The sequence below is a fragment of the Pelmatolapia mariae genome, linkage group LG7 (genome assembly GCF_036321145.2).
Source record: "Pelmatolapia mariae isolate MD_Pm_ZW linkage group LG7, Pm_UMD_F_2, whole genome shotgun sequence".
NCBI lineage: Eukaryota > Metazoa > Chordata > Actinopteri > Cichliformes > Cichlidae > Pelmatolapia > Pelmatolapia mariae.
This window is the reverse complement of record NC_086233.1, coordinates 31,113,319-31,401,676: the sequence shown is the minus strand read 5'-3', so window position 1 is coordinate 31,401,676 and position 288,358 is coordinate 31,113,319. Positions and strand designations below refer to the sequence as shown.

General features: G+C 38.4%; 4 protein-coding genes across 8 annotated transcripts; 1 reads left to right on the top strand and 3 right to left on the bottom strand.

The window, feature by feature from the left end:
* Positions 1–1,951: 1,951 nt before the first annotated feature.
* Positions 1,952–6,418, bottom strand: si:busm1-57f23.1 (uncharacterized protein LOC368621 homolog). Of its 2 annotated transcripts, none has more exons than XM_063480835.1 (5): positions 6,319–6,418; positions 5,933–6,062; positions 2,674–2,825; positions 2,475–2,576; positions 1,952–2,287 (listed from the first exon to the last, which is right to left on the bottom strand). In XM_063480835.1, the coding sequence occupies exons 2-5, from the start codon at positions 6,018–6,020 to the stop codon at positions 2,192–2,194; spliced, it is 438 nt and encodes a 145-aa protein (XP_063336905.1). In that variant the 5' UTR covers positions 6,021–6,062; positions 6,319–6,418; the 3' UTR covers positions 1,952–2,191. The 2 variants fall into 2 exon arrangements, with proteins under 2 accessions (XP_063336905.1, XP_063336904.1); XM_063480834.1 differs by having other exon boundaries at positions 5,933–6,141; positions 6,319–6,411.
* A 3,630-nt stretch (positions 6,419–10,048) lies between these two features.
* Positions 10,049–60,518, top strand: il11ra (interleukin 11 receptor subunit alpha). 2 transcript variants are annotated; one of them, XM_063478810.1, is made up of 12 exons: positions 10,049–10,205; positions 44,521–44,617; positions 48,539–48,605; positions 50,304–50,470; positions 51,129–51,243; positions 52,026–52,186; positions 52,634–52,797; positions 53,197–53,341; positions 53,602–53,694; positions 55,701–55,803; positions 55,982–56,061; positions 58,341–60,518. In XM_063478810.1, the coding sequence occupies exons 2-11, from the start codon at positions 44,521–44,523 to the stop codon at positions 56,058–56,060; spliced, it is 1,191 nt and encodes a 396-aa protein (XP_063334880.1). In that variant the 5' UTR covers positions 10,049–10,205; the 3' UTR covers position 56,061; positions 58,341–60,518. The 2 variants fall into 2 exon arrangements, with proteins under 2 accessions (XP_063334880.1, XP_063334879.1); XM_063478809.1 differs by having other exon boundaries at positions 56,654–60,518.
* A 1,794-nt stretch (positions 60,519–62,312) lies between these two features.
* Positions 62,313–68,951, bottom strand: tmem267 (transmembrane protein 267). The gene is made up of 3 exons (XM_063478808.1): positions 68,890–68,951; positions 66,719–67,183; positions 62,313–65,343 (listed from the first exon to the last, which is right to left on the bottom strand). The coding sequence occupies exons 2-3, from the start codon at positions 67,124–67,126 to the stop codon at positions 65,008–65,010; spliced, it is 744 nt and encodes a 247-aa protein (XP_063334878.1). The 5' UTR covers positions 67,127–67,183; positions 68,890–68,951; the 3' UTR covers positions 62,313–65,007.
* Positions 68,952–85,401: 16,450 nt separating this feature from the next.
* On the bottom strand, positions 85,402–286,729 carry cntfr (ciliary neurotrophic factor receptor). 3 transcript variants are annotated; one of them, XM_063480832.1, is made up of 11 exons: positions 286,517–286,729; positions 254,053–254,093; positions 206,770–206,839; positions 175,128–175,361; positions 121,288–121,405; positions 120,490–120,656; positions 114,353–114,516; positions 97,937–98,005; positions 97,394–97,514; positions 89,690–89,819; positions 85,402–86,624 (listed from the first exon to the last, which is right to left on the bottom strand). In XM_063480832.1, coding segments are annotated over exons 3-11 (1,074 nt in total). In that variant the 5' UTR covers positions 254,053–254,093; positions 286,517–286,729; the 3' UTR covers positions 85,402–86,623. The 3 variants fall into 3 exon arrangements, with proteins under 3 accessions (XP_063336902.1, XP_063336901.1, XP_063336903.1); XM_063480831.1 differs by lacking the exons at positions 254,053–254,093; positions 286,517–286,729 and adding an exon at positions 207,153–207,206; XM_063480833.1 differs by lacking the exons at positions 254,053–254,093; positions 286,517–286,729 and adding an exon at positions 206,950–207,138.
* Positions 286,730–288,358: the final 1,629 nt, after the last annotated feature.

The window sequence follows — 288,358 nt, the reverse complement described above, 5'->3', positions numbered from 1 at the left end:
ACACACACGTATATATATATATACGTGTGTGTGTGTGTGTGTGTGTGTGTGTATGTGTGTGTGTGTGTGTGTGTGTGTGTGTAAACACACAGTCAACCATTAAATTCTTATTTTTAATCTGTAATGTGCTATTATTGAGTGACTATTTAAGGAGGACCTGACATGATGACAATCAAGGTCAGCTTTTGTTATATAAAAAAAAAATCTCTCATGAATCTTAGTTTGTATTAAAAAGCTAGTAAGATGAGAGAATAAAAATGAAAACAAAAAAATGAAATTCTTCAATATTCATGTTTTATTTTACTGCTTAAGATTCATTTGTGTCTCTGGAGGTGCGTCCACAAAAGAAAGGTGATTGAATATTCTTATCATGGGTCTTTAACTCATTTTATGACTCCATGCTTCTTCATGTTGGATAACTGAATCATTTAATTTTAGACGTGAAGTTTGAGGACACTCAACATTTAGGCTTAATGTCTAAAATTCTGGCAGCAAACAAAGGTAAGCTTTATTTATTCAAAACAAAATGTTTCAGCTGCATCCTTAACTGCCCATACTATGCCTGTGGGCAGTCGCTTACAACCTACAGTGTTATTTTGCATTAAAAGTTAATTATGAGAAAAAAATATTGGCTGCTCAGATGAGATTTATTTCAACTTGTTTGAGGTTAATGATTCCCCCCTTTATGGATTCAGATTTATCTTGAATCTAAGGAAGAAAAGGTTGCTAGTAGTTTCATTTATAAATCGAATTTCAGAACAATATCTAGAAAGTCTGACCATCCCATTATATTACATTTGGTTAAAATCTGATACAAAGGTCACAGAGATCTTGGACTGAAAACAGGACTGTCTCCAAAAATACCTCTGAGACAAAACAAGCTCATACCTCTGAAATGAACACTGATAACTGTTTTTATTCTTTGTTCAATACAGAATGCATTCAACTTGCATAAACAGGATACTGACAACTTACACACTATATGACTGCTCCTCTGTGATGTATCATGGAAGGTAAGATTACTTTATATCAACAACATAACTGTTTCCAGAAAAGTAGCAACGTGGTTTTGCTATTCTTTTTTTCTTTTTCTTTTTTCAAAGAAGTACCTCTGTTTATGAGTGTAATGGTAGCTTGCCTAGCTGCTAACTGTTACATTATTTTCTACGTGGCTAGTTTCTGACTTCATCTCTTTGCATGCTGGTGTTGGGTGTGTATAGTACTGTGGTAGCAGCATCTGAATCACATTACTCTTTAGCAGGAGAAAAATTAAATATACACTGGATTTTGGTTTATGAATTACTAGTTGTTGATGAATTTTAATTGATGAAGTCATTTCTTAGGAATGTGTGCCTGGAGAAGAAACCATTACTCCCATTCCCGATCATTCTGTGCCAATAGGACAAACAGACAAAATGTCTAAGATTGATATAGAAAGGATCAATAAGTTATACAAATGCAGTGAGTACAAAAGGCATGGAAGAGACAACCCACTGTGTTTCCTAAAATGTATAATGAAATGTATCTCTCATTCCTCATGTATTTTTTCATTGACTGAATGGAAGATATTTTTACAGAAACAGGTGTAGGAGATGTTATTTCCGAATGTCAAATCATTCTAATGACTCATTTCCTATCCTTCTTTTTAGACATTTGAAAGAGCATGAAGAGAGATTGACTTGTGAAAAACTTCATGACCTGTGCAAAATGTCTAATCAGCTGATTTAGCTATAAAACAACAACAACAACAAAAACCATTAGTTAGATAAACATGAATAAATCATGAACACTTTGACTCTTACCTGCATGCATATGATTGAGTCTATTCTAAATAGCCCACAGTAATAACTAAATAACTGAATCAAGTTTACATTTTGCACAAATGGCACACACATAATGTTTTTGTAAAAAAAAAAAAAACTGAAGTAAAATAGAAAAAGAAGGCATTTGAACCCATGAACCACAACCATGGTAAACCAAATTATAATTGCATTCTGTCAAACCTTTTAAATCTTTATTTGAAATTTATGATTTGTTCATTTTGAACAATCCTCCACATCCACCATGTATAATGCGCTGCATTACATAGTACTGAAAATGCATCTAAATTACAGAGACAGGAAATAAGAACACAGAAGTTTGCCATGGCAACAAGCCTACAAAAGCAACTCAAATTAAAGCTGTTCAAAGTTTAAACATTGTCTTTAACTTTCCTGCACTTTTGTTTCTGCAGCTCGTGTTCGTTGTTGCGGGGGTTGTAAGTCACCACAAAGCGGCACTTCAGATGCTGTGAAAGAGGAAACAACAATGAATATTACACGAGAATCAAAAGGGAGCGTTTCTCTAGATTTCTGTTTTTAACTTAATATTTATTAATATTCAGCTTTTCACTTTTTTGCATTGGAAAAAAATATTGTTGAGAGACTTTACAAACTTTACAGACTTTTACAAATGCAGACAAAGAAAACATTCACCTTTTTCACAGCACTGCAGCCCTTCAAGTCCTGGTTTTCAGACTTGGGACACCTGGTTTTTCCCATGACTGCATCAATCTTGTAGTCGATTGTATTGGTCACCTACAAACATCAGCATACGTAAATGTATATTTTACACTGTAGTGGGATTACAATAGTAAAACGCTGATTCAGTTTGTTTGTGAAAGCTGATTCTAACCTGACTCTGAGCATCAGTCACTTCAATCAATTTGAACATTTTCTTGCCCTTGGGCTTTTCATTGAACAGCTTCACAGCATGTTGAGCTGCCTCCTGAACCTCAGCTGAATCTGGATTCCTTTTAACCCAGCCACCCAGAAGAGGCTTGTTTTCTTTGATGAAATTAAACACACGAAAACACACAAACATTTAATTTACATAATTTCATCAAGATATCACATCGATGATTAAAAAAAATGATGAATGGATATTATTATGAGGATGCATTTCCTTATTGCACTAAACCGTGTGCCACTTAATGCATCTGCCAATTTAGGAAATTATTAAAAGTACTTACCTTAGTAATCCTCTTATATCCTAATATTAACTTGGATCTGCTTCCATTTGCAAAGTCATACACTATGCTGAACTCCATATTTTAGTTCAGAAACCACAAAACCCTGCACTGAGCTGGTCTTATACTGCCAAACCACACTGACTTCTAGGCCAAACCAAGCATTGCTCATCAGAATCTACTGTAAAGCTCTACATGGCTCCTGCCTACATATATATCAGCCCGACTGAGGTATTATATGCAGATGCAGCCGACTTCTCATCTTTTAACTGCTCCAACCTCTTACTTTAAATAAGAAGTGAGCTTCTGATGTTGTGGAGATTAAACTTTGGAATATTCTTCTTTGGCCTGTCAGATCAGCTTAATCAGTGTTTTGTTTCAAATCACTCCTGAAACTAATTTCTCTAGGCTGTCTTTCCTTTAATCCTTCCCCAATTATTTTCCCCTTAATGTAGATCTATTTGAGTACTCAGTGAGTAAAACAATGGTTTTCATCTTAACAGATTTAGCAAGGAGTTGCCCTTAAAACACAAGTTAAAGTTACACGCAAGGAAAAATGCAATTTTGTCAAATGTATGTCTGAAAACAAACACTCCAAAGTTATAAAAATGGACAATCACATTGCATTCAAAATTCTGCGTAAATTGCATCCATGCTGCAGATTTTACTGCACTATATATAATCTTCCTTACATACTAAGTACTGATACTGAGTTTTCCTGATGGATTACTCGTTTATTATTTTTATTCCTTAACACTCTGCAGCCACAACTCCACCATGCCAAATTAAACAGCACTTGAGCAAGAACATCTTTATCTGTCTTCTCACTAAGGTAAACATGACTCACTGTAGCCAACCAGACTGCAGTACAGAGTCATTGAATATGGCGCCATTTTGGTGCCGTTTTGACATTCAAAGACTTACTAAGAGGCAAAATGTAAGCTCCCTGACTGTATGAAATGTTTTAAACAATGTTATTTATTACCATCCGAAGTATTCTGACCATATTATGCCATACTGAGAAATCTGTAATGCAAGAACTGACACAGAGACACTGAAGCTTCAGCTGTCACTACAACTACTATTTTATTCAGCATTTGCACACATTCTAACACTTTGTTTCCAAGGGTGTCATTAGCCCAGTGCATAACTTCACTCATGGTGCAACATCTCATTTCCACAACAACAACTGTAAGCCATTAAAGAACACAGTAGCATTGGAAGAAACAAGCGTATAACAGCTACACAACCATAATAGCAAACACAATTCCCTTAAACTCCAACAAATACGACATCCAAGGAGCACAACAGAAGATCACATCTAGCCTCCCTCATCATGCCACAAAGATATTTAATGACTATCATATGATTTTCACTATTAGCATTCGTATTTTTCTGTATTTGTCTTGTTATTACCTTGGGTTGGTATCTGAATTTTGTTATTGTATTTTTTCTTCATCATTTGTATAAAAAAATACAGATGTGTATATGCACATTTCATCTCATCTTTTCTTTAATGCTGCTATAGTAGGCAATTTACTAATACATGTTTTTGATTGTGGCTAAATGTCATATGAATACACAAAGTCAAAGTAGCTGAATTGCAAATGTTTTGTCTGACTCGTTTCTAGACTGTTAGTCATAGTTCTGACACAGATGTCTACGCTCCAGTGCAGTCATTGTTATATACCTCCATTGTACTTTATAAGAATGGCTCCCATTTCAAGCCCAATGTTGTTTCTACTTTACTGTCACCACATGTTGAGGTACTAATCAGAATCCAAGAGACAGAACAGGAAACGACCCATTTAAATTAATTTGTTGAAATAGATGGATGCCTCTCATAATGTATTTAGATGAAGTTTAAATTAACATAATAATATACTGGTGGCTGTTTTTATCCATGTAGGATTTGCATCTAAAGAGCAAGACCAATTCAGTTCTGTTCAACTGAGTTTTATTTATATAGCCCCAAATCACAACAACCAGCCAACACGGCATGCATGATCTGTTGGGTCTAAATGGGCACTGAACTGGGATCAGACAGGGAAAAGAAAAACAACCTTTTCTAGGATCAAGTGCATTTAAAATGGGCTGACTTGAAAGGAAATGTGTCCTATGGTTGGAAATCATGGACAGTATATCTTTATTGGGTTGCTTGATTGTACATGCTGACACTATGTACGCTGGGCAACACGAACAGGTTTTGGAGCAACATGATGCTGCCAACCAGACAAGATTTTGTTTTTCAACTAACACAATGCCAAACCCCATTCTGCATGATTTACAACAGCATAACTAACTGTGTAATAAAACAGTCCTGTTGCTAAACTGGCCAGAACCCATTGTTACTCATTGGAAACATTGAACACATTTTCTTTTAAAGGAGGACAAATGACATCCGTCATCTGACAAAAATAGACAAACATGATTTCAACAAAATTCCAGCTGATCTCATACAGTTTTGTTAAAAGGAGAGATGTTACAACATAGGGTTAAACATCTGCAGATCCCAGCTCTTTCACAAAGCATGTTGCTGGCATTGGTTTTAAAATCAGTGCATATTTTAAGGAAACAATCAAATATTTTTTTAACTAGATATTTATGTGATTTGCAAATATTTCACATATTTATTTTACACAGCTTCTTAACGTTTTTGCAAATGTCTCTGTTGGAAAGTGATATTTTTTCATGAATTTATATATCCAGTGTAAGGCTCTTGCCTTATTATTGTAAGCACAATAATAAATACAGCCACTTCAGTTGTCATGAAACTTCACATTTAAAAAAAATAATGTGCGTTTATTAGATTTCTGTAGTATTGCCCCCAAAATTTCAGAAGCTATTTTTTCTGGCTTGCTTGCCTGTGACATTACTCCACATTTGCTTTTGCTTCTTATATTTCTTATCGATATAATTACTTACCGGTTATGATGACTTCCTCCACAAGCTGATCTCCCAAGCCCAGCTGGATAACTGATAGGCATATCAGCAGTGACAATGGAAGAGACATCTTTATACACCAAACTCTGCTGTGCTCCTCACAAGAGAAAGACTGGATTCCAGAAAAACACTTCAGATGAGCAGAACAATTTACTTGTCAACCAAGTTGCAGATGTCCCACTAGATTTGGTCTGTCCAAGTCCACAAAGAGAGCACCCAAATGAGGACAGAGATAAAGAGGATTTACTCTAGAAATGAAACTTTAAATAATATAGCTGAAAGGAAAAAAGTACAAAGTACTATATATAATCCATATAGATTATCCATCCGTATAGTTTATGCTACAAAGAAAGTGGAAATATAAATACCTTTTTGTTAAAGAAGTTGAATACTGGTGAGTGCTGGAGCAACAGAGGGTGAAACAGAGAAATGTGAGGCAGGAGAGTGAAAGAGGGAGAGGGTGGCGTCAGTGAATGCCTGTGACTATTCAGCCTTTCAGCTGTGGCCTGTATAACAAGCCAGTGAAGACCACACCCAGCTAATACCACATATGACTGCATGCATAGATTTAACCTAGGGTGTGAATGCCAGAAAAAAAATATTCAAGTGGAAGAGTCAGTTCGGATAGGTGTCTGACGTGCATTGTTGTGTGTATGCGCGCGCTCTGTTGTTTCTCTTTGAATGCATCATGTGGGTGTGTAGTCTGTGTCTATTTAGATGTGCACATTTCCATCTTCTCATTTTGTTTTAAAGCACTGAATAAGCCACTTTGTGGAGAACCAACACAAGCCAGATGATGACATCAGTTGGCATACAGTGAGTAACAGTGAAAACCACATCAGGTCCAAAATATCTCTTATCATGGAAGAAACTGTTCTGAAAGTTTTGAATAGATTTGCCAATATAAGCAAGTGGAATATGCTAAGTTTACTCACTTAGTGAGCTACACCAAGTAAAAAAAAAGTAAAAGAAAGAAGGAAAGAGTGACATCTTGTTTTGTTGTTCAAGACGATTATAAACAATATCCAGTGATTTTCATTGGATATCAAATAGTGTTGCTTTTACCAGCCTCAGGTCAGACATCAGAGAAAATTCAGAAAGTGCATTAAATTCTAATTATACAAATGGGAAATCACAGTATTTATAATCCTCATCACTTATGTGGCAATGGGAGGCTCAATTTGACAAAACCTTTGACCCAGACTGAAATATTAGCAAATATTTAAGATGGTTCAGTCAAACAACTCACAACTTTAAATGATTTATTGCAACAATAGAATAATTACAGTTCTGAGCTCATCACTCTGACAGCATGTTATATATAAACATGTAGTATGATGAGTAAATATGCCATTAGAGAAAACTGGAAGGGTGTGTGTGGAGCCCCTATAGTATATTGCATCTGTGCTAAGGGATTGTCTGGCTTTTCCTTTAGCACCACCACCAGGTTAAAATGCCTAAAAGCATAGGGTGTACTGACAGAAATCTTGGGACACACATTGCTGTATATCAGAGAAAGATTGCGATTACTTTTGGTAGTGGTATGCACAAGTTACAACTGTGCACTGGTGGTAGAGCTCAAAAACACAAGGAGGTAAAGACTTGGTTGTAAAATATGTGTTGCTTAAATCTAATAACTGACTGCATATGAACTGAGGTTTAATGTAATCTTACTGAGAGACAGCGAGCAGGCCAGCACTGGTGGATTTACACTGGCTTGCTCAAGTATTTGTGTTAAAGTGTGGTAAACTGTGGTATACAAAATGTGGATGATGTACACAGTCTATAGGACTGATCCCGTTCTTATTTTAAACTTATTGAACTCTGTAATGAGTTAAAAGGTCCAGCAGAGGGAAGCAATACCGCAGAACATAAAGCAACAAGTGGTTGACTTTTTTTTTTTTTTTATAACTGTAGAGAAATAAGGTAAAGTTTTCTTTCTTTAACATTCACTTCATTGAGATGCTCTAGTGCTATTTCACATAATGAGTCCTGAGTGCTTAAATGTAAGCTCTATGTAAGAATTTGAGTTTGAGAAACTGAATATAGGTTATTGGTCCTTGTCAACAAATAATAGCCTACATAATAGACTTAAAGTCTACACTTACTTTAAAGTTTGTATTACAAGGTGCATTACTGTAACGAAATTAAAGAGAAGACACTAGTATAATTTCAATCTAAATTTGAATATGTTTATCATAGAAACAGATATTTAATTGCTAACTTGAAGCCTAGTTTTCGGATGCATGAAAATACAGAAGTGTCACAACAGATGGCTAAATGAGCTACGGAAAAAAGACCCAGATGAAGGACGGACACATACAAACCAATGAGACAAAAGATAAGGCAGATGGGAACAGAGTGACAGGTACATTTCGTCCAGCAGTAGTAAGACAGATGCCAGGCAAGATAATAGACTGGAAGATACAAACCACACAGATGGATAGGTCATCAGAAGGCAAAAGTAGTACACTCCAACAATGCCACAAACTGCTCTTTCAAAAGTATGAAAGATTTAAATTAACAAACACAATTTAAACAAGTAAACAAACAGTGAATGCTCATTTTCAGGAATGCAGTATTTTTGTAAAGCTTGTAGTGATGGGGAATTCACTCCACAAGTGTTCTAGGACAAGCATTAAGCAGGTACACTCTATAGGAGAAAAAAAATTCTCATTGCAAATATGTAAACACTGGATAAGCTGATAAATTAAGATGGACAACCAGAGTCTTTCATATCTCTTTTACGCGTGCTTGGCAATCACTGCTCTTCTGCTCCTAATGAGATGTTAAAATGTAACTCTTCCAAGCCGCAGCTAAAAAGGTCAGGGTCAGTAAGGGGGGCTGGCTGAGCTTTTGGAAATTGGAAATCCCCTTTTCAATGGAATAATTGATGTCACCCTTGTATGCCTGATGAGCGGACTGGAATCCAACTGCCACAGTTTGCACTCTAATTGTTCTTGACTGTTAATCATAAAACTGAACGAAAAGCTGCGCAAGTGGCTGTTTTTTCTCTGTGGAGGAGATCTAGGTGAGAGGTCAAAGTTAGTTTACAGGAAAAAAGAGTGTAAAACAGACTTTGCACTAGAATTTGTTATGTCAGAAAGTTGTTTTGTTATGTGGTAAATCTGTCCCTGTGACAAGCAGTGGTTTTTTAATATACTGCATTAGACCAACAGATGTGTTTTTCCACCTCTATCATTCATGGGGGAGGCGAAAAGGGAATTATTTCCAATAATTAGCTGTTACTGTCATGTAATTTATTGCTGCTGAAGCCCAGAGCACTGGAACCATTAATTGGTTTAATGTGTTATTTACTCATTAACAAACAGGTAAGCCAAATATAAAAAGAAATAAGTAAATCAGTGGTGCACTTCATGAGACGGGATCAACATTTTAGCTGGAAACCTGTAAAAGGCTGTTTTGCTTCCATCGTTATAGACATGTTCAGTTACTTTGACACATAAGAGCTTATTCATGTCTAAACAAAACATTTAGCTAAATTAAATAAAATAAAAACAGAACTAACATAACAATATTATGTTTTAAAAATAAATCACCTTAAATAAAATTAATATATCCAGTGAAAATCTTTTGTCAGTTTGGTGAAATCTGTAATCAAAACCTGCCTGTATGCAGCATTACTTTGCTACTGAAAAGTGTTGTGCTTATATTGTTTATATTGCAATACCTATTCCGACTACCTATACCTATTTTATGCTATGTGCATAAAAAAATAAACAGGTAAACCATGGAAAAAATTTATATACATAAATTTCATTAGAAATTAAAAGAGGCAGCTTTTATAAGTACATTTTTTAAAAGTTACAACTGCCTGAAGTTGAATTTTGATTATTTTCCATTTTTTATAGTAGACACACATTTGAAATAAACCCTAAAAACAGACCAAAACATTCAAACTTTCATAACCCTGCTGTTGGAGACCTCGCTCTGTTTTTCATCCCGCATTCCTCATTAGACCTCAGACCTATAGCTCAGCCTCCATAATCTCTTTACAGTTAGGGGCCGCCCACTCAGCCAGGTGATTGACATCCGCCCCCTCCAATGGCGCAGCAGCCCACTTTCCGGCCTCGTTCCTCCCTCCTCCTCCTGGTTGCTGTCCGACTTTGTTGCTCTCTTGCCCCGCTACTTCGTGTCTAGTGTCATCGGTGAGTCGAGGAACAACTCGTTGAGGTACCAGCCATGGAAGGCGACAATATAATAATGCCTGTTTGACTCGGGGAGAGTTTCCAAGGTAAGTCCGGCCATTTAAAGTGTTTAAACCGGGCGGGAGAGGATTAGCGGCTAATAAACTGTCTGTGTGTGTGTGAGGGGTGGTTGGTGAGGGATGTGGGGACGAAAAGTTTAATCCGCCTCACTACACGGGACAGGAGGGAATGAAGGGAAATGTACTCTACTGTTGTTCACAGTGGGGACTTGTCGTACTAGCCTCAATGTGGATCCCTGTTTAGGCTGTTAAACATCATACCACAGTCTTTTTTCCTCTAATTGTATTTTAACTTCATGCCTTGTAATTATGGGTAAAAAGCTGGTGGTACCCTGGACAAAAAGCATTGGTTACAATGTGTTGTTCTTTTATTATTGATAAACTGAGCATGGCCGCTTTTTTGTTTCCACTGTTAATTAAATGTCTTTCTGTTGCTGTGTTTTAGTTTTAGATTTCATTTAAAAATGATGCAGTGAGAACAAGGTGCTGCATGATATTTAAATGTGTAAATATTGTTGTGATAGGTGGATTGTAGATTGGTGTGGTTTGGTTCTAGTGTACTTTTTGTATTATTGTTGTGGAAAGCGTGCTTGTGATTTGTGTAATTATTTTATAAATATAGTAAAATAGTGTGATAAATGTAAAGAAAAAACCCAGCTTTCACTGGCTTTCATTGACATGCTTTGGTTCCAGTTCTGAAAACCAAGCACGGGAACTCACTTGGCAGAGTATAAATGAAGCGTTGAAATCATGGCCACTGAAAGCACTTGTTGATGTAATAAACAAGATTAGTCTTCATCCTGCCCTTTGTTGTTGTATATTTATATCTGCAATTAGTTCAAGTTCCAGGTCAATAGCAAAAGCTAACGCTCTGAGAACTCAATCAGAAACAAATACTTACTATAATGCATAAGCAGACAGAGAGACAGACAAAAAAAGAAAAAGATGACAAAGACACTGGGATGGGGTCTCACTGCAGATGTGCATTCCTCTACCCAGTGGAGTGATCAAGCTTTTAAATAGAGCTCAACAGGAATGCAAACAGACGAAGCAGAATGATGAAGCCTGGGGGTGTCTCAGGAGTAGGAAAGGGAAGGAAGGTGGGAAGAGAAATCAGAAAAGCAGGCAGCGAGCCTTTTGCTTGAAATTAGCCGTTTCTCGAATGTAGCCCCGCTAAAAGGAAAATGTGGGTCAAAGTTCATGCTCTAACATCTGTCTTTATGAGCTTAAAGGCTTTAAGAAACTCATAGTTGCCCACAGTGTAAGCAGTACTTCTGTATCAGTGGAAACATTTGAACCTTGCCAATAACTTTGTGTATTCCAGCATCAGTGTACGTCTGTGATTCTTTAAAGAGGTGGATGCAGCGAAAAGTAGGATCAGAGTCCACTTTTATTGATCAAGGATTGCACTGGCTCAAGTACATGGCCATCAACAAAAAGAATTTTTACATGTACTGAAAACGAGGATAAGAGGAATATTAAAGTAAGAGCTGTTGGATCGGTTATGATTTGTAGAAGTTCTGTGTTAAATTCTTGGAGATATTGTTTTCAGGAGTCTGACAGTAACAGGAGTCAGACAGTAACAAGACAAAACTGCTTCTGCTTTATTGGCTATTATTATTATTTGAATTTTTCAGATATCTTGTATTTTCAGGAAAAAAAAGACTTCTCATTAGTACTTTGTTTTCGTTATGTTGTAAATTGTCTTTTGACTCTGCATGCTGCGTCTGCCTGTCAGTTTGCTGCTGGAACACGTGAATTTCCCCAGTGAGGGACAATAAAGGATATTTCTATTCTATTCTAGTTTCTTGTGAGGTGGAAGCAATTGTACTGTTAGCTATCAGTTGGCCAATAGGAGTCCATTTTTCCGCTTCACTCCCATGTGGGAGTAAAACAGAAAACCGGGGTTGCTTAAGCCAGTCTTGTGATGTTAATTTGTCCCAGGTTTTCAGTGGTTCCCTGTTTGATTGCTGTTTATTTTTCTCCTTTAAAATCCATTCAGCTAATTCTATGCAGAGAGACAGATCGTGTAATTGTTGTTTTGTCGTAGTCAGACGCACAATGGGCTGTGTGGAAAGAGAAGCCAAACACCTGGCGTCTCCCCGTAGCATGCGTGTCACTTACAGCAGTGTTTACTGTTTTTCATTCGGGAGGATGCATCTCAGTTTGGACACCTTTGCGAAGAACCAGATTTCTTGACCACTTCACCACTCTGAAACTAAATATACACTGACTAAGAAAAACGAGGCACACCGGGCACCTTGTTGTTTACCTCTGGGATGTTGGCCTACCCACGGATTAAAGCCTTCTGTCTCTATAAAAGGAAAACTTGATGGTATTTTTTGCTTTCTAAACATTGTGAAAAATAGTGGGAACAAATTTGCCTTTTGGAATCACAGACCACATACATATCCAAAAAAGAAAGGGAAATCCAGAATCCTAATTAGAGTAAAACAAGTCGACTGTGGCTGACACCTGCGTGTTTTGGCTAATGAAAATACTATAGAAAACATTAGTAATCAATTTAATCGTTCAAGAAATACACAAGGTTTAACTTAACCCAATCTTCCCCATTGTTGTATGAAGTATTCATTAACTCACAGCAGGTTTATAAAGACAGACCCCAGACTGTATAGTCTAACTTTCTTCACTTGAGCACATGTTCTGTACAGCTCAGTTCAGTTGAACTCACCTTCTAACACCTCATTTTAGCCTGAGAAGGGTACTGTTATTCAGCTCGCTTTCCCTGCAGACGTCTTTAGCTGGAAGTCGAATCTCTGCTCTAGCTCTGGCCAAAAACCACACGCGCACACAGATACGCTCTGGCTCCACACAGACCTTGACGCAGACTTCTGCATGCACATATATGTAAACGATCCAATGGCTTTGTGCATGCACACTCACACATTCACATGCACATGGAGCCAAACGCACATCCAAGGCTCCATACTCTTCTCCACACTCATATTTCACTAGTCACTCACAGAGGGCCATGGCAATCAACTTTAAATTAGAGAGAAAGCTGCTCCAAGAACTTGAAGGCTGTTTGCCAGGTCTGAGGCCATACTTTTGGTGTGTGCATGTGTAAGTAAAAGAAAGAGCAGAAGGAGCCAGCCAGATATTAAACCAACACTGAGGGGCCTAGATAGGGGTCTCTCTAGTCCTCAGTGCTGCTGTTTAAGCAGTTTATCCCCACTCACCAGGAGCTGTGCTTAACTGTGCGTTTGAAGAGTTATTTTGCAAGCCTCAAACTGGCAAACATTTCATTTCAACATATTTTATGAATTTCTGCCTTTGGAAGAGTTCCCACAGCTACAAGCCACAAGATCAAGCCACTTAAGAGAGATGCGTCCTCTCTGTTAGGAGCTATGACTCTCTTCTGTGGTCAGCTGACCAATAAGGGCAATGATACTGTGGCGACAGCAAGGGTGAAAGTGTAATATTTGCTAGCCAGTAAGGATTTTTCCATCTCAAAAAAATTGGGCCTATTCTACAATAATTGTTTCCTTGTTAATGTATAATGGACTGGAACTTGGTGCTTTTCTACTCATTCATGCACACACTTGCACTCCGATAGATGCATCAGGAGCAACTTGGGGTTCAGTATCTTGCCCAAACATACCGATAGACCACCCGCTCTACCATCTGAGACCCAGCTGCCCTGAAATGTTAACATACACACTCTTTGATAAATGGGGCCTCGTGTTGAAAAGCTGAAGTATGCTGGATCTGTTTTAGATAGCAGAACTGAACATCAGAATGCCACATCAATATTCGAAACAAATCTGGCAGATATTTACATGTCTTTTACGAGTATGTTTATTAAAAAAATAAAGCAAGTCCATAAGGACGCATGATTTTGGACATGGCTGTCAACATCTTCTTTATTCTTTATATCAGTTGTATCAGAACAGCTTTTATATCTTTTTATGCAGGGTGGAGACTGGACCATTGGTACCTTGTTTTCCATCCGTGTAAAGAAGTGGCAGGAAATGAGTAGTTTCTTGCCATTGAGACACACTTTAGTAGTGTCTCAATTACCCAATGCAAAATAGTTACTACTGTATCTTCCGCACTATAAGGCGCACTTAAAATCCTTTAATTTTCTCAAAAATCAACAGTGTGCCTTATGTATGAATTCCGGTTGTGCTTACTGACCTCAAACCGATTTTATGTGGTATGCGGCGCTCAAACGACTTTGGTAAGCTACAAAGCTGGACCACTTGATGGATTGTCGGAGCATTACCGTAGTCAGGAGCCTTGCGGAGTAATCTGGGTCCAAAACTCTGTCCGCTTCAGGTCCCAAAGTCAAACGAACACTGCGGCATCACTGAGAGTTAAAAACTGTCTAAATTCTTTCATCTTTAATAAAATGATCAGCGTTGCTGCTTTACCAGATGTAACAATTAAGTTTAACATCCAGGCATCCATGAAAACAGAATTTATTAAATTTCACGGAGTTAGAAGTTAGCAGGAAGTTAGCTCGCTAGTTTCCACCTAAACATGATATAGCATGTTCTGACTGAGAGTTTTCTGAAAAAATGAAAACGTACAGCTCTGCTGTCACTTCCAACATAAATGAAGACAGAAAACTAAACAGCAGTGACTTTTGTAGGGTTACTGAAGTTGGGCTAGCCGGTATATAATTATGTGCTACGTGATCGCTAGCGACACAGCTATGTCAGCATAACATAAACACAGTGAAGCTGGAGGATGAATGCTAACTTTTTTCCACTTGATAAAAGTTAATGTGAGGGTTCCCAATGATTAGGGACTAATGCAGTCCCATGGCAGGATGCTGTAAACAGACCAAAATTAAGTCAGGAGAACAACTACATAATCCATCCACAATACAAGGTTAGTCATTAATATACTGCAACAACATGGGAATGGAGCAGCTGTAAGAGAATTTAACATTAATGAATTAATGGTATGGAAGTGGAGGAAGCAAGAAGAATGAGTTGAGTAAAATTTGACTTATCTGACTGTTTTGTTTCGCTTAATGCGCCTTATGTATGAAAACAGACCCGTTCATCGACAGTGCACCTTATGGTCCGAAAAATACGGTAGTTGTCCTTAATTGTGGTCATAGGTAGCTGTTTCCTTTGTCAATTGTCACAATACATTCTATGCTGCATACTGTTTACATGATCTCTGGCATACATCTAAGTGTAAAAACTTGTCATCATGCCACTGAGGATTTATAGTTGTTGGTTTGGCTTTAAGTATGGTTAACAGAGAAGGCAGTGAAGGAAATATAGTGCTTATAATTTGTGCTGTTCCTGTGCTTTTTCTTTCAGCCCGTGTGTCAAGGATTAAGCCGCTTATTGTAACAACATTTCACAGAAAAAGCTAATAAGATAAAATGTCATGAACTGACATTTGAATTCAAACTTTGTTTGAATTAAGGAACCGAAGTGGAAAATGTGATCATGTGTTTCACATTAGGCCAGTCACCACACTTGGTGACACTATTATAGGGTACTGTATTCAACCCAGCAGCATTGTGTCTTCAGTGCTGTTGGATTGAAGGTATGTGTGTGAGTAAGTGTATTTACAGCATCCACATTTTAGAATTTATAGCAAAATAAACACTTTGTTTTATCAGATGACTGATTGGTGGAAGCCTAAAGATGCAAGGTTGAAATTCTCATTTAATTCATTGCATTTTTAAAGCAATTTCATTGCAAAGTCATTGTCTTTGCAATGGTAGCCTCTTTGTAGAAACTTCTGTGTGGCAGGGTTTTTGTGGTTCCAGGGAAGATAACTGCTAAAGAATGTACTTCCTTCCCTTGCAAATGTACTGGATGATCTTCTGGACCTCGACAGGCCCTCTCAGGAAACTATGCTTTCTGTTTGTCACAAAGAACGATAAACCCTAATTTTACTGTGTGCTTTTACTATGATGATGAAGAAAGGTGCTGTGAGGTGTGTATGCTTGTTTTACTGTGAGCAGCATATATCAAATATTAATGTCCATTTGACTGAAAAACTATGTACTTTTGGCACCTTGCTGCCATTTTGCCAGTGAAAATAACATCCATTAGGTTTAGCTGTATAAACAGTAACTCTTCTTTCCAATGCAGTGTTGACTCTGAAAACAGAGCTCACTCGGGAGATTATTAGTGCTTGGCAGAACCTTAGTCTGTTCTAGAAAAACACTATATTGATTGCAATAGTGTCAATTCTACCTCCACATTATGCATGGTTATTTGCCAAGCCATCATGAAGAATACAGTGGATTAAATTACAAGCTGGTGTGGAAAAGTTACCAAAATTTTACCTTTTTTTTTTTTAGCGCTAACTTCCACCGAGCAGGTGGTCATATTTAACATGACTGCCATGTCAAAAATATTGTTTTGAAAGTTGTGAACCTGTTGTTTTCAGCATTCGAAGAGGTCCTTGCTTTATTCTCTCTGCAGGGTTTATTTTCAGAGACAGGGAAGAACTCTAAGGGCTAAAGGGGAAAGAGATGATTGGTGCTCTTATTTTAGCCGTTGGTCAGTGTAAGTAGTGGTGCTTTCAAGTCTGTCTCCAGTATAAGTTAGGTAGCCAAAAAACCTTGTCACCTTGCAATTGACCATAGTTACTAGTGAAATGAGTGCGATTTTTTTTCAGTGAAGTGTAATTTCTCTAATAAATGTATGGATTTTGAGTGCAGTCCAGTGTGGAGACAGCAGCCTCTTAAGGGAAACTTGCATAGACAACGTTTGCAATGCAGATATGTTGTTCAGGCTTTGACCCAGAGTGGCTATGGCAGAGGCTTTGGTAACCTGTAGAGTTGATAAGCATAGTGTTGTTGAAGCTCACGGTCAAAAATTAAAACAAACGTTTTTAAAAAGGGAGATTTTCTGGTGTGAATAATGTATGTGTGTTTTTGATAATCCAAAACAGTCCTTAGTGCTCCCTGTGTGTTCAGTTATTTGCATCAGTGATTCAGTGGTTCCACTGTGCATCAGTGATTCCACTGTGTGGCGGGGATGGGGGGGTCATGTTTGTGTATTCCACATATGAATTGCCATTCATTTGTTTGTGTTGGTATTTGCATGGGGTGGGATTTGTTTTGACGTATTTGACGTACGAGAAAAGCTCCTCACTTGAATAGAGGTGGAACTCTTAATTTATCAGTTGAGTCACTGGAAAAATAAATAGCAACTACATTTAATTCATTTCATAATTTCCGTAATTTTTTTTAACAAGAAATGTTAAAATTTTCTTTTTTTTTTTTTTTTTTTTTTTTTTTAAACCTGTCCCGTTTGGTTCTTTTGCCATCAGAATTATTGTCTAAAGGCGAAGAAAGATGCCCAACGGATAAAATTTTCATTTTTCTAATTGTGCTAATTTGATGCTTTTATATATCAAGGTATCAAACTTGCATCTATAAAAACACGTATTGCGGTGTTTATTGGTTGTGTCCTTTCAGTTTTGATTTCCTTTCATCAAATGTAGTTTCAAAGTTTTGTGTGATTAAGTATGTGCTGATTGGAAGGTAGTGTGAAGCTGGGCTGAAATACTTTGAAACAGTTTGAAAAAAATTGTTTTTTTCTTTCATTAGGTTATTTAGTTTTATAGCCACTCTCTTATTGCTACAAAGTATTAACACCATTAAAATGTATGTCCTTATGTTTTACTCTGTGTAATTGAAGTTGTTTTGCATTAACTGTCATCAGTTAGAGCAAAACAAAGACTTTAGGATTTGTTTCATTTTATGCTTGAATATTTGGCGCACTCCAAAACAGTCCTTTACCTCTTTGTGCCACTGAGGACAAGGCAAAACTGTCACTACTGATCCCTTTAGGTGACTATTTTTACCTTCCTCCTCATACATAATGAATAGACTTGTCTGTTTAAATTATATGACAGTTTTTATGTAGCCAAAATGTCTCTGGGGTCCAAAAAATGTATGTGTATGTGTCTCTGTCATGACATAATTCAGTTGGAATGTCTATGGCAAGTAGGTATGAACTTGCCCCCAAATTATAAAATGCGTCTTCTCCCTTTGCTGTCTGTTTTTTTCCGCTTTGTTTAGTTTTGTTTCTCCCTTGTCCTTATTTTCTTGCCTTTTTCAGCTTTCTCTTTCTCTTTCCCTATCCAGTTTTATTGTTTTATATGCCCTCTGTCTCTCAGTATCTATTTCCTCCCCTCACCCCCTCCCACTGTGTTGTTGCTTTCATGGAGTGTTGGCAGTCTGAAAGGAGAATAAATGGGTGTATCGAGCATGGTGATCTTATCTTATTTGGCAGGCAGGTGACAGAAACAAATGAATATGAAACTGAATACACTGCTAATGTTTCTTAAGCAGTTTTCAGGGCAGAAATCTTTGTTTTTGCAGGTGACGAAGCTTTGGTTATATCCTTGCTATCAGTGTAGAACTGAATGAGAACTGGTGTCAAGCAGTAAGGCTTTGGCTGCCTGAATCTAATCAGCTTTCACCATAAAGATTGCAATATATAATTATTATATCAGTATGATGATGTGGTTTGGCATTTGGAATTGTTGCTGTTTGTTGATTGTTGAATATATGTCACATTATGCATTTGAATTATATGGACTATGGCTGTGCCACATGATGCCGCTGGCAATAATTCCAGTTTAAATTTTTACGTGAGATAAAAATGCCATATTACGATATCGCTGCTATAGCAACAACTTGTATTTACGTTCCATGGTGCATGTGTCAGTGAGGCAAGCCGGGCATGAAGCAAGAGTCGGCCTCTTGTGATGAATTAGTACTTAAAAAGAGAACTGTTTCAATAATATCCAACATTGTCTGGTCCTTTGCAAAATCAGCATTAAATTTATTCCCGCTAAAGGAAGTAACAACAAATGTGTCCCATCACTTTAGGCAAAAACACATAGTTGAGTACTACCATGCTACGGTGGAGTAGATGCTAGTAGCATGTGATGCACAACCTTAATGTAAACAAATAACTTCACTGAGCATTACTGGAACACTTGATAGTTGTACTCCATATGACAGGAAGAGCAAATGGTGTTTATGGTAGAAAAGCAGGACTTTAAGCAACTGGTTAAAAGGCTTGACCCAGATGAATCCCAGGTAGAAAATATTTTTCAGTTTTATATGGTACAGTATAAAGAGTTACAAGATTAAGTTGCTTCACTTACTGTTAAACTGGTGTCAACCAGTTATTTTATAGTTTTACTTAAAAATTCCAGAGAAAACACTACCTAGGATACTTTTGTGCTTACCTTTGATGGAAAATACCCTTCATTCACACATAAATGATACTGCCTACAAGCAGTTTCTCTTGAAATGTGATACAATTTTGAGGCTATATCGCCCAGTTTGACTATGGGCTAGGATCACAGCAGATGTGGTTGTCCTGCGTGGAAGTAGTGAGAGCACACCTGATCCTCTGCCCTTTCAGCGTGTGTACTCTGAACTCTTTGGTAGTAGGTGTCAGTTCTTAGAAAACAATGGTAATGCACTGCAGCTTCTGTGTGTCACTACATCAGTAAGATAATGTTAATACAAGGCCTTAAAGAAGAAGCTGGAAAAAAACAGTTCAGCAGCTCGACATGTTGAACCTTTAATGAAAACTTTATAAATACATTTTAATGATTAATTAAATCTTGCTTAACACAAAAATCTGAATACAAACCACTGCATTCTCAGTGGTTCAGGAACCAATAAGGTCATGTTTGTTTGCCAGTTCATGTTCATCCATCCACTGTAGTAATATTATTATATATAAATAAATAATAGTTATATTATTTATGTGTATAATTCAACATTTCGAGTTGATTGTGAGTTGTTTAATGGTTCTTTCACTGTAAGACAATCACAGTTTGAACATTAAATGTTTGCTTTTTCCTTCTTAGAGTTCCTTCATCTAAAAAAAGGCTTAAATCATAAAGATCCAAATCTCTCTTCATTACATTTATCTTAAATGCACAGTTGATCACAGCTTGCTTAATATAGAAATGTCTGCCATCTAAAGTTTGTGGATTTTGTTTTTTAATTGTAATTTTCATTTGAAGACAGTTTTATAGCCATTTATCATGGTTGGTTGCAATGAGTCAAGCAAATGCCATTGACATGAATGCATTTCAACAACATTGCTCTGGGCTTAAGAAAATTGGCTGGCGAGAAACTCTGAAAATATCCAGTGATTTAGAGTAGATGGATGTGATAAATGATCCTTAGACTTTGGTTTACTTTGGCAAATCTTCAGCGCTAAACACATCAGATTGAGGTTGTTTGTAGATGACAGTCAATTAATGTTAGAGGATGGAAATAATGCAACAGATCAAATATATGCTTTAATATTTCTATACATGTTTTTGACCATCACTCAAGGAAGAATACATACTGACACGAAATGCTTTGCATGTTTAGGAACGTGTTAAGAACATAGCTTTTGAGATTGATCAGAAAAGACAATACAGGCATTTTGTAAAAGTTAGTAATGTGAACTGCATGCAAGAAAATACTATACTAGATCAAATGCCAAATTTACTAGTAAGTAGAACCATACTTTTATAACTTGTATTATACGAGCACTTACTACTTGATGTCCATAGGGACTGTGTTTGCTTAAATGATTTTTTCATCAAGGCTTTTCCCTGAGTCAACATTAGGTTAAATAACATTCAATGGGACACTGCAAAAGCATGGGTAGAAATCTCTGTGTTAAATTGATTTCACAAAATGGCAGCACAAAGTCCAGTGCACTGAGACAAATTATCTTATTGTCAAAAGTAGGGCTGCCACGATTAGTCAACTAGTCACGATTACATCGACGACTAATTTAATAGTCGACGCATCGTTTGAAGCTTTGTGAGATCCCAAAAGACGCAGGAATAATTAGTAGGATTTAAGAGTGTAATAATGGACTGAAACAGAAAATGGCAGCACTGCACACACAAGGATGCCAGCTGCCGTTAAACCTCAAAGAAGAAGAAGCAGTGTCCGATATTGTAGCTGTGTCCAAATTCAGTAACCGCATCCTCCTGTGCCTGCATTAGTAGGCTAATTACGTTACAGCGACACGACGAAGACTGTCCAAATTCGAAGACTCCGACAAATGCGGCCGGCAAATGCGCCCTTCATTTCCCCAGATTTGAAGGATGGATCAGGTGTATACTTCGTGGCCCAACCTATCCCAGAACTCATAGCGTGGCCCAGCTCAGTTTCCAACAATGGCGGCAAATAGTTAGTTTCAATATTACTCTTATTATTCTTTCTGGGTCACAAAATAAATGTTTAACATATTTTCAGGCAAGAATGTAGCTGTGTAAACCTCAAATATCTGCTCAGTTTATCAAAACACCACATATTTTCAAAAGCGCTCCGACATTTTCGGAGACGTCTGTTACCCACCAGCTCAATAGCTAGCCGGGGTTCAAGGCTCACTAGAGCCGGTGAGAACACCGGACTCCCGGCAAATCGTTTTCAAACCCACCGCCGTCTTTCGCTACTCAGGTTAAACATGATATAAGTCACTTAGATAACTTAAAAATGTTATTGTTTGGCTTTTTTCAGTATTTTGTATTTGTTCCTGAGTAAATCGGTTTGGCTGAGATTAAAGTTGTAGTTTTTACACAGCTGTTAAGCTGTTCTTAACAATGTTAAGCAGACAACTGATTATCAGAAGTGTGAGATGCTCGAGAATATACTCCGGTGTCCTGTTATATTTTAGATAGCAAGGAGCAGACGGCTGAGTTTATTAAACTCCACTGAAACAATCTGCAAATTTCATTAAAATTTAATAAACTATCATCTTACCTGGGTATTCACCTCAACAATAAACTGGACTGGACTACAAATACAGACATCCTGTATAAGAAGGGCCAGAGTCGACTCCACCTGCTGAGGAGACTGAGGTCCTTCGGAGTCTGCAGGACTCTATTAAGGACATTCTATGACACTGTGGTAGCATCTGCCCTTTTCTATGCAGTGGCCTGCTGGGGGAGTGGATGCACAGACAGGGACAGGAGCAGGATTGACAAACTGGTGCGGAGGTCTAGCTCTGTGCTGGGCTGTCCTCTGGAGTCTGTGGAGGTGGTTGGCGAGAGGAGGCTGTTAGTAAAGCTGACATCCATCATGAACAACCCACATCACCCACTGCATGAGTATGTGAGTGTGCTGAGCAGCTCCTTTAGTCAGAGACTGAAACACCCTCGCTACAGGAAGGAGCGCTTTCGCAGATCATTCATCCCAACAGCAGTTAGACTCTATAACTCCTCAATCACAATGTCATGACTCACTGGACACTGTGAACATCCACGGTCACCACTTCATGCATAATGGACCTTTTATGTGTATGGACATGTGCAGGTATATATGTATGTATATGTATACATATGTATATTTAGTGTGTACATATGTGTGTGTGTACATGTCTATACATAGGAATAGTAGTGGTACAATAGTTATGTTAAGCTGTATAGTTTATGTCTTGCATAGTTCCACAACCATATCCATAACCACATACTGTGTATGCTACTGTTGTATATAGTGTATTGTCTTACTTTTTTTCATTGGTTGTACTTATTTGTACTTATTTGTATTTCCTTCTGATATCTGTACCTGAGCTGAGATAACGCAAAAATTTCCCCGTCGTGGGATCAATAAAGTCTTATCTTATCTTATCTTATCTTATCTCATCTTGTCTTTATTTTTAGTTAGCACATACCTTAAACACTTAAAGTTGTAAGCTAATGATAGTTATATAAGAGCGGATGCATGCTGGTGCAATAAGCTGTACGTTTTACGTCCAGTGGATACATGATCTGATTAGTCGACTAATTGCAAAAATAATCGGTGACTAGTCGACTATCAAAATAATCGTTTGTGGCAGCCCTAGTCAAAAGATCAAAAACTATACCTCAACATACTAAACTAACATATATATAATGTATGTGGAAGAGGAGACATCGAAACTCGTACAAAAACCCCCCCAAAACCTTTTGGTGGTGTCACATTGAGCCGGTTTTTGGTTTTAAAAATCTCCTTCCCTCTGCGTCTGCCTTTGATCTCAGACAGGGTTCATAATCTGACTCCTGGATCACTAAAGAGGCACACACACACACACACACACACACACACACACACACACACATTAGACATGAACACACAAACATGGACTATCTGAAAATCAACAAACTTGGGAACCAAATCATGGTGGTGCACTGTAAATCAACCTGCTATCTGCCTTACTATCTCAAGAAAACCCGTTTGATAGTCTGCTGTTTGTGATCTAGGTCTGTGCAGCAGAGCCCTGCAGTCTGATGAGGGCTTTGTTACTCAGTTATTCTGAAAGAAACTTTGTTATAGGTTTCTTGCATAGTGCTTCCAGTAATTAAGGAAGAAAAGGTTGTTAGCCTGCTGTATCTTTTAGAGTATTTACTTCATCCTGACACATATAGGGTCTGTATTCTCCAGTGTCTGGCTTGACTGAATAGGTGTACTGTAAATCTTCCAGTGTACACTGCAGCAGAACTCTGTATATGATTGTTGTTTATTTTACTGTATTTTTTTTCCTGATTTAGTCTGAGAGACCTTGATTTAAAGCTCTACTTTCAGCTGTTTCCCTATTAACATGGGGATTTTTTTTTTTAATGCCCCGAAGGGATTTGTGTCTCATCGCAAGATCAAACCGAGGCATCTTTCACTTGTTAGGCGAATGTGTGAACCTTCATCTATGGAGCCACTCTGAGAGGACTTGATTTAACTGTTAAAACCCAGGATCAAAAAGACCATAACAGTCATTCTGTTCTTAATGGCAGTGTGTAGCAGATGTTGAGTATAGCATAATACATAATAATACTTAAAAAAAACAAAACAAAAACATACATGTGAGCTCATAGGTGGCAAATTAACCCAGTTATTGACAGTTCATACTGACTTTTTAGCCCATTTCACTTCCAAACAGAAATCAATCTGCTTTTTCATGTTGTTTTTGATGCAGGTGTCCAGAGATCACAGTTCAGGGCCAGCCTTTAAGTGCTGTGAATAATTTGTTTTTCCTCTGCTCTGCTTTACTTTCATTGCACTTATTTTCCTTGTTGCCTCCTTTCTCATTCTACATCTCTAAATTGCTATTCCATCACATTCCAGCCTGCAATGAATTAAACGTAAGCAGTCTTAAAAGAATATTTTTTAAAATTAGCCCCCATCACTTGGATAAATTACACCCTGCAGGCAAATGATGAAACGTATGCGTGCCTGCAACTTATTTTTGCTTTTGTAGAAATGAAAAATAAAAACATCTGGCATACAGTAACTAACTAAATGTAACAGCTTTTTTTTTTTTTTTTTTTTTGGTGTTTTATGATTTTGTTTTTCCATTCGTTTGTGATTTGTTTCCTGTGGTGCTAGGTCAAGAGCACATTTATTTAGCTTTTTTGTTATGAATTGGTATTATTTTATTTTTTGATTTCATAGCTGATGTTCTGTTTTTTTTTCTTTCTATCTACAGTTACAGTTGCTATAATTGGTCTATTGCTTTCAGGATAGAAGACTTTCAAGTACTGGTCAAATTTTGTTTACCTCTTCTCTCGTCAGATATCTTGGAGTTTAGTCAAAGTTTAGCCAATTTAGGCAGTTTCCTTCCAAGTAAAGGCCTTTGTTGCACTTACACATGTTAAAGTGAAATACGAGTGTTCAGTCTCCTTTTAAAACAGTTTTGTCCATGAAAACTTTGACAGACTTTGCATTTAGTTAAAGATCTTTACCTATAGTCAGTTGCTGTATTTTTCAGTCAAGTTTTATGACTGGCAGGAGAGGCATTCATCATATAAAATGTGGATTGCATTAGGATTGTTCTCGCTCTGTGCCTTTCTTTTTGTTTGTCTCTTTGCCAGAAGCATTTTTGGAAGGGCAGTCAGACAGTAGTAATCAAGAAAGCATGAGTTTCTCATATTTAAGCACTCATAGGATTTTCTTTCCTTGGTTTCTACTGTGTTGTGATTGGAGGCAAAACCGGCTGTTTCACTGTGCCCTTGTGTATAGTAGAACAACCACTGAGGTTTAACATGGAATGATACTGTTTTTCTTCGGTTCTTTTGCACACTTATTCTTGTGTTTTGTTTAGTTTTTTCTTCTTCTTTTCCACTTTCTCTTATCACTGCACTATAAAATCTTCCGTTTTTTTTTTTTTCTTCAGCGTGTTGAGACAGTCAGTCAGCCGGTCTGTAGTAATCGGAAAAGCATGGAGTTCCCAGCACAGTGAGTCATCTCCAGCGAACAGGGGTCGCGCATGTGTGTAGGATGGTTGAAATGCGAGTGGGTGGCAGGGGGTGGGATTTCTGTTCGTTTGGGTGGGTGTGTGTTGGGGGTGGGTAGGTATGGTCCACATGTTTGTGTAGTTTGGGTGTATATGTTCCCTCATGTTTTTCCTTCCTGTTGAACAAGTTAGAGGTCTCTGCTTGCTGTGTAAAGGTCATCAGTTAGTGAGAGTCAGGCAAACATAAATTGGTGTCATAAAGAAGAAAACAAAAACTCAAGCTTTATAGCACCTACTTATCTCTTGTTTAACATTCTTAAGTTTATTGGGCATTTTTATTTGTTTTGGTTAATTGACAGTTACATATGCTCTATGTTATCATTAGAAATGCTTTGACATCAGACTGATAATAAACATTGAGTTTTCATTCCGTTTGAGATGGGTTTTTTTTGTTTTTTTACAACAATAAATTGGGTGGATGTATAGTTGGTTGGAAAGTGGGTGAGTAGGTATGTACATGCCTAGCCCTAGCTGTTTTTTAATATACAGTGCTGGTTAACTGTTGGTTACACAGCCACCTTCCAACTGGGTTTTAACATTATTCCTATCTGTCTGTGATGGGAAGCTCTAAACTAGCTTGACATTGTGTTTGCGCTGTGCTATGCACGCTGCCAAGTGCCACATATTTGAGCTACATTGACAATACTTTTATACCAATAAAGACTAATTAATGGTTTCTTAGATAAAAACATAAAAACACACTTCAGATCTTTAATGCCATCCATTATAGTGCGCTCAGTTTTAGTATTTTCTGAGTGTTTTCTTATTTTTAGACTTGCAAACTACTCCAACCTGCCCATATTGTTTTTAGCAAATTTGCATTTTCTTTCTAAGAAGTATAACTGACAGTGTATACAAACTGTTTGTATTTTCAGTTTTAAACAAATCCTAAAATTAAGTGCCCCACGTTACTGGACAGTGCATCTTTGTACAACTAAAATCTAACTGAAAGCGAATTGCAGCATATCCACCTGCATATAACATGTTTTACAAGTCTGCATTGCTCTGTAATTATACCTCTAAAATGCTGTTTGGTAGAGCGGTTCTATACTGCCTTGAATGTCTTCATGTGCTTAAAACACTGAAATGACATGAGGTAGTCTGAGCAAATCAAGTTGGAGTTGGTGCTTACAAATGTAGAACAAAAGGTAGCTTAAATTTCATTTAAAAACCTGTGGAATAACCAGTGGAGTCTATACATGGGTTTTAAGCCATATGGCAAAATGCTAATGTTGTTTGGCAGGCTAATGCTATCTACCATTATTAGAAAGCCAGGTAAAGTCACAGCTCATTACATATATTTCTGCAAATATATTATAGTGTTCTTGCAAAATATTTCATGTTTGGATATTTACACATATATACATGGCATATTTCTAACGAGCAGACATGTACTCATATTTATGGATTATTATATGCATGTCAGGCTGCTGCACAGGCTAATTGAATTGTTACAGTATCAGATATATCAGAGTTTAATCTCACCGGTTCTAGTCACTGGATGATCAATTGCATCTCTAATTAGTACTAATATTAGTTTCGCTGCCACAACAGACACTGCAGTGTAACAAGCAGGCAAGAGAGTCATGTGTATCTATCATGTTCATTATAGCTGAAATCTGGGTCTTTTTAATATTTAGAAGAAGAAGAAACTTGAGTTAAGTGTTTTGATTCTATGCTAAACTTCTGCTCCATTAGACTTCACAGTTGTTTTCTTAACTAATCATTTTTCAGATTAGAATTCTCTAAAAAGCAAGGGATGCTAACCTGTTATGAGGTAAGGCACTGCTATCTGAACATTTTTCACTGTAATGAAATAGTGTCAATGGGAACAAATTACAATATTCAAAAAGTGTAAACAGTCCACTTCATCATAATTGTTTTGTGTATATTCATGCACTTGTGTGTTTCTCAGTGTTGAACAAAACACAAATCTTCAGCTATCTGCTTCATGTCTTTATAATTGTTCCCAGCCGTAGAATGGCGCCAGTCAAATGTACATGAACGCGCACTCACACATACTCAGATGCAGAAACTCTCAGCAGATTATCAGAGCAGTGTGGCAAAAAACAGAACTGGGCAGTGATTGCTGGTCGGCGAACCTGCTGGCTTATTGACTTGGACTGAGTTAGATAAAGCTTTCATCAGCAGCATATGTGTGCAGGCGCTGTGTGTAAATGTGTGTGTAGTTGGTATGATATTTTTTGGGTCTTTGACAGCAAGCCATGAAATGACACATGACTTGCTTATTTTCTATTGCTGTTAGAATTCAACTGCTTGTTCAGTTAGCATAAAATTCAAATGGTATTGGTCACAATGTCACAAAAATGTCTGTCTAATGTCCTTCCTTTCCTTTGGTCTCTGGCTGTTTATACATATATTTGTGTATGAGTTTATCTATATATTTATATCTCTTTTCTGATGATGGGTTGGGTATGCTACTAATTGATCACATTTGGCTGTGTCTGTGTGTAAGGCTTTGTTGGATAACAGAGAGCAGATGTGGGAGGGTAAGTGGGTGTATGTTTAAAGAGCTTGTCATTGGCTCATACAGAGCAGATGTTGTTGGGCCATCATCTTCTTCTGGCTACTAGCAGTACTGATTCAGATGCTGGACCGAACGGTATAAACTGGAACTCACAGTACAAAAAGCATACAAAAGCTCATTGTTGCAACCTCTCTGTTAGGATGTGTAGTTTGTTAGCAGAGTGATAGATTCATTGACATTTGTTTAGGTCAATATACGGTTGAATAGAAGTTCTAACTAGGACACTAAAGCTATGGAATTTTCCAAACCACGGCAATAAAAGACTGCGGTTTACGGTAATATTCTGGTACTGCCAGCTGACTCCAGCTGAACGTAGTCCAGACGGTTAAGCGTAGTTAAGCACAGCCAAACATGTTGAGTGGTGAGATCACATCTATGCTTGATTTTTGTTAGTGGAAAGGTTTTCTTTGTCACCTTTTTGTATTCAGTTTATTTTAGTTCACTCCGTACATTTACAAGAAAACCACAGCTTGTAAACAAATGTCACCAGAACCTTTTTTTGAATTTGGTTAGGTTGACAGTCTTATTTTAGATTAATTGCACCTTTTTAATGTTTAAAGGCGAAATCTGAAACTGTTCAACCATGCAACTTTTTTGGTGTATACAACAGCCCTAGATACAAATATACATTACAAACACCTAATTAAACTAAAAAAAAGTATGTTGCACAACTCATGTGTACATTCATAGAGAAATAGGAAAAAGAATTTTGTGTGACGCATCCAAATATGTTTTGTTTTTTTATGTCGTTACTTGATTGAACTGTATATGAGTGGTGCAATGGGGCTTCCACAATACAGTAAAAATGATAAAATTCTTGAAACCATATTTTATGATTGAAAGGCTTATTGTGCTAGGCGACGAGTCTGACCACAGTTGAGGAGTAAATGAAATGCACACATGCATGTCTGGTTGCATTTTTCTAATCTCGTAGATAAGCAAATGTACGTGACATGATGACTGGGAGTTTTCATTCCACTTTGTACTACTTCAAACTGAATAAAGTTACACCCCTATAAGAAGGTTTGTTCTGACTGGTGCTGGCAGGGAGGTTCCACAGGACAACATCTGCTTGGCTACTATGTTTGTGGTCACTTGATTCTACTGAGAGCTGCTAAGCTAGAACAAAATGTCTTGGCTTATATAAGTTGGTTACCAGCAAAAGAGAGGCTGGATATTTAGTTGGAAAAATCTTTAAGTCACAGGAATGACATCAGTCTGGGAGATCAAGCCATGTTTTGTGTCCTGTAAAAGAATAGGCTTCTGATTCTCACCATGTTCTTTGAAATCATCAAGATTATTAATGGTTGAAGCTTGACAATCATTGGTTTGCTTTTTTAATTTAGTCCCATAAATAATATTTCAGTAGGACTGATGAGTTGGTAAAGGGTTATAAAAATATTTGTATAGATGGTTGTATTTGCATATAAACCTGGTTGTGTATGGACCAGACCATTGTGACAGATGTTACATGTAAATAAATGATCATGGATTCTTTGACAGTATGTTACAAGCTAGCAGTTTGCTGTTTTCCTAGAAGGTTTAGCTAAAGATCCTCAGCGGTTAGCAGTGGGACTGGTTTTGAACCACAAGAGTTTCATCAGATCTCTCTTTTTGGATCACTACGGTCTTGCATTAACCAAGAGACCGAATGCTGGCTGTGGTTAGTATCACCACATGGTGTTTACTCTGACTCTGACTGCTTGTATATTTTTTACTAATTCCTCTTAAGGATCGAACACCACGTTGTGTGCAAGAGGCTGATGATTATCTATGGATGGGGCTAAGCAGGTGCCATAGTGTACAGTTTAGATTCATGGTTTCTTACTTGCTTCTAAACTATTCAAAAAGAAGCAGTACCAGATGTATAACGATACCAAATGTGCACACATTTTCTCCAGAAAGAAGAACTAGCAGAAAAATTTAGCTGATGCTTTGTTACTAGACATGGCTTAAAAGGTCCATTATCAGCAAAACTGTTATTGGTCATCCATCAGTATCTAACTGGATTGCTTTTTTTCCCCCCCTCCAGCTGATGCAACGTCTGAGCCACATAAACACTGGTTCAATTTGATTGGAAAGATGATTTACTACAGCCTCCATATAAAAGATTAGGCTTGGATACAACTTCAGATTTTGGATTAAAGTAACCCAGACACAAACAAAAACAACCATCTGAAGTAATTGTAATTTTTATTTTCACCTTTAAAAGAAAATAGGTCACTTAGAATTTTTCTAAACTGAAAATTATTATTATTATTTTACTTTGTTTCTACTCTAGGTTCATTTTTTTGTGTGACTGTATACTGCTGTAAAACAAAACACAAATATCAGCATATTGCAGTGCTTGAGAAGCTGGAACCAGCCCTAGTCTAAAAACAATAATCAGTTAACAGATTTACTGTTGATTCATTTCCTGGGGATCAACTGGTTGTTTATGTAAGAAATGGCACTGTTTTTATCCTGATCTTTAACTTCAGACCCAAAACACGCTGGAGTGAGAGTGCTCACAAAAGAACTGTTGCTGGGCCGATACCAGAATATCAGTCTTTTTTTTTTTTTCTTGCATGTCGAAAACTTCTTTATGACATACTGGGAGAAGTGTTTATAAACCAGTTTGACATTATGGCATTAGCATTGCTTTTCTGTCATCGTTAACCCACTTCACAACCACTTGTTTACTGTTAAATCGCAACTAAGTCACAAAGCAGTTCAAAGGAGCAGCTAAAGGTGCATGATGTTTTACTTTACGATTTCTTTACAGTCTTTGAATTTTCACTGTGACTTTTATCACCCACATGCAGAAGTACAATGACAAACAAAAATGTACTAGTACACAAAACCGAGTGACGTGTGTGGTTATGTGTGTCTGTGTGTTTTTGTGTGTGTGTGTGTGTGTGTGTTTAGCTCTGACTTCACCCCATTATGCCTTTCAGTATGTGTTTGTTTGTATGTGAGGTTGGCTTCAGTATTACAAACTTGTATGCAAGCAGGATTGCGGTCTTCATTCAACTGTGTGTGTGTTTGCATGTGTGTGAATAGCTGGCATATGGTAGCCATCTAGCCCTGGCGGCAGTGCTGAAGGAAATTCCAGCGTCGTAGAACTAAGCCAAGATACTGGTGCTGCCACACACACGCACGCGCATACATGTACACACGTACACACACACACACACACACAGAGAGAGAGAGAACAGTACAAGTTTGTGATACTTCTGCCAAAGTCATGGACACAGAATAATATCTTACATTTGGAAGTACTAACAAGTTGATGGAAAATTCTCTTTTCGGCAATAACCCAAAATGACTTAAAAAAATTACTCCCACTCTTTCCTCCTAATGAACTCTTCTTGCCTTATTTTGCACACACATGCATAAAACGCACACCATCTCAGGCCTTGGTCTGTGGATTGGCTAGGTGCTATCTCTGTACACAGATGGCAGTCATTATTTCTTGTGTGTTTAGGCTTGGGCAAAAATTGGAAGTAGGCCTAAGCAGTTTGACTGCTGGGTAGTATTACCAAGGCTTAGTTTCTGTTGGGTCCCATGCTCTGTTTTCATTGTCAGCTATAACTAGTTATGGTACTCAAAAAAGTATGTATTACACATGACGGTTTACTTTTCTTAAAAGTAATTTTCTATGTGATTTAATTACTTGATGGAGAAAGTAATTTGTTACTTTTGGATTACTCCAGTAATACACACACACACACACACATATACATGTGGGAACACAAGCATCTGTGTGTGTTTGTTAAGCACTCTGGTGATGCAACTCAGATTTCGTTGTGTTTTCAAATGAAGTGACAATAAAGGCTTTGAATTTGAATAAATGACCAGAAACACATTTTCACATAATTACCAGTTCCATACACTGACACAGATTCTTATCCTAATGAGGCCACATACTGTCTTTCTTTTAGTATGTGAAAAGCCTTCAAAACAAAGAGACTTCAAATTGCCACAATGATTCTAGACACATTTACAGGCATAAATGGAGTCTACTACAAGGCTGACGGCTAATCACTGACTTTATTACCTGTCAAAGTTCAGCTCTGGCTGCTGGGCTGGGGTCAGCAAACACTAAGCTTTAAGATCACTTTGGGTTCCTCACTATTATTACGTTAGCATGCTCTCTGTGCAGATGCTTGCTAAGAACTGAAGTGTTAGCAATAAAAATACATGTAAAATCCATATTTCCGCTCCTTAAAGGCTGTAGACCCCTCCAGACCGCAGAACCATTGTAATGCAAGTAATGACATTGTAACTGTTTTGTAATTAGTACAATAACGCTCTACTTTACGTCCTGACCGTAACACATTTAATAGGTCTATTTTTCATGTATGTATGGATTGAGCTATTTTAAAGTCCAACTCTATATTTAGAGCTCCTCTCCTGGCCTCAGTAGGTCAGAGCACTATTATTAAAAAGATGTCAAAACACAGAAGAATAGTGTTAATTAATTTCCAGCTCCACAATGAGTGAAGTTTTAATAAAAATATACTTGCCCTATTATTGTCCTATTTTTTCCTCCTTGTAAAGGAATAATTTCCCATGCTTATCACTTTTCCTATTTTCTCAGGATCATGACACCTCATCTTTCCACTTCACTTGTTTTCTTATCTTGTGCACTCAAGACACGTCTGCATTACATGGTTTTGGTTTTGATACGTGACTGAACGCTTTTCCCCTCTCTGGGTACCTATAACATTAGTGTTTCTCCCTCCTATGCATTTTTTAAAATATCTTTGTAGTTTTCTCCTATTACATTTTAAACTCTCATTTGTAGTTGCTAGAATCTCTTTTGGATCAGTCATAGCTGTAAGGTGAGACATAGCATGTACCTGGCAAGCTGGGACCAAAAAAAAAAAAAAAGTAAGAATTTGGGGAAAAACAGAATAGGCAAAGGGGTAAAAATCATAATGGGCCAGGTATTGTGCCCGGTTCTCCCCCAATAAAGATTGGTGAAACCCAAGCTTTTAAAGTTATACAGGAGGCAACCTGTTTCTGTCCGACTCACAGTGACTGCAGTCACTGTGAAAATAATTGGTGAAGGTTTGACCTGTCGTTCCTGATGTGTGGAGTCTTCATTGTCTGTGGCTCACAAGTCCATCCCCAGCTCCAATATAGCACTACATGTCGGCTGTAGATGCCAACAGATTTGAGATTTATCACGGCAAGCCCCAGTATTATCACAAACAGATTGGCTGTAAGTGCCAACTTGACTCAATTCAGTCAAGATCTGACTCTCTTATTGCGCTTTTATCCCTGTTGTATTGTTGTCTTGACTTACCAAAGTTGGTTTGAAGATGGCAACGCGCTTCAAGTGGTTTCACACTTGGTTCCTGTCTTGAATGTGACCGTTTGAAAGGCAAGAATCTTGATTGCACATCTGTTTTCCTTATTGCGACTGTATCCTTATTGTCATTTAATAGCACCCATGTTGGTTTTTACCCTGGTTTTATGTACCTTAGAAATGACCTTAAGTACAATTTAAAAATATAAATGTATAAATTAAAAAAATTAAAAGATTGGGGGGGGGGGGGGGGGAAACCCACACATACAGTGCTTCACAAATTTATTAGACCACTCCTATAAAAAAAGAAAACACAAATATTTTAGAAATTTGTCAAAAAGTTGTTTGAAACCATAAATAAACTGAATTCAGGTTTTATTCCCAAATTTGAGCCAGCACACTGCTCAGTTACTCAAGCATGACAGTCAACCACTAACTCTAATAAAATAAAAAAAAAATGCAAGTGCTTTACTATTCTTTCTGCTTTTTTTAATAAAACAGTAAATTGAAAACTTCATAGATGATAACAAATTGTTTATTTTAGTATTAAATAATATGTATTCAGTTAAAAAGCTTATTTGAGCACTTATAATGCAATTATTGAGCACTGTATATTTAATAATAGTAATAGTTCATGGAATGATTGGCTCCGTACAAAACAGGCTGGTAAAATTTAAAACTAACATTAAAATATATCAAATATTTAAGCCTCTGAAAGGAGCTGCCTTTCAGAAAAACCAAAATAAATGAAGAAAAAGGCAACAAAAACACAGTCCTGCAGCACACCTTTTCTGTTTCGGGTGCACTTGTGGACATCAGTATCTTCTGCTCACACTTGTACCACCAACTCAGTTTCCCACACTTTCACAAACGGATAAATCGACTGGGATACATTTAGACTGCATGCATCTCTATTTCACACTGACATGGGTGCGCAATCGCATCCATATCAGTGAGTATTTTCCACTTACTTGGATAAGCATACAAATAAGCTGAAAGACATATGTCCACAAACTTACAGGAAGCCTGACGCATAATGAAGCTCTTGACATGTGGAAATACAAACACACACATGCCAGTCGGCAGTGTTTTTGTCGCTGGAAAGGTCAGACAGAGCGGGTGTGCAGTGATTGCCATAGTGACCTGGGTAAACACCAGTGTCATTGTAGTCCTTGCCCATCATCTTGCAATAAGCCATGTTGTTGGTTTAGCGCACACTGTGTACTTTTTTAACTCTGTCTCACACAGACACACACAATATACATGCTTAGGTTAGGTAATCCCTCAGTTGGTCATCATTGTTTTCTTGAATGAAGTGACACACACACACACACACACACACACACACACACACACACACACACACACACACACGTGCTCATGTACAAGCTGATGACCTAACAATGCAGGCAATATTCTAAATTAAACATCATGTAGGTTAATGTTTGATTCATGATATCGACTCCAGTGACTCGTCTTTATGAACAGGACATCCTGTAATATTTTTTTTGTCACTGGACAGTAAAACAGTGAGTCTGTATGAGAGTGTGTCTAATAGTTTTTGTGCATTTCTTTTTTACACTTAACATTACCATTTATTTCCATTTGTTAATTTTTGCCTAAATTTTAGCCTCCAGTCGTTTGCTCTTTGTCCTTTCTCTCTGTTTCTTCTGCTCTATTTTCTCTCTCATTCTCTGTCTCGTTTCTTCTCTTGTAAAGCTGTTTGAATGTGCTGTGGCATGCCAGAGTCTGAGTGACTCACCATGTGGGATTGTGCTGCCAACGAGAGGACTGGCTAATAGAGATTCCTTTTGGATTGGATTATTCACTGTCAGTGTGTGCATGCCTCATTTTACTATGAAGTTCTTTTTATAATCATATTTTTGAATGAAAATGACTTATACAACACATAACCTCAACACATCTGTGTTTGACTTTCCTTATTTTAGAGCTACTGGAGTTGCAGTTATTGTTTGCCTTTTTGTCAGGATAACTTGACTTTCACCTTTGAACTGGTTATCTCTGTTGGATGGGTTGGAAGAAATTTCTACAAGTTCCCTTGTATCAGTTATTTTTAATCACTCTGGAATGCACTAAAAGGCATAGAAGTCTACAAAAATAGGAGCAGTTTCATTTTCAAGAGTAAATGTCTCATTGATAGACTTAAGACAGCTGTTGTTTTGCATCTTTGGGCATGTGGGAATACTTTCTTCACGGGTGCATCCTAGTGACAGAATCCATGGCTACATTCCCCTGTCTATTCTAGGTCTTGCTGGAAGAGTTACAGTAGAAAGGTGACTGGTGGTGGTGAGTCAGAGAACAGACACAAATGCACGCATGCACACACACACACACACACACACACACACACACACACACACACACACACACACACACACACACACACACACACACAACCTATGAAAAGAAAGAGTAGAAACTGGAGAATCTCTTAGTGGTCCTTCGGTTTTTTTAAGGCGTGGTGGTAATTTTGTATTTAGACTTGTGTTCCAGTAACCACTAGACTAAATAAGCACAGTAGCACATCATAGTTCACTCTAACTCATAATGTATACACTAAATAAAAGCGTAGTTCTCCACTTATGCATTTGGAAGACAACTTCAACCTACTCAGTAAGTGCTTTGTGGTAATCCCGGGCTTGTACAGATTTTATCAGTCAGGTTCCTTCAGCGGAGGTCTAGTACCACAGAGATTGGTTGAAGAACGAGGTCAGCTGTGCTTTCAGTGGCAATAATGAACTGTCATTGGTACCTTTTAGCCTCACCTTGAGAAATTTATCATCACAGTTCATGGTTTTTCATGAAATTTCAGAAGATGGTTCAAATATTTTTTTAAGCTAATAATTTAGATTTGAAAAATAACCAAAGAGAGAATTTCACTTTGGCATAGAAGAAGGGGTGAGGGACTCAAAAGTTTCACTTATTTGTATTATACTGTATTTATTATAGCAGTTGTAGGTGCAAGTTAGGGTTTCTTATGTTTTTTTGTTTGTTTGTTTGTTTTTTACCTGTTGTCACAGCAGTATACATTCAAATCACTCATTTACTATAAGATTAAACAGCTGGGAACGTTCTCAAAAAAGGGAAAAAATACCCCAAACAAAATAACAACATACAAGGGGCAGTGTAAATCAGTTTTCACTTTTCTTTGGCTAAGGAAAGAGCTTTGGTCACGAATAATCCCTAGTAATACAGTAGCCTAAGATATTAGCTTAAGGTACTAGGATGGAATTCTAAACTCAGTTGAGAAGCTTCATCTAACAGAGATTAACATGACTTGTTCTGAAAAGTAATCCTGATTTCAGCTCAATTAACTGTATCATCATGTGTATCTTAAAATATGCCTTTGCATTTAGATAGATAGAAGAAGCATTCTTTATGGATACAGGGTTGAATTGGTGTGAGGGAAAATCATCTCATCTACCTCAATAGCATGGAGTAGAGCAGGTGAAATGGATTATCTATTATTTTTCAGTGACATCCTGTCCCTCACTTACTCAAGACACCTCCAGATTCTCAACACTGACCTTCTGAATCAGAAGGTCAGTGTTGATTCTGCTGGCATATCTGGCACTGTTGCTAAGCCCACCAGCAGAAAACAGAAAAGTAAATAGCACTTGCTGCTACAGACTGGTCTCCAACATCTTGAAGATCTGCAGGAACAGTTAACCAATTTCAGATTCACACTTTAAACTAGGGATTCAAACTCTGACAGTTAACTGTTTCGAGGGTATGATGCAGCATTCCATAATAGAGTGACTTATTAACCACAGCTAACTTGTGGAAAAAAATGTCCACAAATAAGTGACTTGTTAACTACAGTTGTGGTGAAAATATTCTTCAATGAACAAATGTTTTAAACCCAGGAAATCATTCATAACCAGCCACAAATACTGTTTATTTACTCGTGTAGTTGAAATCCTGGTCCTGGATGTCAACACAGAGAATGAGCAGGAATGTGTTGCTTATTAATGAGAGGACAGATTAGCTTTTTGGTCTCAGGGAGAAGCATTGTCTCCAAGTATTAGGGAAGAGGAATTAGAAATGTTTGCGTAAATATATTTACTGGACCTTGTACTGTCTGGCAACAGAGATGGAAAATGCCTGATCAGGAAAGCACAAGCAGGGAGGGAGAAAATGAGACCTCTAAAGTTTTGAGAGGGGTAGGCAGAGATAAGAGGTGTGAATGGAAAAAATTATGTGGAAGTGAGTTCAGCATTATCTGCTCTCTGGTGGCTATGGATAAAAGAAGGACAAGGAATATGGTAAGATATTTTAAACAATGACATATTTATGTATAGTAATCCTTGAGCATTCTAGCACCCGAGGAAGGCACTATAAAACAGGAAAAACTTGGGGAAAAAAGCAAAAGAAAAGACAAGGCAAGCAGTTGTAAAGACCTTTTAAGTTTCTCATATCTGAGGCACTGTTTACATCTACTCAGTTACTTAAATTGATAGCACTTAAGTGAATTTAAAAACGGCTGTATTATTCCAGTAGAGGATTAAGCTGGTCCGGATACATATTTAAACAATTGCTTGAAAGGCAGTGACATTACAGCTGTATGGACAATATATTGAAATACTCATCACTCATTTTATATAGCTGTGCATTACTTAATTTGTTTACTTTTGTGTCACTTTTTGCATTACTTTTCTGCTATTCTTGCAATTATTAGTGCAAAGTTTATTAAAAACGAGCCCAACTTTACTCAATGTCTTTGTGACCGCAGTTCTACTGTAGAAACAGGCAGCATTTCCTTTGGTGGATGCCCATTTCAGCAAGACTATAGTTACAGTGGGTTGTTATTTTAATTTCTTGGATGGGTTGGTCCAGTTCTTGGAAGGACTAGCCACTTTTTGAAGAATGCCACGTGATGCAAAGTACTTCCCAGCCTTAGAACTGTATGCCCTGCTTTTAAATGATGCCAATCCACTATCCCACATTTTTCCCTGCTTGATTTTTAGGAAATCACATTATGTATTCATAAACTTGGTAGTTTAGGTTAGATGAGCTTTTAAGCTCAATCACAGATTTTCTGTTGATTGCGCTGTTAATAAACTATTTTGGCAAGGCTCAGTTTTCTTAAACATTTGCTCACTCAACTTTAAACTAAATGTCCCAAATTTTCATTTGGCCTTTTTACAGTGTGGAAAATGTAGCCAAGGTCCCATTGCTGAACGGAGTAAGGAAAACAAGCATGTGTCAAGGTCTCAAACAGTAAGCAACTAGCTTAGAGTGTTGTATAGATAACACTGCATTGCCACATTATATGCATCATTGGGAATAGAGTGCTTCTATGTTCCTTTTAAAGGACATTTATGGGTGATTTAACCTGGATTTTATACAGATATGCATGCTGTACCTCTCCTTAACCTCCACTTTTCAAATGACTCACTGTACAAAATTTTTCTTGTTTATACGTTTTGTTAAAAAAATTATTTAAAAACTTGAACAAAATGATTTTAGATCAGCCTATGGTATGATGAGGAATGGGCAATGAAATATTTACTCAAACAAACAAAGGTGTTCAGAATATGGATGTTTTACTGTGTGGAGAGTATAGCCAAGCACTCACTGAGGAGTAAAGTAGTTAAAACCCAAACCCAATTTATTCAGGTCTGAAAAAGCTAGCAGGCTAGAGATGGTGGACAGTCATCAATATGAATACCTCATGTGAGATCATCAGGCTAGAATTTGTTTTATCCAAGGATCTGAATCAATATTCCCTTTACCCATTCATGCCTGTCAACAAATATTTACCTTTTTTCACATTAGACAACAGTAAATACGAAACTGTCGCCCATGAGAAATTAAAACTGTTTCCAGACATAGTGTACCTAACATTGTTGACTTTGTTGATCTCATAAAGTGATAGCTTTAGACAGTATCCATTCTCAAATAGCTGCCCAGAGTTTGCACTAGACCTTATTTATGTTTGTTTTTTGAAATAAGGAAAAAATCCTTGGATGTCTATAGTGGACTTTGGCTTTATGTGTTTTGTCTTTAAGTACAGTAACATTCGATTTGAGCATGCTACACATGTTGTGCTAGTCCTCCACCTGGTAGTTGGTAATGTGTTCTTCTAGTTTTGTTCTTTAGTGGTGGTAGGCAGACAGCTAATACAAGCATTACAACCACCTTCTGCTGTTAGTATCTCATTAAATAATAGTAAAGATTGGTAAAACATAGAAAATACATATTTTAAGACCATACCTGCATAAACCACTGCTGTGCAAAGGTTGAATTGTCACTACACTTTTGAATGTGGGACCTCTATCATTGGAATCTTCAGCACATACTGTAGTGCAATAGGCAAATCATAATATAGTGTAAAGTTTCATAATACTATTATTATGTGAATTAGTGTTATAATACCCGAGTGTTGGGTAGCTGCACCTAAGTAATGTAGCTAAGTCTGTGTAAAAATGGAGATCGCAGTCTGAGGTTTAAAGTTGCTGGGTGTGTGATGTGTGACATTACGGCACTGAATGTAACACTGCTGTGCCAGAACACCAGTGGAAAGTGGAGTCTCTGCTCCCCTATCTGGTTTTCATAAACATCTTTAGGGGATTTAATTTTGCGAGACACTGATGGTGACTTAGTTTTTTGGCAAACACACATGCTACACTTACTAGAAAGGAAGCAGTACCAATAGATCAGTCTGATATTTTTTTTTTTTTAATTTTGATTGTTAAAAGATGTTATGAAAAAAAATATATAAGATGATTTAAATCAGCTGTAAATTTCTGATAAATGAGTTTGTAATCATGGGTTTAAACTGTTTTAACCTGGAACTGAGCTTGTGCCAGTACTAATAAGAAGATATGGCTGAACATATAAAAGTAGGACTTCTAAATCAAAATAAATGGTTTCTGATTATCTGAAATTATGTAGAGCTAAAATAAATTTACTTTTTTTTAGTTTACTTGTCTTTTGTGACAAAGTAGTCAGCTTTATAGTTTTGCATAAGTTTCATTACTTAAAAATATTTTAAAATTCTGTCACATAACTTCAAATAGATAGCAAATAGTCTTTAAAATGGAGGCATTACAAAGTACATTGTACAATACTTGGTACAGTAGCTTGAATGTGTGAATCCAATGAGTGAATATGATGAACATTATCTCTTCGAGATAGCTGATCTGCACTGATGCTGCTGAACGGCATAATTAAGTATCTTTAGGCCAATGGTGTGGGTTTACATGGTAAACAATAGGTGTGAGTGTTTCGACACCACTACACCGTACCATTGTGTTTTGCCCTGTGTATCACTATGCTTTTGTTTTGCTCTGAGATCATTATGCAGCCGTCATCCTATTTGGCTTACATTAAGTCCTACCATTAACTGTATTATTTTATTCACAACACTCTAAATCAGTGTCTAAAATTTACTAAACACATCGTAACCATTGCTTAGACATTGGCAGACTCACAGCACTTACATCAGCCAAACACAACACCTTCTTGTCCAGATGAAAAGCTGATTATTTATTTTATGGTTTAAACAAACATATGATCTCTTTTGCTGAGATGCCAAGAACCAGAGGTGAATGTTTTAAAGTGCTTTTGAATAGACATCGACATATTTGTATTGCTAGTATAACACAAAATTATGATGGAAGTATTGTGATTCCTCAAAATCTGCTGTAGATGGTAACATAGGGAACTATGAATTATTTTTTCCACTATTTACAAAAGTAAAATAGGATTCATTATTAAATTGATTTGTAGTCTCAACAAATGATATTTAGCAACCTATTCTTTTTTTACGTTTGTCTAATCCACACACATGCTATGTTGAGAATTATCACAACGATTGAGAAGGTAGCAGTGAAAATGTCTGTTGTCTAAATTTTGGTGCACAGTGAAATTTTTTTTTTAAAAAAGCCATTAACTAAGAAAAAAAGACATTGATGTCAAATAAGAGTTTATGTCATGTCTTTTGTGTCATGTATTGCTAAAATCTTGCCGTAGGTGTCATTATAGGAACCAAAAAGTATGTCAGAAGCTTTTTGGAACAAACTTTTTTTTCCCCCTGAAACGAAACAGTGATTCCTAGACTCAGATTGCTTTTTTTAAGGTGGTCTTTGGAAAGGATATACAATATTGTGCAGAAGTCTTGAATCACAGCTCATTTTTTAGGGTGAGCTGTTCTTTACTCTGTAAAGAACTTTTTCTTTTCTTTTTTTACAGAGTTTTACAATTTTTTTAAAAAGTGCTATTGACTAATAGTTCCCCAGACACTTTGATAGGAGCAGCCTGTCATTAAAGTACAGTTTGTTTCCATTTAGTTGAACCTGTCAAAATGTGAGATAACACAGTTTGACAGGCAAATAGTATTTTTGTGCCAACAAGATGATTCTCAGAAAGCTATAAGCTGAAAACTTGGGACATCTTGTTATAGTGTGAACTGTATCCTTAAAAAAACTGGACAAGTGCAAGGCAAAAGAAGTTGCACCAAAACAAGAAGAGCCAAAATCCTATTTACAGCTGAGGAAATAGGGGGGAAAATCAGCAAAACCTGACGCAGGACCTGAGAGATGCACCTTTAGCTGATTCGTCTGCTGTTCACTGAAGCTTCTTAAGAAAGGGCACCAGTGAGAAAAGACTGACGTATTCCAAATTACACAAGAACTGGATTGAAAATCAGTGGTAACAAGTGTTAAGGACTGATTAATCCAAATGTCAAATACCTGATTCTAATTGTTGTTGATATATAGAGAAGAGGTAAGGGGAGAGGAACAACAGTGAGTGTCTACAGTCATGTGTAGACTCTCACAGTTGGAGGCTCTGTCATGGATTGGGGCTGCATTTCAGCCTGTGGTTTTGGGGATTGTATCAAAATTGATATAATTATGAACTCAGAAAAGTACCATGAGATTTTGATCCACCATCTGGAAACCATCTGATTGGCAGCGGCTTCATTTTCTTCAGTATGACAATGATCCCAAACACACTGCTAATGCAATAAAAGCATACCTGGATAGAAAAACACAGTGGAGCACTATCATCCATGGATTGGCCTTTCCAAAACCTGGATCTCAGCATTGTTGAAGCAGTGTGGGATGACCTTGACAAAGATTGAAGCAAAATGCAGCCAAGATCTAAAGAAGAGCCCTAGAAAAACATCGAGAAAATAGGGTGCATTTTGCACAACACTGTATATAAGCTTAAAGGTCAAAGAACCTCTAACCACTCTCTTTGAAATGTTTCTCACTGTTATGCTATTCTATAATGACCATGCCATAAAACTGTAAATATTAAAGAAACTTGACTACAAGGTGGTGATTTTAGTATATGTACTCATGGAAAAATCTCGAGTGTACATTAGACTAAAAAGAAGAAAAAAAGAAATACTCCCCTGGATTTGGAGGTGGCAGTTAATTAATCTAGCACTTGATTTCTTCGCCTACTCCCCTTCTTTGTGTTTCTTGTTATCGTCGGATTTCATACCATGAAAAAACTGTTAGATAAGCTCACTGAAGGTCACTGTGGCCTTCTAACTCGCTCCTGATATTTTCTTTCATGAACCATGTTTCTCTCTGACATTGAAAGAAGTGCAGTTTCTGTACAAATAAAAGAAGTGGGCTCTTACCTCATTGTGATGACTTCACCAGGCTATTGATTAACCCACAATCAACCCTCCATTTTCATTTATACAAACATGACATTGAGCAGTTCAAAAGAGTGAAGTTGAATTATGAGCAACTTTATAACATTATAAAATCATTGTGCTTCTTATTCTTTGCTGTGGGTCAAACCAATTTTTCTGGATTTATTTTTAATTTTTTTAAACATGCCTGATTAAACATTTTTATATGTTATTTACTGATGTGCGTCTCATATAGATAAAGAAGCAGTCAGGAAGGGTTCATGTGACTGACCCTGAGCTTGTGTGTAGTTGGAACATTCTTTTTCTTTTTTTTTGAAGTCCTTGTCTTGTCTGTTTTTTTAATCACACTACACAGGAAGACATCCATAGTTTTGCGTCTTGTTGTTTACAGTAAAATTGTCGCAAGTTCTGTGGTTATGTAACAAAGGATAAAAGCATTTAAAGCTTGGTGCACTTTCTCACATTCACACATCTGACCAATCATTGTGTGAAATATGATGAGAGGGTTTGTTGAAATGATCTGGTTTCTGAAAGTTCCAACAGGAAGTTTTTAGAGAGTATCATCCCCTTATCTCATTTCGCAGTTTCTACGTATTTGATTTTTTTTTCCTCGCCTCCTCTCCGTGTGCGTCAGTCCCTCCTACCTCAGACACAAGAGGAAGAGATGCGAGGAGATAGGAGTCGAGGCAACTGGCATTTTACAAAATGAGACATTCTTGGTTGGCAGCCGTCAGTTTAAAGCAATGTCAATTAGCTATGACGGGTGGCAAGGCTGCACCGTGCTTTGTCTCTTGAGTACACTTAATAGTGTTCCAAAAATTATTATAGACTTAATTTTATACACAATGCTAAATTGCAATCAAGCTGTACTTTGCATGTAGTGCTAATTAGGAAATGTAGCGTGCCAACAGTGCAGATGCGGACATCATCATGCCCCATATCTTAGTTTAAGCATGCCAGCAGATAATTAGACTTTAGCTCCAATCATCACTGTGATTGGAGCCTAAACACTGAACCTTCATTGTCTTAAATTCAGAACATCTGGGAAAAGAAATGGAGAATTTATAGAAAACTTGAAGATAGATGACTTCTCCAGCACATGTGGAGCTGACGATCTTTTTTTTTTTGGCAAATGGAAACCTAGAGTCTTGTCCAACATATTTTCACTTTTGTTTTATTTGGGAAATCTGTTTTTAATTTTGAGGAGAAAAAAAATCTCTCAACAGTTCCACCACTGAGAGATGGAGGCAAACAGTGGTCTTGGCCAAGCTCTATGCATTTTTGGACTTGGATAGTTTCTGATACTGAATTTTCAGTAATAAGGAAGAAGCATGTACGGCATGATTTGTCAAGTAATTGCATGGAACATGTTTCTAAGCCATTTATACATCGGTATGTAGTTTCTGCTGTGAGGAAATTGACAAAAGAAATGGAAAATTCAGGTTGTTTATGGGCACATTTTTGTTTTCATACCAATTTTCTTGTACAAAATGGACCCAGAATGGTGGTGGTGATGATGATAATGCTGCTGCTGCTCATGTTAATGCTTTAAAATAACTCCTAATCATAATGCCACCTCTATTCCTGACTCGATCTCCCTCTCTTTCTAGATGCCAAGCCTTTTGTTCAGCCCTGTGTGTCTGACAGTCATCTGGTTTTTATCGTGGTCACTGTGTCCCAGTTGTGCTCAGATCTGGACCGATGAAGGTGAGACACATGCGCACACACAAACTGCATTTGAACACTTTGCGGAAAGACCTTTTCTGTTTTAACAAGAAGATCTGTGACAGTGCACTTTCAAATTCATGTGCAAACACATGTACTTACACACATATTGTGTTAAGGATCAGGGACAGATTCCTGTGTCAGCTATTTTGGGCGCTCTTGACTTATCTTGACTGCAAGTACTTATGAGATATAAAGCTACTGCAACAGAATGGAAGAAGGAAACATATTTTTAATTTCCTTTTTTTTTTAAACCCAGTGAATTTGCTATGAAATCCACATTTGTTAGAAGAGCCTTGACCAGAGAACGTCTCATTACTCACTTTTGTTCCAACAAGAATTTTATTGTTGAACCTTTTTTGCCTTAGTGCACAGATTTCTACGGCATTGAGATTCTTTCTTTCTCACTTTCTTTCTTTCTTAATTACTCCAACAAAATGAACAGCTTGCCCATAGACCTTCAGCTGAAACTGTCAAAATGTTTCCTTTTCAGTTCTTCTTTTTTCCCCTTCTTTTCCCTGCAGCAATTCCACACTCAGTTTTTATTGTCTGGAAAATACTAAGTTTCACACAGCTTGCAATTTCTGTGTCCACCCTGCCATCTGATTTCAATGTTAGGAGAAACCTGCATCCTTCCCGTGTACATTTGTGTGTGTGTGTGTGTGTGTGTGTGTGTGTGAGTGTGTCTATGCACGCGTCTCCATGTATGTGGGTATGTGTACTTAAATGCACATTTATGTGTGTGTGGTTTTATGTCTGTGTGCGCCTGTGCACATGTCTGGGTCCTCTTGCCAGAGGCAGAATCAGATATGAGTGGAACGCTGCGGGTTTGGGGAATAATGTACTTCACTGCCAATAAAACATGAATACACACATTCAGACCAGCCAAATCTTTGAGCTGCACCAAGGCCCCAGGTAGGACACATACATGCTCACACACTCACAAACGCAGAAACAGAGGGAGGATTTTGTGTCTGCGTGTGTGTGTGTGTGTTTTCAGTGGTTGAAGGGGAAAAGAAAATCTGGTTGGGAGAGCTGTTGGGAGAGGCTCTACAAGAACAAAAGTGGAGGGAAGGAAAGTATTACACAGAAGATGAAACAATACGAAAAGATAAAGGTGAAAGGTAATATTTAACCTACTGTGGTTGTTTTGTTATATGGACACAAGTGGGGTTGAATGATTAAACCTTTTTATATAGAAGTTACAGTTAAATGGCTACTGGTTTAGCTTGCAGGTTAAGCAGGTACCCATATCCCAAAAGGCTAAATGCAGCAGCCCAATCTCAACTTGGACACGAGGGCCTTTGGTGCATGTCTGCCCTCACACGCTTTCTCCCTGTTTTCTGTTCACTGCACAATGCACACGTATCTAATCAAGGTGGAAAGTCGAAAACCATAATTAAAATAAGAAATTGCAATGCAATATATTGATATTGCATTGCATAAATTGAAATGTTGCATATCTTTTTTTTTATTTTGATAATTATGACTTGTAGCACATGAAAATTAGAAATCAATTATCTCAGATTATTAGAACATTTACTAAGATTAATCAAAAAAGGATTTACAATAAAGAAATATATAACTTCTAAAAAGTATGTCTTAAAAAAATATTCACTCATTATTTGCTTGTGGCTCCTTTACCATGAATTACTCAATCATTGCTGGGTAGCTTTGATAACATACCTTAGCTCACCTGTACCTCACCTGTGTAAATACTTCTGGCTGTCCAACAAAGCACAGTAGTGACATCAGGAAACAATTTGGTAGTAGTTTGGGCACCATGGGGAAATGCCAAGTCCTACTGGAAAAGGAAATAGTTGACTTTAGACTTTTGATAAAACCAACCACCACCAACATCGGTAGATGGTATGGCACGCCAAATCATTAAAGACTGCAGAAATGTCAGTCTGGACTTCAAACACCTTGGATTCTGTGCCTTCAAGTCTCTAAGACCTTGATCTAGCAATCATAAAAGTAAAGTATTTATTTATTTTTTCAGATATCTGTAGTTTTGTTTTTTGGATTTTTTTTTTGTTTGTTTGAGTTTTGCCTGTACCCTTACAAGCTTTTTTTCTTTTAATGTTTCCAGATCTTACTCATTAGGCTGTTGATTGAAGAGCAATTAAACTGATCAAATTAATTCAAACCATAAATAACAAGATGCAGGCTTATTTTTATTTCCATTATTGAAACTGGAGAGCGTTTTTTCTCATTTTGAAAGTTTTAGATGTATCTTTCTATCACAGCTCTGTTTCTAATGTCACTCAGCTTTGTACTCTCCTCTTTGAGCATTTGTCTCCTACGCTCAAAAATATAAATGCAACCACAAAGTCACTGTGGATCATTGTTCCTCTTTTCCCAGCTGTCTCATTTTGCACAGCTACTAACAGCAGGAGTGCCAGTGAAAACCAAATATTGAAACTGCTGTCAGTAAAGTCTTCATCTTGAGTATGTGTCAAATTTAATTTAGGATTTACTTAGTTGGTCCCCAAAGGGCATACGCAGTTGTTATGGGAGGGGGAAAAATAATATATGTAACAACATTAAGATGCCTCTTCTTCTCTATGTGATTTCTGAACAGAAAATGAGGTTTCAGCTTAATGAAGCCACTTTATTCAGTTTGTTACAAGATAATAAGATACAAAAAAGCTGAATTAATGAAAAATGCAGAATCACAAACCTGGGGTAGATTGTTTGCTACCAAGGGAGGAGAGGTCGGCAGGGAGTATGCATGCCTGAGTGATTGAGGTTAACATTAATGAAGGTGTGTTCGTGGCAGACTGGCAGTCAAAGTGTTTTTGTTTTTTTTTCTTTTCTCCACTCTGAATCTACTATAAATGCCAGCATTCACTTTTTGTAGCCAAGCTAAACATACACACAGATACTCATATACTGGAGATAGTGTATCAAGCTTGCAAATCACTACAGTCACCTCAAATATTTGCTCAGGTATACACTAGTCTTAGTATTCCTTCAAATCTGCACCGCCCTGCAATTCTGTGTGACAGCATGTTGTAGTTTTGCAGATTACAAAGAATATTACTGATATCAAAATGTCATATCCAGAGTCATTAGTATCCATTGTTGCTGGATTTAAATTGGAGAATGATCTTTAAAACTACAAGGTTACATCTGTATCTAATCTTACATTGTTTAATAAATAATATACCAAAAAGCCCTAAACTGTTAGGTTGTCATAGTTGTCTATGGATTAAAGCATAGACAACTATGCAGCAAAGCTGGTGAAAAGGAGGATATCAGAGATAAAACCTAAAAAATCTCAGCAGATAAAACTAAAGTTATCTCCATTATTCAATACAGCAGTAATTTGAAATAGAAATAAATACAAGTCACCGTGAAATATGTTACTGTGTCTTTGTGAAGTTAAGACTGGGAAACCAAGGTGATTTTGAGTCTTCTGTAATCAATGAGTGTGCGTTATCAACAAGAAAATTGAAGGTTCCATATTATAGAAAGTGAACACTTTTCATAATACAGCACTTCCAAGTTTAAAACTCTCACACGACCTACCGTACTGTCTCCTTTTGTTGAAGCCAGTACGACAGGATGTTCCTGGTATTTTGGTGAAACGTTTCACTGATCCTCTGTCCATTATTAAAAGGTTCCCAGATTGGATTTGCTGATACACAGTAATATTACTTTAATGATGGAGCAGCTTTATACTGTGTGCCAAAGTCTCCTCAGCCTGGTGTCTGCAGGATCCCTTGCCTTGTATGGTCATGTTATTGTGACACGGCAGAATATACTGTAAATGGTGCCGCTTGAATCACATTAATACAGACAATGCTGACACATGGTATGTTAGATTGTGCAATGTGCAGATACTGCAAGCCAGACAACACAGTGCTTTAATATTTTATGCGATGTCTGTGTTTGCAGTGTCAGGCGAGCAGTATGGGCGCTTGGAGTCGAATGTGACACTGGCATGCAATAATTCCAAAATCAGGTAAGGAAGAAAAAAGAGCAACACACTAGCACACTTGTTGTGGTGTTTGAAAGAGTTGTTCAGTATAGCATCTCCATGCATTTGCATGCAGAGCAAATTTGTCATAAAGGTTTTGATGATATTAATTTATATACTGAAAAACTGTTAGACTCATTGTTTTTCTTAGTTATTTTCTTACTCAGAAGGTTCATTTTTAATGTTGGTGTCAAAAGAAGTTTGCCATAGTCCCCAGTGTCATCAGCCTAGAAACCAGTTTGCGACCATCTGTTAACTACCAGTCATTAGGGAAGCTGTTTCGAGAATGGTTGCTGGAGTGTGCTGTGAAATCAATCGCTAAGCCTCAGTCACATTGGCTTAAGGCCAGTCAGTCACTGGTAACCACTGGTCACTGGGGAATTGTGCGTGTATTCCCAGAGCGGTTGCAGGAAATTGCTTGCTTTTGCCAGGTTAAATTCATTGCAAAGAAGTACATGTTAATCCCCCCAAAACCTCCTCTGATTACTTTGGTCACTTCAGTTTGCTGCTATTTCCTGTAGTATGTAGGGTAGATATCGAATTGACACACAAAGACTTGCCACTTACTTGCTAAGATGCAGTGCAAATCAGGAAAATATAATGTTGCACCTTTTTAAATGTGCTGGTTTCAGCTGTAAAGCACAATTTTTCAAGTTTTACTACCATTTGGTGGTTTGGTGCAGATAGGCCAGGGTCTTGGGTGAACCATGGGTGAATGCGGCAATCCTCTAGCAACCAAAGCAATCACAAGGAGGTTTTTAGTGCTCCTTCCTCAACCAATTTTAGCTAACAACCACTTGCCAGCCAATAGGAATATATTTTTTACTAGTGACTGGAGGTTGCCAAGTGGTCTTTAGGCCTGCTTGACCGAGGCCTTAATTACAATAAAGAAACTTAACAGCAGATATCTTACTTAAAAGAAAAACCAGTAAGCTATACAGAGATGAGACAAAAATAAGATACTACACATAACTGAAGCATAATGCCAGCAAATTCCATCAGAAGAGATTCTGAAGAATTAGTTGATTATACGAACATATTCTGTGTTGTCCACAGGACTATATAAACCTTATCTTTTTATGACATATACCTAATTGCTCAAATGGTCAGTCTCAGGTATATTCATGCCTTTACTCTACTGCTAAAAGTGTTCATTGTCCTGTAGTGTGTGTATTGTATGTGCCTTCATCCTGTTTTTGTCGTGCTTGAGTAAAGCACTGGCGTGTTTAACAGTAGTTTCCTGCCCATACAGTTACTATTAGCTTCAATAGCTGTAAGTTAACAGTTATCATTAATTTGGTTAACTTTACTTGCACCTTTTTTGTCATAATGAAGCTAAATAATGTACATGACTTGACATGAATAAGGACGGCTTCTTAATGACATCAACAAACTGTGCATTTTGTTATTGTTTGACTTACATAGCAGAAGAAAGTAGTGTGTTGCTCAAAAAAAGTAATAACATGTACTTCTTTATTTTAAACAAAAGGGGGCTGGCACAATAAAATGAATGTAATATAACCTGTACTGATGTTGTGTTAGTTGTAGTTTCTTTATAAATGAATGTTGTAACATGTATGTTTTTGATATTAGGTGCTTACTGTTATTGTTCTAATCTAGGATTGGAGTTGAGACAAAGTCCTCTAAAGCATAATAACCAAAGTCTAACATGTCCCTGACTAGGTTACCTGTGTCGTGGCATCTCAGCCACAGCACAGTGTTACCATGGCATCAAGTGACACCAAATGGAAGCTTAGTCCTGCTGCGTGTCAACCATTCAGCGCAGGGCACCTACAGCTGCTATGACAACAGTGGGCGGCTCCTCCGTTCTATAAAACTCAGGCTGGGCCGTAAGTGTTCCTGTGACTTGTTAAGCTTGCTCTTAATTTATGGGTTAGCACCATTAAAAAGGTCTGTTCTGTATCTAGTCTTTTGGCATGGGACTGCAGCCTTCAAAAATTCAGTTTTCTAAGCAGAAAACTGCTTGCATCCCTGTGTTACAGGCCTCATATATACATTCAGTCTCCCAATCCCATACAGATCTTAGAGGAAGTTTATGTTTGTGCCACTGAGAAATTCTCATCTCTTTTACAAATTTATCTCAACATGTTTTTATTTCCCTCTGGATCTGCATTTTTAATGAAGGAATTTAACAGGACAACTTACTGAAACAGTGATAATCAGAGCGCCAGTGCTGGTCCTCAGAGGAAACTGGTCTTATCGGTCATCAATTAGACAAAGCCCTCCACTTCCTATAACTGTCTTGCACAGGAAGCATCTCCCTAAGTAGGCTTCCTTTTGAAGTTCAGGGAATTTTTCCATGGTACTGGTCATTCAATATTTTGGTTAATGTGCAGGAAACTAGGGCACAGACACCAAGCTGTTAATTTTAGACTTGAAGACAAGCCATATAAACTTTAAAAAATATAACAACTTATAACAGAGCTCTGAAAAACATTACTCCCTTTCTATCCTGAAAATGATCTATGCCTTACTACTGTTCCCCAGATCCCCCCGGGCGGCTGACCATTTCCTGTCAAGTGCCCAATCACACACATGTTCGCTGCTCCTGGGTAGAAACTGTAAAGACCTTTCTGCCAGCAGAGTATAATGCCTCCTTCAGGTAAGAGCTAGTTACTGCACAGAGTTGAATTTTGAATGCAGTGTGTATAGTTTGAGTAGTATGCTAATATATAGTATATATCAAATTATCCTTCTTTGAGTCTGCCGTTCTTCCTCCAACTTGTCATATGGCTCTTAAGCTGGGCACGCATACTTTTGCAAACTGTAGTGTTCTCAAACAGGAAACAATACACACTTAAAGTGTTTTCATGGACTGCAGTAGACACTAGCAGGAACAAGACTGACTCTTAAAAACTGCTGAGTAAAGATTAGACATTCAGCTGGTGGACAATTCAACAAATAAATAATGAGTGTAAACAAGTACAGTCACAATATGACTTTTCTACTCTGAGATGTAAGCATACTGAAGCACTGAACCACAAAAGGGCTATTAGATCTGTTACCTTTTTGCTGTTGAGGTAAATAATTTCACTTGTGCTATTGTCATTTCTGTTCTTTTTATCTTTTGTCTCACTGGTAAATGTTTGGCACGCTTTGAAAAAATTCTTATTGGGAAACACTAGAAGAGACTGATTCTTAATAATTCATCTGGAATTTACGGACCACACACTACACAGCTTTATCTGGTCACTGTAAACACCATAAGCCTTGGCGGAACAGACTCTCAGAGCTGACATGTACACACTACATTTATATCAGCCTGACATTTATTTAGAGGCTTCAGAATTGAGCTGTGGTGAATTGGTTGTACTATCTTTGCTGTTTTTAGCACATATTTCAGTTGTCATTAACTCTAAATAGCATTTTTTGTGTGTTTTTAAGCAATGGTAAAGAGTGGAGCCCATGCATCGTGGACGTCACCCAGAAGCACTGCGATGTAGTTCACCCTGCTTTCTGGCAGCCCATCCATACCCTTAGAATCACAGAGACGAATACGCTTGGGTCTAAGAATACAACCGCCAGTGTTAAATTACACGAGCTATGTAAGATCACGCTAAACACACTTGTGTAATATAGACCATACATTACATTTTAAGGATTTTTTTCCCATTTCCAAAATATTAATTCTGGGAACACAAAGTGGAATTTCACACATGCACAGGTAAAGTTAAAGCAAACTGGTTTGTACAGAAGACACTGCATCATGATATCTAATGACACACATCTGTCTTTGTTACTGCTGTTATGACCATGCCCTTCTGATTCTCATATTATGACCTAATTCATCCTGTTTTGCATTGTACCAGTTGTACCAGGTCATGATTTTGTTTCAACATACTTTATTTCATTAACGTCATTATTTTAGAGTTTTTGATCACCAATAGTAACATCAAAGTAAAACAGCATGAGAGATTTTGTATGTTTTTTGCCCAGTGAAAATAACAAAATATAATACTTAATCAAATTTTATTTAATCCTGTCTTTTCCAGTAAAACCAGACCCTCCAGAGTCAGTGTTGGTGAAGGAACTTGAAGGGTATCCAAAGAAGCTACTGATCTCATGGAGATTTCCCTCTTCCTGGCCCCAGCATGATGCTTTTCCTTTGATATTTCATATCAGATATAGGCCACAGGGCTCTATGTTCTGGTCAGAGGTTCGTAAGCAAGACCGTTGTTTTCACTTCAATGCCGATGGGGTTGTAGTTAGGAATAAACTTGAACATGTACATTGGAGAAAATATAACAAATGTTTCAAATATTTTACCAGCAGTTGAAAATAATTTTTTGATTTCCAACTGATAAAGCACAACTTTCTGCTTTTATATACTGAGATAAAACATTAAAAGCCGCACAACTGTTTCACTGTTTTTGTTTTGTTAGGTCACTTTAAACACACTACAGCTAAACACAAGGGGGGAAGTGTTGGTCATGAACTTCTGCACTGCGGTTTCTTTGTTTTAACTTTCTAAATTGACTGCTACCATCTTGTTTGTGTGTGTGTGTGTGTGTGTGTGTGCTCCTTCCCTGACATGTTTCTCTCTCTTTTTAACCAGATTTACTCTTTGGATAATTCAATTGTAATATGGGACGCTCTGGCAGGCCACCTTCACCAGGTTCAGGTGCGAACCCGTGATGAAATTAACGCGGAGAGCCAGTGGAGTGAATGGTCTCCTCTGCTACTCGGCAGGCCCTGGGAAGGTAGGAGGAAAAATTAAAGTAGTCCGTATCAGTCATTTTATTTTGAGACCAAATTTACGATCCAAAAAGCGATCAATAAATTAAGGCATTATATAGATTTGATTAAAAGGTAACACGATCAAATAATTATCTTTAAATACACTTAAAGTTGAATCACATTCAGTTAAGAGTAGTATTAGAACTTTTATTACAGGCTTTGTACTATTCCTGTTTACTGACTAAAGTAAAAAACTTACTCTGGGCCTGCGTTTGCCTTACAGACTATACCACCCCTGAGCCTGATGTGGAACCAGATGACATCTTTACTCTCCCAACCAAATCAAAGCCTGAAGCCTCCACTCCAAAGTCACGGGGTAAGACACCAAATGAAAACTGTTATTGCAATAAGTTATGTTGGGGGTCAACTAGAGTGCAGCTAATGTCACTGGATTAGTACTACACCAGCTAGGTTGCTACCACAATTACCACAACCCCTTTTAGCACTACTAATATTAGACCTGCTCTGTAACAGTTACTAATACCGTTTCATTACTAAGTAATTTTAACCATAAATGATTTTCATTTATTAGCATGTTTTTAGCAGCAGTGTAGCGGCTCAAATCTTGGATCAGTTCTCGCATACTGATGTTTCTTGATTGTTTTTTTTCCTCTCTCCCTCTGTCTAGATTTTACTCAGTTATCTTCAACAGCTGAGAAGCTGAGGCATTATTTACAGTTATTAGAGGAATTAAACACATAGCAGTAGAATGAAAATTATGTTTATATATGCATTTTGCTTTCCTATAGCACTTAGAAAGGTCTTTCTGGTTCTTTGATCCAATAGCCCCTTGAATTAGTGTGGATGGCCTGACCTTATGTTTTGTAAACGTTTTACAAAACACGAGACATTTTTAACTCGAGAGTCCCAGACTCAGGGTTAGGTTCGGAGAGTAGTCTGGCACTTAGTTGTGGTCGTCAAACTTAAGGGTAAGAGGCTTGGGGATGCATTAATGTCTGCGATGTCATCACAAAGACAGCCAATTATACATTTCCCTTGTGTGTATGTGTGGTCCTCCTCCTCCCCCTCACACATAGCATGGGGTAGACAGCAGTCACTGTAGAGGAAATACTACTATCAGATTTTTAGCCAAAATATGAGCACCTCTTGTCCAAGTGATTTTAAGTGCACTTGACACTGCACTTACTCCAGTTTCCAACAACACACCCAACAAGTTTGAAGTGGATCAGATGAACAGTTACTGAGATAGAGGGGAAAAAGGAGAAATATGTTTTTTTTAATGATGTAGGTGTCCTTCAGTGTATCTATTGGGCCTTTTTGAGCATACATTAGATGAAAATGATTGAAAACCACTGAACCATGTGAATCATAACCTAATAAGCGCAAGACGAGATGTTTTTACCTTGTGTTTTGGTGGCGTTGAGAAGGCTCATCGGGCATTGATGCAGCAGCAATCTCTAGGAAGGCATTTATTATGGTTATTACTTGTTACTTGATAGAACAGTGCAAGTAGCTTGTGCCTGGCTTCATCACCAAATTACATATAATTGCAGTAATTGGCACCTGTGGGATGTCATGTTTTCTACGATGCTGTGTGCACACTGGATGAAAGCAAAGTACATGGCAAGCTCAGGTATACATGGGAAAAAAACAGAGTTAAAAGCAGCCTGCAGCTGCAAGCATGCCATCTAAAATATACACATGCAGGATACGCACAACAAGTATACACCCACCCACACGCAGTATATACAAGGAGACAACTACAGGTTTGGCAGTGGAGGACAGGCTAAAAGCCTGTGACTGGTGCTGTTGGATTATTTAAACTGGTGTCCTGTGAAGCAGATGTCTTCTTCTATTTGTGTCAGCATGTGAGAGAAAGCACTGTCGTTTGCAGATGTGCTCATAAATCACCTGCTCTCGGTGATATGCACTTTTGCTTTTTCGTTTTTGAACGTGTTGGTACTTTTACAGTTCGGGATGATGTTTTCTCTCATTTGTGTGTGTGAAAGCGAGTTGTTTACTCCTCTCAGTATAATAAATGCATGTTTGGGTGAAAAGCCATAATGGCAGATTTCAAATTAGCTTCTCACCAGGGAGTAATTAAATCCAGGAACACACACAGCTTTTTTTTCTTTCCATTTTTGTCTCACATAGATGTGTAAACTTTCTCCCCATGTTATGCCATGTTTGGCTTTTATTGTATTTATTTCACTGCACTTTTACATCTGCTTATTCCATCATGTGTGCGTTCGTCTCACTTCAATGTCCTGTGTGAATTCTGTCATCTGTCCTTCTCTGTACCTCCCACCCTGCTTGTTTTGCTGAACCTCCCTTCTCTGCTCCTCTTCTCTTCCCACCCAGGTTCTAAACACGGGGATGAAGGTAATTTAGGTCTGGTGATTCTCCTGGTTTTGTTCTCCGTGGTCATCCTCACCACCATCTTTTCCCTCATCTTTGTTGTGTGGTAAGAAAAATACACACACAGGCATATCCCACATCCACAGGCCATGACTGTGTGGTCTGTGTCTCTGTTTTAGTTTGAGTAAGATTTTTTTCTTTGTTTCTTTTCTTTTTTTTTTCAAAAGCCTGGCATTCTTAAAGTTTTTGTCAGTCAGTGTTGATGTTTCATTTTGTATATCCAGGATGAGACAGAGGCGACGTGATCATGCCACCAAACAAGAGCTCACCTCTATGGTCAAGATGAAGTCCATCCCAATCTAACGTAAGAAACTGTTACTATTTTTTTAGAGGCTTTTTGACATTTTTATTCCCCCCTTACATAAACTATGCTGCATATATGAACATGTTAAACTCAAACACCTGGCTGTTTTTGTGTTTAGATGAGCACATTTGGGAGTTTTGACAGTTTCAGACATTTGAATGGTGAACAGATTCTGTGGCAAGGAGATAATTAAACTCCTAATTAAATGTCTCTTCTTTCAAATTTGTATAAGTACAGCAAAATGCCCTCAAAAGAGCACTAAGCTAGTGAGCCACTGCCTAAAGAAGAACCAAAATGGTTCCAAAGGATGCTATAAACAACATTCAGACAACCCTTCAGATAGCTAGCCAACTTGTGATTATAAGGCTAACACACACACACACACAGAGATTATAACCCTCTAAGTATGGCTGCATATCTGTCATCCAACTCTGCTATTTAAATCTGTGCTTTCAAGCCCGTGGTTAATTACTTTTTGATTTATACGTGTTTTGTAAAACCTTTTTCCCTCCTGCTTCCCTCTACTCTGCTCTCATTTATGTGCTCCCTTCCCATCTTCATTTTTCATCAGCTTTTTCTCCTCTCATCTCAGGTTAATTTGAAACATCTTCAACCCATCAGCCCCTTCTGGGGTTTCACCAGTGAGTCAGCCTGTACCATTCCCCGCTGTTAACATGCTGACCGTCCATATTTGGCTACATTAACCGCAGAGCGTCATTCAAGAGTCCATCCAGAATCCAAGGCAGCAGGAACTAACTCATGTAAAGAACTTGACAAAGTAAGGTCATTACCAGTTTATATCGGCTGACTGATGGGCAGTTTTTTCAAAGACTTCCTTGGACATATTCAGTGACTACAAGTGCACTACCCATAATGCAACATGAGACTCCTACCTGCCGTCCATGGGTATAGGGACAGTCCTCTTCACTTCAGCAATGCACACTACTACTCAGCAGACTGTAGGAGCGACACTGCACAGGGACATTTGAGTTCACTCATAACCAGTGCTCTGTCAAGTCTCCCCAAACATTTTTTTTTTTTTACTTTTAAGCAACAAATAAGGAAAAACAAGTGCAGCTGCCAAACAGGAGCAAAGGGGAACATTGTTTCTGGAACAACTCGTCACCCAGAACTCCTCACACTCTCAATCACTGTGAGAGGTAACACATATAGCGTGTGTTCATTCTCACATCGACTGATTGACCGACTCAATGCTGTGAAGGAAGCAACACTTCTGCTAATTTCTGTGCGTGTCTGATGCCAAAGAAGCAATGACGGGCATTATGGGCTCAGGTGGGAGGCAGGGAGCAACCTGTCACCTGCTACTGGCATGAGGGAGAATATGGACATAGAGAATGAGGTCCGGGGTTTAATAGACTTTGTTTCATTTATGACAAGTGATTTTATGTTGCATGATATCCCTGTTATGTTGTCTGGCATATTAAGTAAAGGTTTTGTTTCTTTTGTTGTAGTTCTTTCTGTCCATCCATTCACTGTTTCTAAATGTGTGCGAATGAAAGACTCGCATAAGAGAAAGAGGGAAAGATACTGGCCTTTCACAGATCACCAGCATTATGAAAATACATGGATTCTTAGTCATCTAGAGAATATTAGAGCATACATATTCAGCTGTTTTGTCTAGATTCCAATAATAATAACCCCAGGGTCATTGTGTTTTAAAAAAAATGGGAGTGTGTTTTGTTCAGATTCATTATTAAGTCAAACCATGAAATCATAAGAAAAAGAGGAAAGTAGTAAATCTGAAAAGCTGGAACTTAAAATTTAATTGGAATAGATGAAAATTGTTGTCATAAACTGACTGGTGTAGTCAGCCTTTTAAAGACAAAATATGACATAATGAGGCCATTAAAAAAAGTTTCCTTATCATGTTTTTTATTGTTTTTTTTAATAAGTTACAAGATTAGAGTGATGTTACTAATGAAATGAGGGCAAAGGTTTAGATAGATGCCTTTGAGGGGACAAAAGCAAAAAGTGCTACAAAGTAGCTTGCTTTATTTTAACACGAAACATGGAAAGTGATGCAGAAAGTGCTGCATTTGATATCATTAGGAACAATGTGTGTACTCGCACGCCTCATATCTGTCCATACACGAGAGAGGTGCATTCTGGGTGGTTACTACGGTCTCGTTCACCATAGTAACTAACAACGAAAGGGGTACGCAGCACTAGGCTTTCACTGCAGTTAGTAAAATGAATGTAAATGATGGTTTTAGGATGCTGAATTTTCTTGGGGTTATTTTTGTTTTTTGTTTTTTTAGGGGACATTTGAGGAGAGGAAATAAACAGCGGGGCATTGGCACAGATCGAATAGTTGCCATCAACTGCAGAGATTGTACAAATCTAAGAACCACCTGCATCAGCTGCTCAGTTAACCTTTGAGTTTATGAGGTAGATCAGTGCATGCTGGGCGGTGGTGGAGATGAGCACGCACGCAATAAACTGACAAGAGTAACCCTCGCTCACTGTACGTCTGTCTCAAAACCCATCGCCTCACGGAAAACACTCGATTTCTGGGTGGCCAGCACTTAAAAATACCTCCGATACAGCTTGTCTGCTTTAGTCCTGCTTTTCACACCTGTGCCTATAAACCTTGTGTCCTGCTAGCTTTGCACCACAGATGGAACCGAGAGGCTCTTCTGCTTGAGAAGCAATTTTTCTTTCTTTCTTTCTGCTGGTTTGGTTGTTACATTCTGCTCATCTAAGGCTGTGCAGTTTCTTTTGGCTGTCATTTCAGAAACACAAGGTGCATCTAAGTCAAACTTTTTTATGTTTTTCCCAGTTTGGCAACTGTATTGTCTCTCAAGCTAGCTCCACATATTATGCATGGATCCAGTTGAAGCTTTTTTGTATATTATTGTATATCAAACTTAAAAAAAAAATACATACCTATGTTATATGTGATGTTTATATGTAAGAAAAAAAACATAATCTTTGGGGTAGATTGACAGACATGGTTTAGCTCAGTCTTGTGTTAAGGACATTTCTTTTTAATAAATCTGTCATTCCACACAAATATTACATAAGTAAATACATTACATACTCCCTGTCAATCACTCTAGGTCAATACTAAAACTGATTGGACGAATTGGAAGTGAATACAGTGTCAATGGACGGAGACTTCAATAGTATTAATAGCCTGAGCTAAGCCATTTCTTGTGAGTCTTCCCAGCATTGTGTATGTGTGTTTTTCCCCCCAGTTATATGAAGCTGTGTTACTGTACGATTACTGTATGGACAACGTGTTTACTGAGTTAGTCCTTATCCAATGTTTAATTCCTTTTTTTTTTTTTAAAAATAGAACCACAAATGGATGCTTTCTTTTCACTGACACTCTCCTTCCTCCATTCTGGTGGCAACATTCACAAAGACAGTGAAATATTTTAAAAATTATTCACAGAGTCAATTTGAGAACCCGCCCTTTACTTCCTGTTTAAACTGTGTTCCAGTAAACTCGGGGCTCTGATAGATGTGAGATATAAAAGGATGCATTCGGAGCTGTTGTACTAGAATGTGCACACAAATTTGATTTTAATTTCTTCTGTTTTTTTTTTTTTTTTTTTTTTTTTTAAATATTACTATTGGTGCAATGAATGTCATCTTTTTGTCATTTAAAAAAATCTTTGTAGCTGAATCTTTGTATAGTAAATTCTTTTTCTTATGCTTGTCTTGTCCTTCCGAGGTCCGGTCAAAAAAAAAAAACTTTAATCAAGAGTGAACCCACTACCTGCTCTCTGTGTGACTTTTATACTAAATATTCAGTTTTATACAGCCAAATTAGGAATTTAAAAAAGATAGTAAATATAACATAAGAGCCACTTTGCCATAATTGCTGGATTTACCGGTAATAAAGTTAATATTTTTCCAATCTACACAGTAATGTAAAAGTGAAATACCTGTTTTAAAGATATTTTTATGATAAATATTCAAAGCAAACTTTGATAAATTGTATAAACCATCCATCAGATTCAATTTTCCGGGCACAGTGCCATATGTTTTAAAAGGCGCCTATAAATAAGATGTGTTATTAATATTACTATTATTATTATTATTATTATTATTATTATTATTATTATTGTTATATCAGTGACTGTTCACCCTGTCTATTTTGTTTTTAAGGGTTCAATGTGACATGTTTTCTGTAAGTGTATGCCTATGGAGTTCTTTCTGTGTCTTTCTTGGTGTTTTTGTTATTTGTTTTGTTTTTTTCTGTGTGGACAAACTTCTTTTACAGTCTATGTTCCTCTGCGATATGTGATAGTTAGAGGAGCCTGTTGATTTTTAGTTCTTGCAACTCAGATGAAACTCAGGCATCCATTCTCAGATGTACATAGTCATTTTTGTTTCCTTGTGTTCAACAAATATCACCATAAGCTGTTTTTTTTTTTTCTTCCTTCCTGTCCTGGTGTCTGTGAAATAAAAAAAACTATTTTATCACACTTCTATTCCTTTTTTTTCTCTTTTATTTCCCATGAAAATTCAATGTTATGGTTCACTAACCTTTTGTCCATAACTTCCATTATCTTTTCAGTACAGCTGCGCATTTGTTTTATAAAGTTTATCTACTTCCTTGTGTATCACAGTTTATTCTTTGGTTGTTTGATGGAAAAAAACCCAATTGTCTAGAGTTACTCAAAAAAAAAGATGTCTGTTATTGTTTGGTCCTTTGCATTGTGTAAAAGCTGAAAGAATTACCCCTTAAGGCCTTTTCTCTTTGAGGCAGTTTCTGACGTCTAAATGCTTAAGCTACCTTTTCTTGTCTTCGTGACAATAATTAATAATTAGAAGGAAATAACCCTGATATTCTGATCACACTTTGACAACAGTCTTATTTGTGGTGCAGGGGGGTTTAGCACAAAGATACTTTGTCATAGCCAGACAAAGTTGGTGGCACCAGGTAGTGCTACCAATAAAGTCAAAGAAGGGTGATGAATATCTCTACACCATGTAAGGAAATATAACATAAAAGGCAACGTTTGTGGTGCAAATAAGACAAGTCTTCATTGTGGCTCTCAGTGCTTCTGTTTATGCCTACCATAACAGCCGTACATTATAGCTCCGAAACCTTTGATATTTAAACCTTATAGTGTACTCGGTGCAGTTGGGCGTGACACTCTCAGCCAAATGAAGAGCTATAATCTTGGTGATAAAAGGAAAAAAAATGCACGGATTCATTTTCCAATCTGCGCTTCTGTTTGAGCAGTGTAAATCAGTTGGAGCAAGTATAAACGTACTGTGAGTGGAATACACACAGTATTGTATTAGCACATTAGCACAAGGGCTTTGTACTGACCCTATAGGTCAGTTTAAGACAATACCACTTAGAAAGATAAAAGCTGTTATTGCTCGTGTTTGCCATCGTTAGTTTATAAATGGAGGTAACTGTCTTATGTTACCAACAGTGAGCTTTGCCAAGTAAGCCTTTTGGTTAATGTAGCTCAGACCAGACAATTACTGTATATGCTTAGTGTTTCATAGCTGTGCACTCAACTGCACTTAACGAGGGATCTTAGAACATTTATCCCACCAGGCATGCACTGTGAAGCAGGATTTTGTCTTATTCCAGTGATGTCAGGGTTAACCCTGGCTTTTTAGTACTATGAAGGTGGTTCGTTTCTTATCAGGGTATGTCACTACAGTAACTTATGCTGGAGCAGGGCCCTGAAAAAGTCATCAATCCTTCACAGATACAAACATTCACAAGCAGTTTTGAATCAAACTTCCTTTGTAAAGTTTGAACCCAGAATCTCCTTGCTCTAAGGTGACAGTACTAACCACTGAACCAAAGTCTTATTAGACCAAATGCTGCATTTAACTGGTTTTTCTGGGAAACTCCACTAAAACTTTTCTGGTAAAATGCTGACACCTGGTGGTGAAAGGTTAAGACACAAAAACCACCTAAATATGGCGCCTGGTCTGGCAGTTTGCACATTTGCCTTTCACACAAAAAGATCTTGGAGGAGGCCTGAGCTAGTGTACTCCTACTGCTGGACGAAAGCCCAGAAAAATAGGAGGATTGTGTCAGGATGTTAAATCAGTGCCAAATCAAACACGTGGATCCTCTGCAATCCCCTGGAAAACAGGGGAACAGCTGAAAGTATGCCCACCCCTCTCATTTCTTTATTTTTGAGCAAATAACCAGACCTTGCCCCGTGACGAAAAACTTTCAGAGCCCTTAGAGAACTTCAGAAAGATACAAGTCATTATACAAAAACACAGCAAATATACACAGGATACATTTTATTGAGATAAAATAGCACTACATTAAAACTATCTTGTTACTATATACTTTACTATTAAACAAAAACATATTTGTCCAAAAATACAAAACATTATTTTAAAGCACAAAACTTAAATAGTGCAAAATCCAACACTTAAAGTCATAAGGTAAACATAAAAGAGAAAATGACACTGGCAGTTAAAGTGGGACAACAGCCAGCGTGTAAATTCCTTCCATAAGCACTAAACTTCAAGTTAAATAGGTGTAAAGTGGAGGGTGGTGCTCTGTTTGCCACTGTTAAAGCTGTTTTTCCGCATCCTGGTAGTCATAAGCAAAGCTTTACAATGCCTTTGTCTTCTATGTTGGTTTTGTTTTTTTTCAAAACTCCAGTGTTACTCAACGCTTCTGTTACTCAAACAGTTGTTTCCGATCCGTTCTGTGACCCTTCCAAGAAAGTAGCAACAAAACACACAAGCCTGTAATAAATCAAAAAAAGAGCACTTCAAACTATTATGTACCAGCAAGTTTGTTTGTTTTTCTTCCCCCAAACAATGAGCACTTTTCAAACTTTCTCCCCCTCATCCATTATTTTATTTCACAATCACAACTAAATATTCCTGACTTACCTCCACTTACTAATAGAAATAAATAAATAAATAAATAAATAAATAAAGATCATCAAAAGTGAAACTACAGTAGCCACCTAGTGGACAACAGGCACAACTACAACCTTAATCACCAAGCACCAGCTTTACAAAAATGTATCCCTGTTTTACATCTGGAAACAGACAATTCAAGTCCACCTTCTCTTATACTGAACGCATGTTGCTTACATTCAAATACCCATTTCTAAACCCACTATAATACAACATTACTAAGCATCATACCAGTGTATAATACTGTTAATGAGTGTTTATGTATTTGGTCTACATCTAAAAACAGTGTAATGACAAAAACTCTATATGTGGTATATCTTTGCTGCTGATAATGCAGCAAAGTAATTATAATGAGTGAAAACAAACAGTCCTGCAAACCCCGGTTTCACCGCTGAAAAGCTAAATGTCAGCATATAGACCAGGGGTGTCCAACTCCAGGCCTCAAGGGCCGGTGTCCTGCAGGATTTAGATGTGTCCTTGATCCAACACAGCTGATTTAAATGGCTAAATTACCTCCTCAACATGTGTTGAAGTTCTCCAGAGGCCTGGTAATGAACTAATCATTTGATTCAGGTGTGTTGACCCAGGGTGATATCTAAAACCTGCAGGACACCGGCCCTTGAGGCCTGGAGTTGGACACCCCTGATATAGACTGTACCTCACACTGTTAGCCATATAAATATGGCAGCATTATGGGAGGAAAAATGCTGGAACCATGCACAGATAATTAACACAGCATGTCCCCTTTCTTCCATTTTGATGAACTAAATCTAAACTCAACTTTTTTCAAGTTTCACTCCATGCTGTCCTCTTTTCTGCTCATGTTTAGTGTAAAAACAAGATGTCAGTCAGGACACCGAATCACACCGACTTTACTCGTCCGTCACAGTTTTTGCTCAAACGACGAGGGCCGAGCTTGAAGCCGTCAAAGACATCCATAACACCAGGAAGCCAAAACCTAACTGAGCATCTTTACTACAGCATGTCTTAAAAGAGGATTCATTCCCTTCCTGTGATGATTGACGTGCACAGTAAAGAAGCCTCTGAGCCACATATAACTCACTGTTCACCTTTGGAATAAGGAAGTATCTATGTCAGCAAAATCAAAACAATCCAGGTGCCATATCAAGCTGCTAAAATAATTTTTAGTAAAATTAAAAAATTTTAAAAAAGAAGAAAAAAAAAACACCAGCATGAGACTTGATGTTATCCATTTCTGTGGCTGGCTCAACTTACCCTACACACTACAAACTGATTTCTAAAAACTGACCATTACAGGAAAAGTTATGACTGAGTGCACATTAAGGCTTCTCCAGGCAGGAAAATGAACGTTGCAGTGTGTTGACATGCTGGATATTATAAGCATTAACAGCCAAAGACAACATTTTGTTTAGCTGCTGGTAATAGACATGGGAAATAAAGAACCGTATGTGAGTAGATTTTTAACATACTATAAAGAAAAACAGTTTTGAGGTGCACTAAGAGTGAAACTGAAAGAAGTCTCGCAGAGCCTGGAGTTGATTTTGCCTTTGGTTGACGTTTCCTTCAGCGCCCTTTGAATGAGGCTGGACAGTGACAGTAAAAGTGTCTCTGAGGTGTTGTGTAGGTGAGCAAACAGTTGGGCAAGCCCTGGTAAAAAAGATATGAGTAAAAAGAGGGTTCACATCTTTACATTTAGTCCCCAGGTTATTGAAGAGGATTCTGATACAAATCCATGCCATGAAAAGGAAAATAAACAAACAAACAAAAAAACAAAACAAAACAGTGATTGGCACTTATATTGGGATGTTCCCATTTCAAAAAGCTAATTTAGTATTTTACAGCCATCTCCACCAATGAAAAGTCATACGTTTACTTTTTTCATTATAATATGAGCTTTCTCATCCTTTTGTGAGAAAAGAAAACAAAAAGTTTTCATTATTTATGTCAAATGAACTGAAAAATGTCTTCATAGCCATATATACGTGTTCTTCAGAATTTAAAGGTATTTGATAATTATTTTAAATAGCTAAGAACATTTTTATCCAAAGGTGATCCAAAGTTGGTGATGCCTTAAACATCGATGGCCACCCCGTGTTTAGTGGATATCACATCTCTGGTTCCCGTCAGGTACATGAGCACTGAACACAGGTGAGGGAGCGTTGCCGTGGTGCTGACGTATAACCAGTATGGGATCGGTGCCGTGTTGCCGAATGGGCACACCCACAGGCCGTGGCGCACTGCATCCCGGACGTGGTGTGTCGCCATGGAAATGAAAAGCATCCATGGCAAGGAGCACCAAGCGTCTTTGAGGCGCCCGAGCCACATGAGGAAGCGGAGAGTGAGACAGATGATGGGAATGAGAGAGGAACAGTGCAGCGGTGGACGCTGAGGGAGTGAGACAGCAGCCTGGAAGAGCAGTGAGAGACGGCGTTAGCACCACGTATATCCTTTGGAAACATGTCAATCCATGTTAACAGTGTTCTGTACTGTGGAGATCCTGCAGAGTCATGAGTCATGCTCCAGCACACACACACACACACACACACACACACACACACACACACACACACACACACACACACACACACACACACATATATATATATATGTGTGTATGTGTGTATGAGATACATCTCTAAATGTATGTATGTATGCATATGTATACATACTTACATATGTATATGTAGATGGATCAACTGACAGGTCAGATGCATCTCTTAGATCTTTGCTGGAACTTTTTGTATTTATACGACTTATAGATGCTGTTCAGTTTTTTCACACTGCACACCATGCTAAGATATACCAAGTGTTTAGCTAATTGCTCTTTGAGAATCACTTTGTTGGTGCTGACATACAGTTTTATGCCTGTCAATTAAACTGTTATCTATTGTCTGTGTGTGGTCTCTATCAGTAACACAATGAAAGAAGTTACTAACATTTTTTTTGTAGATTCAACTAAAGAAATGAGAACCAATGCTGTGTTTCTGCCAGTGAAAGTGTCTAAAGATACAATTTAAATTTTTGATTCATTGCTACACTGTCTGGCTGAAAGACCAAAAGAATAGTCAATATTTCAATGATGTAATGGATGACATTCATTTTTTAACATACATATAAAATGAAGTAGTATTTTTCTTGGTGCGTCACCATAGCTCACCCTGTGGATTGTGCTATGTTCCCGGCCTAAAATCCATATCAGAAAAGCCCAGATTGAATTCTGCCCCAGGCCTGTTACTGCATGCCACTTACTATCCCATCATTTCTTCTGTGTCTAACTGTTGTTATGTAACAAAGGCAAAATACCCCCCAAAAAATCTTTCTCATAAGGATCCAAACTTATTAATATTCAGTGGCCATTTGGAGTAGAAACCATTTGCACTCCAGCATTGGTTCTCCTGGCTCGCTCGTTTGATTTAGCATCCCCGTGGATTATCTGATAAAGAAACTGAATACATTTACAAGGAAAACATGGCTGCTGCCAAACACAAACACCTACAATCCCTGATAAATTGCAAGTTATGAGGGTTAAAAATAAAAACAAGTCTGTGAAATTAAAATTTTCTGCATGGGTTGTTTCAGTGTTTTCTCTCAGTGGGAAGGTTATAATGAACATTGTGTCCTGTAATCTACTATAATGGCACATATATGGGTGCATTTAAGACTTAATCACTAAATAATTAGCTCTCCAAGAGAAAGGTGAAGGACTTAGGGAATACTTTGTACCCTATCATTTGTAAGCTTATTAAGCATTCAGATTAACCCTCTATGGCGAAAGTCTTACCTTGAGTGATAAGGATCCAGCCATATAGAAGTGGTCCAAGTCTATGATTGATGCCAGGAGCCCTGCGAGTAACACCTCATATAAATCGCTCTTTTTCCTCAGTCCAATAACAACTGCCCATGACCACAGCCCCACCAATCCGTGCGTGGCGTTGTCCAAGACAGCACGCAGCCACAAGTGTTGCTGTATGACAGACAGCTGGAGGGCGTGGTCTGCCACCACACAGAACATCCCGAGTCCTGCCGACGCCAGCAGGGAGGCGGAACTGAAAGTCTGCAGGAGGGCCTGAGCTCTCTCCGTCTCCAGAGCCAGGCTGAGAGGTACGGGAGCACCATCTCCCCTGAGGCCAGGCCCCAACAAGGGGGATAAAGAAGGGGAGGAGTCGAGCTTGGAGTAGAATCCTTGCATGTTGTTAGATGGCTGGAGGGGCCAGTCAGCATTAAAGGTCAGCAAGATTCAGGCAGACTGGAGTAAAGGAAATAAAATGTTCATCATACACTGCTTATCTGAGTAAACGTGAAGCAATCACTCATACACACACACACACACACACACACACACACACAATCTAATGCATGTTCATGGACACAAATTTTATTTTATTTACTTATTTATTTTTGGTGACAGACTTTGACACTGATGTATTTTAATAGGAAACATATTTTGTGTCTTATTTAGATTCTTTAGAGGACCCATGTCAGCTGTCCTGAGGGCTTTCTAAAAGCAGCTTCCACTGTATTGCAACTCAAACCTAACAGGGGCATTTTTATAGCCAAAACATAACCAAGGAGTTCTTAACGATAATAAAAAACAATTAAAACAATCCAACTGATGTGTAAAATTCCCACTACCGCCACCCCCATCCTGTCTCCAAATGTGGACAACATTGCCTTTTAAAGGTGAAATATATTCACTTGACATGAATCAGTGCATATGAAACTGGAGAGATGAAAAATTGAATATAAAGGCATAAAATAAAGGATAATTAATTTTAAATTAATTCATGTATGAAAAGCAGAAAAAAAACACCTGAAAAATGTGTGTCTGATAAATCAAACTATGGGCTCATTTAACAAACTTCAATGTTATTATTATTTATTTATTTAAATTTTCATACCTATATTGTTTCTGACCATGTCTGTCCCTTTTTGTTGGCTGGCAGGATAAGATGCAATGTTACCAAGCTCAGATCATCAACCTGGTTTCTTAAACACAACAATGAGTTCACTGTACTCAAGTGACCTCCACAGTCGCCAGATCTCAGTCCAACAGAGCACCTTTAGGATGTGACTCACATCCTAAAGGAAATCTCGGAGGAATCTTTCCAGCACCTGGTTAAATCCATACCAGGTAAAAGGGGGAACAACCCAATACTAGCAAGCTGTGCCGCATAAAATGTCCAGTAAGTGTACATATTTCAGTTACAGATCATACCTATATGAAAAGAGCATAGTATTAAAAACAAAAACCACCCCGCACCTTCCACATAGGATCAATACCTAATAACAACACATAATAAAGTACTGTGGAGAACTGAACAACAAATACAAAGTTCACACACATAAGACAGTTTGAGTTCCCTGAAAATCCACAGCTTTCCAACACCCAGATTATTTATTTATTTATTTTCTTTTGGACCATAAGGGCATGCAAAAATAGATCTGATGCGTCTCATGCAACTGAGCGAAATGTAGGACAGACTCAAAAGGCGCCCTGCTTTTGTCTTTTACTACCAGCTGATGATGCAACAGCAGTGCTTCTCTTGAAGATGCTCCTATGAATGAAAATTTAATTAGCTGGTTATTTTTGTCACCGGCTAGCGGCTCCAGCTGAAGTCCCTGCCTGCAAAGCTCCTTACGGTCCGCGTAATGTTTGTTTGACTAGACATTCGGCCGGCTCTCCGTTAAAGACATCTTAATTAGACCCCATATAAGCAAGCTAAAATAACACCACAGACACTGCTAGGCGCTACGTGGCTAGCAGTGACAGAGATGCTGCTATGTGTAGGCGGACAGCAGCTGTCACGATTAGCTCTGACAATATAGCGGTGGATTGCACGTCATGACAGGCATCGTCCCCGATTTAAAATTAAGAACAAATGTATAACCGATCACTAAGAGATTTTTTATGTCATTTATGATGAAACGCTTGAAAAATAAACCAACACTTACCCCATTTCCCTGCATCCGTAAATCTACTGAAGTGTTCACACTTCTTCTGCTGTGTTGTGTTGTAGCGCCAACGCTCGGCGGTGCTTTGCTGCCACTCGCAGGGCATGAGTGGGACCTACCAGCAAAATATCGCTAGAAGACCAGAAGAGTTCAAATCCACTATATTGCCAAAAATATTTGCTCGTCTGCCTTCATACGCATATGAACTTGACTGGCATCACATTTTTAATATGATGTGAATGCATGCTTCCTTTGCAGCTATAGCAGCTCCAGTGCTTCCGAGTGCTTTCCAAAAGGTTTAGAAGTGTGTTTATGGGAATTTGACTATTCTTCCAGGAGTCTTTGTGGACTATGATGTCTACAGATGACGTTGTAATCTGTAGTGAGAGTAGAGAGGAGGTGGAAGAAAGCCTGTAGAGGTGGAGGCATGCTCTGAGAAAAAAGGAATAAAAGTCAGTAAAAGCAGAACAGACTACAAGTGTGTGAATGAGAGTGAGACAAGTGTAACAGTCACGATGCAAAGAGCAGAGGTATTGTAGATAGATGAGGTTAAATACCTGGGGTCAACCATCATAAGCAACAGACAGTACACAAGAGAGATGATAAAGAGAGTGCAGGCAGGGTGGAGTGGGTGGAGATGACTCAACAGACTGACAAAAGAGTACCATAACACAAGTACAAGAAATACATTTTAGCAGAAAGGTGATTCAGTTCATGTGAACACACTGCTTCCTGTTCCCACTGTAAACACTGTGAAATGAACCGAACCTTTACCTGGATGACTAAGCATGCATCAAGTGTCATTTGTTTCAGAGGGACAACAAAGTAAAAAGCAAACCAGGGAATTAACAGTGCTCTCACTCCAACTCCTTCCAGGTAACAATACCAAACTGCCAAGCACTGTTTCACTGTGCTTGGTGCTGCAGAAATATCAAAACATTTAGAGAGGAGATCAGAGTTACATATAAGGTAATGTTCCTTTCCTTTCCTTTCCTTTCCTTTCCTTTCCCTTCCCTATAAATTTGCTAATACAAGTTGCCACAAGAGGGAGAAAGAGTCCACAGAATGTATCTCAACACTTTAAACGAGCACACACCCAAATAATAATAAACACCAAAGGGAATTTTATTAAAATAATAATCTCTTCCTTATCACACTGTTACATTCAGACTTCTCCATTACATACACCATAATCCAAAGATGAAAAAAAGCTTCCAAAATAATAATTTCATGCCTCTAAAATACATTTGGGCTCAAGTTTAATTAAAAGTGCATTTCTGGGGTGAATCCGACAGCCAGAATAATTCTAATATTGAACCCCGGCTGGCAGAAAATATTAATTCTCATATTTCAAATTAGGCAAACCTGCTGAGTGGAAGGTATTTAAATAGGTGTGTCAGTTCAAATCCTGAAACTTACCATGCAATAAATTTTAATTTCACCACTCATATTAAATCCAATTTTAATAATGTCTCTATTAAAGATCCGAGATTAGATCTGTAACGACAGAGTCTAATCTCTTTTAATGGAATGCCTTTAATGTGCCAGTTTCTCTTTATTGTATCCCTGTAGATAGTCGTTTAGAATTTCAAATTCAATCTAGATGTGTTGGGTTTTTTTCTACATTTATGCTCTGTCTGCCCTTTTTGTATTCTTGTCCCCCCTTTGTTACACCGAGTTCCACTTGCACATGTACTTATCTATTTTATTTTATTTTTTTCATTTTTGAGTATTGAATGGTGCTGCAGTGCACGTCTGCTTTGACATTTGACAGACCATTCTGCTGCACACACAAATCCTCATTTGGAAAACACAAACCTTTTGTGAAATGCTCTGGATTCTTCAGCTTCACAATGTACTGTGCGGATTTCAAGGAAGGAAATGCAGACAGCTGCTAATACGATAGACTCACAATATGTGAGTCATCAAGCTTGTGCAGTGAGTTCCTTGAATGATCTAAATCTTGCCTAATTTATCTGTTCATGGAAGGCATGCCTCAGTTCTCCAAGATCCTAACAATCACAAGAATCTCCACAGTTTGAGGAGAACGAGGCTTCAGTGCAGTGCTTGGCAGAAATATTGGGCCGCAATGTTCCAGCAGCGGCTGTGCCGAACATGACCTCTCATTTTGTGTCACTGACTTACAATTGCAGTACTTCACGGATGTCAGTGCTGTCAAGTGTTGTCATCAGCATGTGTGAGCTCGATGTGTAAGGCTGACAAGCAATTTGTGGAGCAGGCCTGTGATTGGTTGGACTCTAGAGGCGAACATGATTTGGGATTCCAGCCACCTTGCCGTGCAGAAATTCACTTCTCACGGTGAAACGTTCCTACTTTTCCTCATTATCCATCATTTCAAGTCACTTTGTTGTGACATGAAACAAGCACCATTAATAACAATGATGACCTATTTTTGTTTTTGAGGACAGATCACAAGAAGTTGAAGTTTGGTTTTTGCCTCATAATCAAATTCTGTTGAACAAATGGAGTGTGTGTAAGTGTTGGATGTTTCAGGTCACTCAATGACAGAGGGCATAATGAACCTGAGATGTGGGTGGGCTTGACTCAGTTAGCACCATGGGGTGACTCGCAGAGACCTAACACTTGGGTTTTGACTGTTTCAGTACCATAGACAGCGCACAGCAAGGCCCACTGCCTATGCTGCCATCCAGTGGACAAATGCATGACAATTCTTTAAATAAAGTTGACTATTTTTGGTTTTCTTTTTGTGGCTTGACATTAACAAATTAACACAAGACACATCAGAATCAGAAACTGAATCTGAATCGTGTTTATTGGCCATGTATATGCGCAAACACATACAAGGAATTTGGTTCCAGTAGATGGTGACTCTCAAGCACAGCAATGTAAATCACAACAATATGTAAACGACACAATACACACACACACACACACACACACACACACACACACACACACACACACACACACACACACACACACACACACACTTATGTGTATACATATATATATACACATACATATGTACATATGCACACATACATACACGAAGGTGTATATACCAACCATAAATAACCAATCTAAATCTTATATACATAAAATACAGGATGACAGAAATGAAATGAATACCACAGAATGTACATAAGGTGCAGTTGCAGACTAGAAGTGTGAGCAGTGTGACAGTTTGACTGTTTAGGAGGGAGATGGCGAAGGGAAAGAAACTGTTCCTATGTCGGATGGTCCTAGTCTGCAGGCTTCTATACCGTCTGCTAGAGGGCAGCAGGTCAAAAAGTCTGTGTCCAGGGTGTGAGGGGGTCTGTGATGATTTTCCCAGCCCGTTTCCTGGTTATTGAGAGGTACAGGTCCTGGATGGAGGGCAGGGGGCGAGAATGATCTTTTCTGCTGCCCATACAGTCTGCTGCAGTCTGCACCTGTCCTGTTTAGTGGCTGCACCATACCAGACTGTGATGGAGGAGCACAGGACAGACTCAGTGACTGGAGTGTAGAACTGGATGAGCAGCTCCTGTGGAAGACTGTACTTCCCCAGTTGTCTCAGGAAGTACATCCTCTGCTGGGTCTTTTTGAGGATGGAGGAGATGTTGGTCTCCCACTTGAGGTCCTAGGGATGGTGGTACCAAGGAACTTGAAGATCTCCACAGTCTACACTGGGCTGTCTGATATGGTGAGGGGGAGCAGTGTTGAGGGATGTCTCCTCATCACCATCCTGAATGAGGCCAATGACGGTGGTGTCATCTGCAAACTTCGGGAGTTTAACAGCTGAGTTCTTGGAGATGGAGTCATTGGTGTAGAGGGAGAACAATAGTGGTGAGAGGACACATCCTTGAGGGGCACCAATACTGAGGGACTGAGTTTCAGAGGTGATCTCCCCCAGCCTCACTTGCTGCTTCCTGTCTGTCAGGAAGCTGATGATCCACTGACATGTAACTGGTGACACTCTGAGCTGGGAGAGTTTGGAGGAGAGAAGTTCAGGCACAGTGGTATTAAAAGCCAAACTAAAGTCCACAAACAGGACCCTGGCATAAGTTCCCAGGCGGTCGAGATGTTGCAGGATGTAATGCAGCCCCATGTTCATTGCATCATCCACCGACCTGTTTGCCCGGTAAACAAACTGCAGGGAGTTCAACTGGTGGCCTGTAATGTCCTTCAGATGGGCTAACACCATGCGTTCAAAGGATTTCATGACCACAGACGTCAGTGTGACTGGTCTGTAATCATTCAGTCCTGTAATTGTGGGTTTCTTGGGGACCGGGATGATGGTGGAGCATTTGAAGCAGGAGGGAACTTCACACAGCTCCAGGGATCTGTTGAAGATGGGGGTAAAAATGGGAATCAGCTGTTCAGCACACGTTTTGAGGCAGGAGGGTGAAACACCGTCTGGTCTGGGGGCTTTCCTGGGCTTCTGTTTCTGAAACAGTCGGATCACATCCTGAGAGTGTGTTCCAGGGAGGAGGAAAGGGGGTAAGAGGTGTGATGTAGGTCGTTGAGTCTGGATTGGGGAGGGTGACGCAGGTCGTTGAGTCTGGGTTGGGGGGGTGGGGGTGGGGGGATGAGAGGTGTGTTGAGGCAGGGCTCTAGAGTGCGACCAATTTGGTCGCAAATGCGACCAAATTTTTCAGTGGTGCGACTAAAAAAAATATTTTCGGGTAACAAAAAAAAAAAATCTCTGCAACTCTCCGTGTGGTCAACAACAGACACACATATGCCCCTATCGTGGACTAAACCAATCAGAGATAGTCAGGGGCGGGACCTCTCTGATTGGCCGTGGTCCAGTTGAAAGTGCAGGTGGAAGAGAGAGGTGAGTAGCTTGAATAAAGCGATATCAATTCATTAACGGATTCCACACAAAGACGTAAACACAGAGCGGACCCGACGCATCAGAATCAGCTTTCTTTCTCCGCTTTCTCACCCGACAGCCCGAACACGGACACGCTGTCGGAGCTTAGCGATTCTGATGCGTCGGGTCCGCTCTGTGTTTACGTCTTTTTTGCGCTGATTCTGAGCTGCAGGTTTTGTCTCTCCAACCAATATTCGCTGAGCCAGCAGCAAAAGAAGCAGCAAACTACGCTTCACATTTGATCAATGTCGTCATGAATTCGCTCTGACTTTTGCTGTTTTGCTTCCACCACGATAAAAATCACACTTCATGCACAGCTCTCTCTCTCTCTCTCTCTCTCTCTCTCTCTCTGTACTTCAAGAACAGTTTCCCGTCTCAAATCTCTGTTTTCTGCATTATTCATTCGCTTATTACCCACCAGCAGTGTTGGGGAGTAACGGAATACATGTACCACCGTTACGTATTTAAAATACAAAATATGAGTAACTGTATTCCGTTACAGTTACCATTTAAAAAGGTGGTATTTAGAATACAGTTACTTTGTTGAAATAAATGGATTACACTGCAGTACTTTCTTGTTTCATATTGTAACGATGGTTAAATGTTGTGTTGCAGTCAGGTTGGTTGTCTCTGCACGCTGTGTTTCTTTAAGTTACATGTTTGGTTGTGCAGGAAGGGGCGGGGGGTCCTGGTTGTTGGGTGACTGTACGGGGCTGGAGGTGAGGTTGTACGAGAGCACTCTCCCCGGAGTTAACGGCCTGTTACCTGTGCTGAATAAACGGACAAACTGAAATCAGAACGTCTGGTTTTTGAGAACGTTACACTGGTGTCAGAAGTGAAGAACGTCCACCTAAACCGCCCGACACCCTGTTGCTGGCGACGCTGACCGTCACGAGACACGAGGATGTTACCGGACAAGATTAAGAGGGAGACTGAGGAGAGGGAGGTCCGTCCGCGCTCGCCTGCCCATAGAGTGAGGGAAACGGCGCTGCGGCTGTCTGCTGAGGCTGGATTTTCTCCAGGTTTGACTAGGCTCGGGACCTTTTCGCGCCGTGGCCGCGATTCCGACGGGAGGGAGTCGACCTCGCTTGGCGCGCCGTCACGTGATGTAAACAAACATGGCGGCGCCCAGCAAGCTGCCGCGAATATAAAAACGCCTAAGTTCAGCGGCCGTGGGAAGTGTTTATTGCACAGTTTGAGCTGTTAGCTGTTGCAGCTGGTTGGTCTGAGGAACATAAAGCTCTCCAATTGGCTTTGTGCCTGTGTGAGGATGCAGCTGCATGCCTGCTGCTGCTGACCGAAGAGCAAAGGGGAGATTATAATGCTCTGGTTGGGGCACTTCAGAGACGTTTCGGGCAGTATAGCCAACACTGAGGTCGGAGTTCCACAACAGACGCAGATTGCCGGGAGAGCCCCTTCGCATTTTGGCCCATGAGGTCGAGTGTCTTTGCCGGAGGGCGTATGACAGCATGCCACCATCAGTGCAGGCGGAGTTAGCTCGGGACCAGTTCCTGCAGGCCCTGAGCCCTAAAGAGCTCCGTATGCAAACTCAGCTTGCTCGACCGGCCACACTCAGTGCAGCCCTGGAGCTAGCGTTGGAGAGGGAGATGCTTGCAGGATCCTCTGGGGGCGCTGATGACACACATTTGGTGAGGGCTGTGTCAGCACCTGTGGAGCAGATGGAGATGCCAGCGGGCCTGTGCAGTTTGGTTCAGACGGCTTCTCTGCAGTCACCTTCCCCTCGGGCTGGCCCACGCCGCCGACCACAGAGCTGCTGGGGATGTGGACAAGTCGGACACCTCATCAGGCAGTGCCCCAAGCTTGCAGCACTTCAGGGAAATGCCCACGGGCCCGTGTAGGTGGGAGTACACGGGCCAGGGAGAACGATATCCCCACACCACCGCCATTTCCACCCGGTGCGGTCATCGCTGTGGGCTGGACCCAGGTTGGCGACTTTTGCCATGTTCCAGTGATGATTGCGGGGGTGTCCTGTACGGCCCTTCTGGACACGGGGTCCAATGCAACGCTGGTCCGACCCGATGTCGTCCCAACCGGAGCTGCTGTGCAACCAACTAATGTGCGACTTAAGACTGTGACCGGTGATCTGGCCCCAATTAGAGGGAGGGGAGTGTTCCAGTTTAAGGTGGGGGACCTCAGTGTGCCTTATGCTGCCTGGGTGGCTGACGTGCAGGACGCCTGCATCCTTGGGCTGGATTTTTTGCGAGCCATTGGTGGTGTACTGGACTTGGGCAAAGGCTTCCTCATACTCCCTGATGGGAAGAAGGTGCAGCTTATTCCCCCCCCGGTCTGCCCAGCATCTGCCGCAGCGTCCACCTCCACCTCGGAGACCTCCGCAGACCCGCCAGCAGAACAGCAAGCGGGGGAGGAGGAGAGGCTCTCAGCAGTGAGGAGCATCTGGTCAAAGAACTGTGAGGGGCTGACTCCACAGCAGCAAGAGAGTCTATGGCAGGTACTAAAAGAGTTTAGAGACATTTTTGCCCTGAAAGAAAGTGATGTTGGCTTGACACACTTGGTGGAGCACGTCATTGAGACCGGGGATGCCCAGCCTATTAAAGTGTGCCCCCGCCGCCTGCCCCTGGCTCATCAGGAGGCTGCTGACAGAGAGTTGTGTGAAATGATGAAGGCGGGCATCATAGAGCCATCTGATAGCCCGTGGGCCTCCGCTGTGGTGATGGTGCCTAAGAAAAACAACCCAAGGATGCGTTTCTGTGTGGACTACAGACCACTCAACAAAGTGACAAAAAAGGACTCTTACCCCCTTCCCAGGATTGACGAGTCTCTCGATTTAGTTGCCGGATCCTCCTGGTTCTCCACCCTGGACCTGCGGAGTGGCTACTGGCAGGTGCCACTGTCCCCTGAATCCAGACCGAAGACAGCCTTCTGTACCAACAGGGGACTATGGCAGTTCAAAGTCCTGAGCTTTGGTCTTTGTAACGCTCCTGCTACCTTTGAGAGGCTGATGGACAGTGTGCTGGCTGGTGTCCCACGGCAACGGTGTCTGGTCTACCTGGATGACCTTCTAGTACACGGGAGCTCCTTTGATGCTGCCCTGGATGCCCTGAGACAAGTGTTGGGGAGGGTGGCGGCTGCAGGCCTGAAACTGCACCCCGACAAGTGCCACTTCTTGAGGAGGGAGGTGGAGTTTCTGGGCCACAAGCTGGGTCATGAGGGCATCAGCACTTTGGAGGAAAAAATTCACACCATTACTGAGTGGCCCACACCAGCGGACCAGAAACAGCTCAAAAGCTTCCTAGGACTGGCATCTTATTACAGGAGGTTTGTGAAGAGCTTTTCCTCTATAGCTGCACCACTCTTCCGCCTGCTGCAGAAGGACCGTGACTTCATCTGGACCCAGGACTGTCAGCAGGCATTCAACACTCTCCGCAGATCGCTGACAGAGTCCCCAGTCCTCGCCCCCCCTGACCCCACCCTGCCTTTTGTCCTGGACACTGACTCAAGTAATGTGGGGCTGGGAGCTGTGTTGTCGCAGGTTGGGCCGGATGGTGAGAAGGTGGTGGCGCACTTCAGCCGGGTCCTGAACAGGAGTGAGCGGCGCTACTGTGTCACACGACGAGAGCTGCTGGCCGTGGTGGCAGGGGTGAGACACTTTAAGTACTACCTGTGTGGCACTTCATTCATTATCAGAACTGATCATGCCGCCCTCCAGTGGCTGATGTCTTTCAGGGAGCCAGAGGGACAGGTGGCTCGCTGGCTGGAGGAGCTCCAGGCCTTCAATTTCACTGTGGAGCACAGAGCAGGGACGCACCATTCTAACGCAGACGCCCTCTCTCGCCGCCCATGTGCTGCAGCTGGCTGCCGTTACTGTGAGAAGCGAGAGGAGACAGAGCGGGAACTCACAACAATGGACGGAGTAACACAGCTCGCCTGCAGGGCTCTTCTGGTGGTGGATGCAGCGGAGTGGAGGGCACGACAGGAACAAGACACTGACCTGATGCCAGTCCTGCAGTGGCTGGAGAGGGAGGAGCGACCCCTTTGGGATGAGGTCACTGGGTTTTCCACCTGTACCAGGGGGCTGTGGGCCAAGTTTGATGCTCTCAGGCTGAAGGAGGGGGTGTTGGAGCGTGCCTGGAAGGATCCTGCCACAGGGGAGGAGAGGTGGCAGGTTGTGGTGCCAAGGTCGCTGAGGTCAGCTGTGCTGGAAGCCTGCCATGGGAGCACTGGCTCCGGCCACTTTGGGGTCTCCAAGACCCTACGCCGCCTGCGCCAGGGCTACTACTGGGGTCAGCAGCGGAGGGATGTAAAAGACTTTTGCCGCAGCTGTGATGCATGTTCCTCGCACAAAGGGCCACAGGACCAGTCCCGGGCTCAGCTTCAGCAACAACTGGCAGGAGCTCCAATGGAGCGAGTAGCTGTGGACGTCATGGGCCCATTTCCTCTTACAGACAGAGGAAACCACTATGTCCTTGTGGCCATGGACTATTTTACCAAGTGGCCGGAAGCATATGCCATCCCAGATCAGGAGGCTGAGACTGTCGCTGATGCATTAGTGGAGGGGATGTTCAGCCGCTTTGGAACAGCAGAGACCCTCCACAGTGACCAGGGGCGTAACTTTGAGTCCAAGGTATTTGCAGCCATGTGCGAACGCCTGGGGATTAAGAAGACCCGCACCACCCCACTTCACCCCCAAAGCGATGGACTGGTGGAAAGGTTTAACAGGACGCTGGCCCAGCAGCTAGCCATCCTTACCTCAGAACACCAACAGGACTGGGACTACCATCTTCCCCTTACCCTCATGGCCTACAGGTCGGCAGTGCAAGACTCCACCCAATGTACGCCTGCCCTGCTCATGTTAGGGAGAGAGCTGAGAACTCCTGCCGAGTTGGCTTTTGGGAAGCCCCCGGACGCACCAGAGGCGCCACCAGGCCGGGACTACACAAGGAAGCTGCAGGACCGGCTGGATTCTGCACATTCCTACGCCCGGGAGCAGCTGGCGAAGGCAGGCCTGCGCCAAAAGAGGAATTATGACATCACCACTAAGGGGAGGCACTTCCGTGCTGGGGAGCTGGTGTGGGTCTACAGCCCAAAGAGAAAGAAAGGACGGTGTCCTAAACTGGATAGCAGCTGGGTGGGGCCCTGCAGCGTCCTGGAGCGAGTGGGGGAAGTTGTTTACAGGGTGCAGTTGCCTCCTAGAGGGAGGAAAGTGGTGCTGCACAGAGACCGGATGGCCCCCTATAGAGGACAGTCCCTCCCCTCCTTCCCTGAGGGACGTGTACAGAGCCCCCATGACCCTGCACAGAGGGACCCCCGGCCGGAGCTGTGTTCCCGTCCCTCGAGCTCTCCACCTCAAAGCCCCAAAGCACTGTGTACCCCCCAGGGGCTCAGGAGGTCAAGGAGGGAACGCAGACTACCCCCCCGCCTCAGAGACTGTGTTGTTCCCTCGGGGACGAGGAACTTATTGCTGGGGGGGCAGTGTAATGATGGTTAAATGTTGTGTTGCAGTCAGGTTGGTTGTCTCTGCACGCTGTGTTTCTTTAAGTTACATGTTTGGTTGTGCAGGAAGGGGCGGGGGGTCCTGGTTGTTGGGTGACTGTACGGGGCTGGAGGTGAGGTTGTACGAGAGCACTCTCCCCGGAGTTAACGGCCCGTTACCTGTGCTGAATAAACGGACAAACTGAAAACAGAACGTCTGGTTTTTGAGAACGTTACAATATTGTCGCGGGTCAGGACTGTTTGGGTTTTGTTTGACAGCTACGTTCTGTTGTTCTGTTGTTCCAGGCGGCAGCGTTACGGTTGCCATGGTTACAGGGCAACGCTCTCTCTCTCTGCGACTGTGTGTTTCCTGGGTGAGAGAGCGCCTTTTTGTTGTTGTTGTGCTAAGCTAATAGGCAGAATGCTACAGGCATAGCTCTAAAGAATGTAGCCTCATGGGCAGTGTAGTCCGTGCTGCAGGGAGAATGGACTGCCATACCCGTTATGTGTCTGTGAGCGCGAGGAGGGAGAAAAAAGGAGAGTGGAAAAGTACGAGCTGTCACCGAGCAAAAACGGGAGCTGGAAGCATGTAAATATAATAATAACCACTGCAGCGGAGAAGAGTGCCTGACGAGCCCAGTTGTAAGTACGGCATTAAGACTCGACTGTACACTGTGTTCGTGTTTTCCTCCGAAACAATAAGTTCCGTTGGAGCAGCCTTTCAACGCCCCTCTCTGTCTCTCGCAAGCAAAGTTGACCCACACAACAAAGTAAAGCTATTTTTCGGCTACGAGCCCGACACGGAACCCGCCGTATTAGTCAGAGGTCCCTTTACTACGGTTCGGAGCCGCGGACCTTCAGTAATAGTAATAAATCACACAGCAATAGTACATTCACGTAGTTGTAAAAAGCATGATAATATATTAAGTAATCCAAAGTATTCAGAATACGTTACTGTCATTGAGTAACGTAACGGAATACTACAGAATACATTTTGGGGCATGTATTCAGTAATCTGTAATGGAATACCTTTTAAAAGTAACCTTCCCAACACTGCCCACCAGTCTACCGTTGTTTACAGCGCTGTCGGTCGCTGTCTTTTTCTTTTCTTTTTCTTTTTTCACTTAAATGACCTTGGACAAGAAAGCCTAATTTCTGCTGTTCAATACTGAAGAAATTTAAACTTCTTAAAATTATGCAAAATTGCAGAATATTGCAGAATATTTTAAGGTTATCTGCTATAAAAAGCCAGACCAGAAAAATCTCCTTCATGTTTTTCTGTGTTTTATTCTCAGTTACTTTGACACAAAGGCATCTGCTGTGATGTTCACAATTCTGATGAAGTCTCATATGTATCAGTACTGATAAATGATCAGAATTATAATATTTCTGACTGTCTGAGGCTAAATTGAATCGAATCAGGAATTTGAGAACTGGAATCGAATGGATTATAGAAATCAGTGATGATACCCAGCCCTAGTGAGCAGCCTAGGCCTGACAGAAGTGGATGTAGCTGTGGGTAATAAGAAAAGATGAAAAGAACTATTGATAACTTTTGTGTTAAGTTAAGGCCTGATCCGTCTGAAATTCATAGCCAGCTCTGACACGGTGCCATCAATCTTTGAATGCTGAAAAAGCAGCAGTGTATCCAGAAAACACATTATATGCTGCAATAAATGCACTGCCCAAGTGTCCCCTCTCCCCACTGCCTTTCAGCAGCAGGCAGCAGCAAACAAGTTTAACATTTTCTACAATATTGACAAAGCACTTTAAGCACAAGTTTGTTAGTTAATAATTTAGAAATGAATATTGTCTGTATGGACTTCCCCCCAAAGAAAGTGCACATGTAAAACTGCGGTGTTAAGCGATGCGGTTGAAAAATTTGAGTGCGCCTAACTTTTGTGCCGGTACGCCTAAATTTTTAAAGTTAGGCGTACCGGTGCGCCCATGTCAAAAAGTTAGTCTAGAGCCCTGTGAGGGTCAATGTCTGAAACATTGTCTCTGGAGAGGGGTGAGAGTCTGTCCGTCTCAAACCTGCAGTAGAATGTATTCAACTCGTCTGCCAGGTCTTTGTTTGCTTCAACAGGGGGTGGGGAGCGACTGTAGCTAGTGATTTCCAGCAGGTCCCTCCACATTGACGCAGGGTCGTTGGCTGAGAGCCGTTCTTTCAGCTTCTGGGAGTAGATCTTTTTCGCCGCTTTGATCTCCTTGGTCAGTGTGTTCCTGACCTGCTTGTACAGGGCCCTGTCACTACTTCTGCAGGTGTCCTCCTTGGCCTTAAGAAGATGATGGATTTTAGGAGTGAACCATGGTTTATTGTTGTTGTATGTGCAAAAGGTCTTGGTTGGCACACACACATCTTCACAAAAACTGATGTATGATGTCACAGTGTCCGTCAGCTCATCCAGATTCTCAGATGCAGCTTCATTAAAGGTGTAACATGTAAACTTCCCTTAAAATCCAGAAAAAATAATTAAAATTAAAAATAAAATTAAAAGAAAATGTCATGTAAAACTATTGCGTTTAATATGTAGGTTTTTCCAGTGTTTTCCATTAAAACAAATTTTTATCAAATTTTATTTTTTATGAAAAACAGGTGAATTATTCTCATTAAACCATTATCTGTGAGAGGTAAACAACTACTGCACAACATAGTGATTGAAATGGTTTGTAATGGAATGACAAATTATGTATAAACACTGTTTATTGGGATTTTTGGTCTCTAACCCTTTTAGATAACTAAACCTGCAATGTTAATTAGGTCAAACTGAGTCAGGGACATCATTGCTGTCCCTGAGAAACATAACAGATGGGCTAGCTGTACATAAAAATTTCACAGGGGGTCACCACAGCGAGTAGCTCTGCATACTCGATTTGGCAGATTTTCACTGCGTGTAAAATAAATCACTCCAAGATCATTTTAAGTCAAAAAGTTTTAACTTTGGCACCCAATTTAAAATAATGGGAAAATGTTCTTTCCTGCAGTCCATTGTTGGCACACACTCTGCCTTTGTGAAGTTCAGATTGCTTCAGCTTTTGTTGCAGTGGTGTTGTGCAGGACTGCATTGCAATGAAATATGTGTCTAATATTATTTTTCCTTCATATATGTGGATGGCAAATCACTGCTAAATTAATGCCAGCCTAACACAGTTTACTTAAGTGTCTAATAAAGTAGCAAGTGAGTGTATATTAAAGAGAGGCTGCCTTGGAGTATTCCTTGTTAGCATATCTAGCACAAAGAAAATACCTTTGAAAAGAGACTTTTTGAAGAGCAAACAACACATTGCTGCCAAAAGCAGAAGCAGTTTGCTCAGTGAGTCGTGTGCAGCGATGTTCATCTGGCTTGAAAATGGTGTGAAAACTGGTGAAATAACGCTCAGAGAGAAGTTGGGTGTGCAAACGTCTTGAAATATTAGCTTAATGAGGAAGTTAGAATATTAGGAAGATGGACAAAAACAGTTTGACTGAGTGAGGCCGTGGATAGAGGGGAAGTAAGCTGAGTGTTTAAAGAGGTCAGAGCCAAAAGCCAGATCAGAAGTGATATGGACGCAGAGATCATGTCATTCATCCAGTTTTCTGTGAAAGGTCAAACTAGTCATTAGAGCAGAGCAAGGCGGATGGAACTGACAGGCTCTGGATGGTACACACACATGCACACAAAGACACACACACTCTCAATATATCTGAGGTTAATATGAATCACATCATGGTTGTGGACAAAGGGAGCATGGCTAAAAACTCATCTGTAATTTAATTAAAGCTATAAAGAATGAAATGTCATCATACAGAATTATTTTTAGCTATAAAATAAAAACAATACAAAGAACACAAAGAACAGAAACTTCCTTGGTTGTGTACCCTCCTTGTTCAAGTCATGCACTGCCATTGTAAATATTAGTTGACTCCTCATTGACACTGACATTAAAAAAAAAGAAGCAAAGGGCAGATCAGTATAAGCAGGTGGAGAAGAAAGGAATGAAAGAAAGAGTAATGAATGCGATAACTACACAAGCAGATACACTCTTGTCTGCTCTCGCACACACAGGGAACTGCAGCTGACAGCTGTTAGATGGTGTATTGATTTGTCCTCGGCCTCCAAATCGGCCTGCCAGAGCTTGTCAGTATAATGGAAGAAAGAGAGCTTGAGAGAGGGACGAGTGAGATGGCGAGACAGCCAGAGTGAAAGCTAAAGGTCAAAAGGGAAATTTTGACCAGCCGTACCTCCAGTGCTCTGCTCATATTTCCTGTTGCATGCACATCGGTGCAGATGTTATGTATCTGTGAAACTGCTACTTGTTTACAACCCGTCCGATCATCACGTTTCGCCTTGCAACAATGCTACAGCGTTCACAGAACTCAGCCGTTATATCTATGAGTGGCATGTCATTGCAAGAGATTAAAATGATGACACAAGTCATTAGGGAAAACTCATAGTCACAGGGTGCATTGTGGAGGAAATTTCATATTTTCCACTTTTATCTCCGTGTATGTTCTGCAAACAAAATCAGCTTGCATATAAGGTTGACCTTTGCTGCACTGATCAAAACATCCTCCTCTCCTTTGAGAAGCTCTCATCTATTCACTCTCAAATGTTAATTAGAGAACCGTGTTTGGTGAGGAACAGAGAAAGATAAGTGCACAGATGCAACCCTGGGAAATGACAGTTGGCTTTATTGGTAGACAAGGCTGAAAGGGACACAGACACAAATCCCCTGCCACCTGTTTTTTTTTCTTCCCTCTCTGCTAGGAGAGGTATAGGAGATCGAGTGTAACTTTATTTCTTTCCTGTCTGTGAACTGTGAGTGTGCTTCCCTTTGCATGGACAGTCTGACCCACGTGCATACACTAAAACCACATGAAATATTTCTGGATGAACAGCCATCCATTTTGTGCAATTATTTATAGTTTAAAAAAAATCTTTTTTTTCCAGTCAGTTCTACAAATATACATTTCATTTTGACCTTTCTAAACATTCGGCTCCCATAATGGGATATAGCACAATCATCAAGTCAGTTTGTCCAACACTTTTGATATCTGCAAAACTATTTTAACAACATCCCAATTTCTCTCAGATGTGGGCTGTGTGATGCACTTGGTATACTAGCATGCTAAAATAACATACAAAGACAAAAAAAAAAAAAAAAAAGCATACAGAACTACTAATGATCAGTATGTGGTCATGACCTTGTCAGCATGCTGATGATGGCATTCAAGTAAACACACTGCTGAATCTCTTGGAGTCTAAACTTAGTTTTGTTTTCCTTGTATTCTTCTGTGTATTGAGTATGAAACTGACTTTTAAAAAATGCACTCGTCAAGGTTGCTCAAATCAATGCTGCTCTCAGTGTCTTTCTGAGAATTGACACAGATCCTCTATCTTGAAATTTTCGCGATTTTGAATATCCCCCCATAAAAAAGAAAACAAGAAGAAGTATATCAAGGATAATGCATCATGCCCATAAAGTATTAAGCTTTATGACCACTCCATGCAGTGTCAGTGGAGCTTGTTAGAATCTGCAGACACTCATCTTTCAGAAACAAACTGAGAAGCAAACAACGTTACCTCTGCAAGGTCAAAAGTATCGATCTGTAAAACCTGAAATGAGGCACTGTGTGTTTATAGCTGTGTCTGGGAAGTAATTTGTCTTTACTTTTATTATAATGAAAACTTATTGCATCTTCTTTTTTTTAACATCCCCCATTGGCACCTCACCTTCATCTTGTTTTGCCAGGAGAAAATCATCAGGATCAACCAGACGGAGCAGGAGGCATTAGTCTGCCCTGATGTGTTATAAGTTCACAAAATGAACATGAGGCCAGTGCATCGTAATTCATTGTGAAATGGTCACATTTAATGGTTGAAACCTGTCATTGTATATACATCTATAAAAAAGACCCCAGGTACAGGTTACGACATTCTACGGCTAATACATACATTATTATTAAATAATAAACTTTTTGTTCATTGTTAAAGTTACATACTGTATCATAGTTTACAAAATAGGATCAAAGAGAATTAAGCCATTAAGAATGTCTGGAAAAAAAAAACTAAACTCCTATATGCGTCTTTTTATTATTTGTCCATAAAAAATACAATAAACACTTCAAGATTCCTGTGAATAACATAATATTAACTGGTAACTGATATTGGCTATTGAAATGTAAACTGCAAAAAGACATTTCTAATGTTTGTAAAGGCGTCAGAAGTCAGAAAGCAAACTGATTTGTGTTACTGTATTTTACAGCACAGAGCAGAATGGAAAACCAACATAGCTTGTATCAGAGTTCCAATAACCAGCTTTGCTGCCATCAATACAAAGTCAACCCAAAAATAAAAAACAACAGTGGGGAAAGAATGGTTCAGTCTCAAATCCACTTTATTTCATTTATTTTTTGTTGTTTTTTTGTTGTTTTTTAGTTGTTTTTTTTTTACAGTTCAGGTCGTCCTTGCCGGTTTCTCAAAGCTCTATGTAAAGCTAACTGTAAATAAGCCAGACTATGGTTATTGAATTCTCCAAAGTGTTAGTCCTCTTGTTGAAAAAACAAAAACAAACAAACAAAAAGAAAAACAAACAAACAACACTCTGCTCTGTCAGTTGTTGGAGATGTGCAGACTCAGAGTCTGACTGAATAAATTTGTGACTTCTTTGTTAACTGGCGGGTTGACACAAACACGGGCTGCAGGGCTTTGTCCCCAGTTTGATTCCTGTAATGGGTTTCAGCATCCATTAGATGTCACGCATACACGTGCGCACGCCCAACTTTCTGGGGGTTTCATCCCATGATGAAGACAGGCACAGGCTTCAGGAAGCTCAATGACTTGGGTGGGAACCACTTTGTTGGGGGTGTAGTGGAGTCTTTGGCATGATGATTAAGCTGTATAAGGGGCTGTAAGTATACACACAAATACACGTGCCCTATATCAGTGTGTGTGTGTGTGTCTGTCTGTGTGTGTACTGCACTGCACTGCGACTTAAGAAGAGAGTGAGTACAAAAAAGAAGAAAAAAAAGGTAAAAAGAGATGTCAGCTGTGGCCTTGATTCTGTTGCCGAAGAGGAGCCTCTAAAACCCAACTGAGACAAATCAGTTTTAAGTGGCTCATCAAATCCACCAGGGGGTAATGTAAGACAATAATCTTGTTTTGGTGTTTGCCTCTCAGGTCGCTGCAGTTGCTGTTGGTGATGATACCGATGACAATCTTCCAAAGTTCCTCTGTAGATTTTTCTTGGGTTTTTTTGTCAGCAAATCAAATAATCCAAAAATGCTGAGTCGCATTATCGTTGTCTAATGTCTGAATAATTTTGGTGAGTAACTGTGTGATGGACCGAAATGATCAATGCACTGTATCCTCGAAACATGTGCAAAACAGGAAAAAATACCAGCCTCCTCCTTCTTCTTCTTTGTCCTCCTACTTCACATCAGCCTTCAGCAATAAGACATTCACATCTGCAGAAAGAGGAACACAAATTAGCCTCGGCAAACTGCACTGCATCAAAGTATGAATGATCTGTCTTCTTGCCTTTCTCTTATATGTCATTCTTAATTTGTTTGCTTTTTTGGCCTTTATATTTGGTTCAGTGGGACTTTTTTTGACTTAGCCATAACTCTATTTGCAAAAAATGCAAATCCCCTACACATTTGTTTGTGTTTCTCTTCTAATTCTTGGCAGGTAGCTGCACACTAGTGGGACTTTTCCGATCCTGTTGTGTCAGTGCACATATGTGACTCAGCTGGCAGGATGGCAAAAGAGGACAGCCTTTCTCTCTTTGCATTGTGTGAAGTTATTACACATTTAAAATCAGTGGGTAAAATGGGCAAAAACAACATCACAATGACATGTATATTGGGCATTGGGTCATAACTAGTGTCTGTAAAAGTACTTGGATGCTAAACAAATCTCCATAATGCTTGTGGCAAGGAAAAGAATAATGCTCCCAAAGTCAATTAAGCTATTAGTTTGGGAACAGTAATGAGTTAATTTCCTTAGTAAGTTATGATATAATGTAACATAAGGGATTAATCCTTAATAGCAGTAACAGCGTCAGCTCGTAATGTTACTAGCTGCTTTTCATTTTTTAAACACTGCACAAGACTGCGCTTTCGTTGAGCTGCCGTCAACTCAACCATCTAAAACGTAATAAGGGCCTTCTAACAGCTTTTGTGTAAGAAACCAAAAATGTTGGGACTCAAACTATATGACTTGAGCCAGCCCTCATTTCTTCACATGTTGCTTCCAGGGAGACCGACTTTTGTGTATTTAAAAAATAAACAAAACAAAACACTCACAAAATTGTTCTCCAGGCTTTCTGAAGCTCTTTTCAAATTTTTCTTTGGACAAGGGTGCTTTTCCCCTTATTTTTAGTCTGATACAAGGATTGGAATGAGAATGAGTGAAAAAAAAGCAGCCAATGTCATTTTCAGAGGGTTTTTTTCCTTACTTAACACTAATCTATGAAACATTCAAGCATAAAAAAGGTACCTAATAAGGATGAACCAATGTTGTGTCTCCAGACAACTTAGTAAAGAACCAACTTTAAATTGTACCATTAGGCCTTTTGTTACTAGCAGCAAAACTGCCTGTCATAAAACCATAAAACTTGTTCCTAATTCTTTAAGATAACATAAGATAACCTTTATTAGTCCCACGCGTGGGAAATTTGTTAGTTTGTTAGTTTAGTTGAGTTAATCAAAAATTATAACAGTTTTAAAGGCATAAAATAATGTTTCTGCACCAACAAAGTGACTCCCAAAGAGCAATTAGCTGAAAACTTGGCATATCCTCACAAGGTGTGTAGTGCATTCTTAAGAAATTTGAGGAAACTTGACAAGTTGAGTGCAAGAGACTTGGCAGCCCTAAAACGCTACCTAGACCATATGAACAGTGTGTGAAAGTCATGTCCTTAACTAATAGGAAAAATTCAAAGACCTGACACAGGATCTGACAGATGAATCAGACACTTCAGTTGATCCATCAATACTGGCATACATGGATAGAACAATACATAACTGAAAACTATCACTCATTGATTGGCCTTCCCAGAGCTCAGACCTGATAAATGGTATGGTACTTAGTTGGAGTAGAAAAGCATTACATAAGTACTCAAAGCACTTTTTATTACCTCATTTGTAGCCAACATCAGAAGAAGAGCTTTAAATGTCATTCAAGGAGCCTGGAGAACTAGACTACTTCAAAACTACTTAAAGAAATTAGAAGAAACATTGCCTAAAAGAACTCAAGCTTTGTTAAAGAATAAAGCAACTTGAAATGTTCATTACAATTGTACAAACTTTTGTTTCCTTATATATTTTGTATTTTCATGTGTGTTTGCACATGTTTCAATGAATTGAATCACCAGCTTCCAATTCCTATAGAAATTAAGTTGTTTAAGACTTTTACACAATACTATATAATCGTATTGATAATAATTTCCTATAATTTGCAATAATTCTCTACATATTTCCAGAGTGTTTTCTAATTGTGCCATCTAATCTGTCTGTCGCCCTTTCTGCTTTCCTTTGTTGTTATAGCGTTATTAATCCTTTGGTGTGTATCTGTTGACATGGAAATGTTGACATCTTTTGAAATGGAGTGTGCTTGTAACTCTAAAACAAATTAGAACAGATTCCCATTTGGACCTGCACATACAGGCTGCATGGGAGGGGAACTGGCATGAAAGTGCCTTAATCGTATTCAACCACTCCACTTGCAGCAGGTGTTCAGCTGGAGAAGCGTCCATGTTTAATGTATTTTTGTTAAAGTGTTATTGGTATAAAGCTGTCGCTAATCTTTTGATTAAAGTAAAAAGAAAAAAATACAACTTCTACAGATGGTTTCATTAATTTTAGATTGTATATATTTATTTTTCAGCATTTAGATAAAATATGAGTTCATCAGAAGGACTGCTCAGGTCGAGCCATTTGGAGCCAAAGTTAGAAAGGCAAGGATGAGATGATTTGGACATGTGTAGAGGAGCGATAGTGGATATACTGGAGAAAGAATGTTGAATATGGATCGGCCAGGTGGGAGAAGATGAGGAAGACTATAGCAAACATTCATGGATGTAGTGAAGCAGGACAAGCTGAGGGTTGGTGTGACAAAAAAGTACTATGGATAGGGAGATTATCTGCTGTGGTAACCCCTAAACGGGGCAGCCAAAATTCAGTTCAATTCAATTCAATTTTATTTATATAGCGCCAAATCACAACAACAGTCGCCTCAAGGCAAAAGAAGAATAAGAAATCTAAACCTTTACCGTTACTATTTCAACAGGATTTAAAGAGTTAAACCACCCAGATCTTACAGCTCCTGGTCCATTAAACATGCTCATGCAAACAGAACATATAAATATATATCATATAAACACATAAACAGACATGCATCGACCTGCCAATACATGAGTGAGCGATTGAGTTACTAATCAATTTGAAAACTGGATCATGTAGACTCCTTATAAGTAATGTGTATATATGTGTATGTGTATGTGTGTGTGTATCCGGGTGTTGTCGCTCACCACATAAGCAGCAGCAGCAGCATTCCTAACAGCAAACGGGAGAAAAATGTGATGACCGTGGCAGCTCCTCCCACTGGAGGTTCAGCCTTCTGTGGTGCATTGGAGCATGGCATGGGGGAGGTCTTAGTCTCTGTAGAAAATTTATCAGAAGACACAATAAACCTTAGGAACATATTTTAATTAACAATTGAAATCCTTGGTGAGTTTTATCATTTCTCTGTGTGTTTATTTATTAATTTTATTGGGCTAACACAGTGCACAATACTTCTGTCCCTACGTGTGAAAAAAAAAACCATTAAAAAATAACATGCTGATGAATGGATGCTGAAAAGTGCTCATCACACCAGGAAGAACCAAGCAGAAAGGAAAATACAGTGAAGAGCAAAATCAATTGTAATCTGCACAAGCAATCAATATAGAACTTGTCAAGGCAGTTATGAAGTGAGCTGGAATAAAAAAAAAATCCTCTTCATGCTAAAGCCGCAGGGAAACGGGGCAAAGAAAGGACGGGGAACAAAGTATATAGATGAAATATGGAGAAACTGGAACGGAAACAGACGGCAAGGTAAAAAACCCTGAGGTAAAGCAGGCGGGGAATACAGCAGGAGGTGGATAGAAAGAGTGAAAAATAAAGGAAATGTGCAATAAGGTAGTTAATATATTGCTGATAACAGTCAATTGCACAGCTAGAAAATCTATCCATTTATACCCAACTGTAATACAAAGCCGTAGAACAACTGGATTCACAAAAACTCTTTTGACTGCACCGGGGCTTGACTAATACTTTGCATGGCTTCACATTTCAGAATAACAAATCAGTAAAGATTAAAAAAAAAGAAAAAAAAGAGAAAGACAGATAGAAAAAAGGCCTCAGCAGCTTAGTAGCAGAAGCAAGTGAATTTTAATACAATCGGCACGCAATTTTCTTAAAAGATCTACTGACTTGTACAGTCTGGTGAGTGCAAAAAGTGTATATTCAATTACGGAAACATTAAAAAGTTATGATACTCTTGTATATTTTCAGCTAATCCAATTACGCTCAAGCGTACGAGAGTGAGAGAGGCACTTAACATCTTGTGGCAAACATAAATATGCTGAAAATCACTATGTGCTTAGGCATTTTTTAGTGCTTCGGTTTTTCATTGCTCGACAAATAAAAATATCACAGTTTAATGCTTTAGAAAACGGGACCTCTGCTACAGCTGCAGGCAGCACAGTAGATATTAACTGGTGCACAATGTTTGCACTCATTCTTTTTTTAGCGAAGAGAGAATATGATTTCCCTCTTCTTGCAATTAATGACTGTTGTGTAGTACTGCGTTGGGAGTTGGGAGATATTAGAGGGAAGCAACCAGGTGTGAAATGGCAAGAGAGAGACGAGGGGGGGGTAAGACGCATTTAACATGTTCAGCAGCTCAGTGCAATACTTCCTGCCTGGAGCAAAACATTGTGCTTTGGAGTGACAGCGAAAATAAAAATTATGCAGAAAATAATGTGCCGGTGACAAGGAAATACAGTCATGGGGTGTATGCTGATGTAACAAGCTAGGTGAGGACAGGTAAACATAGCAGATGAGACAGTGATGTGATGAAGAATGGAGGAAGAGGCTAAGAAAAGCAGAAAGACGAGGAGGACAAAAAGCTAATGAGATGAGAAAATTGCTGAACGACTTGAACTCCAAGCACGCTGCCTGTTTATGCAAATACTGTTGATGTGTGAGGCGCTAGGATATCCTAATCCAAAATGCACACATGAAAGTGGTGTCTGTTATCATCCAGAAGTGTAGAGTTTCTGTTTTGGAGATTAGATTTGGCTTTTTTGTCCCCCTTGCTGCTGTATTTGTGGGTCAATGAAGTCATTTCAGCAGAGTGGCAAACAAGGTGGCATAAATTATGAATCTAAATTATGAATCCTCAAAACAGTTTGGAATGGCAAAGCAGCTGTGATTTGATATTATTGTAAAGAACTTATGTCATATGTTTTTTATATTTACATTGGGATCACTTTCGAACAGATTATGCAACACTATCTGTTGGCTTTGACACTCTGCTTCACCTTAGCAATGTTTACTATGTTTACACAAACTGTAGTGCTTTTCAGAGTGGGTATACAGAAGAAGAGGATCTTAAAGCATTTACGCAGGGTTCAGCCTGGTTGCCTTTTAGTAGATACTCCTGTTCTACTATAAGGCATGAAACAGAAGCCATACATTTATAAATAGCCCCAGACATGAAATACACAAACTAATATACAGTGCCAGACAGTGTCCAGTTTCTGTCTCACACGCTGGGTGAGGCACCAACTTATATCTTAGATGTAATGCCTCGGCTAATCCGCTCTTCTTGGAATGTGGTCGCTAAGCAATGGCCCAGTCACAGAGGATGGGATCCTTAAATGTCTCTTGCCTGCCCCCCATGCTATCCTTCTGATTCAAAGCTGCTCTGTGACGATGCCGGGAAACAGAACAGCCACTTAGGTTCAACTGGCAGCTACTTTTGCATGATGTATAGGTGACTTTCTGTTGTTGGGGGGAGGGGTGGGGTGTTACAAAGGAGAACAGGAAAATGTGGTACACGGACGGTGGAGAAGAAAAGGAGAATGTGTAACTGCGTGTTAAGACTCCGAGCAAGGCAATCAATAAGTCACAGGAAGTCTGTTGATTTACTTTTCGGCTGAGCAGCCAGAAAATATTGGTGAGTGTGGAGATGTTAACAAGTTGGTCAGCTAAGAGTAGCAGGACTTGGCTACATTTGTTTTGTGTGTGTGTGTGTGTTTACGAATCATAGACAGGAATCAGATATCGTCTCTGTTTCCTTATTGCCTCATTGCATGGTTCTACTTCAGTAGTCCCATTCTGCTGTTCTGGACTGCTATTCAACTTTGTTTTTTGTTTTGTTTTTGCTTTGCAGCATGCTTTGCATCATTATCCATTTGCACTGTGAAGCACCATACAATCAGTTCCACAGTATTTGAGCATTTCTGAATATGAGCAGAGTTTCTTGGCCTGGACATTACATAGCATTACTTCTATCAGCAGCCACATCATCAGTAAATACTAGCATTTTCCATTGGCAGCCATTCATGCACATGGCGTTACATTGCTGTTTTTTTCCTTATTCATAGATTTTCTTCTTTTCCAAAACTGTGCAGGCTCTTTCAGACATTTTCCGGCCTAATCTGGCTTCTCTGTTCCTGAGTGTAACCAGTGGTTTGCACATTGTTGTTAACATTTATAAATCTTAACCATGGAAAGAATTCTGTGATCATCCACTTGATTTCTATGTTTTTTTCAGGCCTTTTTGGTAATCCTGAGCTCGCCAGTGCATTCATTCTTTTAAGAATGCATACCAAATTTGAATGCAACCTCACAAAGTCATCACTTCACATTAATTATACATTTGATTTATCATGAAATGACAAGGAAATAGACCTCACCTGGCCATTAAACTCAGTGAACAGTCCAATTACTTTTGAGTCTCTGAATAGGGAGCACTTTATAGAAAAATGATTCAAATCTGAACTTCAATCATCTCTTGTTTGCTTGCTTTTAAATCCAGTGTTTATGGTGTACAGAGGCAAGTTTACAAAAAAGTGTCCAAAAAAAGACCATATAACTCATTATTTATATAATCTGTTACAGTTTTTACAAACAAGCAAACAAAGAACAGTGTACAGATCACAGATCAGCTGGAATGACAGCCAAACCTGAATGTAATTAGTGATCGAGTAAGTAACATTTGTAAAGGAAAGTAGAAAAAGGCCAGAAAGAAAAGCTAGAAATTAATATGAGTGAGAATATGAGAGAAGTGAGAAGGGAAGGAAAAGAAATGGAGAGAAAAAAGAGAGCTAGAGGCAAGATGGAGAAGGATAGGGGAAGAGAAACAGGACAAGGGGAGAGGGAAGGGAAGCAGAGAAGCGGCAGCTGGATCGAGAAGGAGCATGAGGAGAATCCCAATAGCCTCCTGTTCTCCGTCTCCACGAGACCAAGAATAATACACTGTGTACTGACTGAGTGTTTATATGTGTGTGTGCGTCTGTGTATACACTACAGGTTATCAAACTGAAGGACTCTCTGTGTGTGTGGGTGTGTTTGTGCTGATGTGTTTGTGGCTCACAGAGTATTGGAGGAGGCTGCATGTTGTGAGTGTGTCTTTCAGCATTAGTGTTTGTGTGTTGCCAGGTACGTGTGAGCTCATTTAGTGCTGAATGTGACGATGATTGTGCAGTGCTACTCTTTGCCAAGAGGAGTCAGTATTCTACCGTAAAACCATTACGTTTTAACAGACTTTCAGAAAGACAAAGAGAAACACAGACAGACAGACTTTGCCCCTTAGAGAAATTAGCGTCAAATTATTGGCTTCAGAAGTGAGTGAAAGAAAATAATGGGAAACCCACATTAAAAATGTTTTAAACAGACAAATACAAATGCATAAATACACATAAACCAAACAATGCAACAACATCCACCAAACCATTATAGCACTATGGTTTAGAAAACTCGGGGGAACAAAATTAAAGTTTCTGTAGTGTATTGATGTGAGTGCTCTGTAATAAATTACAGCAAACTAAATTAATATATCATAAATTCAGAGCTTTCCTCATGTGGAGCATTAAGTGAATAGTTTGACATTTTAGGAAATATGCTTATTTGCTTTCTGCCTCAGAGTTAGCTGAGATGATCAATGCTACTATCATTGCCTGTTCAATGTAATAATACAGCTTGCTAATGATCACACATCTCATTTGCTTACACCGGATGTAAAGATGATGAGGAGCAGCATTATGTGAGGGTTATCTCAAGGACAGTCTTTTTTTGTCAAATAGCAGTTTAACCCAGGGAAACTATCAATTTACTACTCTTGATGAAAAAGAGGCATTGTAGTCCCTGAAGAACCATAGATTATATGGACAAAAACTCTCGACTTTTAAGTGACTCTTTAAATCATGGAAGCATGTAGGCTGTTGTCTGTTTTTGGAAATCTGTTATAATGAAGAACGTTGTATCTGAGTTAGAAACAAAGAACCCATCATGCTCACAGAGTAGCAAGAAGTCAGAGTCAAACCTGGCTTGCCTTGAAGCACTCCCTACTTTATCATCTTTATACCTTTTAATGGGACCATAAATTAGAAAATGAATATCATGCAGTATTAAATAAGAATTGAAACTAGTGATTAAGACCATAAACTCACCAGGAAAATGTTACTGAGATCAAGTGAGCAATAGGGTTATTCGATCATAAATCGTAAAGTCAGACATCTTTCTTGCAAGCAGATACCCCCTGCTGGTCATTCAAAGAATGCAAGTTTGAGGCACTTTGAGGAAGCTGTGTCCATTTTTCTACATATTTTGTAAGAACTAAGTCACTTTCTACTGAGTTATATAGTTGTAATGCTAATACTACTACTACTACTACTACTACTAATAATAATAATAATAGTAGTATCATACTATCCTACTTATGTTATACTACATACAATTGTGGAAATAGCAACCTTACATTTTTTTGCTACAATCTGTGAGTTGTTTTTTTAATTAATATTTTATCAGCTTTGTAATGAACTTTCTAGGGCTAGTAATATATTTTCATATTATTGAATAATCTAACACATTTTGTAGACCTGCATCAATGTCTATGCTTGCCTGTCTGATACAGTACGCACAGTTTAAAGTTGATCTTGGTGGTTAGTTTCAATATGTAACATATCGATAATAGAAGCTTCATCATCAGCCCGAGTGCTTTCACGTTATGTTCTGTTAAGTTGCATAATTTAATACTGCAGATGTACACATTGCCAGTAGACCTACTAAGGATATATTTCTGCCCTAGCCACTTCAGCTTAGAGGGTCCACAGACAATGTAATATTCCAGTTTTATACAGTTTTTCCTCTGCATGATATTTAAAAATAATCTTTTTTTTGCTAACTTCAAAAGATTAAAAGTACTGTTGCTGTTACATAGATGTATACTAATAGTGTGTCCTTTGACATTAATATAGGGTATTGATAAATTTGCCCACTTGCAGTTTAAGCTGCTTTAGTGTGCCCACAGGTGCTGCACAAATATAAGCTACTTTGCAACCCACCTTCACACCAGCCCCACATTTCATGCTGTATCTGTCATATCAGCTGTCATGTTCTGCTCTAATTTTTTGTTCTGCTAATTTTTGCTTCATGCTTTTTGTGATCTGTGGTAGGGCAGTGAGGTCATAAAGAGAGTGTCACTGAACCATACCACCAAACGTAAATTAATGTCATATAGTGGTCCTGACTGAACACTCATCTGGTGAGTAAATACTCCCTACATCTGCAAGACTAAAATGGAAATCGTCCAAATCCTTGCCTGCTTCATATCCTTTTCTTTTTTTCATTCAACCATTTCTTCTTTCCTCCATCAGTGTGATGTGAAGATGGTGCACAGACAAGTATTTGGGCCTTGAATAGGTGTCTTGCTGAAGGTCTTCAGAAAGTTTTGAAGATATTAATTTCACAAGTGAGTCGTCCTTTGTCTTTGCTATATGCTCAAGTGGTGCCAACTAAATAATTCCCAGAGACTGTTTTTGTCACAGTCACTGAGTATAGTGTCCAGTCAACACACACACATGCACACACACACAAAATCCAATATCCATAATGAATTTTTTTAATATATATGATCTGCCAGAAGTTGACATTTTTTTTGACAACATAAGAGCAGTTTTTTTGTTTTGGTTTTTTTTTAAGGAAGGGCTCAGGTACTTAGGTTGATGTGTGTCGATTTGTCTCGAGGCAAATGGGTCTTATAGCTTAGACTGTAATAAAAATTCAGAGCTATCAAATGCTTATAGTGTACTCTGTTTAATCATTAAGAAAGTTATTAACTAAAATTAATTTCATACCTAAATGCTTCAGAAAATTTACTGTGACAGCCACAGGCAAGAGGAACAATGTCGAGAATTTTATTGGAATACTATATTATGCTATCACAATGATTCCTCCAGCCAACAGACTACAATCTTATTTTAAAAACCCCCCCAAAAAGCAGCATTTTAGGTTTTTTTCTTTTAGCGTTAACCTTTGTTCACTACTAACTTCACAACTACACATGAGCCATCTTAACATGTTAACATACTACTGAGCCCACTATGTTTTACTTGCTATTATTTTTATTTTATCCCTCTATCCTTTCAGTCATGCCAGTGGTGTAGCTCATTAGAGTAAGCTGCTGAATGTGGGAAATATTAAACCTGCTAAGCAACGTTGTCATTAACAACCTGACATCAGGGCATTAGCTCAAAGGACTGTCACACTGAGCTGCCAGCACATTTGTAGACTCCTCTTTGGGTTTCATTATGTTCCATTGTCCCCTGTTATTGATCTTTTCATGGAACAATGACCCATGTATTTTGAAAACGTCTGTTAAAGTACATTTACGCACTGAACAGCCTCCAACCAAGAAAGATCTGCATGATAAAAACGAGTCTCCCTCTGACTGAAATTGGGGCTATAACTTACCAGTTGTTGTGTTCTGTAATGTTATATACAATATTGCACCACTAGAGGGTGGTGTCATGGAAAATTGCCATTGAAAATATAGAGTTAGGAAATAGAGTTAAGATGGCGAACTGTTAGCATGATGTGTCACCCTGCTACCCCTACGATTTAAGGTTATGTGCTGCATTCATTCTCATTGACGAGGATTTATTTATCACCAGCCATCATTATACCAGTATGAAATTCCACTTCAGTTGTTGAAACAACTGGCACGGGTTCTTCAATCCAGGGTGTAGCATGGACAGCAACACTCCAGTCACTCCATGTTCCAATCTCTGTGTCCTTGGCAGCCACCTGATGAACACAGGGATAACAGAAGTATTCGATTCAGTTTTATTTATTTAGCATCAACTCACAACAACAGTTGCCTCAAGACACTTTATATTGTAAAGTAAAGACCCTACAATAACCCTCCTTCTTCTTTTGGCTGCTCCACAACAGATGGCCTGCCTCCATCTAAACCTATTCCTATCCTCCACTGTCACACTGACCCTCTACATATCCTCTTCACTACATTAATCTTCTCTCTAGTCTCCCTCTTTTCCTCCTGTCTGACAACTTAACATTCAAAATTAATAGTAAAAGTGTAAAATTAATGTGATTTCAGTAGAATGTTCATAATACTGAACCCAATATTTACATAAAGTATTGAGCTGATCTTGAAATGACCTTTTTTAACCTTCATTTTTCTTTGCTAGTTAGTATGAAATCTTTACCTGGATAATGTACTCCTTCCCAGCGTAGGCATCAGTGATGTTATGGGATGTAGTGTCAGATAGCTCCACCTAAACATCAAACGGAAAAGAGCATGGAGTCAGTCTGGATCGGAAAACAGCACATGTGGTTTCCTTGGGTTACAGTAGGGTGTGTCTTGCCTGTTTTATTTTTGCAGTATATTAAAGTTGTTATCAAATACCCTTATTGATAAATATGGTCTCTATGGCCCTGGGGATATGAAAGGTTCCAAGATTATGAATTATAAAAATTCTCGGCTAAAAAAGACACTTTCGAGGTCCCAATTTAACTTTTGGTCTGGATCAACTGCCATTCTACCCACAGCTCTACCCATAAATTATGATCTCTGTATAGCAATCCAAGCTTGAGCTTTTAATGTTTTATGGAAGCCTCAGCTGTGCCTTACTGAATACAGTGTTTCTGCAGTGATCATTTATTGATAACACATCGTTCATCATTATTCTATGCATAGGTCAAGTGTATTGTTTTATCCCTGTGTTGTTTTACATTATTGAATTGATTGGACCTTGATGGCCTTGCAGCCACAACGCTCCATGCATACCAACTGTCAGACACACATGTAAAATACCAGCTGCATAATTGATGATTATACCAGAAAACATTGGCATCAATGCTACATAATTTTATGACACAATATTATGCATGCCAACATTTGAAAGCCTTTTTGCACACACTTTAATTTGCAGAGCGAAACAGAGAATTAACTAAATGTTTGAGTTACAGAGGAGTGCATGAGAGAATGATTTGCTGCTCCTCTGTAATTTACGGTTAGTGCTGTGTGTGTGTGTGTGTGTGTGTGTGTGTGTGTGTGTGTGTGTGTGTGTGAAGGACTGAAGGAAAACTAGGTGGAGGGAGGGTGCTGCCTCTTTTTGTTTCTCCTGAAGTCGTAATAAATGATTTATTGACGTGCCTGTTGCCTTGTGCAAGAGACATATAACCACTTGGTTGCACCTGCAGATGGACACACACACACTCATACACAAGTTTAGGATAATGGGATACTGGATAGGTTACTTGAAATTTCTAATTTAACAAGTAGATACAATTTCATCTAAAGAACAATATAATGAATGTACATACTGAAAAATAATGAACAGGAATACACATATGATAAAAAGAAAGTGCATTCAATTTGAATCTTAAGGTTTTATCTATTGGGACATAGAAGCAGAGGAGTTGGCTGTTTGCTGGTCTGAAACATTCCAGTGTTTTCTGACACAACGCCAAGAAGGAAAGACATCAGCACTGATTTTGGAGAAGCAATGGTAGCTGCCGATCAATCTTGGAAGGATCGCTGACCAAAAAAGCCCAACATTCTGCAGTGTGAAAGATTATCCAAAAGTTCACAACATTCAAGACCGGTGCCAATTTTCCCTGGAGTGGACGTCCCACCAAATTCACCCAAAGATCACACTGTGCAATCCTCAGGAAAAAATGTCAAAAACCCACACACTAGATCTCAGTCTCTGTAAGCCAAATGTACATGTGACACGTTAAAGTTTACGATAGTACAATTAGGAAAAGACTGACATGTTTGGAAAGTTGCCAGAGAAAACCTCTTCTCTCTAAAAAGAACAAGACAGCACAGCTTAACATTGCAAAACTGCATCTGAATAAACCACAAGAGTTCTGGAACAATGGTCATAATGCACAGAACACCGTACATAGCATGTCAACACAAACATCTCATACCAACTGTCAAGCACAGTGGTGGAAGACTGATGATTAATGCTTGTTTTGCAGGCACAAGACCTGGGCACATTGTAGCCATTTGTTGCCCATAAACTCCTCTGTATACCAAAGTACTGTAGAGTGAGACCATCTGTCTCACAGCTAAAGCTTGATGATCCCAAGGACAAATCTACAACAGAATGATTGAAAAAGAAAATAATCAAGGCGTTGCAAGTGCCCAGTCAAAGCCCAGATCTTAAAGTAATTGAAATGTGGTGGAACCTTAAGAGAGCTGTGCGTAAACGAATGCCTGCAAAGCTCAGTGAACTGAAATAACTGAAGCATGGACTGAAATACCTCCACAATGGTGTGAGAGACTGAAAAAGTCATATAGACAATGAATATTTCAAGTCACTTCAAGTTATTGCTGCTAAAAGTGATTTCAGAAGCTACTGATGCATGGGGGCACTTAGTTTTTCTACACATTGTTCTCCATCTTTCACTTAGTGTTAAAAAATAATCACACAATGATTGTACATTTCATGTAACCTGTGCTGGCTAGACAAGTTAATAAAACTAGTCAGAAAAGAGATTTTACAGACCCTGACAGGCAGCTGACCTGCTGGAGAACACAAATATAGTCCAGTACTCGATAAATGATTGGTGATGCAATCATGTAATCTTGATAATTCCAACTCTGCAACACAAACTACAACACGTGCTACTGATGCCCACCTAGCTATCTTCTAAATTATATTTATGGTAATGTTTATCTAGGTGAGAATTCTAGTAATGTCAGAAAAGACTGCAATTACACAGAAATTTACATGTCATCAACACCTGCAGCAGCAAGGAAAAAAAATATTCAAATGTTTTTTTTTCCTTTCTTTTCACCATAAACTCACAGCTCACTGTTTATTCCACTCAAGTAATTTAGGTTCTTCATTAGCATCTCTGGCTATTGTTTCTAGGTTTTGACACCATGTTAATTACTGATGTTTGGGAATGCAGCAATTTCACTAAAGTGAAGAGTGGAAGTATCGAGCAAACGACAAAAAAAGTCAGCAGTCAGATGAACGGAGAGGATATCAACAAGGCAACAGCTTAGCCAAGTTTTCTAAACTGCTTCTTTTATGAAGAAGAAAGAAAAACAGAACAAAACAAAACTGAAAACACCTGGGAACGCACTAAGGCACAGCATAACCAGCAATGGATGGATGTTTACAAACTATGTGATTTTTCTCTCTGGCTTTGATTCGCTAACAAATAATCTAAAACAGATGAGGATGACAGTCAAAATAAAGTAGGGGAGTAAATAATAATAGTGATAATAATAAAAAAATAAGAATATTCGAGATATCACTAGCAGCTGCTCCGAAGAGTCTTGTGATTTGATCAAAACTCCCTCACAGCCACCATATAATTTTCACCCACTAACAGTCATAGCCAAGCCTCAGTGTGGAGTTTCCCCTTTACTTCTCCACTCCTCCAGGATATGAAAACCTGTAGTCAATCTGACAAATAACCCACTGAAACAACCCCAGCATCACTGCTTTCTCTTTATTCCTGTAAGCCGTCTCTCATCGCTCACGCTCTATGTAAAGTTGACCCCTCTGTTTTCCACATTGCCTTGAACTGAGGCAATGTATTTTTCAGCTCTCGCACCCTCGCTCTCTGTTTGGAAGGAAGCTTAGTCTTTATCTGCCTAACCAAGCGCTACATTTATAGGCTTAATTTCATTAGTGGAATGCAATAACAACATCATTTGAGCATGTGCGTGTGGTTAGACTCCAGTGTATATTGTGTGTGCATATGGATCGGTTAAAAGATGTCTGCGCTGGCTTTGAGGCTAAAACTTCCATTGTTTAGATGTTGTCCAACCAGCATATCCAGCCATTGCTTCTATCAGCATTCCTTAGTGACTGCAATCTGTATGTGTATGTTTGGATAGTGATGTCTATGTTAATCTGCTCACATCTGTTTGACTATGTGTGTATGTGTTGTTGTTTTTTTGTTTTTTTTATCCCTATCTCTCTATATTTTTCCTGTGCGTGTGTCGGTGCTTACATTCGATATGGGAAAGCACACATACACCAGTTTAGGCAAATATGCCTTTGTACAATTGTGTTTGCGTTTCTTTGTATTCGTGTATTTATTCTCATGTCTGCACACGTCTGTTGCATTATTGTTTGTGTTTGCGAGGCTGAACCGGAACCGACGGATGCGTACATCAGCATGTGTATGAACTACATATACTGTATGTCTATGTGAGGAGGAGTAAATGGAGTAAACAGCTTGCAAATAAACATTTCCAGAGAGATGGATGTGTTGCCGTGTTGCCAAGTGGCTAACAGGGAGCAGTGAAAGCAGCACTTAATATCGCGTAGTAAAAGAAGGTGGCGAGGAGGGGCTGAGGATAGATGCAAGGTGATTCACTTTGGAAAGGGCTTTTGCTATTGCTGCCAAAAAACACTATCAGATCATTCACACTGCAAGACCAAATCTGTGTGATGTGCCATGTGGTGGTGAAGGTTCAGTGATCAGCCAAACTGATTAAAATCACCTGCCTGGACCTATGTAGGTCTCTGTGATCCTACAGACTTACTTTAAAAAACTGAGCATAATCCATACTAAAAGTGTGCACAAGCAGAAAAGACTAACAGTTATTTGAACAAAAAAAGTCAATTTTTTCATACACACTTGCACACAGTGTTCCTTTTATGGCAGTCCACCTGGAAATATGCATATCTGGATCGGCCCTTTAAATGGCCACAGTTAACCATAAACGGTCAATGCAAAGTACCTCGTGAATCTTTATGCATAGAAATTAGTCTCTTTATTGTGCTCTTTGAACCGTCCTTGACCACTGTTTGCTGTGCAGTGGGGCGCATTGGAGGGTATGTTAAGTCTGTTATGTGTTGGTGCATGCCCTGTAACATCCACATGCCAGCAGCCAAGGTTTCCCAGCACAATACTGCCTTGTAAGGAGATAAGCATCGCGATTCACCTCACCTGTCAGTGGTTTTAATGTTGTTAGTGTAAATTTACGTGTGTATGTGTGTGTTTGGGTGCATGTGTTTGCGTGTGTGTGTGGGATATGTGTTTCACATGTGTCTTCAGGGCTGATCTATTGTAAATAGAGCTGTTCAAAGCTGTTCATCAGACTTGTTTACCGCTCATTAAAATTGTTTAGTGTTCATTTAAATTGTATGTAAAAGTGTGCCCACACATTTGTATGTGCAGTTCTACACACTGACAGACAGGCAAGCAGGTACACACACACACACACACACACAGACGCGCACACAAAATGCCACTCCAAAAACATATATATTTATCTTGCCATAATCATGTCTCATTAAGACAGAGTAAATATTCACTAACCCTGAGATATAATATGATAATAATTCAACCATAATAGACTAACCACAGAATGGACTATTTTGGAGGTAATTACTAAAATATTACTACAGTTTCTTGTTTAATGAATAAACACATATGTCTTTTGTTTGTACACAGCATATGCAAACATGGCTGTTTGAAGATACTTGCTGACGCTACAAGAAAACAACGGTAACCAAACCTCACCTTTAATTGCCGCTAACGCCATCTTCCCAAGGTGGGTCGTGTCTACTGATTGTTACTGGCAAGTTTCAAAGTGAATGAACGGTGTTTGAAGCAGCATTTACATTCTTAGGACATTTCTCAGCAGAAACTCCTCCAAAACAAAGCAAAGCAAAATAACCCACATATCTGAGTGAAGATCAAAGGAAGAGAGAGCACTACCCTCTGGTTACTTTTGATTTCTGCTAACACTGACCCTGCATTTCACAAAATAAGTTTACTAACCAGCCTAGCAAGTTAACGAGCCTGGTAGGTGGCAAGCTAGTTAAGCACCATAAATAAAAGTGGTACAGGTAGATAACTGATTAAGCAACACTGACTAATTGATTAACAAGCTAAATCAAGCTGTATTTAACATGAGCGGGGTCTGCAACAATGTAACAACTTCTTACAAGAAAAATATATTCTCCTAACAAAAATATAATTTAAGCATTAGACAATAAATCCTGAAATAAAAAAAAAACCTGTTCAAGTACTGTGTCACACTGACAGCGGTGTCTACAAATAACTAAATGGATAATTGTGAGAATGCCTGTAGTGGTCATAGGTTGTTTTAAAAAAGGTCAGGGGACTCTGTCTTAGACAAATGTGCTGGTATTGGAGCTTCTGTTTAGTTTGGTCCCAGGTTACTATAGTAACCAAATAATACATTATTATTACTGCTGAGCAATAATCTTGTGATAAACTTAACTGGATAGACTGTATTGCGTAAGGATCAATAAAGAACACATCTAATTTCTTGTCATTCTATAAAACTGGAATGCATGACAAGCTTTACATTAGTAGTAAAGACAGAAATTAACACTAATATAGTATGCACTCTATATTTTCTGTTTCTTTGTTCTAACTTTATTCACAGCAGCTTGTAAATACTGTGTCACTCTCAGTCTGTTATAACACATGCACAAAGACACACACAATAAACTTCTACAAAAACCCAGACAATGGGAGAGGCAGAGAGACGAGCTGTGAACATTCCTTAGGGATTGCATAAGAAACTACAAGGAAAGTAAGTGACCCTTTGCTTTTCCTCTTCTCTGCCCATCTCATTTATTTTGTTTCATGCCTCCTTTTTCTTGTGTTCTCTTTAATTGTTCTGCCCCACATTTCTCTTGTCTTATCTAGTACTTTGTTCAGTGTTGCAAAAACTACAAACCATACTTTCCATGTTGAATCAATAGAGGTTACTCTCATCTTAACGTGCACAGGTACAAATTCATTGTGAAGTGGAAGTGGAAATAAAAAGAAACAGAGGAACTCCAAAGGACTCCAGTGATCATGGTGGGCTTTGTATAATAATACAGTTGTAATTGTAACTCGTATGATTGAGATAATGCATGCTAAGATATTTTGTTGTACACATTATCTGCAAGGCCATTTGTGATAAAGCTACAGGTTGTAGGCTGACCTGGAAAGGACAATAAGACATGCTGACCAGTAAGGAGAAAGGAGAAATACCAGACAGAAAAACCAGGGGAAAAAAATGAAGAGGCTGAGAAAAGAGAATGCAAAAGAGAGAAGAAAAAGCAGAAAGAAGGAGACATGGAGGGAATTGGCGTCGGTGGTCAGATCTAATCCAGTGAGCATGTCTCTTGTCCTGGAAAGGAAACCCAATTATATGGCACTTCCACTGGCCCGATGGCGCTCTGTGTGTATGTGTGTGTGTGTGCATTCAGAAGGTTGGTCTCATTAGGTTGACTGACAGCTCCCATTTTTCCGCCGCACTCTCCTCCCATTTGAGAACACATACACACGGACACGAACACTAGGTCCAGGGGTAATTTCTCAGACAGTATTTCTCTCTTTGAAGCCCCAATCACCATAGCAGCAATTACTGTAAAAGGAAGCTAACCCCCCCCCCCCCCAGCCAATCGAAAATCCCGGACTAGACCTTACACCCTTAAAAAGCGTGTGGTAATTTGAACAACACAGGAGGTGGAGTTGGCTCTGTATTAACACTGTTTTATGTTATCTGCCAGCGTGTTAAGGATGTGAAACATGAACATGTCATAAAACCTATAATCAGAGTTCATCTTTCTCCTACTCCTCTACTGTAGAAACTCTTAAAAGCTCAAGTCACATTTCCAGAATGTCTTTATCAGCTCATAATCCTGTCTTTCTGAATGCTGATCAAATGAAAGCTTGCCCTTTATTAAAGATGCACATATCCTTATGTAGATGCTGTGACATGTCACACCTTATACACACATTAAGACAGTAAATGGAACATCATGGTCTTATATTGGAAAAAGGGGTTATTGTCCATGTATTATGAACAGCATTTACATAGCACTTTTGCAGTAAGTGTTATATTTCTCCACTCATACAGAGAATTCATGGTAAGTTTCCCTGCTTAGGCCATTTTAGTATGCTGGTGAACAAAACCAAGCATTGAACCCTCAACCTTGAATTAGCTGACATGCTTTACCGTTTTACACAGACTTGTCATTGTATGAACTGAATGAGCTCAGAAGAGGAGTTATTTAGATGTGAGATTTGCGCCAAACAACTATTTTTAAAGCTTCGAATATTTTGCTTTGTCATGTGCGGAACGGAAAGTCAGACATCCATTAATTAATGTTTTGATTTCTCAAATAATCAAAACCACGAGACAAATGACAAATAGCATTAATTATATTAGGATGCAGTGTTTCACAACGTGAATTCTAAAAGGGGGGAAAGAACCAAGGACTGATTAAAATGATTAATTATAAGATAACAAAGTATTAATGCTGAGCTTTGTTCAACTGCTGCTCAACAATGGCTACCTTCTTATTAGAACCACATGGTGTGGTGTTATTTTGAAACATACCATCATATAAAAATCACAGCTGATAAAGCATTACCTGCATTGCTAAGGCACTCCCCAATGGCTGCAGTCTCCCTTAGCAAGACGGCAAACCTTACCATACTTCAAAAAAACTGCTTAGGAGAAGCATGTCAATGAGCCAAGGCTACCCAGTCTTCAGACGCTCTGTGCTCTGAGTTGCCCCACCTTGTAAAACAAACCTCACAGTCTTCAGTTTTTCAAGACTCTGTCTAATCTGGGAAGCATGACTGAGAACTTGGAGAGACTTTCCAATGGCAGCAGTCTCCCAAGTCATGACAATGAACCTTACCACACCACAAAAAGTGCCCAGGAACAAATTGAGGAGGAATTTAAAGAGACAAAACTAGCCAGTCTTCAGTGATGTGGACTCAGTTTGATCTGGAAAACTTGGTCTGATTGAGAACAACACAGTGTACACAGTGCCACAAATTATGCCTGGTCCACGTCACAATAAGTCATTTTATCAAGAGGGATCCATACAATACAGGTAAGTATGATGATGTGTCTGACTGTTTCTATATTTCTGCTAGTTTCATTTATTCATAAATGAGTGCTTTAAAATATATACTTGCTACATGGTTAGTCTCAAAAGGACTATTTGAAAATCCTTGCTATTTTTGTGGTCTCTGCTGGACGATGACAATAATACAGGTATATATATATATTTTTTTCCAAATCCTTAACACGGCTTTGTTGACTTCATTTGGTGTCTGTCATGTTCATTTAATTAGAACTATATTGACCATGAGAAGCAAGACCCCCTGAGATGAGGTCAGTGCGTGACATGCGTGCATCATGCCAAGTCAGAGCAGATAGATATGTGTGTGACAGGCCAGACTGACACAGTGATATAGAAATCAATAGAGGCAGAGAGAGGGCAGTGGCCCCATTCATCTTCATTTCACCCTTACACAGTAAGACATCTAAAGGACTACAAATAGAAAATGCTGAAATATTCCAACTGCAATCTTGGAAACATACACAAGATAAGACCCCTCTCTTGGATGACTCATATGCCCCCTTTTAACTTGTTGCCCCCCCACCCCCACCCCCCACTTACAGAATCTTTAGGCTTCTCTTGTGGGAAATACATGTAACTGTCATATTAAATTATTAAATTAAAAAAAATTTGTTCAAATTAATAAAATGCTAAGAGTTTGCACAGTGTAAGACCACGCCACTCTATGTAATTTTAGTGTCTCCCTGTGCAAAATGTTTTTGAGTATATGTAAAGGTTTTGATCCAGCTGTAATGTATTTTGACAGCGCAACCTAATGATGGTGACTTTTATATGCGATGGCACTGAACGTGCAGTTTGTGGGTCTATGTGCTTGCGTGTTAGGATGATGGGGTTTGATAAATGATCTGTCTGTGGCAGTGTCCTTTAGATGGGATGTTTTTCCCAAACAAGGTCTACACATTTATCATGTGCACCTATAGATACAAATAGATGGCTTGAGGGACGGATGGTTAGACAGGTGGCTTAATGCATGGGTGGAAGGGTGCATATGTCGAGGAACGAGCGGGTGAAAGGGGGAAAAAAAGAGATTGCGGAAGCTGAAAATAGAAACTAATGGTAGAGTGGGAGGGAAAGGTGAAAAGTAAACACAAAGGTGGAAATTTGGACATAAAAAGGGAAAGGATGTAAATAAAGAGAAGATGGAGAAAGTTCAGAAGCACTTTTTCGCTTTCATGATGTGCACATCAGTAAGTTCTTATTCAGTGCCAATCTCTGCTTTTTCTTTGCCATGATAATGTTATTCATGAAAATACAGTACTCTAGTTACGCACCATATGCATAAAAAATCAAATACGATCACTATGAGCAGTGCATGTGAATTGTGACTTCATGTTTCCATCACTTCCAAAGAGATTACATTAAATCCTTTAGAGCATATCCTTAACCCCACTACTTCTTGCCTAGCACTACCCAAACCTTAAATCAAGACTCCAACCTTAAAATTACCAAGGACTTGCTTTTTGACCCCTCCCGAAATACCGTATGACTGTGTAAACAGATTTATGTTCCAAAATCAAAACTAAAAAGTACACACACACAAATACAACTCGTGCCTCACTATTGATCCATCTAAGTGCTTGCTAGATGAGAGAGACTTTTGGCAAACATACACACACATTGGATGAACAGATGGAGAGAGGTGGAAAAGGACTGATGGCAAGACGGGAACAATATGGTACGTAAGCTGGAAAAAAAATTAGGAGGAGCGAGGAGAAAAAAGGAGGCATAAAAACTGAAAGGAAAAAGACAGAGGCTTGACAAAATGTGAGGTGGGAGAAGAATGAATGGCGGAGAGAGGATGCAGCACACATGTGGAATAAATAAATGAATGAAAGGCTAATCTGTTTTGGTCAAGCAGATGAAGATTAAAGAAAGAAAGAAAAATAGGTCTGCCTCTTTTCTTTCTGCTTCGACTGCTGCATTTATTCCATCAGTTTCTCTGAATTTATGTATTTAACATGGTGGTTATTCATTTTTTGTCCAGTTCTTGTTTTTCACTATGTCTGGTGTATGAATGCTGTATGTATTTGTAGGTGGACATGGTGTTTGCAGATATGCAAAAGGTTATTTCAGCATATTGCCAATACTAACCACCTTAGTCTATCAATATAAGCAATAATTTATGTGTTTGCTGCTTTTGCATATACACACATGATTGTTCTAGAGATTTCATGACATTTGTATGCATGGTAGGCTTAGTAATTATGAAGCAAAAGAATGTATGTGTGCAGTGATATTTGTGAGTATTGATTTATATGCATACCAGCATTTAATTGCATATCTGCGTATCTGTCTGTGTGTGTGTTTCCGAGTCTGCATGAAAATATCTGTGTTTTCACTTGCCTGGAGTTCAGCATCATCCCCAAAGGGCAATTACAGCACAGCAGATGCAGTTTCATACCATGAACTGAATATTGAGCAATCTGAAATTGTTCTTATCACAGTTACTGGTCCATTGCTTTAATTGCTGTGAGTGTATGAGCTCACCTCTGTCTGAAGGGAGCGTGAGGAAACAATGCACACAAGGCCATGGGAAACAAAACAATTCACCGACCATTTAGAGATATGCAGATGCATTTTCATGTGTTGTTTCCGTTCTCATTTTGATAATTCGCTCTTGATAAAGTGTACTGACGTAATGTGAAGTGAAACAGTGGATGCGGTCATTCTCTGAATTTAAGGTGTTTTTAGTTGACACTAAATGAAAGAAATTCAATTTTATGAACAGGGGAAGAGGAAGTTTCATGGATTAAATCCTCCTTTTTTTAACACTCACTTGCTTAATTTGTAATAATTGAAACCTGTTGATGACAAAGAGTCAGTAAAGGGTTGGGAGCAAGTGTGTGCATTCCTTGTTGTGAAATGACCACTGACGAATCTAGGGATAAAACACAGTGGTGTGATAATGATGTGTATGAAGTGTGGCCATCTGCCAACAACTAAGATGCCAGCTCACGCACATCATCCTACATTGTTTTACAGCGAGTTACTGATCAATAATTAATATGTTTTTTGGGTTTTTTTGCTTTTACTGAACTACAAGGGAATCACATATCGGTGACTTACTTGTTCCTATGGGCAATATGTGTGTGTTACAAATCAGGCATGGCACCATGCTTTATGGCCAAACAGCTCCACTTTGTCGTAATTTTTTCATAATTTTTCAGTGTTTTGCAACTTTTTAGTGTTTTCTTTTTCTATTTGCACATGCTAACTGAGGCCTGTGGACTTGAGTGGAGTGGAGATGTAGCTGTTGGACTGCACAGTCTGACTTTAGGAAGTAGCAATCCTTCAAACTCGTGCTCGTGAAAGAGGGGGTCACTGATGATCGAGGGCATTTAATTAGCAGCACTTGGATGCTGCTTGCCCTCCTATTTCCTATGGAAGCAGTTAGGCTGTATTTAGGGTTTCACAGGACTACAAAAACGTTCTTTTTTAAATGACTGTGCACTGTTTCAAATGTGTAATAGCAGCTTCATGATCTGAAAAAAGCTCAGTACCAAGACTCCTAAACTAGTTGTCATTTTACACTTTAAAAATCAGTTGTTTGGCAGGCACAGAAAAATAAACCCTTTCAGCAAAACCTTGATTTTGCTCAAAGGGAATTTAAAAAGCATTCTAATTTCGAAACCCAGCAAAGCAGTAAATTATTCCATGCCATGAAGTTCAGCCATCTAAGAGAAATAAAATTTAGGTGGTGGGGGGGCTTCACTGTTAATGCTGCACTTTACTTTGCACTACATCCATTTACAAACCACCACTAGCTCAATAAGAGCACCATTCTGTTGGTTTTTACTGTTTTTGTAGCTGTTTATATGTCTGGCATACCTACTTAAAGGTTAAAAAAATATATGTACAATGCAATTCCCTAATGGGCTTGTTTCTGCTAAGTCTAAAGCCTTTCCCTCTCCCTTTTTCTCCATTCACTCCACTAGTTTAAGGCTTAAAATGTTTCAGATATATTTTTTCATCCCCATTTTTCTTCCCCCCCCAATGAACCATTCATCTACCTCCCTTAAACTTCAAACACCAGTTAACCAATAGCCTATAAAACTTCACTTTCAAAGCAGCCTCTTGTGCTCCCTTTTTCTTTACGTCTCTCCAACTTTCATCCATTTATCTGTCACACTGCTTTCCATACAGCAATTCCTCTTTTTCTCTCCATACCTCTCTCCCTAACCATCCATTCTTCTGTCACTTTTCATAATCAACTAATATGGTTTCAGACTTATGCGCTCAATTTCACCTTACATCTTTTCAAATGTGGACTTTGTATTATATTTCTGTCACCCTTGTCTTGGACTCGAGTTCAAATGCATCTGTGTAGCTATGCATGTCTATCTCATTTATGTGTCTCATTTTACTGTATCTATGAGCATCTGCTGTCCATTAACGCCCAATCTCCCTCTCTAATGCACTCCATTCATCTCTACTTCAAAACTTTTACTCATTTGCCTCCACCCATCTGACTTTCCATCACTCTACCTATCTGTCCCAGTCATCCCCTCATTCTTCAGCACGATGGATGGTTTCTTCTGAGGATCAGTCTGATCACATGACCGCTTTCATTTCTGACTGAAAACACATTTCAAAATATAACATGTGAAAGCCATTCGCACCCAGCTCTGCTGTCCGACCACATTAAAGGAGAATTCCTAAGCAACACTAAGCACTTCAAGTTGTATTCAACCTCTGATACTAAAATCAATCAAGTATATATGGGGGGCAGTAAATAGTGCATTTTATTTTGGCAGCCTCATTAAACTTCAATTACTGATTTATGTCACAGCTTGATAGTTCTAAATCCAAATATCTGCTGCTACAGTGCACTACCATAGATAGTCATTAAACCCATCCTCAACAAGGGCAGTAGCAAGCCAAAAGCTGGGTTTTCTAAAATAAACAGTTTTTTTATATATAGTAGTACAGTTCTTGATTCAGTGTATTTTAAATTTCTGCAATAATGTGGTCTAACACATGAAAGATCCCTGGTTCAAGTTTGGAAAGAGACACAAGAGACACAAATCCCTGGGAGGGCTGTGCCAAGTCATCCATCTGCTGTGGCGACCCCTTGCGCATAAGGGAGCGGCAGGAGAAGTAGTAGGTTCACTTGTATAGTGGCATTCAAAATTATCTGAAAGAAGCTTTGTCTGCCCTATTTACTATTCTTCAAACAAGACGGTGTGGAAGTAATCAAGAAGCAAAAATATTTGCAACTGAAGCTGCAATTTTGGTTGCTATGTCATTTGTTCTTCAATCAACCTACTCTGGGTGTGTTTTTACTCAAACCAGTGTCAATAAGCTCAATACCAGCATATTAGAATTGCTAAAAAATGTAAATGTAGAAGGTTATGCCGAGGTTTAGACAAATGTATTACATTTATAACATCTCTAATAATAAATGGTACTCTAACATGACAAGGCTGTCTGCTGGTTGCCACTCAACCTTTTCAGTGAAGTGGCATAATCGTAAAAGTTAGTGGAGAAATTAGGCAACTCATACAAATACAAATTCAGCACACACTTTCTGTGTGATTGAGAACAGTGCCAACACGGTTAACCGACAGTTAACGAAGGGAGCCAGAAGCACAACTATAAAGTGCTCACAAGTCCAGAGGTGATGGTGTCGGAATTTCCTCTTCAGAAAACCACACTAACGGCTGCAAAAATAAAAACCGTGACCACAATAACATTCATCAAAGAATGCCGCAAAAACGGAAAACCTTGGAGTTTTCAGCTGTCATCGACTCTATTTATGCAATTTCCAAATTATGTGTCCTTACCCAATCCAAATATTGACTTAAGGTTTCCCAACTTTCAGGTCACGCGTCGGTTCACATATTGATTGATTAGCGGCAAGGGGGAGAAGAAAAACTTTGAGTGTGTGTGTCAGATTTAATCATCAGCTGGAACCACAAAGATCTGAGGCTTTATTATAACTACAGAGAGGCAGGAAGTGACTGAATGTCAACGTGTTTATAAAATAGCACTTTGCCATTCATATGTGTGACTGTGTCACGGAAGATTTGTAGAAAGATGTAACACAAAGAGATTATATATTATGTCTGATATCGCGTCTTTGTGTTTGTAAGGATGTGAGACGTGTTAATAACTAAGTGAACTTGGTCCTGCTGGCTGTTCACATTCTGTTCTTTAAAACCAAATACCTATTATGTTACCTAAAACCTAAAAGCAATTTGGCAGTCAATTATACAAAACTGAACAAATCCCCACATTTGAGAAGCAGGGACTTGGCAATTCTTGTACTTCATGACTCATTCGAAACATTAAACCATTTGCTCTAATTGCTCTAATTAATTTTCAGCTGAGCAATTATTTAGACTTTCAGTTCATTGCTGTGAAGGGTCTTAAAGCCAGCTTATCAGGAGGAGAGTTTAATAAAGGATGCCTGAATTTTTTGTTGATGTCTTCGGTTCAGCGTTGCAGTTGTTTTCCCCTTTCTTGTATACCTCATGATGGCGTGTTTGGAGGCTGAATAGACCTAAATCACTATCACGAAATAACTCTACACCAAAATGCTTTAAGGTTTGCTGTACAGAACTACAACCTTGCCAAAACTCTTCTTATTTGAAGTGTAGAATAAGTAAGAAACAAAGAAGTACCATCAGACGAACTTTTCCGCAGTTCAAACCAAAGAAAGTTGAGAGGAAAAGTAGTAAAACAAAGAAACTGGGGGTGAGGGTGGTGGAGTGAAATACAAAGACAGTGACACAAGAAGGTGTTGAAGGACAGACGAGATGAATGAAGTAAGAGAAAAAAAGGTGTATTGGTTTATAATTCGTGTGTGTTAGTGTGTCCATGTGATTCCAAGCCAGGCTCTGTAACTCAAGCTCTTGGAACAACACCTTAGCAAACCATTGACATGTTAATAACCCTGTAATATTAGACCTTGGTAGACAGAGCTTTTATCCCAGGAATCCTATAGTGGACACATATGCTTTTACTGTATGAAGCCCTCAGGGAATTGAACCCACAAAAAAATACTCAGATTAAGTAACATACACCAAAGCGGCCGAGCAATTGTGTCTGTCTGACCAGGGATCAAACTCCAATTTTTCGTAATATTCAGTAATTGTTCTCAGAGGCATCTCTTGACAGGGATTTTTTTTAAAAAACAATTTCTATGTTCAATTTACCTTGGGCAATACTATTGATCAAATGTAGAAGAAAAAAGAGGCTTATCCCTGTGTTTCAATAAAAGTGCCAGATAAGTAAGCATTTCTTGGTAAAATAAGATTATAACGTGCAAGGATACTTCCTAGCGCTTTAAGAAAAAAAGCAGTATGCCGTTTCCATTTAGAGGATTATTTTTTGTGATAACGTCAAACTCTGGCTGCGCTATCTGAGAGCCTTTTTCTTTAGAGCACCAATTCTGGGTTCCAGGTCACATACTTAATAATTAACTTGTATCCTAGTGTTGACTTGCAGACACTGAGAAAACAGTGTCTGAGCAAACTGTTCTGACCATTTATAACCTCTTTCTTGTTTTTGGCTTGTGCCAGATATTCCATTTGTAAGTTAGAATTTTCCTGAAAAAGAAAAGAAAAACAAAACTTTTCTACTTTGCGCTAACTAATAAAACTAATTTTCTCTGCTCCACTGGATAAAACCTTTTTCATAATGGCATAACAACACGTCATATCGTATTTCTCATCGCACCTTTTTTTTGGGGGGGGGGGCTTTGTGAGCACTAGTGTAAAAGGTACTCACATGCTGCCACTGCTCTCGGATGAGCGGCCGGTATCGAAGGAAGTACTTTAAAGGGAAGTTATCTATGTCAGGCCACGTGGCGGGGCTGTGCCAGGATACCTCCAGTCTCCGAGGGTTGAAGCGGATCGGGGTCGCTGTCACACGTTCCGGGGGGTCTGGCTTTACTGTAAAGTGGGTATAAACAGTTAGTTAAAGGGGAATATTAAGGTCACTCAGACAGTTGCATAATGTTTTATATAGCTCTAAATGGTGTCATAAAGGTGGAGTTAAGGCATTGACTTGTTACTTTAGTGATACTTATTTATATCATTGCACACTTTCTTTTTATTTTAGAAGAATAACAACAATTTTCATAGTTTCAGGTCTAGCAGTGGTCAGCAGCAATTGGCTGCACTCTCAAGGTTAATTTGTGAAATGTCAATTTAGAGAACAACAAATATGAACTTTCACCAAAGACCTGCAACACTGTTTGTCCAGCAAATATCTGCACAAACAAAAACTTGCAATGAAAAGTGAGAGCTTTGAAACATGCAGGAAGGAGAAAAGACAGGCAGGGGTGGTGTAACAGAAGCACCTGTTAAATTGAAGACTGAATACATTCACTATTTAGGATCTTCCAGCCTCTGAAACATGATTTAGAATTTTTATTATTTTTTTATTATATCTTGCAAGTCTTGACACGATAGAAGGAATCTATTTAATATTACTACTATCATTATTATTAGTACATGCTTAAGGTTGCAATGTATTCTAATGCAAGAAAGACTTTAAATAAGGCTGAACTGAAAAAAAAAAAAAAGCTTTAGCTGAAAAAAGTGTCTGAGGTATCTGTGGCAAGACAGAAGATGAGAAGCCATCACTCCCCAATGAAAAGGCATGTGTGTCTGAATACCTGTCCACTGAGGAACACATCAAGACAGAGAGATTGAGAGAATTCAATTGAAAGCTTTTCAGATGATATTGAATGACCCAGTCTTTGTTAGATCACTCCCACAAGGGAACACACCGGCCTGCCACTTAAGCTACATGAAACCCTTTCCCATCTAGATGCAAACATAGCATTACACAAGCAAATGGAAAACCACAGTAATAATCTCAATGTCTGATAACATACTGATGGCAGCAGTGGATGAAAGCAATGTGGATAAAAAGGCAATGCATACTTATGAAGACTCATAAACAGGCAGCACACAATTAATGAGTGAAAATACGAAAGATGGCTATTGGCACATACAAACAGACTGCTTTCTCACTCGAGAAAGAGATGTTAACAATCTCTTTGTGACTTTCAAGTAAATATTATAAATCCCCAAAAAACTAGGGAAGCACACAAAGAAAAGAAAAGAAAAAGAAAATTGCATGCTGGCAGAGCAAGAGCAATGTAAAGTCAGCGGAGACCAGAGAGAATAAATTTTCTTTGTTCAACAGCACCTAACAGAGGAAAAACATGTGCAAGCACAGAACAAAACAGCGAGAAATATGTCTGGGTGGGGCGTCCCTTAGGTTTTTAAAGTATCCATCTGACCTGAAACATATACTATTAGCTTTGTGTTGCATGAGTAATGAACACATCCTTCACTTGATGACCTCTGCGATAGCAACTGGGGCGTGACAAAAGAGTGCTTTTTTTATATGAGAGATAAAAGAAAGAAAGGATTTACACTTAAAAGAAGGGTGTGAAATCTACCGAGACAATAAGTGTTTGGACATTACTGACCGATGCAAGTGCAGATTTAGATTTGTGCAATGCAAATACCAGGAAAAAAATATTGTCAGCTATATGCCCAGAATTAGTTTGAAGATAAAATGAACCATGTAATTTAGCAAGCTATAGAAACATAAACAAAAAGAAAGACAAAAAATGTGATCACAGGGTTTCAATTTTTTTGACATCCCGTTGTTTGATATGTTCTTGCCTGGCCTGAAAACGCCTGTCATTCCAGCCTTAGCTTTGTTCTTTCACTTGTGTCCACATTACTGGCCCTCTATCCTCAGTCTCATATTGCACAGTAACTGCAGTCCCTTATTTTCCCCTTTGTCAATGTACTGTAACATAAAAATCTAATCTTTCACAGGCGAGAGAGAAACTAATTTTTTTCTTTAAAAAATTGTGGAAAATGTATGTGATATATAGCTTCAACATGCGGTCTCTTTAAACATAAAAAGGGTAAATTCTGCTAAAGAGTGCTGTGCATTTATTTATACATGCATGTATTTTTTCGTTTTCTCTGAAATGCTCTGATTTAGTGTTTCTAACACTACTGCCATGTGTCTATTCCTTTCCCCTAATGGTGTAGCCTGTTTTTTTTTTTTCTTCAAATAAATAGGCTTTTCAGAAAGAACAAAATCTGGACATCAATTCACTGATGTGCTGGATGACATCGTCTAGCAGTGCACTTGCACAAATGGGAAAATCGATCTGCAGTGTTATCTTGCACACTGATCATTGAATCTTGTCTGAGGTGTAATGACAGTTGAGAGTTTTTGTAATGAAGTCCCAAATCAAAATCTCGTTTCTGAAAGTAGCCTGTTTTTGAATTTGTGAATGGACTGATTGCACGTGAGAAAGAGAGTCAAAAGCCAAAGCACAAGCAATTCTGTTGGCTAAATTTAAGGACTAAGCTTTGCACGACTGTGGTTTTAATTTGTTTAAGCTACACAAAGTTTGAAGTTTCATTTTGTGTTAGTTTTTTAAGTTATACAGTGCAAGATCTTATTACTATAGCTGGTATCATTTTTATTTTATTTTATTTTTTTCTTCCAAGAGGAATTTTACAAAATTCCAAAATTCTTCTTCGCAGCTTTGAGGTAAAGAATAATTTTGAACATGGCATGGTTGTTGGTACCAGATGGTTCAGTATTTCAGAAACTGCTGATCTACTGGGATTTTCCCACACAACCATCTGTAGGGTTTACAGACAATGGTCCAAAAACAGAAAATATCCAGTGTCCAAGAGTTCTCTGGGCAAAAATGTCTTGTTGATGTCTGAGGAAAACAGTCAGACTACTTCGAAGGAAACAGTAAATGAAATAACCACTTGTTACAACCAAGGAAACAGAAGGGTTTCTCTGAACGCACAATGTGTCAAACCCTGAAGGGGATGCCACTCCTGTCAGCTAAGAACAGGAAACTGAGTCTACAAAACTGGACAACAGAAGATTGGAAAAAAAATAAAAATCCCGGTCTGATGAGACTCGATCTCTGTTGCTGAATCCTGACGGTAGGTTCATAATTTGGTATAAACATGAAAACAGGTATCCATGGTGCCTCCAGGTGTAATAGTGTGAGGATTATTTTGCTGAGTATTGTTGATAACCATCCTTTCATGACTGCATCTCAAACTGATTTATTGAACTTTAAAATAAGTCACCAGATCTCAAGCCGAAAGAGAACCTTTAGCATATGGTGAAACAGCAGAGTCACATTAAAAATATACTTTGACTGGTTACTTCTGGCTGACTATTGAAGCCCCCACAAACTATCCCAAATTAATACACCCGAATGAAGACCTCTCTTCTAAGAAACGATTCAAAGCATGACACAGGTAACAAATAATTTCAGTGATTTCAGTTACTGCAGCTACTCTGACCTGGTGGAATTAGGTTACAACATATTGTCTTTCATCTCATTGGATGAGTAATGTAGTAAAGCTGAATGACAGCGGGTGCTCAGGTGGGCTGCTGTCAGAACTGCCAGCAAAAAAAAAGCTCTTTGTTGTAAGTGAAAATACTTTAACTGTAGAAGCCTTTAAAGCTCGGCAAGATCAGTTAGCGTTTGATCATCTTGGCACTAGAAAGCTTTAAGTTATCATTTGATGAGTGTGGAGCTTCCTTGAGGGTTCTCTTTGTAACTTCACCCACAGCACGCACATGTAGGGACACACACGCAAGCACACACATCTCATCTCATCTAATTCCGCCCCAGCTTTGGTCGGATGAACAAGGACAGTTGAGAACCGTCTTACTCCCGCTCAGAATTCAGAAGTGAACCAGGAAGCATGAAATTGTTTTATTTATTTACGATCTGCCTCGTTGTCCCTGAAAATGAATGTGACTTACATCGTAGAATGGCATAAGAAAGACTTTTAACAATGCAGGAACGAAGAACAGATGAGGTGAGGAGAGACAGGAGGGCTAAGTTTCAAAACATACTTTGTTAGAAGTTTTGGCCTTTCAACTAGCAACTTTGCAAACTTTGCAACTTTGCAAAGGTTTGGGCTTGTTTTCTAGAGTCAGTGACAGAAAGTTTCTGTAGCCACCGCCTCTCTTTGGGATCAATGACAGCTGTATCAGTTATCCAGGAGGAAAAGCGAGTGATTGCGTGTAGATCTACAGTTCAAAAGAAGCAAACTTTACTTTATTCAGACCAGAGTATGTAAAACACTATAACACCTAGTTATATGTAGCTATAAGCAACTAAGTTTGTTTTAAGGCTTAAAAAAACCCAAAACAACCAAAAGCATGGATGAAAAATGCAGAAAAAAAGTGAAATAAAATGATTGTTTGATAATAGCAAAAGAGAGAGAGAGATAACAGGAAGGAAGGAATTAAAACAGGAGGAAATGGAGGCGGGAAAGAAGTGCAAAGTTACACGATGGCTTTACAGGAAATGAAGAGAAGGAAGAATTAAATGGTATTTTGCAGTGGGGTATTTTGCTATTACCAATAGTTGAGGGATATTTCCTCAGCCAAAGCACTAATCCGGCTACCATTAGCATTTTCATGAGTCCTGTGTCCGGGGCTTGGCAGAGCATGTCACTGCCTCATTTGGTTACTTATGTGTACACACGCACAACCACACACACACAGACTTTCTTTCTTTCCTCTCTCTCTCTGTCTCTCATTTTCAATACCTAACCCTCTCAACCGACACTCCGCACAATCGCTCACAGCCCCATTGGTGTCTGTGTGTGTTTATGCACCATGCACACCCATATCACCCTAAGCAATGCAATAGAGCTGAGGACTGCTGGCAGCAGTTCCCTTATCTATCAAAGTACTCCTCATTCCTTCTTTAAAATGAATTTCTCCTCTTCACTGCTTTCCAGTCAGAGTTGCTTGTGAATTTCAAGAGTACTGCTGTTATTATGTGGCCTTTGGTAGACTAACTGAAGAAAAACTTCACAATTCAAAGTTAATTTTGAAACTACTCGCCACATAATGAAGATTTTAATTGAAAGTTAAAAAAAAAAAAAAAAATCAACCTTGAAGGACATTTATGGCAGATTTTTATTTTTTTTTATATATTAGAAATGTGCTGATATGGCAGCTGGTGTTTTGGCTGAGGGAAAGTGGGAAACCAGACCATTGATTTGTGACCATCACATCCTGTCCAAACCTCAATTAAATACTGTTTGCTGCAGAAAAGGTTCAGAGGTCGATTGTTTATTATCTGCTGCTTTTGGTAATGGCACGGATACACAGTCAGTCGGTTTCTCGCTAATGGACTATGCTGTGGGTTAAAAAAACAAAACAAAACAAAACAAAAACAAACAAAACTGTACACTTCTGCTATCAGCTGGGTGACATTTATTTGGCCATTGCATTTTCAATTTTCTATGTCTTCCTGGCACCAAGCATTGCTGTGTGTGCAACAAATCTCCAAAGGGAACCAGAAATGAATGAAATCAGTCATCTGTGAGCAAACAAATGCATTGACATTGCTCGGTGGTTGGCACACACAAAGAGATGCCTTGACACTCGGCATTTTAGTTCTGTTTTTCCTTTGCCAAATACCCGTCAATCTTTGTGGGAAAAACATTTTACATTTGTCCCTGAACTATGTGCGGATAACGATTTTAATGAAAAAGTGGTAATTTGTTGCGAGCGGAAGGGTTTAGGAGCAAATACTTGTAAGATTTTCAAAATGTCAGTGTGGGTTTCATTTAAACTCTTTGAATTCAGGGCTTAATGGAACCCTCTAATTGTGAGCAAAACTTAATAAGAAAGCAGAACTGTTTCCTTTCTGTGTAGCTGCAGCAAAAAGCCTGTAATTCATTTCGAGTCACATTTGGTCAACACACGCGACTTCATGAATGCTTTAAGATGCAACGGAGTGAAGGAACAGGAAAAGAGAATGTAACAGAAACCACAAAGCATAACACAGAGTAAAAATCGTGACACAATGCATGTTTTACCTATAGTGGACTCTTCAAAAGTTTTAGTGGCAGAAGCTTTCCCCAAAGCATTGATGGCTGTTACATTAACTTTGTAGGGGAAGCTGGAGAAAACCTCTGGGAAGCGTACATGGCAGCGGTTCTTGTGGAACAAATCTTTCTTCACCTCGAGTGAACGCTGGTTATGTCTGAAGAGAAAAAGGTGAGAGAACAGGAAAAAAAAGGAACAGCTGTTGCAGGTTTTCTGCTTAAAGGCAATTCTTACAGACTAATGTGAGTTTTAATTCCTGGTAAAACTGTTGTAGACTAAAGACTGAATGATACAGTACTCATTTTTGGGCAATACAGATGCTTAACACAAAGGTTCTTTAGATTTTGAGGATATAACATGTTGAATTAGGCATAACTCAGCAGTACACTGGTTGCATGCTACTGCACTTTACAACCTATCTGAACACTAAAGACATGGGCTTGCTATTAATCTTTGTATCAGTCTCTTTAGCTATGGCCCATTCCTCATCTTTATTCAAAGAGAATAATATTAGTGTTACACCTTCAATGAAAGCACCTGCCATGGTGTTGGCTGTGGGACTCTGGGAATCTCAAAGAGAACTTGACAGAGACCCACTTCTAAAATGCTAAAACTTGTCTAGGCAACCGAGACTTGCTTGTTTGCCATGTTGGACTAAGATATGAACCAAAATGATTATATCACTCTTACTGTTTTATTATTATAATGGCAAAAATAACTAGGAAATAATCTTCAGAAATCCACAGGTTTCATCCTGAAACATCTGTATATGCATAAAATGCACTTACTGTACTTCCACATCAAATGTAGTGTTGATGTACGTTGAATGCTGCTGGTGCCAGCTGCAGTAAAAACCTTGAGGGTAGGTGTTGGACCTACAGGTGATAGTAGGCTCCAGAGGGGGAACTATAGAGAGAATAATGAGAAGAGAAGGGAGGGGAAGATGGTTAATTAATATCTACATGTATACAACTGAGGCAGACATGAAAAGAAGCATACCAAGAGGAGGGATCACAATCAGATTAATGCACATTGCAATATTCAAAGGCAAGGCAACAGTGCCTTACACATTACCTTACTGCATAATTCAGTTTCCATCAAATGTTTAATTGAAAAAGCTGCTACTCAGTTAAAATTAAGACATGTTTCTGCCAAGTTTTTGAAAACTTAAATAATTTTGTTGTTGTTGCGTACTATATTTAAATATTTAATAAGACTAATTGAAATTTAATGAAAGTTTAATTAAAATCACGGAAATTTTAGAGTATGACTTTTCTATAAAGTTAATCTCAGGCAAAATTAAAAGTGATGTTTTCATATCTTCAATCATTTTTTTTTAGGTCAGGTTTAACTCAATATATTAGTGCTGTTTGGTGTTGTGGCTGAGAGAATCAAAAAAGCAATTAAAATAAAGAAAAGAAGGAAATAAATAATTTGTGGTGATTTGTTTTCTTATTTGTCTGAATTCTGTTTATAGAGTAAAGGAAATGATGAAAAAACAAAGGAGAAAGGGGTGCAGTGTTTGGGGGATTGGCGTTGGGGTGCCGGTGTTTATGCTGTGTGGAGACACAGAGGATATTGAAGTGGTAGAGCACAAGAAGAATAAAAGAGTTTGGCAAGAAAACGTGATGTTACACCAGCTCTAACCTCCTCTGAGATTAGGGTTCTTTTTCACGGTTAGCCAACCATGTACTCGTCTGCCACTCCCTCTCTCTCCACACAACTTTTCAACATTTTACCTTTGTTATAGCTAATATAGTGCATGGACACAGCTCCGCCGCTAAAACCAATCTTGGCAAGTTTCATTATTTCCCCCCTTGTGAAGCTCTTTTGTGTCTTTTCCTTTCACCTAATCATCCTCCTTTTGCTTTCAGTTAGCTGATGTTGATCTAAATTATGGCTTATAATTTCATGTTATCACACGAGAAGGTACTCAGCAATTATTCAGATTACTGTGGTGTGTGTGTGTGTATCTAGCTATATATCTAGGACTGAGGACATGCTCTATCTATCTATCTATCTATCTATCTATCTATCTATCTATCTATCTATCTATCTATCTATCTATCTATCTATCTATCTATCTATCTATCTATCTATCTATCTATCTATCGTCAGTGACATAATAGATTGTCTGAAATCCATATTCAAACTGTTTCCTTCTTCAGTAATGTACACAGTTTAAGTCCATACCTTCCTGGGTGTGGTCAGAAAAAAAACACTAATTACTCAGATCAATGTTTTGACCAATGTGAGAAGAAAGTGAATATTTCAAACAGCAGCATCTTAATAAGATTTAGAAAGAGGTCACTCAAATGACTTTGGGAAAATAGTTATTGGGATGATTTATGCTGGGATGGTGTAATTCTAATATAAAATGTCAGTACAGTGGTAATAAACACTAGGTTATATTCCAATTTAGAAACAAAACGCATTCTATTTTATTTTAATTCAATGTAATTAAATGTATATTTTCAACACTACCTAGAGTTACTGAAACCATAGTTTATTTAAAGTGAATTATCCAGTCCTTATTGTTATTAAATAAAATCTACATCTAAATTTCCAGTATGACTGGCCTGACTTCAAAGCAGCCCTTATTCTCCGAGATACACTCAAGCTCTGTGGGACTGACATCATCTCAGGATTGACTGTTCTCGTCTTTGCTGAAAATAGTTATTTAGGACTCTGGTTGTGCGTCTGGGCTAATTGCATCATGCTATAGAGTGAATTTGGGATCAATCATAAGTATTCCTACAGCAAAAAGTCAAAAAATCTAAAATGTCTAAAACTTTTGCACAGTGCTAGATATCCTATTTAAATTGAGATCACTCTTTGAAGTGATTTATAATAATCGTTACATTTTTGATTAAATAAATGGAAATGCCAAATATCTCATCAGCGGCAAACGTTCCCTGGGTCTGAAAAAAAAGATGCAAAGTGACTTACTCTATCAGATGTGAGTACCACTTTTGTTTGTGTGATTTATCCACAGTTTCTTAATGTTCCAGTCACCACTTATAATTACTGAGTGGATGTAATTAATCTGCGCCCACAGTTTCAGAACCAAAAATATTTTTTCTTCCTATCTCAGCACTTTCTCTCTCTGGATGCACACTTATTATGGCTTGGTGGCTATAATAATAACAATAATAATATTAAGCATAATCATAAATTATAATAAATTTCTTGGAACACCTCCCTAAAGGTGTATTCAGTCAAACACGCATACTCTCACACACCCACAAGCAAGAGGTATGCATGATTGGCTGCGGTGGGGTCATTTCACTGTCACACACAATCAACTGTGTTTAAACGGTCACCAAGGCAACTAATTAGACTGTCAATAACGTCTAATGATGAGGTGCCATGGACGACATCCAATCACACTCAATTAATCGTGGAGACTAATTGGGGCCATCTCAATCAATTGGCTTCTCATCTGAGAGTTTCAGTCAAAGTCGTGAAAACACAATGTTAAACACAGATATATCACCACACACTATTGTCAGTACAGACCCGCATACACACACTTACATACACACACCCACACACAGAACTGAGGCTGCTGTCATTCTCCTGGAATCATCCATAATCAGTCAAAAGGGCTTTTTACAAAGTTCTCAGACAGAGCAGCTAAAGATTAGTCTGTTAGAGAAAAGAGAAGCAGCAAGAGGAAAGTTGAAAGACAAAAATTGTGCAGATTGGCGAGAGACATCAGGTGTAAAGAAGATGAGCATAGGTGTGTGTGCTCATGCCAGCCGTGTTTGTAGTGGTTTGTTTGAACTCTGGAGTGTTTGCGCCTTTAATTTAGTTCATTTTCCCAGATGTGAGTAGTGTCAGTCAAACTACCACTGAAACACCTTGAAAGGGCAGTTTCTACTGCAGGGTTCTTCAAAGGGGGCTGATGTATGGCTTATCAGGAGCGAGAAAAGTTATCTCAACCATCTACCCATCCACGATCGCTGGGAGCAAATCCAGCTATCATAGGGTGAGAAGTGGGGTACACTCTGGACAGGTTTCCAGTCTGTTCCACGGCTGACACAGACACTATGGACCCAATGGATTCAAACCCAGGACCTTCTTGCTGTAAGGTGACAGTGCTAACCACTTTACCATTGATACTAAACAATTTTTCAAATCTACGGTTTATGTGTGTGAGGAGACAGATAACACAGTTATAACAATAAACACAGACAAAAATGGACTAATGTGGATACAGTGATTAACCTCTGTCCAATATAACTAACTCCAAGTCAATTTGATTTCAAATAGAGCCTAGCCAATGTAGAATCTTTGGGACTGATACTATTATTGATATTTGGTGATTTTTTAAAAAGCAATATATTGGTCGACTCATGGAAGATAAACATATGCCCCTATCCCACCCTTAGCCTTACTAAGATACTCTGACAACTCAGTTTAAAAACAAGGAAGTTGCGCCGTCTATCAACATCAACATATCAACAGGTTTAAGGGAGTTTCTCCCATCTCTTTCTTACATTTATACACATTTTATATATAAACTGCCCAAAAAAGGGCTCTAATTTTAATTTCTAGTTCATTGAGATGTATGTTATTAAGTTAATAATTAATACTTGTGATTTCTCAAAGACTGTTAAAATGTAATTAAAAACTGAGGTCAGGGGTCTGTAATAGAAAAGTGAAGAAATGAGGACATGAGGAGGAAGGATGAAAGAGGGAACAAATGGATTGGCATGAGTGGAAGTAAAGAGGAAATATCTCAAAAGATAAAGGGAAATGTAGAGGAGATGACACAAGACAGCATTCTTTCATCATATTATACTAATGTGCCCTTAAAACAAAACAAAAACAACAACAAAAAGCACAAACAACACATAAGCATGCGCACTGACAAAGAACTGCTGCACAGTTTCTCCAATAATATTACAACATCAAAAGCTTTCAGTGAATCTCATAGAAGTAGAGTTAAAAGAACAAGAGATCACACACCTGTAGAACAAAGGCAGCATAAATATTAAAGCAAATAAAACAATAATTGAAATTAAAATTACATTGAGCAGGCGGTCATTTTTGTGTGTGTGTGTCTCTGTGACATAGCACCTGAGCCAATGGCACACAGGACACCGCTCATGAATAAATGGTATTTGAATTAGTGCGCTTTCATCATCTGGTTTGAATTGCTAAATCAAACGTGATTCTGAAGGTGCTTTTTGTTAGCCTCACGAACCACAAACCACATGTGTGCATACTCGAGTAGTAGGGTTACTTTTTAATGGAAATAGGTTGCAGAAATGCATACAGATTTGTTCTTGAAAGGTAACTTCATGAGTTATTAACTAAAAAAATGTACTTAAAACTGTGAACCAAAGTACTAAACCCATAAAAGAGTATAGAGCTTCTATTTCGATTGAACTGAATTACCCAGCTAAAGTTACAGTGAGATGGTGTCAGTCAGGAATTTGATCAATTTTTGTTGGGGGGTTGGGGGGCAGCAGCTTGTTCATTTCATTGATAAGCAGCCAAAAAACACTGCAGCTCTTTCTCTCTCCCCATATTCTCTTTTCTTCTCTGCCACTATTCTAAACCTGTCACACAAAAATTCAAGATCTTGCAAAAGAGGATCTTTGTCACAGGAGCACTCACACAAACACAGAAATGTGATGAGGGACAATGACATCCAGTTGCCTGGTTGCTAGGCTGCAGACACTGTAGTAAATGCTATTTGGTTGTGTTGGTAGCCTCCCTGTTGCTTTGTGTTCATATGCATCCCACATTCATTTTATTTTGTGCAGTGTGTGTATGTGTTTGGAGTGAATTCTCTGACTACGACAACAAAAATGAATGCATTTTCTTCCCTTGCTCCAATTTCTCCATCCATTCGCTTTGCAATAAACATGGCGGTTTATAGGCCTGACAAAAACACAAAATTGCAACTTTATCAACCTTCCCTGATTCCATTTTTGCTTTCCTGGAATCAATTTGACAAACTACAAACCAGTGTTGTTACAATAGCAAACAAATCCAACTATTCGACTACCTATCCCTCCAACTGTCTAAATTCTCTTTTAGTGTAAAAATTACATTTTTAGAAATCCTGTTGGAAAGAATTGTATTCTCTTGGAGTCTGTACCGGTCTGAATGGCATAACTTGTTTAGGCAGATGGCTTTGGTCTCTGCTTGAGTCAGCCTGCCAATGCCAGGCTCACTGCATTTTAGATTAGCTTAGTCATGTGTCATGGGAGAAAAAGGAATGTAAATAAAACTGTAGAACAAAGTCATAGAGACGCTGTGGTGCCTTTTTGTCCAGACCAGCTGTCTTGGCTAACGGTAATGTAATTGTGGTGTAATATTTTTAACTGCCACTCCAAAGGTATGATAAAGTGTACGCGTACACACGAGTGTGCATGCGTTTGTGTGCCATGTGTGTGTCCGTAATGAGAATATGCAATTTTATATATACATAATCACAATAGTGCAGGAGTACTAAAAATATCGTTCATATTGCGCTTGCGTGTTGTGCGCTTCTGTGTACCACTAAAAGTTTGTGTGTCTGAAGTTATGATAAGCGCATTTTTTAAAAGCACCTCCAACTTTTTTTAAAGACTATATGTACACATTTTTGTGTGCCTTTACTGGGCATCTTCTAGATTTGAAACATTTCTGAGGAAACTGCAGCGTGATTGCCGAAGGTTTGCTTGCTACTGCTGACACTGACTGTTTATAACCTCCACTCGGTTGATGTTTTAAAGGTAAATGGTAAATGGATTGTCACTTATACTGTATAAGGGCTCAAAGTGCTTTCTTACTACAAGTCCCATTCACCCAATTACACACGCATTCATGCTTTTGTTTTTATCTGTGCCCACACTTTGGCTTGCAGACTGGAGGAATCAGAGATCGATCCACCCCACCACACTGGAACGTGGAACCACGTTTCTATCATTTATGGTATTGCATCAACAACATTCAGCAGTGCACACTCAGCTCTCTTTTATGTTTCTTGCTTCTTTTCTACTTTCCTCCTGTATCCATCTTTATTCTCATCCTACCAACCACTCTCTCTCTCTCAGCAGTCTCCTGGTTTAGAGCTGTTTCTTAACATGAGCGAGTGAATAGAGGGGCAGCGGGTGTGCAAGCGCACACATAGACACACACACTGCACAACACAATGATGCCTTGGCATTCCAGGAATGTCTGTGAGCCAATTGGAAACAGCCGTGTGTGAGGGATGAATGAATGAAAAGAGGACGGATACCTTATGAGAGCATCAGGAGTTGATAAGGGACGAGGAGGGAGAGAGAGAGAAAGGCAGAGAAACTAGGTAATGCAAACAGGTTATTATTTTAAATAATGTATTTTTGCTCTTTATAATAAGATTCTGTCATACTTATCCATCACTAATAAGCTCTGATAACAAAGTTATTATAAAAAAACGGAAACAGCTATCTAACCATGATATATAAGCTGTAGTAACCTAGCTTTATCTTTTAAATAGGACAGAAAAAAAAAGGCATGGAGGTGGTGAAAGGGTTGCACTGACCTCTGTAGCTCTCAAGGTCAGACACAGGAAGACAACCATTATACCTGGACACTTAAATTACCCTGCAGCCAGTCTCTCACCCCCACTAAAGCACACACACATGTACTTAACCAACTGACATCACAAATCTTGCTCAAAGCTCAGGAATAACAAGAAGATTCACGCCTGAAAACAACATCTCACTATCTACTGTATCTACAAGAAGAAAATGTCTTATAACCAAGGTTGGTGATGACAAGGCAGGTTTCACACCTGCCAACATAAAAACAATAAGTAATAATAAGTAACAGCGCACAAATGCATTCACTTACTCCACAATATGTGATTTTTTTTTTAACTTGTACATGACTTGGTCCACTGAGTGTTCTTGACTTTCCTCAGAACTCTGCACAAACCAGCAGCCTTAAATACAGAAGCTTATGAGAGGCTGCGGATTCCTTTCATGCTACTTCATTCTGGCCATATTTCATTATTATTTATTTTGAAAGTGCAGTGGAGATTGCCAGGAAAGTTGGGGGAAACAGCACGGTGCCATTCATGAGTGATTTGTTCATTTAAAAGTAATCTTCTTAGTAAAACTTGGAATTCAACTTTTCAAGCCGTAGTCTCACATGCCTGGACCTTTTTTAAACTTTTATTTTTTTCCAGTTCTTTTCCAGCTTGTGCACAACTTCAACAGCAAAGGTCTGGCACTGCAAGGACAAATGAAACAAAATAAAAGCAGTAAAAAAAAAAATATGTGGGCATTTATTTTCCCTCACACTTAACCAAGAAGAAATTCATCCTTTTATTCTAGTGACTGAATGCCTCAGAGCAGATCTGCTTATAGATTGTTGTGCTGCAGCTGCCCTGGCAAAAACAAACAATTTGGTTAGCAGGGGACTGAGCCCAGCAGCATGTCAAATTGTACATATGACAGGGTGACACAAATTTAGGCATTGCAATGATCATAATTTTTCTGTTTCAAGTGGGAAATGGAAGGCACATTTCTTATTTTCTGCGGCTCTGCCCATGTGTGTACGCTATTTGATCAGTGTCATTCCTAACACTTTCTTTGTAGCTCTTTTCTATACTTTAATATAAATTATGAACCTGCTATGTATGTTGGGATTTTTTGTTCATACTAATTAAATAATAATGTCAGCAGCCCTTTGAATAGCTTAACTAAAAAAAAGTAAGGAGCAAAGCAAGAGAACGCTACATGGATGGTTGGACACTGAAAGAGAAAGGATGACATCATGCTAGAAATGAAGCTAGAAATTGCCATTCCATCAGTGCAAAATCCTGTCTCCAGTAAGCAGTACGTAAATGGACCGCATTTATATAGCACTTTTCTAGTCTTATCGACCACTCAGATGGTTTCACTGTAGGGTCTTACTTGCAGGTAGCCTTTTACTGTGCAAAGCTAAAATTTGAGTGCTGTAAAGCACTTGAGTTGAGATGTCTCTAGACTCGCTAAGAGGTAAAGCTCTGTGTCACTACAGCAATAATAGCCCGAGGTCCTGTCACTGCAGCGACAATTGCCTCTTAGCTGATGTGTCCATGATGGTGTAATGAGTGACAACCTGGGATTGACCAATCAGAGGTGTCAGTCTGCCAAACGCGCAAACAGCTAACTGCCATCACTCCCAGAGCGAGCCATGAGAGAGGCAGGTAACACCCAAATCGCTGATGTCTGAATCGAAACAGCTGACTCCCTTTAAATTTAGCTGTCAGATTCAAAGCTAGACAGACAGACAGATACACAGCAAGACAGGCAGGGAGACGAAGAGAAATCAAAAGTGTCTGGCCTGTAAAGCTCGGGGCCATCATTGTTAATTCAGCCAGGAGCTTTGTGCAGGAGCACACTGTGCTGTCTTTTTACATAAACCGCGTTCTCTTTATAGAGTTATGAAAGGTGTCACATTACTATGGAGGCACAAAGACTCATTCTGCACAGCGAGAAACCTTTAGATACACACATAAACTAGTTGAGAAAGGTCAAACAGGCAGCTGCACGAACTGCGAGTACCTTAAAGCAAAAATAGGAGGTTCGAATGCACACACCGTATACACCCATAGAACTAACAAGAGATAGAGCATTTTACGCAGCCACATCTTGGGGCTACTGCAGAATAACAGTGATTCATACTAATACCGTAATGCTATTCTAATGGAATGTTTGCTCAGAGACTTTAAGCTACATGGTTTCAATCAGGTCCTCCTAACACCAGCTGTGCACAAGCCGATCTAACCCAGGCTCCCTGTCAGCCAAGCTGGAAGATTTCAGCTCTTGGCAATGTCAGCAAGAGTATAAGTGCCTGCAAAACTTCAAAAAAGAAACGAATACTGTCTGTGTTTTCTCAGTACTGTATGAGTCAGTTAGTAAATGTGAAAGGGTGCCCATAACATGTTATTTTGCTGAGGTAAAGACAGCATGCATTGCTAAAAGAAAACAAGGAATAAATAAAGATTTGAAATTGCGCACTGGATCATTCAGGTGGATTCAACGTGGATCTGAAGGTTCTGGTAGATAAAAATGTATCACACTGGCCAAAAGGCATTGGTTGAGATCATTCAGTGGTAACCATATTATGACTATATGATTATACTGAATTTTTCATCAATTCTGCTGCTGGAAAACAAATTAAATGACCTTTTTGAAAGAAATTTTGAAAATGTTGCCCGTGACAAAAAACATGCACAAAGCTAATGTGAAAAAACAAAATGCTACCAATTATAATAACATAGGCAATACATAATAAATCTGAATTGCACAAGCTGTCTAAAGGGATATATGTCATCTTGGATTTCGTGCAGATGTCAAAATTCAATGTGACCTTTCCCCGTAACAGTTATTAAATCCACTTCAGCTCAGAACTGGTCACTGTGCATCACAAGTGTGATATATTACTTGTCAAAGCATAGAAAGGAAATGACAATGTGGAGTATTCTAACATGTCCTTTGCCAATGACTCTAGATCATAATCATAAAATTCAGTTGCTTTATCCTTGAGATAAAATGTCCAAAACTTTCCAGTTCTGGAGGTACGAACCAGCAGGGAGGAAGGATAAATTAAAGCAATACAGCAAGCAAGAGTCAGTCTACATGGTTCAGTGAAAAAACAAGCAGTGATCTCATTCCCTCAGCCGCATTTTGGCAAAAGCACAACCACAACAGGATGCTCTTATCACACCTATCCTCATTGCTCTGAGTGCTGTTTGGAGTCAGCAGCAGGAAAACATATACACACAAGCCTTGAGTTTTGAGCTCATTGCTGAATTAGAGTGATGGGTTAGAGTGATGCAAACATCTCCGAGCTGATTTTCTTTCCCCATTTTTGTTTATCTCCAAGTGGATTTTGTGATATTACCGAACGGAAAAGTTTGAGAAGAGATCAGAGACTATAAATGCTTTTATAAAATATTGAACATTAGTTTTTCCTTTCCCTAAAACATGTGTTTTCTTTTCAAATTGTGGCAATTTAAAGTCAAAAGATTTCTGTCACGAGCCGCAAACACACAAGTTGCAAATAGTCCAACCAAAGAGTAATGGTCTTTCTGAAATTCTTTCATGTAAATGGTTCTTTTTTGAGTTTGCATGCCATGCAAGCAATTCTGCTTGTTTGCCTGACTATATCTGCTTATACATCCTAAAGACAGAAATGATTCATTCTCATCAACAAGAGTGCCAAGTTCCAGTCATATATTTGCATTCAGATATTGCTTAAGATGATTGTTCCCACCTTGGTATTTGGGATGCCAGATGCCAGTGTGCAGTTTGGAAATCATAGCTGGAGATTTTATTTAACTACACTGGAGATGGTATTCCATGATTACATTCTGTGATTAGACCCAAGCTGTTTTTAATGGAGCAGTACTGCCGAACAATGCTTAATGTGAATTCTTAATTTTATTTTCACTTTTATTCTATTTTATTTTTGCTGAGAAATTTAGATTCTTTATGGGAACGATTAAGTATGTGGCAGGCAGACAAGAGAGGGAGACAGGCAGTCATGCGGGGTGGGGGTGGGGTGGGGGGTGGGGGTGTCAGAGATTAAAAGCAAGGAACGGAGAAAAAAAAATACAAATAAAAAGAGAAAGAAAGGAAAGAGCGTGAGTAGGCAAGACAGAAGAAAAGAAAGAGGATAAATGACACTTATTGTTCCTTCCTCTTGCTGTCAGTTCTCAGTAATGCTAATGATTAGGCCAATCTGACAGGATGGCACGCACATTCACACAAACACACACACCGTGTCTCCTACCCCCCTGGTGTTGCATTCCAGTGCCCAGTGTCAATGAGAGGGAACCGCCACATTACATGGCTGTTTGTTCCTTTTGTACGCTCGCCTGCAATGCTTTTAACACCAGGGAGTATGAATGTGTGTGTGTGTGTGCGTGCGTGTGTGTGTGTGTGTGTGTGTGTGTTTTGGGGGTGGGGGGGTGGGGGTGATCACTACAAAATCAAATTTTGTTTAAGAAAGAAAAACAAAACTTTTAAGCACTTTCATTCCCTCATATATGTACCTCTACTGTGTTGGAATAATTGTGTTGCTGTTCCTTTTTTTCATTACATGCTACTTATAGTGAGCCTATAGAGTGCCAGTTACTGTGGCCTTAAAGGATCCAAGCACAGTTTAGATTTGAAAGAAAAGCGAAGCCAGAACATAATCTGACCTGACTAAGAAAGCAGAAACAGTTGTAGTTGTGTCTTAAGTGTCTTTTTTTTTTTTTTTTCTTATGATGAATCCTTTACCATCCATGCTGGACAAAAGTATGTAAACCTCTGAACTAATGTTCTCTGAAAGCTATTTTCAGTTTGGTCTCCCAAAGACTGGACTTGGGGCTGTAGAGGTTTTGTACACTTTAAACACATGTCTTAAAACTCTGATTAGTGAAAGAGTCTCCTTTTGTCATGAGCAGATGGTTGATGTAAACTAGGGAGTAATCACAAGAACTTATATAGGACCATAGAAATAGGCCTGAGGAGATGTTGAAAAGCTAAAAAAGGCTACAAGTGGGTTTCTGGTACACATGTTAAAATAAAATGTACACAAATAAAGGAAAATTATGACTGTTGTTATTCTCCCCAGTAGAGGCCAACAAATAAAGACCACATCAATCTTGAAACAGCGTAACAACTAAAACTTGCAGAAATCTCTGTGACTTGCCAAAAGCTTTGCTAGTGTGTTCACTATGAGAAAATCACTGAATAAGAAGAGAGGAAATGGAATCAAACAAACAAACAATGAAACACGGTGGGGGTAGCATCAGCATTTGGGGCTGTTTTGCTATTTTGGGGCTGGGACATCATTACATCATTAGGGGGTGGGGAGACTGTATATGTGTCATGGCAGCAGTCCATGACTTCAAGCTCAGAACAACCTCCTTTCTACTGAGCAAACACAGGCAAAAAAAGTTCTTAAAAGTCTACACGGTACAAAATGATTCTTACTTTCAGTGAAAGTTAAGGGGGCCACGCAATCTTGGACTTAAGTGGGATGCAGAACCGTTAAATAAGTATGCATGCTTGTGTGTGTGTGTGTCCTGAGGGAAAAGAGGGATCTTGGTTTAGACTAAGTAACAGTGGAATGTAATTGAGCTGAAAATTGAAAAGAGGAGCCGTAGCAAAGCCAAGCTGGTGTGCATGTGTGTGTTTGCGTGTGTATAAGCAGGTATGCTTTGGAATGTGATTCGATGTGTGTTTTGTGCACAGGATTATTTGTGTGTGCGTGTGTGTGTGTGTGTGTATACCTGTGTTTGGTTGTGTTTTAAAACCAGAGTGGGATGCCAGTGTAATCCTTGCACAGATGGACCCCCAAGGATAACAGAATGACTGTTGAGTGGGTGAACCATACAGGTATGCATATGAGAGTACACATCCACAAACACACACACACACACACACACACACACACACACACACACACACACACACACACACACACACACACACACACACACACACACACACACACAATAATGCACACAGTCCCATGCCAACTACCTGAGAGAGTAAAGAGAAGTGAGGATGAGAGCATGCTGAGTCTCACTCCCCTTCTCCCCAGAAACACTTGCTTAGAAAATTGGAAAGAGCTTTGCCATCTCCACTGGGCATCACTCATGATGGTTCATTTTAAACCCCACATAAATAATGCAGTGGGCACAGAAATAGGTGATATACTGTATGCTTGGTGCTTTGCAAAGTAGTTTGGATGTTGCGACACTGTAGTTCTCCTTGAATAAATGTATAATCAAACCCAGAGATACATAGCCATGCCAGTGATTAAATCAAGGCAGGAAATGACTGATGTAAACATGGACACACAAAAGAGGTGAAACCTTGAGATTTTGCCCTGAAGGGGTCACACTGTCTAATCTATGAACAGTGCCATAAAGACTAATGGCCACTTGAGGAGGAAACAGAGTCAAGTGGATGTAAAGTATTAAGCATTTATGTTTCTACTTTTTAAGAGAATACAGCTGGACTTTGATGCTAATAGCGCAGGTTATATTCATCACCCTTCAGTGGAAGTAAAGTGAAACGGTGTCCTTCCCACAAGGTCGCCAATTACACCTCAAAATATTAACTACTCAGGCGCCTAATTTTTATGATTAAAGTATGCCATGTTAATTTAAAGTCAACAAATCTGCAACTTTAAGGGCTATTTATCATCTCATGTTTGGGTCAAAGGACATTTTCTTCTGCTACTTTTGGGAAAATTGACACTTCAAGAGGAGGTGGAGTGTTTTTCTAGTTTAATGATAAAGCAGATAGTTATGTTTTGCACCCATTAACCACAACAATAAAGCAGGTAGAGTTAGTTACAGTATGATGTTTTGCTGGAATGGGGAACGTTTGGTCAACAGAAAAGACTTCAAGGCACTGAATCTCCAAATAATCATATATCTGAGGGATGGAAAAAGCCCAACTGACAGAGGTAAATAAGATAAAGGTAAGATATGAAATATTTGTCCTGTTAGTCCTTTATGTGGGGGGACTAACAGGACAAATATTTCATATCTTACTATAATACACAAAATGTATGTCTCTCTGTTTGTTTGTTTCTTTGTCCGCAAACTCTTCCTAGACCATCAGGACTTGAGCAACCAGAGTTGGCACACGGGTGCATCTTATGCCTCTGAAGGTTCTTATCTGTATCAGGTCTAATGGTAATCATGTTACCTAGCAATCAACTTGCAATAGACTAGAACTGTACCAATGACACCTCACAAAAGCGTGTATCATTTTAGGAACCTCCTAGAAATGGACTAAAATTACCCATTTTTAGCATATAAAAAAACATCATCAGCCATTTCCAGCTACATGTCAGTTGCATGGGCATGGACCTATTTCAAATCTGCGTAATGAGGATAAAGGTTTTAATTACTTTTAAATACATGTTTTTTAAAAAATAATTAAAACATGTTTGAAGCTGATTTATTTGTCAGAAACATTGGAAATGTAACCACTTGCACTGCTTTATACTTAAGAAGGAAGACTTGAGCATGAGATATTCTCTCTTTTCCGAAGGCTCTTGGTGCCTAGGTAAATCGCTTTTGCTGACTAAAACAAAAACTCAAACTGAATCATGAGAGTTGGTCTGGTGTGAACCCACATTTCACTTAAACAGGCCAGAGGCTTCACTGCCTCAGTTCTTCTATTTCTGATAAACATGAAACAGAATCATTGAGTTTCTTTGACAGTCCTGGCAGGTGGTCAGTTCAGAAAGTAAAAAAGAAAAAAAAAAGTATTTCCCTCATCTCTTTTTACAGTTTCTTCTCTCTTCATCTTATCATTTCTTTCTTTTTCTTTTTTTACCACTCACATTCTGTCTCTTCTGCTATTCTCACCTTTCTGCAAGTGTCTGAGTGTGTTTGTATCTGTGTAAGTTCATGCTGTGTGTGTGTGTGTGTGGTCTACAGACAGGGTTACTTGACTGCTTGATAAGCAACACACACAGGCACTGACAGCTTCATCCATCAGGATGTCTGTCTGATGGACAGGTCCTGTAGAGGGGTCAGACTCCACACATGCATCTGTATATTTATGTGTGTGTGGTCAAATATAAATACAGTAAAATAAAGTTGGCAAATTGTGACTGTGCATTAATCAGAATGTAAAACAAACTGTGCACTCCGCTGTGATGACCGTTTCTTTCTTTTTGGTTTTTAAATGCTGTGTCCCCCACCTCCCCCACCGGCTACTCTTGCTTTCCTCTCCCTTTTGTTTTTTTTCCCAGCAGGTTATAACTCTTATCCCTTCTTACCTTGGCATTAGCTGAAGTGCACATGAAGGAAAAGATCATCAGCATGTTTATACTTATTTCATCTTCCCTGGAAATTGCAGCATGAGGGTTCATTCATCCAATAGCTTGACAACCTTGGGAACTTTGCTATTTTGCACATTCATTCATCCACGGTTGCACACAAATGACGACACTGGTATGTGAGAACATGCATACCAGCATGGCGTAGGAAGAAAGAGCGCTGTCACTCATTTCCCAGAGGATCAAGATAGCTCCCAAATACCTAACAAGTACGTTCTGCCTGGCAACGCAAGCAGCTAAAGGAGGTAAAGAGGAAACTGACCTCCAATTTCTAGATAAATTGACCCCTCGAGATGTTTCAATGCATTTTTTTTTTTATTCACAGGCAAATTTGTTACGGGATCATGACGCGTTGATTGCAGTTATGTCATTGTCAACATGGGAAGTTACATAGCTAACCCCTCCTGCTACTCTCCCATGACACCCTGCTATGGAAGCAATAGTAATGAGAAGAAAAGCAATGCATACTTGAAGTCTCGGTTCAAAATGTGCTAAAAAAAAAAAAAGAATTACCAAAAATCAAAGTTAAAGATTGTTCAAGTGTCTCCCTACTGAGTCATGTGTTTCTGAATTTCTAAAAATCAGACACAGTACGCAACCAGTTACATTCTGATTCAAACTGTGGGTATTTCCACTTTCAATATTCAAATAAACACGCCATTTATCTGTCTCATTCCATTCACTGTGGTGACATTTTTGTGACATTTAACATTTTATCTTCAGGTTTCCCTCTGTGTTTAACTCTTTCCCACCCGCTCTCTTTGACCGTCTGACTCTCACAGTTTCACATCCCAGCCAAGCTTGGCTCCTTTGTCCTGCATGACATCACAGACATAAGGTCATGACAGGCAAGACAGGAGGAATGTGGTGCGAGAGAAGGATAGAAAGCATAAAAGAGAGAAAGACGGAGAGACAGAGAGAATAACCAGATGATGGAAAAAGAGTACGTCTGCGAGGGAATGAGAAAATTTAAAAGACGAACCCCCCCCCCACCCAAAAAAAAAACGGGAAACCAGACGGGGAGAGTGAGGGAGAAAGAATTCCATTCAGATGGGCATGAATGGACTTCACAGAGGACTCCCAAAGCAGCACACACATATACAATCGCACACACACACACACCCTCACCTACCAATGCTACAACCCTCCAGCCCTTCGGCTCCCTCTCTTGCAGCCTTTTCTCTCTCATCCCTCCATCTGTCCCCTCCTTCTCTGTTTGTACTCCTTTCATTAATCTCCTTTAGGGGAATCAGACAACAGCCCCCCCCCCCCCCTCTCAATCCACACACGCACACAAATCCAGAGGGGAAAAAAAAAGTTTTCACACATGCAGCGGTAAGCACAAGTTCCACTCTGTTACACAGTTTTGGAGAACAAAAGAGGCCTGGTAGGTCTGATAAAGGCTGTCCGGAGCATGTTTTTAAAGAAAACTTACACCTGTTTCACAGATGACTATATATTAATAAACTCCAACTTCATGAGGTGCCCAAATTTCCATTGTTTTTACAAATATCTGAGTCACTGAAATTAAGAAATTTGCACAACTCAGCTTGTCCTGATAAACTACAGCACAGATATCTATAAATCGTTTCTGATGAATATGAATAACAGTTTTACTGAAATTGTTGTCCTTTTGTAGTCTAGCAATTTCTGAGCATGCTTTGATTACACGGCAGTGGAGAATTATGACCTTACAGTGATTTATATCGTTATTCCTGGTTTTCTTTGTTGGGTTGCTTTTAATTTGCCGGCAATGACAAACAATAACAGATAGATAGAACAGCAAATCTCAGTCCGGACATGTTATACTGGGAATTTCAAAATACTGGTCAATAGGCTAAATCAGCATAATCTTAAATGGGGTCCCAGAATTCTCTGATATTAACAGTAAGTTAGTGTGAGCCAACTGTTAAGCAAAATTACTAAACTGGTTCTAGTTTTTTGTTTTCTTTATTAATTTGCTGCCTACATATAAATTAAAGCTCATCATTGTTTTGACTTCTCATAAATTTAAATTTTTAACATGTAGACACAATTTTCTGATCATGAATAGAATGGCTATTGCTTCATTAAATAAAATAAAGTAAAAAATTCCAATACAAACTGAAGAGTGACTAGTAATTAAGAGTAGAAAATGACATTCTCTTTGGCTTTCTGTTCTAACCAAACAGGTCAGCTTGACATAAGTTGTGATGACTTTAACATTATTAAAGCCTATTTTTTTTCCCTCTCAAACAGCTCATGTTTGATTTTTTAGTGCACATTGATGTATTATGCTGTTTCACTTGCAAAATTAAATCTCCCCAGTATTTATAGTTGGAGATATACAGTTACTCTGGAATTTACAAGAGGTATATAAAGGCATCAGTGTTAATCATAACAGATCTATTAAATGCTTCAGGCATGAAAAGTTCGAATTCAAGGTGGATACTGGCTATCAAAAGGTTAGCTCCACTTATGTAAATTTTGCTTTTAAGATAAACATCTTTGTAAGAAAGCATGTCATGCTATTAAAAGAGGAGATAAGAGAACAGTGCAATGTGATCGCATATAAAAGTGCATGCACGTGAAGAAAATGCAGCCAACTGAATAACAAATAAAAAATAATTTAAGCCATTTTTAGAATGGAAATTGCCTTAACTTCTCAAAGTGCTTTATTTAATGCAGCCCAGCTAGCGTCTTACTTCACCCTCATGAGGAATCATTTGAAAACAGCTGCAGTAATAACTGAGAAGAGCTGCAGGATATGGTGGCCTTTGCGGTTACATGGTAAAGAGTAGAGAAGTGGGATAGACGCAGGATGTGGGGTATTCTACAATGGCTAACACGGTATGAAACTTACTCTTCTGACCACAAAATCACACGAGACAGATTGCATTCTCTCAGATATCTCAGCACAACCACATCAAGGACAAATCTGTCATTCTGATGGAGAGAAAAATAAGGTGATTTAAAGAAAAAAAAAGGGAGAGATGGTCCGAGGACTGAAAAGTGAAACTGGAGCCTGGAGGAGCAACACAAAGTTAAAGTTAAACAAAGTGAATGAGAGAGAGAGAGAAACCCATGTCACGCACCAACCATCAGACAGACTTCCATGGTGACTAATTAATTTGTCGTCAGATCAATAAGTCATTATCACATTCAAAACAGAACTGCACAGACACACTGCAAAAACACAAAGGGATGAACACATACAAATACACAAACAGATTCAGGGGAGTCACACACAATTTCTTGCACACACACACACCCAAAGTTAAGAGGTTTGAGATATTGAGTGGTTGGATGAACTTTTCCAAACCTCTCTGCTGATGCGGTGAAATAATTTCATCCCATTAAAAACAGCGAAGCAGCCTTGGCCAAACTAATTATGGTGAATTCTGTCAAATGCAAGGGAGGAGAAGGGTGGTAAATACGATGTGTGTGTGTGTCTGTGTCTTTCTGTAGCCACAGATGAGGTTAACACACACAAGCCCAACGTGAGCGCACCATCTGCAGATGAAATTAAGAGCCAATACAGCCCATCGAATCCAGAATCAGCTTCAATAATCCAAACCAGATCATTTTTATTTTCAAATCAATAACATCTTGAGCTCATATTAATCTCCATTCACTCTTGGTTTACACAAAACAAAAGACTTGACGACACAGCTGTCAGATGGTGTATTGACAACTGCTAATCGAATCACTAACGACAGTAATAATTACATAGGATCTACAGCAAGAACAACAATACCAGTCTGTCAGTCAGAGCATTAGCTGTTAGATTAGATGCACTAAATGTAGCCACAGATCGTGTAATGGCAGTAGCCTGAAGCATGTTTTAGAGGGTAATACAAGCACTAAAGTACTAAAGTACTAAAGGGAGGAATGTTTTCCATTATTCCAGGAAAAAAAGAAAAGGAAACTCATCATGCAACTCTCCAAAAAAGGGCTTAATCTAGAACAGTTCTCATTACTGAAATAGAAGAGTTGTCTCGCTTCTCAATCAGCCATACAATAAAGCTTTTAAACATTTGTTTCTGCAGAATTGGGCTTTGTAAGTACAACAAAATACCCTAAGCAGAACACATAAAAATGCATCTGAAGACTACTAGACCCTAAAAATGGATTGCACAGTTTTACACACAGCAAAACACTGAGCTAGCTAGTCATTAGAGTGTGAGTGATGGTGTGTTATGTTTGAGCTGACTCCGGTCTGCATCAAGGCCGGAGTCAGCTTCTCTGCTCGCCTCATTTTTTATTTTCTCAAATTTCTCAGTTTTTCCAAGCTCCCCCTTGTTTTTCCCTCTCAAAGTGTAATATCCATGTGTTATTTCAGACTCGCTTTCTTTGTCTCTTTTCGTTAATTGCTTTGCTGGTCCCTCTTGGTCCCTTTCTAATGCCACGTGTTTGTTTTGCTTTGTAAATCGTTAAAACTCATTTTCACTCTTGCTTTCATTCACTTTTATAATCTGCTGTCTTCTCTCTCTTCACTCCTTTTCCTTTTCTTTCGTTCTTTTTTTGTCTCCCATTTTCCTTTTCCATCCTCTTGATTCTCTTAATCTCCTGCTGCTTCTTTGTAGACAGACAGCTGCTCCATTTAGAGGATTTGATCAGCTTGATAAACCAAAACAAACGCCCTCAACAATGCATCTATATATGCTGTACACTAGCGTGATCTTTTGTTAAAATTTTTTTATGGGAAGTAAGGGCAGAGGATAAGAGAGAAGGGAAGAAGGACAGGATGGAAGGCACACACTGTACAAAGAGCATGCCTGCTTATTTCAGTTTATGGTTTAAAATATTAAATATTTGGTTTACAATAACATTAAGTGGCCTGGGCCTGAGTTATGGTGCCGCAGTGGGTTCTCTGTTTGTTTTGTTGTTTATAGTTTTAAAATATTAATCCTATGTTGTAGACTAATAAGGCTAAGTGGTCTGAGTGAATGAATTATAGTCTGTGCATCAGTTTGTTAGGTTTTTTTTGCAGCACTGAGCACATTTGCATGCTCACACACTCATGTTCCATCAGAGGTCATATCTCAGATGGACTGTGTAAAACCTATCATGCCGATGCTTGCTTGCTTGTTATATACTAGATAAACACTCACCTCCATGCTCGTCGGCCACTTTTTCAGATACAACTTAAACTGCGCATTGATGCAGTCATTGTTTTTATGCATGTGGATATGGTCAAGACAGCCTGTTGTAATTCAAATTGAGCATCAGAATGGGGAAGAGAGGTAATTTAAGTAACTTTAAATGTGCTGTGCTTGTTGGTGGTAGACGGGCTGGTCTAAATATTTCAGAAACTGCTGATCTACTGGAACCTTCCCACACAACCATGATTAGGGTTTAGAGAGAATGGTCTGAAAAAGAAAAAATATTCAGTAATACTAAAAAGGCATTCCTGGTCAGTGAACTGGCCAAAAATGCCTTGTTAATGTCTGAGGTCAGAGAAGCATTGCCGGATTGTGTTAAGCTGATAGGAAGGCAAATAACCACTCATTACAACCAAGGTATACAGAAGAGCATCTGCCAGATGGGCTACAGCAGCAGAAGACCGTGTTACTCACTAAAGAAGACGAAAAAGAATCTAAGTAAACAGAGTGTCACAGTAGACATTTTATTGCCTGTACTCTGCAAGATTTAAGTCAGCAAACACTTTCACTCACTCAGAGAAGAAAGCAGTTTCAACAGTTTGCAGCTTGACCAAGACCAAGACAACAGTGAGGGCAGAAAACTGAAGCTATCATAGAATGCTGCAAAAAGATGTTGGCTGGATAGATTTTGGCAAAATTGGTGCACTTTGGACCCCAACCAGGTATCTTTTAAATACCACAGCTTACATGAATATTCTTGCTGACCGTGTCCAGCCCTTCATAACCACAGAGGTTCAATCTTCTGATGGCTGCTTCCAGGAGGATGTCACAAAGCTTAAAATACGTCAAACTAGATGACTGACAGTGAGTTCAATGTATTCAAATAACATCCACAGTCACCAGATCCCAATCCATTAGAACATGTTTGTGATGTGATGAAAGCTGTTTTATGATGCTGTTAGGGCAATATGGACAACAATATGGACAACAATCAAGTTGTAAAGGTAAGAAGGAATCCAAACCAGTACTATCAAGATGCAGCTTAGAAAGTATATATCAGGATATTCTTTATTTATTTTTAATGTTATAGAGCACAACATGCATTTCATTACATTTAAAAATCTGTAGAAATAAACATGGTGGTACTATAATTAGGACTGTCGCTTCACAGGTTCTGGGTTGCATGGTCTGCCTGTAAATTGGCTGTACTTTGGTTGTCTGTCTCTCTTTGTTAACCCTGCAACAGACTGGTAACCTGTCCAGGGTGCATCGCTCCACAATTCTGAACTGGATAAGTGGAAGGAAATGGATGTATTTGTCAAGTCTGAAGCTACTGAGATGTCTTGTTGCAATTTGCCCCTCCTCCTGTTATAATTTAGGGAATAATTTTGACAATGAGCTGAATGAAAAATCCCAATATTATCAAATCACCTAAACTTGGAATAAAAAAACCTCGGAGAAGGTTTACTTTCAACTCCAGGGGAGATAAAAGTGAATAGTTATAACTGCTCAAGCTGTTTTTGACATTTTCAGAATTTCAAAGGGCATCTTTAACTCTTACAAAGCAACAAATTGCTATTTCAATAAAAAAAAAAATTAAAAAAGAAAGAAAAAAAAATCCTTTGTGCTCGTTGTCTATTGGTAACAACCAAAAAATAGCCTCTTACACTGCAAACTAAACATTTTGATGTTGCATTCACAACAAAATTCAGTTAGGTATATGAACCAAATTGGCTGTTGTGATGCCAGAGATGCAGAGAAACAGAAATCCAATATTTAACAACATGCCTGCTCAGTCATATGCCATGTCTTTAAACCAATACCACATTCTTTGTAGCATGAAAATACCAGATACTGACACTTGAAAACTGAACAACTATATTAGACATGTTACAGCCTTGCTTGTGAGATCAGTACAACATCACTCAAAGAACTGCCATCTCAATAAATGACTGCTAAATTTCTCCATTTCTCCAAGATATGCTTTAGCTGGCTGGGACCAAAGAGTTTGCATTTGTGGATTTCACCTTTCTGAACTGTCAGCAGGCATCACAATGTGTTGACAGCTTCAAATGAAACCTTAAAGCTATGTTTACTGAATAGCTTTCTTGAGATGATGCAATTCAAAATATTGTTGATGCTTTTTTTCCCAGTTCCCTTCCACCACAAGCGGCAAAGAAAGACACAACTCTCACAGCATGTTGAAAAGTGAATTTAAACATATTTTGTGCCTGAACAGTACACACACACACACATACACACACACACACACACATATATATATATATATATGTATACATACATATATATCTGAATGGCAGGACCTTTTCTTGTTTCTCTGGTTTATTGATGCCCAACTCATTTTATTCTGACATTTTAGCATTTTTATGTGTAAAGAATTATCTAAATTATGTGGACGTTTGTATAGTTTTCTTTTTCATACTGTATTTTTTCTGCATTTATCTACAAACATGGGGATGCATGGTTCACGTCTTTCTGTGTGGTATAGGTCTCTGGGGGGATAATGGCTGGGTAGAATAATTTCTGTGTGATAACTAATGGGATTAGCAGATTAAATAGAAGATTACAGCATGGCTGTCTCCATCACCACTTTACCTAAATTAGAGAGAAAAAAAGCAGGTGGAAAAAGGAATGAGATCCACTAACTAAGATATACTGTATAAGGAAAAGAAAACTTCTTGCAACATTTTGTCAAGAGCTCTATCTATCTATCTATCTATCTATCTATCTATGTGTGTGTGTGTGTGTGTGTGAATACAAAAGTCAAGTCAGCATCATTTTTAAGGCAATGTTTGTCAGTTTCAGACACTTTTGTCAAATTAAATAAATTAAATATGCAACTTAGTCTGACTAATAATTACTGTCATTTTGCTTTTGACGGCTTTCTTGACGACCACGCTATCTATTGTACAAAATGATGAAGAATACAAATGCAGTATCTCCACTGACTCATGCTACTTATTTTTAAACAAGTGCAAGGTTAGGGTTTTACATCTGGTGTGACCCCCAGGGGACCACACTGGAGTTTGATTGAAGTAAAGCCAGGATCACTGTTTTGAGATAGACCTGACAGCTTTTCTGCACTGCACCTGGATTTGACAACACCTGTCACACTTCACCAAATGCACCGAACCCTCAACGCATACTGTGGTGCTCTGGGAAAAGAAAAAATAAATAAAAAATAAGAAAAGCAGCATTTGAAGCCCACGGTGAGAAAAAAAACCCTTAGAGATTAAAAAAAAGGAGAGCCTCTGTCAGTTTTGCACCTTTGTTTAAGAAGCGGTAAGTGCAGTCCAAAAACTGTTAATGCTTATTTGTGCAAATAATCCATCCTGAATAAAATTTTATTGCAATTTATGAATCTGTCCTACAATGTCTTTGTGATTTTTTATGATACCCCCCGCCCCCCTTACACACACACACACACACACACAAACCCATTAGATTTGTCTTTGTGTGTTTCTGTGTATGCGTGTGTGTGTGTGGTACTGTGTGCCGCTATCTGGGAAACAACAACATAACAGATTCCCAAAGGACACACTAGATTTGTACTACATTGAAGTTTATGGTTCTAGTGTCCCTGAAACTAAAAACTGTCTACTGCTATTACCAACCACTGGGACTGACTGCACATGTACACACATATGCATACAGTATGTTCGCTCCTTTGCCCACACAGTAGTGGCCGGGAGGAGAAGGCCATGGGCAGACCCAGCCAAGGCCACAGGTCAGCAGATTGCTTGTCATAACAACACAGTCTCCTGTCTGGTTCACCCAGGATATTTGTGGTCAGACTTGAGTTGGGCTGAAAAAAATTATACAGTGTAGGCATTTTTTTTTATTTGTATCTCTCAAAAAGGAAAAAAAGAAATATCCAGTCTTTTGGTGCAGTCTTAAACAATTGCCAATATTTGCATCATAATTAGTTCTTTTGCAGTTTTTTTTTTTTTTTTTTGAATGTACACATGCTGTGGACGCAATTCTAACCTTATTTTAATTAATTTACACAACATTTTACAACGTAGAAAAGAATAAGCCAACCCATTCACACACACACACACACTATTAACTATATCCCTTAGTTTCTCTTTTAATATAATTAAAATGTAAAACATGGTGTCCTCAGTCCCAGTTACGTCAAAATGTTTAGCTCATCCCATAAAAGTACTTGCTTGTAAAATGTTGTGCATGGAGGAAAAGAAGAAAGAACTCCATTAAGAAAGCAGACATCACTGATGATTCACTTTGAAACTCATTCAGTGTGACATTAGTCATAATATACTTGTTCCTCATTATAAACACATTAGCGTGCTTCTGGCAGGTTGAGCGGTAGTCTGGGTCTGCTCTCCATTATACTGGAACTATAGTGTAAAGAGAGGAGCTCCTTACTCTCAAGTCTGCTCAAACACTGAAAGATACAGTCACAGAAGGGCCAACCTGAAAATGCACTCGAAGCTTTAATATGACAGTGAACAGAAGATTCGAAGAAAGCTTCAGAGAAATCAAAGGCAGGGATCAATACTGATCCAGGAAGAGAAAATTTCATAGTCCAAAAAAATCCCTAGTAATAATTTGGTGGGCTTGTGTGCAGTATTGTGAGTCTCTAATATCTGTTTATATTTAACAGTCAGATTTAGATTTACCTTCTGTTTCTTATTATGCTCTTAATTGTCTTGCCTTGTGGGACGTTTTTATAAACAAAGGCTTTTATGATTAAAGTGGTGATTTTTTTTGTACCAAATTGAAATATCCTCGAGGTCTAGCAAACATGTTAAATCCATTTTCTTTCTCATAAACCTTTGGCAAAGATGATTTTCTGCATATTTTCACACCTTAATCACTTAAATACATGTTTACATCGATTAGCAGTGTTCTTTTAATCTACTTTTTTAGTTTGGATGCTTGATTACAGCTGCCAAGTTAGACCATCAAAGCCAAGGTTTAGCTTTAAAAGTAGCGGAAAGTGGCAAGAAAGGGGCCAATGAAGTGAGCCTTCTCAAAATGTATGTGTAGTGTTTTTCTGTTCTATTTCAAGATCAAGCTTATAAAGTTTTATTTTAAAGCGAGGAGACTAGCTTGTGTGTTTATATGTGTGCGCCACACAGTATCAAAGAGCAGGCTATGGTGTTAGCTGGATGGGGATGGAATGTGACATGACTAATCGGTGCGTGGCACACAAACACCACCGATGTCACATACCCAAGGACCTTTCCTCTCCCGAGTGCAGGCGCACACGTTCAGACAGAAAATCACAGATATAGCCTAGACAATATATTATGTTGCAGTGAAATCATGCAAAAACAATGTGAAAGCTGTGCAGAGTCCCCGTGTAGAGGTGCACTGCTGTTGATTGTGCGGTTACTTTGAAGGGCAATTTCATCTGGCTGACGGAAATGCGTGTGCATGTGTGCAAGGGGAGAGTGTGCTTTTTCAGCGACAGGGGGTCAGTCACCTGGAGTGTTAGGGAATTTTCTATGAAAATATTCCCCTGTAACTGAAGAACTCTGAGTATAGAGCCTTGAGTGTATGTGTGTGTGTGTCCACGTATGTATGTGTGTTCATTTTGTCAGTATAATTTGCAAGTAGTTATCTGTGTGGCTGTATGGATTCTCTGTGTGAGCGTGTGAGCGTGTGCACATGTGCGTGTTGCAGGCTGGCTTTAGGCCAAAGAGAATAGAAGCCTTGTTGGTGTTTTAAATGCCTTCTTGGATCTGACAGGACATGTGCAGGCATAAAAGCATGCCAATGAGGTATGCGTGTGTGTGTGTGTGAGTGTGTCTGTGAGAGAGAGAGAGAGAGAGAGAGAGAGGGAGAGAGTTTGCGTTTAAGGAGCCAGTTCATCAACCATTAGACCTCTTGTCCTTTTAGCATGTGCATGTGTGCATATGTGTGTGCTGAGAGAACACTGATTTCCAAGAAAGCTGTCATATGATATTTAATTTTACAAACAGCCTGACATATCACTCCTGTATTAACACTCTTTCAAAATAGGGCAACACTGAAAATAGATGTGGTGCTCACAAATACTACTTTCGGAGAAGCTCAGTCATCCCAGCGCTCATCACACCAAACATAAAATGGCCACGACATCAACAGATTTAACATTGTTGTTGGAAAATTGAGATAGATTTAATTTAATTGTTCAAAAAGCACAGGTTTATTAGATAAAAAAAGGCAGGTGAGTGAATTAGAAAAGGAGGGAAAATAAGTCAGTGCAAGAAAGTGGAAGCTCTGACTAATAAAAAATTAGCAACTTTCCTTCCTCTTAGTCAGAATAATCTTCTGGGATCTTGGCACAGATGGAGGCATCTTTTACAATTACTGTGGCTTCCAATTACATAAAATCTCTTAAACTATGTTTCCCCTCAATATAAATTCTTCAACCCTAAGAAATGTTTCCATGCAGCAAAAAATACACTTTAATTGGAATGAAGGTTATGAATTGAATTTAACACAGTGTGTAGCAGGGATTGTTAAGAGGAGATTTTTCCAGTATCTGTCATCCAAAACTGTTTGCTGAATATATGAATCCTCTGCCTTTTTGTTGATTGCACCCTTGCGCTGGACTGATGGCAGCAGAAATGGTACCCTCCATCTGCAACATTTAATAAATGGATGAGGTGCAAACACTCAAAGCACCGCATAACCGTACATAGCTCATTTAGCGTTTGCACTCCAATTAAACTTTGTGCAGGCAGCAAGAGGCTTGTGCAAAATAGGACATTTCTACTTTTTATGCACTGCAAAGTGGTTAACCATTAGGCAGCAAAGTATTTTAAATGTGTAACCAGCCAGGAAGCGCTTTCTCCTCATCATTTAGAATGGCTTTATGAATCTTTGCATGTGCAAAAGGCTGGAAAAAAGAAAACCAGTAATGTAAAGGACAAAGGCAGGAATTATAAGTAAACTCGAAAAATGGTATGGCAACCTGCAATTATGAGAAATGAATCACACAACATAGACTCATAAATATTAGGGACTGACGATCTCCAGAAACACAAATTGTTATTTTCTGCATCGAGAAGAGTATTTTGGGGAGAACTCATTATCCACCAAGAGGGTACAGCCTGGCCATGGATGAACTCAAGTCAAACCACTTCTACTGGTTATCTGTTCCTCTTAATAAACAGTCTTAACTGAACCTCAGCTGCACACATCCCAGCGGTCAAGCTGTGAGTTAATCAACCCTGGCCACCATAAAATAGAACATTCATATCTCTCTCTGTACTGTCATCATCTGCTGTTGATTTCCAATCACAGTTTAGCACAAAAAGAATTCGAGTGTATTTGTGTGAGTTTGTATGTTTATGTGAGTGAGAGTGCATGGACGAGTGTGCACATGAATCCTAGTGTACGTGACTGCTTCATGACTGCCTAGCTATATATAAATATAAAACTGTGGTTTTAAATGATTCTATTCAAAGGTTGAATTCGTGCCCCTGCATCACTTTACAGAAAAGGAAGAAGAAGGAACAACATTGGGCAACAGCAGAAAAAGAAAATATGAAGAAAGAGACAGTTAACAGAGAAGTGAAAAGCTGAAGACAGAAAGAAACTAAAAGTAATATATATATTTCAGACAGGAGCACGAGATAATGAACAATGAGAGACTGACACAAAACCAAACAGGATCAGGAAAAGATGACAAAAGATGTATGAAAAAAGAGAGAAAGGGCAGATTGGAGGATGGTAAAATAATGGAAAGGGCAGAGAAAACATTGTGAAAAAAGCTGTAGGAAACATAACTAAAAAGAAAGGGAGCATGGGAAAGCAGCAAAGCATTTCTGACAAAAAAAAGGAGGAGTGTCTGAGAGAGCTTTACGCAGTTCTTGGGTGATGAAATCATGAATGCCCCCCTACCGTGGATCACTCTTTGAGGGCGCGTCCTGGCTCTCTCTCTCTCTCTCTCTCACACACACACACACACACACACACACACACACACACACACACACACACACACACACACACACACACACACACACACGTGAAAACAGATCTGCAGACAAACAAACACAAAACGAAGCCGATGAGAAACACACACAATCCTTAAACACCAAATCCCATCTCGACCACCATCCCAAGCTACGATTCTGTTCCCCTCCTCTCATGCATAGCGTCCTGCTCTCCCTTGCTTCCCCTTTCACTCTTTCCCCCCATCGCTCCTCACGCTAAACATAAGGTGACAGTCCGTGGCCAGAGAGGGATAGATTGACACAGAAAGAGAGAAGAAAAAAGACAACTAAGACCAGAGAGTAGGCAACCTCTTGACAAGAGGAAAGAGAATGGGATAAAGAAAGAAAGGTTTTAGATGGAGATATACGGAGGCCAGTGAGGGAGATTATTTAAATCTTTTTCACTTGCTTCAGACTTAACTTCAAAGTATTCTTATGAATGGCTGAAATGACAAATGTTCTTTCTAGCCTATACGGCTCACATAGCTGAACAAGAAGACATTGGTGAAACAGGCTTCTGATGTTGGATGGCAGAATCTGGCTGACTGCTCACAGCATCCCTATTCATCTTAATGCTGCATACTTGAGCAACTGAATAGGTGAGCGGATGGATGAAAATGCACATCATACATAACAGTTGATCGCTGAAAAACTTTGTCTCGTCTCCATGTCTTCTAATCGCTAAAAGGAAAGGTCTCATAACATGTTAATAGTGCATAGTTACAGTGACCACTGTAACATACAAACATACTGTGTAGGCTGATATCAGCATAATTGTATTTCAGTACATTTATGAGTTGTTGATTGATGTAGAAAACTTGACACAGTGACTCTCAGCATAAACAAATACATAAATAAATATGTAGAAGTGTATTTTAATTAAAATGTCATAACAAAGATAACCGTTAACTGGTATCATGCATCATTGGTCTACTTAAAACTAAGAGTTGCACTTGAACTTATTTTATATAATATATATTTCTTAATGCAAGAAGACCAGGCCATCTGTAGAATGACGTCAAGACACATCTACAACAGGTACAATGGATTTTATCATTTTACAGTGACTTTCAACAATAATACCGAGCAAAATCATAGTAGAGATGCGGATTTCTCTTCTGATAATGGAGCAGAAGCCACAGTTTGCCTTTTAAAAAACTAACTCACTTCTTCTGAAAAAGCTCACAAACATAAATGAAATACAAATGCATGCTTTTTGAGGGTTTGTGTAGATGCGTTCCGGGAAACGTAGGAAAACACTGACGAAACCAGAAGTGGATGAAACTGACTGAAGCAAAAGCAGGGTAGAGAAAAGTCCAACTTCCTGGCGCATTACTTCATCACTATGTGGCTAAGAGACATGGACACGACTTAATGCAACAGATGGAATATTCGATTACAGGCTGCATCACGGGTAAATTAGAAAGGAGGAGGAACAGGAGAGTGATGTGCTGTCACAGTATCAAGGCAGGGAGATGCACCGTGGAAAGCCACATGCATAGTCATTAAGCAGACAGCTGGCTTTAATCCATATATATATATATACATACATATATATATATATATATATACATACATATATATATATATGAGTACCTATATTTTGCATTATGTATCACTGCTGCCAATGTTACATTTTCAGAATAATTATGAACTTAACAAGTTAAACAAGTTAAGTTGAAAACTAAACACTGAACCGCAACATTTACAGGATTAAATACATATGTACAACATTCTTACTGTTTTCTTCTTATGGACACAGCTTAATGAATCAAACATAACAATATAATCCATTAAAATTTATCATGTCAGAACTGAAACCCTACATTCACTTAGTGCTACTGGGCTAGCTGTGCCATATGCTAAAGATTCCTAAGAAAACAGTCTGCTTTGATGATGCACATGAAGTTTCTGTGGGGGGTCATTTACAGCACTTCCCACCTCATTCACCTACATCTTCAAATCTCCATACAGGGAATGAGGTGACCCTGTTCCATTCACTGAGATTAACAGACTTTTAGAGATTGAAAGTCAATAAGTATCTCAAATGACTCAGCTCTGTAATGTGTTATACAGCATAATGAACGTCGATCAGGTTAGGGCTGATGTCGTCATACCGGAGTGTGGGTGCTCCTCTCTATCAGCACATCACAGCAGCTGCAAAACCAACAAGCCATGTGCGTAACATTTCTTCAGAGTGCACTTCATATAACAGGGTTTCTAACTGCAGGTTGTGACAGACAGTGCCTGTGTAGCATAATTGCATGATAAAACAAAATAAAATAAAAGGCTACATTTCACCTTTGTAGGGAATTCTGATGTACGCAGATGATCAGCATGTGCAAAGTAGGCAAATTTCTAGGATTTTTTTTTTTTTTGCAATATTTGAAATTATTTTCCTTTATTTAGTTAGTGGTAGTTTTCATGTTGAAACAGGTTTTTGGTGGCATGATGACAAGTTCTCTCCCCCTTCAATCTCGAATGCTGACAGTGAAAGTCAGTTTCTCGTTATGTTATTATTGGTTGCAGTGCAGACCGTTTCAAAATGCAGTGCTAAAAATTAGTTTATTTTTTATGCATACCAGTGACAGAAATAATTTAACAGACAGGGAGAGAGGCTGAAATATATGTACTAATGAATTCTGTAACATAATGGTTACATATTAACATGAAAACACAATTTTTGTGCCTATTTAGCACCAAACGCCACTTTTAAAACTTTCATAAATTTTTTATATCAAGTCTATTTATCAGGTGGCAAGACAAATCTGATGTTAAAAGGCAGCAACATATTTTTTGATATGTTTTGATATTATAATATATAAAAGTTGTCTGTATGAATGTTTTTGAATTGCATTTTTAAATGAGCTAAATATTTCTCAGGGTTTTTTGTCTAATTTAAATCCTGCATGTTCTTTCTATACATTCCCAGAGGAAAAGAAAAACAAACAAAAACAAAACAAATGACCAAAAAAGAAAAAAATGAAAAAAAAAAAAAACCCAAAACAACTTAAAATTAAAAAAAGGGAAGGTTGATGGTAAAAAGTGAACAGCAAATATGGGGCTTACAGTATGTGAAGTGTTGCTGCCTTAAACCACTCAAATCCTCTTATCAGACACACACAGAGGACAAAGCTACTCTCTATGATGTACCAACAACAGCATGTCATGGTAAAAAAAAAAATGCTATAATATACCGTTGTCACTGGAGTTTAGTGGGCTTTTTTTTTAAATCTTGTTCTCAGGCTTACCAAAGGCATTTCTGTGTTTATTTCCAGTTTATTTTCCTGCAGGGTTAAATGTGCCTTTAAGTGTGAATCATCTGATTTTTAAAAGGTAATCATTCAGTGCACTGAATTGTGATTCAGCCACTTATAATAGGTTTTACTGATCTGTATAAGTATGATGATTTTCAGTTATGGTGATCTCAATTTTACTACTGTGGACACAGCATTTAAAGTTTGGTCAGTTAAATTACACAGGTATCACTGTCCTTATCTAGCTACCTCACCAAGACTGACAGTGAATAAAATTTCCTTGTCAGAAAATAAATGAAACTATATTTAACATAATGAGTGTGGATGGTGTGTATAAAAATGTTTTTTGTACATACTATATTTAAATGTATTTTAATAATCAACACTAAATAGTAATGCAAGAATGAAAAAAAATATATATACATGCCAATTAAATATTTTACAATATCTTACATTTTTTCCTCTGAGTCACCTCAAATGCTCTGGGTGATGTTCATCGATACTAAGTGTAGGCTCAGCTGTCAAAACACCAGGTGTGAAGCATCCATTTACTATTTGGAGACTGTAAAACTTTGCGAAAGCCTCATTTCTGACTGATGACAGTGATATTATGAGTGAGTGTATATTGGTGAGAATGTCTTAAACTTTTCTGTTGGTAAAGGCTGCTGTTTTTGTGCTTTTTGGCTAACTGCTGTTAGTCTGTGTCACTGAAATGTTCTTTGAACTGGATGCAATGTTTCCAGATTCATAAACTCTCTTACGATGTGAGAATGTAACTAAACTGCTTATCAGAGTGAAAGTGTGATTTTTAGGACACAAGCCTAATGTTATCTGGCAAAAGATTAGCTTGTAACCAGCTGTTGTTGTTATTGCCAGCTTGCTGTGAGCTGTGCAGAGATGGGAGGGTTGCTTGACTAATCTGCTGACAGAAACTAAATGTGACAATATTGGAAATAAATAAGCATGGTTGTGCGCATGTTCTTATGTTAGAGCCTCGACTTTAATTCAGGAGTTTGATGTTTCAGGTGAGGGGGAAGAGAATGATTAAGGAGGAGGACACAGTGATCGAGGAGACAAATTACAAAGTTGATGAAATAGAGCTCACGAAAAAGAGATAATGAAAAAACAAATGTGCAAATCTTAAACGGTCATAAATAGTTTGAAAGACCTATTTGTGATCTTTAAATTAAAAAACAATTTAAAAATAGCAGAACTGACACTTTTCAGTAGTTTCAGTTTTAGTTATTTAGAACATTCGGATTTTCTCTTGAAAACAGGGGAATTAAACAGTTGTATTATTTACCACATTAGCTAACATGTAAGTCTTAGAATCCTTCAATAAGAGTAAGTATTTCTGGCAGTAACCTGAACCCATGCTAATGAACTCTGCTGTTGCAGAACAACGCTAAGGTGATATGATTCTTAAAATGTATAGGGGTTTAGCACAGTTTTTAAGCCAGCATATTAAGGTACTCTTTTATTTTCACTACACACAAAGCCAGGTATTTTAATTGTTGAACCAATGTCTAGAACAAATCAAACAGCAACCACAACAGCTTTAAAATTGCTTAATTAAATAACCAAAGAAACATAATGTGTCTAATTATCAGTTTTTCAGATAAGAAGTAAAAAAGAAACTAAAATATGCCCAAAAAATAACTTTAATGTCGACTTAAACTGTTTTCACCCACCATTAAACACATTTAAGACAACTCCCAGGTTTCTCTTTATTATGCTTCTGTTTTGCCATTAAAAAGAAACAAATTCATAATTCAGCTGGCGTAAACTTATCTGAGGCTGTGTTATTTCAGGAATTCAAAGGATATGTTTTCAGCTTTGCTCATTATTTGGATATGGTGACAGTAAACAAAATACTGCGGCTCCATTTCAAGGTGTCTGAACCTTAATTACATTTTTAATAAACTCCTTGGCATGCAAGCATATGAATGTGTGTTTATGGAGGGGAATGGGGGGGTGCACAAATTATCCACTAGGAAAGGATTTTATGTGTGCTTCTCTGCTTTCACTGAAGGGTAATTTGTGGACACACAGGCACAGCAGCACAGATACTCAGATACAGTATGCACACACACACACACACACACACACACACACACACACACACACACACACACACACACACACACACGGATGGCCAGATGCTACATGGGCCGTATCTGGTGAACTCTGAGACACGTTGATATTGAAGCTTCTAATGGCCATCATTAATCATATGATACTAAATCACATTAGAGATAGAGAGTGATGGGGAGAGGGGAAAGGAAATAAAATGGAGAGCATGATAGAAGGCCGAAGTAAGAAATAGTGAAAATGAATCCAAGAAAACCAAAAAATGTGAAAGGGCAAGCAAATTTTTTTTAAAGAAAATAAAGAAATTACGGGGATTATCAACTGACTGTAATAACGCTAATACTACATGCAAGTTCAAATACATTCACTACTCCACTGTTTAATTTCATTTTTTCTTCCATTATATGATATAATAAAATATGTCTTTAATATTATATACTAAACCAGCTCAAGTCATATATAGACAACACTCCTCATGAAGATGGACAAGTTGCAACTCTCTGTCATTTATGTACATGGCTGGGCAATATGTATTTGAAAACAGTTTATTTTGGGGATCTAGAGTCCAGCTTTTTAAAGGGATTTCCTGTTTGAATTGGTAATTTTATCCTTTCACAAAACAAGACTTACTTGTGCCCCAAGCCATGGTATGTTTTTGTCAAGTTGTTATATTGCACTGATTTAGTTTTGTTTTTAAGGCCGCACAATGATTTGCTTCTTTTCACATGTTTTCGAGCTCTGGCACTGGTTGCTTTGTTTGAGATACTAAACTAAGCTACGGTTGTGTTTTCCAGAATTGCTGTTACAGTACTTTTCTTGTTATTGCTTGACATGGCTTGCTGCACATGTGACCTTTTCATTAACACTTGTACATGAGACAAGTTGCTCTGTGGAATTAACTCTTCCGCCATAGCATTTTTAGCTCTGCTTTCAACCATGCTTGTAATGGCCGGAAGAGCTCTATACAGCACTGCATTTCGAATATTCTGATATGATCAGTACATCGTGCTTGTATCATGAACCAAACCAATTGCAGGCCTCGATGAAAGAACAGAAGAGTGGTTGGTGGTATGTGGCGAGACCCAAGGATGCACCCATATCATTAGTTCTGCACATGTTTGAACACATCCCATTTCTAAACAACAACACTGACGCAAAACCCTTTAGCCTTGAACATGGCCCAAAAACCAAAACGCACACATCAGCAAGGCTGCCGTCAGAATGAGTAGCTTCACTGTGGGTGAGCCTGCAAGCACATCACATAACCACTGTGTAAAGGGAAATGATGGGTTTTGATACTGCCAGAGGAAATTCCCTGGTCAGATTATATACAGATCAATTTTCATGTGGGTTTAGAGGTAGTCAGACATTGCTATGCGTTAATCATTGCTTGCACCTAAATATGCTTATAACCACACATGAAGCACCGCAGATGTCAACACACACACATTTAGAAGATGCTATCATAGAGATTGCTTTACAAGAAATGTAACCCAGGGGCGATGTGGGAAAATTATTTTCCTTTTAAGACAAACACAAGGTTAGGTCCAGTGAGAAATAGACAGTAAGGGTAGAAGAACGTGAGATGATTCTTCAAAAGCAGCATTTTAAGCTCACAAGCAAAGACAGGCAGTGACTGTCAGTCTGACTGGAGCAAGAGGGCCGTTACCCCACTGTAGAGCACGAGCTGATAAGAGGTGTAGCAGTGACACAATCACTACAAGAAGGGAGATACAAGTCTACACAGACTGCACAGGAGAGCTGTGATACATTGCACTGGAAGAAGCTAAAAAGCATGTTTGCATCATATAGCATTTTTAAATCTGATAAGAGATGGCCAATAACCTCTATAAACAGATACCTGCACATAAAAGTAATATAAATATGCACAGTCTGTGAGGAGATTTATAGCACCTCTGTAGTCTGTCACTCGTCCGAGTTCTACTTGCTGATAATTTTTGGGCATACACTGCGTGCAGTGTTGATAGCAAATGATGAACTGGATTTGTCAAAATGCAGTGTTAAAATCCTAGGCTATTGCTCAAAGACTGTTTTGATATTTATTTGTATTCATGGGTGGCAGTATAGCTTGCTGGGTTGAGCAAGTGACCCATATGCTGCGAGGCTATTGCAGAGGTCCAGAGTTTTGTCCACCCTTGGTCGTTTCCTGCACGTCTTCCCCTTCTATCTCTCCTATCTTTCCTTTCTGGTGCAACCTCTGGCTACACCAAGGGCTTGGACAAATTGTCCACTGCATCCAAGGGTTGAGTCAACATACTAGCTAAGATATTGGCTGGACAGTTTCTTTCAAGTAAGGTAGGGAAGGCTGATAATATTACAAGCCTTTAATACTTTGATTTACGTTACAAATGTACTGTGAGAAAGTCTTATTGTCTGTACGTCCAAGTGACCTGCAGTCATAATAGAAATTAATATGGATTTTTCAAATACTATAAGGTTAATGATCGACCAAATTATCACTAAAGTAAAGCCCAGTCAGAATGCCTTCACAGCCTTAACCACTTTTAAAAAGAACTACAGCCATATTGAACAATTGCTGTCTTAATAGCTATTAAACCTATGATCAAATGAAAGATGACATCCTGCATCGTACTATCCCGCTGTCTTCAGCGTGACACCAGTCAGTAATCAAATAAATTATGTCCAATTTAACCATGAGGCTATTAATCCCCATTTAATTGCTTAGCTTTGCATCTTTATCCAGTTTCAGTGGCCTCTCAAAAACTCTGTCTGGAATCTCAAAAGCGCAAGCAATATTATATGAAAGCATCATTCTCACATGTGTTTCACCAGATGTGCACATCGCCCGTGACATTGCTATAGGCCAAGCTGCGAATTGTAAAACAGGCAACACTCCACCTTGCTATATCCAAAAGATATCTGAAGATATGAAAAATTGTTGTCATGTAGAAGCCTTGAATGAATAATGCATTTTCTTTCCCCAAACTGCATTGGACAGCAGACATGGTCTCCATGAAATGTGTCCTGAGCATGGAAACAACTTAGACCGGTGAGATTGAATTTTGTAATGACACTAGAGGGCAGAACTAATAAGCTTTTCTAATACCTTTTCTAAAAGGGTATTTGATGCTTGAGGTGTTTGATGTTAGCCCGTCATTAACCTGGAGGTCACAGAACCAAGACAGTAAAGACACAGCAGGAATTGCCTGTTTCACTGTAATTTATCATCTCCAAAGTGGTGAAAGAAATAGTTCTTTGAAAGAGAAAATCTCTAATATGCAGATAGATACATGAAAAGCTCATAAATTTGACAGTTAAACTGATTATTAATTGCTAAATATATTAGATTACATCCATTTAAAAAACAGTGCATGAAAAATAAGTATAGAATTATAATTACAGACCTTAATGTGACATGTATAATAAGTACCTTCTTATAAAATATGTCATTTTTAAGTACTAGGTGATATTTAAGAAGTAATTATCTTCAAAGTAGGACTAAACTTAAAAGATAAACATTTAGTCAGACTTTTTCATTGAGTTTTAAATGCATGATACACTCATCTGTGATTAGTTTTGATGTAACCACAAAACTGCAGTAAGATGTTTTTAGTGTGACGCACGCCCAAAAAAGCTTTTTTTGTCATTATATGTTGTGCCCATGCATACTGTGTGTGTCCAAGTGTACACTGTGAGTCAGTGAGTGTTATGTATCTAATTGCTGTATTCTTTAATAATTTATATTCACTACTCTCTGATGGTCATCATTAAGAAATGAGGCAATTACCCTCGGCTGCATGTGTAGGTGCATGCGAGATGTACATATGTGATTGTGTGTGTGTGTGTCTGTGCTTGCTTTGATGATTTTTTGTGAAAATCTAGCATGATATATCTCTCTTAGCTGACTGTTGCGTGTGTGCTCTCTGAATCTCTTACAGAAAGTGTACGTTATTGTAGCTTGCCAAGATCATTATCAACAGAGCGCAAAGATCGACGTAAAGAAAAGAAAAGATTGGAGGAGGAAGTGAAGTGTGTTTTGGCTTGTTAGATGAATGGCAAAACAGTTCACCTTTTGTTACCAGCACTTTATCATATTGCATTTTAGCAAATTTATTATTAGGACATGTGAGCACAGTATAAAAAGAAATACTCCTCTTAAAACGTGCACTTAGATAAAACATTTTCCAGAGATGTGACATGCATCAAATGGAAAACAAATATACTTGACAAAATTACATCTTCTGTGTGATTTTAAAATGCAAATTAAACTGGAATGAAAATTAAACATTCTTATTTGTTTAAATGTAATGTGTTAGGCTAATTTGTGTAATTTCTGTGTTATACTCCTCATTAGCATGCTTACTTATTGTTTCCATCTATCTGAGCATATTAAACTCCAGTCTCCTGTGCATATAAATCAAAAGGAAAACATCTGGAGATTGCTTCTTCTGCACTAAGAAAGTGAGCCTATAGTGAGTAAGGCTAGTATGTGACATATGTAATATTAATGTAGAACTGCCAGAAGATGAGCAGGCAATCATATACATCCAATTTACCAGTGCTTGTACCGGTGGACCAAATTGTGTCTGTTTATTTTACTTACATGTCCTTTAGACCGGGGACACAATTACATTTTCATTGAAAGAATACCAACGTTTTATTGTTTCAGCTCTTCTTTAAATCGTAGTTATTATGACAGCGGATAAAGAATGACCTTTGCCATCAATAAATGTCATCTTCTTTGCCGATAAGTCAATGACAGCTCATGAGGTTCGTGATGCATATCCTGGTATAATCATGGTGAATCCTTATGAACTTTTACATGATGGCTCTTCTCCAGTCAGACTGGCAGACACTTATTTGTTGACATAAATTATAAGAAGACTTTACGTGCAAATATGAACATGTATTGCATTTATGTTAACAAAATGCCACTCGTAAGACATGGCTACATGTCAGGCTCAATAACTGACATATAGGATACTATAACACTAGTATCCTCCTCTCCTGTCAATCACAGTATGCTTATTGATTGGACATGATCTTGCTCGCCTTTTTTGACAAAAACTGCAGTCGGTCCAAAACTAAAAGATCTAATATAATCTCTGCTTCAGAATAGTAAGCCAAACATATTTTCAAGTTGTTCTTCCCACTAAAAAACTCTAAAAACATTTTTTCCTTTATTCATTTATTTTTCTCATTTGATTCTTTCCTTCAACACATTTGGCATTTGAATCATGCTCCAATAATGAGTTGCATGCCCAGTGCAACAGTGCAGTGTTATCATTAATTCTGTCTTCATTTCCCAAAAGCATTTTCATGCTGTCCACTATCTCTCTTTTCATTGTAAGTCCGTATTATAAAATACCATTGGGAAAATCTGCCTAAAGCAAAAGTGAATCAGGTTAATTATTTCTTAATGAGCTTTAGAAAGATAATACAAGAGGACTGCAGAGCCAAGCCTAAGTTTTTCAATTTATTATTTTAGCTAAAACAAAAAATTGCATTCATTGTGATTTTGATGATGAGACAGATGAGTGGGGCAGATGCCAAACAAGAGGGAAGGAAAGAAAATGTAAATATGTTTACAGATAAAAGAGGAAGAGGGGACCCTTATAATCATTTATTAATAGCCTCGGGCCAACAAATCCAATTTGTATTTCAAATCTAATACTGAATGTCCATGTCGCAGTTTGCAAATGACCAAAGTGAATTTACACAGAGTAAACAACTGCTGCCATTATGGCGCTGGTTGTCAAAGAAACAACTGAGGCATGAACATGCTGAGTAAGGGCACATTTTCTATCAGCAGCATCCTATTAGTGTGGACATTCAATCCAGTCATTCTTTCTTTCTTTCTTCTAAAAAATAATAATTTACAGCAAAACATTATATTAAATATAGTGTAAAAGTATATTCTGGTCAGAGATTCGAAAATAACTAGCTCAGACTGTCAGTTACATGTCAGACACAGAGGCAAATTGAACAAAACTGACAGAAAGGACTGACAGACAGGCTTGGAGAAAGGAAAGAGGATGAAGAAAGGGAGAAGGAGACGACGTACCGAAAGCAGAGGAGGGTGAAAAAGAAATGAGAAAGCAGACTGAGCGTTGCGATCCAAGCAGATTCACTAGACTGTATACTGCTTTGATGATTTCATCTTTCTCTCTGATTAGCACACAATAAGATTCCCCTCCAGAGATGCTGAAAGAAATGTGAAATGATTTCTTTTCTCTTCTGAGTTTTCTCAGCTTGCTTTCTCGCACAGTAACAGACCAACATGGGCACTTGCAAACACACATCTGCTAGCTGAAAGAAGAACACTTCTGCATGCTTCAGAGGTATACACAATGGTTTATTATTGTGTTTTACGATTAAAAACATATTGAAAAACATTGTTTATGGATTTGCAATTCGTCTCTTAAGCTGTTTATTCGAACAATCTTCAGTATTTCTAAAATAAAATACAATATTCCTTTGAAGATTCATCTTGCAAGTAGCTTTATTCAAAGCAGAACAATATCTAAGCTAGGAAGTATTTGATGTTATATTTTTTGTCTCAGTACATAACTATCATTATGTATACTTGCATACTTTAGGCCATGTACACATACATGAATCAAGCCTAATAAACTGAAGTGAAGATGAAAACTAGTTTGGGTGAAAATGCCAATTCCACATGCTTGCTCTTCTTATATATTTTTTAATATATAAAATTGACTATTTATATTTATAAATGTAGTTGCCAAAAATTGTGTGTAAAATATTTAACATGGTCTCTTAATCATGCTATAATTGTCTTTGGTCACATTTAATAGTAATGGCGATGCTTTTTTGTGACTACTAACTCTTCTTTTCACCTGTAAAGCTCTGTACTTAAATAGTTGTTTATTTTCTGTCCTTCATTATTTTTTAATCATCAATTAGTTTAATTAAATTTTAATTGTAATTATTAAATTTTTATTTAATTGCAGAACTGAGATCACAAAATTAAACACAGTTCCTTTTCTCCACTGAGTTTTCTCGATTTTACTTCTAGTGGAACGGCACTTCTTCTTTCCTGTAGATTTCATTGCAATGGCAAATAAATTGAGCTATAAACAGTGAGTGTATATGCAATTAAAAAACAACAACCCAAAAAACAAAAAACAAACAAAAAAAACAATATGTGTGTATGTGTTTCAGTTTCAGTGGAATAGAGATGCAGCTACTTTCATAACTTTAACTAGTGACAAAGTCTTTGGGAAATCCCTGACAGTGGCATGCTTGTGCAATTAACTGAATCTGACATGTCATAATACTTCTTGTAAGATATTTACACGATTGTTCACAGAGGGATAGAAGAAGGTCAAGTACTGTTTGATAGCTTTTTGACTTTGTTTCATGTTCTAGAAAACACACTAAGAGCTGAGATGATCCACAGTAAATGAAATCAGTTTTACTGTGAAGGAATAATTTTCACATTCAAAGACGAAAATAAATGAATGTATAAATAATCAAATGTTTTGCATTTCCTGAAGTGCTGAATCAATCACAGCTACAAAGACTACTTCAAAATGGTTGGGCTGACACTTCCTCAAACTATACAAATGATAATTAGGCTTGTGATGATTGTGTGAATGTGTTTGCATCTTCTTCTGTAACAGTATAAAGCAAAACCCGCACAAATAACTGAGCTTTCATTGGTCACACACAAGTACTGCTGATACACACAGCACAGATCCAGCCCACATTCTTGTCCGGCCAAGACCAACATTTCTGTGTTTTTCCACAATAAGAGTGGTTCATTCGACACAGGAGCTATGTTTGTGTGAGAGTCCTTTCATCTGCCCACCGCAACATGTGGTGGTGTATTTGTGTGGCTGAATATCCAGAAGGTGCTTGTTTATCTTAAACAAAAGTAGACTTCCCGTACCCATTTCTCTAAATCTCAATTTCTTTTATGAAAGATTTCAAGTAGGTGCATTTATTGATATTAGTATTGTAATAGCCACCCCCAAAAAAGTAATTACTTCAACCACACTGTTGTGTTCTGTGAGTATATCTGTCCTTGGGGACTGTCCCATTTAGCCACAGTCCAGGCGCGCAGCTTCTTGGTCCCCAGGGATCGGGCCAACAAGCTGGTGTAATTGAGACGTTTCCAAGAAGACAGCAATGCTGAACCAGCTATTGTGCTAGAACTTAAATTCTTAGAGAGCACAATACCACTTAGGTATATGAAAAAAATACAGATGATAAGTACTTTTTTTTACAGTTCTTGCCTATAATGTTACCATGACCACTATAGCTGACCTATAACAAATTATAGAACAACTCTTGCTGTAGTTGAACAAAAGTTGAACAAAACACTGGTTTGTTTGTTTTGGGTTTTTTTTTTGTTTTGTTTTTTTTTACAAATTTTGTCCCTTTTTAACAATAGACAACAAAGAATAGACAGTTGGGAAAACAAGCAAAGAGAGAAAAAAGGTTTCCAACAAGTAATTGGAGTGTGGAGGACACAATCTCTTGGTATGTGCTTAAACCCTTTGGAGGTGGGGCAACCACATAACAGCACATGTTAATGGCTGAGACTTCTGTTCAGTTCACATTTTAACCATACATAGTGTTAAAATGTGATTCAAAATCAAATTTTGGTAGGTATAGCTGGTCATCTGCTAACTGGAAGGTTGGTTGTTCGATCCCTGGCTACTCTAGCCTGCATGCCAAAGTATCTCTTAGACACTGAACCCCAAGTTGGAGTCTTAATGTTAGATAGCAAGCACTTAGATGTAGGAAAAAGTATTTCTTTTAATGGGTGAATGTTATAGACAACATTATATATAAAGTGGTTTGAGTGCTCCAGTACAGTCCATTTATCACCTGGCTAATCATATATCATATAGCTGATTTACAGAGGTATTTACAAAAAAGTTGGAATGCCGTAAATATATGTATTAAAATAAACAAGCAAACGGCTAAAGTTTATGAATTTTCTGCATTCGTTTTCTTCTTTTTTGCTGGCTAAGTAAAATCAATAGCACATTTGCTATCTTTCTCAAAAATACATTGACTTGAACATGCTCACTGACACACCATTAACTGTTTGTTGAAGTCTTAAATTCCTACTGAAGCAGGTGCAGCAGAATACAAGTTAAATACTAACAGTCTGCCTTTACATCAGCACGACTTTAATAAGTCAGTCAATGTGTGAAACGATCTCCTTGGGAAGAGCAGATTAGTTTGCTGCATCAAACGTAAATGGCCCAAATAGACTAAATGGAGGAGTCACTTTTATCCTGAAGCAGAAAATTATGTTAGGTACTAGTTCATTACACACGCATATAAAGATACATGCAGAAGAGAAGAAAAAAATACCAGGAGACCATACATAAATGGATTTGTCTACACAAATACATTCTACATGCACCATGAGCACATGTAAAAGACATCTATACAAAGACATGTAAATCAATGTACTCTATCTATCCATCCATCCAGCTAGCTAGCTATCTATATTTCAAAGAGATTTGAGAATGGCTTGCAACATTGCTCAAAATGACTTTTAATATCTGTATTATTAAATTGAATATGATTTTGGTGCACGAATGAGTATCTTTTCTGTGTCCGCCTATGCAGACATCAGTTGAGTTGAGTAAGCAGCCCTTCAAGATGGCCCAGGACACATTAGCGTACACACAGCCATGGAAATGTGGCCATATGCATCTCAAGCTACATTCAGCTATGTTCTGAGCAATTGGGTTTCAATGTGTCCCCAATACATATTGAGGTATAGGAGAGAGTACAAAGGGGGGATATACTGCTGAAACCTTCTATCCCCATTTATTTTCTATGTATCCATGTGACATGTGTGACTATTGTTAAAGACTGAAAGCTTAGGGAAATCTTTGTAACAGTTAACAGTTTCTTTTTCCTTCGCTTTGACCAAAAGTTCTGTTTTCAGGTGGATTAGACTGAACTTATGTGACATGTCTGGCTGAAAGGGTCAGCAGAAGGAGGACAGTTTTACCTTTCAAAACATTTGACATTTGAAAATCTTTGCAGACACAGACACACAGACACAGACACAGACACACACACACACACACACACACACACACACACACACACTCATATACACATACACACAGGAATGGCCATTGAGCATATTTTCATGGATATCTGACCATTCCTCAGTTGCTTGACGTCAGTGGAGCAAACTATTCAACCTCACTGATGGACATTGAGCCAGGGGGAATAGTTTCTGGTCACAGTCACTCCTTCCTACTGATTCTCGCTTTCTCTCTTGCCTTCACACACACATGCACACATGTACACGTGAGCACACAAACACACGGGATCATAAAAGGGCCAAGACAGCACAGAATTTTCTGTTTTACTGGACAATGGCGTGAACAGGGCTTTTGCTTCTTAGCAGACACACAAAAACACATTGTGACAGCCAGTGACAAATTATTATGAAGCATGCAAAAAGGCACCCATAGACAGCAGTAGCTACATTCAACACACACACACGCGCGCACACACACACACACACACACACACACACACACACACACACACACACACACACACACACACACACACACACACACGGTCACATAGCAAAGACATTTGTGCTTTATTGCATGTCAACTGTAGGAAAGCGGAGCAAACAGAGAAGACAAGATAATAATACAGTGCATCACTTGGTTTATTCCACTACCTCTGGATGGGTAATTACAGTGAGAAAGGGAGATTAGAGTTAGGAAAGGAAAACAGAGTGACACAGGGAGAGAGAGAAAGGAAGGGAACACAATGGATTTTGGCTTGCTTCAATTAATCCTTTTTATCAGAAGTTTGATCAAAATCTAACAGAACCAATAATTAATGGACTGGCTCCTACAAAGATTAGTAATTTAAAAAAAAAATCAAGACTCTGGAGGAGAGACAGAAAGAAAAAGACAAAGGAGGGCAAGATTAAGTTGGGGGAAGAGGAGGACAGGAGTAAAGGGAAGAAATGAGAAAGAGGATGAGAAAGAGTCAGTGAAGGGACAAGTAAACTTTGACTGTGTAGATGGAGGAAGTGATGAAAAATCAAAAGATAATCATAAGAATATATCCATCAATCCATTTCAAGATTGACCAGAGAATGTTGGAGAAGGTGGGAGACTGGCAAAAAGGGGAGAAAAAAAAGTTTAGGGCAGGCATGGCAGCACCAATAGCACACTCCCAATTACCCGATATACTTCATGGTGTTTTTTCATGCAGAGCATGCAAGTGGAACGAAGCTGGAGCATTGAAAATTTAATAGGGCCAAGGAGCAGAATTTTAGGAGACTAGAAGTGATGCTCTATTTGCTATGCTACCAGAAGCAAAACAATGAGTCTCATGTTTGTGACACGGACGTAGGACTCTTAAAACCATGCTCTTGGCTGAGCATTGTTGTTCGTGACAAACTCACTTGTATACTTGTAACACCAAATTTGCCATTTCTAAAGGCACTGATCTTGTAATTTTAGTTGCATTTCTGTGAAGAATCAACACTAACTTTCTCACATCTCATTTCAATAAAATGCTTTGCTGAGAAACCTGTAAGTATTCAGGTGGATGTCACTTTACATTAAACGCTTTGGCAAACCAAGCAGATCCAAAATGCCAAAGAAGTTCCGATGCAATCACCCAGACGACCAAAATAATACGGTGATCTGACAGGTCAGAGGTATTTTAAGGACATTACTGTGAATGTCCTTAAAATACCTCACTATTTGTAACAAACCCCAGTGCTAATTAACCATACTGACATATCAGGCTTTTTTGAAAGAGTATACAATTTATAAATAAAATATTTTTGACACTTTTCATAAGTGCATGTGCAGTTTCTAAGTCCTACAAATAAGATACTGGAGTTTGCTTTCTGCCTGCACTATTAAGACTCGGTTCCTTAAACTAAGCTCAGATGTCTGCAGCTGGTCTTCTTATACCACTTCATCTTCTTCCCAGGAATAATTTCCCTAAACGTAGCCAACTTATAACCCTGTTTCAACTTTAAAGTTAATGTTAACTTCGTAGCCTGCCAGTGTTTTTAAATTAATATTACCTTTTGAGACTCATAAACATGTCCTGTATTTAAGCCCATCAGGCAGCCAGATTTCTAAATACCAGTCTTCACTTAGGGGGAAAAATCTATACAGATTCAGATTCAGTAGTACTAAGATATTGTGGACTGTAGATACACATGTATACTGACTAATGTACTACATACTATACACTTCTTCTGGTCTTAATAGTATACATTAAGATGGGAAGAAGTGTGAGAAAAGTGTGAGACTTTTAGTAAAAAGTTGTACAGATTGAAAAGCATGGACAAAGATGAAAAGGAAAAGACAAAGCAATAGGTGAAATGGGACAGACTAGGCGCGGTGTAAGAGGATTAGTGAGAGAAAGAGAAAGACAAGAATGAGATAAAAAAAAAAAACAGGATTGGGGCAGAATGTTAAGATATGAGGAAGAAAAAAAATTACAGTAAAATATGTTTCATGGGTAAGAATGATGGAGGGTGATGAATGGCCACAACCGTGGTGGTGGGATATTAAAATATTATGCCAAAAAAAGAGAGACACCGACACCCCCCCCCCCCCCCCCCAGAAAAACTCCAATTCTGTCTAAAATGATGTGTATTTGTCTACATGTACTCTTTTCTACACTAACTTCAGAAAACATTATCCTCAGTCTGACACAGACTAAATGTACATATAAAAAAAAATAAGTGTTAATAACCTTAATAATGCTAACAAAAGCATTGGGGGTGAAAAAAAAATGGCACCCAATGGATACAAAGAAATCAAAGCACACACTATTTCATACACATACATGTATTCACTTCCATTTGACTTCTTAAGCCAGGGCCATTTCCCATTTGTTATGGTTGTCTGCTACAATAAAGTGATGGGAATTGCTGTTGTCCTGCAAGTAGAGCAAAAAATGGTGCAGGAAGAAATTTGCGATGTAGAGCGGAACAACAGAGGACAAATTGGAGTAAAAAGACAGAACGAAGACAATGATGGTCACGATTAATATTTCAGTGTAAGGGAGGTAACTAAGATGTGGATAAGTAACTCTTATCTGTATGATTATCTCATTAAGCCTCTCCTAGCCGTGTGCTTTTTTTTTCACTGTTTTCTAAAGGAAAGAGTTGTTTTTACTCCAGGAGTCAGAGATCAGCTACAACACTAATCCTGCAGCAGAAATTATTGGCTTTACTCAAAACACTTGGTGGCACTGCAGACTTTGGTCAGATCTCTGTATAAAACTTTTTCCCATACTTTATAAATAAAATAATGTTGTGAAGACAGGATAACTCTTTTCTTCATAAGTAATTTTTTTCATTCTATTGATAAATATCTAACATTTCACGCAATATAGGAACTTATACTATACAGATGACTACACTACAAAAAAAAATCAAACCAAGCAATCTGATTTACATATGAATCAGATTATGCTATTTCTTTGAACATGTATTTAAACTGACTTACTTAAAAATACTAATTTTACTCTGTTTTGACAGACTGGGGCAACTGGTCTTGTAGATTTAAAAAAAAAATGACGTGAGAGAGCATGCGCTTTTGCTAGACTATTGAATTAAATTCTAAGCCTGTGTGAATCCTCAATGATTCCATTGACTATGATTGACTGGATACTGGGACACGCAAGGAGAGTAATTAAAAAGGAAGCAAAGTAGTTCTTGCAGTGCCCTTACATGTGGGGGCAACTTCCTGGTTAAACAGGAAGTCTCAGAGGAGCTTTATGGGTTCACCCTCCTCTGTAGCGATCTGTCTGCAAGGAGACAAGACAATTCCATTACCCAGCAATGTAGCACAGGTCCCTTGAGTGCGTGTGTGTATGTGTGTGTGTGTGTGTGTGTGTGTGTGTGGGGGGGGGGGGGGGGGGGGGGGTTACGCACCAAAACAAGCTACCCAGGGAAAGGAATAAGACATCAATTTATGGTGTGTCTGTGTGTGTTTGTGTAGAAATAAGTTGCCTGAGGATGGAGATGCACATGATTCTAACGACAGAAATCACACCTTCTTGTATTAAGAGGTTGAAAACACTCAGTGTGTGGTATGGCATTTCATTGGTCACATTTTGTGCTATCCATTATCTTATTTATTCAAAAAGTGTCATGTGAGCTTAATTAAGCTCATATTAAATATACTAAAGTTATACTCTTTGGATGGGACAACAACAAGAGCTACAGTAAACAGCTATAAGTAAATATCATTTTAGTTGTTATATCTATTTGCATCTACTAATACAAGTACTACATCTACTAAAAAAAAAAAGACACACCAATGGTATGGAATGGTATACTGTCCTGCTGCCTAATTCAAATGGTGATTTACACACCGCTTATTGATTAAGGATAGACTGGACTTGGTATTAAGAAGCAGGGAAAGAATGACTGCATATTTTGTTCCATTTCTGGTCTTCCAAGTATGGTTTTTGAGCACTAACCACACTCACACAGCAACATGCACATGGGTTAAACAAATCAACTCGATACTCCAACACTAGTGGTTAAGACTTCGGTTGCAATTTGTAGCATTAAGGGAAAAAAAGCAACTGTTTACATAATGTCATTGCTATGATCTGAGAGCAGCTCAAACTGGATTTGTTTACAAGAATGGGTGCCAAACCTAGATCCCTCTTTTTTTGTGTGATGATTTGTGGTATAAATTCATTACTATACAGACACAATTCTTGCTTGCAAGATGAATGCTTTTCTTCATTGTACATGTTTAAAATGTTGTCATTACAGTAATGGAAGAGGAGGAGTGGTTGCGGGCAGGGGCTGGTTTTGTATCGTCTCAGCTGGCATTCTGAGTGGCATACTGGCTGAGTAGCTGAATTATGGGCTCTAAAAACAGGGAGTCAATAGCAACAATGCTTTTAGACACTCATGCATGTGTTGCATGTTCTTAAGGTGATAATCACTATCATTTCAAAGTTGTGAGAAAAGTTACCTCTAAATGGAAGGAAAGAAGAAGTGGCCCATCTCAGTTTTCAAAGTGGGGTTTCTGACTGTCAATCTCTTAAATGCCCATCATTCAGAATTTATTCATTGCCACTGCATTTGGTGAAGAGGTGGTTTACATACGTCGGATGATTTTTTTTCAGTGAACTTTTTCTGGTAATAATAATAATTTAAAAAAATAGTTCAAAACTTTGATTACATTCGCAAATTATATATGTTTTACACTGTATATTTAACCCTCTGTATCCCATAACAACCCCTTTTTTATGTTTACTCCCAAGTCACCTTAAGTGCTTCTGTTCATCTGTAGCATCTGAGTCTATAAAACTTTGTGAAAGAAGTCTGACATTGATCGATGAGTCTGTGAAGCTCACTTTTCACAGATAGAGTGATAATAAAGTGTTGAGGATATCCCGAACTTTTTTGTCAGTAAGGTCGGTTGTTTTTGCCAGACTTAGCTGTTGTCAATAACACTTTATCTGAAATAAAGCTAGCATCATCAGACTCATACTCTCACAGTATGACTTTCTAAACACTTGAGTCTAACTTTATCTTAAAACAATTTGTTGTTGTTTTAGCCGACTAGTTGTCAGCTGTGCACAGATGGAAGATTTACATGTGTAATCCTGCTGACAATAGATAATTTCAATAATATAAGGAATAAATAAGCAGATTTCTGTAAATTCTTTAAACTTTTTTTGGCTAAATATGAGTGTTTATAATATTCACCAGTTTCTCCCTTTTCTTCAAAATTGTCAAGAACATTTTAGTAGAATTCTGTTGGAGTGTGGAGGGTTAAATACAATTTTTTTCCCCAGGGACTCATGTTTCCTACAAAATAAGCCTCAGTAATTAACAGTCACAGTGTACATTAAGTACTTCAGTTGAACAGGTGAGTTTATCTAGTTGTTACATCTGAACTAAGTCAATACAAACATTTTTCAAAGAGTTATCATCATGTAGTAGAGCTTTCAGTGAAACTGACTTTGAAAAAATACATAAAATAATGTATGCTATCATATGTAAAATGTTTCCCTAATGAAAAGGTCCTTCTCTACTTTCCTCCATCGCCCTGATAATTTTAAACACGGAACATCCTTTTGCAGAAGATGTAAACTTTAAGTTATTTCTTTGTGATATAACCAAGTTGCACATAGACTATGTCTAAAACTTGCATAAAGTACAGCTGGGTCTCACTAGCAGTATATTGCAGCTGACAGGTGAGTGGCTGGATATATGATGCTATGCTTTTAATGCTGTGTTTGCTGGGAGGCTTAATAACTGGTTGGGTGCAGCTCATCTTGCTATACTATAAATTGTTTAGCTGACGGTCATTGAAAAACAGCAATACATACAAGAATGGACAAAGCCAGAGAAGAGGAGGACAGCAATAACTTCACTGTTGTGACAGCAAAGGATGCACTATCCCACAAAGCGCTTCAGTGTTTTATGACCGCTTGCTAATTAAATTATAATGAAATTTTACTGGGTGTACTCTTTCATTTTCTATTGTATTTTTTTAAGCCATATGTCACTTTTTATTTTACCAGCTTTATGTTACCCCTTTTACCAGTTAACATCACGTCTTGTTCTGAAGATACAGTCTAAAGACGTCACTGAGTACTTGGGTGCTGAAGTTTCCTTGTGTGTCTCTCTGTTTATGCGTGTGGATGAGGAGATGGACAGTTTTTAAAACAAAGTAACAGAGAGAATGTAAACTAACAGTTATATACAGTGGTGAAATAATATAAATGGGAAAAGAAACAGACATCAAAGCAGCACTATATTTCCACATGAAACTCAACACAAACAAGTGCTGTCTCCTTGTGCTAACATTATGTTGACACAGTCCATAAATTCGGTGTGAAGGTGGACCAAGCGCGCATACACACATAGCATAACACTAGTGTTCCTAATGCAAACCAGTGTAAACACAAAGCCAAGCGATGCTGCCTAACACAAATGAAAAAGTCAGCGTAGATAGATGGATGCTAGAAAGAGTGGGAAAATAAGGACGTCATACAAGGTTGCTTTACACATGTACACATATGCATGAAGAATAACGAAAGGCAAGATAAGAAAGATGAGAGATAATCAAAAAAAGTTTGAGAGACAGAGACACAGAGTGAAGGAGAAAAATTAAAAAGCATAAACAGATGGCTCTGTGCTATTCTCTTGATAACACTTCTATCTGTGTGAAACATAACAAGCCCCCAGTGTAAGTAATAAACGCTGCATAAAATCAAACTACCATCATGATGGTAATCAGAACAAGTGTAGCCTGTCATGATGTCATTATCACTGTAGCTGCACAACACTTAAAGTTTTGTAGGTGGCAGTTAACATAATGAAAAAAAATGTAGCCAGAAAACAAAGGGGCAGTGATAACAGACAATAAAACACAGACAGAAGAGATTTAGAAATGCAGAGTTACAGTTGCTGCCACCCCAGCGTATCTTGAACGTGTCATAAAATCACAGACTGTTATTGAGACAGTTAGATTCAGTGCTAAAAGTAGGTTAGCAAAGTAGGATCTGACCCTTGATGAATGAATAAAATAAAACTCTGTTTGTCTCTCACACACAAAGTGTCATTTTGATAGCAGAAAAGCAGCTCCGGTCTTCCACACGTGTGCTAGTTTGCACACAGATACTCTGTTTCCATCTGTCCGTCTAAGGCTCTCCCTCTCTCTGTCTCTGTTTTATGCATACCTAAACATACACACATATCCTGGCCTGTTTATGAATTGCATCATTCCCCCCGCTGACATAATTTGCCATAACATAAAACTCATTAAATCAGTATTACTTCAGCATTGTGTAATTCATCATTGCTGATATGATTAACCAAACTGTCATGCGCTCATATAGTCTCATTCATCAAACATTTGCTTGGAAATGTAGCATTTAACATCAGCACTGGGATAAAATCTTGATGGGTTGTGTGTTTGGCCTCTATTGGTTCTGTTGACAAGTGGATGGAATCATACTGGCATGGTTTACTGTTTAGCTAAAGGGGACGTGAGCTGACCGCTTTTTCAAAAATATCTTTAACCGTTGAGTGTTTATTTATTTTATTTGTTTGTTTTTTTTGAATCAGTTATTTGTATGCATGATTCACGAAAGACATTTTAACATTTCACCTGGCACAAATGAGATAAATGAACCGGTCGACCTGTCTTTCAGTTTGCTTTTCTCAAAAATAGAGTTGTGGTGGACTCAATAACACAAGAGTGTCGGAAAGATGAACGCTGTATGGGCTATTCCCCCTCTTGGAGTGATGAATCATGTGCTGTGTATCAAAATTTGCCACCGTTCTGAAGTAGCCTACTGTGACTGATGCCAAGAAGATATTTAATTTCACTCTCTAGCCTTCTTGCAGCTACAGTGTGATTTCTGTAAAAATTTAATTTAAAATGTTGTCCATTCCTTTTACTACTAACAGACTGAAAAGGAGGGAAGACAGAGAGTGATCATTTTCATATGAACAAACACTGCCCAGAAGAGATAATGTCCCTGCTTTTTTTCCTTTATTTTAACTACAGTAAGTAGATAATAATTCACTGTTGACTGAACATTGTTTTTATTCAATCTGTCATTTAAGATGGACATTCAATCAGTCATGAGGCATAACTGCAGTGACAGATGAATTCAAAAATAACAGCCAAGCTAATGGATGGAGGAGGATGATAAATATAATAACTGTGAATAAGTTACGTGATGTATTATAAATAAGGCAGAACGCTAATCTGCTGGTTAGAGAAATCACTTTTCATTAAAATCATTATTAACATTTATGAACATTCAAATATTTGGACATCCTGTAAGCTATACCAGTATACCACACAAAAGCATGTACTAAGATTAACGTTTAACTTAAATAGAGACCAACTAATGAAATTACTTCTGGGGTTCTTCTTTTCATTGTCATATAAACTGTTCAGCTTAGTAAATAAAGCAATTGATAACAAAGGCAATTTCATTCAAGTCATCTTCTTGCCATTTACCACTCCATCCAACACACTTATTATGCAAAGAATAAGTGCATAAAACTTTCACCATGAAAATAATGGATTTAAAATGAGGCCAATGCCAACTCACAAACCCTCATGGCAGTCCATTAAAAGTGACATCATTTACTTTTCGTATGATTATTACGATTATGCACACCATAACAGGAAATAGACCAAATATAATTTTAACAGCTATTCATAAGAACTGGTCAGCTGGCAGCAGATCTACTGTAAAGATTGTTATCACAACAATTCAAGTTTTATATTGGCATTTAAAATTTGAACGTAACAGCCCCTCAAACATTACAGCGTACTATTAAAATTGTCATTTAGCTGAAGTGCTCACTTTGCACGGAACAAAAAGAATCTGGAAATTTGGTAGCCAGCTGTATGTTGACCCTCATAATCATTAATACAAAGTCATAACATCAGGACCTGTGACTAGTCAATAGAATGGATGCAGCTTCTTAAGTAATATTCCTCAGCCTTTAGACGCAGTTGATTGCAGGGATGGTCGCAGGTTTTATAAGCTCTGACCAGCAGTCAAAGCTTATTTCAAAAGGGCCTCTACTGTGATTCCACTAAGACTGGAATGATATCACAAATGATATCACAAGCATCGACTGTGACCATCTTTCAGTCTAAGCTGATCACATATTTAGACCTTTTTAGTCAAGCTTTGGAAGCAGCTGAAGTTGGAATTGTGGTTGGAGGGTTAGGGTTGTATTATTTGATGCTGTATATTGACAGAATGGTATCATACTCTTAGTAATAAATTCTTAATGGAACAACAAAACTCTGGCAAATTTCCATGGAGACATAAAATATAAGCATTAATGACAGCTAGTGCTAATAAGGTTAAGCTAATTGACTTAACTCAGTTTGTTAAGAGACAGCCCTCAACAACGATAAAAATAGTAACAGACTCACCGTGTGTTAAAGAAGTTTACATTTTAAGATTCATCATAATTCTCATTTGTGTGTACATTTTACCATCTTGTTACTTTACTTTCTTGAGTAATTTTACATTACACAGAAAGCTACTTAAACATAGCTGAAATAAGACTAAGCAGGGCATCTATAGCCATTATTTTTATCACATTTTTATCAGATTACTTTTGAAATTATCAGCAGTGTCATACTTGTTTCTATGTTGTTGGGGTTTTTTTTTTTCTTTGTTTTTTGTTGACATCCCAATGGCATCAAGACTAGCTTATTTTATTTTACTACTTTCTTATTTTATTCACCTTTTGTCTTTCCATCTTATGTCTGCAATCACTCACTTTCCCTTCGGGATGATTAAAAATGTGTCATGTCTCATCCTTAACACTTAGAGGGCAAATGTGCCCTTCCTATTGGAAGTAAGCTACTGTACTTACTTCCAATTTGGAGAAAGATGGCTTCATGTTTGTCATCATCTTGCTTCTGAAAACAGGTGTAGAGTCCAGTATGGTTCAGGGACACGTTAGTCAGGATCAGTCTGGGACCTTCTAGACTGTGCTGGGCCTTCACATATGTCCCATTCATCTTCCATGATACTGATGCATCATTGTCCAGGGAGCCACACTGCATGGTGACATCACTGCCTATTCGTCCATACTGGATCCTATCAGCTAAAAAGAGACAGAGACAATGATTAAGTGCTGGTGATAGCAACAGCTAATAACCACTAAAATATCTGTGCAGTGTAATTACTGCCCTGTGTACATGTTGGCCCTTGGCAACTGAACACAGACTTCCAATTCAGGATTCAACACACACTTCCAATTAATCTATTCTTATTCTTTTGTTGTTTTTTCTGTGTGTGTGTGTGTGTGTGTTTCTGGACACTAATTCTCTCTCTCTAAATCGCTTTCATATATGTTTATTTGTGTACATAAAAAAATATATTTTCTACTTTGTGGAACAAAGGTTCAAATTTTGGCAGTGACATGAATCCTTTTGCTGCTCACGTCAGAAACGGTACCTTAAGGGACAGATTTTCACAACTCAATTGCATTATGATTTTAAAATGTTCCAGTTAGGTTTAGGTATTAAACACTACCTAGTTAGGTTTGGAAAAAGATGGTTTGGGCAAAAATATAACAGTTGCTATTTCACAGCTCAATTTCCTGATTGGCAGACTGACACATCCCCGCAGAAAGCTCTTGACAACATTTCTGCTACAGACAAAAAATACATTGTGATTTATAATTGAAATATATTTCAAAAATGTGGGGACTGACAAAAAAACCCCCAAAACAAATCATGTCCATAAACACAAACAACTTTCTGTGACTATTTCTATCATAGCAAATTTTGAAAAAGAAAGTCGATTCTGACGTGTCTTTTCGTTGATGCCTTTAGCCTTCTGTTAACTAACAGCAATGCCCAGTCAGGAAAGTAGTTGGGTCTGTGACCTCCAGGGTTAGGGGTTATATGTGAGCCTAATGGGTGTTCTTGCCAAACACTGGGGTTAGTAGCCCTGTTGTGTTGATAAGCCTCATGGGGCATGCCACGACCACAGAGACTGAAGACCTCAGATTAACACTTAACACTGAGGATCAACAGCACAACAAGAAACAACAATAAAATATTGATCCCCATCTCTGTAAAAGCCCTCTTCTATGAACAAAGGGGGGGGGGGGGCTGCCTCTACTGGCTGTAGATCAAATGCTGTCAAGATCCTTGTCTTGGTCTGATGTCTCTTTCCTTGTCTTTTTCTTTGTGTGTCTGTCCCCACCCACCTTTGTTTCTCACTACAATGCCTTTCATTTTGCAGTTTTTTTTTCACTTGAGCTAGCTTCCATCTCTCAATCTACTCAGACATGCTTCTTAACACAGCTGATACAGATGTCAACCCAGTGTTTCATGTATATTTCATGTCCCATAACAGAGCCATCTATATTTAATGGGACAAGATCCTTGTCCCCATTAACATTAACCCAACGCTGTTTGTTCTCTTCGTCTTCCATTCCACCGTTCATTACCCCTCACTAACCTTTTCTTTTTGTTTTTGTCTGTGATTCATGCCATCTTCATTTTTTTTCTATTATTATCATTTTTTTTCTTCTGCTGTCCGCCCGAGCCATCTCCATGCTCGCCCTCCAAATTTGCCAAATAATGTGTGTGTGCATATGCATGTCAGTAGCAAGAAATGCCAATTCCTTTGATCTCCTTCTCTGTCAACTTACTTTGAACAAGTTTGTGTGACTTTATTTACATAAAAAGCTATTTGCATCTTAGCATAAACCTTAAAGTTTGACTTTGATGTTAGCTTTGATGATGATGCTGGTGCCCCCTGTGCTTCATGTGACAAGGAAGAGAAGAGAAGAGAAGAGAAGAGAAGAGAAGAGAAGAGAAGAGAAGAGAAGAGACCTTGAATTTTAAGTCAGTGGTCATTCATTGCGCTTTCAAACCAAGAGAGCTTACCCCTTACAAAATGTTTGCACTTAGCATTTCTTGTTTTTGTGAAGGTCAGTACCTGTCTATGTACAGCAATGATTCTTTAACCTCTCCTGTCCCCCTCAATGCCCCATCCAATCCTTTGTATCTTCTCAGGTTACATCACCTTCTCACTGCCTCAGTCCTTTCAAATATCCAGTCACATCTTTTGCCTTTGCTCCCTCTCCATCTCTCTCCATTTCATTTTGTCCTCTCACTTCTCCTTGTCTTTCTTCTGTCCTATCAACACGCTCCTCCTCTCCTCTCACTCTCTGTGTCAGTCTCTATCTTTATCGTTCGTCCTCCACCCTTGTCTATGTGTCACTCCCTGCCATCAGCCTGCATCAATGACCTGCTTTGAACTTCAACTTGTCCAGCAATAACTGTTAGCTGATGATGATTCACAAACAGTGTCCAGTGTGTACCAGAATTATATTTTCTGCAGCTGTGGGCTCAGTGCATTCAAGCTGTTGATTCCTGTTGATTCATCTTAGTTTAACTTATTCAGATAACCCGTAAGATTTTCTTCCTCATTGCTTAAGAGTTAAAGAGTTAAAAACGTCCTCAGCTGGTACAGTTATAACTACTGACTATTCTCAGCTGGGGGCTGATAAACACAGAGTGTTCTGCTAAATATTTAAGGATTAAAAATGTTCAATGTGGTATTAAATCAAGTGTGAATTCATATTACTGAAGTTACATTTAATCCACTTGAACAGTTTGGATAACTTATGTAGTTTATGGCACCAGAGAATTAACTTTATCAGGATTTTAAGCTTCGTCCTTCACTCATACAAGCTCCAGTTGCACAGATAAAATGGTCTTATGGAGTCTTAATATACCAAAAATCAACATATGATAATGTCCGTGAGCCCTCCATGCTGTAGTACTACTATCTGCTGTAGGGATGCTTGCTGTTACCTCTGTGTCTGCTTTTGTTTATCCTTCTGAGAGTTATTCTCACTGTGTCTCTCTTATCTTGTCCCCCCTCTGTATATCTCATTGCTCATCTTTTGCTCTCTCCTCTCCATTACTTTCGCTCCCTCTGACCTTGATGCTGCTCACTTACATGCCATATGAATTGTGTTGAAACTTCAGTATTCATTCATGGTATATCAGTGATCAGTAGTCTTCTAACATGCCACTCATGCATAATACACCTTATAGCAACAGTGGAAACACAAGCAGATACTTATGATTACAATCATGTACTCACTCGCGCATACGTAGACTGCCCTGCATAATGTCCTCATGCCTCATGACCATCCAGACAAGCAGGCCTAATAACCATAATGGCATTCAACTCAAGTGCTATTGTTCTCTTGGTAATAGACAGGGCACTTTACGCAGTGGTAGAACACTGGTTTTCCCTGCTAAATGAGAATATGAACCACAAATGTCCTTCACAAAGATTTAGTGTTACTAATTTTACTTATTATTCTTTTTATTTGGTTTGAAGCCAGTTGAGACTGCCTAAGTATATACAGAGCTTATAACTACCCTGGAGCCTTAAGAAAAGATCATTTATTGACTATCTCCAAAACCTCTCATCTAGCAACCAAAAGTACACAATTTTGGAACTAAAAACAGGATTCAATCTGATGAATAATATTAGTGTGAGTTTTTTTTTTGTTTTCTCTCCTTTCAAGTTGAAACACCAGAGTCCAAAAATGAACCACGTCAATGGCATGCTGATTTAATGTCATTTCATCTGCTATTTTTCATGCTTACCAACAACAACACAAACATCAAGCGCAACCTAAAAAAATTTACACCACAGCTTAAAAGTAAAACAAACAAAACAGTGAATGCATAATTCAAGTCACAAGTTCAGGGTTTTAAAAAATACCACATATATTACATTTGAAATGCTTGGAAATGTAATGTGGTAAGTTTCTTTCAATGTGTGTGCACCCGCACGTACACCACACCATCAGGGCCCAAGGGAAGGCTAGTTTCTCAACATTTTTTTTCTTGCCAGGAAACTTGAACTTTGCATTAAATGTGGGATTCTGCAGGGCACTGAGGGCACTGCAGTTCTTATGCAGTCCTGTGATGTTTTCAGTATATTACGATTTAACGATCCAGCATAATGTCATATTTTGGCTAAGACCTGCAAGACAATCCAGTATTGGTGTCCAGGGGCTATTTAAATAAAAACAAGCACATTCAGAGAAACCCAAAAAGCAACTGGCTGTACATCTAACTCCATGAGCTGTTTACTAAACCGACATAAGCAACGAGCCCACATAAACAAACACAGGCAAATTAACTTATAGTGATGTATATACATGTACATTAGCATGTGTACAGAAACTTGCGCAATGGCAAGTGCATAACACTAGGATTCTAACACAATAAATGTTTAAGAAAATATAGTACATATAGAATTATTTCATTATTGTAAATTACAATGATTCCTAAGGGAATTAATTTGTTACTTTTAAATGTATTTTAAATCTAACATGCAGTTCAGAAGTAAAGAAGATATATATGCACAGCTTTGCATTTTATCACAACATTTAAGATAATACATGCACATCAATGAACATGAAACTGCTAATGTTTAATCATAAGTATCTGCTTGTGTTTCCACTGTTGCTATGCATGAAACTGCCATACCACAATCCTAGTTCATACACACAGTAATCATGAAAAAAGTGACCTCATATAAGATTATACACTTGGGATGCACACACACACATACACAAAAACAGTGTTCAAATATAGTAGTTCAGGCCAAGGTTAAAGCAAGCACAAATGTAGTTAAGACTATTGGAAGAAAAATTTTACAATTTATGGGAAAAAAGTCAAAGACACACAAAGACTCAGTGTTGTATTGTTTGCTTTATGTGAAATGCAATGACACCTTTTCAATTCTTGTCTTCATTCTCTTCATTCCTTAAGCCGTGATTAATAATTATTTGACCAGAAAGATCAATTAAAGGCAAATTATCATTAGACTTGTGCCACTGAGGATATTTGTGAGTAAGAGCAGCCGTGCTGTTTGATTAGCTGATTAAACATGGCTAGAATTACTTGTTCAAATATAAAGTTCCAGTGTTATACCTTTCTAATGCTCTGCTGTCAAATGTCTTTGGATGAAGTGCAGTCATTGACTTAGAGGATAAACTTCTCATCAGGTTTTCTGAGCTGGAAAAGGGTTTCAAATAATTTGATTTTGCAAATGTGGTTCAGAGGTTATAGGCTAAACTGAACTAATGCTGTAAAAGACTTGCAATAGCTCACATATGGCATAAAACTTGAAAGTACAACTTTAAAAATCTGGTTTTAATTAGAACATATTTGTAGTTAGTTAGTTTAAAGTGTTTCACAAACAATGTTGATCAGCTTACATGGTATGGAAAAGGGTTAGTAAGATATACACTCTTTGCAGTGAAGTCAGTTTGGTATATTCTCTGAGCTGGTGGAGCAGCAGCCATATTGGACACACAAATTCTCACATGTAAACAGTTTGACCTTGTCACAGACTCATATGCACAGATGTATGTTGTAACCAAGGCTACAAGCCATTAAACTATCATGAACACCCTTTTGAGTAGATTGGAATACTGATGAATTTTGATTGTGGTGAACCAACTGTGTAAGCATGTGTGTGTGTATGTCAGCATTTCATTACACAGAATATCTTGCCAAAGATTTTTTGACTGTTTTATCCTTTATATATTTCTATATCTTTTATGCTTTTATATGCATTTCTTTTGCCTCTGTGTTTTTAATGCCATTTAAAATGCTACCATGCTGGTTCTTTGCCATAGCCTTCATCCTCCCTGTTACTTCATCTTACTCTTTTGTATGTTAAGCACTTTGGTACACCACTGGTTTTTAAATGTGCTATATAAATAAAGTTTGTTGTTGTTGTTGTTGTCATATATGAGGATGATTCCTTATCATTCTGTGTCTGTGACTTCACTTGTGCACACATGTGTGTTTTTAAAGTGTGTGTCTGTGAGCAACCAGCTGTAAGTTATGATGTGACTGCGCAGCAACGGCGTGAAATGAAATTGAAGTTCAGCGCTGGCATTCTGATTTACCATCCCAAAGACTTATATTCTCTGTGTTTGTGTGTCCGCAACAATGCACACTTGCGTGCTGTATTTTTCCGTGACAATGTGCAGTTCTCCATGTACACACAGCCCTCTTTGTCGATTCATTGCCATGTACATATCAGACTGTGTGACTCTGTCACTTTCCAGTCAGGCTGTAACTCACTAGAACATTTATCAGTGAATCACATTTGTATGCCTAAGGGGAGCCATGCCTTTTGAAAGTCCAACAGTAAAATGTTGGATTGGCTGACACACAGAGATAGAGCCCAGGAGAATTATCAGTTTAGGTTGAAAAGATCAATTTTTTTCAGTCTGTGGCTGCACATGCTGATGCTGCCTGGGCCAATTCTACTGATATAGAGAAATAAAATGCACACAGCTGAACAGTGATTGGAAGAATAGTGAGTATCGATCTTATTTTCAGAATAGAAAGACTTTTTTTTTCCTTCTTCTGCAATTTCACATTAACTGAAAAGGAAAACTTGAAAACTAGTATATTTGACAGAAGCTCGGATTTGCTTAAAAATCTCTGCTGACTTGCCAGTGCGTGTTCTTGAATAAACATTTCATATTCGATTTTGCAAGCTTTGTTTCATCAGTGTTGTTGCTACATTTTTAGACAGATTTTACAAGATGTATATATGTTTTCACTATAAACTAGTAAAATCTGACATAACACAGGGTCAGGCATCACATCAAAAAAGAATAAAAAATGAAAATATGTAACCACCATTTAAAAAAGTCTACTACTTTCCTATATTTTATTAGAATCAGCTTCACTTAGTTTCTTTAAACTTATTATACTGTTGTATGTTAGATAAACAGTAAATTACTAGGTTTAGTCCTGACAGGTAGAGTAAGCATACACAGTAAATTATTTATGATTTCACACATGGGTTATTCATGTCTGATTGGGCTGTTGCTCAGGGCCCCCTGATCCGCCACCCCTCCTCCACTTTTGGCCTTCACTTGTCTTTGTATTGGACCCTTGTGAGCTCAGGCTCTGAGCTTTCAAAATCATTTCCAAAATTATTTCATATTATTACACAGCCTCAAGCCACAGAGTTCTTATTTCTTTGCAAATAATGTTCAATAGTGCAAAAAAGTCTAATTTTTCTATGTGGAAAAAGCTCTAAAGCTGAAATAAAAAAATAATCCTGGTACAAGTCAGAAGGTTAACCTTTAATGATGTGCGTATATATTTTAACCAGACAAACGGCCAAACAGAAAATCATTGCAGACACAAGGTTTCTTTTCACATTCGCTTTAAGTGAATGTGATATTGCATTTCCTCTTAGCACAGACACCCTTGTGTCTAAAAATGTTTTGTAATGAGAACAGGGCAAATGAAAGGCTAACACATTTCAAAACTGGAAGTAAACTCACAACACTTTTGGCTTTACAGCATGTTTATTTACAAAATTACTCTCAAGGTTGCTATCACTGTCTGCAAAGCTGACAGTGATAGCAGCTTTGCAAAGTCTGCCACAAAATTGTTTATTTGCAGTGCAAATAAGCCGCAGGATTTTATTTTAACTACAAACACTCTCCACAGATGATATCAAACACAAACTGCAAATACTGTTTATTAAAGGAAGGAATAAAAAAAAATATTACTTCCCTTCAGATTTTGTCACATATATCACTAATAGTGGAAGTTCAAAGAAATCATTAAAGCTCAAAATTACGATGATTGTATGTTAATTTTTTTTTTTTTTAAATCACAGTTGTATACAGTATTCTGCATCTGCAGATACTGTTTTCTAATCATTTTCACAGGCACACTGAAATCTTCTTGCCTCAGTCAGCATGTGGCACAGCTGGTTAGGCAGGGTCCTCAGATGTTTTGTGAGGTATGACGCAGCAAAATGCTAAATCCTCCTGGCAATTTATAAAAGAGAGATCTGATTAACTGCTGTATGACATAATAACTATCAGCAATAAACTGCTGTTGGCACTTTCACGGTCATGCACATATTAATGCACTGATACAGATGTACTGTTGATACAGACCTATGTGTACTTTTCTCACAGATGCATACAGGCCACACTTCTACACAAGTATGCATGAACATGCAACTTCTGCACCCACAGACACGCTCTCACACTTACACTTCCTCTGCAAACATCTTGGAATGAAGTTATCACTTTATCCTCTCCTGTCTCTCTTTCCCACGGAGAGCTTAACATTCACTCGCTCTCTCTGCATTTGCCTCTCCTTTTATGTGAACACTGAGGCAGCTGCAGCTGTGTAAGTGTTTGTATGTGAGTGTGTATGCGTGTTTTCTGTGCATGTCTGTCTATGAGTCAGGGCACCAATGCTCAAATAAATCCACTTCCTGTTTCCTGCCATCTTATCTTGGCCCCACTGCACAAGTAAACGTACAGTGTCTGAGTGTTTATGTGTGTCAGCCTGTTCATTGCCCATCATCCGGCTTGCCAAATCCACTGGAGAAGACAGGAAGATTTGCAGGCAACCGGGTTAATTGATACTTCACGTTTTAGACGGTTATGTTCTGGGAGGAACTTGGGAGCCAGAGAGAATAAGTGGGGTGTGTAAAAAAGGAGAGGAAGTGCAGGGAAAGAGAGATGGAAAGGGAGGTGGTAAGTAGAGAGACGTTAGATGGAAAGGGGTACAGCACAAGAGGGAGGATGAATTGTTGAGACTGAGTAGGGCAGTTAATATTTTACAAGCCTGGATTAGAGAGGTCATGAAATGAGGAATGGGAGAAAGATTCCTGAGAATTGGCTTCAGGGATGGGGTGGGGGGTTGAGGGGGGAGACAGCTGGATAACACTGCTTTGATCAGAAACATCTGTAGGTTTTGCGGTAGAGAAAGAAAAAAATTGAGTGGTGAGAGAGAATTGAGAGCTGTCTATTTTTTTGTTTCTTTGTTTTTACTTTATACAGGTGGAGTTCTCGCTTAAATGCACCTTCTTCTATTTGACGTATACATTTAACTTCTTCTTTTTTGGATTAAGTGAAAAAAAAAGAATGCAAAAAAACCCCCGAAAGATTTTGGGCCACCATGGGGCCAGAAGAGCTTCAGTGCACTTTGGCTTTGATTCTACACGTTTAACTCCTCCGAATGATCTACGCCATTTCTTCAAATGGCATTACTGTATTTGTTCTTAATTTTGAATTACGTCAAACACATCAGTCCAAATTCTCCATTAAATGTTAAGTTAGATTGAGATTTTTATCATAGCATCATTTTCATACTTCCTAAGCCATTCACTGACCCCTTGTGACACTTTCCATCCAGCAAGATAATACTTCCATCAGGGCAGTTTTACACCAAGACTTTAATCAGTGGGTACATGCCGTTCATAACAGAGACACCTGATCTCCCATTTTAAGGTTCAAGTTTATTCTTATATTTTTTCCTGTATTTGAGTCCAAATCCAAAGGTGTCTGTCGTAGTCTACTATTATGAATGTATTCTCCTTTTTTGCCACATCAACAAGAAACCAATGCTCAACATCTAATTCATATTGTTTTAACCTGTTCTGATAGTTTCAAGTGATTCTTTCACCTAACTCTACCCTCCAGAGACAAATTTGATGACATTTTATATCAGACTTTTTATTGTTCTCAATGACATTTAAGCTTATTTTCATACCAGTTTTTTTTGTGGCCAAAGTTAAGGTGATGGGATTAAAATTACTTTTAGGGGCTGATATACATCCAATATAGCATTAAGAGCAACATCAGTGGCATCGTGGTGAACTTAGATAAGGGGAAATAAACTTTTATTATCTGTTTTTAGAATTGAGTGTGTATCTAATAAATATTTCTTCTTGCTTCCCATTGGCAAGACTGAATAATGATAATACTAATCAGACATAAGCCAGCAGGAACCTCCCTCACAGCCCTAATCTTTTTGGTTAATAACATAGCTAACATAACCCAAAACATCCCCAAGAGCCAAATTCAGAAGGTCAGTGCTAATACCAAGACATTCATTTATTAAAACCAGTTGGTGAAAAACAGACAGAGAAGAAAGAATGAGAGTAAAACAGAGATATGGGGAAAATGAATATGGTGATGGGGATGATAAAATGGAGAAAGAGAGTGAGACAGACAGGAAAATAACAGCAGAAAAAAGAAAGTCAACCCAAAGGATTTAGGAAAGGGGATGTGTTGGAAGTTAGCAAAGGAACAAGAAAGTATAAAGTAAAAAGGGAGGTGAAGGGCAGCTAGAGGAGGAAAAGGTTTCAGATGGAGAAGTCAGGGGGAGGGGGATGGATAGAGAAATGACCGTCTTAATTAATGGACTGTAATATATGACAGAATTCCTGGGTTCCAAGATAATATCAGCAAAAATTACTGCCTTCATCACTGGCACACTGTGCAAATATACCATGACCTTGACTAGGGAACTGAAGTGGCATGGAAATTTTAGCTAAAAGTGTATTGCATGTGATAAAAAGTTATGATAGTTCCAACGATGGGAAATGTAAAACTCTTATTTCCCCTGTGGTGCAGAAACAAGGACAGTTTTATCTGTCTGTCTATCTGTCTATCTCTCTGTCTGTCTGTCCGTCTGTCTGTCTGTCTGTCTGTGTATATACATTTAGCATTAGCACAAAGCCTAAAGGGACACCCACACATGAAGCAATTAGCTTTGTTACTGACGGATCTGACTAGACTGATCAGTAGTGGACCTTCCAAGGTCCATTTGCTTGCCTAGATAATCCTCCTCTATTTAAAGATTTACAGTAACGGATCTTTGTTATATTCTGTTATATGTCAGTCAGCAGTGTATTTCACTCTCATTGGCAGTTGTTTTAATCAATTGCCTCAAGGTTTTGAAATGTTTAATTCAGATCCCGTACACTTTATTTTGCCACTAGTTATTTTGCTCATCCACATTTAAAGTCGCTGAATGTCATTGATTTTCTACGGTCTCTGGTTACCAAATCATTGCTAATCGCTTCCCATGTTGATGCCCCTTAATAACTAAGTTTCTAATGAGTGCCTACTTATAGTTTAAAGTTCTAACTTGATGTACAACAAATTATGTTTATATATTGCTCTACATTAACACGCATTGCCACATAATAAATAGCGTGATGACATCCCAGCAAGAAATAAAGATGACAGGGTGTTGTTAATGTCTGTCTATTAAAAAGGTCCTAGGCAGGTGTAGCTTGAAAAAACTGCTGCAGAGATCAAGAAACATTCTTTGAAGAAGTAAAGAATGAAAATTTGGCTTTGGAAAAGTTATTGTTAATAATAAGTTAAAAGTAAGAAAGCATACTAGTAAAAAACTGTATTATCAAACAGCATATTTTTGCAGGTGGAATGCATATAAGTTATTTCTGTCCTGTTGCTGAACTCCAGTGTGCAGTAGCTGCCACTGAGCTATCAATCTCCTAACTCTTGGAACAGCAATCAGTCTAGTTTGTCAAGCTGTTGCTGTGGGAGCTAAATGGGGCATGGGCGCAACTCCACCACACAGCAGGGGGGGCTTCCAGCATTATTTTCATTGTTATTTGAGTCAGCAATCAAAGAACTGCCATTCCAAGTGGAACTAGGGGCTATGTCACTGTCACCACAGAGATTCCTTGAAATTCAAGAATGATTTTTCCATGGCTGTGTGAGTGCAGTGTTTGCTGTGTGACTGGTTTCCAAGTACTGGCGAGTACCGAGGGACCTGCACATGAGTAGTTCTGAAGCTGCAATCAATCATGTGTGACGGTGGAAATGTAACAAACACAACAGACAATGCACGCAGTGGCTGTGCACACTAACGTGCACAGAACCAATGACACACACTCAGACTTACACACCTACATAATAAAATGTGTGCATGAGTGCATGTCCTCCTGGTCTTTTCTTTTTTTTTTCTTTGTCTCTGATTTCACAGATAACAGTGCTAAAATACACACAACAAGCAAGGTGTGAAAGGAAAAGAACTGCTGTCAAGTTCAGCGACTGCAAAACACATCGCCATCTGTAATCCAAGCAGCTGAGGAGGCACAGATTACTACTCAGTCTCCTGAGCTTCAGCTGGCATGCAACGAAGGGCTGAAAAAAAGCAAGATGTAAAACAAATACGTTTAGAAGAAGCCAGTGGTGAAAACACGCAGATTTATTTGAACTGGAGCAAAGCCTAGGGTGTTGTTGCTCTGTCCTTGACGCCGAAGTTTACTTACAGTTTCATGCTCATCATTTGTCAGAGGAAGACTAATGATGCTGAACATAACATTTGCTACAATGAAAATCATTATCAGCAAATAATTTCCCCTGACAGTCCTGCCTCTCTTTCCAGTAGTCCTCATAAATACTCTTGACTTCAAAGACTTGATTTGACATGGATTGGAGAATGCTCATTCTGTTATGCTCATTTACTGGGAGTTCAAAAGGATTTAGGTTAATTAATGCAGTAAGTTACAATCCTGATTAGAAATAACGACCTGAGTGATCATAAGTCAGAGTCCTAAATAAAACAAAAAGATCATTTTGTTTTGTATAATCACATCATTTAGGAAAAATCAGCAAACAATTTGAGTAAGATAGATTGTTTCTAAAACGCGCATCTATATGAGAAGTGTTGCTTATGTCATTCCCTAGGCGCACATAACCGACACGCACACTCTGGAAAAAAAACAACACAAAAGATGGTTTTGTACCTGTCTTTTTATCATTTTGCCCATGTGTGCAGGAGTGTGCATACCTTCAAGTATGGTTGTGCACACAAACATGCAAAACTGTTTTAAAAGAAGGTTGTCAAGACAGACTCCAGTTCACCAGCTGTTTTTCTTTGGTATGTGTGAATCTGGAGTTGACACCTGGGCCTTGATTTTGTCACCTAACCACACACGTTAACCCCCTTAAATGGACTGGTTCTTTTATAGCCACTTCTACTCTTTCTGAGTACTCAAAGCGCTTTACACAACTTGCCTCATTCACCCATTCACATAAGCACTTCTTCTTTTCTATGCTCTTACTATGTAAGTGCTTTCTATCTAACATTCACAAGCATTCACATCCCAATGGAGGCATCGGCGACTTGGGTTTAGTATCTTGCCCAAGGATATTTGACATGCAGACTGGAGCAGACAGGGATCGAACCACCAACCTTCCGATTAGTAGGTGACCTGCTCTACCATCCCCTTCTCTTGTGTGTCTTGACTCCTGGTACCCCATGTTGCCTAGATGCAAATGACACCTCTACTGACTATCACCCCTCCTTTCCATGTAATCTGTAATGTAATGTAATGGTCCTGGGTTAGCTTACCTTCCAAGGCTCACTCTCTGGGAACCCACCCCATACTTACAAAAACCTATTGTCACAGTATCTTTAAAAATCCTTAAAAAACAAAACAAAAAAAGAAGCAACAAAAAAGCATGCTATCTAATCTGATTTTGTGAAGTCGAGTCAAGTTTTAATCAGTGTGCATTATATTTGATTAAACTCCAAACTTGAAATGAATAGGTGCAATGCAGAAGCATTTGAATCTTTTTCTTCCTATAAACCTATATGGGAATTAATTAAAATATGCTCCCTTTTACACTAAAAATAATCTGTGCAGTGTGTAGACAGCAGATCTGGTGAAAAAGTGCAGACCAGATGGTCAATAACAAGCGGAAAGAACTGGCCAGGGTAGACACAGCCAAAATCAATGGACTTCTACCTTAATGACCCAAAAGTCAGTAGTCTTTTTTTCTCTCCCTTTTCTACTTTATCCTTTTTTTATTTTTTGCTTCTGTTATAGACAGGTGGCTTTGTGCTACACACGAGCCAAAGAGAGTACAGATCCATTTTGTCTTTTTTTTTTCTGCTTTAAATTTTCAAAAACCGAAGAAGCAGGGACAGAGTGGCGACAATCATAGCTCAGAACAAAGAAAATACATATATATGGATGTTAAAAGTTCAGTTACTCAAATTAACCTCCATTTGTATTCTTATTGTCTCTCTGTCCCTCTTTATGATAAACACACCATCACATGGTCTCGTGCTCACTCGCATCCACAGACAGGTCAGCCTTCTTTGCCACAGACTGTGAAACCACAAAAATGCAGAAATGTCAGAGCTTTTGGAAACAACAGTGTTTCCAAATGCAAGAAATTAAGAGGCTTTGTTGGTGCTTTGAAGGAATGTCAAAACACATGTTATGGATGAGTGTGTGCAGTGAGGGCACACACTTGTAAGAAAAGAAAGAACGAATGCAAGATAGAAATGCAAAAATTAAGCAAATACAAAGGAAAACTTGAATTTAGGACAGGCAGGGAAACATTTCCTGCAAACTTAGCAATGCTGGTATGTATTTCTCATGCCATGTATTACAGAATAAATATTAAAACTTGCCATACTGCTAATACACCCAGCACACTCATCTGTTGGCACACAAGGTACTTCATGTGTGAAAACTTGCAAAAATAAAATGCATATGCACACACACACGCACACACAGTTGGTTATAGGCCCTATGTTTTAGTAATAAGCTGGTCTGAAGTCTGGCTATAATGACATCCAGGTATGTTTGCTCTTCATTTTACACGGCTCATCGCAGCTCCAAAACAGGGTATCAGGAAGAGTGGTGTGGTTGTGTGTGTGGGGTTCAAGTATGCTTTTCTGTACACACAGTGATCACTATGTCCTTGTGGATATATGAATGGCAGTGCATGCTTGGACACCGTTGACACTGTTGTTGATGATGTGTGCATTGCCTCCATGGGATTTTTTTTTTTTTTTTGAGTGAGTAAAAGCTAATGTAATTGGATGCACACACACAAGCATGCACACACATACATACATACATAGAGTCTTCTTGTTGACATTCCAGTAGCTTGGCCTCTTTGTCTGCTTCAAACTCTCTTCTCATTAAAAACAGACCTCCCCACTCTCTTTTCTCTTTCTTACTCACACACAAACAATGTATCCATCACTCAACCTGCTCCTGCCCTACTGAAAACAAGAGTAAGACATAAGTGTGCACACTCACTCTTTCTTCCATGAGGACATAAATGTTAATTGAATTTATTCATTAGTTTAGAACGATGTTCCAAAGTAACGTGTTACTGGAATCACATTACATTTTTTAATAACGCAGTAATGTAACATGTCCTTGTACTAAATTCATTAAGTACAATTATGAAATTATGATTATGTTGTTACTTACGTTACAAAAGATCTTCCACTATCTGCATGCCAGTTGGATTGAAAGAAGAAAAGAAAAAAAACATCAAACATGCTTTTTTCTCTTTCTGCACACCTGCTTGAGAGAAACGGTGGAGTGGACTAGAGATTTTGAGGAGTGGAGATATGGACATTACTTTTTTTTTAATTTTACAAAAAGCGTGTGATGGAAAATGGCATCCAGGATAGCAGCAACTGCGTTATACTGCTAACACAAGTCTTTGCAAGTTTCTGCACAGACAACATGCTAAGCCAATGCTAGCCAAGAAGCCAGAATAATGTTAAACCTGAGTGTATGCTGACCTCAGCCTATAGCAGTCAGACCTTGAACTTCAACAGGTAATGTAGCCTCCATTTCTAAGTTTCTACAGTAGACTAACTTGCCAAACGCTTTAAAATCGCTTTGCGCTGCTTTTCAACTTTTCTTCGTGTTGTTGTTTATACGTAAAAACTAAAAGAAAAATCATATATGTGTTCTCATTAGGATAGAGAGTTGTGTTGTTGTGTGGCCTGTAGCCACTGTAGCCTGATGTCTATATCAACTGGTACTAATGTGACAATGCAGTCAGGTCATGCGAAGTAATGCAACAAGTAGTGTACTGAATTACTTTACGTAATTAAGTAAAGCACTGCATTACTATGAAAGCAATGATATGAAACCTGACATATATTTTGCACAAGTTCCACCTCTGCTTTGCGTCAAGTAAAGGTACAGCTTGTTTAAACACTAGCCAAAGTGATGTCTGAAAACAATTTTATAAAATTAAAATACAATCTTTTTTTCTGGTTTAAATTTAACTTTAAAAGAAGGTCTGATGTTCCAGTGAAACAGAAGGGGCTGTACAAGTCTGGTACAGGGGGTTTTAATATAATGACAAAATTTTCTAAATCAGCAGCAGAAGACAAATCCTTCAAATTTCCTTTAAAAGAAGACGCAATAGAGCCATATTCTGTACCACGGTGACTGTACAACTACGGTTTCAGGAGATGTAAGGGTTTTTTTTTTTTTTTATTTTGGCCACACATAAAAACCCCTCTACTTTGGCAAAGTTTCTCTAGAGTGGATTCATTTAAAATTGAAAACATCTGCCTCCAAGCTTAATGTGATATTTTCCAGTAAAAATCTATCCAATCTTTGATCAATTAGTAACTAACCAAGGTCTAACCAAGCAAATAAATCTTTGGACCTTTGGAACAATTTGTTTATCAAACTTTGTAAACTTTACCAAGAAGCATGGACATGCCTATTCACCTGTTCAAAAGCATTTGCACACTGTATTGCAGTACTGAAGACATGATAGTATGTGTGTTAATCCCATAGTTGAAGACAGGAGTAGTCATGCTTCAGATCCTTGTTGAAGTAAAGTATATTGAAAATGTCCATTTGTTTGAGCACACATGTGCTTTCATGTTTTACCTTTGTATCCTAGGCACTAATGCATCTGGCTAGAAATTAGATTTGGCTGTAGGTTATACGCTTCTCCTAAAAAAATGACATGATCCATAACTCTTAAAATAAATTCAAAAGTAACAATTTTGTAACCATAACATTTTTCTGCTCAGTATAAAGTTATGCAAGACTTGTAAATTTCCTTTTCACACTGGAATATCAATACAACCTTTTGAACAAGTGTCAAATCATTGTTCACAATTACAATTCAGAACTGACATTTTTAAAACTTAACTTCTCACAACTAATGCTGCAGAGGCTAACAGCAAAAAATTAAACATGCCGAAGTCATGAAGCATAGCTGAAGAGAAATAAACATTCAAATTTCTAAATAATAAGAGGCAGGTGTTACATGTGTCATAAAACATGACATAAATTTGACAGAAAGGTTTGGTAATTTTAGCCACGGTGGCCAAAGAGTGCTTGCTGTTTTGTTTTTATGAATTTAACAGGAACTGTCTGTAAAAACAATGAGTGCATGAGCTGCTCTATGTGAACACTAATTGCTTCAATTTGTGCACTACTCTGAAAAGACAAATGCTCTTACTGGTTGTGTGAGCTGTTTTGTTTCTATTGTGATTATTGGCAGTTAAATGGGGCAGTTAGCACTAAGGATACAAGTCAGATGAGCCCCGCAAAGACAAGAAATTACACTTCTATGTTCATAGGCACTAAAGTAATTCAGTGCGAGAGTGTGCAAAAGTCAAAAATTAATCATGGGGTTTTTCTCCTGAAAGACTTCACAACCTTCTTAGAAAATAAGTACAATGTATGAGAAAGAAAGATGCAGGAAGTGGCCAAAATCTAAGAATCTAAGAAGATGTGCTGTATGTTAATAAGTGTGAGAGGGGAGAGAAGGGGAATGCATTTCATACTGTAGATATATTTGTAAAGGGAGCAAAAGGCAGCAGAAGTCATAATTCTATCAACTGTTGTGTAAATCAAAAGCAACGCCACATATAAATCTAAATGCAATGTACAATTAATGACATTCATTAAGCACAATGAAAATGTTGGTGGAATAAGAAGGAAATGTTCCTCCCCTGTTTTAGTCAAAAAAACCCCATTGTTTCACCATATACAATCAAGACTTTTTGTATTCTGAAATCTTTGGTATTTTAAATGTGTGTAGTTCTCTGACTACACTCATTAAAAGCAAACAACACAAATTCCTTTAAATTTAGCGGCCACTATCATCAAGATTGCTTGCTTGCGGACCTTTGGACAATTCCATCAAATTTAGATTTGCACATCTGTTATTGCAAAAAAACAAAAAAACAAACAACAATCTTCAGTGGAGAAGTCCACACTGCTCAAGCAATGCTTCAGGTCAGATTGTTTTTTTCAGCTTTCACCAGTTTGTGCATTGTGAATTCATCCCCTGGGGTCACTCTGTTAATGTAATAACTCTTTTGTAACATTCTGAGGCATTTGAGGGAGAACATTTGGTGTAAACGAACAGCCAAAGCAACGCAGTCTTCACTTGCTTCACCTGATTTTGGCTCCCTGCAACTTTGCCCTCTTTCCAAACTTAAATTTAAGTTGAAGTGTTGCCATTTTGACATAGAGAAGGTGATCCAGTGCAAAATAAAACCGCTTAAATCAAAGTAGTCAGAACAAAGCCTCTAAGGAATGGTTTAAAAATGGCAGCAGTGCTACACTGAATATCTGATTTAAAATAGGTTATTTTTTGTTTTGTTTTTGATGAAAAATTCTGGCTTTTGGATTCAGGAATGCTGACATGCTGCAAAAAGAAATCCAAATCCAATAGACATTCTCACATGGATGTCCTGGGATATAGACTGATTGCAGCTTCCATTAAAAAGGAACTATAGACACAAACAGAACTAACTTATATGTGTGTGTGTTGACATGAAGATGTTTCTATAGTGTGTGTGTGCGTGGGTGCCAATGCACAATATGTGGGAAAAGGTTAGAGAGCACAAGTTCAACCAAAAGCTCAATACTGCCGTTACTAGATTACCTGAACTGGTGTGTGTGTGTGTGTGTGTGTGTGTGTGTGTGTGTGTGTGTGTGTGTGTTTGTGTTTGAGCAGGGGGACTTCTGTGTGTGTAGATAGCTCTGGTCAATACAGTATGGTTACCGATGTGATGCTGCGGAAGAAATATAGCAGGCACAGACTATTCTAAGCTAAGTGAATGGTTATATTCTTTTACACTGCCTGAGTGCCACTACCTTACCACTTACTTTAAAAACTGCATTTCTTTAGGAACACAGGTATGTTTGAAGGTGCCTACGTTTTGGAAGTATACCTTCATGATCTCATTACTGCTTAAATTAACAATAATTTCGAAATATGACCAACAGTGAATATTTTGCCAACTCTTGGAATTTGACCGTTTTTGATACTTTGATACTTCATTTTACACAGAGATATCCATAAATAGCTTATGTTTACTTCTAAATTAGAGAAGCCAGATAAATCTATGTAGCCCTTTAACATTTTAATGCTCTGACACATATGTCTTGTTATTATGCCACTTAGAGCTGTTGATATGTTTTTAAGAAGAGAGATGAAGAACCAAAAAAAAAAAAGAAAAGAAAAGATTTGAACAGGACTGTGGCCCAAAAATTGAATCGAGTGTTGAACTCAACCATGGATTTGGAGAATTGTTGCACTGTTTTAATGCTGCCACCTTTATGAGTCCCCATTAATGTGTTTGCCAGTGGGCAGATATTATAGCGTCATGTCTCAGGTTATGTAATGCCTTATGATGCACAAGAATTGAGAAATGGATTCAAGGGGATAGAAGGAAGATAGCTGCATTGTGTTTCTGTGCCCCCAGTTGTTTTCCTTTTTATGTATTATTTATTTGTATCACTTTATTTCATGACATCTGAATTTAAGTATTTTTAAACAGACACACCCTGCTCTTAATCAGCATCACCCACACAGTTTGCTCTGGTGAAAAATTCATGGCACTTTATCCAGAGATGATATTATCCTATTACTGGTGTCTAAATGAAATCCAATGACTGGTCACTTAGGCTATGACAGGACATTACACTCCATAATGACCTGTTAGCCTTAGTAGATTATGCAGTACCATGTCCCAGAGCAGCAGCATAGTTGCATCTCTGACAGTGACAGAGCAGGCTGTGGTTCTGTGTTTTGCTTAAGGGTGTATGGCTATTGTACAGAGGTGGCCTGTTATTTATTAATAATAGAATAAACTGTTTTGCAACACACTTGCATTGTTCAAGTCTACTGAAATGTAATATGAAGCCGTAAACCACTCTGCAGATTCAATTTCACTTTTCCCTCCATGCAGAGCAGTTTGTTCCTCATGAGGATCTTTGTTATTTAATATTTTGTTTCAACACATACCGTATTAGAACATTTTTTGTTGTCACAAAACAAAGACGGCGACTAAAATATGTCCTGCTTGAAATGACCTCCACAGTCTACAAATTTGCAGTCTTACGCAAGGCTACTCTGCAATGCAAATACCCCTCATGCTGTGACTCAAAGGTTCCCAAGTGGTTTGTACCCAGTGAAAAAAGCCCAAACACTAATTAATTATCACAAACAAAATGTTATGTAGTTAGTATGGTTTCCTGCGCATGAAAACGTTATCTTATGTGTGACGACACAATTTCTCCGCCACAAGCCTTTAAGCCTCTCTGGACTTTCGGTATCTCTGAGCTGTCGACGGTGTTTTGTCAGTATGATGGACAAGAAAGCTTTGGGAATTTGAATTTGAAAGGAATGGAGGGAGCCTATTGTCCCCAGACAATACAGTTTCAGGGTTTGGAGAGCGAATGGTTTTCCGTATGAATCCATTCCACCACAGGAAATCATACTACCGCCAAGAGATAGGACTGTCCTTGCACAATGTCATGGGCAATAAATATAAACACACATTCATGCGCATGCAAACACACACACACACACACACACACACACACACACACACAGTCTCTTGAGAATGCACATCCACACAAATATGCACACACTTACTCTGAGCTTCCCTTTCCGCTACAAGGACAACCAATTCTTTCAGAAATATTGTGGTGTCTTTTTTTTGTTTTTTTTTAGCTTTTGTAAACTTCAGTCATTGCTGTTTTCTTTCTTTCTTTTTTTGATACACAGGTACTGGCTTACAGCTCTGGTATACACCTTGACTTTCCCTTTAAAAAAAGTTTTCTAAGGAAATACAAAGTGACAGAGACACAAGCTCAAAGTGACAGGACATGACAAGCCTTTTTTCATTCCTTGCAACAATAAAATAAAATCTTTTCCACATGGAAAACAACCTCAAAGCAATCACAGATAGAATTCACTCCAGATACAATTTTTAAAAACAGTTAAGTTTTTACTGACAAAACTGTGAAAGGTCACTATAACAAAGGGGTTTAAGAAAATGTTCTTCCATTAATATTAATTAATATCATTAATCAAATAATTTGCACAGTTAATTAGTTTTGAAGCAGTGTGTTAGCAGTTTTTCTTATAAAATTAATTTACTGTTTTTTTTCAGTTTTTTTGACAAATGCCAATTGATCTGAAATCCAAAATTTGATTGTTTATATAAACATTAAATGCAGTTCGGCTGATTTTCTTTCTTTTTTTTCTATTGTTTTGCCTTCTTTTGTAGTTTCTGCCTTGACTGATTGCTCAGTTTTCATTCCTTGTTCAGTTGCGTCACTGCAGTCAGAATTTTGTTTTTTGTTTTCTTGTTTCATTGTGTATTTGAGCTAAGGGGAACGGTTTAAGTTCAGAGCAATGACAATAAAGTTGAGCTGAATTAAATTAAACTGAAGTTCAGTGTTATAAATGGTAATCTTTTCCCTCTGTCACTCTGCCACTTTCTCCCCACAATGCATCACACTGAAGGTCTTTCTGTCCGCAATAGATCAAATTAAATGTGTATATTTAGAACTGTTGCACCATTGAGGGCCCAAGACCCCTTTTAAGGCTCTTGTGATTCAGTTCCAATGTCTTGGAACAAAGTTTTATTGCAAAGCAACATTAGCCAAAACTCAGCTCATACTAGCAGGAATTACATTAGGTTCCTGGCAACATTAACTTATTGAACAGTCTATCAGGAGGAACTGGGGGAACTAGTGGGGGCTCAGTGATTTTAATGGCACAGCAAAACACAACTTGAGATTTAATGGGTTAGAATCAACAAAGTGGCTTTGGAAACAGAAAATCTATCTTGCAAATGGTCACTCGATTCAATGTAGGGGACATTCTGTTCATCTACGAATGAAATGCTTCTTTTAATGACTAAAATAAATTGATTTGTTAAGTTGATTTCTTTGAAATTACAGCTAGCTCTTTTATTTTTAATCAATTCTGCTAGTGTCCTCTTTCAAATGCCACAATTGTAGAACCTTTTATTATTACTTTGTCGGCAAAAGAAAAACTAGCTATTGTCCACCTTAATGTTTTTATACCTTTATCTGTCTTCTTTTTTTTTCTTTTTACAATACATTGAACTGGAGTCATAAAGCAGAGTGCATAGAAAAGAAAAAAGCTGCATTTTTTCTATTTGTAAAATAAACACTCTAGATGATACACAGCATTCTACATTTAATAAGAAATGAGCTATTGCATTACATTTAAGATGAACGGTACTGTGGAAGAAAAAGAACGCCGTAAATTAAGTATAAATAAAAATAAATAAAATGCACAACTATGTATATTCATGAGGCCTTTTACGGCATGATATACAGTATGGAAAGCAAAAGTGCTTAGGTTTCTGTTTGTATGGCACATTAACTGGCACACTCTAGAAGCAGTGCACATCACAGTATGTCAGAACCACTGCATCCTCTTAAGTAAAGTCAATAAATTGAAACTTAAAATTCCTAACCTCCCAAAGACTCAATCCTGAGTCAACCTCTACTTTTACTTCTGCTTTCTTTTCCTGACCTAATCTTTTGATTGCACACAGACACAGGTGGTCATTTACTGCACAGCAGGGTAGTGGTAAATTATACAAGTCATTATTGTGACCACAGCCAAGACAGGGTCACATACACTGCAGTCTATACTGTCGGCACACATAATCACAAGCACTGCAGAGCATGCACTTATTCAGACACACTTTAGTGTAGGGCTGTTCGATATAACGATATATATCGGATGACGATAGAAAAACGTCTATCGTTTCATTTTACGCTATCGTTTGTTTCGTGGTGTCGCAAAATAAACTGTTTATGGCAATACTTTTTCATTATTTTGATGGTCACTGTAGTGGCTATATTAATTTCCTAAAGTTCTCTCTTTCTCTTATATTTAATATAACCACACTACAGACGGACAAGCGCTTGTTTTTATGCCTTGTCGTTAGCAACAACGACGGTAAAACCACCTCGTGTCCGCTTGTTTATTTTCCACATAAACCTTTCACAATAAAGCTCAAGATCCTGTTGAGACTTTTCAAAATAAACTGAATCACGTGAAAGATGCAGAGTATTTACGGATGAGAAGCAAAAAAGAGCCGTCAGGTGCTAAAAAATAAACCTTAGACTCAAACGTTAGAACAGGCTTTTCCCCGCAGCACGCTGTGTAATAAATGCTCACAAAGAAAACGGCGGCCGTTACAACCTATGTCTAAAATGTATAGTTTCATGCATCAGTTAAAACACTTGACTCCAGGTACGCGACGCCCAGCTGGAAACACTTCACGCAAGTCGAGCTGCCCGAGATTCACAGAATTTACAGAAAATGTTACATTTTTGTGATTTATATCGTTATCGGACGATAGATGTCTTAATATCGGGATATGAGATTTTGGTCATATCGCACAGCCCTACTTTAGTGTATTTTGAATCAGTTATATACATTAATACGGACATACAGAGAAGCACCTGCACACCAGAAGACTAATGTGTGTTAACACACACACACACATATATATATATATATATATATATATATATATATATATATATATATATATATATATATATATATATATACATATATATATATACATATATACACACACATTCTCACTCACAATTTGGATTCAGGTCAGTGAAGCAATAACTGAAAACTTCCGGATAGGATTACCAGCAGTTAGTCTCTTAGTAAGTAGAAACACACACATACACAGACACACTCACACACTAGCATATCTGAAGCTTTGTGTGCGCATACCATAGATGCTCAATAGCAAAAATCTACTGTTATAAGTCTAAAATGCTGAATGCTGTCTGACCCTAAAGCAATCACATCAATCCATTCACTATTTATTTGTCATTAAACACTGGTTAACTGTGACCTGCTGTAAGCCTCATTAGACTGCACTTCCGCTAATGACTCACATTAGCCAACGCACACATCAGCATATTCATATTATTCCTTTAAAGAATTGGGTAAAGCCTGGCATGAGTGTATATGCTGGCTAGTGCAATATAATGCTGCTCAAGGGCAGCTTCACCTGCGCTTCCTCCTCCACTTTCATCTTGAGATTGTGTTTGAAACAGAGATATACAAGCAGAGATGAAGAGAGAGAAAAAGGCTGAAAAAAGTACCTCTGCAACTTCCACTTTCAGGAGTTGAATGTCAGAGATCAGGGAAGTTGTCTTTGTATGTTGAATGTTGTTAATGAAAGTAATTCTAAGAGAGGTGGAGAGGTAAAAGAAAAAAAAGACATAAAGCAAGGTCGTGAGAAGATGCAGTGAAGAAAACTTGTTGCTCATTTGAGTTCTGGTGCGGCTCTCACATATAGTGTTCATTTTCACTTCTAAAGGGCCATATCAGAAGGACTCAACTGAGATTTAGGGGTTCTACTTCTACATTCTATCAACTGTAATTTAAGAGGTTTCCGGGTAATATAGCAACATCTGTTAAGACTTATAGTTTAATATTTTAAAAATTTGTTAATATGTTACTACAAGTTTATGAGAATTAACAAAAAATATGGCAAAACAATGGTGGTTAGCCACATATTTTCTAAAATGTGTTTATTATTATGAAAATGCATTATAGACTAAACCTCAAAGTTTTATGGAAAACCATCGATACAATATTTATTTTATGACTATTTGAACCATTAGGACCTTCAGCTGCACTGCTGCCAGTCAGTGTCAGTTTTCAGGAACTTCCCTACTGTGCTCCATTAAAGCTTACAGATCTAGTTTTCAAATTCATTTATACATTTTGGGTGGAAAACTGAAAGATAAAATTTTAATGTGCATGTTATTTAACTGCTTCAGAGTTTTGGGAAGCAGCCATCAGAGAGTGATGACTTTACTGGGATTCCCAGTCAAGCTTTGATCAAAGTCTTACTGGGAATGCCTGCTAAAAGATTAATGAGTTAAGAGTTAGATGGGACAATACACATAGACACACACTAAGTCCGATAGCACACAAACAAACACTTCGACTCAGATAGCGAGATTCTGAGATTCCATATCTTGGCATAAAACAGTGATTGGTTGGAAATGGGCCATTACCAGACAGATTGTATCAGGCAGTCGGGAATCCGAAATCTATAGTGGACAAATTATAGAATATTTAGTAGTGAACATTAATGGATTCTACAGATATTTGTTTTTCCTATCTCACATTTTGTATTTTCCGGCTGAAGTGAACTTATGATATGACAAAGATTTAAATGAAAACTGATAATTTTGTTTCTCTTTATATTGTAGTTGTCTTCCAGTATTTATTTCAAGTTTTAGCCTGACAAGATATCTATATTTCCTTATTTCAGCTCCTAACACATATAAATCATTGAATAACTTTACGAGAACAAAGTAATTTGTTAGAGAAAGAAATGCCCTGTTTTCTTCAGGAGTTGGATGTGAATCTACACAGATCCTACCTCACCTAAAATAAAATAAAAAAAACCTCGAACTTTATTAAGGCAATTGCTGTGATTCTAAATTGGCTGTACTGTCCCTCTGTGTTGGTCCTGCAACAGGTTGGCAACCTGTCCAGAGTGTACTCCGCCTCTTGTCCTATGTTAGATGCCATAGGCTGCAGGGGCCTGCGATCCTTAATCGGATAAGCAGAAGATAATAAATGAAAGGGATAATTTAATATATGTTCAGGATTCCCTGCTACTTGAAAGGTCTAATCCAAGGTCAGAGAGAGATAATATCATATCATTTGAAATTTGAAAATTGCATGTCATATTTGATGTTCCAATTCATACAAAACCAATTTAATCAAAAATGGATAAATACTTTAGAAAGGAGTAGCCATCTGAAAATCAGTACCGAGCCCATTTGATCCATTATCGCTAAAATGTATTTTAGTCATTTGTGGTTTCATTTAAGAACTTTTGGTCTCAAACATGACCTAGTAGCATGTTGGGAAAAACAGAGCATATCAACAACTTCATTACTTTAAGTTGTATTAACCCAAACATTTTCAGTGAAACAAAAACATTTCACTACATTTATCTCAGGACTGTTTTGGCTATTGACCAGTTTCTTTTCTTCTTTTTCTATGTTACTTTTAGTTTTCAATGTATTCTTTTGGCAACATAATACATTTGTTTTCGTGTTTCAAAATCATGATCAAATTAGGCTACTTCACTTTACCTGTCTGCCAGTCAGTCAGACTGTAATCCATCTGCCAATCCAGTCAGTCAATCAATTGGTTGAGCTCCATCTTGAATTTAATACAAACAATGTGCCAAATAAGGAACACTGATTACTTTGAGTGCTACTCACGATAATGAGTGCACTTGAGGTTTCTTCTGCACATACATGGCTTAAACATACAAGACAGCCAGGCAAGCAGACACACTACACCAGCATCACCTATAATTTACAGCAGCTGTCTATTTTCTCTGATAACACATTAGAAAGCAGCGAGATTCCATGAATAATTGCTCCAAATGAGTTGTCTCTGGTAATTCTAAAAGTGTGCTCAAGACTTTTAGAATTACCAACAAAAACATTGCTGCTGCCATGACAGCTTTTCACTAGAATGGAACTTGTTTTAAACCTCTCTCATTTCTTTGGCTTAAAAACCTATGACTTTTTTGTTTGTTTGTGTGACTTCAATCAACTTGTCTTACAGCACATTTGTAGAGCTTTATGCAAATATACATGATCAGTTATAATAAAGTTAGTTTGCATGTCAGATTTTAATAAGAAGTCATCCTGCAGAAGATCCTACATTCCCAACCAAAAACTGCAGCATTTGCCATACAAGTGAGTTAAAAAAATAAAAATCTTTGGTAAAAAAAAAAAAAAAGTCCTTTTAATCACCCGTTTGGATCTTAATTTATGAAAATACATAGTGATATAGACAGACTGTACTGGATTAGTAGGAGATACAAGCATTAAAAAGCACCAGGTATATGTATACTGTATTTCAGTCTGACATCTTGCTTTTGGAGTGCTGCAGCTATTAAAGCTAATTACGTATGTCTAGATGAGCATCTGCACATGAATTAAATTAGACTTGGCAGTCTTGCATGATAAATGGTGAAAAAATGCCAGGATTGATTTAATTTCAGCATTTATCATGATGTATTCAAAAGAGTATGGATAAATAAGGCTGCAGTTTAGCAAGGTATACGCCCAGGCATGTTGGAAAGCCATGGCAGCGCGTGTCGAAAGCTCAAGAAATAGATACAGCTTTGACAGCTGTAATACCATGGAATTAGTGCAGGAGTTAACCTCTTACTTTCCTGCTCTCTTTTTCTCTCTCTCCTACTTTCACCCTGTTGTACCACTTTCTGTTTCACGAGTCTCTCTATCTTCCTCTCTCTCTTTTCAATCCATAGCAGTCAGGTGGAGGGTAAGGTACAGAGACTCAGCAAAGGCCAGAGATGAAGCGCACAAAAACATTTAGTGACAGTGGTGTACCAGCAAATGATGTCACGGGTGATAAATCTGCTGTTGATCACTTGTCGGATGGATTACGGAGTTAGAGAGTGGAGAAAGCAATGATGTGAAAGCAAAAAAGTATCTAGAGCAAAGGGATGGAATAATGTAAAGGATTACAGGGACTGAACAGGAGGAGAAGGATGGCAAAATTAAAATAAATAAAATAAAATAAACCATAAGGCTGGTAAGTGTGGATGATGTGGAGGCTGAATTAGAGAAAGAGGATGAAGTATTGAGTTGGGGAGAGGGGAGGATGGAGGGGGGAACAGAGAGACATAAAGACACTGAGGGAGGGGGAGAGATGGAGGGGATGATTATGAGTGGAAATGTTCGTCTCTCAATCAGGATATGGACTCCCATAAATAACTTGCCCTCTCAGTCAACAGCATGATGTCACCACATTTACTCTCACTCTCTCTCTCCTACAGTAGTTGCATACACAGAGATAAGGTGGAGGAGCAGATGTAGCTGCACTATTTCTGTCATAAAAAAAAAAAAAATAAGAGGAAAATTCAGCTGAAATGTATGCAATCTCAAAATGATCTCAATTGCACCTCATTTTCCTCACTCCATGTTTAATTTTCTTCATTTGTTTTGTTCTACTCCTTCCGCTCTCCATTGAGTGTTCTTGTGCAGTTAATTTGTATTCTCATTGTGCTTGTTCTCGGTATTTACTGTTTGAGGCACCCCATTAATGTAATGGTATTGCTTTGACTAGGGACTCTCTGGTATATCTCGGGAATAAAACAAGACAGAGAGAAAGATGCAGAGAACAGGATGAAGACGGAATGAGAGAACACAACGAAAGATAAAAAAGAGAGCTAGAAAGAGGCTTTTGAACTCATACGTGATCAATCATATAGGCGGATTCATTTTTTTATATAATGTGAGTGACTGTATCACTACTGAAATATAATAATCTGGAAATACAATAATGATAATTTTATATCTCTTTTTTCTCTTTGTAGAAATGTATTCTCTAATGCTTTTTCCCCTAACATATTTTTGGCTCCATCCATTATCATTCCTGTCCCCCCTCTATCCATCTCCTTGTCCATTTTCACAAGCAATCAAATATAAAATCAAATATCACATTCAAGGAAGCTTAACTGACACAACCTTCTCTGACCTTTTGGTCATTTATTCTGTTCATTGTATATTTTGGTGTGGATGGAGCTCAGGAGGTAGAGCAGGTCGTATACTAGTCGGAAGGTTGGCGTTTCCATCCCTGGCCGCTCCAGCCTGCATGCTCTGGGTAAATTACTGAACCCCGAGTTGCTGTCCTTTGGGTCCATTGGAGTGTGAATTTGTGTGAATGTTAGACAGAAAGCACTTAAGTGTAGAAAAAAGTGCTTGTATAAATGGGTGAATGAGGCATGTTGTATAAAATGTTTTGAGTGTTCAAGTAAAGTAGAAAAGTGCCACGTAAGAACCTGGCCATTTACCATTCAATAGATGTTTTATTAGGAGAATACCATTTCTATTGTCTGAATTTCCTTTCAAGTGTTGTTTTCTTTTTTCAATAAATAGCTAAATGGCCAATTTATGTACTGTCCTCCATATCAGAGCAGCTGTAATTACTTGCGGTGAGGACTTGTTGCTAAAAAAATAATGCACCCTATGACCAGCCATTCTCTTTTGATTATTAAGTAAATAGCAGTAAATAGATTTATTGCACATTTTGTTCAAATAATACGCTTTGTTCCAGTATAAATAGGAGGCAAAACAGATTTTACGCATTTCTTTTATTTCTCCCTTGTGCACTTTGTTCGGTGATTGAGAACACCAGCTGCTCTAAAATATCTCAAGATATTCTTTAGTCCCATCATAACCACTTATGCTGATTATTGCTGAATTCATAATCACAATGATCACAATGTTCTGCTCTTTTTTAAATATCTTTTAATGAATATTTGAATAAAATCGTGAAATACAGCCAACACATACTTGGCACAAAAGGATAATAACAGCTTCCCTAATTAATATTAGAGAGAGCTGATTAATCCCAAAGTGTTTTCTTTTTGTGGGTTAGATATAGTAGTCTTACAGCAGTCTTCCATTTAAGGCCATTTTCTCTCTTTACTTCTCAAGAGAGTTCTTGTTTGTTTCATGCCTCCTCATCTGTCTCTTAGTCTCATCTTGCGCCATCCTCTATCCTGTCTTCCAGACAAGAGCGACTTCTGTAAATGTGAAGCTTGTAACTATTTGATTGACTCAGTCTGTAGATGCTTTCTACCACTGTTTCTTATTGTCTTTGTTCAGCATGCACTGCTGTCATTAATTAGGAACTCTCAAATGGATTTCCTATACACTACATGTCACACAAACATACTTACACACAAGTACACACAAACACAGTTTGAGCCTTCCTCTGCATGTGCTTTTTGTACAAACTGAGTCAGACCAAGCAAGTTCATTCCCTCTCCATCCCTTTATACTGACTACGTATATATATATGTATATATATATATATATATATATATATATATATATGTGTGTGTGTGTCTGTGTGTGTAAGTCAGTGCATGTATGTGCTTCACTCTCACTGCCAAGAAAGGCATACCCCAGGGAATCCTGTCAGTCAAACTTTCTGGCAATTTGTCAGAGCAACAAGGCACTTCGCAATACAACCAGATGTGTTTCTGTGTGTGTGTGTGTGTGTGTGTGTGTGTGTGTGTGTGTGCGTGCACGCGCATGTGTGTATGACATGTATTGAGATACAATGTGGAGTGCAAATTGTGATACTACTTATCATCCTACCGCTTTTGTTACTTGGTTACGGATATGTGTTGTGATTCGTTTACACAGACCATATAGGCATTTGTGTGTTACACAGTATAAGACTGCTGAGCTATGGAGCACAAAAAACAGAAAATCCACAAGCACTAGAGTGCTAACATACACCCACAAATGTACAGAAGTTTTTTTCTCTCACAGGCAGAACTATTTGTTTCTAATTTCTTCCTCTTTTCATGTGTGCTATTCCTGTATGCCGTTTGTTTTCACATATTCTGTAATTACTTTTCTTGCTGCCTTTGTTTTACTTTTGTTCAACTTTTTTGAACAATGCCAGAAATTTAAGTGGAAAAGCATGATTTCTAAAATACAGCCACATTTTCCACTGAAAAACATCCTTAAAACATATTAAGTGAAGAAGATAAGCAAGAAAACAAGCATTCACTGTTATTTTTCTCCATAGGTCTCCTTGTGTTTGCTTTCTGTAGTTTTGATGTCTTCCTCTTGCTTTTATTCTTCCTATGTTCATTTTACCCTGAGAAGCTTCCATTTTTCTACTTCGCAGATTAATATATAAATCTGCAATGTCTGCTCTGCTTGTGTGTGTGTGTGTGTGTGTGTGTGTGTGTGTGTGTATGTGTGTGTGTATAAGAGACCCTCGTGACAGAGTGAAGTCATTGACTTCCTTAGACTCTTCCTCTGGGTCATCTGATTTAAACAGTCCAATCTCATTGGCTAATAAGGCAAGGCCACTCTTCTCTAGAATTGAAGTGACTCTTTTACTTCCTTTAAACACACACACACACACAAACATGCACATGCATGCACACACCCACCCACCCACCCACCCATTTAAACACATGGTCTAATTTACAGTCCTGAATCTTGGGTGAAGTCTCAAAAGAGCAGTCACTGCATTATCTACTTTCCAATTTTCCTTTCTCCCTCACAACTTCAGTGCACGAGTGCTCATGATCATCAGTTGAGCTGGCTACCTACTTTGTTGAACCAACATTTGTTTTTGAGTAAGCCTTAGCACCACATAGCACCACATAGCGTGGGGTAACAAGATGATTTGATAAGCTTTCTCTCAAAGGTTCATTTGTCTTAGACTGTTGCACCTTTGACCTCAGACCGAGTGGCCAAATGACACACAGCTCAAATCCGTAAACATACTGCAATCTTTAAAACGACTTCATGAGCAGAGAAATAGAAACAATGCAGGGAGCAGAGGCTGTAGAAGACAGTAAAGTTAACAGGGAGAAGAAAAAAAACTGTCAAACTTTCTGAGCATAAAGGAGAGGCAGAGCAGGCCTTAGAACAGAAATGGAGGAGCAAATCAAGAAAAGGAAATGCATACTCACCATTGCGAGGATAGGCTACCACCACTGCAGCCAGAACTACACAGCACAACGATGTCACAAGGTTTGCCATCTGTAGACACATACACAGCAAAGTTATCAGTGCGTGCAAGAGCCAAGGAGCCGGCTAGTGAGTGTGTCCGCCTGTCGTCCTGATTGACTGACAGACCCATAGACGCCTACAATGTAAGAGATGTAAGAGATGGAGAGATAGCTGCTTCCTGTCTTCTCTCTGTCTCTCTCAGTGTCTATCTCCCTTCAGTATTGCTGTTGCTGAAGTGGTTTTGGGTTTTTTTTTTTCGTGTCCTCCTGTTTCTTTCCCACTCCTTTATTTCCTTTCTTTACTCCTCTCATCTGCTGATATCATTTTCACTGTGTAACCTTACTCTCTTTTTCTTCATGTGCATCTCTCTCCTTCTGTCTCTCGTTGTGTTCATCAGTCTAATGGGTCCATCCTCTCTGGGATGGGCTATGGCCAGCAGCTCTTAAAGGTATAGCACACCATAAACAAACGCACAGCTCTCGTCTAAAACAACAATAATTCACGGGCACCCCTTCGTCTTACGTACTTTAGTTTTACCAGTTGAAAGTGAGGTGAGATGAAAGAGGTTTTAAGTTGCACACATCTTTTGCTTTCTCATACTTTCAATGCTTTGGTCTTTAAGTTTCATGCATTTTATTTTCCCAAAATAACAGTCTCAGTGCTCTCTTAAAATAAATAGGTTTCGTTCATTCTTGCAAAAACATTGTAAAAATGACAAATTGTGGTTATAAAAGGGGAGTTATGGTTATTTTACAGCAGCTGGCTAAGGTAGCGGGCTCCTCTAAATAGAACAATGTAGGATTTTAGGGGTAGTTGTGCAAGGTCTTTTTTGCAAACCACAGTGGTTTGATCAATCGAGTAGATCTCAGGCAATAAGTCATGTTGCCAGATTCAAGTATGGTTTTTCTTTCTGCTAGGTCAACTCAGGGGTTACAGTATGCATGGTGTCGTTCTACAAGTACAAGTAGAACGACACCAAATAAGTTGGTAAAAACAAATGTAGACATTTGTTTTTTACCAACTTATTTGCGAAGGTTCCAGTATATGATCATTTGTCTGCTGATGAGATGCTAGTGCCCCCTCATCTGCAGAAAGTTGCAAGGTCAGAGGCCAGGGTCAGCTACAACAGAGCTACCCCGCAGCAGCTTCTATGAATGCACAATCTTGTACAAGAAAAGTTGAGCTTGGTGGAGCCTTGCCAACAATGGGGCTTGAACCTAGATCCTCCCATTAAAAAGTGGCCTCTCTCTTCACTCTCCATCTACTCTCCGGTGCCTGGGCTGTTTCTCTGTCTCCTTTCCTCTGTTATGTGAGGAGAAATACTTGGCTCTCATACAGACAGAGGTTGTCTAAGGGTCCGCTTGCTGCTGAGACCTGTGGTGAGTAAGGTGTGTGTGTCTGCATGAGAAGAACACAGTGAGCACTCCAAATAGAGGCAGAGAAAGGAAAGTGAATTTCCTTGTTCTTTTGATGCGAGACTCCAGCTGTTAAAAACCTGTGTCATATCCCATTACATCTTCCTCTTTGTTTGGCTTCAGCTATTCTTTCTTCCCTTTACTTGATTCTCTTTTCTGCTTCTTTACTTCAATCCCTTTTTTTTCCTCTCCTAAATCATTCGGTCTTCTCTCTTTTCAGTATGCATCTCTTCCTCTCCCTCCTTATATCATAACCTTCACTTGCCTTGTCTCTCTTTGTTAGGGTTGAACATGAACACCACTACTCCATGTTTAAGCATCTCACAAAGGGGAAAATACATCTGCAACTACTGCAGAGTTATGCTCAAGAACATGGAAAAGCTTTTACAATCACACTAAAACAATCAGACACTGAAAACTCTAGGGGATGTTTTTTTTTTTATTTTCTTTTATGAATGACCAAAGCTGGGACACAAAACACTGAGTATTCAGACAACCATTCAATTTAGTAGTTAGCTATTTTTCCCTCTCTGTGTGAAAATGTATACCATGTTAGCTTGGGTGCCTGACATCAGTCCCAAAGAAGTAATCATCACGCTTCAGCTCAGCTGACAGTTGCTAATTTAGTGACATGGGGCTAGAAGTACTTGTTGTTCATAATGTTTTAGAATAAAAAAAAGAAAAGAAAAAGAGTGAATGACAAATCTATAGCTGTGTAGCATAGCTATGCAAGCAGAAATCTTACTCTTTTCTACACTGTTCTGTGATTGGCAGAGAGCTGCAAGTATTAGCGCTCCGAATTAGATGTTTGCACAGGTGTTGTTGTTCTTGTGGTTTGTTACCCAGACAGAGGCTATGCACAGTGTGAGAGATAAAACCAATGATGCAGTTATAAATTCTGCTGCCACGCCCCGCATCACCCCCAACTCCCATTGCCCAGACAGCCCAAGCATATCCGTTGTTAACAAATATCCATAATAACACAATAACTAGTGAAGACTGGTAGAAAACTGTATTTGGGACCGCACTACTGAGAAATTAAGGGGGATAATATAAAATGCTGTCCTTTATTCACACAAATCACAATAAAAAGGACAAAATGTGGTTTTTCCTAAAGAAAATATCAGATTTCCACTTACGGAAATCAATCCACTTATGTCTTTAAATGCATGGAATTCAAAATGTATTTTTTTCCTTTACTTTGTTGCAGTTTTTAATGATGTTCTTTTATATAAAAATATATTATATGGTGAAAAAATTTTAATGGGACAACTCTCAAAGAGTATACCAACCCCTGTGGCAAAAATGCAAACAATATACACTCAGTTTGCTATTTAGCCATCATCGTACCAGTTTTAATTGGTCCAACTACGTATTTTGGGGGATTTTCTTGTCTTTACACAGCTGAGCTGAGACTGTTTAAATGATACAGTAAAAATGGAAGAAAGTCTGTATAGTTATTTTCATTTTATCTGTGATGGCTGCATGTTTGGTTTTAAGATTTTGACAACCTTCTGTTGAGTCACCTGTTGAATGCTGCGTTGCACTGCAATTTTTTACTTAACAGTATCGACTTTGCATTTATTTTTTTGTGGTTATGTACGTGTGTGTGTGTGTGTGTGTGTGTGTGTGTGTGTGTGTGTGTGTGTGTACGGGTTCGTACTATCCTGGTGGGGACCAAAATCTGACTTTTACTATCCTGGTGGGGACTTTCTGCACCGTGGGGACCAAAATCCAGGTCCCCTCGGGGTTGAAAGCAATTTTCACACTCAAAATGCGGTTTTACTGTCAGGGTTACAATTAGGTTATGGTTAGGTTTAGGGTAAGGGTTAGGGTTAGGCATTCATTTTTAATGGTTAGGGTTAGGGTAAGGGGCTAGGGAAAGCATTATGTCAATGGGATGTCCCTACGAGGATAGCAAACCAGACATGTGTGTGTGTGTGTGTGTGTGCGCGCGCCAGCCAAAGATTAAAATAGTGACTGAAAGTTTGCATGCAAAGATATGATTGAGAGATTGTGTGTTTGTGCCCCTGCACTGGAGTTTCTGTTAGTATATATGAGTGATTGGCAGCTCATATGTATTTCATCTGAACAGATATTGAGGAGAATGACAGGGGGTGAAATTAAAATTGCATCCCCTGTCACATCATCACAATCCCCATCTCTGCTCTTCATTTTCTAAGTGCTGGTTTGCTCATCAAAATCCAAATGACGTTTGTGTGCCTGGGTGTTTGCATGCATTTAAGACTATGTGGGTTCAAATGCTCCAATATGTGTGTCTATGCTCGAAACCGTGGGGGTATTTAGCCCGTCTATCAGAAAACAATACAGTTTTGAAATCTGACAGCTTCAGATCGTTCACATAATGACAACCCATGGGCGGTTAGAGCTGCAATCACACAAACTCGGTACAAACTCTCATGCCTTCATTTCTCCATTCCTACCTACCCTGACTCACCCATTTCTACCCTCCGTTTTCCATTCTTATTCCATATTTATTTATTCATTTCTTATTGGAGGGGAAAGGGCTGAATAGGCGTGATTCTTTTGGCTGCTTAATTAAAATATATAATTCATCTGCGTCAAATGATTTTGCCTCTGCGCCTTTGTGGAGTCCGATTTGGGAACATTTGCATTTAAATTGGAAAGCCAGGAGGGAAATACACTAGGCAGGCTAGGTTTGTGTGTAAGTGGAGATAGAAGGCATCCTTCTGTTAAAGAAATACACATACATTATTATTAGTATTAGTATTAGTATTAGTATTTTTGTTACTTTGGTCCAAAAATGTCCGAATTCAAACTACTGTGGCTGGCCAAAAGCTACAATAATGTATCTTGTAACTGAAATGGTCCTCTTAGAACTTTGTGATCCCTTCACAGCAGCATCTTCAGTCAGTAAGGCGTGCTTCTCCATGCCCATTAATTTGAATTCAAACTTAATAAACCAAACGCTGACTGAAGTATAGATGCTATATTGTTTTTTGTCTCTCAAAAATAAAGTGTCCAAATTCCTCCTGTCAGCAAGCTGTCAGAAATACCTTATTGCAAATGTGTCTGCTGTTCAATACAACAAAACTGAATCAAATTAAAAGAAAAAACAGCATCCCCCTGAGTAACATATAAGTCGTTTGTTTTATACCAAGGGAAAAGAGTAAAGCTATCAACCGTATAAGGAAACCTAACAAAAGATGACGGTTCCCTGCTGTCTGTAAATAGTTTGTTCTTCTTCTTGGGAGATATCCACCATGTGGGAAAATGAAGCCCATTCACTTGACAACATAAACCCAAAACAAATGATTTAACTTTAAATGGTTATAGCTACCCATCTTTATTCAGTGATTCCTGCAGGGTATGTAGTGCATTGAGATTTATGGATCTACGGGCAGTTAAAGAATATATGATGCTGAGACAGTGGCGCATTATCCAGCTGGAACCTAGCTAAAGGTCGGATGCTGAAACCAGCGTGTCTGGCACCACAGAGCATGTTAAATGTCTGTGAAATCATACCTTACCTTCCCTGCTGGCATTATATACTAACTCACAGTAACACAACTCACCATCTGGAGGAATAAGCTGCTCAGATAAACAGGAAAGGCTGCCTAATATAGAAGAAAGAGTGTACAAGACAGTCAGTCACACCACCCTTCTCTTGCAGCTAGAATATAAGGCCTGCAAGAGGACTAGTCTCTTTAAATCCAAGCAATTTAAACAGATACATGCAACCATAATAAATTGTAAATGATGGCAGGAGATCCAGAAGGAGAATTTGACAATGACAAGGAGAAAGTTGAACATCTCCAGATAATTGGATATTCATATAAAGTAAAACCTTGAAACTCTAAAGCAAGGCATCATATCCAGGAGGTACACTTGTACTTTAAAAAAATCCTTTCTTCAGAAATACAACCCCTGCTCTATCTGCCATTTAATGTACTTATAATATGACTTACTTTTGATAATTTGTCCTACCTTGGAGCAATGATAGAAAAGCAGAGTTTTTATTTTATTATAGTCTTTTTTTCCTCCAAGGGGACATAGATAAAGTTTGTGAATGATATCTCCTGCTCAAAAATAAGGAAAATATGTATATTAAAATATATAAATATATATTTTATGTTCCTTTAAAAAAAAAAGCAGCCACATGGCATGTGAATCAATTTTGGGGCAGCAGGGTTTATGTTGCTAATTGGAATTTTCTCCAAAGGGTGACAAAAGTCAACAAATTGTTTTAAGCAACAATTAGTTGATCAAACCTCTCTACTCCCAAATTTGTGACTAGTGCACTGCAGGGAAAAGAAACTTCAATGAAAAAGCATAGCACCACCTGATGCTGTCTTTCTGTTTACAAAAAAATTACTGCAGTGTGTAGTTTTTCATTCTTATTTTTCTAATTTCAGAGCAGATAGATAGATAGATAGATAGATAGATAGATAGATAGATAGATAGATAGATAGATAGATAGATAGATAGACAGACAGACAGATAGATAGATTTTCTTGCACATCACCTATTAGTGGCACACACTTACACTCAAACACAAAATCACACATAACCATCACCACTGTAATTTTTAATTCCCTGCTCCCTATACAGTAATACAAGTTCTTCATTCCCATAATGCATTGATTTGCTTGGCAACACTAATTCTCTCATCAATCATGCAGAGTTGCTGCAGATTATCTACAATCACTGGGTGGAGGATGGATATGGTGGGGTGGGAGATGTTTAGCCTGATAGTGTGTCTGCTGGCATTTTGGCTACAGTGTACACACATGCATACACACACAGTTGGCATTTGGTGCAAAGTGTTGATAGCTGGATGACTGTGACCTTTTTCACAGTCGCTCTGGCTATAATTGCTCACTAAAGATACCGTCAATCGTGTCTCAAGAGGTAGCAGGGGTTGAGCCCACAATCACACACAAGTGCACGCATGCAGTTCCTTGTGCATGTGGATGACAGCATTTAGGTCTAAGTGATAAATTTAGCAATTGATCACATGTGACTGCGCTCAGCTGGCTGAGATTTAGAGGACCTGAACACGTCAGTTACTATGTATCATGTGTCCTGCTGGTGCTGCTGTTGTGGTGATCTCCCGTCACTAAGCTGGACTGTCTGATGTGTGTTAGTGTTTTAGAAATAGCCAAAAGCTGCACACTTACCAACACAGAGGCACGAGCTGCTGTTTTTAATCCTCCGAATATTATTTGTGAAATGTTATTAACAGCCGGAAATTAAACATTGAAGTCTAACTCATTAACAGAAAGGAAAAACAAAATAAAAAAACCCCAAACAGTCCAAACAAATCTAGCACTTGGATGCATGAATGGGACTCACCCTATTTATGTCAGGTAACAGATATTTGAGGTGTGCTATGCGTATTGTATGCATGTGTATGTCTGTTTTTGCCTCCACCCAGCCATCTGGACCTCCTTGTGTGTGTACAAGTGGATTTTAGGTGGTTATAAGCTCTGAAAAAACACACAGTTACCTCCAGCCCTCTCACCTTTGAACTCTATAAGTGTATCAAAGCTAAGAAAACAGTGCACTTTGTGTGTGTGTGTGTGTGTGTGTGTGTGCAGATGTGTGTGTGTGTGTGTGTGTGTGTGTGTGTGCAGATGTGTGTGTGTGTGTGTGCAGATGTGTGTCCCAGCTTTCTTAAATTCTATCAGGCTTCCGATAGTGGGTGTGTTCTCCCCTTTGCGAACTGGGAGCTTCCAGGAGCTGTGCAGCATGTGTAAGAGCGGTATGTGTGTGTGTGTGTGTATGTGTGTGTGTGTGTGTGTGTGTGTGTGTGTGTGACAAAGGGAGAGTGTTATGTATGGGCTGTGATATTCTGAACAGAGGTGTTTTTACAGAGAGTTAATCAGAACCAGGGCTGAGGCCTTGCACAACTGGGTGAACACCACACACACAGGAAATAAAAAGCAAAAGTCACTTTCTAATTGCTTGTATGACAGAACTGTAACTGGTAATTTCTGTTATGCCAGGTTGTTATATGATGCAACTTAGTGAACGCTAACATAAGATGTGCAGACATTTCAGCCAATATATATGTATGTGTGTATATATACACATTTAGATGGGGAAGATACAGTCATGTAACTAAGAAAGTTTTTACAGGACTTTTGCAGTCCTCTGAAAAAGGGTAAGTAGCAGCCAGGAGCACTAATTTCAGTGAATTAGATTAACTGATCTTCAGCAAGTGTGACCACCTCTATAAAAGCAGCAGTTTTGACAGTTTGCTGGTCTGGAGCATTCAGGTGGTGTTAACACAATCTTTCCAGGAAATGATGCCCCAGCATATTCACCAAAAGGTCAGAGTACTCATAGAACTCACAGCAGTACTCATAGAAGCTGCCAAAAAAATCCAAGGGCTACTTTTCAGACTCTACAGGACCTGATTTGCTTGTCAAATGTTAAAGTTTATGTCAGTACAATTAGAAAAAGACTGAACAAGCTTGACTTGTTTGTAAGGGTTGAGGGTTACCAACATAGGAACAGGGTTTAAGTTTGCAAAATTGCATCTGAACCAAGTCTTCTGAAACAATGTCCTTTAGACAGATGAAACCAAAGTGCCCACAAAGCACATCATCACATTTGATGAAAAGCAAATGCAGCATATCAGAACAAATACCAACTGTCAAGCAAAATTGAAAAAAGTAAAGAATCAAGGTGTTGCAATGGCCGATCAAAGTCCAGACCTCAACCCAACTGAAAAGCTGTGGTAGCACCTTAAGATAGTCATATAAACAAATTCCCACAAACCTCAATGTACTGAAGCAATGTTGTAATGAAGACTGAACCAGTTCATCTACAATGATGTGAGAGACTGAAAAAGTCACACTGAAACAATTACTTAAAGTTGGTTCTACAGTCTACTGGATACTTCACAGGAAACTCTTTGTGTTTTTTTACATGACTATATATCCAGGTCTGTCCTGGTATATGTTGAAACGGTGTGTGATTCCTTAACCTTCTGGGAAATGTGTCTTCAAAAACAGTCAAAGTGACATCTTCAAGAATAACCTTTACTAATGACGGGCCTCATTTACTAGTAGTGTGCATGGGTCTGTGCCTAAATCATGCATACGAATACTTCACACACATATATGTAATTCCGCAATAATAACTTTCTGACACTGTCCCACAGAAGTAAGTTTGTTTTTTTTTTCCTTCATTGCAGTGAGTTTCTCATCTCAAATGACATGCTACTTGTCTGCAATCTGCTTTCTTTTTGTTATATTCGGTTAGCCTTTTTTCATATCAACTTTGATTCCAAACTTCTCTTTTGCTGCTTTTTTTCTTTTTTAATTAACTTCAGCACCCCAGTTATTTCAGCTGGAGCACAGATTATTTATTTATTTTTAAACTGTTGTCACTGCAATGAACACACTTCGGAAAGCTGCCCCTTCTCTGGATTCCTGCTTGGATGTCAGAAATTATTTTTTAAAGTTTCTCCAGTTTGTGCAGGATTATTAAATGAAGCCCAGTAATCTTGTTTTAACCAAAAAAATAATAGGATGATTTTGAGACAGTAATATGCATATTTAAATCTGTTTTCTACCTTTTTTTTTTTTTTTTCAAAAAAGTACATTATTCAATAATTTTTCAGAGATCAAGTAGCTATAGGCATTATTTACTATTCTTATCATTATTTACTGCTATAATAGAATTTTACTTACTTTTTAAAAAATGTATCAATCCCATTCATAATTACACAAAGCTACATATCATTACACATATGCACCTATGCATTCAACTGTATTTGTTTCTTATAGATTTTTTATATTTTAATTTGTTAAAACAGTTCATCATCCTTATTGGCCCCAAGAAAAACAGTTGTAAGATTTGTAACGACTAACTTAAATTCACCCGAAGCTTTGCTCTCATAAAGTCACACTCAACTTACTGATGCAGAGTTTAACCAGAAGTCTTTTGTGACATGTGAGTAATAATTTATAGATCACTCAAGAGCACACATTCCTAAGGGTTAGTGTGATTAAGGGTTTTCCTCTTCCAAAGCCAGCTGATGTTATACAGGGAATAATTGCATAGGGAATAGGCAATAATTACACTGACCAGTATGCAGGCCAGTCTCTTTTAGGCACCCCTCCCTTCAGTAATGAAAATAAAGAATAGCAAAAATATTCAACATTTTCCATAAAGTCAGATAAGTTCATGGTCCAACTTTAGTCTGGGAAAATGTTTCTGCACCAATGCAGCCCAAAGATACCATAATGATAGAGGTTCAACAGAGTCTCAGTGGCTCATACTGCTGCCTTACAGTGAATGAAACCAAATTTTTTGGTACATTACTGAAAGGGAATATTTTAAATTCCCACGAGAAAATATATTATAGATTATTGTTATTTTTTGTAGCAAACATGTGTAGAGGGAGATATGAACATGTAAACACGTTTTCCCCATAAATCTCTGTTTATATTTACTCCCAAACTAGAAATTATTGATCTCTAGGACATGAGCTGTCTTTGTGGGTAAAATGTTTGGAATGAGAATGAGTAAAACAAGTAACAGGGGAACAAGACCGAAAACAAGACAGTAAGGAGAGAAAGGACAGATATTGAAAACTAGAAAAAAGAAGCCAGAGCAAGAAGCTGAAGACAAACACAAAATTTATTTCAGACCTGATGTGTACTGACCGTGTGTGTCTCAGACTGTGTTTGAGAATGCAGGCCTGAGTGGAAACTAAAAACTTTATGTTTACTTGACGTATTTGCCAAGCCTTCTAAGTAAACCAATCAAATACAGTACCACCATACATAGGGCTTGCACACACTCAAACACAAACATATACAGTAATGTACACATGCACTGCACAAAACTCTATCTGTTCAACTGTCCACTGGTCTGTACCACAGGAGTTTATTTGTAGAGTTCCTCTGGCCTTCATGTAGGTCTGGCTATCGGCTGAGTGGCCTTGGCTGAAATATACAGTGCACATACAAACACACACAATGCACAAAACCACTTGTGTCATGTTGATGCGTGACACACACACACACACACACACACACACACATGCTCTTTAAGTATGGTTGCTTACAACCTCAGTAACCAGATAAACATACTAAATATATTGGAGCATTCACTTAAGTACAGTTAAGTGTCTGTTGCTGAAATCCTGAAATAGGCTTGTGTCTGTGTACACATGTGCACATACACAGCCAAGTTGTATTTCAGTTATACAAAAAAATACTCAGGAAAATTGTATTAGATGTTGTTTAACTTATCTGATTCTTTTAATATCTAAAAAAGTACTTCATGTATTCAGATATGAACAGTTTATTATGATGTCCCACCAAGAGCTGCCCAAAACCACAAATTTGATATCCATGAAAAGTACAGAAACAAGAGAGCTACAAATCATGGAAATGAAGCAAATATGCAAGAAAGGTACTTACATATTATCCTTTCATACTCTAAAGCCTAGGAAACAGTGACTGCATGCTACACCTAAACCTGCTGAGCACACAGGACATCACATTACATCATAGTCATGCGTTTTGTTGCCCCGGGAAGACTCATCTACTACTGATCATCAGTTTTCTGGAGGTCTACACTTAGTCATCGCTGACTTTAACACTGATGTCATTACTGAAGCTCACCCTGTGTCTAGGTGTGTATGCGTATGTGTGTCTCGCGGAGTGAGAAACTCATTAATCGTCTTAGTCAACTGTCTCTGTTCAGCACAAGCCCCATAGGCACACATCCTGTCAGCCATCCTCTTACTTTCTGCCTCTCCCACTGAGGCAATAATTCAACATTTTAACTCAAACTGTCTGTCTCTTTTTGTCTCAATTCACATCTCTCATTCCACCTATTTTCCTTTCCACCTGGTGCTTTTCTGTCATCCTTCCACCTTTGTTCTGTCACTTGTGCCATTCATTATTCTTTCTAGTTTTCCATCTTCTCTTCCTCCATATGCTATCTCTCAATTTTCAGTTTAAAATAAACAAAAATACACTGGCTATAATTTAGTTTGGCTAAAATGTGTGAGGGCTGTCTAGTGTCTTGTGTTGTTTGGAATCTTCCTCATCTTCCTCTTTCTTCCTCCCTCTCTCTTTCCCTCCCGTAAATGCTGATGACAGCATTTTGTATTTTCACAAGGCAGTGAGCCCTCAACGTCCCCGAGGAATTGGTATGACGATGATAGACCAATGAGTAAGCAGAGCCAGTGACATCCTCTGAATGTAAATGTGCTTCATTGTATAATGCAATAGTGTTGATGAGCCAAAATATAGTAGATGTTTGGCCACAGATTGTAGAAATGGTAATTTGATAAATCAGATGTGGGTGGAAAACACAAATGCAACAGCTCCACCCACGACAAACTGCTTCATTCTTAAGCAAAGTAGTGACGTTCGATCTACTTCAGTGGAGCCGCCCTGTAGCCAGCAACATAAAGCTGTATTCAAGATGCAGTTCACACTTGTTAATGTGCATGGCGACATTGAATATAAATCAGGACATTGCTGAACAAAACATACAGGTTCAGTCAACTTTACCCAAGCACTTTAAAATATATACTTTAATTTCCTTCAGCCTGGGGTGATTCTGGGTAATCATCTGAATTTTTATTACTGTTCAACTTAGCTCTATCTGCACAGCCCATGATGATAAGAAGTTTAAAATGTGTGCATGTATAAATTTACTGTGACTGCTAGGGAAGTGGCTAGGTCATTTTGAATGAGTGTCAGGTTCATTAGTCTTGCACACAAAGAAGATTTGAATTTATAGAAAAATGGAATAAAGGTAACAAACACAAAGCAGAATAAATCTCAAAAGTCAATAACATTAACATACAATCACCCCTCATTTCTTCATATTTTGCTTCCAGGGTGTCACTTTCTTGCAACTTTAAGTGGTCCTCAGCAATAGCTCTTTGGACACTGACTGCTTTTTCAGTCATTTTCAGTCTTTGTACCTGGCCATTTCTATAGTAATGTTTTTTTTTCTGTCTTTTATGTTTGCATTGGAAAGTGAGTCTCCCTCTGTGTGCTAAGCCCCTTAACAATGAGCAACACCTAAATCCAGAGTGCGGTGTTTACACTTACCAAACTACTTAGAAATGAACCAATTTTAAATTGTACATTTTGTTACCTTAGTCACTAACAGAACATCACCAAAGTCATTAAAGAAGTAATAATAATATTGTTTCTATTTCTTTAGCTGAGTCTTTGAAAATGTCAAAGATAACAGTTTGATAGGCATGAAATAGTATTTTTCATGAGGAAGCGCTATTAGCATTAGCTATTAATATCTCTGCACTGTGTGTAGTGCGTTGTAAAAAAAAAAAAAAAAAAAATGAGGGAACTGGACAAGTGAAGAATAAAAGAAGAAACAAGCCTAAAAAATAAAGAATGTCCACAGCAGATGAAAAGCATCTGAAAGTCATGCCCTTAAGAAATATGAGAAGTCCAGCAAATACCTGACCCAGGACCTGAAAGATGTCTCTGGCATTTATAGCTGTTTTATACGCTGTTCACCAGAAATAGTCTCAATGGAAGGGGAAGAAACGATTCTTACGGAAGGGAAACTGTGAGAGAAAAGACTGAGGTATGAGAAATTACACAAGAGCTGGACTGAAAATCAGTGGCAACAGGTCTTCTGGAGTGATAAACAGTAGAGGTCTGGAGAGAGGTACAACACTGACTGTTTACAGCTATCTGTAAAACATGGTAGAAGCTCTGTCATTGTTTGATGATGCATTTAAACCAGTTGTCCTGGGAATCGTGTTAAAATTGATGGAATTATGAATGCAGAAACATACCCACAGATTTTGATCTACCATGCAATTCCATCTGAAAAGTGTCAGATTAGTAAATGCTTCATTTTTCAAGATCACAATGATAATGATCTCAAACATACTGGTAGTGCACTATAAGTATATCTGGATAGAAAAACACACAACAGAACACTATTAGTCATGGACTGGCCTCCCCAGAGCCTGGACCAACGTATTATTGAAGCAATGTGGGATCATCTTGACAGGGAACAGAACAAAAAGCAGCCAATATCTAAAGAACTCTAAATGTCCTAAAAGGCTGGAGAAGTATGTACTAGTTAAAGAAATTATAAGAAAGCTTGCATAAGAGAGTTCAGGCTGCGTGGAAAAAAAGGTGGTCATACCAAATATTGAATTTTAATTTTGTTAGAATTGTACAAACTCTGTTTTTGTCTTAAATGCTCCCTTTCCATTTATGTTTGTATGTTTGAATAAATTGTGCACCTATTTCCCATTTTCCTAACAAAATATAAAAAGATGAGAGGTGGCTAAAGACTTTCGCACAAGTGTCTAATACCACTACCATTAGGGGCAGATCTGATTGAAACTACATGAAGTATGTGTGTGTATCTTGATAAGCACCTGTGCAAACACTTGACTCGTGATTGTCTTGACAGAACTATTAGCATTCTCTTTCCATTTGCCCCCCTCCCCAACACATGTTGACACACCCCTACCACTTTGCTCCTGCCCTTTCATAGTTTATTAGCAAGGCAATCTGTTACACAGCTTTGGCTCTGGCTGATCCCTAAGCACACACCTTATGTCCACCCCAGCTGCATCTTAATGACATCCTGTGGGGAAATATCCCATCAAGGTTGTATTCACGCTCCTCAGAAACACATATATCCCAAACCATAGAAGGATAAGAGAAAAAAGAAAGCCAAAAGGAAGTACTATTAAAGAAAAATGAAGACAGAGATGAAGTTGGACACAAAGAAGATGAGAAAAGGAACTGAAAAACAAAAACATGAAGAAAGTAGAAGGGTATGAGCAATCTTTAAGACAACAGGAGCAAAAATAGTAGGAGAGAGAGGAACTGAATGAAAGAAAAACAGCACAATAGCAACTAAAGTGGAATAAAAATGACAGGAGAAATACCATCTCCTTACTTTGGACTCCACGCATGATGGTAAGAGAAGAAATACACACAGATATTGACACACACACTGTGGACGAAGCATATTCACTTGTGCACACACAAATAGTCAGCTACACGGCACATAGACGGATGCTTATGTGCAGTTTATATAACTGTGTTTGTCTTCCGATTATCAAGGACTCATTTAAGACTCTTATGCAACAGCACTTAGACATTCAACATTCAAAATCCAGTCTCCCATGTTGCTCAGCCAAATATCTAACCACCCAAGTCGAAAGAAGTCCCTAAACTGAACTGACTAAAAGAATAAACTTTAAGCAGAAGATAATGAAATATACTTGAGACCAGAATATTAATCATGGCTGTGGTATCGTGTATCTTTTTCGGTGTGAGTTTTAACGTGGGTGGATACTATTAGTATTAAAATGTCAAAACAAGAAATGAAATGAATTAAAAACAAACCAAAACATTTGTTTACCGTTGGTGTTATGGCATAATCGTTTATCATTTTTTAATATCTCATAATATCAGAAGTAACCTACTGAAGAAAAATGCATTTTCGAGTCTGGGACTAAGCCAGAATTATAATATTCACTCTCATTAATAAGTACACAATGGATATATACATTTTAAGAGTCAAGTTGGAATTTAAAGTACTGATTCCTTTTGCACCCCAAGTCCAAACTAGATTCCTGGATAACACAAGGCACAACAGTCCTCTTTCAAAGTACACCAGCTGGTCTCCTCAGTTCCAATGTTTACGCACTGTTGTTAAAAGAAGAGAGGTAAACATCGCCCTGTCCAAACATTTTGGGGACTTGTTGCCATCATCCAATGAAAGACCTCATGTCATTGGTTGCTGGCCCTGTCTGCCGTGTAGTCAGATCCTAATCCATAGCTATTCACGCCTCATACAAGGAGCTGTCCTCACCTGCTTGCTTTCTTTCCAAGATGGACTTGGAATATTGGTGCCTTTCAGTCTTTCAGATTTTCATTTCCTTTGGTGTCATTGTGTTTGCAGTTATCGCTAGTTTAATCCACAACGAGTTTTGTGTTAGCAAGTATATATCAGTTCTATTTGGTTTATATTCTTTGACTTAATACGTGAATACATTTCAACTTGGGGAAAATTGTTGCTGTTTTGTAATGTCCTGAACCAGACAGGCATAACAATATGTCTTAGACTGGGCTTGTTTCTCTTTTGTGAAATAGGCCATTTGCTGCAATTTTTTTTCTTGTACATGATGAAAAGCTACTTCCACAGACTGGAAAATTACCCAGGCTTGATAATCCATCACAATAAACAATATAAATGTGGGTTTCGTCTAATCTTAGTTCCTTGCTATTCAGTTGAGAAGCAGCTGAGTGATGTCTTTGTACATATCTCATTACAGCACACGTTGATTCCAGTGCCCTGAATGGGCAAGCAAAGCCAGAAGACTTGCATTTGAATGGATATTTGATGGAGAAAGTACATGAGACCCTTAATTTCCTTCTTGTCAGTCACCTTCTACTCAGAGGAAAATATTTTCCAGTAAATAATCCCTAAATGACACACTTATTCCTCGGTAGGTGGTGGTGACAACAGTTGATTAAAACTTAGATTATTGCTTGACATTAAAACATATAAACCCATAATAACAAATGCCGCAAGGACTAAGGAACTGCGGTGGTGCTCTCAGTAAACCACAAAAGATCACAAACCTGCAAATTGGGTTATAGAAAAATGGGATGTAATAAACACAAACAGGATTTTGGTTCATGAAAGTTAAGTTACAAGGCAATTCTTTGCCAAAAGAATGGAAACATAAAAGGATGAATAATGACTGAACAAAAGTAATCTCACAGTATTGTTATCGGCACAATGGGATGACAAATGTTCACTGGTGTACAGCAAAGTGGATGTAATGGTTTTTATTGTTCGGAGGTGGTTCAGAAAGAGGTGATGCAGAGATGGATGATAATCAAATGCTTTCTAGCTCCCATATGCATACATATAAATGAGTGGAGGAACACACTGCTTTTTGGCGCACCATTTTAGACTCTATTTTGACGCCCGTGTGAGATGACTGACAATTGCTGTCAGATTTCACTCCATTACTCGCACGCACACTCAGGCACACACATATATATTGATTACTAAAGTCGGCAGCCTGTGGAGTGAAGCCAATGTTGAGTGGGCAAGTGAGGGAGGAGGGATACGCACATACAAATGAAGGGAATAGAAAGGCTGTGGAAGGCCAAATTTTAAGCATCTGCCTCCCGTCGACAAGAAGGGCTCATACATGCACATCATGGTTAAACTTAAAGGCTATTCCACCTGCTTGCTCCTGCCTCAATCTATAAGGAAATTGAGGAGAGAAGAAAAAAGGAAAGGAGAGGAGGGGATTTAATCTATTAAACTTCCCATAACTCTGCTTTAGCATGATTATTCTCCAGGGTCAAAGGATTGCTGTAAGAAAGCTAACACTCTGACTTTTGTGTTTCCTATTTTTAGGGGTTGCTATAGTAAGACTTGAAGCCTAATCTGCTGTTGCATTTAGCATAAGCGTCAGATGGCTAAAACTGTCAGCCTAATGTCAAAAATGTAAAATGAAGAGAGTGGAGGAGGGGGGCAAAGGAAGAGAAATGACAAGGAAATATATTAGAGAGGCAATTGAGAAGAAGATCAGTGTCACTGTAAGGAACATGGAAACAGAGCGGGCTGTTTTGAACTCAAAAAACATGTCTGATCCTCGCACTCCAAAAACCACAGACACACGCAACCATTTAGACAGACTCCAAAACGCGTCAGCCACCCAGCAAATCTTTTCTTTCTTTTTTTCGTTTGAAACTCAAAGCACTTTTATTGGGATTCACCTCACCATTTATACCTTGTTTCTGCCACCTAGCCTCACATCTCTATGTCTATCTGGCTCTCTATCCACTGTATGTTGCTTGACTACCTATCTCTGTTGTCTGTCTGTGTTTTGCTGCCTCTACAATGGAAAACTTTGGCTGCACAAGGTGTGAAATGAGACTGTATTGATCTGTCTGCCTGTGTGGATCTGTGTGTGTGTTTGTGTGCGTATGTGAGCAACTAAGAGTGGTGGCGGGTTTGGGGTTGGGGTTGGAGGGGGGTCCTTCTTGTTGTCTTCAGGTTAATTCATTTTTCATTTTACATTTTCACCCACAAACAAAATTACAAAATAACAGCATTATGTAATGTCAGTGTACTAAAAATATGAAGCAATGTGAGGCAACTCTGAGAAGTGGGATCAAAATTGCAGCTAAATAGAAATTGCCCTTCTCTTGTGAGGCAATGATATGTTTAAAGAGTACACATGTTACAGCATGGGAGCCTAATTGTTACAACAGTATGCTCTTTATATATGCAAGTTACCCTTGATATATGCACTAATGTACCCAGAAAGTGGATTCAACAGTTGATGTTATTTTTGACTTTATTTTAGATTTTAAATGATTTACAACTTATTGCATTTTTTATTTAGAGTTTACACAGCATAACAACTTTTCTGGGAACTGGGTTTTAGTATAAGCCTAATTTGTTGTTTCTGTGCACAAACTTGGCCAAATAAAGATGATTTTGATTGTGATAGCTCTGTCACTTGCATTTAAGTTCATATAGTCACTTAAAGGTACCACGAAGCCACCCTTTAATTTTTCGTATTCTCCCTAATTTTTTTTATGGCAGAGTATTAGGGCCACATTAAGAAATAAACAAATATTACACTAACTCATCTACACAAGGCATTTGGTAGAAGGTATAGGAGCTGTAGCAGCTGAACTGAACTGAACTTTTTCTCAAAATACAATTTTGACTTTAATCTTAATTTCAACTTTATACTCAGAATGAGCAATAATGTTTTTTTATTCATAATGTGGCTCTAGTACTTCTTCGTAGTCTACCAGGTAATATTTTTGTAACTTTTGCCATTTCCATCTTGCTTCCTCTTCTGCTCTCCTCGCCTAATGTCCATTTCATCAGTCCCTTGCTTGATCCATCTAGCTTCCACCACTCTGCTCTCACCCTATTTACCCTTTACCCTTATCCTTCACTTCCTCTCTGTTTGCCACTCTCTCTTCATCTCTCTGTTCACTCTCCAGCACCCTTCTTCCATGATACTCTCCCCTTCTCTTTACTTCTATTCCCTTCTCCATCAACCCCCCCACCACCACCCCTCCTGTGTAAGATAATACATTTGCAGCCTGAGTGATCTATTGATTCCCTGAACTCCAGCGCCCTTCAGAAAGGTAATTTTTAAGAAGGAAGAAGAAGATTAGACAGAAATGCAGCACATTTCAAGGTGAAAGGGGCTCTCCCTGCTTTACTTATCAATAGAAATATTGCATGCATTTCAGAGAGGGTGATGTGAGCTGAGAAGTGCAAAAAAGCTCTAGAAAGCTCCCATAAAATCCTCACTCTTTCTTTTTCTATAACTCATGTGTTTGTTTACCTTTCCACATTATCTGAGATGGGCTTCAGAATGAGATACTGAAGTCAAGCTATATGAATGCTGTTTGAAATTGCCTCAGTACTTAGGAACATAAAACAGCACTGTACAGGTGCACAGGTTCTGGAGCAACATATGCTGTCATCTTCAGGGAATGCCTTGCTCATTTCAGGCACGTCAAACAAAAGTGTAGCATGTATTGTCTAGCTTTAAGGAAGGAGGACCCGGGCTTCAGACATTGTAACCAGTAGGGAAATGTCTGGAGTGTTATGAAACAAAGCCCACGTCAAAATAAGCCAAAAAATGATAAACAGCCAAATCGACAATAGGAAGACTGCTTTCAAACACTATAGTAAAATGAATGTGAGTATCCAAGTACTTGCTGTTAAAAAAGAGATGATAAGCATGCCCTAGACCCAAAATCTTGCTGAGAAAGCCCAACATGCAAAAAAAAAAAAAAGAGTCTTTTCAACTTTATTGAGGTTTAGGTTTCATACACAGCCACTGATTAGACTGGATGATAACACATCTGGATTACATGAGTAGGAATGAGAGGACACCTACTAGCCATATCTATGGAAGTGATTACAACTGATAACAATGATTTAATAAGATGATAACATTAGAGACTGGCGTAACAGACGGAAAGGGAACAGAGATGTGAAAAGGAGGTCACAGACAGTGGAAGGGAGAAAATAGAAAGTAGAGCTTAGAGTAAAGGCGCATTTTGAAAAAAAAGCAAAGAGATAAAATGTAAAAAAAAAAAAAAAAGTTGGCAGACAGATGATGAGGCACAGAACACGAGGAATAATTTAGTATCACATCAACAGAGCTAATACCAACGAGAGCCCTCTCTCAGTCCCTCTTTGCCGTTCTCCAGTTTTTTCTCTGTCTGTCAGCCTCTTTTCACCTCTCCTGGGAAGGGAGGATAAGTCTTTATCAAAACAAATGGGTCTTTGTGAAAATACTGCACTTATCTGTAATCACAGGCAATCAAAGAAACTCTTATGTTTTCTGTCAAGGGCCCGATAGCAACCATCTTGACCGACTGTCTTTCTACTCCCTGGTGACTACACCTCTACTTTTGCATTTTATTGGGAATGTTACACATATGATTTTGCCGATATCTGTCTGCAGTCATCCGTTCTTTAAAACCGCTATTTCACTGACTCCTATAGTTCTCAAACTGTGCTAATTTTGTGTTTCTTTTTCATGTTTTTGGTGTGTGTGTGTGTGTGTGTGTGTGTGTGTGTGTGTGTGTGTGTGCGCTTCCCCAAATAAGAGTTGAATAAAATTTAAAGGAGAAAAGCTAGATAGACAGGATGATAAGCACAAACAGGTACAGGAATATAAATAACAAATGGTAAAGAAACACAAGTTAGAACGTAAAAACGTTGCAAAGCTGCTGACAGTATTTAGCAGATGGCAGATAATAATTAGCTACAGAATGGGACCTACTGTGCACCAATGGCTTTGGCTAATTCACAATATGCTGAATTTAATGCATATGTTCACTTCTGCAAGGTCAATTAGCTTCCTCATGCTTCCTGGAGGAGCATAACTCACTTAAACATAGAAACTAAAATGACAGAAAATAGAAGATAATAAATAATTGGAAGAAAATTGCCCAAAGCGCATGACTTTTAAAACAAAGTTGTTTTCTTTTCCAGAAAGCAGTGAGTTAACATCTAGTGTGTCTGTGTCTCTCACTACTTTTTTGACTGACAGCATGACTGTGGATCAAAGTTCAGCCGCTTTGGCATGAGTAAAGGTCCCTGTGATAAAAGCCTGAATGTCAGCGTCTAACTTTTAGAGAGAGTTTAGCACTGAGATTGGTTGATGCGTTTTCCCCTCAGCATTAAAATGAGTCAGAGTGATCTAAGTTTGCATCTTAGCATACATTTCTACATTTCTCATTCACTGTTCTTATATGCACCCTGTTTAAAATGCAAAATGCATCTACTTTTCAGCTTGCAACTACCCAACGTAGCAGCCAACCATTGTTTTCTTTAGTAATTTAATCAACTGATTCTGCCAAACTGCCTCCAGCTTCTCACACTAGTGCTACCATCTGATTCCTCGTCACCTTTTTTGCCAACATCAGTACCTCCTGATTCAGGAGATGAGCAATTATAGGGTTCATTCCAGTAATCCAGCATTGGCTGCAAGTGAAATCTCTTTTGATCTTGATCTACTTTGACTTATAAAAAATATTTCATTCATGAATTAGCCACAAATTTACCTTGTCTAACCTTTGGATTATATGGTCCTTGCTCTTCCTCAAGCTCCCATTTGCCTCCCGAAGACCCATTAGAGTCAAAACTTTATAAATTGGATAGGTGGCTATCCGGCATATCTACATAATTCTTTTGGATGCCATTCTTTATCAACTCGCAATAATAAAGTTCACAGCTCAGGAAGGTAGATTATCTCTAACTGCACTCTGAGCCAGGGCAGTATTAACAAATCTCCCTGAGAAGTAAGGGGAGAAAAGATGGCATGTCAGAACTGATAATAAGAAGCTAATGAAGATGAAAAAGTTATGAGTAGATAGGGAATATGTTTGCACAGACTGAAACACAGAGAGTAAGTAAGTGAGCTCCAAAGGTAGAGTGGAAGGAGAGTAAATTACAATATTGTAATAGCTGTAAACAGATTAGGTGAAAGCAATGGTTTGAATGACAGAAAAGGGATGAGTAGTATCATACACAGGGAATTCACAGGTATTTCTTTAGCCCTTGCTTACATTTGTCCACCTCTCTCCCCTTCTTATACCTCACAGCAAGTGACAGGAGTCCGTCCTAAATCCCAGAGCCTGCAGACTGACAGGTGGATTAGTGCCCGTGTTCTTCAGTTATTCTCCCTGCTAGATTCTAGCATGGTTTTACAGTCAAGGCAGGAGGCATGGAGCAGGAGATCTGATTTCATGGCGGCTTCTGTCGGATTAGACAGGAAACTGGAGAGGGTGCCAAGAGAGGTTTGCACACCTTTCACCTTTTCTTCTTACCATCCACTATGTTTATTGGATGTCCACAGACTTGTATGTCTGTGGATTTATGTTTTTTTTGGTAACTTATGGTATTTATTGTTTTGTTTTGTTTTGTTTTGTTTTTTTGCCTGTCCGGTTTATCTGTCAGACTTTTTTCATCCTTCTTGTGATCCTTTTATTTTGTTCTTTAAATTTTGCTGGGTTTTCTGGTAATCCCATCTAAAACAAAGTTTACAGAACTTATGCAAACTTAAATTTGATTTTTTTTTTATTTGAATAACATTGATCTTTATCAATGATTAAATTTTACTATGAGTTGAAATTACATTTTTGCATTCTTAAAACAAGACTTTTTAATCATTTCTTTCTGGATAATCTGCGTGTTAGGAAAACACAAGGGTCCTTGGAGGCCTCAACGGATGAGACGGTATAAAAGTATTTCTGGCGATCACACACAGCGTCTCACACACACACTTACAGACGTTTCCTTGCTCCTTCTGCAAACCCTTTATGAATCAGAGGAGCCTCGCCTGAGACCTTGTAAGCTGAAAATCTTCCCTGGCACAGCCTGATTTCACCTTTGGCTGACTTGTACATGTTAACTCCAAACAGGAGAGTATCTAGTTTGAAATATAGTCTACATTTATTGGAAGTGGAGAGAAGAACGGGGTGAAGGTAGAAGAGAAGCTTGATGCAAAATTACTGATGTGAATTATTTGGAATGTACGAAGCATGAATACTGAAGGTGATTTAAAATAATTTTTTAGTCCCTGACCCAGAGTTGAAAATTTAGCATATTTTGAACATCTAAAGAAAACTTGTAAACATGCTCAATATTTGCAGTTGTTCTTTAAAAATATGCTATATAATTAACAATTCATGTAATTCATTTTAATTCAATGTTGTTGGTGTTTTTTTAAAAAAAACGAGTCAGTTTTATTTTTTCAAACGGTATCTAATTTTCAAGAATAAAAATAATCTGGGGGGGGGGGGGGGACAACAACTTTTAAGCATTTTTCTTAGGCTGTGTTTTCATGTCGTCGATGTCATGTTACAGAATCTACAGTACAGTATGCAGATTTATTTAAAAACTGCAATTTATTTAATGTGTGCAGTTACAGAGGATACTTAACAATAAATCTCACAAGTTTACTGATTTTGCCCATTTTGGTCATTTCAGGATGATACATAATACACTGCCAGAAAACAGAAAATATAATACAGAAAATAATAATACCATTCAGACTTCAACATTTGATTTAAATAGGAAAAACAGTTTTATTGAGGCATTATTTCCATTCTTCTTTTATATCTGATAATTACAGCCAGTGAAAATATATAGATGTTTCATGTTTCTGCCATATTAGTTTTTTTTTTCTTTTTTTCTTTTTTTTTTATTGGCTTGAAGTGAAATCTAGAATTGAACTTAAAATCCTTCCCCTCACATACAAATGTCTCAATAATCAGACCTCATAGTCACATCAGAGCACTTTGCTTTTTGAGTACAGGTTTACTTTTGGTTCATTGGCTTTTGAAAAGTAGAATGTGAGGCACACACTTCAGTCATTAGGTTCCTTTCCAACAGAAACATCTTTTTTGGGCTCAACAGTCAGACTTCCTCTCTACTTTTTTAAGATTAGTCTTATAATTTTAATGTTTTAGCTACTAGGGGACCCTTTTTCTATCACCCCCTCCCCCCTTTTCACTCCCCATGTGCCTCTATGCCACTATTGCACGTCATTAGCTTTTGTCTTCTTTCTCCCATAGTTTGTATTTTGTGCTCATCACACTGTCTCACTTTACTCTCTTCTCCTCCTCCCCCTCGTCCTCCAATCTGTTGCAACAAATGCCTTCTTTTCCCTGAACCTGGGTCTGCCGTTGATCTCTTCCTGCTTTAAGAGAGGTCTTCCTCCCCGATCATCTACAAGTGCTTGGCCTTACAGGGTCAACGGACTGTTGAGGTTGTTTTTCTAAAGTTCTAGCGTCCTTATCTTACATCAGAAAGCACTTGGAGATGAATTTTGCTGTGAACCAATGTTATAGAAATATTACCGAACTTAATTGAATGTATAAACCCTGCTTTACCTAGTGAGGGTGTCTTGTGAAACATCTCAAAGTTTATAAAATAGCTACTTTTTTGGCAAGCTTTTACTGATTGATATGTTTTGTTTTGTTTTTTATAAACAAATAAAATAAAATAAAATAAGTGATAACCACTCATGCTTCCAAACTAAGACTAGCCCACTTCAGCACAAACCCATTATTTTGTTTCCCAAAACATAATCTGACCATATAGAAAACACTTTACACTGTATAAGCATTGAGCCATAGAGCATGTTAAGACTCAATTTCACTGCAGTCTCAGGGAAACTGAAACAATTTAACCTCAATGTAACATTCACAGCTGAAAATGTGCAAGGCCTGAAACAGCTTTGCCGTGTTGATAAACACACACTTGTGTTTGAGTATGTTTTGTCATGATTTATTGCATCTCCATAAACAGGCAATCTAATGACCGAAAATATTACAAACACTGTCAGAATTGTGTAAGACTCAACTCCTCAAACCCACATGGGGGCATACACACACTGACACACATAAAAGTAGCTCAGACAGTCCTCCCAGACACATGCAAACACACTGTGATCCACAGACAATGATGTGCTGCAAGCACAGGAGGATTAATAATAATAATAATAATAATAATATGAATTAAATATATTGAATTCAGTGCATATGGGCATACTGGATTTGTCATGTGGACATATTTCTGGCAGTCCAAGGAATACTGACTATAACGTGCTTGCGCTACAAGGACATGGAATATCGCTACATCAATAAAAACCATTAACAATGATTCTACAAGAGGAAAAACCAAGGTTAGTTCAGGTCACTGTCATAATAATGGAGCAGTGATCTGAAAGCTAATCTGAATATGGTTTGAATAAAGTGTTATGACTAATTTCAGTGAGGTTAAAAATGATCTGCTTTGACCTGAGTGTAGGTGTCAGAGTCAGTTAGCTGCCTAGGTACAGTGTTGCTACAATATAAGTGACTAAAGGTCAGATCAATAGAGGCAGCAGTTTATAGATGCAAAGATTCACTGTTGAGCCTTGAAGAGAAGCTGAAGGTCAAACTTAAGCAAGCATTTACAATGCCCACATAGTAACCTTTCTGAAATTATTTCTTTAAGGGTAAGCCATATTTTATACTGGTCAGGTCATCAGTCAGATTATTTCTGTGCGCTTTCAGTGTAACCAACAATCTCTCTTAGCAGACCTGTAAAGCTACCACGTGCAACTTTTCACAGCTGAACGACACACTGTAACCCAGTTAACTTAACATCGTCACAAACTACTCCCCTCTACATTGTATGCTGTTATCTAGCATAAAGCCAACTGAAATTATAGCTGCCACTATTTTTGTTGATGGTTGTAGTCATGCAGCAATTCAGTTAGTAGGAAAGACAAGAAGAAACACTCACATCATAAAGTTCTGAGTTTAAAATGTTGTTTTTAAATGCTGGTCATCCAGATAAATTATAAAAGTTTCAATGAGAGATGTCTGACAGCTGAGTCTAGACTTGGCAGACAGGAGGACTTGGCTCATTTCTATGTTTAAATTTAAACATATTCTGGAGCTAATATCACAAAAAATAATAGTCTTAAGATGCAAATTGTGCATTAGTTTATTAATGGTTTATTTGAGTTTCACAGTTAACATGAGGGTTCTTTGGCCTCTGAACGCTATTACTAGCACTCTTGAGGGAACACCATTTTAGTGTTTCTCTACCCTGAAGCTTCAACGTTTTATTCATCTTCTTTTTGCTCTGGTTCCCAGCACCACTTCAAATCTCAACATTTGCCAGTTCACTTGAATTAGTTCCTATGATAAATTGGGAAATGCACTTTTTAAAGCAAAAGAGTAGGCTACTACAATGCTTAACGAATTCATGCATAATTCAACAGTGGTAAGTGAAGAACATACAAACAAGGTCCTTAAACAGCACTTCACTGTCTTACTTTAAGGGTTAAAAATTATTATCCTTGAGAGATAATTTTCAAAAAGGCACCGTGCCGTATGTTTATACAGAAACGTGTTGTGTTTATAAGAACAATGCGCATAGAAACGCTTACTCTGTAAGCAGGTTGTATGGATGGTTTTGTTGTGGGTGTTGTAACTGTATCTTAAAGTATCTCTTTAAAAGACAGTTACTGATGCATACAATTTAGGCAAAAATGTCTGTGTGTGTGTCTTTGCATATGTGTGTGTCTGTTTGTGCGTCCGTTGTGGGTGTGTGTGTGTGTCCACCAGGGCTGAGGTAAGAGGCTGCTGTGCTGTGGAGTGAGACGGAGGGCATTAGTCAGATGTGACCAACAAAGAGGCTGTGAGCACACAGCCGGGGGATTAGACCAACACCGCAGACTTTCATTAGTCTACAGAGAGGAAGAGGAAAGAAAGAGCAACAGAAAGGTGGAGGGAGAGAGACACTGGATTACAGAGATAGAGGAGGACCTCCATTAGTTGAGGCTAAGGGAGAAATGTAAAGATGGATGATGAACAGTGGGATACAGAGAAATGAAGCCAGGGGGACCCATACAACACTCTACTATGGAATAGTCCAATACCAGGGTCTTTCATTAAATGGGAGGGAAGGAGCTGGAGAGAAAATAAGAGAGTGGGAGAGAGGAATAGGGAGAAAGAGTGGGACATAAAATAAGAAATAACTTGCAAGAGAGAAAACTAAAAATAAGTAAATAAGGAGAAAGGACATGAGGTAAAAAGATAGAGGCATGAATAAAATATGCACATAACTAAAGAAAAAGAAATACAGAAGAAAGAAGAATAAGCGAAAGGTAAAAGAGAAAACAGAAACAATGAGACTGAAAAGCGAGAGCCAAAAAAGTGGAAGGGAAACAGAGAAGGAGGGAGAGAGAGGACAAGCAGAAAGTTAAAAGGGTCTAAAGGGGGTGCAAAGGAGGGTGGGGGTATTGGTGTAGAACAACAAGTTGGGATTAACACCTCCACTGCACCCCCAACACACACCACACACATATGCACATGCACAGACACATTCAGGGCCTGGGAAGAATGCTGCTGTGCCAAACTAATTAGCTACTAACTCCACTACAGCTCACATAGATGAACTGCGGCATTTACAATAGAGACCCAGGCCAAGTCTCAGAGGTATATGTGCGTCTGTCTGTGTTTCTGTGCAAATCCATAACATTATGTTTATGTGGCTGTGCAATTCCACATCAATAGGACCATTACAAATAAAAATAAAAAATAAAAATATCCACTTTATGAGACAAATAAGTTAATATATTCATTTTTTGACCTTTAATGTTTAGTCTGCCTAATTTAAAAAAGGGAAAAGAAAACAAAAAAATAATCTTGTGCCACATTCTTTCATATATTGCTCGGACAATAGGAAACATGTTCAGACATACATGGAAATACAACACACAGGGCAAAAAGAAGAATTCCTATAATTAGGTTGCTGCTGATTAGTATATACAATTGCTATTCATAACCTGGACTTTGCATGTAGTTGTTGACTCTGAGTTGCTTTACTTTTGTCTCATGTGTATTCATGGTATATTTAATTTTAAGATTACTGTTATTTTGTAATGGTGTGACTTTTTGTCCAGGTCTCCGTTGAAAACAATATACTTCCTAGTCACATAAATGTTAAATAAAATAAATACTTAACATTATCATCGTTTTGTGTTTTTCTTCCTTCTAGGAATGCTATACCTCTCTCCTGAACTCCTCTGGTAGATGCTGATGGTAATTTGAACTAAAAATATCCTGGATTCATCATTCTATAAGACGTATTGCCAGTGATTTTCAGTCCAGTTTTTGTGTAATTTGGCGTACCTCCGCCTCTTCTCCCATGTTTTCCTTTAAGAATAAGTCCTCGACAGCCACTGAGACCATTCCCAACAAGGCTTCATCAAATAATACATGGATCAACTGAAGGTCAGGTCAGATGCATTTGGATACTGTTCATTTGCTGTAAATAGTTTTGTTTTTGTTTGTTTGTTTGTTGGGCTTCCCCCTACTTCTTCTGTCCTCCGCTTGTCCAGTTTCCTCATATTTTTTTTAAGGAAACACTGCACACAATGCTGAGATGGGCCAAACTTTCAACAAACAAGTCTTTAGGAATCAATTTGTTTTCATAAATATACAATTTTAGTTAGTTTTTTGCTAACTGGTTCATCCCTTGAGTTAGATACTTTTTTCTGTTTGAATGATTCATAGGTCAGTGTTAAGTGGCTTAGCAAACACACATAGAGACACACACTGTGCACATGTTTGGATTGCGTCATGGACAAAAGATTATAAAATAATAATCCACTTTTAATTTTACTCAGTGGGTAATGACAGTCTAGTCCCTGCACCACCCAAAAATCTTCAAAGGAATTAAATAAGATTTTGAAATACCTCCGATACCTTTAATTGCACTGTCAAAAGTTTCAGTATATCTATGAATGTTTTTAGACACACTGGATTGAAATGCCATCTTACACTAGAATGATGCGCTGCTCTTACTATACACTTCAAAATGCTGTGTTTTTTCTCTCTCTTTTTTGTTTGTGTGTGTGGTTTTAAGTTTTATTTTTGGGAACTGTTACAGTGATTCACATTTGACATTCACCTTTGAGATATTTGTAATTTTGTCTCACCTTGAGGTGAGACTTGATTTGATTTGACAAACTTGATTTGATTTTAGCCTTATCACCACCAAGTATGTGATACAACATGAAAGATGAGTGAAATGCTTTACATACATGTGCCCAACACATGCATGCAAACAACTATCACTGCTTATTTTTTCCGATCTCAGATTGGAAAAAGTATGACCCTATAGAAACTACCAAACTCTATATGCCCGGCACAGGTCACTAGTCCATCACAAAACTAATTTTACTACAAACTCCACAAATAAAGGTTGACCAAGAAGCTCAAAACAAGAACACTGTACAACTGCCTCCCTTTAAAATTGTGCTACTATGTTTTTGTTTTTCGTTTTTTTTCATATGCCACATCTGCCACAACGAAGCGATGCACATTTGCAAGAAATTTCTTTGTTTTGATCCACTATGAAAGCAAAGAGGGTTGAGGTCTTCACAATATATAAAGAATTAAGCAAATGTAATGGAGAAACATCCCTTATATTCTTATCTTGGACGGTACAGTCATGACCCACCAGACTTGACACTGTGATTACTTAGCGTCACTTGGCAGAAAATTGTATTTGCCAGTTGCTTAATTATTAAGTTCACTGAGATATAGCAGGCTTTCCATTCATTTACACACTGATAATATTTCATTTGGTTCAAATTAATGGTAGCGTAAATCAACATAAATGAAAAAGGAACAAATATTGCACAAAATTCAAAGCTAATTTTCAGTGAGTCGGAAAGCACCATGGCAATGAAACTAATTACTTTGTGATTGTTTTTTACTTTCCACAAAGCACCATCAAGCAGGAGAAAATATGATTTTAATTTTAACTCTGTTTGCTTGTCTTTTTTCATGGTTTGAAATAGAGTCTGCAGTTTTGCAGGATACCTTTAATCTTTTGTGCATGTTCTGCCAGGGTAATGTAGCGCTGCACTACTGTTGGGTTGACACTTCAAATGCACCACCAGATGTTGTCTTTGTCATAATGTGTTTTTAATCACCATTCCTGAAGTCAGATGCCAGCAGGCAGCATCCAATGTGATTTGCATCACCAGTTCTCCCTCATCCCTGCTTAACAGCTGATAGGGAGACAGGCATCAATCACTCTTAACTAGCCGCACTGTCAAAGATTTCTTACATCAACCTTTGGGACCCCACAGTCATTTATGAACAACATTGGAAAAAAGAAAGCCACAGTTTAACTGTTAGATCTGTTTTAGACATACATACAGCTATTCTGTATTTCTCAAAATAACAGTTTAAACAACTGAAAATAACTCAAAATATGTTCTTGTACAAGACACAATTCAAGCAGATTTTCACATTATTTAACAGGTTTAGAATTTAATACAAAGGCTGTCTGAACATTTGAGAAATTACCTTCATAAAGGTTATTATGAAATGCCTTACATAAATAGTTAAACACTTGCAGAACACTTATCTGTACTGCCCTCACAGGGTAAAAGAGCAGAGTGGTAGCTTCACAAATCACAAGTGTGAAGCATGCATTTCATGATCAGTCTCTGTGAGTGCTTTTGACTGTGTGGGCAAACTCTTAAACTGCGGTGTGTGTTGCTGTCTAAAAGTTTATAACAGTAGACAACTGGTCTACAATATGTTCTCTTTTCTTCCTTTCATCTTTCAAACATGTCTGTATCACTTCAAAGACATGCTACAGTACTTTAAACACACAGAGCTTGTTTCATCAGGCCACTGAAGGACTGCTATGTATCCCTGCAAATGAGGCATTGTGAAAAAAAAGAAAAACACAATTCAAAAACACATTTAAGCTTAAGAGAAAAACATCTGGATTTGGAAAAATGCAAAGCACAGGTATACTGCTGCCTATAGCACTTGACTACAGTCCAGTCAAGTTTCTAATTTTCTTACTTTTTTACTTTAGATACCAACTGGTAGCTATTGTGCTCAAACTGGCGTTCTCCTAGTCTGGCCTCTATAAAACAAAATAAACAGAAAATAAGCATTAAGAATATATGTTTATTTCATAACAAATGGAAACACATTTAAGATATAAATGAACAAGTCTATGAAAGATATTTCAAGCAAGATTGAAAAGACAAAGAAAAAGCTTTCCTCTATACCTCTTCTCTCTCCTATACATTCACTTCCCACTTCAATACAGCCTTTCATGGATTTTTTTTCTTACCTCAATAATACTGACTGAAAAGCTCTGAGCCAAACCAAAGCTTCGTGTTTTAGATGTCTCTTTCACAGAGGTATAGCTTTAGTTTCATTAGAGGTCAGCTCATCTGTCCAACAAAGTCTGCTTTTGTTTTAAGTATAAATAAATACAACTTTTAAAAAGTACAAATCATCCAGAAAATATTCCTACCTTCATCAGATAAAATCTTTGTATGGGCATTTTAACAATTTATTGAAGATATACTGTGCATGATATTTCTATGGTCCACTTTTTTATACTTCAAGATATGGTTTATGGTTAAATGAGCCTTGTATTGACTTTGGCTTGACTTGACTTTAAAAACTAAAATAGAAAAAAACAACAACAACAAAAAACAGACACAAAAACACTTTAATCCCCACATACTTCACATATATAAAAATACTGAGTTATAATATATATAGCAAAATATAGAATTCAAAGGTAAGGGGATGTTTTCATTTAATTTAACAAGCACGCCTATTTAATTGTCCTTAAAAATAATTTATTTTTAATTTCTTCTAAGTCAATCAATTCTGCTTATGTAATAAATTTCAATTCCAGCATCCAACAGTTATATCCAACAATCCACTGATATATTTCAGCTGAAATTTGTGGGACTACTGTCACCATGGTTATGGTTAACATGTAGGTCTTTACTGACACTATATGTAATGTCAACCCAGGGCTGTAAATGTTACACTTATTTTTCTGGGAGTTGGAAGGAATTCACCATATGTTAAGACTCAGCAGTAAAAACCATAAATCTATAAATGCTCGGCTCACCTAAACTGAATCGGTCAAACAAGTATGCACAAAAACCATGTCAAAGAGGTGCATTTGTCCTACTCTATGATTTTTTTTTAAATTTATTTAGTTTTTTAATTTATCTGCTACACATGTAAATTATTGCAGTGTAAACTCTGAATCTACTTTAGAACACAGGGTTTAGAATCAGAGTTGGAAGAAGGTTTTAGTTTTGGCATATCTTTTAATTTATTTATTTATTTATTTATTTTTTTGCAACTTCACTGAAATTGATCATTTCTGCCTAGTAATTTCTTATTTCACATTTATATCTTCTGTTAAGTGTGATGTGGCAGTAATTAATGTTTCAGGGGTCAATCTTTAAATCTGTAATTGTGAAAAATCTTACACAAAGGTTCCCTCAAATATGAAATGTCAGCATTCCACCATTGGCCATAAGCTAAGTGTGACTGAAAATACGCTGCATGAATCACTTTAGAGAAGCACTTCCCAGCATCTGTGCAGGTGGTCAGTCTTTTTCAGTGAAGGGGAGTTCTTAAGAAACACTTAAAGCCCCAATCAGTCCTCTTTAAAACTTGTCATCTTCCAAGAGAGCTCGTTTCACTGTGACAAAATCCTGTTACCTCTCCTTTCTCTGTCTCTCTTGGTGTCCTCTCATCTCATTGCTGGCTTGAAAGGAGGAAACATGATATTTCCAGCACTTTATGTATGCCAAGCACCCTCCACCCTCTATTTTCCTCTGTCTTTTTCTTTCCTTTCCTCCTCCTCACCCCATCCCATTCTTCCTGTTGGTCTCAGACTATTCTTCCTGTAATATTTCAACTTTCTGCAACACATTTCAAAGAGCTGTTTGCCATAATGCCATGACACTGAAAAAACAAAAAGGAGAATACGAGACAGCAGTGCAGTTACTCATGTTCACTTTTCAACAATTTGTGATCCTTCATGCCTCCCAACATTAGCTTAGCTCCTTTCTTCACTTCTCCTGCAATCTTTTCTTTCTTTCTTTTTTTTTTCTACCTTTGTCTTCCACAGCCATCGAGCCCTCACTACCTCCCCACCCCCTCCCCTCACTACCCACCAGCTCTCGTCACTGCCCTTTTCAAAAGTAAAAAGCTGTCGGCAAAACTTCAGTAGGAGAACCACACTACGATCAGTACCTCCATCACACACACACATGTCAGCACTTCAAATACACATACACAGAGACACACACATGCACATGTCAGCACCTTTAACACATGCATACTCACAGACACACGATCGCACACACAGAGGTCCACATGTCATTAGGGAGGTCCACATGGATCATATAAAAGCCTGTGCAGCAGGAAGGGAGCAAGGCACAGAGGAAGCAGAAAGGAGGATGGAGGACCGAAGGGAGGGAGGGAGACAGGAGTGTCAGTGCGGAGAAAGAAGAGGGGAGGGAGAAGGTGAAGGAGCGAGGTGAAGAGGGAATTTGTTGAAGCAGCGAGGAAAGGAAAGAAGAGGGGAGGTGAAGGAGATAAGGGACGTTCAAGAGCAGCTAGTTCTGAGGATTACCAGTCACTTGAGGGTTACTTTAGCCATCACGGAGGCTGTGCTGTGTATGTGTGTGCAAGGGGGTGGATGCGTTCAGTACATCAGTTTCTCCTGTTGAGCTCTGTGCTTGGTTTTACTGGCATAGCTCCAAGACATTTGAACTACCGCTTCTCATCAGGTGTTCTTTCTTCTGTCCTTTCTTCTACTTCTTTCGTTATTTTAATTGTTCTTCCTTTATCGCCATAGCATGCTATGTTTCCTTTCTTCACAGAATAGATTCCTCTTCTCATTTCCGTTTTTCTTTGTCTATTTCTGCCACTTCCTTACTCCCTCCTCAGTCAAGCGTTTAACTTTGTATTTCCTCCTCCTGTGTACTACTTTCTGTTTTGTTTTTTGTTTTCTTTTTTAACTTGCAGACTTCACCTGAATATTACCTTCAAAAAATAATGAAACATGAGGAAATAAGGATTAGTGGGAAGATATATATATATATATATATATATATATATATATATATATATATATATATATATATATATATATATATATATAGAAGGTGAAGCTGAGTGAAAGGAATAGCAAAGAGATAGATTATTTTTGGAATAAAAAGAAATAAAGACAAGAGTGTGGGAGAAAGCATGGTTAGTGCAAGAAGGCAAGTAGCTAGAAAAGCAGTAGAAATGGCCTACAGATAGAAGGTGATAATATAGAGACACAGAGGGTGGTCGATCATAGGGTGACAAAAAATATATATGTGTAGGACAGTGGAGTGCAGATAACACAAAGAGCAGAGAAAAACAAGGGGTTGCAATGGGTTGGAAAGGCAGAGACAGTGTGGGGTAGCAGCTCGAGAGAAGGGAGAAAAGAGGCTGAGAACGAGACGAGTCTATACTCAGATCAATGGATGGCTTGTCCTCTGCTGTGTCTGCATTTCCTCTGGCTCACACAATAAGGCCCTATCACTAGACTTGGGAGAGAGAGCGAAAGTGTGTGTGAGTGTGTGAGAGAGAATGCGCGTGTGTGTGTCTGTGCATGTGTGTGCACATGTATATAAGGAAAAGAATGACATTCAGAGAGAACATAATCCTTCTGCACTTTCACCGTTGACCTTTACTATTAAGAAGTGACCAGTGTTCCAGTGGAAATTTCATGGAAAGTCATTTATAGGTTTTTACCAGCTGAATGAGAATGTGAAAGTGTTTGCCAGTGTGTTTGAACTATAAAATGGACTTCACACCAAGCTGCTTTCACTGAGATGGACCAATTCATAGTGAAACTGATTATTGTGTTAATACTAAAAATGAAAATAAGAATACTGAAAAGTCTTCTTGTAACATCTCCATAACTCCAAGGGGAGTACTTCGTTTTGTTTGCTTAGACGAACCAACATGATGGAAATGCCAAGCTGTTGACTCAACAAGGATGCGTAATTGACTAACAAACTAATGGACAGCTAAATGGATGAATGATGGCTCCACATTAGGAGATTAAGTCTGGTGCACACGCAGTTTCAAACGCACACTCATGGCGATTTGCATGACCGAGTGGGTAACTGCAACCGTTGTGCAAAGTGATCGACAGTGGGGATTGGAGGATGATGAATACGTTACTGATAGGAGAAATGCATTATTAGCAAGCTGAATTTGGGGTGGCCTTTAACACACACTGACTCTTTCCCTCTGATCCAAATTAACTGCTGATTGAAAGTAAAGCTAAACTTTTAATTTCACAATATTATAAACAAATGATATGTTTTGTATTATTATGGTAAATGGCAATGCAATTGTGAAAAAAAACCACAAACAATAGTACAAAAACTAGAAGTGAGGTGTAAACTACACTACTTAAAAATACATACCAAATAATGTAGGCAGCACCCTGTATCACAAATAGTTGTTACTCACAATGTGGTGGCTAATGTATGACCTCAAAGTATGACATTTGACTTCATTTATTTGAAATATCAAAATTAACCTGGTTTGAAATTATCTTGTATTGCAAATGTGGTGATATGTTCTTTAGCTCTTTAGGGTAATTTAGTATTACTATGGTAAATCAACCACCAGCAGCACTAAAACAAAAACCCAAGAATGAATCACCTTTCATCTGCTGCTTCTTTGGGGCTGGGTCATGGGGGCAGTAGTTTAAGACTTCCCTTCCATGGCCAAATCCTCCAGCTCACATGGGGAGACACCAAGGGGTTCCCAAACCAGCTAAGAAATACAATCTCTCCAGTCTGTCCCAGGGTGTCCTCTAGGTTCCTTGTTGAGGAACATCTCACCACACAAGAGGCATTCTAGTTAGACACACTAACCCCCATATGAGATCGACAGGTCTGACTTATTACCTGCAATATAGATCAGTCTCTCACAGCAGTTTTGCAGGGTCTGAACGGCCCAGATACCCTTTTTTTCCCAAAGTCCCCCTGCTCAAACACACACACACACACACACACACACACACACACAGGATCTCCCATGACAGAATGTTTTCTCCAAGTTCACAAAACACATGTAGACTGGTTGAGCAAACTCCCACGCATCCTCAAATATCCTCAACAAGATAAAGCACTGGTCCAGCATTCCAAGACCCTGACAAAAACCACAATGTTTTCCTTCTGAATCCAAGGTTTGACTAACAGGACTGTCCTGTAAGTATCCTGGCATAGATCTTCTCAGGGAGGCTGAGCAGTGTTATCCCCATGTAATTGGAGCACACCCTCTGGCCCTGCTTCTTAAAAACAGAAACCACCACCCCATTCTGCTAATCCAGAGGCACTTTTTGGATCTCCACATGAACTGCTGGCTTTTTTCAAGAGTTGTACATTTAAAGTCACAAATATAATATAAATAATTTGTTGGCTGTAAACACTTACAGATAAAGAACATATGGGGTCAGCATGTTTCGTCTTTTCATTCAAATAAATTCTGGGGAGTTATATTAGAGTGTAAAATTATAAGTCAATAACTCTAAAAATAACTGTGAAACTAATAATTTAGTAATATTTAAGTAATATTATCATAATGTATAGGGGAATACAGAGGTAAAAATCATTTTGATAAATTTAAGATGTGTAAAACGTGTACTTTAGAGTTGATATATTAGCTGAACATCTATACTTCATTTATACATTCATTCTATGCTTCATTTCATTTCTGTCATCCTGTATTTTATGTATATAAGATTTAGATCGGTTATTTATGGTTGATTTGCACAGCTTTGTGTATGTGCATGTGTACATGTATATATACACACGTGTGTGTGTGTGTGTGTGTGTGTATGTGTGTGTGGATTGTGCTGTTTACATATTGTTGTGATTTACATTGCTGTGCTTGAGAGTCACCATCTACCAGAACCAAATTCCTTGTATGTGTCTGCGCATATACATGGCCAATAAACGCGATTCTTATTCTGATACTTGCTAATGTGGGCCTTGTTGACTGACATCGCCCCATCAATCCAGTACAATTCAATTTTATTTATACAGTACCAAATCACAACAACAGCCGCCTCAAGGCGCTTTATATTGTAAGTTAGACCCTACCATAAAACATACAGAGAAAAACCCAACAATCATATGACCATCACCAAATAAGTTGACAGTTATCCTTTATCTTGTCTTCCTTCTCTCACCCCAACTGGTCGCGGCAGATGACCGCCCCTCCCTGAGCCTGGTTCTGCTGGAGGTTTCTTCCTGTTAAAAGGGGGGTTTTCCTTCCCACTGTCGCCAAAGTGCTTGCTCATAGGGGGTCGTATGATTGTTGGATTTTTCTCTGTATATGTTATTGTAGGGTCCACCTTACAATATAAAGCACATCGAGGCGACTGTTGCTGTGATTTGGGGCTGTATAAATACAGTTGAATTGAACTGAAAAAGTTACAGGATGGCAGTGACCAGTTTTTCTCTGATGTGTGACATGAAATTCCTTTCCAACAAAAACAATTTGTCCAGATTAGGAATGAGCACTTGAACACAGAGTGAAATCACAAGTATAAAGCTGTATCTCAGGTTTTTCCATAATGTAAGTTTAAGCTCATTAACACGAGCTTATGTTGAAATAAACTGATCTGCCACTGTTTAACCTCCACCAGGCCTCTTTTGATCGTATATGACTTCAGTTTATTTTTAGAGACAAGTGATTTACCCTGAGACAGACGGCAGAGTGCTTGCAGCTTGCAATAACACAAGGCCACGGCCATGCTTTAAACCTGTACAAGGGTATCAGCACACAAGGGTGTGTGCGTGAGAGAAAGAGAAAGAGAGATAAGGTGAGACAGAGTGTGACGAGGCGTGTGCGTGTGTGTCCTCCAGCAGCCATGATGCATTAGCGTAACCTGATCCCTTTCCTCCCCTGTGAGCCCTAACCTTCAGATAGAAAGAGAGATGCAGGTTAGAAAGGCATATTGTCTTATAAACGAGGTTGTTGGTCTTCATCATTGAATATGTCTAATATTAGATAACCTAGCTTATGAAGGAATCATTTAATCTTCTTGCAGTTTAGCGTCAAAACTCATGAAAATGCACAGATTTACAACGTTTTGGGTTTTTTTACTATTTGGGTCTCCCCATATATTACATTGCAAGTATGCAATAAGTTAAACAAAGCCCACCCATGCGCAATCACTTAATACCCATCCTTACCTGTACCTATAATGTGGCAATTTTACAATTCATCTTTGATTGTAATCTCCTCCACTGTCCTGACCTCCTGATTAGCAATACAGACTACAGTGAAATTCTATATTAAAGCATAAAATGCTCATTTTCCTTTCATGCTTGTTACAAACCAGATAAAGCAATAGCGAGGAGGAGATGTTTCATTACGTTCCTTTACTTCATTTAAAAAAACTGTGTTATGCCTCACAGTCATTTCTTTCATTAAGGAACCTGGGTCATTATTGGCCTAAGTATAACAAAAGTCAATTGAAATTCTTCATGCCGAATTCATTTTGTAATAATGGTGTATTATTCCCAATTTTATTCCCCTACATTAAATAATACTATTCCCGGAGCCCATTAAGAACTTTAATCATCACTAGCTGAAATACACTGCGGATAGATAATTACAGCTGATGATATTCACAGATAATTTGCAGATGATTTTTCCTGTCTTTTTTCTTTCTTCATTTCTTTCTGTCTTTCTTTCTTTTCGCAGCTGGCAGGCTAATAAGTCATTGCTATCTGTCATGGTTGACATTTTTTAAAAAAGTAGGAAACCAGCAGCTGAAAAAATGTGTCAGAAGAAGAAAGAGAAGAACATGAAGAGTTGAAACAGGATTTTTTTTTTTTAAGACAAAGGATCTAAAAATAGATATGTGGGAGAACAATGAATCATTTAAAGAGTTACGGTCACCAGGGTTTAAATATTCATTATGAGTGTCAAGTCGAACCTTTTAGCTCTTATGCATTACAGTTTCACTTCCTTCATTATTTGATGTTTATTTTCACTTTAATTATGCATCAAACGCATGTTAAAAATACCAAGTCTTTTTTTTTTATAATTTCGATAACGAGAAGCTCGTGCATGACCCCTCACACTGTCACAGTTTAAGGTTTAAATCCCAGCAGATGTGATTTACAGAGATGCAAGTAATATATTCTTGTTGTGTACATACTTTTTTTCCTTGTACATCTGTAACACAACATGAATATTTGTTTTTTTTTCTTGTATCTCTGTAAATCACATCTTGTGTGTGTGTGTGTGTGTGTGTGTGTGTGTGTGTGTGTGTGTGTGTGTGTGTGTGTGTGTGTGTGTGTCGGGGGGGAGGGGGGGGGGGGGGGTACTTTTATATTATCCAAAGATCGAGTTTCAAAAATACACAAATAACCTAATTGATTTAAAAAAAAACAGCCACACAAGAGCCATTTTTGTAACTAAATTTTACTTAGTTACTTACGGACAAACGGACACCTGTTTAACATAAAAGAGCCCCAAAACAAGAACAAATCAAAAACACAATGACAAATACTCAGCTGCTGTTTGTGTCAAAGTGTTTAGTTTAGTTTTCTGAAATGTTTTGCACTTCAGGGTCAACAGTAACTTACACTGTAACCCTGCACTTGCCCTTTTCCTCACCCCTTTTCCATCACATTCTTCTGGTTTTCAGCTACATTATTCTTCTCCCCATGTTCTTCCTGTCCCTTCTATCTGTTCATTTATCACCGGCCACATCTATTCTCCTTTCCTATTTCCATCCCCGTGTCCTTTTCCCTGTTGCTTTTCCACTGTCCATCCATCTCGCCCCCATCTTTTCCTTCTCCACTCTTACTTCACCCCTTCCTCCTCTTCACTCTTTGTCTCTCTCAGTCTATTACTTTCACCCTCTCCACTCTCAGCTGGGTGTCCTGTTCCCTCTCTCTCTGGGAGTAGCAGACCTCCTGACGGCTTAGTATTGATCCGCCTATCTCCTCACTTGCTCTCTCTCTCTCTCTCTTGTTCTCTCTCTCTCTTCCTGCCCTACACACATGCACACACATACATTAGGTTGACAAGATAAAAGGCTCTGCATGCCCCAAGGCAATCCAGCTAAACAAGACACCAGTGGCTCTCAGCTTCTAGTATATGTATCAAGAAAAAGAAAAAAAAATAATCAAGATCGGAAACACTTAACATGCCCAAGGCTACAAACAAAGTATGATATTTGTGATATAAACTGTCCAAAAATTACCATTTAGTTTATTCACAACAAGCTTGTTTTTATCTGCAAGTCAAGCTCTGCGTGAAATAACATGAATCGTGTAGAATCGCTGTGGTCGAAACATTCTTCAGCTGTTGCCTCAGAAAGCTAAAGGCAACCAGTACGCTGTAGTCTCTGTGAAGGAAAATTTCCGGATAATAATGCTATTTATAAGCTTTGCCCTGGGGGGGGATACTTGACTCGTACTGGAAGTTCCTTGTTTTTCTGTAAGACTGTTCAAGCCAAAATGTCTTGGAGATGATGTTTAGGGCCCAGTCTGTATTGCATATGCAAACAAAGTGAAAATCAGAAAAAGGCAAGGTTGAGACTTCAGTTTCTGTTTGATCAGCTGCCTTTGTCCTGACGGTCTTGAAAAGAATTGCTGTTCTGAAGAGCTTAAGTTGCAAAGAGACACTTCATTTTTCCCATATCCGAATGCTGTCAAAAATACAAGTGTAGTGACAAGCAAATTATCAATTTATTTGCCTAATGAAAGGGGGGAAAGTTATGGATGCAGGCACCGAATTACAAGATGCACAGAAAAATTATGCAACCTTTTCACTTTTTATTTCTTTTAGGTAAATATACGGACTAAAAATGCAATATCACTGTTAACCATGAGTCGCTTTGGCAGAAATTTCTACAAATAGATATCTACATATAGCTGATGGGTTCTCAGATTGCTTTTGCAGTGACTGAACACAAGCCTGTCACCAAAATGCCTCCAGCTCAGTGTACATTGGCAAGTTTTACTGCCAATGTGTTGACATTTTGAATTTCCTTTACACGCCTAAACCTTTTCTCAAAGCCAGACACATAATGGTAGATATTTCACATTTCTGTTATATGAAGCAACAGACTTGTAATGCTAAAGTGACCTGCACATCCTTTATTTATGTAAAATCTCATGAATTAAAATCAAAATATAAAACAGAATTTTATGCTCAGCAGTACAACTCCTTACTAAAATCAGTTTGCAGCTCTGTCTTTTTTTACAGCTGACATGCTCCGAATTTAGAGTACGATGCTTTTGTTCAAAGCACCTTTCAGCAGTATAACAGCATACATTTCAGATGGGAATAAAACCCCTACCATGGTGCTGTTTGTGCCATGCCCAATCTGCTGCGCCCCAAAGCTAACAAGAGGTTGTCAGGAATCAATACCTGGCATGAAAAACGATGTGACTTTCAGCTGCTGTGGCCACATCAATCACGCCATTACCATTAGCTCATCTCTCGACACCAACTTGGACTCCGCTCTCCTGCCCCCCTCTGCAGCCTCTTTCCACTCCTATATCACCGTTTTCCCTCTCCTCCTCCACTCATTCTCGTTCTTCTCATTTCTCTTTCCCTCCCTGCCTCTCTCTCTCTCGCTGCCAGCTCAGCGGATGCCCCTTGTCACAGCTCCTATTTCAGCCTTCTGAAGTTTCCTAATTGATCGCAATTAGAGCCGCAACAGAGCAAAGGGGTGGGGGTGGTGGGTGTGTGGGGGGGGCGTGTACAGAGATGTGGATAGAAAGCAAGTATGCCTGTGTATATGACAGACACACCGAGTCGCACACATTCTGAACGTGTATTAGGCTTGGATATGTAGTACAAGATTGTATTAGCAACTTGACTAAACTGGACTCCAGTACAAAAGCCATCTGGCGTTGGCCTGAAACGTTACACGATTGTCCATGTCACTCCCACTCGCTTGTCCTGGAAAAAACTCGATTTTGTACCCAAGTTGATCATATATAAGCAGAATATGAAATCACAGTGTTGAAGTGGAGAGGTCACATTAAGCCAGTTCATAATAAAGTAAGAAACAAGTCTTGCCAGTCTTTAATTTTTGTGTGGCTATACTGATGCCAGCCCTCAGCAACTTTTAGACAGCAAGTTCCAGATTCTCGATGTCTTCCAGTAAGACGTTTTAGCTGTCATGTGAAAAGCCCTACTTCTTCAATGCATGTTTTTATTGCTTGTCTTTTATTTTTGTGACAGCTGCATGTCAGAAAAGGAATCAGACTGCTGTCTAGTCTGCATGGAAGTTATCGCTGTCTCTTTTCTTACTTTACTGTGTCCCTGTAGACCTATGCAGCCATGTTATGGCAGGGGGAAAGTGCTACATCAACTGAGGGCAAACGTAAATCCCCAACACCTGGGGTTGGGGATTTAACCAGCTGCTGGGACTAACAACTTCTCTGGCATGCATCGTGTAACTCTGAAATCCATTACCTTTTTGTGTTGCTGAAAAGGAAACACAATGGATGGCAAACAGTGCTACAGAAAAACTGTATGTCACTGAGTAGTATCAAAAGTGAGCAGATCATTAGTTAATCAGCCCATTCTGTCAACACAGTGGAAGCATTGGTAGAACACAAAACTTGTTTAGTGAAATCGCAAAAACAGTAATAAGTTTGGGATCAAATCAAGAGCTGACAGAGTGACTTATATGAGACATCTGGGAGTCTGGAGTGTGAGGAACAGAGACCAAGAGATGTGTAATAGAGATGGAGAAGCAGAATGACAAAGGGGCAGAATAACAATAGTGCCAAAGCTTTTTCCATCCTCCTTGCAAACGTTCCCTGATCCCCCTTTTTTCTCATTTAAATTCCTCTCCATTGTTATTGCAATCCAGGCCTAACCCCCCACTGTCTGGCAAACACTCATGCACACAATCACACACTAACACTGACGGACATTAGAACACACATGCATTGACCTGCAACAGCAAGCAAGACCATCCCAAGGAGCTATGCTCACACATCGCTGCTAATCCCTGTCAATGGGCATACACAAGAAGACACTAACAATGTCTGCTGGAAAGATGGGCTCAAGTTTCTCAGGCGGCAGATGTGTATGTGGCCTTAGCCATGCTGACATGGGCGGGGAGTAGCAAACAGCTCGTCAACAAACATCCAGTGTCGTGCCAGCGATGCAAGGGCAGGCAGACTAGCGCATTTCAGAGCTGTGCCTTGTCAACATGTAGAAATGATATAGCTAACTTGTTTCTATTCCTTGCCTTACCCATCCCTGCTCAGCATCGTTTAAGACCAGAGAAAACTCACTTGTCAGCAATCACATCCTACAGAGCAGACATACTGCTCTCACTAGTGTTAGCCCACTCCGCTTTCAGAGCTGTCTAACGCAGCAGCACGGCAAGAAATAAAATTCTTGTCAGCAATGGTAAGGACACGGCTGGGTTAATACAATTCCTTGGCCTATCACTCCCTTGTCAGCATTTTTAGGTCAAAAACATGGCAAGTGGCACAGACCTTAATATTTTTGCCTTGTCAATGTGCAACATTTAATCACTGCAGTTATAATCTTACTGTGATTACGGCATAAATATTTGTCTTATGTACCCAACAGGTGGTAAATCTCAATGAAAATTTGCACAAAAAATATCACCTATAAGAATTTTTTTTTTATTTTGAATTCTTTTCATTTTTTAATTATTTATCTCTGCAAATGTTTGTTTCACCTGTCACATTCAACATGCCCGTGCATAATTTGACGGTCACCAAAATTTGTATCCGCAACATAATTTTGTTCAAATCACATTAAATTGAATGACTACATTGAAAAACCACTACTTTTATATATAATAAATAATTATATTAGTATTATTCCGTATTCTAAGCAAACCCTTGCATATGTTTGGTCAATAACATCTTTGACTTATAATGTTGGCGAATTGAACATTTTTTTATTGAGTAAAATTAAAGGTTTGCGACTTAATATTACACACCACATGGGATTCTTAATGTCATTGACTAATCCTGTTGAACACCGCAAATATACATACATAATATATACTGCATACATGATAAAATATTTTAATTGCATGGTACAATATTTTAATGAAGGGATATAGTAAACTAGAAAATTTACCAGAACAATATTGATAACAATCATGTCTCATGTCATGATGATGCTCACCCAAACTTTGTTTTCTTATCCCCACATTGCGTTCTGGTGCTCTATTTTCTAGACTTTGTTTAGTGGCTTTTGATAACTTTTCTCATTAATCAGCAGCCAGTCAACTGCACTGGGAAGATGCAAAATTTGCACTGACTGTTAAAATACGTAGTGTAACAAGTGCCCTGGCCAATGTTTATGCAAACTTTTCAGTCAGACTGGTCCACTCACCTATAGGGAATTTACAAAGATGTGTTACAATCACTATAATATTATTTAAATTATTCCTTATTGTTAAATTGGTATTTCTTATTCCTTATCATTCCCATGTCAACAGTGATAGGTCAGAGCCAGTGATATTGCAAGAATTAAAAATAAAGAGTAAGTAGTTAAGCCATTAGGTAATGGGTAAAGGGTAATTTATAGTTACACTATAAAAATGACACCATGAAACAAAAAAAAACCCAACAAATATATAATGTAATTTAAATTCTCATTTTAAATGTATTCTTTTTTTTACACTTATTAAAGATACATTTTTTTAAATTTGTTTACAGAGATTTGCAGTGTACTCTATACCGTCCTTTAACTTTTTTTTTTCCTGAAAACTGGGTTAAAACACTGAAAAAACTCAGTGACATCTCCCTGTACCCAGTGGTAACTAATGAACGTTATTAAGCACTGCTGTGGGCTAAATGAAAGCGTATTAGCTATTCTAAAAAGGAACAAACACACTTCTTGATGCTTGACATAATGAGAGAACTAAAAAGCGCTCTCAGGTCATTTTGAATCCATTAGGACAGAGCAGGCTCTTAGGTAACACGCACACACAGATGTGCACATACACACAAAGATACAAAAAAGGCGACATAAAAATAATTTCAAAAAACCCTCCTCACAACTGCAAAACCTAAAAGTCAATTTCAAAGTCAATTTTATGCTAAAATGCATTTGCAAAATAAATCTGGGAGCTGTACATGGTACATTGTAGACAAATCAATGTTGAAATGATCTAAAAAAAAGTGTGCTTTTCAACTATGTACAAAAAACACATGGCAAGACTGATTGTCTATGTGCATGCGCATACATGCATGTATCTGAGTAAATGGGATTCTGACGACCAGACGACCCGCAGTGATGAAAACACACTCCCACGTTACAGATCACCCCTACACACTGATGCACTAAACAGAAGGAGGTAGATGCACTTGCGTAAGTGTAGAGGAATTTGCCAACCTACATGTCAATGGAATCATTTGCAGAGAGAGAAAGATGAAAGAACGGGGTTTTGTGGACAATGTCTCATGTGTATAGTACATCATGAAGGCCTTTTTTGAATACAGCATCAATAACTATGCGGTGGACTTGTGTGTTTCTTCCAGTTAGTATTTGATATCCGTCATAATATAAAAGAAGGGTGGGCTGTTTGAGTAGATATATTTCTTCAGAATGACAACTTCCCCTTAGCAATATAACCAAATTAGATGGATTCAGTGGGAAAATGTCCAAAAACTTTTTTTTTTTTTTTTTGTGTGTGTGTTGCTTTTTTTTCCTTTATGCTGAGCCAGTGTTTGCCAGTATTTAAACCATCTCTGGTAAGATTTTACAACACTGAAAAACCATCTAGGTTAAAAAAAAATATACATGAAACTGTGTATAAAGCTACAAAATACAAGCAAATGTAAAAGTTACATTTGTTTCTGAACACAAAAGTAAGAGACCAGAAAGCATTATCAAGACAGGAAGAGGGAATGTGACATTTCAACTTCAAAAAGGCTATAACCTCCATCATGTAAATATATTTTCACTAGGCCATCCCTTTTCATCTGAAAAAGACAACTTTCATGTTACTCACTGAATGAAAAATAAACAGGGAACCACAAATGTGACATTTAACGGGGAAAATAAATGGATTTTAAAGGTTTTTTTTTAACTGTTCCAACAAAATATTGAAAACAGCTGATGTGAAGATGTAACAAAGCATAGCAAACAAAGCAAATCCTTGTCATGTCCAAAATATTTACATAAAAAAATAAATTACCCCCCACCCCCCCTATTTTTTTTTAAGTCAAGCTAACTGAGAAGAATTGTCTAAAAATCGTAACATGAATTCATTCACTTTCCTTCATGCCTCCAAAACTAATAAATGCTCAAAGTAAAATATTATATAACAATACCTTCATAACATGGTATAAATGGATTACATGCTCAGAGTGGAGTCATCCGACTTTATCAAAAGTTTTCGAGTTACAAAAAAAAAAATTACAATTGTATCTCCATTCCCACTATCAACCTTACCTGTAACGCACCTTCCGGTCTCCTGTGTCTCAGTCTCCTGAATATTCACTGCTCTTTGTTTATTGTGATTATCCTGCATGAGATATGGCTTGCTGCAAGCCAAATGTCCCAGTAGGGAGAATTAATTCTTGAACTTGAACTCAATTACAGTTATGCCGAAAAGAGAGTCACTGAGTAACTGGATTGCCTTACACCTGTTTGTCAAGAGTAAAGCTTGTGTGGGCTTGTGTCCTTGGTTCAAATCCCAAGACCTACACAAAAGAGCTGTGGCTTGGGAAAGCAAATCTCCAATCCTTTCTGCTCTCTCATCAGCTATAGTCAAATCGTCCTTAAATAAGGGCCTTCAACAACATTTTCACTGCAGCTACTGAATGAGCAGCAATTTACATTTGCTAATTTTCAATATAATATCATCTGTCACTTATGTGTAAAGAGAAATCTGACAAAATAAGAATGCGCACATTTCTTTACTTTAATTCAATGACATTACATTTTTAGTTCCAAGTCTCTGTGACTGAAGAAAAGTGTGCACAAATACTATTAGTGTTCAAAGCATAGCTCCAGGCACGGATTTCCCTGTGTAACCTTATAGTCCTTAGCTGTCAGTATGAATGCATGGCATTGGCCTGAATGGAATCTGGATATCTGTCGACGTGTGTGTCCGTGCTGTCTGTGTATTTCTTGTATATATGTGTGTACATACATGCAGGTGTGTAGTGTCTGCATACCTACAGTTTCTGTATCTGATCACTGACATGTATGTGTTGCTGGAATTTCTGGACAGGGGAACTCTATATGCCTCTACAGAGTCCTTTCAACACCCGCCGCTCCATGCGCACGCACACACAAGCACATCACACATCCTACCGCTGACACACACATGTCACCACGGCAACCAGATACAGCTGAAGACGTGCTACTGACAGAGAAGGAGAGACCACCATACTGGCAGACCAGAGCTTTTCAAAGAGTAGAGCTTCTGGGATCGCTTATTACTTTTTTTTTCAAATATTGTTTTTCTTGAGAGCCAAAAATTTTCATATTCATCATCTCATCAAGTACCTGAAGGTGTATTCCTATATTCACACTTACATTATTTTTACCACATGGGACTCACATTGACTGATTTCATCTTGAATGCTCACTGTCAAAACCATCATTGTCAAAGTGGTGTGATGTAAGTTTCATGTGTCATCACGACACATTTACAAGATGATGCAATCTCACTACTGACATGGTTAGGCAGGAAAACAAAGAGGGGAACAAACTTTTTTGCCTGTTTGTGGTGAAAATTAAACGCACTTTGTAAAACATGATCAGCACAATGCATCATAAAGCTAAACTGTAAATAAAGGCAAGAAAACAAGTCAGATTTGAGTTTTGATCTACAGAAAGCATGCACACACACACACACAAGAATTAAACTTACTTCTGACAGGGCAAAATGTCAGCACGTTCCTCCTCTTCACCCTGTCAAAAACAACATGGAGTTAGTCACTGCATACACTAAAAATGCACTGTTAAGGATTTGACATCAGGATATGAGAATCTGATCTTTAAAGAGATTGAGCAGTCATTTAAAAATGGGGGGATTTAGGCCTGCCTTTCCCTAAGCCTTTTGAACATGACAAAGTGGTCACAACCTCTAAAGAGTGATTATCTGTGGTGAGGTTGAGAATATCATCAGGTCATCCCTATCTTTGCAGTCTAGTCCCCCCCCAAAAAAGCATACATAAAAACAGTCAATGTCAATCAGAAGTGAGCTGTATCTAAAAGAAAGATTTGAAAGATTACTGTTGAAAAGTAGAACATCAGGCTAAAAATACTAGCAAACCCCACCAAAGAGACTCTAAAACTGCACTTCCAGTTTGAAGCAGGCGACACATTACCATTTTGTAAAAATATAAAATATGAATGTATCCACACCATATCCTGTCGTTGCAGTCTTATCTACCCCTACCCACCCTTCTCCACCGCTTCTTCCTCCCATCTGGCTTTCATTTTCTCCACCTGCCCATCAGTCTGCAGGCAGAGACAGGTGAGCCTATTACACGCTTCTCACATTCTGCTAGACACACTCACAGATACACACACAAAAGCACTCTAGCTCCACTTCATGGTAATTTAACTTGCCATGCACATCAGCCAAATCTGCTGCGCTGTAAAACGGCTGTTACCGCAGCCACGTCATGCTTCTGATGAAGTGGTCTAGTGTCCAGTATAAAAGCTACAACAAACTCCATTACAGTCTGCCGAATCATAGATAATGGATACGAGTGAAGAGGTTCAGCCCTAAAATTTCTATTTTGTGGTTTTGAAAAAGCGAAATGTTGAGCATCGGAAAAAATAAAAGATAATCGGAGCTACTGTTAATAAATTACAATTATTGTGTGACTTGAATAATATAGCCAAGGGTTAAAGTGGGATATAGCAGGTGAAAGAACTCTAAGTTCTCGTGTAGTGGGAAGCAGGTGAATTGAATCAGAAATAAAATAATTTTAGATAATAATGTCTGTTGTGAGGTCTAGCAAATCCAGCTGACCTATGTTGCTGCTGTATTTTACTGCTCTTCGTGGATTTAGCTAACTACATTCTGGAATACAGCAGATGCTAGATGAGTGATATCATGGCTGCTTTCCAATCAGTGTAAAGGTGGATTTAGCCAACTGTTACTAAAGAACATTATCAGCTTGAATTCAAATTTATGACTCCTTCAAGAAGCAAGTCTTGTTACTCTTCTGGACACTTATTTGGGCAGTTATTTTGAAGCACTCTTTCAATTAACTTTCATTTTAATGGTCAAGGGGACATAAAAACTACAGAACATATTCAGTCAAATCTAATAAAAATCACTTAAAAGTTTGCTGACGTTGCACAAATATGGTTTTAAATCTTTCAGCCTTGAAAGATATATATTGTACCACAGTCTTTACTATTGCAAAATTCCCCCATAAATTTCTTGAGGATTCTTTCAGTACCATATCTCTTGATTATAATGTCTGCTACCCAGGACCTAAAGTAGCGCCGACCGTAGATACCACTGCATCAGTTCAGCAACGTTCATCTTTGCAAAGTTTACCGCAATACTGCTTACTACACAATTTAGCCAAGACAGTAAAGTGGTTAAACTAGGTAGTATAACAAATGTTGAGCAGCAACATTTGAATAACAAATTTATTTAAGTGATGTATATTTGTATATTACTGCAAAGTTTTATAGCAGATTTCTACTATACAGCAGAGTTTAGTGTTTCAAAAAAAACAAAAAACCTCATCCGAGGATTTATTATTAGATTTTTTTAAGTAAGCTAACACATCTAATATATACTACTAAAAGTGATGATCAGTGCACTACACAGCACAAAGCTCATGCCTGGTCATTAAGAACTGCAATATCATTAAAACGAAAACAAATGAAAATCTCTTTGCTTAATAATGATGAAACGGAAATAAAAGTTATGGCCTTACTATGTAAATCCTGTTTTAATCAACTGCTCAGTAAACATTGTTGGCCAGGATTCATCTGTCCACTTTACAATATGAAAAAGCTTGAATTGTGCAGGATAAATAAATCCTATCAGAACTATTATTCTTCCTACCTTCATCCTTTAGTTTTCAGTTCATTAAAAAATGTTGTCAGATATCCGGTCTCCTAATACTTTCTGGTATAGATGAACTGAACTGAATTCGGTATAACTTGTTGTTCTTGAAGGTTATTTATTTATTTTCAGAAATGTTGTCTGCCTGCCTGCTTGGGTGGTGGGAAGGCAGAGATAACAGGTGTGTGTGTGTGTGTGTGTGTGTGTGTGTGTGTGTGTGTGTGTGTGTGTGTGTGTGTGTGTGTGTGTGTGTGTGTGTGTGTGGGTGGGTGGGTTTGTCATGGGGACAAGGAGGATGGGGTAGTGGGTTGCTGATGGCAATGCTGCAGAACATGCTATCATGTGAAACATCCCCTTTAAGACAAGTACACACTTTGTACCCATCACTCACTCTACCTCTTCTTGTTTGCTCCCCTGCTTCTCTCCCTATTTCAGTCTCTCCTGGAGTTTTGTTTCTTTACACAAACCACATAAACCTTTTTCTCTAATTGTGTCCTTCTTCCAGACTTTGACACCAGCTGAACTTTTCCAATTCAGCGGTTTTGCTTTAAACAATTTCAGAATCACTAAGAACAAACCATCATTAATAACACTAAAAACAAAAAGTGCAGCCTTCAACAAAAAGTAAATAGATAAATATAAGTAAATCAGCAGTAATCAATTCACCAGGTGCAGTTACAAATAAAGAGCTTGACAGTATTAGCAGGAGAGACTAAAAATATTTATGTGGATAGTCAAAGTGTGATTATTAAAGAATGGATGACTGAGGGAGAAAACAAGGAGGAGCTGAATAGACAACAGTAGCAGAAGGATTAAAATAGATAGATGAGAACGCAAACTGAGAAAAGACTCTCAAGAGATAATTACAAACTCAGCATGTGTATTTTCAACACCCCCATAACAGCAGACCACCCCGGTTCAGCAGCCAGAGATATCTGAATTCCTTTTTACTAATACTTTTTAATAATCCTGACTCTAAAGCATCAAGGTGTGGGTGGATTTTCACTTTAGTGGGCAGCAAAATCATGGTAAAACCTCAAAATCATGGCTTAAAATCTGGTTTTAATTATAACATGAAGTTTTCTCAGTAGGAGTGAATTGGCAGTATGACTGTTTGCCTTGTGTACAGACTATTTATTATCCAGATGCTGGGCTTGTGTTTATCAAATCACCTGATTTCTTTAGTATGACTTGTGAAAAAGTTTTCATGAATAAGGTCAAAGTTTAGGAGGAATTAGGTTCTGCTCAAACAAATAAAAAAACAAAAAAACAAAACTGTGAAAACCGTGACTACTAAACTATCATCTTCACATATAAAATCACATATTGGTGATTTTAATTCCCAGTCACTATTATTTGTTCTCAAAGTATTACACATTTTATGTCAGTAGTATTTCATTCATCAAGATTGCATGTGTGATCCAAATGTTCCTTTCATTATTTGACAAGTACACATAACATACAAGACATGCCATCACAGAGCTGGTGAATAAAAGGAGGAGTTGATTCCACACTGAAATATATCTGAAATATTAACATTAATAGCTTACTGCCATCAAATGAGGACAGAAGAAGAAGAAAACCTAAACTAAACATAGAGAATTTAAAGATTTAGCTGTCATTGGTTGAATGCTATTATAAATCAGTGGGCTGAAAGGAGATTCGCTGAGGTGCACATTGCACAAAATCCAATGTGAATTCAGCCAACAATCCCTCAGTTCTCTCAGTCTGCTCTGTTTCCCTGCTCTTTCTGTTAAAACCAGAGCTATTAATACCAAGCAGAGGACTCAGATTAAGAAGATAAAGGCTAAAAGAGCATATAGCAACAGAAGCTATGGACATAGTAGGAGGTAAACCTACTGACAACAGGTTGACCTGCTATTTTATTTGCAGATTACATTTGAGTGTTTAAAAAATCAAAATTATATCAAATGAAATTATTTATATTCATCCAGCACCACAAAAATGTAATGAAAGCAGAATTAGATTCATGACTTTGTAACTTTTGTTCTGTTCTCAAAAATAAAAGACAATGCTATGTCATATTGCAAGTTCTTATGTGTAAAGGTCACACAGAAGACAGATTAGCTGAAGCAGCATGTGTAAAGTCTCACCAAGAAAAACAAAACAAAACAAACACAGAATTGCTTTTAGATCCAAATTTAAACAAACAAAAATCATATTGGTTATTTCACCACATCCCCTGGATTTTAAGAGGAATGCAACAAATTGGGTCTTGTCTGGGGTTTAGAAAAAAGGAGGTCTCATCTTATTTTTCACAGGTGTATTTGTGACAATTTTCATTGTGTAGTTACGACAGAGCAGTGAGGCGACATTTCAGATCATCTTGAATGCACCTTAAAGGAAACTAACAAAAAAAAAACCCCAAACAAAATAGACAAAAAAAATAAAGTTAAAAAAATCATAAGAAGCCCGCAGTGAAAGACACAAGGATTGCATAGTTAAGATGTTAAGAGAGGGAACTGGAGGCAGTGAGTTCAGGCTATAAGCCTTATAATCTGCTTCATAACTGTCATCTGACATCACTGCAGCAGATGCTTCATCTTGGATCATGTTCTGTCTGCCTATTCTAAATAATGGGTAGGGGTCTTATTGTCATGCTGTACTCTGATGAAAATGAAGAGGACTGAGGGAGAGCAGAAAAAGGCCATTGTTTATTATCCCACTACAAAACAGGGTGGAGAGGGCGAGGAGGGCTCTCAGCCATAGACTGCACGAACATAGAAAAAGATGGACACAGAAGGAGGGGTGACAAGCAAACCAGCTCCTATACAGCTTTTTTTTGTTTTGTTTCTCATTTAGTGTCACAACCTGACTAATTAGTCACCTAGCTCAATAAGAAATGCTTAACGTGACTTTTAGTGAACTGCATGCAAGTTGGGAATTTGCATCTGATGAGAATAATCTAATTTATTTCATCAGAAACAACAAAAACAGCAAGAAGAAAATAAATCTAAAATGGAAAGTAATGATTCCCCTCAAGGTTTTTTTTTTCTTTCTTTCTGAAATACAGACAGCCAATTCACTGAATGACATTCATTGGAAATTAACCTACAGTGACAACACTGAAAGCCAATTCAGAAGCAGCAAATGTTCTCCCTTCATCCTTCATATTAACATTGTTTACCATGCTGCATTTCATGTTTATTTCCTCAACTAGAGAAAAGAAAACACGATGTTCTCGTTCTCCCTTTTGGCTCTTTGTGTCAGTCTCTCAGTCATCTTCATTACATTCAGTGTTCATGCTTGCAGCTTGGTGCCTGTCTTTAACTTCAGGTTTACATATATGGTCAGCAAGGAGAGGTCAACCATGGGGCTTGAGGCTGCAATCACCTGTCAATCTCACTCTCACTCAACCTACAGTAGTCAAGTTAATTAAGTGATTTAGGAGAGGAAAACTGCTTTGCGCACTATAAATGATTTCTTGTTAGTAGACATGACAAAAACAGAATTATGGAAAAGAGAGCAGCACTGTATATGACAGTTTTAGTTTAGGCAAGAAAATCAGCTTTTGATTTCCTGCCAGCCCATAACAGATGGCCCAAGGCTTTTGCTTTTTCTCATAATTTTAAATCAATTTTGCAATTAGTAGACATTAAAATAGTAAAATTTTGACTTGATATGGTAGTTGAATGATCGTATGTCTCAACATTTAATTAAAAAAAAGTAAACCTTTTATTGAAAATAGTTTTCTTTTATTTTACTTTATTTTATTTTGCTTTATTTTTCCAGAGCTGGCTCATGGATATCTGGTTAGGTATGTCATTGCTACAGGTTTTCAGATTTATAAGTAGGCAAGTAGACTATGGTGGACTATTGCTGGGCTTTATAAAAAAATTGAAAAAAGACTTTATAAAAAAAAATAATGTTAATAATTACTTACATTTCAATGAAATAACAATCCATAGTCTTTACCTTTTTTTAATAACTTGTTTGAACATTACTGTAGAGTTGACTTTGAGTGTTGCACATGTATGGATACTGAATCTGCAGATGAAGCAGTTTCTACACTAATTGCAGTCTTGTTGGGCTAGATACCTAACCCCAAATTACTCCCAATGGATCCATTGAAGACTGAGTGTATACATGATAGGCTGGCATTTAAAGGCATAAAATAAAAGTAATTTGAGTGCCCGGTAAAAGCAGAAAAGTACTATAAAATTAGTCCATTTATAATTTACCATAATGCTAACAAAGACACTATTCATAATTGAGAAGGGCTTCATTTAAAGAGAGCTTTTGAAACATCAAAAATAGAATGATTGCTTAAAAAATAAGAAAATGTGTAAATGTCAAGAAAGCTGGGAAGACATACGGCTTATGGCCTATAAGAGCAGGTTTCTGTGAGTGTCATAAAATGTGTTAGATTTAAACATCAAACCTATTTAAATTTAAGCTATTTGAAAAAGATAAATATTTATGTATGTCAGAAGTACATACAGACAGACATTGTACCATTATTAACTTTAAGTATTCCTTATTGATAATTCCTTTACATTTTCTTATAGGAATGAACCCGGTGTACTAACAAGTTCGCCAGGTGTAACCCCTTCATATTCCAGCCCCAGTTTTGCATGAACAATATTACCAATCAGAAAGTGATCATTTTACTGTGAGTCAAGTTGATAAAATCAATTGGAAATGTTCAAAGTAATTAAAAATGGGCAAAGACAGAAGATAGAAACCCCAGAAGTAAGTTCAGTTGATACTCTACTCTCATTATTGTGCCCACCTCTGCACCATGAAATATGGTATACAAGGCGGGAATACAAGTGAGCAGGGAGTAAAGAGAGGTAAGGTATGAGGTAAAATGAAAGGCTAAATTAAAAGATAAAATTAACTGAAAGAAAAAGTCTGTTACAGCCGTTTTAAATATGAGTGTAAACACTATCTTAAATATTTTACGTTACAGTAATAATACTCTCTTTTTATGTTGAATAGAGTACTTGATTTTGGTTTGCCCAGAGGACTACAATGGTCATTGGGAAGCTTGGCAGACCAAAGAATGACGGCATCTAATACGGGAAAAGAAGAGATACAGAGAGAGAGAGAAGGTAGTTAGAAAATGGTGAAATGACTGGCAGACTGATAATAAAAGGCTGTCATCTCTCCTGAGCTGTGAATAAAGAACTGGATGAAAATGTGTTGAAAACAGAGTGGAAGGTAAGGAAGGCAATGAGAAAGACACTGAGAATAACTGGGGTTATCTAGCAATGTTAAAGTAAATTGTCACCTCTTCTAGACACTGAGAGAACTGTGAGAGCGAAGGGTTAGTGGTAAAGAGAAAGCAAGATACAAAAATGGAAGAATCAAGAAAGGAAAATGAAATAAGCTTAAAAACAAGCCTAGGATGTAGGCAAAGTGCAAAAAAAGGAAAGCAAGACAGCAAATGTTGTCAAAACTTGGTGAGTGATAGAAGATCACAAGGCCAAGCAGATGGATAGCAAGAAAGATCATAAAGGAAAAATGGGAGAGATGAAGGGAGAACAGAAGAGCAAACTGGACTAAAATGGGCTTAAATGCCTATCACAAAGGAATGAGGGGGGAAATCAAGAGATAAAGACCGAGGGGAGGGAAGGTAGAGACAGAGAGCAAAATGGTGTGAAATTGACATGAAAATGGAGTTGGGGTGGTGGGGGAGTGTGCTTCGTGAAAAGCCAACATGCTGACACCTGAGGTTTGTGAGGGTTAGAGTAGGTTGGCTCAGCATGATAAGATAACTGCCACCTTATCTGTGGCTGTCAGACCACTAACACACATACACGGTGACATATCAACACAAATGCAGCTCACACACAGTTTGACCAGGGAAAAGCGGTCAAAACACTATTGGAAGATTGGCAGACAGGTGTTTGGAACTGTGACAGGAATTGAGTCTGATGTCTATTTGTGTATTGCTGTGCGTGTGCCCATGTGCTCATGCGTGCGTGTATACTGTACATGTGATAGGCGGTGCAGACGCAGATGTGAATGAGGCTGTAGCAATGACACTAAAGTAAATAAGTAATTTTGATAAGGTTTTGTCACAGATTCGACACTGATTTAGAAATTTTCAGTGAAGGGACTAATGTATACTTGTGCAGGTTTTTGTCAATTACACAAACATTTTAAATACAAACTTTTTGTGCAAGTAGAGGTTCCTCTCAGTCTATCTAAGTAAGCTGTTATGTTGCCATGTCGATGACCATCGATCAGGATGCTGGTTTACTTGCTCCCAGTTCCTAAGTCTTAGTCTACGCTGTAACTGTCAGAAACAAACTGTCTCTCACCATGGCTTGTATTTAATCAATGTTTCAGTTGTGAAAGCCAGGCCCGGCTGTAAGGAATATAGACCACTGTGTGGGCTGAGAACAGATGAGAAATGAAAGAGTTTAAAGCAGGAGAGAAAGAAAAAAAAACATTATGAAGGAATCAAAGAAGTAAGGAAAAGTGTGTGAAGCCTTTTTATAATGCTTAGCTGTGCCCTAGCATAATGCAGGATAGTGTATTAAAATAAAAAATTATTAAAAAACATAGTTAAATGATCAAGTGTTTAATTAATTGTTAGCACAGCTTTAAGAACACAAGCATATTCATCCATTTGGACAGGCCTTATTAATGATGGGATTTCATGTTGGTGGTATAAAAGAACAATATATACATGCATATCTGTTCATTTAATGGTTAGAAGTTTTATGTTTTTATTACTAGATTTTATTTTTCTATCTTTAACATTTGTGTAAAGACTTAATAATTACTGTGAAAACTGATTTTTCTTCAGCAGAAGCATAGAAAGCAACTGAACAGACAGAAGGAGACCAACGTTAAATCCCTCGTGCAATTAGTCTATGGGATTTAACAAAATATCTGCATGCCTTAAAAGTATTCCACAGACATCCTCTGCGTAAAAGGACAAACAAATACTGTGTCCCCAAAGGGGATCAGTGCAGTGTAGTTTAAAATTATAAAACAAATCAACATCATGATCTGCCATCATTACTTTGGCATAGAGTCAGGGATTGAGATTGAATTTTTATACCCCAGCTGGTTTGATGTAAAGGCTGTGACAGCCAGTCTAACGGTCATCTAGAGCCATAAATGTTAATTAACAGCCTAAGCTGCTGGACATTCAATTTCCTGCTATAGCTGAAAGGAAGGGCTCATAAAAACATGGTCCTTTCACATGTGGATATCTCACATATGTATGTAAGAATATAACCATGTGTAAGTTCTTATGTGTGACTATTTGTGTGTTTGTGTGTGTGTGTGTGTGCAGCTTTATATGTGACAATGTGTGAACGTCTGCATGGTCCAAGGACACACTGTGATGCAAACTGTCCCAAAGGCTCTTCTGTCCTTTTCTAATACAGCAATAAGCCGTCAGCAGAAACCATAACTAGCTAATCGCACTATGACAACAGAATAAAGCCACACAGAGACAAAGTCAGGTAAAAGTCAAAGCACAACCACATGAAGGTACACAACCGTATAAGGTCAGCTGAGTTACATGGTGACATCACCAAGAAAAAGTAAAAATAACGCTATGGAATCAAATTACGACTTTGACCACTGTAAAACGTAGGTCATGCTATAACATCACACCACAGCTGTACATGACCTAAATGAGTGTCAGCAGGCTGAAGACACCAAAAGACATTCAGAATCTGTTTCCTATGTGGACAAAGCACAGCAGAAATGTCACAGATGTTTTGACTCAAAGCACACACAGAAGTCTCTCCAGAAACTAGACTTAACATTAGGCAGCTACCCTACTAACAACTCCAGGCTGTTATTTGCAAAGAATCTCCAGGATATTCCGATTTTTTTTAAAGCCTTTAAAACTCTGGATTCATTATCCCAGATGAAAATTAGATTTTTTTATAAATTAAACTGATAGTTCTGTTTCCACTATGCATTCACACAGTCTCATAACATTACAGTTTCATTAACTGCTGTTTTGGAAAACATTTACTTTTTAATTTTAACAGTTTCGTTGACCTCTAAAAACACAATTGCATTTTTTGGGATCTTGCTAACTTGCTCTTGCTTTGTATGCAGTGCTGAATTCTCAGATCAAATACATAGCTTTTTAAGCTTCAGGTTTTCAATACTGTTCAGTTTTCATCAATATGATATTGTGGCTCAAAACACCTCAAAGCAGAATAAGAGCAAGGATAATAGTAGAATCAATAGTGGCCAAGAAGCCAGAACTGGACATATTTTTGCGCACGTATAAATAGTGGGATTGTGGCTGTTCTGTAAATGTCATCACCTACCGTATCATTGTTTATTTAGCTGTTTTCTCATTAGCTTTGTTTAAAATCCAACCCTTGCCTGGTGATGCTGGATAATTGATGACAATGGAAATTTAAAAAAAGAAAAAAGAAAGACGTTTACCAGTGTTATCCCTTGCTGTGGAAAACAGAACTAATGGACGCCAGCCATGACTCTCTCTTTCCATTTCTGTTGATGACTCTCTTCTCCCCCATGGCTCATCTATCAATCCATTTACCCATTCTACCTCATGTATCCACTGCTCTCTCTCCCCCCTTCTCCTAATATCTATCTAAATGTATTGTAGGCCACCAGTATTTCAGGCTGGTGTAGTATTCTGACCATGAAGATGTTTTACAGGCGACCCACCCCCCCACCTTCTCAACCCCCTTTCACCAAACAGATAGGAGTAAAGCTCCCATGTTAGAGCCACGGTTCAGTGGTTTCTAATTATGTGTTCACTGTAGGAGCCTGGTTGGAATATTTCATATAGACCCATGAGGAACAGATAAGAGAGAGAATGGGAAGGGAGGAAGGAGTGGAGGACCAAGAGAGAGATACAAATAGAGGGAGAGAGAATTTATATCTATACACATTATATTACATAAATGTTGTTTGCAGTCTAAAGTGTAGTCTATATTGTTCTATAATGAAATCAAACACTAAGGACAAAGATGTCATGAGATCCATCCATCCGTTTTCTTCCACTTATCCAATTCAGGGTCACGTGAGGTTACATGGGTTGTCACAGGGCTAACACAGAGAGACAGACAATCACTCACACCTAGGGCCAATTCAAAAATGGCAATTAACCCAACCTCACTAACTGTGTGTCTTCACGCTGCGTGAGGAGAAAACCCAGGGACACGGGGGGACCATGCACACTCCACATAGTAAGCAAACAGAATCGAACGCAGGATCTTCTTGCTGTGCAGCAACAGTGCTAACCACTGTTCATGGGCGAATGTGATGTGATGACTGAAAGTAAACTGTGAACTTTTTACTCATTTATATTCCTTTAGTATTTATGTTTTATTTAAAAAAAAGTATTTTAGAATTAGTCTTTTCTGTTTTATAAAAGTGGCTTTAAAGGCCTCTGTGTCATTTTAATGTTAACATAAAATTTTAAAGATATGGTTTGGTTCTTCTTTGAGGTAAAGAGTGTACATCCTTGAGGGGGTGCATCAGTATCCTGTGAGATATGAAACATACTTTTTTTTTTTTTTTAAGCTCCATGATAATCAGCTTTTCCTACACATGCATCACCGCTACCTACATCATTTTAATTATCAAAGACTTTTGGTGACGAATGACAAGGTCTTAAGTTAGCAAGCTTGTCAGCTTGATTAAAGTCTGTTATGTAAAAGACACATCTGTAGACACATGTCTATATCTGCTTTTGTTTACATTCCATCAGAGGATTTGAAATAAAAACAGACTTGTAATAAGGTGCTAAAAACAACCCAACTTCAACAAGGCCAACAATGCGAAAACAGCTTTCTATTTTCTTAAGGCACAAATACACAGATTTGCAAGTTGACAGACCTGACCTGAATTAATTTGTATATGAAGAAATATTGATGAAGAAGTTTGCATACAGTGCAGTGTCCAAACCTTGACCTGCCATTCTTTTTAATCACACAATGAAGGTTAATATCTCCAGACCTTGCCTTTTGGTTAATTATGCAGTAATTAGAGGGCCTTCTTGACCTTGCAAGTACAGTTAAATGAGCCACATGCATGCACCCCCAGGAAGACATGCACACATACACAGCAGCTCTTCTCAGGGCTCTTAAATGACTGGTGTCATTAATGTTGGTGTGCAGTTGCCAGATGTAATATTTCCTGTGGTCATTAGACCATCTGGTGGCCTGACTCCTCTCATATCTCTATCTTTCTCTGTGTCTACCCATCTGCAATTCATGTGCTTCACAGCCCATGTCTCTTTATTTCTCTATATTTTGCTTCTTCGCATTTCTCCCGTCTTTTCACCCAATTTCCTCTCACCTTTTTCCCTCTCTATCTACATCTGCCATATTGACTTTTTAAAATTATTTCCTCTCACTTTCATCCTCATGTTGTACACGACTACCTCTTGCTCTCTGGCCACTTCATTCACAGGATTATAATGGCATTCAATTGATATATGTGGCCATTTTGGTGCTACAATATGTTAATTTGAGAGAGCTCGAGCCTCATTACTGGAGGGGTCAATATCACTTTAAATCAAAGCTTCATAAATGCTGTAATTATGGTGTTATTGGCAAATTCACCCGGACACATAAAGCAATACCATTTTAAAATGGTGGCTAAGACCCTTCAGTAATTCTGAACTGCATTTATACTGAGAAAAATATGTAACTAAAATGTGACCTTCAGGTTATATTACTTAATACAATCGAAAAACTAATGGCTGGGTATCTGAATCACATCATATAAAACATGGTAGCTATCCTAGAAGGACATTTTACTGACAACTAAGCATTTAAATATAGTAGAAAAATAGTATAGGATAGTATTTTTTTTAACTCACTGTAACATAAATTTCTCTGCAATTTAAATCCTTCATATTCCAAACAGCATATGTAGAAAGAAAAACACAGTCGTGCAACATATTCCTGCTTCTCATAACCTTAGAAACACCCACATATACTGAATACAGAGGCTAAAAATCAGTGCATCCTTAATTAAAACAGCCATCAGGCCAGTCAAAAATATATCTTTACTGGTTTTAGTGTTGCATTTCACTTTCCTAAGACACAAGTTTTTCTGTTAAAAAAAAAAAAAAAAAAATCTGTCTCCCCCTTAATTACTCTTCCTCTGTTCTTTGCTCACCTACCTGTGTCTCACCACATGTGTGAAACTAAAATCTGATTGCTTCAGTTTCATAAGCCTGTTGGCTCCTCGCCTCCTCTACTCCTTACATTTTTAATGAGTGAAATTCCTTTGAAGTGTAAGTGTAGCCATACAATAATCTATAACTTTTTTTGTTACATCTAACTTCCAGTGAAAAGTTAAACAGATTAAAGTAAAGTCAGACAAAATATATTTTTAAAAGCGGCATTTTTTTGACATGATGTTCAATGTCTCTTTGACATTTCTTGTCTTCTTTTTTTTCCTTGTCAGAGATTATAGCACGGTCTGTCTTTTGAATGCCAGATTTTGTTTAACTGTAACAAATGCTCAGTGATATAAGAAGGGTTTTACAATTGACAGTTTAATAGATTGTCATCACTCCCAAGCTTGAATGTAGATTTCCATGGCTTATAATGGCTTTAATTAAATGACAATCCCTCTTTTCTTGAAATAACTCATAATCAATACATATGAGTGCTTTTTGCATGTTTGAGAAACTCAATAAGCTGTTAAATCAAAGTAGCTAAACTAAAACATGGTCTTCTTCAGTCTTCCTCGCCTACACACAGTATAGCTGCACTAAAAAAGAGAAATGGATAGTGTATCATGATCAGACTTCATTAAACTCATGTCTGAGTCACACATCAGAAACATTTCTCACTGCATCCAACAGTTCCAGCTACAACAGGGTATCTGTGGTCTATTTCTTTTTTAACTAAAAGGCAAATGATAGGAAGTGGACACATGATCAATTTTAATCATTTGTTAATGGCAAAGAGCACTGGCGAGATCCAGAGTGTTCAGAGGTTTTAAGACTTTGAAACAAGGAACTTGTACTAAAGCCAAAAACTTTCTTGCTTCTGGGAATTTGGTTATGGTGAAGAAAGTGCACACTAAATTTAAGAATGAGTTCTAATTATACAAACATCAGGAGGAATGGCTGACCTTTAACCAAATTCAGATACCAAGTGTTGTGGAAATTTAACACAATGAAAGGATTCATTTTATTTCATTCCCAGTTAACCACCATCAGTATCACCAATATGTTAGCCATTAATCAACTGAGGAAAACATCATTTTTAAATAATAACATTTTCAATGAGTTACAGTATGTGCTTAAAAAAAGCTTTTTTCTCAACAGGAAATGGTACAGTTCCTCATTGCATGTGGATACATGAATAATACATGTTCAAACTGAGCTGAGTTGGTTAAAAATGCCAAGTGACTAATGAACTAAATGGTCCTGATGTGGAGACCAGACTTACAGATTCTTTTCAGTTTTTACAAAGCCACTGGCAGCATGCTTACAGTGTTATGATCATACTTTGGGTATAATATTGTGCCTTGGAACCCTCTAGTCCAAACAACCTTATATTCCTTCAAGAGGAACCAACCTGGATTCCGCATTATAAAACTGTCTGGCCCTCAGGAGCTGATTTGATTGACCGTGATTAAGGCCAGGTTTTCACAGACACACTGGTCATATATTCCTTGTGAACACAGTTTTCAAATGTGCCACAGGTGTGCACTGTTCCTCAAGTCCCACGTGGTTTGTTTAATAGGATTAAAGGGATTGCAAAAAACATGAAAAATATTACAGTGTGGCCCATTATGTCCTTAAAAATCCATTAAAACCAATGACTTGAAGAAAAGCACTAACAGTAAAAATCCATAACATTCTTAGTCCACATTAGTTTAGGCAAGTAGAACATAATCTTAAAGTAGTGCTAATATATAATAATATGTATGCACAATTTGGATTTGATGCTGAAGGCAGGGACTACAAAGCTGGCCTGTTAATCTGTGTGCTATATTGTAAGAATCACATTCTTAATGGGAGTGCCTCATGAGAATCCCTCATGCCTGTCCTTTGAAAAATAAGATCTAAAAGCCTCTTACACATTAAAAACTATTCAAAGAACAAAGTCCAGCACAGCCCTAAGCACTAGGTGGGAATTACTGCGCAAAAAAATGTATTTTTATGTTTATATTCCTATCTGACTGAAGGTTGTCTGTATGTGTGGAAGTACTTAGTACATAGTGCACTGTACATCAAAGAAAAATCTTTTTGATTTGGATGCATGGTAAGTCTAACATGAACAATGTCAATCACCTTAACTTTAATTTATTTTTATTTTATTTTATTTTCAAATGCCATTTGACCCAGTTCTTCTGGGCCTACTTTTTCTGTTCTTTTTCGCCTTTGCTTGTCACACAAATTATTTTAAAAGAGAAATCCTGATTCGAGACTGGTTTGGCTTACAGTTAAGCTAATTTAGTCATGCGTTGTGGCATAGGATGTTAAATCAGATGATATTGTTCGGCTCATGACACATTTGAGGAAACAGAGATAGAGATTATTGTCAGAGTCGGAACGGTGTGATGATAATTGAAAGACTTAGAATTCATGCTTAGTCAATTAAATTGCTCCCCATAAGCTTCATCCACAGCCATTTATCACTGAAATTATGTGAGAGCAAAAGCTATTCATGAACTCTGACTCAGCAGAATGTGTGCAGTGAGCCCATATTCTTGAGTATCAAGTCCTAGTGCACTGAAAAAACTGATTATTTCAAACTAATTAACACCCCTCCAGCCAGTCAGGATGGAGTGCACACAGAGGCCACGGTGTTATTTAGGAATCATTACTGAGAGGGAAATTTTCACTACGAATATTTTTATGATGCAAGGTTGTGCAGCAATAGACCAATTTGCTTCATCAAAGTATCCAGTTAGTCACCCTTGTATACAAGGAATATTGCACAGAAGGATCCTGCCCTCCCTCTTTCTCTTTATAATGACCTCTCTGATTCGTACACTTTAGCTGGTTATGTTGTCAAATTTTTCGTTAAATTTCCACTTAGTTCAAAATGTAAATAATCGGCTTTTAAAGATAAACCTACCAATTACATACAGTTTCTGTCAGATCCTTCCCGCATGCATACAGACACACGCTCCTTATGCTTTGTAACTAGCATCTTAAAGAGGCTTTCCAGTCTTGACAGCTCAATTTTCTGATTATTATAGCATAATTGTGTCAGTTAATGGGTATTCTCATATTTCATTTAGATTTTTCTTTTTTTATGACAAAAAAATCTAGTTTGAGGCCATATTACTTCTAAGCTGGCAATTAAAACAAATTGCTCCTAGTAATGGAGAAATATGGTTGCTTATGATAAGTTCCATATGGACACTTTTTTTTCTACATTTCTGTCTTTTTGGGCTAGCAGTCAGAGGATTTATGCAATAGTGGACGGCTGTAAATCACACCACAGACACATATTTAAATGGAAATATGAGTACAACAGCCTAGTAACACACAAAACCGTAGGTTCCGTAGCATAACAGGCGTACACATACACGTTAATGAATCATGAAGGTAGCTTTGAGTATGAGTGTGAGTGCAAACACACAAACACATTCAGACACATGCACAACTTGTCAAGTCAAGCATTACCAAAGGGCTTCGGTATGGATTTTACACTTGAGCTAAACCTTCCTGACTTTTCTCAACAATACAGAGGCCTCAAACCATGTCAGCTTTCCCAATGCCATTCACTTAGTATTCACAGACAATTCGCCCTCTGGTTTAAAACCTCATTTAGGAATGCTGTTTATGGAGGGAGGTCTGAAGAATATTTTAATATCATTATGTGGTGTCATGTATCTACTTTAATGGACTGAGACAGGCCATGAAAAGACACATTTTTACAAGCTGCTTTTAGAAACCACAATATTCCTCATATGTAGTAACAGTGTTAGATGTTTGCCAGAGATGTTAACAGTAGCACTGGAAATATCCTACATGTACTTATGAAAAGGCTTAAAACTGAGATTGTATTTTTTTCACCCATGAGTTATGAACAGCTTTTAGCTCTAAATGTGGAGAAAAAAGCAATAAATGATAAACAAAAAACAAACATTCTTACTTCTTTGAAAACTTCTTTCTCAGCTAGGAATAAAATGTTAGTGGTTTCTTCTTTTTTCTTTCTTTCTTTCTTTGCTTTTGGCTTTCTCAAATAAACACTGAAGCAATCTGATACTCGGAGGGACTCAGAGTATGTTGGTCTATATAACGTCCATGACCAATAATGCTATAGGAATGTGTTATGAGGAAATCGAGGCATTTGTCATGGAGGAACAACAGAATGTGTGGCAGGAAATTGACTGACTGTTCAACATTGCTTTGCAGTGAAATCGAATCCACTCATGTCATGCATGCACATTCAAAGACAGACGTTCTATTTAAACATTTATATGGACTTTGTGGCTGTGCTTTTACACAAGCATATGTGCACATAAAAAAAAGTTTCCAGTAAACAACAAATACTTGCAAACTGTTTCTTGAGCACAACGTTGTTCTTCAAACAGAATTTAAGATGAAAAGATTAAGACTAAAAAAAGATTATGTCAAACATGATACATAAACAGAGGCATCTCATCAACAAAGAAAGATAACGTTGCTAAAATTATGGCCGGGACGGCTCATACTGTTTGTGCCTGCCAGCGATGGCACCACTGCAGGTGGCTGTTGAGAGCAATCATAGAGCCACAGATGGAGCATGTAAGGTTGCATCTGGAGGGAAAGATGGCAGAAGGCTTGCATGACTGGAGCCTCTGGGCTCTCTGCTGATGGGTCCATTGGTTTTCAAATGTGGCTTCACCAGAAAAACATAATGAACACAGCAGTGGCAGAAATCAACTGATGGTTGTAGCATAAGATTCAATGCTTTTTATGTGGTAATATTTATGAAAACATGGTTAAAAACGAAGTATTGTAAAACTGGTTGTGATTACTGTTTGTCAAGATGTTTGCACGACAAACCTTTCCAAAATGTGTTGTATCAAAAAGGCGGATTTGGCTCATGACAAAAGAAAAGTTGAGAAGGAGATGCTTACAACATTATGCAAACGAGCTATGGAAAAGCAGAAGGGATTTGATTATATTCACTGCAAAATATGAAACAACAAAACAAACACACTTCAAGCGTTTATCGATCTGCACTCAGTAACAAAAAATTAAATGACAATAGAAACGCAATGGCAGAAAGGAACAGGGCTATAGCAGTGCCCATGAAATAACAAGGGGAATAAAGGAAAAAAAATAAAATATGTACTCCTAATGAGTGGAATCGCAGAGAAACAGATGGTGTGTTCATCTGGTGTTTGGACTGAGGTTTTTATCCACCAGACATCAATTTATTGGCCGAAGAACTGTGCCGCTTCAGGCAGCCAGTTTACATGCTCTGTCCGGTTTTGTTGTTGCTAGGGTTGCTTCGGTATTAACAGTGTTCATTTGCTGGTTGATATCAGTGTGAGGAACATACATGTCCAAGGTGACCTTTTAAATTACATTCTACTGCATGGTAATGTGAAAACACTCCAGGCTTTTATTGTCTTGAGAAAACTGACATTGAGTAATGTGCATTGATTTTAATCACAAATTAAAATCATGTCAATAGCCTGAAATGTACTGAATCTAAATGCAATGTGCATTGTCACTAAGCTCACACATATAGCCACAGACCTTTCCACACAAATATGCAATCTAACCTAAAATCCTTTCATCTATTTTGGAGCCTATCCGAGTTATCAGAGTGAAAAGCAGGGTACACTCTGGACAGGCTGCCCGTCTATTGATGGGCTAACACAGGGAGACAGACACCCATTCGTGTTAACACTCACACCTACTACCAACATATTTGAATAGTGGAAGACACTCATAGAAATCATTAAAACTGTACACAGAAAGACACCTACCAGCGAACTGGAACACAAGACCTTCTTGGTGTTAACCAGTGCACCACTGTGCCATCTATAACCAGATACAATTGAAGAAACAAAAATAAGGTACACACACTCACCAACTGATGGAAGCTAGAGTCATTTAAAGGGTCTAAATCCATCTTAATTTGTTTTTAATCCTTCCTGATAAGTAGCTCTTTTCTACTTTGGCTCAAGTCAAAGGAAGCTGAGTACTATGTGTCTCTCATATACACTTCCACAGCAATATACACACAGAAAACAAGAACAGTCATGTTCTACCAGAGGGAGGATCACGGGAATACGAGAAATGGCATCTTAACTCCGACATACCAGTGTGCATGAAAAGGTTAATCAGTGTGTGTTGGCTCGCTGACTATTGTCATTGTAGATGACATCACACAGCACTTGTCGATATATACATGTACACATTTGCCCAGAGGATATGTCAAGTCTTGTATGCGTTTATGCCTGTGTAATATAATGTTTGTGTCTGAAAGTGTGACATTTGACAGGTATATGTCTCTTTAGCCACAGGTGAAGTGAGATGATAACACTGCTTGCAGAGACAGTCCAACAGAATGGGTTTATTTACCCATCTCTGTGCTATTTTCTTGATTGTCTGAATTCTGCACCGGGTATGTGTGAGAAAAAGAGTTGCACAGACACACAAGCACTCAGACAGAAACTTGCACAGAGGCCAACATGTGAGCAATCAGACAAATAAATATGGCTCTACACATTGGCAAACATCTGGGAGGGGTCTGGGATCTTAGGCATCTTGCCAAGGTAAACAGAGGAATTTGCCAACCTTGACATTTTTGGTAGTAAGAGATGCCTCTCAAGGTGACAGCTTTCACTAGGTGTTAGTGGGAGATAAGCACATTTGTCATTGTGGGAATATCAAAGGGTAAAATCTGGAGATTAAAAAAAAACCAGTGTGGATGCAAAAAAAAAAAAGGAAACTGCAGTTCCCCTGGCTGCCACTTGAGGCTCCCTCTGAAACTCAGTAAATCCATATAAAATGCCCAAACAGAGATTATTAAAATGCATGTTTACAGCCAGCCACATTGACTAACAGTTGTCCTGATCAGTGTTCGGCCTCAAACACTACTTTAAGTATATGCATGTCTCTGTTTTGTGTGTGCTATTGCACCCTTTTAAAGCACTGCCTGATTATTATTTCTGTGTGGAATGGACCATCAAAGAATTTTGTGCTTCAGATTTGGTACGTGAAATTCTATTTTATTGATCCACTACTTAGCTCTAAGTAGCTGATATGTCTCTCTCTCTGTGCCATACCCATACAGTTTAATTTGAATACGTGCTGCTCGCTAGCGCCAGCTGATAACTAAGCATTCTACATTTTCATCCATACAAGGCAACTTTTATCTTTCAAAAAACATCAGCATAGCATCAGCCAAAGTGCTGATGATTTAGTTTAAAAGTGTGGAAAGTGATGTGTCACATCTATCTTTTATAATGCCTATGACACATTTGCATGTGTTTGTGTTGATGATTATGCTAGGCGTCATGCTATGATCTATGAATTCCTTTTTTTCCACAGTGACATTAAAATGGTAACATACTGGCATACAGTAAGGTAGTAATCACCCATTAGTCTGTAACTGAAAAAGCCCACCTACCCAGATTTAGAGGAGAAAAACAAGTTAAAGAACAAAAGTGTTTACATACTCACAAAACAGTCTCTGTGTTTAATGGAGCAGTAAGGCTTCTTTTGTCTACTTGCAACAAAGTTGTGTGTTCACTTTTTTCTATACTTTATATTCATTTTATTTGTATCCACGATCTCATTTTGTGCCTGTTGATGTTTTTCAACAACACAGGAGACACAAAAACAGGTTATGTAAATAATCCTCTATTCACACACTTTCACTTTTGTGCACTGCAATGGTGGTGTGTGAGATGATTCTTTCCTTTCACCCTGACCACCTGTTGTGTGAAGTTCAATACATTAGACAACAATTGTATTCTGTGATGACAAATACGTTGCAAAAATAAAAACCCAAACCCCTAATCAGGTGAAGTAAATCATCTTTTTTTCCTACTACATTTTCTGTGAAATGAGTCAGACGAGGGCAGACATACATGGAGACAAGTTTAATAGAGCGTTATATACTATTACCAAACCGGACAACTGAGCAACTGTAGTTTAAATATTATTTATTGGGTGGGTTACCTGAAGCAATCAGAGAAAATTGTAAAAGAAATAATCACATCTATAGAATGATATTTATTTATTCATTTATCTATATGTGTTCAAAAGTTACTTGCTTTTGCAACATATTCATCTTCATAGGTTTTATATGGCTTTATTGCAACAGTATAAAGCACCTGTCTACTTAGTGGCTTTAATGAAAACTCTACTTCAGACTTTAAGGAAACTTTCTGGATGAATGAAAATTGCCAAAAAGAAATCGTCCATTAAAATGAAAGTTGAAATGATTAACATAGTAAAAAATAAAACCCTACAATCTCAATACTTATACTTATTGTAGCAAACATCAATTTCTAGTTGACAAATAAACAATACTTTTAATTTTAAATTAATTAGAATAATTAAGTCGTCATGAAAACAACTTCCGCTTACCTTTGTTTTTTGCATGCTCAGCTCTTGCAAACAATTAATCCCTTGTGAACCTCGGTGATAGAACCTGACAGGGTTGCCAAGCAATTTGGGATATGATTGCAAATCTATTAGAGGAACATGGAGGGACTGTCAGATCCATATAACATATTAGGAGCAGATGAAAACATCTCTCACTGTAGTGTTTGGTTAGACACTCTTAAATAAAATATCCCTCTCATAATTATGTTTTTTGATGTTTAAATCTCCTCGTATTTCTTTTGCCTAATCTGCAGAACAGGTAAACCCATTCCCCTTCACACTCTTGTCTCTTTCGTTCACCCTAAAGTTTCTCTTCCCCCGTTTTCCTCTCTCTTTCTAAGACCCCACTTTTCTCACTTTAATCACCCTCCCTCCCTCTTCCCTTTACCCCCTTCTCTTTCTCTGCCTGCAGTAGCTACCCAATAAAGGATGTTGTTAATATCATTAGGCAGACTTCCTCTCCGGCCAAGCGCCCAGCCCACTCCCTTTCAGCCATAATCAAGCGTGCACACTAACTATCAAAGGAGACATTGCTAATAAACTACCACAGTGGAGCAGAAAAACACACACGTACGCTCCTGCCGAGAAAATACTGTTGGCTAAGCGCACTAAAATAAATGTGTGCGTGTGCATGGTTCTTGGGGATAGGATTGTGGGGTGTTGGTGCGGGTTACACAGACAGCACTAATAAACTATACTCCAAAGGCAAGCAGTCTAATGCAAATGTGCCACTTAAGTATACTAAATTAATTGGGGGTGAGGGACATGTACATAACCAGACATAGCTAATAAAATATGCTCTGAGAAGTGGCAAATACTGTCAGTTTAGTGGGTTTAAATGATAGATTGGGACAACTAAAAGCTACAGTGCATATATCACTAGTTAAACATGATCTAAAGGGAAAACGTGATGCAATACTGTAAGCATGGAGGACGTTTAAACAAGAAAAAGAAAGGCAGGAGGCCAATGACATGAGGCTGTTAATACAACATGCTGTGCAAAAAGAGCAAATCTGTGCACACAATATAAATCGTGCTCCAAAGAAACATCGCATTGGCTTTTCCAGTTTTTAAAGTGCTTTTGCTGCATTATTTGTTCCTTTAGATAAAAACAAAGACACAGATATGTTAACTGATGCAATAAATAATAAAGAAGCTGGAAATATCCATCCGCTTGCACACCAATTTCTTTTACCTGTTAAATAAGATTTCCAGTCTCTCAGGTGTGCACTGTTTCAAATCAAATGCTGACACCTGTCTTGCTGAAACTAAAACCAAAATTTACCAATTCTGCAGAGTTGAAGTGCAGAGTTCCAAACTTCATCTGGCATAAAAACTGTGTGCTGGAAGCTTCATGACATGATTTTACATGGCTGATCGGCTCCTGTGAGTGCAATGTGTATGTGAGCCAGTACCAAGTTTAATTCTTAGAATTACAGACTACTAAATTGTCAGCATGTTTAGAAAGGAACAAAAAATGGCTATATAATGATAGCTATGTTGCACCAATCACCCAGCCCTAAACATCCTACCATACAGATTAGATTGTATAAAAAAAATATTAAAATACAATGACCCAGTTTAAATAGTTCAGCCCCCTCTTGTGCACCGACAGCAGTTGGAACTTTTCAGTGTTATGTGGCCACTACTGAGCTCCACTGTCATGCTTTATTTATCCCTTTCCCTTCTGCACTGTAATGGAAATATAAAAGGGTACATTGATTAGTGTTTAAGGATCAGGCTTTAATAGATTAAAAGCCCTCGGCTCAGAGAGAGGCACTCACTCACTCACACACAGACATACACACTTGTACGGAAAAGCAAACTTATACACACACCAATAGGCAAATTTATGGACGGATATTGGAAGAGATGGACACAGTCAGTAACACAGAGTAGCTTCATTCATTTGAGTGAACAAAAAACATTGCATGGACAGAAAACTGAGCGTACATATCTGGAGCCAGCAGCGCAAAAAGCCAGAGCCCCAAGCCTTTCAACAACCAGCTTTCTAACGTAATTGAAATGGGGGGGGATTAATAAATATCTCTAAAACAAAAATGAAGACAATATAAAGTGGGGACCATGGTGCTAATATCCCAGTTGATTGGGAATTCATGCATTTTGAACTTAGTGCATTATTAATAATGTGGCATGGTCCCAGACAGTTTCCACATACATACACATAGAGGGGTGATGTCAGTAAACATTAGAAGGCTCTGTTTCAGCATCCCACTGTAGTTATTTTGGTAAAATGTGTTTCGCATTATTACACATACACACACTACACTTTATGCACTTGCTTTCAGGGGATGATACACCATCATCAAATCTGATACACAGGGTCCATTTTGACATGTTTGAAAACACCAAGTTCAAGTGATTGAAACTGTACTTCTGAGAAATGGCATAGTCTACTTAAAGTACATCCTCCCTCTTCATTTATTCTCGCCTGCCCTTGTCTCCTAGCTGAGAATTTAAATTCCCACCTATACCTCCATTGTCACGTCTTAACTCCAAGAAGCACCTCAACTCCAAACCTATCCAGCATGTCCCCTTTCATTTTCTCTAACCTTTGCAGCTCTTCCTTTTCTCTGACCTCAATCTTGCAACTGGACATAATGGTGTTCTAGCATTTTATGTGCTCTTCCTTTTTCCCTTTGCCCAGTCATTTCTCCAGTCTTTTCAAGCTTTACACTCATCACAGTCATGTCTGCTGATGGTCTTGCCTAACCTTTAATTCCACCCCCCCCCCCCCCCACACACACACACACACACACACACTCCACACCATTTTCAATTGCTACTAGTCTTCCTCCAATGTTTGACCACAATCACACTTGATGTGTGCCGACTTTCTCTCTCCAGCTACTTTCCTTCAAGTTCCAATCATGCCCAATGGTATCAGTCTGTTAAAATGTCTTCTGCTCCATAATTGAATCTCTTGTGTTCTTATACTTTTCTTCATCCACCCCTCTGACCAAAACCGCTTTTGTTGTTAGCCTCCTCCTCACCTCTTGACTTTTCATTCCAGTTCTCTTCTCTCTTTTTATCTTTCCCTCAAGAAGACATACTTGTAGCTATTCCAAGGCTTAATCTTGGCCATCTCTTGAATTTCCCTATTCTACCTCAGGTGAGAAAATTTTTGCCTTTTCTTAAACTCAACTTTTCCATTTACTTCTCTTCACTTTATCTTCCCCTTAAGAATTGACCACAACCTACTCTATTAGTACTTGCACCTGATGTCTGTGTCTCACTTCTTCAGTTGACAGCTTTGCTCAAGTGCATTCAAGATTAAAATTGGTTATTTCAGGAGAATGATCAAATTCCCTTTCACTACCATTTCTTTCAGTTGGCCAGTTGGTGCTTTTATTTTGATCTATTTTTTTTATAACACGGGGGATAAATAACATTAAAACCCACACATTAAAAAGCGCCAACAAACAAGAGTCATGGCCATTTTACACAAAAGCACTGCAGTTACTTATCAGTCAAATCTAAATGGTGAATGTAAGTAAGCTACACATCGAACGGGTCTGTGTTCACTTTAAGTGGAAACTGAGAGTCTAACCAGGCTCCTAAATCTCCTAGCTGCTCATTGAACACACTGAATTTTGGACCTCTTCATTATGCTTATACGTTTGATGTCTTAAGGAGCATTTTTTTTACACCAATTATCTGACAAATAATATGGTTTGCTGTGAAATTAACACCACTAACACAATGTCAAAGAATAATGAGCTTCAAGTTTGTTACTGTTAAATGATAACTTAGTAGTCAAGCTTATCTTCTAGAAGTAGTTTCTGCATCCGATAACTGATGACAATGGCCCTCTTTCACATGAAGTCCATGATTTAAAAAAGTAGTAAAGCGTTTCTACGAATGGTGCACGTGTAAGCCGGAATAAACTTTAGACTGTATGTAGTCTAATGCTCTTTTAATGTCCCATTATACTGATCATAAATGCATCCCCAATCTGTTTATAGGAGCTCTGTGTAACCTCAGAACACTATTGTGGCTAATGACACATGCAGCCTTTAAGTGGACTGCAGTGCTGCTCATGTCTGCACACAGTTTGTGCTTGCACACTTTGTGCGAGCTTGCATCAGCCAAAATAGTGGTGAGACATACAAAAACAAAGGAGAGTCGTATCCTTTTGATTTCTGAAGAAAATTTGGCCTGAATCCTTCATATTGAAGTGACTCCTGCAGCTGCTAGGGGTACCTAGTACAATCAGGGGAGGTCTGTTTTTTAAGTTAATTATTAGCCATTTGTTTGCTGAAAATAAAATGTTTAACAGGTGAAATAGGTGCTATATACTCTTTACCAGCTACAGCAATGTAACATGTGCAAATGAGCTAAAACAAACAACATTTTCAGTCACCTGGCATGAACAGATTTTAACCTTGTAATACAGTGGGAATGTTAACAAAGCAAAAAGGAGGAGATTTTCCAGCTATTCTTTTATGTGCCGTGAATGCAATATAACACAAGATAGATATGATTATATTTTATATCTTACATATGGAAAGAGAAAATAATGTGGCTGACATGTGCGTAGGGAAAATATAAAGATAGCAAGTTAGTCAATACAACTGAGCAGTTAAACTCACAATACAGAGGGATTAGTGGATGCACCACACAGCACGCATACACCGCCCCCAGTATGATTCTCCCACATCATGTATTCCTATACAGCATACATAGTGTACTACATTATACAGTTGCCTTAAGGCAAATTACCTCCAACAGTTTATTCTCAAGTTGCATTTATATAAAATGCAGTAAATCTGAAAAAAAGTTTAAATATTTAAAACACAAGCCCTGAAAAATATAGTAAAATGCACAAATTGCACTTGGCTGTGTAGATAACAGTGTGTGGCTGCTGTCAGGTACAGCACATTTTCCTCTGGTATGCTAACAGAATGTGAATCGCCTTCAGAAGTTGTGCGCAAATCCACCTCAAAGTGTTTGCCCCCTACTGGAGGAGGCAGCTTTTGTTTGTGTTTGAGTGTGTGTATGTGTCTAGAAAGCTGGGAGCTCGTGTTGGGGGGGGTCAAGTGATGCATATTCATAAAGTTTTTTTTTCTTGATTTCCCTCCTTTTATCCCTCATATGCTTTGATCAGAAAGTTAGGAGTCAAACTCTCCCATCGCCTGGGCTGCAAGAATGCTACAGGGGCTGAATAGAGAGCTGTCTAAGGATAAAAATACAGCCGAGCCAAGCAGATATGCACAGTGTGACACACACTGACCCACTAGCACACACAAAACTTGACAGATAAAAAGGCTGTTTCTCAAAGACAGAGAAACAAGCAACTTGACAAATAGAACAAAAAGCCAAAGGAGCGAGCACAAACATTGAAAAGCTTAAGCTTAGAAAAATGCCGGGCCACATGCAAAAAGACAAGCTTAAAGTTTGTCTGTCTGTCTGTGCGCTTGCCATCACAACCCCATACAAAAAAGGCTTTCTTTTAAATAAACATTCAACCTTTTTTTTCAGAATTGAAGGTCCTGATTCAGACTTTTATGGCATTAGAGAACGGCTTAATATCTGCATGTTCTCGACACTTTAAAAGTGTACAAAGAAAGTACAGGAGCTCTTTCAGATTACCAAAATAATTACACACCGACTCTCCCTCTGAGCCAGATCTTCGTGCTCAGGGTGTAGAGAGGAAACAGTCGTAAAATGTAGATCTCTGAAATGCATGTGAGGCGGCTTAATTGGGGCCAAATCTTAACAAAATCTTGTCATGTTTTCACACCCTTAGGTGCAGTTAGATAAAAGCACACAGCAAGTGGCACATCTAACTAAAGAGAGAGAGGGTAGACAGAAAAAGCGTGGGAGCTGTGCATTGCCAGAGAGAACGCTGACTTTTTAGTGTCTGTGTGGCTGTTGGGAGGCTTGTTGCATTCAAAGCTCTCGCCTGCATTTGTTTCACAGCGGCGTGTAAAATGTCTCTGATGCGTACATGTACACACAAATATGCTTACCAAAACCTCATATTTGTTTCTCGCTGTCCATTCTACTATAGTTCCATTGTTGGGTTAGTACTTGAGAGCATTTCATCAAATCTGAATCCAGCATTAAATCCACTTATTAAATCTAAATCCTTTCAAATCCCTTATTAATTGCAATTATCGCCATCATTTTGTGTTATATTTACACAAGCAGATGAAGATCTAAATATTGAAAACTAAAAGATTTAGATCAGATATTTTTGTTAGTGGAGAAAGCTCAAAAATAACAGTTAGTGGTATGCTAATTAATTCTGATCCTGAAAGTGAGATGAGCAACAGGGAAAATTTTCATTGTAAATATATTTAAACTACTTCTTGGAGTACCCAATTCTGCGCTATTAATTTGATAATTATCAATTATGGATTTGTGATTGTGACACTGCACATACTGAAGCTGATCTCACATCTTCAAACAGATTTCTCCAACCCGTTCTCACTCCCGACGCGTAGAGAAGAACCAGGTGCACATTATGATCCTTCAGTTAACTAATTGCACAACAGCCAAACAACCATCTATATAAAGCAACAGTTGTTTTAACAATGGACAGTAACTTTTTTTTTCCTCTTTTGAAATATGTTTGATTTTTATGATGAGGAAAGTCTTTGTCTCTCCGTACCTCCCCAGCTCTCTGTCCAGCCCTCTCCACACCAGCTTCCAATTTGTAGCCTTTGTGTACATTACAGCACTGAGAATTACGGCCCCCATGCCCTCCTCTGATCAGACCCATGCTTGGACATCTGTCGGAGGATGTTTATCCAGGCAGTAAGTATGTTAGGGGAAATATTATCCTAGTTTTATCTTACCTTTCTTTTGTGTTAAATATAAACATCGGCATTGCAAAGTGTGGATTGGACAGGAGAGGCAGGGAGCAAAAAAAAACAAAAAACAATGGCGCTATAACAGGGGAGTGTGAGCAACGAAAACAAAACAAAAAAAGAATAGATTGCAGAAGAAACCTGGACTTGGGAAGTGATGAGCTGGGTGGGAGAGGGGGTGGTGAAGGGAGGAAGACAGTTTGAGAAGTGTGTAAATCACACTTGTAGGTGATAATTACAGAAACACATTTAAATCTTTCAGTTTATCAACTTTAAAATTACACCACGGTGTTCTTGTCGGTCACTACAGACTTCTCAGTAAGATGTAAGCAACATTTTCTGTCTTATTTTTCAAGGTTATAAAAGAGGCTTTCCCCCTCTGCTGCTCAGAAATTCCATTCCTCCACCAAAAATGTCTTAATAGAGACAGAAGTAGTAAAACTTCCAATTTCAGAATCAATGTCCGAATGTCTAGACAGGTTTTTACAGTCTATTAAAAATCAATATACAGTTTATGTGCAGCATGGCTGTTTAGTGCTTGGCATACAGGCATATACAGACGGACACACAGATGCTTACTATGCACTCAGGCACACACAACCAGTTCTTCATCTCTTTTTCTCTTCTTCTTATCTCTAGCTCTCTCCCTCTCTCTTTCACGCACACAAACACAGAAATATGCACAAACACACTCAAAAGTTGATGCACACATAGACCTTTTCCTGTCTGGTGTTGCTTCCAGCCTAAAACCAAACCATGTGTGGGAGCTATTCTGTGCTGGCCTAAACTGTATGCCCCATTGGTGATAGGTCCTTCCACTAAAGACTGGAAAGACGCTTATTGGAAAGATATGGTTGGGTTCTTTTTACCGCTTTCTGTCATATGACTTCATTTTGTGTTGTTGACAGCAAGGCTCTTTCATTTATTCTTTGCTTTTCTTTTTTTTTGTCTATTTTGTTTGGTAATCAATATCATTCGCCTGCTTGGCAGTAACGTTCTTATTTACAATGCCAGAAGTACGGGTGCTGAGGGTGCTGCATCACCCCCTGGTGAATCGTAAAGGACTTGTCCATTAACTACTGAAAGTAAAGTTTTATTATATATTCTGTTAGTTTTTAAAATTCTATCATTTTCAGTTAAGTAAGTTTAGAGATTCTTCAGTTATTTAGATTCAGTGATGTCCCTGCCCACATTGTGGTCACCACCCTTTGAAACAAGGGCAAATATACACAAAACCTGGCTATGCAAACTGGAATTTTAGACTTCTTACTGAATTCTTGAAAAAAAAAAAAAAACATAGCAAAACCAAGCAAATTCACAAAATCAGCAAGCCGCTGCTAAAACACTCACAATGAGAACCCATGTATCTTGATTCTGTCTTTGCTGGCAAGAGTTAGGCTAACATATATTAAGCTAACAACTCGATTTTAATGGCATGGTAAAAAGTTTTAGAAACTTGAAACTAAAAAAGCATACTTTTGGAGTATCTCTTGGAGTATCAAAAGGTAAGACCAGTTTTTCACATTCTGCTAATATACAGTCAGCATTAATGATAAATAGCATGTTATTAAGTGTTAGTTGATTATCTCATGCCCCTGACTTTCCAGAGAATGTAATGTTCCTCTGATCGTCAAGATAGTTTGTAAATGTGGCTTTCTGAACAGCCTGTGGAGAGCTGCCATTGGCTGTTGCTGTTATTTGAGAAACTGTGGTATCCTTGTTATCTGCTCATCATTGATTTTGCAAAGAAAGGGTGACCCAACTCGTAGTGACATCTCCACAGCACCTCCTACAAGAAGCACATTCTCACGGTTGTTCTGATTTATACCCAATCTCTACCTACCTATATTTTCCTTGCTTGATTTTTTTTCCCTATCAGCCTTTCTATTTGCACACCCTCCTATTCCCCCTCCACCTCCTATCACTCCCTCCTACTCCACCACCAACAAGGCATGAAAACGGCGCTCCATTAGGAGTGCCTGGGCTAAGCCCAGTCAGACACATACTGCTTTGATCAGCCGTGAGCTGGGCTAAACACCCCACTAAACTCCCAGTCTGAGAAAGGGGGTATTGGGGGGAGAGCAAAACTAGCAAAAGTTAGTAAGAGATGGGACCAGGAAGATCAAAACAAAGAAATGAGATGGAAATGATGACAGGATAAAAGAGAAATGCACTCAAACATGCTAGGAAGAACTCATTTTTCCCAAGCTGCCCATATATGTTCCCCCATCACTTTTGTCTTCTGTCATATTTTCTTTCACATCTCTTTTTTATCACTTGTTTATCTCTTGCATGCCATCCTTTTTTTCCCCTGTACAGGCAGCCTCCTAAATATATTGCTAACAATTTCAGGTGTACAGCTCATACAAGTTAAGGAAGGTTTGAATTAATTCCTGAGGTAGCATAATTGGTACAGAGAAGATGGCATATTAGAAGCCCCCTCAACAAAGTGTGTCTCTTTTGTTATTAAAAAAAATATTTCGTACCCACTTCTGCACTTGTGCATGCACAGTGACACGCACAAACAAACACACACGTTGTGGAAGAGGAAAAAAGGAAGGCAGGAAGACAAGCCCAGTGATAGACGATACATAGAGACCAGACCTCCATAACTGACAGCAGTTAAAAAAAAAAGAAAAAAAGAAAAGCCAGAGCTTTCAACATTCAGACAGGCAGATACTAAACCAGCAGCAGCAAAAGAACAAAAACCTTCGGTCTTTTGCTCCCAAGGAGTGAAGAGAAAAGGGATTTCCGCTCAGTGCTAATCAATCAGGTTGTGATAATGGCTCCCATGCCTAGCTGTCGACTGGAAGGGTCAAGGCATCCCGTGACCCAGCACCCAGGGCTCAGGGGCTAAAGCCCCTCTCAGAATAGCACCCCAGGACAGACTCCCTGGGCTAATTGTCCAAGCCAGTGTCAGCCTTTTCAATGCCCCCCCCACCCTTCTACTTTCGCCTTCATTCCTCTGTCTTTCTTCTCACTTTCCCTCCCCTCTTTCCCTCCTCACAACTCTGCGATCCCCTCTCTTTCTACGCAACTAAGGAGTCTACTAAGTATGCCAGCATATACCAGCGTGGGGGAGAGAAATGAGACAGAAAGCAAGGAGCTGAATGAAAGACCTTTTAGAACTGAAGCGACACAGATGAATCAAGGGAGCTGTGTACACGGGTAAAAGTTAATGAAATAACAGAGACAGAAAAAGACAGTGAAGAGGGAGAGCGTGTCAAAGAAAGATCAGCGGCTGCAACAGAAATGAGCGGGAGGGAAGTGAGAAGGGAGGATGAAAGATGGAGGGGGGCAGTAGGACAGAGAGGGACAGAGGGATACAAAGAGAGTGGGACAGAGGCGATACGAAGAAGGGGAGGCTTTAAAACAGTCCCCTTTCTCCCAACACATCACTCATATCACTGGAGTGCAGTGACAGGTCTATCTACTTCCATCTGCATATCAATAGGTTTCTATTAATCATAGCCAGAGCAGCGTGTGTCGCAGGGAATCTGCTCAACATCAGTAGACTGACCATCACAATGCAGCCGGCATGCAAGAAATAAAAAGAAAGAAATGACAAAGACACACACACTCACACACACACAGAGCGCAAGAGTCCGAAACAAACCCCACTCCAGCTCCGCGCAATGGCATTCCTCTCATTCCAAGTGCATGCTGCTAATTAACAGCATTAGATCCCACAGACAGAGGGAGAGATTGATGGAGAGGTATCCCAGTGTTGCACTAGAACCACATCTCTGCTCTCTTCTGTCGTTTCTGGCTGCTCTTCCGTTCTTATTTATTTACTTGTCCCCCCCCCCCTCAAAGCACCTTCTATCAAGTCCCTCTCCCTTTCACAGTTACTGTCACATCATGGTCAGACAACGCTGAAGAAGAGCAAAGTCCGCAAATGTGAAATAACATATGACAATCAAAATTGGTTACTCACTGGGAACCTTTTTCTTTTTCTGTATTTCTTTTTTTCAGAGCTGTCAATCGTTATCCTCTTCTCCACTGTAGTAAGGGGAGTGTGTCTATCCTGGCGAGTGTGTGGTGTCAGTCCACTAGAGGAAAGTTGCCGTCTGCGTGCGTGAGCATGTGTGTGTGTGCGCGCGCGTGCGTGAAGAGAGGAAGAGAGAGAACGGGTGCGTCTGTCTCTGTGTCTCGCACTGCTCTGACTGAGCGAGCCGAGGCTGTTTTAAACAGGCTGCTCTCCCCATGTGACCAGCCCAGGCACAGGCAGGAATACATTACTGAGATACACACACTCTCTCTCTCTCTCTCGCTCCCTCTGCCCATACACACACCGTGTCCACAGTGCACCCCCTAGCCACCACTCAGGGTAATGTTGGGAAAAGCCCTCACACACAGCATGTGCACGCCCACACAGACACAGATATATATGTCCATACATATGTGTATCAAATATGTATGAATATTGTTTTGATGCACTTTGGACAAAAATTTCCATACTCCATTTTCTTTTTTAATTTCACATATTATATATAAATATATATACATATATATACCTATATAGTTGTTTTTCCAAGTGACTCTGACTTTTCTTTTCCTGAAGTCTTGGTGGTTTCTTCACACCTGGAAGCACTGACCTTTTCAGTAATGGAAACCTTTTAAAGCTGACCTTCTGTTCTGAAGCTGATTCAACTGCACCACAGCTACTACACCTTAAGGAACAACAATGGAAAACACAACAGATGAAGTGCTTTGAGTGAAATATAGTAGCTACGAAGAAGTGCATTTTCAAAAAGCCAAATATAACTTTAAAAGTTTAAACCTTTCATGTGACGGTATGACTTTGGAAGGCGATAGATTATTCTGGGGGGAATAATCTATCGCAGATATACCAGCAGATATCCGATGAGTTCCTGAAAGGATTTATCTTTAATGTTCGACTTCAAGTGGCAAACTTCTGTTCTTCAGAACCTTTGACTGAAATAAATCTTTTCTGTGATTCCACAAGGAGCAATGTTTCAGGCTGAAAAATGAAACCAATGTGGAAGTGTCAAAAACAGCTCCCTAAATGGTTACTGTAAGTGGGCTCCAAAAGTCAGCCAATCCCTAATTATTTCCAGTGACAAATGCTAAACTTCACATTGGAAACAAATATATTTATAAACAGATACAAAAACAAACAAACAGGGGGAAAAACACTGTAGCTAGAAGCTCAATATTAACTACTTTAAAATATTTTTTTTAAAAATCTGGCTAAACAGTTGAATGCCCGATGATCATCCAAAGCCTTATTTTTGACATTTTTAAAAAATGATGCTTTTGAAGATAAATTTAATTATTATATCAATTTATTTATTTTTCTAATCACTCAAAATTGTATTGAACCGTGACTCCATAATAGGGTTTGGGGGATATGTTCGAATAATTCAGCTGGCCATTTTTAGTTCAACAACCAGCAAGTGACAATGGGATGGGATGGGATCTATGAAAGAAGCAGCAACATGTAGAAAGGAAGAAATGGATAGCTCTGGAAGCTGTAAGACGTAGGAAAGTAGACTTCAACATGGGTGCTTTGTGCTACAGTATTAAATATCCACCAAACAGTGCCAGATGTCTACAGCACTACATGGACTGGTTTTACTAATGGTAATCTCTGTGTGCAATTCATTATATGTAACAAGAGCTTCATATCTGATGCTCAATTTAAAAAGATGAAGACAATCTTCTTTTCAGAGACTTTTTTGTTGTTTAACAGAAATGATTTATTATAAATCTCTGCAGGTATTGCCACCCTCAAATATTACATTTTGCGTTTCAG

Coding starts and splice junctions, on each gene's coding strand:
- tmem267 (XM_063478808.1), bottom strand. CDS start 67,126: ATGCAAGGATTCTACTCCAAGCTCGACTCCTCCCCTTCTTTATCCCCC. Junction 65,344..66,718: donor CTGGATCCTTATCACTCAAG/GTAAGACTTTCG, acceptor CTGCTCTTCCAG/GCTGCTGTCTCACTCCCTCA.
- il11ra (XM_063478810.1), top strand. CDS start 44,521: ATGCCAAGCCTTTTGTTCAGCCCTGTGTGTCTGACAGTCATCTGGTTT. Junction 52,187..52,633: donor TGTTAAATTACACGAGCTAT/GTAAGATCACGC, acceptor TGTCTTTTCCAG/TAAAACCAGACCCTCCAGAG. Junction 53,695..55,700: donor CTCCACTCCAAAGTCACGGG/GTAAGACACCAA, acceptor CTTCCCACCCAG/GTTCTAAACACGGGGATGAA.
- cntfr (XM_063480831.1), bottom strand. CDS start 207,203: ATGAACACAACGAGAGACAGAAGGAGAGAGATGCACATGAAGAAAAAG. Junction 120,657..121,287: donor ACATTTGATGTGGAAGTACA/GTAAGTGCATTT, acceptor TTTTCTCTTCAG/ACATAACCAGCGTTCACTCG. Junction 89,820..97,393: donor TGAAGTGGAATTTCATACTG/GTATAATGATGG, acceptor AATTTTCTACAG/AGACTAAGACCTCCCCCATG.
- si:busm1-57f23.1 (XM_063480835.1), bottom strand. CDS start 6,020: ATGTCTCTTCCATTGTCACTGCTGATATGCCTATCAGTTATCCAGCTG. Junction 2,577..2,673: donor TGACTGATGCTCAGAGTCAG/GTTAGAATCAGC, acceptor TGATGTTTGTAG/GTGACCAATACAATCGACTA. Junction 2,288..2,474: donor GCTGCAGTGCTGTGAAAAAG/GTGAATGTTTTC, acceptor CCTCTTTCACAG/CATCTGAAGTGCCGCTTTGT.